The 272,968-nt window shown below is 41.2% G+C and overlaps 2 protein-coding genes and 1 long non-coding RNA gene across 12 annotated transcripts; 2 read left to right on the forward strand and 1 right to left on the reverse strand.

Annotated features, from left to right (window-relative positions):
* The first annotated feature begins 374 nt into the window (after positions 1-374).
* On the forward strand, positions 375-59,754 carry Oprm1 (opioid receptor mu 1). 2 transcript variants are annotated; one of them, XM_075950138.1, is made up of 4 exons: positions 375-922; positions 30,950-31,302; positions 32,104-32,624; positions 52,666-59,754. In XM_075950138.1, the coding sequence occupies exons 1-4, from the start codon at positions 639-641 to the stop codon at positions 52,702-52,704; spliced, it is 1,197 nt and encodes a 398-aa protein (XP_075806253.1). In that variant the 5' UTR covers positions 375-638; the 3' UTR covers positions 52,705-59,754. The 2 variants fall into 2 exon arrangements, with proteins under 2 accessions (XP_075806253.1, XP_075806248.1); XM_075950133.1 differs by lacking the exon at positions 52,666-59,754 and adding an exon at positions 35,579-35,676.
* Positions 59,755-87,324: 27,570 nt separating this feature from the next.
* Positions 87,325-235,157, reverse strand: Ipcef1 (interaction protein for cytohesin exchange factors 1). 8 transcript variants are annotated; one of them, XM_075950098.1, is made up of 13 exons: positions 235,042-235,157; positions 195,394-195,444; positions 194,581-194,671; positions 171,926-171,972; positions 157,457-157,493; positions 156,543-156,712; positions 135,270-135,343; positions 133,942-134,013; positions 130,201-130,259; positions 128,822-128,922; positions 116,498-116,864; positions 98,705-98,898; positions 87,325-92,125 (listed from the first exon to the last, which is right to left on the reverse strand). In XM_075950098.1, the coding sequence occupies exons 4-13, from the start codon at positions 171,941-171,943 to the stop codon at positions 91,922-91,924; spliced, it is 1,296 nt and encodes a 431-aa protein (XP_075806213.1). In that variant the 5' UTR covers positions 171,944-171,972; positions 194,581-194,671; positions 195,394-195,444; positions 235,042-235,157; the 3' UTR covers positions 87,325-91,921. The 8 variants fall into 8 exon arrangements, with proteins under 8 accessions (XP_075806213.1, XP_075806209.1, XP_075806218.1 ...); XM_075950094.1 differs by having other exon boundaries at positions 157,457-157,496; XM_075950103.1 differs by lacking the exon at positions 194,581-194,671.
* LOC142836131 (uncharacterized) lies at positions 156,370-207,489 on the forward strand. 2 transcript variants are annotated; one of them, XR_012907996.1, is made up of 3 exons: positions 156,370-156,507; positions 156,645-156,733; positions 207,294-207,489. It is a non-coding gene; the product is annotated as an uncharacterized LOC142836131 (long non-coding RNA). The 2 variants fall into 2 exon arrangements; XR_012907997.1 differs by lacking the exon at positions 207,294-207,489 and adding an exon at positions 184,310-184,439.
* Positions 235,158-272,968: the final 37,811 nt, after the last annotated feature.

The following is a 272,968-nucleotide window of genomic DNA, read 5'->3' on the forward strand; positions in this document are numbered from 1 at the left end:
CCCCAAATAATTGCATTGGGGAGTTGAGTGGGAAGAGTACTGGGGTCTAGGGGTCGTTGAGATTATAACAGATCAGTGACTTTTCTGGCTGATTAGAAAAGGAAAAAAAGAAAATGTTGGAAAAATAGGCATATGAATCCCCTACCTTATGCATCCTCGTTGCAAAGAAACTTAACTGTCTCTCTTCTTACCCTTCTCTGTGACGTCCCTGTTTCTGCCCCTTCCTACCCCACTTTACACTGGTTTTGCTCGGAAGCGCATGAAGACAGGGGAGACTGACTCTCAGAGTTGCTTTGCGCAAAATCCACCCCTTCTCTCTCCTCCCTCCTCTCCAGCCTCTGGATCCCTCACAGCGTGCTCCCTCCCTTCCACACAGTGAACAGTGCTTTGGGATGCTAAGGACAGGGCTCCCTGTACTTCTGAGGTGGGAGGGGGACGCAAGTAGAGGAGAATCTCAGACGCTCAGCCGTTCCCTTCTGGCTGACGCTCTTCTCTGGTTCCGCCAGGGCTGGTCTGTGTAAGAAACTGACGGAGCTGAGGCGGCTGCGAGAGGAAAAGGCTGGGGGATCGTGAAACCCAAAAAGTCTTGGTTCTCTCTGTTACTGCCCGCATCGAGTCCGCAGCAGGCCTTCAGCACCATGGACAGCCGCGTCGGCTCTGGGAACACCAGCGACTGTTCTGACCCCTTGGCTCCAGGGAGTTGCTCCCCAGCACCTGCCTCCTGGCTCAATTTGTCCCATGTAGATGGCAACCAGTCCGATCCATGTGGTCTGAACCGCACCGGGCTTGGCGGGAGCGACAGCCTGTGTTCTTCGCCTGGCAGTCCTTCCATGGTCACAGCTATAACCATCATGGCCCTCTACTCTATCGTGTGCGTAGTGGGCCTCTTCGGAAACTTCCTGGTCATGTATGTGATTGTCAGGTAAGGAATGCCCTGAGCCTGAGCTCCACCAGGGGGGAAGGAGACAAAGTCTGTGAGTGACAGAAGAGAAGCAAACAGGGTGCCAAGAAGGGGTGACTTGAATAGAGCACTTGCTGTTTGTGTGTGAAATTTTACTTTTCTGGGTTTTTCTCACTCCCTTGATAAAGCAGTGTTCAAAATTCCAAAACCAAAAAGTTCCTTTGGGCAAAGCTTTTAAGATATTGTCTGGGGGAGGGGGGTGCTTCATCTTAGATCCCCATCTTCTTCTAAGCTAAGAGGGTCTTTGAAGCATGTCTTAGAATCAATCATCCCTCTGCATGAGTTACAAGAACAGTGAATTGTGGAAAATAATCTAGTTAGCTTTCCCTAAGTGAAAGGCAGAGGTGTCTCAGTAGGTTAAAGAGATGAAGGAACTTGCTAACTTTCTTAGACCTGCTGGTTTAGGCTGGACCACAGCCCCACCCATTCTCTGGTGTTCAGAGAGTCCTTATCTTACTCTTCTTCCAGCCTGAGACTGCCCCAGCCCAGGTGGAGGGAGTTTTCCTTGCAGCTCTCCAGGGCAGGGTGGCTTGGATATAGCAAGCATGCTGTCGTGATCTTTAGCCCAGTTTGCACTTTCTCCCTACAGATCTGCTCAGGGAGTCCTGAGTGGCATTTGGAATTGTTGGGTAGCTCAGGGCATCTACAGGGCACAACCATTTTTTCAGGACTTGCAAACCTGGGAGTCAATTAGTGATAATAAAAGCAGCAACATTATGAACTACTGGCAATTGTTCAGGATGGTCTGGAGAGGAAACTCTCTCAATCTTACTTCCAAAGAGTTTGAGGTCTGCTTTCTGTTGTTCGGGGTGTTCTAGATGGATTTGGCAAAGACTGAGCAAGGTCTCGGCACTGAGAGTGATATTGGGTGTGTTGGCATTGAGTTACATGCACGAATCCTGCCTGTGAATGTGGAATACTCATCTATCCACTTTTGCTAAAGTAGATGGATATCCCAGTACTTTAAAATGGCTCCTGATTTGAGTCCTTCTTATGTGGCATCATGAGCATGGCATTTTCATGTTTAGTTACAGCATTTGCTTCACCTCTTCAACACACATGTCTCAGGCTTCAACAGAGCGCTCAAGTCATTGAAGTATCATTTCCCTCATTATGCTCTTGTTCCCGAGGTACTGCAAATTGCTTGTCTGATTTCTTTAATTAATGATTGTTTAAAGTAAAACTGATTTCTCTGATCTTTGGGTAAGAAACATGTCTCTGAGAAAAGAGCACCATCTATTGAGAGGAAGGCTAATAGCAGAAGGAAAAATACAGGAAGGAAATCAATACGAGAATTTATGCTTTAAAACATTTACATTCTGTAATTCAGAACAGAGATTTGAATGAGAGAGATTAAAACTCAGTCTCATCCCACAGTTAAGGCTGTAATTTAAAGATGACTTTCAGTAAGGAAAATATAGTGCTCATTGTTCCTAGAGGGGGAAAAAAAGAATCACAGAATCATAAAATGAAAGAGCTGAATGGGCTGGGGTCATCTATGCAAGACAAGTGAACCAATACAAAGAAAATCAATTGTTTACCCAAGAAAAGATATGAATTAGTTCAACACCCTTGGATGTCACTTAGCTTATGAAATTTTCTGTTTATCAGGATAGAAATTGATTATTTGAGTTAATTCTGATGCTAGATCAACAGACAAAGCTTGGTTTGCAGTAATAATACTGAAATAACAAAATTCCCCCCATTTATGGGTGGGCACTTGGGTTTTAAAAGTGTGAAACAATTGCTAAACCATTCAAGAGTCCTTTCTCCTTATTAGCCCACAGAGTCTTCGTCGTTTTTATTCCCTCTGGCTTCTATTTTCTATAAAGAGAGCTAATATCACAGGAACTACTTGAGGCTGACAGTTTGGTCTTTTCCCAGTGCTGAAGAGGTTGCTGGCTGGGTGGATTCCTTTCAAAGGCTTCACCTTGCCCTCGTTCACTTGGAGACACACGGTGACACTGTCTTTCACTGAGAACATGGCATTATGCTTTCTTCTCTGTACTGAAAGTTCTGACAAAAGCAGTTCCATTTGAAAGGTCAACCCAAACACCCACCTGTGGCAGAACAAGGGCTTAATTCCATTGGCAGATAACCCTCCGAGAATAAGTACGTGAAATAGAAAAATAGGCAGTTCAGTGACAGATGAGGTTCTAGAGAAGCATATGTGGGTTGAAGAGACTGTGCCTAGGTAGCTGAGCATATTCAATTGGATGTCTGGAGGTTGTAGTGCCCCATCTAATCTCAGGGACTCTGTCACTCTGTTACAAAAGGAAAGTACAGACCATGAAGGAACAAGAGCAGCTCACTAACATCTACCTGCTTGAAGCAACAAATGTGACTGAGTAGCCGAATAGCTAGAACTGCCCGAGAGATGAATGTAGCATCTTCGAGAATAGCTGAGGCTATTGGGTGAATCGTAAATAACTATAACAAAAACAGAAACGAAAATAATTGTAGCCCTGAAGACATGATTAATTTCTCTTTTCTCAGGACCGTCCTCCTTATCATTTCCACAACACCCTAGATGAGCAAACCTTAAGTAGCATTCTCAGAAAGTTCTGTTCTAAGGAATGTAAGAAATAAAAGAGGGCTCTGTTCTAGATCAAAGATGTGAAATACAAACATGACTTCATAGAAATATCATAGATAACCATCACCTAGGAAGACTTTGTGTTTTAAAATGGGGGAAACTGCTTTATTCATACAAACACACATACACGCATGCACACACACACACACACAATTTTCTCCAAAGCTGAATCAGTATTGTAGATAGATCCACAGCTCAAATACACACAGAGATGTGCATATATATGTATAAATACAAACAGCTCCATCAGCTTTGAATTGAGACCAGAATGTGACAGTCACCATGGGAATAAAAAAGTAAAAAGAAATGAGTACAGTGGCTCTCATCGTTCATCATGCTACGCTCTGCAAAGTCCCCATGACTACCATAGTGTTGCTGTAGGCCTCTGGTTGAAAAACGTTATCCAACAAATCAATACATAAACCTATTCCACATGTGTTTCCCTTAAAGGATGTCCTGTTTAATACATATTACAGATAGATTTCCACTGAACTCACAGCCCATTGTGCATGTGTGAAGTTATGTTTATACAGAATCTAACATATATACTTTCTATATACAGCACTTAACAGTTTTTCTGTGTTTGGGGTTCTAGAGAGCATTTTATCACTGTACACAAGGACATTTTTAAAGAGCAAAGTTTCTGTAGCCAGTGATGACTAGGAAGGTCTCAGAGACCAAAGTGGTGCCTCTGTCTAGTGCTTCCCACTTCCTGATCATAGAAGTAATTCACGGGGGGGGGGGGATTAATATAGGGAGGAAATCCCCTTACAGAGCAAAAGTAAGCCCCTAAGAGAAAGTGAAGACTTCTTAGGAGAATGTAGCAGCACCAGGCATTTTGGACCATTTGGCCTTATAGATAAACATTTATAGACAGGAGGGTTATTCATAAAATAAGGTGAGGAATTCCAGGGAAGAGGTGGGGTTTTCCTGGAATAGGGTTTAATACACTTTTCTCTCCTTAAACGGAGCTTGAGTTGTGCCATTGCATCAGATGCATGATGGGAACATCCAGTTCTGGAAGACTAGCAATAAGGTACCATACTGAAAAGAGATAGAACAGTTGGGGGGGGGGGACTTAGCCAATTGTGTTGGTCCCAGTCTGGAGAGTCTTGGTTTATGCAATTGCAACACACTCAGCTGTGGTTGCCGCTTCCAGTCACCATGTAGTTTGCCTCTCTTTTCCCTATTCCTAGCTAGCCTACTTCAGAATCATAACCAAAACCTACAAAGAAACAAATGAGGCAAAACCTTGCCTTCAGAAGGGACACTGGCTCACAGTAGGAGAGCCCGGAGGCAGAACAACACTTCCCTTGGAGTCACCTGGGAATTTACAAACAGGGCTCTTCAAGTAATCCACAGTTCTCTACAAACCCACAGGAGCTTTCAAATGGATACAAAAGCCCACAAGTACATTTTGTAAGGCCAAATAATGTCAGTTAGGCATCCACTATAGCTTCCTTCTGGAATAAGGATTGACAGCAGACATAGCAAATTTCGAGGAAATAGTGTCAACTCTTGGCATCCAGAGGGGTTTGGCCCTAGGACTCCTGTAAATACCAAGCCCAAGCCTTCATATTAAATGGTCCATTATTTGCCTTCAACTTTGAGTTTTTAAATCATATCTTGCTTGCTTATAAACTTAATATAATGGAAATGCTGTGCAAATTGAGGGCATACTGCCCTTTTCAGGGAATAACAACAAGAAAAGAAGCCTGTGCAGGCTGGGTACAGTACAAAATCTCCCAAATACTTTTGAAGGGCAGTTGCTTAAGTCTACAGATGCAGGATGCTCTGACTCAAATAAGAAAACCAAGAAGTTCAGCGGTGCACTGCACACAGCAGGAAGTTCACCACACACAGATGAGTCCCATGCTTTGCCCGTACATTGCCATCAAACAGAATAGTGTGAAACAAGGTGCATATCCACAGTTCCCTCATCGCTTCATCACTAGACATCAAAGCGCACCACACACACTCAAAAACAGACGTGGCATTTTTCATTTTGTATATCAGAGTAAAACTGTCAAAATTAAATGGGTTTCCATATATTTATAAAAAACAGTGGGTTCAGTAAGATTAGAATTATGTAATGGAAACATAGAGTGTCTGGATAGCATAATTTAGGATTCAGTTCCATTGTCTGAATTCTTACCCCTTATTTCCTAAGCAGTTCTAAAATAAAGAGGTCAATTACCTAATAAATAGTAGCTGGCCTATAGCTACACTATCACAATGATTTGATAACTACATTTAGTAAATTTTAGAAGTCATTTTAAGCAACAAAATATTTATTCTAGTTTTTAATGGTTCATTTATCAGGGCTCTACTTCAATTTAATGACTGTAGGTCTGAAAATCTGTCTGTTCTCTCCAACACTGAAAACAGTAGGAATGGATAGCCAGTTACAGATTCAATCTGGAAAGTTATTTTAATTCCCTAAATGTGTCATTATATAAAGTAAAATTTGAATTTAAACTACTCCAAGTATGGTTCCCCTCACTTTGGAACACGCAGATACACACACGAGGATGAAGAGTAGATAGCCACATTATCCAGCATTTCTTATAAAAAGCTAGAAAGTAAATGCTTTGTTTCTATGAGCAAATAATTTCTGTTCTAATGACTGAGCTTTGTGATAATAGCTTAGAAGAAACCATAGACATCATGCAAATAAATAGAAACAATTCTCTCTCAATAAAACTTACATGCACACTGAAGTTTGGACTTCCATATTGGAGGATATATCTGCATAAAAATATTTTTCTTTTGATTTTTTTTCAACCACTTAACACAAAATCATGCTTTGCTAGTAAATCATAAAAAGAAGTGGTTGGATAAATTTGGTCCATAAGACTTCATTAGTCAAAGGCTGGTAAAGAGGTATAAAATTTTATATTCATGCAGTTGCCATATTCATAATTGAGACAAAGAATTTTGTTGAAATAACATATTTTTCAAGCTCATAAAGTGACAATAGTAATAGGTAACTCAACACACAGCACAGTTGCCACAGATGGTTCAGAAAGGTAACATTGCCTTTCCTGAATTGATGCTGATGTTGGGTTCTCTTTCATCTCTCCATTGGTCCAAATGATTACCAACATCCCTGACCACCCTTGGTTAGTGATTAAGGGTGAATGCTAAGAGGGTTTCTAAAGGTTTCCCTTTCTCAAATATCCTTTGTGCTCTTTTGATTCCAGGAAATTTTCTAGGCTTTTGCACAGCGTTTTCACCTCCAATCACTTGGAGGTTTTTGAGAATAACTGAAATTGTCATGTGTGAATTCATATTAACTTCTTACGACATATGAAATCTATTCTCAATGACATGTATGTCTGCAATGCAGCCTTGCTAAACCCACCACACACATCCAGGTGATCATTCACAGCTTTTAGGTGTCACTCAGGTTTTTTTTAATTGATTTATTTCATGATAGATGAATATTTAAGCCCTGCTCCCCCACAATTTTATATATATATATATTGTTCATACATACAATGGACTTCAATATGACATTTTTCATAATGCATGTCAATCATATGCCCCTTTCCCTCCTCTGTTCCTTTCTTCCACCCACTGATCACCTTCTTCCTACCTAGCACCACTATCATGTTTGTTTTATAATGATGCATTGATTTCATTTATGTTGCTTACACGAGCATTAGCAGCATTTAAGTGGCTGCCAATGAAGGAAATGTCTCCCTCTCCCTCATAAACCAATAACTACTTTTAGATGCTCAGAGAAGAGTGAGGTCCATGAGTCTATCAACATGTTTAAGACGTCTGAAACACAAAAGCTGATTTATTGTCTTTCTGACTTATGTAACACAGTTGTGTTTTAAAACATTTGATAACTATAGTTCTCAAGAGTTGTTCAGAACACTGTCACTCCTTTATTTCAGCCTGTCCAGCTGGTGAAGAGAGATCATTAGAGGAGGCCTGAGTGTTTTGAGGCTGGGGGAGATACCTGACTTCTGTCCATGGTTTTGTGTGCATTGTTTGAAATCCTCTTTCTTCCCGAGTCCATGACTTGATGCAATTCCATCCACCCACATCTAAATGATTGATGTTTGGATCAGTTGCTCCCAGTGGACACCTCCTTATAGATACCACAGGTCTTTAGCTTTGACAGATGACCACCAGGCTAAAATCTGCACAGAGAGCTAAGGTTCAGTAGAGTTATAACTGGCAACATAGAGCCCATGAAAAACAAATTCTCAAATATTCTAACTAGATCTAAGTTCTGGCAAGGAATCAAGTCTACATAAAAAGAATTTTAAAAAAAATTTTTTTAACTAACCACGGAACATCATACTCATTGCACAAAGCCTTATGACATCTTTAAGCACATGGGAGAAACTTTTTGTTAATTTGTTACTAGGAGTGAGAACCATTGTTCTGGAAGAGCTATAAAGTTTCTCCCATGTGTTTACACAATGGAGTACTACACAGTAGAAAAAAATAATGGCATCTTGAGATTTGCAGGCAAATGGATGGATCTAGAAAACATCATATTGAGTAAAGTAACTCAGACCCAGAAAGACAAACATCAAATGTAGTCACTCATAAGTGGATTTTAAACATATAGCAAAGAAAACCAGCCTACAGTTCATAATCCCAGAGAACCTAGACAATAATGAGGACCCTTTAGGGACAATAAGAGAAACATACATGTGTCTACTCTACATGGGAAGTAAAAAAAGACAAGATCTCCTGAGTAAATTGGGAGCATGGGGACCATGGGAGAGACAGGGAGGGGAGCAGAGAAAAATGTAAAGCTCAATAAAAATCAATTAAAAATGTACAAAACAAGTTAACATTATCTAAGAAGCTCTTTTTTGAAATAACTTAGAAGAGGAGGAAAAGAAGAATGAGAAAAGTGGGGAGAAGGAGTAGGGAGGAGGATGAGGAGAGGAACTGCCATAGAGGGCTAATTAATTTACAATCTCTGAGAACTGGTATGGGAATTAGCATGTTAAAGCTCTTCCATGCTTCCAATGTGCATCCAAGCTCCTACTGCTCCAGTCTGGTCCACCTTGCTGGTCTTGTGAATAAGAAATTGAGTCCTATTTTAAGGACCTCTAGGAGGCTGTGTATAATGTAATTAGTAAATTAAATCCAGGAGAGTTAAAGCCCAAGAGGTTGTAATTTTTTCCTTAAATAAGACCCAGCAGTTCTCTTCAGAATAGACGTAGTAGATGGAATGCTAACCCTGTACCAAAAAGATGTGCCTGAACTTCTGCCCATTGTTGAATGGTTATACCAGCTACCTACCCAAGCTACTGGAATCCTATTAGTGTTTTGTGAAGAATACTAACCATATTCAATCCCATATGAATTTCAGATCAAAACTCATTCTATAGTAAAAATCTTTGCTTCCTCTGAAGCGCTCTGCAAGAGTGAAAAGACTTGTTGATTGCTTCTGAACTTCTTCACACTCCAACCCCACAGGACACAGGCCATCATGATTAGCACAGTGACATGCATCCAGAGCCCTTTTCTTGCATTAGAACACATTTTTTATTCATTAAAATGCTTTCATCTGTAGATTTCCATTTTGGCCTATAGAAACGAAGCAAAGTACTACATGAGTATCACTATGATCGTTCTTCTTGCCCTTCCTATTAACTCTTCCTCAAGGCAATGGGTCACCCCAAACCCACCTTGCTGAAGTGAAGAAATTCTGCAGGTAGATTATGCATTTGGTTCCCTGTTGATGAATCCTTTCATATTCCCTAATCAATTCAGAGGGGGTGGGGAAATAAAAACCAAATTTTTGGACAAAATTTGTCATGAATTTAATACCAGCTTGGGCTGCCTGATGAGTTCCAGGCCTGACTTAGAAACTGTCTCCAAAAATATCAAACCAAGATTAGATAATTTGATATTTAAATATTTTACTTTTCAGTTTGTATGGCACTGAAAAATAAGTCATGACAACATGCAGGAACCTGCTCCTACAAGGTCAATTAGGGTTCCCGGATAGGGGATCCTCAAGGCCAAAGAAAAGTCAGAAGAAACAGAAGACAGGGTAGAATCAGGAGGTATGTCTGGTCTATGCCGAAGCAGCCAAACAGCCCAGAGTTTATTTCAGAACTTGCTTATATACAAAATCAGAACAAAGCACAACACAGACTGTCAGTCAATATCCAACTACAAGATCATTCCTGTCCTTGAGTGAGTAGCCTCCTCTCCAACATGCGTTTGCTGCTCAAAAGCAGCCTTACTTTCTATCTTGATGTGTCTGAGGTTTGTGTCAGCAGTATACTACCTACTAGATAGAGTGTTCTTTTCTCACAGGCTAAATCAGAAGTCTCTAATAACCTTCAAGGTTATAAGAAAAAGAAGAGCAGGCAAGTTGAACTCAAATGACTTTTTTAAGTCAGAAATGACTCCAGATGGAAACTGAGTTACACATACAACAACATAAGAGGAAACCCTTATTTTCCCAAGACTTGTTCATCTGAGTCAAAAGAAATTACTTAGACCTATAACTCTGCACATGGAAATTTAGGCATTTCAAACTTCATCCCAATGAAGAGTCACCCTGACTTTTGTTGAGTCTGATTCTCTAATCAAAGGCAAATAGGTCAAAAGATGGAGTGTTTCTTTTGACTGGGGTTTCTGTTCTGCCTGGTCCCACAACTGATCAGTCCCAGAAACCTCACACAGAGGTCTACATTAATTACAAACTAACTGGCCTAATATCTCAGGCTTCTTATTAACTCTTATAACTTATATTAGCCCATAATTCTTGTCTGTGTTAGCCTCGTAGCTTGGTACCCTTTTTGGCAAGGCAGTCACATCTTGCTTGCTCTGTTTCTATCCCACTTTCTGGGAGACAACTGCAGACTGACTCTTTTTTGTTCCCAAAATTCTCCTATTCTCCTTGCCCTGCCTCTACTTCCTGCCTGGTTGCCCCCCCCCATACTTCCTGCTTGGCTACTGGCCAATCAGCATTTATTTACAATTCAAGTGGCAAGGTACAGACCATTGTCCCACAGCACTTCCCCTATTTTTCTTGGACAAACAAACAAAAAGAAGTAGAGGCAGGGCAATGAGAATTCTGGGAAAGGGGAAGTTTCAGTCTGCAGTTGTCACTTGGAAAGAGAGAAAGCCAGATACAGAGTAAGCAAGGTGTGATTGCCTCACAGAAAAAGGTACCAAGCCATGTGGCTAACACAGACAAGAATTATGGGCTAATATAAGTTATAAGAGTTAATAAGAAGCCGATATACTAGTCCAATAAGTTTATAATTAATGTAGACCTCTGTGTGATTTCTCTAGAACTCAGTGGCTGTGGGACCTGGCAGGACAGAAACATCTGTCTACTTGTTTCTCTGAGGTAGTGGAGGTTCTGTGACTCTGCCTGTGTGTTTATTCCAAACGCCTGGATAATGGATTATTCCAAGACTTGAAAATAGTGTCTATCAACTGCCAAAATCAAGGCAGCAGCCCCTATAAATAAAGAAAGCACTAAGTGTGGTAGGGAATAATGCCCTTAGGGCACACTGTGCCCTCTCAGAATGAAGACAGCGAGGAGCAGCAGAGCGATGGAAGGGATGGCTTTGTTTCTCAACATTCTTCCGCTGAAATGCTGGGTTCCATGCCAGTGTGAGGTTGAACTTTCTGTGGGGGAAGATTAAATGTTAATTGAAAAATGTTGCCAGCAGTAAAACCTGAACATCCGCACCTGGTTGTGCTTGCCAAGAAGAATAAAGAAGAATTATTACTGACGTCGTTTTTTTCTCATTCATCCCCCATCAGCTCTGAAAAGGAAAGCACATGGATTGAGTGAAATTAAATGAGAGTTTGCGTCCTATGATGAGCTACGGTTGCTAAAATAAGTGACTATTAAAAGCAGATGACACTAATGAAGAGCCTTCTAAGATATTTTTTTCTTCTAATGAAAAAAGAAGGTAAAATTAACCCCTTTGTAAAATAAAACATATATCTAAGGATTAAAGTTGGTACCTTAAAATTGTGAGGCCTTTAAAGTCTTCACTATATTGAATAATGGAGTTCTCACATAATGTAACTATAATTAGGGAAGAAAATGGTGTAGGGCTTAAGGGTTTGTAGCCAAGGCTGGCTTCAAATTCTCTTTGTAATTCAAGGATGACCTTGAACTCCTGATCCTCCTGCTACCCTTCCTCAGTACTGGCATTACTAGTGCATGAGGCCACACCAGGTAGAAATTGTTGACCAGATTATGGTGGTTTAAACAAGATTGCCTCCAAAGGCTCAGATGTTTGAATACTTTGTCCCTACTTGATGGCACTCTCCAGGTAAGTTTAGAAGATTCGGTCTTACTGAAGGAGCCATGTCACTGAGGGTTTCTTTGAACCATTCCATTCTCTGTCTGTCTCTCTGCTCTTTCTCTCCCTTGTACATGTTTGATGAGCTCTCAGCAGTGTGCTCCAGCTTCTATGCCTGCTATTTCCCCACAATTGTCCCTCTGGAACCATAAGTACCCCCAGTAAATTCTTCCTTCTATAAGTTGCCTTGGTTATGGAATTTTATTATAGCCACAGAAAAGCAACTAACGCATAGAGTGATGTTAAAGAGGATTAAACATAGTCATTATGTCTGTTGAGCACTAACTATGAACAAAGCACTCTCTTTGATGTACCAGATTTAACTCGGAGTGGCCGAATTAGATGGCATCCTTCCTTTCCTCCAAAATGCAGTCTTAGGAAAAAGATGAACCATTTCACCAGCACTGTTCTCTCAGCAAATCAAAGCACATGAAGCAAAGAATTAGCATACCCTTTGCATGCCTTTGCATTCAAACACCTTCAAAATGTGTTTGACATAAGAACATGTCTTCTAAGATATTAAAATTAAAAGCTCTGGCTGGATGGTGGTGGTACATGCCTTTAATCCCAGCACTTGAGAGGCAAAGGCAAGTGGATCTCTGTAAGTTTAGGCCATCCTGGTATACAAGAGCTAGCTCCAAAGCTACAGAGAAACCCTGTCAAAAATATATTAAATATATTTTTTATATTTATTTATATATATTATATATATATATATATATATATATATATATATATATATATATATATGTTCTGGCTCTGGAACAATGACAAATCCAATGTGCCCCAGTGCACCTGCTACATTTTTACCCCCACACAGATTTAGATGCTAGGTTGACACACAAAATACAATGTATTGATTAACATTCTAGCTAGAATAGGCAAAATCATAGAACCAAAGGCTTAAAACATTTTAGAAGGATAGTTGCTCAAAGTAACCCTTTGGAAAGAGTTGTGGTTTTAGAGAAATCATGGATCAGTATACATATTATCTTTAGTACACATGAGCAACATCTAGAAGCCATGTTAGGACAATAAAAAACAGTGCTTTAGTGGATATAAAGCAATCATAAATACAAGTCCAGAAAGATAAAAATGAAGAAGAGAAAGCATGTGCTCCCTAGAAATCTGTCCTCCAGAAAAGTATATACAATATTGAAACTAAATCCATTGGGTACCACCATCATCATCATCATCATCATCATCATCATCATCATCATCACTGCCTCCATTATTAGAATTTTCTGAACACTACTATACCCTAGATTTCTGCGAGCCATCCTAAATTACTCTATTGCTTTAAACAATCCCAGACTTATATCAAGAGTTTAAGGAAAATAGTAACATTTCCCAATCTTCAAGGGTGACAAATTTATTAGGTTCAAATCTGTCTGGCAAAAAAAAATTGATGGAACTAATATTTGAGCAAAATTATATATGACACTTAACTTTTCCATCTTTAAAAGTGCTACATTCTACTGTGTTGAGGACGGATGTGCAAGCCAGCTGTTGAGGGCTCACTTGGATGTCTGCCTGGTATATTCTCTTCATTTCTGTCTTCCCAGAATATTTCTTAAGTAACAACTTATTGGTGACTGTTCTGTTCCTGGTAGACCCTGCTTCACAGAAGTCAGGAATGGAGGATGTGGGCAATCTGACCCCGTACAAGTCTGCATCTGCAGGGCTTCTTTCCTTCTCCCTGTGACATTGTCCCTTAACCTTTTATCTTAGGCTAACTAGGTCTAATTATCTGAGTCTGAGTTTCCTTTCAGCTTGGGAAAATAGAATCCATTAATTGTTTGTGGGCTTTTAGATGCCAAAGCTCAACTTTGATCTGAAAACACTTCTATACATTCCTGCTGCCAGCATTTCATATATGTGAACAGCAAAGCTAATACTCATGTCAATAAACAATGAGGAAACAGTCACTGTGCTGGGCTCAGCTTTGTAGATCTATTATTCAGCAAGATCGGTTGTTAGAGGCTGCTTGTTCATTTCCCAGCTGCCCAGACCCCTGAAATAATCACTCAGAAACTCTATTATTTAAATCACCACTTGGCCAATAGCTTGAGCGTATTGCTAGTTAGTTCTTACATCTAGAATTAACCCATTTCCATTATTTTATATTTTACCATGTGGCTTGTGGCCTTCTGGCCAGGTTCCAGCTGGCAGCTCATGCCTTTTCCCTCTGGTGTCTACATGGCATCTCTCTGACTCTGCTTTCTTTCTCCCAGCATTCAGTTTAGTTTTCTCTGCCTAGCTCTATTCTGCTCTATCACAGACAAATGCAGTCTCTTTATTCACTAACCAATAAAAGCAACACATATACAAGACTTCCCACACCAAAGATCTACCTCTTTTTTCCATACTTACATTTAAGGCCTGTGTGTGTGCATGTCCACACACCTACACACCACAGAAATTTCCTACTTGGTGAGAACAAGTTTCTAAAGGACAGAGACTGCCTTTCTTACATTTCCAGTCTTGTATTTAAAACCCAGCGGATCAAGGGGTGTAATACAGCTGAACTATTTCAATGCACTGATTTATTTTAATGTTTTAGTTAATTTTATAAAGTTTATTATTTTAAAACAAAAATTTGTAAAAGTCTATATAATTAAGTAACTTCTATAGTTAGAATTGATACTTGAAATTGAAACTGTATAGCTTTATGTTAGATTTTACAGTTTACTATCAAATGTATTTTGTGCACTTATCCATCCCCTGACCAAAAAAAAAAAAACTGGAACTAGGGGACCAATTAGCTTAATCTCCACTTTCATAACTTCGATCCCTTACTTGCATTTAGTTCTTCCGTGTCTGCTTATATTTAATATTTAATCTTTCTGGTTCTTTTTTTATTCATGTTATAGTATATCTACATGTATATTCATTTATAAATTATATTATATATAAATATATATAAATGAATATACATGTAGGTATACTATATATACATTACTAACCAGATTTTATTGTGTTAATGCTGTAATAATTTTTTAATCCTTTGCTTTTCAGTGTCCTATTTCTGGTTCCTGAAAATAACAGTGCTGGGCTGAGGATACAATTCCGTGGTAGGATGTTGTAGTAGGAGCGGTGGGGCTGCTTCCTGGCACCCCGGCCGCCCACATGGCTAGCTTAGCTTATGCCCCGAAATAATTACACGGAAACTGTATTCTTTTAAATACCGCTTGGCCCATTATATCTAGCATTTTCTCGGCTAACTCTCGCACCTGGACTAGCCCATTTCTTATAATCTATGTAGCCCACGAGCTGGCTTACCAGGAATGATCTTAACCTGCATCTGCCTGGAGTGGGGAAATCATGGCGACTCACTGACTCAGCTTCTTTCTTTCAGCCTTCTGTTCTGTTTACTCCACCCACCTAAGGGTGGGCCTATCAAATGGGCCTAGCAGTTTCTTTATTGCTTAACCAATGAAATCAACAGATTGATCTATGACACTCCCACATCAGTAGGAAGTTTGGCAGTCAACTATGTGGCCTTGGGTTCAATTCCTAGCACTGTCAAGAAAAAAAAAAGAAGTGAAAAAACAGAGCAATGTTTAGAGGGCTTCTCCTAAGCAGCTAATGACTAAAATTCTGGAATTCTCCAAAGCAAAGTTCTTGGGGCTGGAGAGAGGATTCAGTGGTTAAGAGCATTTGCTGCTCTGAGGACCCTAGTTGGGTTCCCAGTACCCATGCTGGGTAGGTGAAAGTATCTCCAATTCCAGAATATCTGATGTATTTGGCTTTTGTGGGTCTTCCTACACTCACACGCACCTACCCACACACAGACACGCATGCATTCACATAATTAAAAGTAATTAAATAAATATTTTGAAAGTAAAATTCTTATAAAAGAAGTTGTCATGGCTTGGTTTGGAAAGATATTTTCAACAATCAAATTGAAATGGGGATTCTGATCTGTGGAAGATTGGCCTTTTTATCACCACACTTCACGATCCAAGAACACCCATGGAGAGAGTGTGTAGAAGCTGAGAGTGACTAACGGAAGTTGAATCTGGAAGAATCAAATCTGCAAGTATGTCTTTAAAAAATCTATTTGAAAGAATAGTAACAAGTTCACTCAAGAATTTTGCTAAAGTGTCTACCTGATTAAATAGAAAGGTAAACCTTTTTATCATGTTTTGTGTCTGTGCCTCCCTACTGAGATGGCAATGCTGAGACTCTGGGCAGGTTATCTGCCATCATTGCTAACTCCAGGTCACAGACAAGCCTGTGTGGGTCCAGGCAGCCTGAGCGTGGCAAGCAGACGATAAGACTAATAGATATCCCCACTTCACTCTTGCTTCTACCTACAGCTCTCTTCCTCTTCTCTTTCTTCTTCAATGGCTGATGGAGATATTCATGAACAGTATAAACACAGAACCTCTTCATATCTCATGCGGATTCCTTGCATATCCCATTCCATTTCATTCCACATACTGTTACTTAGAAGCAGATTGGGGGTGGGTGGGAAGGTATCCCAAGAAATCTTCAAGTGGAATTCTGCTTTGTTGGTGACAGACTACAAGCTAACACAGAGAGAAGAGTTCTTAGTTGTGAATTGTTGACCTGAAAACAATGCATATTTGCCTCACTGGGACAAAGAAGCTGAAGTGGCAAAGGTGAAGAGAAGAGAGCTTCTTCCACAGAAGTGGGAAGATACCACAAGGAAATGCCCGATTGTTGCATGTACACTGGGATGGGAAGATGCATTGCACACGAGTTTCTGGGAGGTGACGTCAGATGTCCCGACTTCTACTGCACACCCAGCACTTCACAAATACCTGATGTGAGTGAGACGCTTAGGGCATTAGAGAAAATGCTGCTTCACAGAGCAGAAAATGCAATGGCCACAAAATTACTAAAATTTCCCTATCTGTAAAACTGAGTGATGAAATTTGTGAATTCAAATGTTTTTTAACAAATGTTTATGTTTGATTTCAGAAAATATGATAACAGTCTGTTATAGAAATTAGACTGATATTTGTTTCTGGAAAACAACAATAAATAGTTCAATTTAGGGCTAACCCTAAACTTTGTTTTCCTGTCCATCAGAGACAAAATGCTTGGCAAGCTAAAGCCAGGAAGATAACCCCAGATGTATATGTATCATTATCTAGATATTTTCATCTAATCAAGCACATTTTTAAAAAACTGCCCTATCGTAACCACATAAATACTAAACCATGATCTTCATGATATTGGCACAGCCCCCACACACACTTTGCCATCATATCTACCCTTCAACTTGAAAACAGCTTGGTTCTTGAAAGTCACTGCAAGGCAGGTCAGAAGTGTCTCAGTGGGAAACCACGCTTATTAAAAATGAATGTGAGCATGCATTGTGTGATTGAATGCTACAGTGTCAACCACTAAAGAGAATTTTGATGGGGGAACAGAGTAATCATAAAAATGTGTATTTTTTGAAAATTTAAAATAGAGAAGTGGGTGTCAAGATACTGTAAAAAAAAAAGTCCCATAAAATTTGCACATAAAGCCTAATAAGATTTTTATTTTTAGTTAGGAGAAACTGTGAAATTTATCATTTTGATCATAAAATAAGGATATTAAATACACCCAACTGTTCTCAGAGTTGCCTATAAACATTGATAGTGATTTTTATTGTAGCATATATATTATATACACACACATATATAGACATATATATATATATATTCACACACACATACCTATTTCCAGACTTATCAGATTTTTTAAGTAAACCATACAGCAAGGAAAAAAAACAGTTACTAATATAAAACTAAAAGAAGTTTCAAAGATAGTAGATGATTCCAAAAGCAGCACAATACTTCCTTCATAGAGAGCTTTCATAGGAAAGAATAAATCATTGTTGTGCTTGGAGCTGTTCTATTAAAACCACACTTGTATTCCTTATTTCTTACTGAAACATTGTTACTGCCAACGGAGTCCATTCCAAGTTGGGCGCCAACCCTGCATAGGTTTAATAACCCCGTCACACTGTAAGACTGAACTTCCAGCCTTTAAAAACTAATGGTACTTCCTTGCTTTGCCAAATCACTGGTTTATTCATGAATCATATTTTCCCCTAACAAATGCTATTGAATTCTCCACAGGGGAAGGGAAATACCTTCCAAAAATCTCTGCCTGAACATACTTAGAAGAAGAAAAAAAAACTCAATAAGCTACTTTTAGTTTCTTAGAAAAAAGTCCAAGTAGGCACGATACTTAAGTTAAAGAAAATTATGTAATTATTGGATGAAAAACAGTAGTTATAAATATGTAATTTTATGTAAATTAGGATCCCAGGGAGCTAAATTGCATTGCCTTTATTTTTCTTTCAATTGGCCCTGAATGTTAGCATTGCAGGAACTAATGAAATGCTAAACTACTTAGGTAGCAGCAGGTACCTGGGCACACTGAAAGGGTGAGAAAGGAATGCTCAGTTGCAGTTTTGACAAATGGGATTTCAAGTTAAATTGCCAAAAGCATTAATCAAATTGCCTTTAAAAAATTTAACAACCTTCGGAACGGCTTTTTTTTCCTCCACATTTAATTCCTCTCAATCTGAAGCCTACTATATAGTGCTAACGTTTTATGCTACTATTTAACATTATATATTGCTATACTTCCAAAAAATTCAAATTCCATAATTATATACTCCAGATAACAAATGAAACTAACTAGCCACAGCTCCTATTGGCATAAGGAGGAGCATCAAGGTATTTCCTAACTACAGTGTTTGCTTCCTGCCTGAAATTTGTGAGGAATCTCAGTGGTGTTTACATACAGGGTCTCACCAGGGATTTTGTGAGCATCCATTTGCACAAACATGGGTTGAGATGTTTGTGAACCTTTATAACCTCGGAGAGACTGACTATCATGCAGGTAGTTCACGGCTTGGGTGTGTATATTGTATCCGTGAAGTGTAGAGCTCAGAGGGCCGTATGTCACAACAAACAGATTACAGATGTAAATTCTGCCCCCATTGCTCCTTTTACCCTGATTCACATTTTCCTTTAGAGTAATACTGACACAGTGTAGAAATGTATCATTTTAATTATTTTTTTTAAGTTTTGTGTGTATGCACGCACATGTGTGTGTATCTGGTGTGTCACAGTACTGAGCACAATTTTCTGGATTTAGCACTCTCCCTCCCTCCACCCTAGGTCCTGGGGATCAAACTCAGATCCTCAGGCTTGACCAGCCAGTGTCTTTACCTACTGAGCCATTTTGTCAACCCTATTTTAATTATTTTCATAGATTGGTTTTACTACTTGTTTTTGTGTGCATGTATGTGCACACAGATGCCAGAAGGGGGTGTCAGATCTCCTAGATTTATACGACTTATAATATGCTGCAAATCGTGATTGACAGTGTTCTGTTTAGGACTTTTTGCACCAGCTTTTCATAAGTTTATTTGTACCTTGATTGTAGATTTCTTTGCTGGTAGCAATTTTTGAACCTTGATGTCAAATCAGTGCAAATGCTTCCCCATCCTTCCTAGAAAAGACGGGAAAGTGTTTGCTGTCTTTTCTTCAATAATTTAAACATATTTGATGATTGGTAGTATGTATGTCTAGAAATCTGATATCCAAAGGTTTTATTTATTAGAAGAGTTTGATGGTTATTGACCTGATTTCTTATGGTTTATCAGTCTAGTCGTATTGCTGCTTCCTGGTGGTGTTTTTTTAAGGCATTAATATCTTATATAGAAAACAAAATGTGAACTTCCAAAACAAGGTTGAAGAAATACTAGCTTTTTTTCTTGACTTTTATTGTTTGTTTGTTTATTTATTTATTTATTTTGGGTTGTTTGGGGTAGGGTGGGGTTTTTTGTTTGTTTTGGTTGTTTTTTTGTTTCTTTGTTTGTTTTTATTTGTTTCTTAGAGACAGGGTTTCTCTGTTGCTTTGCAACAAGCTCTTAATAGATCAGGCTGGCCTCAAACTCACAGAGATCCACCTGCCTCTGCCTTCCTAGTGCTGCAATTAAAGGCATGTGTCACCATACCTAGTAAAATGCTAGCTTTTAGACTTACATTTTCACTGTCTCAGTATGTAACTCATGAAAAAGACAGAAGTGTGTACCTACAAACCACTAGTTTAATAATGCTATGATATGGAATTTCCCTCTGTATGATGTGAGAGTCCCCTCTGTGTGCTGTGAATTAATGAATAGAGAAACTGCTTTGGAACTATAGCAGGGCAGAACTTAGGTAGGCAGGGAAAGTTGGGCTGAATGCTGGGAGAAAGAAGGGTGGAGTCTAAGAGAGGCCATGTAGCCACTGCTGGAGATAGATGTGCTACAACTTTGCTGGTAGGCCATGACCTCATGGTGATACACAGATTAATAGAAATGGGTTAAATTAAGATGTAAGAGTTAGCATAAGAAGATAGAGTTAATGGGCTAAGCAGTGATTTAATTTATACAGTTTCTGCATGATTGTTTCAGGTCTAAGCTAGCCGGGTGGCCAGGAAAAACAAGCGCCCTCCTTATAACATCTGTATACTATGATTACCATTGGTTAATAAAGGAACTGCTTTGGGTCTATAGCAGAGCTAAAGGGAAACAGAGCTAGGTGGGGAAAACTAAATTGAATGCTGGGAAAAAGAAGGGCAGATTCAGGGAGAAGCCATGTAGCCCCACGGGAGCCAGATGGAACTTTATCCAGTAAGCCACAGCCACTTGACAATACACAGATTAATAGAAATGGGTTAAATTAAGATGTAAGAGTTAGCCAATAAGAAGCTAGAGCTAATGGACCAAGTAGTGTTTTAAATAATATAGTTTCTGTGTGATTATTTCAGGGCTGAGTAGCCGAGAACTAACTAGTGGCCTCCTTACAAGAATGTTAGTTTTTATAATTGCTTATTAGTTTTCTGTTAGTAAGATCTTATCTTCATATGGCTTCAATTTACTGTCAACTGTATTTCTATTTTAACCAGTAAGACCCCCTTTAGGGTGTCTTGAATTGCAAAATTTAGCAAATTTCATCAATTTTTGCTTATCTAGAAATGTCCTAATTTCCCCCTCACATCTGAAGAAATTCTTACATGATGATGTTTTCCTTTTGACACTTTAAGTCTGCTAACCCTCTGACCACCATCCAGCTTCCATTTCTGATGAGAAAGCTGCTAAGGCATAGTCTTACACGTGATAAAAGCTTGATGCTTTTAAGCTTCCCTTTGTCCTTTGGCGGGTTCACTGTGCACCTCAAAATAAGTGTCTGATTCCATCCTACCTAGGGTCACCACCTTTAATGCTTACATGTTCACATCATCCATCCAACTTAAGGAGTGCCTGGCATTGTTTCAAACACTCTCTCTTCTTTCTCTCTTTCTATTTTATGTCTTAGTTCATTTTGTATTTCCCTACTCATCCCGTAGGCTCTATTTTTCATTCTTTCTGTTCTTCAGCTTGAATACTTTCAACTTGGATGACCTTCAGCTCCTTGATTCTTCTGCTCATTAATTTCCATTTTAGTCACCATTATCTCCAGATCTAGGGTTTCCCTCTGGTTTACTTTAGCTTTTGCACATCTGCCCAGTATTTCTATCTTGCCCACTCATTCTTTTCCTGATTTTTCCACAATGGTCCATTACTTTGTGGACCATCATTAAGACTTGTTTTGAAGTTGTTGCTTTCTCTACTTGGTCTGACATCCTCTCTCTTTCAGCTTATGCTTTATTTTTCTCCCTACCTTTATTCTGCTCCTTCTAAATAGTCAGCATTTTCCTATGTCTGTGCCTTAAGGTATTTATGGCAAAAATCTACCTTGAATAGAATAGCCTGTAAAATCTGGCATCCAGATTCTCTCTCTGAAGTCTGTGGGTATTTGTTTTTGGTTTTGTTTTAAATCATGTAGATCATCACCTGTTTCAAGCATTGGCCAGAGATGAAAATATATCATCTTTCCTTTTCTGAGCCTGTTTTTTCCACTGGCCATAAATATTTACTTCCTCATTTTCCTTATATATACACTTTCTGTTGGCTGTCTTAATATTACATGTCTGTCTTCCAAAAGAAAGGAGGTTCTTAAAACAATGAAGGAAGTGAGAGTGAAGATCTCAGGACCTTTAGATGCCCCTAACATTGTTTCAGCTGTAGGAGGAGGGATTTGTGCCATTGAAGGGATTTTGCAATGCTCTATGCCTCTGTGTCTGCACTGATGCGACCCAAACACACACAATGGTATTTGTAGGACAGAATTCTTGCTGTCTAACTTGCTTAGAGTTTACACACTTTTACACAGTTTTACTATGTGAAAACTGACCGAGCTTAACTGCAGTTTACTGCCCAAATGTTCCTCTGGAAGTTGTAAATCTTCAATGTACTCCAAACTTCCAAAATATTTACATCAGACAGATTCTGCCAGTACAATCATAGCTCAGTGGGGAAGACAGACTCTTGTAGCTTCCTACTCAGCCATCTGCTCAGATCCCTTGACTCGCTTATTCCTAAGTGAGGTTGTCAGTGTTCATGAATCCTAGTGTATTCATCTACAAAAAATAATGGTATACATCTCATCAGTTTGTTATGAAAATTGAGGAAAATCCAAGGAACCTTCTTAGAATGATGCCAGGCACACAGTGACTGGCTGTCATGGCAATGCACAGAAGCAGTGTGTAGCTCCATTATCTTTTCCTTTGGTTCAGCAGTCATCTTTATTTGTAATGGGATCAGCTCTTTATGATGTGGGAATCAATGGGTTCAGTCACACAACTAAGGTCACAGATAAGGTGCTCACACCTATGGGTCCTAATTTTAAACATATTGTCCCTATCAGGCTATACCTAAATGTTATTTCTAACTTGATAAAGAATGCAAATTAAAGAAAATTAACATAATCAAAAAAGTTTCTCTTATTCACTGGTCTAAAGATTCATAGTCCTTGAATGGGTTTAGGATAGCTCTTAGGACCGCTATTCAGGTATCCAAGACATTGACAGCTAAGATTTTAACTCAGAGAACACTACATATTCATTGTAAAATATAAACTGTCCCTAGAAGATATGAAAACCCTACTATAAATATGAATCAATTGACTATAATAAATAGTTCTTCACTTCACTAGAATTAAAGTCTGGTTTGGGTTTTGTTGGTAGTGGTGGTTGTTTTGGCTAGGATTTGAAGACATGAGATTTGAAGATCTGTAGGTCGAGATAACCTAGAGTGTGGTACTACAGGCACAGTGCATGGCCAAAGGATCTGAAAAAGGGAGCCAGTGCTGACATTATGGTGAGATGGTACAAAATTCTTGCCTTCGTAATTACCTAGCTTCAGCTGGACTGGATGTTTCCTATTCTACAAACACTGCTGAGTGCACATGTTAAAACATTAGTGGTACAGCAGCTGTCATAGCTATAGTGCCCCCCAAATGGCCCGTTCTCTGTTCACATAGCTGGAGAATTTCTAAGGCCTCTCTCCATGGCTGATTTTCTTTGGCCTCCTGGTGAGGGTACACCCTACTAATTTACATTTCTATGTCCAAGTGCACTCCACAATCAATATACGTGAGTCCCAAAACAGCAGGGATATGTCTGTGACTTTTTTTTTTATATTCAATAAGGTTGCTATACCAATAAAGAGGAAACATCACAAAAATTTGTGGTTGGTTATCACAAGAGAATTTGAAGAAACAGGAGTTCATCTGAATGAACACACAAAGGTAACTCGATAAAAATGCATCAATAACGTTATACATAGAGAAGTATAGTTAAGAAATAAGGAAGGGGTCATCTGCCTGAAAAGCAGTGGTCATGTTAATCAGATGTTTTGCTTTTTTCTGGTTGTGGGCAGATTCTATTTTATCTCTCTCATAAACAAGATTATAAAGTCAACTTATTTTTGGTTATTTTTTTTTGTTGGTGATAGTTTGTTTGTTGTATCATGGAGAATCTTCATATAATTTTGATACCCAGAGGAACTCTGCTTCACACAGGAGAACACCCTGATTACAACTAAACTAACTCTGAACAGTGTCTGGGGCTTTTTATCTTTCTCACTATTACTCGACTTCACAACTATTGTATCTCATTATTATGTCTCCCACAGCAATGAGGGAACTCCACATGAGGACTGAGATGGAAATACTGAGGTGACATAGAAAGTATATCTTATTCCCATAGGAATGGAGTCTCTCAAGACTCCATACAATGACCAAAACTGTCTTCATTGATGAAAGGAGACAGAGACAGAGTCCCACATTGGAGCACCGGACTGAAATCCCAAGGTCCAAATCAGGAGCAGAAGGAGAGAAAGCACGAGCAAGGAACTCAGGAACGCGAGGGGTGCACCCACACACTGAGACAATGGGGATGTTCTATCGGGAACTCACCAAGGCCAGCTGGCCTGGGTCTGAAAAAGCCTGGGATAAAACCGGACTCTCTGAACATAGCGGACAATGAGGACTACTGAGAACTCAAGAACAATGGCAATGGCTTTTTGATCCTACTGCACGTACTGGCTTTTGGGGGAGCCTAGGCAGTTTGGATGCTCACCTTACTAGACCTGGATGGAGGTGGGTGGTCCTTGGACTTCCCACAGGTCAGGGAACCTGATTGCTCTTCGGGCTGATGAGGGAGGGGGACTTGATCTGGGGAGGGGCAGGAAAATGGGAGGCATTGGCAGGGAAAAGGCAGAAATCTTTAATAAATAAATAAATTAAAAATAAAAAAAGAAAATTGTATCCAATTCTAACTGCATTGTATCATACAATGCAGCAAAGTAACATTTCTCTAAACTATGTATTTATCACAGAATCAAAAATTTTTTAAAGGTAAACCATGTTTTTTCTTGTAAATTTAGGACGTGACAGTCATACTGATGGCCCTGGTTAATCTTAGTGTGTCACAAAACAAAATAAAGAAACATGAACATGAGAGACAGACAGACAGACAAACAGGCAGGGACAGATATGCAGGGAGATTTGTGGGGAAGAGGAGGTATACACAAAAGTAGTAAAGAGTTGGGGGCATTGGAAGTAGTCAATATACATGGTATACACGTGATTTACAGATTAAACATATTAAGTAAAGTAACAGAAAATTGCAAATAGCCAAATATAAAGTTAAATTAAATCAAATGAAGACTAGTGTTGGTAAGAAACTTAGAACAATAGAATTGCATCCCAATTAGACTTCAAGCAATGGAAGATTTGCAATTTACTCTGACCTTTATTAGCCCCAGATGTAAAGTAATATCAGTTATTCATTTTAAGTTTTTCTTTGAATAAAGCTCACCAATGCTCCAAGAAAGTAAAACTTTATGTAACTCTATCTGGGAGATTCTTTTCTCATGACATCCCTGAGGGAATTGGGGTTGAAAAAAGGAGAGTAGACAAAGAGAAAACAGGAACAGAAAACATGTGGGTAAAAAAAGGATGAGCTCAGTCAAGGGCTCCTGTAGTCCCTTATTCTAGGGACACATGAGAATTGCTAATTCACCACTGGAAGGCTATACTCCTTTGTTTAATTTTTTTGGAAACTTCTGTCTTCTCTTGGGTAAAATGATAAATAAATCACCTTTCACCTATAGAAGAAGATTTACTCTGAGGTCATTCAACTGTTCTCTACTAGAATTGGCTCATGGGGAATGGGGTCAATGGCCATGTAGCATACCTTTGAAAGAAACACAGGTGATCTGCTTTAAGCAATTTACAGAGAGATCCCTGTTTCCTCCTTAACGAAGGTAGTAAAAAATGTAATAGAAAACAGCAAACTAGCATATAGCCTCTTTCTGTATTCATGGACAATGATAGTTTTCCTTTGGGACTTGTTATTATAAAATTCCCCTCTCCCTATTCCTCATTTCCTGCCTCTCCTCGGCACCGTCCACCCATATATTCCAACCTGAATAATAATGGAGAAATTCAGACAGCTATTCAGTTGACAATGTCTCTACTTGCATAATTGCCTGCAATGTAGGACAAGTACCTTTATTTCATTTTATTTACCTCGTTCATCATGAGATTGAAAAGATAATGCTCAAAGGGGTGTTCCTCCTCCATTACAAATATGGATTTCTGTGTGCAGATGTAGACACAAAGGTCGTGGCAAAACAAGTATATGTTTCCAATTCAGTGCCAAATTTATAAAAAAAATTCACTGAGCCTTGTGGAATTACACCTCTTCCTTCCTCACTCAAATTGGTAAAATCCTGAAAGGTTAGAAAGGGCCCAAGGCTGGAGACTTTTCTTCTACAAATCCAATTGGCCTCATTGCAAATACCTATAGTATAATGGAGGAAAGGGTGAAGGATATGTGATAGATAGGATACAAAATATATAGGATATATTTGATAGAAAGCCATCAAACCAAACTGGAAAATATATTCTTTCTGTTTTCAGACTTCCTCTGTCAGTTTTGTTTCTGAACTAAAAGTCATCACCATTTAAAGAACTAACTCAGAAACAAAGCAGAGGAAAGACTGGCCAGGATGCTGGTAGATCTCCACACAGGTTGTTGGATTGCTGCAGTTTCATTTACCATTAGCGAACTAAACTCAGTGAGGTTTTAGAAAGTAGCCATAATTGGGAAAATGACAAGAAGAACAAGTGTAACAACAGACAGTAGTTGCTTTGTAACCACATGCAAAGGGTAGATGTTTAGAAGTGAAAGGTGTGCATGTGCCATGTGAGAGGGACCAATGAAAGAGGCTTTGCACAGCCTCACCCCAGCCTAGGACATGAGTTGGACACATACCCAGGTAGTCAAACACTGATGGTCCTAAGATGAACACATATTTGAAGTGATTTTGCATAGTTATGCCTTTGAGTTTACAAAACATGATCATTCATCTAGAATATATCTATTTTCAATATTTATTATGAAAGTATTAACAGGATAACTAGAAAGCAAGTATTTGGGTCATTTCTTATCAGAAAAAAAAGTGCAACCAACACCAGGAAGGGCATGGAAGTCCAGAAGAGAGTCTGCCAGGCCATACACCTTGTTCGTTCACTTTTTGTACCTGCTCATTTCCTTCATTTTACTTCCATTCTCCTTGCACGGTAAGAAGTAGAGAAATTAAAGGATGGAGAAAGGATTGCATTTAATATTCATGGGTTTTGTCAAAACTTTCTCAAGCAAAGAGAATGGCAAAGACAATCCTTCCTTTATCTTACATCTTTGTCTGCTTGCTAATTCTGGCTTGTTTACTCCTTATAGAATCTAGTGTGTCTCTGATAATTCATCTCAGTTTCTTAAGAGGATATCCAGACCACCACATCAGAGCAGAACATAATGAAAGGCTCCTTTACTGAGTAGCAGTACCTCTTCCCCAAGCAAACCATTTCTCCAGATGAAAGACTGTGGAAATACACTGAAGGCATCAGCAAACCTCCAGGCCCTATCATTCTCTTTCATATATTTAGAAAGCTACTAAAATGACTCAAAGCATGAGTAACTGGCATTGAAATTCCAGTTCACTTCAGGGGAAGGGTGTATAGACCTCATAAGAAAAATTTAATATCAGTGCTTCCATAAAATGCCAATTGAAAAATCTTTATAATATTTGCTTTGTTTTATTTAATTGACAAGTAATATTTCATGTATTAACCATGTGTTAATCTCATATGATACTGTGATAAACATGTATATTGTAGGATTGAAATTTTTGCATATCTTCCACTTACTTTTCCATTTATGATAAATACTAATCAAATTTTATTGCACAAGCACCTCATTACAGGGGAGGAAATAATTTTTTTAACTGAAATAAACTATGCATTCGAAGTGAGCAAATAAGTTTAAAGAAAATGCCAAGAGTGGAATGGGTCAGAAAGCTGCCTAAAGGTACTCTCTCCAGAGTGTGACTAATGTCATGGTATGCCTTTAAAAAATCATTTTCTGCTTTGGAGGAAATCTTTCCATTTATCACAAAATCAAAATTATTTCAATATCTTGAACATTTAAGTAAATTAGTTTAAAAGCTATTATAATTTGATTTCCATAGCATTTGCTTCTTTTGAAACTACCTGCTTTAAGTTTGTCAGGTATATGGTCTTTACTGAATCCCATTGACTTATCTCAAGTTAATTGGCTGTCTCTACCCCCCTATATTAAAGTCCTTGAAGGAAGTAATAGCTCTAAAACAACTCAGGGTGGCCTTCAGGATGGAAGTTTCTGTCCCATCTAGTCCCACAGTTGTTCAGATCCAAATACACACAAAAGGCCTTTATTAATTACAAACTGTTTGGCTTTCTGCTCATGCTTATTATAAACTAGCTCTTACAACTTAAATTAACCTACAATTCTAATCTATGTTTAGCCACATGACTTTGTACCTTTTCTCAGTAAGGTATTCTCATCTTGCTTCCTCTGCATCTGGCTTGGACTGCATCTTTCCTTTCCTCTTCCCAGAATTCTTCTTGTCTGGTTACCCTGCCTATACTTCCTGCCCGGATACTATTCAATCAGCATTTTTTTAAACCAATGTGAGTGACAAATCTTTACGGTGTTTAAGAGCATTATCCCACAGCACCTTGCATCTGAAATGCACCAATTGCTCTGCAAGTTCCTCAGAGTGCGCCAGGTGTCCAAAGTGGAACTCAGGAAACAGACTCAGCTGGTTGGTCCTAGTGATGCCCATGAAATAATATAAAGGTTCAGCTCCCTGCTGTTCACGGAGACCAAAACAGCCTTGGAACATTGAATTAAGGCCCTATACCAGAGGCTCTAGAATACCAAATCCCACAGAATTGAGCTGTTTGGTGCTGAATGCCTTAGATTTTTAACCATGCTTGGCTGAAAGCCTCTAAGCACAAACTGAATTTTTTTTATTGAGAAAAGGAAGAAAAAAAAACAAGTTTCCACCTCCTCCCAGCCTCCCACAGGGCAGGGAACCCTCACAAACTGAAATTTTAAAGGAGAGTGTACTAGCTTCTGTAAATAAAAAGTCCAGGGAAGCCCTTGCTTCAAGTATTACAGTCTCTTGTGTTCTTTAAAATCCTCAGGCAAGGGGCTTTGAAACCCCATTTTCAAGTGAGTTTTCCCAACAACTATAGGCGATAAAAATCATCAGGTTTGATGCCCTATTTAAAAATCCTCCCGTGAGTGAAAAACCTCTAGTTTTTTAATTAGCTCATTTCCAATGTTTATGGAAAAATAACTCAGACCAGATAATGTATAAAAAGGAAGAGATTTATATAAGTCACAACTTTAGAGGCTAAAATTCCAAACAACATGGTGCCAGCTCTGGTGAGAGAGCCCTTCTTTGAATCACACCATTCATATCATGGCTGATGTCATGACAGGCATTCATGCTAGCAAAAGGTACGAAATGTCTGGAGGAAGCTCAGAATGCTGCTGGGCATTGCTCATTCTTGCCCTTTGATAGTATTCTTCACTCAAGTAACAACCAGGGTTGGAATGACTAGGCCAATTCATTTTGAGGACAAAAATCCTGAATCAATAGCCTAAAGATCTCCTGCTACTCTTGTCTCTTAAAAGACCCCTCATTAATAATGAAGTGAATATTAATATATTCACACTGTGAATATGTGAACCATGTAAAAACAGTCAAACCATAGTGACTCCACTGAAGCCAGTAGTCATATCTATTTCCTATGATCTCCATCTCTTAACATCTTTGTGGCCTGAACCAATAGCAGAGCCTAGGGCACAGCTCACAGACAGAGAATGGGAAGGAAGTCATTCTCTAGCATAATTCTGGGGATACTATTAAAGAATTTGAGCGCATAAATACTAACTGGGGAAAGCAATAAGTGGTATCTATGTACAGGATGTATTCTATCATCAATCTAATTTATTATTACAAATGCTTCTGCGTATCATCCATACCTCATCATTCAACTTTCTGTTTGCATGCAAGACAAACAACACTCCTAGCTATTTAGCCAAGAGAGGAAGTGCATTCTATTTTTAACTGAGTGCTCACAGTAGATTAATATACCACAGCCAAAAACTATATGTCAGTCACTTCCTATTGACAAATTAATGAATTAGGGAGTTGGGGTATAGTCACACAATGATAAACTTCTTAGCAATATAAAGGAAAAGACTTTTGATGCATACAGCCAAAAACTGATTTTGAAGACAGTGATTTCACAGATATACATATGTCAAAACTTGCCCAATTGCATTCACTATGTATAATTTCTTACATATCAATGATAGTTCAATAAAGATCTTAAAAATAAAGCCAAAAATGTCTTAAATTTCAATCACCACTGGGTGAGGGCTTATTCATCATCACATACACTTTCCTTACATCCTGGCATCTGTATTATTTCCCCCTCATGCTCACTGCCATTTCCTGGTAGAATATTACTCTTCAGAATGCCAAATACATTCATTGAACCATTTCAACTCTATGCCTTGAGTAGAATTCTTGTTCTCCTTCTAGCATGGTCTACTTTTATCATCACATTCTTCTTTGAACTTAAAGACAAAATATGGGCTTCTGGAATTCTTTCCACCTTACTTGTCCCTCACCTGCTCTATTTACCAATGATCATTTCCATGCCCCATATCAGCCAGTACAGGGATGTATCTATGATATGTATCTATGCACATGCAGAGGTACACATGTCCTTGTACCACAATAGTGTTCAATAATTTTAAATCTCTTCATATAGCTGAAATATTCTCTTATATGCAGAGTATAATTATCCACTCTCTTGTAGTTCCCCATGCCAATTGCACCAATCACAGCAATTACTACATTAAAGACAAGGAAATGGGCTAAGTATAGCAGTGCACAGAACCTGAAAGTTAGAGGTAGGAGGTTCATGAGTTCATGATAATGAGCTCAACTAGCCATGCCGTATAGCAGAACAAGGCCAGTCTGGGGTACATGAGGCTGTCTCAAGTAAATAAACAACACTTAAAATTGTCATGTTTTCTATTGTAATAACTATTTTATAGAAAAGAAAAGTTGCAATTAGGGAAATAACTATTTATCTCATGGGAACTCATTGATAAAAAAAATCAACTGTTACTTTGACAGAGTCCTGGGTCTACTCTTAGGGTCTTCCATTAACAACTGATGTTTTCTTAAGGGAATGACACCAGTCTTTCAGGTGGTGTCTTTCATAATCCCTCCACTGTTCTCCTGTTTCCTAGATACACCAAGATGAAGACTGCCACCAACATCTACATCTTCAACCTTGCTCTAGCAGATGCCTTGGCAACCAGCACACTGCCCTTTCAGAGTGTCAACTACCTGATGGGAACGTGGCCCTTCGGAACCATCCTCTGCAAGATCGTCATCTCGATAGATTACTACAACATGTTCACCAGCATATTCACCCTCTGTACCATGAGCGTGGACCGCTACATTGCTGTCTGCCACCCGGTCAAGGCTCTGGATTTCCGTACCCCACGAAATGCTAAAATTGTCAATGTCTGCAACTGGCTCCTCTCTTCTGCCATTGGTCTGCCTGTCATGTTCATGGCAACCACAAAATACAGGCAGGGTAAGGGTGAATATGGGCATGAGCCAAGTCTAGTCTGATGTGTTGGTGATATCCTGAGCCAAGTAGAATTTACTGCATAGTATCTTTGCCGAACTGTACTTTCAATTAAGAAATTGGTTAATTAATTAACTATAATAATAAAATAATAAGAAAAACTAAAATAATAAAAATAATAAAATGCCTTTAAATATATTGAAACGGGAAGATTTCTTTATAATTACAGACCTTCTAGGTATTTTAATAAGAACAAAATCTACATATTGCTGATTTCTCTGAACTTACTTCAACAAAATGTTGAATACATGGGAACATAGCTTTTCCAAACATAATTTAAGCTTAAGTCCAGAGAACATTTCACTGAGGCTTACTCTAAATTCTCAAGCAGTTGACAAATTTACCTGTCCTGATTTAACAGCAACTGCCATTTGGAAGTGGAGGGGAGACATTCGTTAGCAGGAAACTCCCGGGAACCTGGGACGATGGTTATAGCTTTTATAAGCATAAATCTCACAAGTGTCTGATTCATCACAAAATGTGCATAACTCTCGCTTCATAAAATCTTAATGTGATACACGTGGACAGAAAAATGGGAAATGTAGGAAGGGGAGAAAAGGAAGTAAATTCTCTGTAATCAATAAATGAGTTTCCTTCTTCGTTTCATTCTTTCCTCACACGTCTGTGTAGGCAACAACCTTCACTTAGCTCAGGTCAAAGCTATTAGTAGACCAAGGAGCAGCTTCGGTACTTAATGCTATAACTAAATATCGCTGCTAATTTTCCTTGAAAATTCTTTTCTTCCAGGGTCCATAGATTGCACCCTCACGTTCTCGCATCCCACCTGGTACTGGGAGAACCTGCTCAAAATCTGCGTTTTCATCTTTGCCTTCATCATGCCGGTCCTCATTATCACCGTGTGTTACGGACTGATGATCTTACGGCTCAAGAGCGTGCGCATGCTGTCGGGCTCCAAGGAAAAGGACAGGAACCTGCGCAGGATCACCAGGATGGTGCTGGTGGTCGTGGCTGTGTTCATCGTCTGCTGGACCCCCATCCACATCTACGTCATCATCAAAGCCCTGATCACGATTCCAGAGACTACCTTCCAGACGGTTTCCTGGCACTTCTGCATTGCCCTGGGTTACACAAACAGCTGCCTGAACCCTGTTCTTTATGCGTTCCTGGATGAAAACTTCAAGCGCTGCTTTAGAGAATTCTGCATCCCAACCTCCTCAACGATCGAACAGCAGAACTCCACTCGAGTCCGTCAGAACACTAGAGACCACCCCTCCACGGCTAACACAGTGGATCGAACTAACCATCAGGTACATGCTTTCTAGAATTACGTATAGCTTATTAAAAAAAATGTATCACCTGGTAGAAATCCAATATTTAAAACCTTTAGGAGATCAGTTACTGGGAAATTGAGGCCAGGCCCAAGAAGAGAGGGAGGAGGACCAAGTTCTCATCATGATGTCAGAAAGATGTGTCACATAAATGTGCTCAATATATTTGAACATGTTTATTTAGGTATAAAAATATGATGACCGACCATCTATCAAGCTGCGAAAAGTTACTATCCTCCTAGCCTTGTCTTCTTTGCAAAATTAGTGGCTGTAGTACATCATAGATGTAATTCTACTTTGGAGTACTTGTTTCACACAGAAACTTTCTATATCCCAACAATATCACACGAATATCTCTGCCACTTAAAAGTCAACCATACTCCAATTCTGTTGTTAAAGAGCCTTGTCTGCTGTGGTTATAAATACAAGATATTTCCCAAAATCAATGTCGTGGAAAAGGAGAAAAGGGAAAAACAAACCAACGTATACCCATCTCTGTATTTGTTAAGGGTTTGGTTTGTAATAACTGGTGTCTGACTAGAGCAAATACCAGAATATTGCTAACTATTATGTTAAAATCTATTTAAAACACTGTCCATACTATTTGGAAATTATTTAAGAGTGACTAGATGTTTGGACATGTGTTCCTTCCTATGTCCAGGAGAGTCCCAGGAAGATCCAAGATTTATCCATGATATTATAACTATACAAGAAATGAAGAAGTCATCTCCAATACTCTTAAAACTTCCTAACTCACCACTTTGCAATAATTTGACATCTAACCTAAAATGTCACTATGACTTAATTATCAATAAATTTTAAATAAATAAGTGTTCCAAAATGCTTCCCGCACCTGAAAAAAAAATCACAGCATATAAAATTTTATAACACGGAACTGGAGTTCAAGACTCCTGTGAAATAAATGCTTGGGTCAAAATTTTGGGTCAAGTTTATTTTCTCAAGGGGCAGGGCTATGAGGACAGCACCTTTATACAAACGACTTCAGAGTCCAGCAGAGGAGCAGCCAGAGGAAAGCCTTGACCATCACAGTGGTAGTTGTTCCCACTTGCTGTCTCTTCTTCATACCCATCTCTCCATGTCCCTTTTCACCCCCAACTGCGACTACCCAGCCTAGCCAAGGCTCCATTTTCTAACAATGTCATAGTTATGTAATTCAGCCTAGATGAATTTGCCTCACGAGACATGGAATCCTCATACCTATACGAGACACATGGCTAACATAAAACATGTGAGCCAGTTCCCCTGGAGAGCATGTGGTAATGGTGGCGGATTCATTCCCGTTGCAAAAGCAAATATTAACAAATTTATCTCCCTGTTTCCAGCTCAAAAATCAAAGCCATAAAGAAATGGGTTTCTGCTCTGCTTCCCCACCTCCCCACATCTCCCTCTCATTGTTATCCACACTGACATATAACCTGTTTCTTTTTCTAAGCAGTCCTTCATGTTTCATGGCTTTCAAACTCTTGTGGGTCACTTTAAAAGGGTTAAGGATTTAAAATGATTTTTTTTTTCTACAACCCATGGGTAGCCTATTAGAGAACAGAATTTGAAACTACCTGTCCCAAGCTAGGATTCAAATCCTTTGCATTGAAACAGTTTACTTTCATTACAGAAAAGGATGGAAATAGGGAAGCTTGAGCTCTTCCTCCCTTCCCCAAGTGGGGTCTTTCCTCCCAATCTTAAAGGGACGTGGCTGATTGGTAGCTTCCTGTAGGACCCTGCCTGACCTACCTTGTCCTTCCTCTAATGGAAGCATAGCCCCCAATCTTTCCAGTTTAGCCCCTACCTGACTTAAACAAGACTGCCATTCAGCTTCTCCAAGACTGCCTTTGACTCCCTGCCAAACCCAGTGTTTGCACATCAGAGTGGTTCTTGCACAGGCAGAGAGTAGAAGGGAAGCTAATTGGAGGAGTTCTGTCCTAAGTAACTAAAAGGTTTGCTTAGAAATACATCCAATTAGCACTTATCGTTATCACTGCCTCTGTGGAGCGGCGTCAGCATCAGATAACAGGGAAGCACATTAGCCTGGAACGGGCTGCTTCCCAGAGGCCCAGCTGGGAGAGCTGGACCAAGAAGAGAAGCTGCAAGGAGCAGAAAAGATGCTCTGACATATTTGAAAATTAACAGAAATCAAAGCTGTTTTTCATCCATCTCTCCCAGTATGTCTTTCTTTAGGGTTGAGGCAGTCATGCGAAGATGTCTGGGAGGATAGCAAATCCTATGGTGGATATTTTCAGGCAGACATTCCAATCAGATCTGAAGGAGGTCTGACTATATGGCTCTGCCTATATGAATCATTAGATTAGCTCAAACAGAGTCCAAATCTGACGAACAGGTATTCATCAGATCTGTTGTGAGGAGGCTGCTTGCTAGCTTGTTTCCCAGCCACCCAGCAGCTCAGACCCAAAATAATCACACAGAAACTATTTAAAACACTGCTTGGCTCATTGGCTCTATCGTCTTATTGGCTAGCACTTATATCTTAACCCATTTCTAGTGACCTGTGTATCGCCACATGGCTGTGGCTTACCAGGTAAAATTCCCAGTGTCTGTCTCTGGCAAGGCTACATGGCTTCTCTCTCTCCACCTTTCTTTTCCAAGCATTCAGTTTAGTTTTCCCCACATAGCTAACTAAGTTCTTCCCTGCTATAGGTCCAAAGCAGTTCTTTATTAGCCAATGGTACTTCCAGCATACAGAGGGGAATCCCACATCAGTGTTACTGTGAGTTTTGGGTTTATTTGTTCATTTGTTTAAAATAGCTATCTTGTTGGGAAACAAGACTAACTGGATTGGTGTTATCTTTTTAGTTAGAAGTATGAATAGTTTGTCATGGTGATCAATGTTTATGTTCTGTCTGTTTGTGTTTTCTCCAAAAAACATATGTATTATATTCCACGTGCCACACGTCAAGCACATTAGTCAACTTCCCATTCTGCAGACCAGAGATCCAATGTCAAACCTCCCGAGAGTGTCTGTATTTTGACAGCTATCACTGAGGCCATGTCCACACAGCACAAAGTGAAGTGACGATGTGGCAGTTACCAAGGTAATTTGATAAGCCATACAAGAAATTTCTATGCCTGGCATAAATTTGGAGTTGCACGTTCTAGCTGAAGGTATCTAATTAAGTTTTTCTTGTACAGCAAAATGTTCCCAAACCTAGAGTCTAAAAGCAGTCATCTACACAGACTACAATTGTGTCATAAATGAGTACTTTGGGCCAGGCTTGTCAGTTTTAGCTGTTCTCACTCAAGCCAGTCCCTGTTGGGGCTATCAGTCCCGTCATCTAAGACAGCCACAAGAGGAGTGGCTGGATCCATAGACTCATCCTCTACAATGTTGTCTTAAGCTTGTATTCATCATGGCCACAGGTTCTGAGGAAGAGAAAAGCAAACAGACCTCTTCAGGTCTGAAATAGACAGTGTCCTGGGGAGATGACTCAGTGGCAAAAGTACTTGCTACACAGGCATGAGGACCAGAGTTTAGATACTCAGAATCCATATGAATACTGAGGGGCAGGGGGCAACAGCCTGCCTGTGGTTGCAACCCTCAGAAAGCATGAGATGGGTATCCCTAGAGAAAGCTGGCTAGAGAAACCAGCTGTGTTAGTGAGCTCTTGGCTCAATCAAGAGAGCCTACCTCAATTAATCATATAGAAAGTAACCAAGAGAGACCCCCAATATCAACCTCAGGTCTCTGCATGCATGCATACCCACCCATACTACATAACTCTTAAAGTAAATGACAAAGTTATATCCATGCTTTCTATCAACCTAGATTTGGATGGGTGGGAGGGACAGGGTCTAGCTCCTGAAGACAGGAACTCTGGTCATCTTGTGAGGAGATGGAGAGAGGGAAGAGGAAAGGTCACTGTGGTCACAGTTGTTCAGGCCATAATAAACAGCCACCCCATTGCTTCTGACAGCAGGAACACATCCATCTTGCTTCTTCTTGTACCTCTGGTATCTATGTAGCCCAGTCCCTGAAACATTAAAAAACACTCCACAGATATCTACAGAATGTCTGAATAAGGGGAGAGTTGTATTTTATACAGAGAAGTATTTGGAAGACCTCTTTCTTATATAACCAACTGTAACTCAAAATGATACCATAACACTGAGATTTGGGGTTCACCCTTCAGAAACAATGATCAGTAGGCATTCTCCACCTCAGCCCACGGTATTCTAAACATAAGTTAGACTTTTCAACTTGTCTTCTACATTAATTTTTTAACAAGATGCTTTAAAAGACCAAGACTTGGACTCACTGCCCTGAAGAAGTCTTGTTGTCACTGAGAATGGGGAGAGGGTAATGTTCTCCTCTGGACTTTGTTCATCCCAGGCTCAGCATCCTGGTCCCTCTGTAGCACCCATGGTGGCTTTATGTTCAGTGTGTCGCCTTTATGGCTTTTTTATCTTGATTAGGTGGAGCCCAATGAAAGCATTTATGTTCCATCTGTTCCTGTTACAGTTGAGTTTCCCCACCCACGTAGCATCCTGCTGTCCTGCTGAACTGGATAGAACACTTGCCACTATGGACTGCAAGTAACATGAGTCTCGTTCAGACCTGAAATGTCACTATTCACTCAGGGCTTTGCCTGCCTGATTTCTACCCAACCTTACCCTTCAAGGCACTTTATACTTAATACATGGGTGATTTTGAAAACATTTAACATCATGCAAGGCAAGGGGGTGACTCTGTTAGGTCAACATGGCTATTATTTAAATACAACAACTATAACCATAGAAGAATGCTATGATACTTTCCTATACCAACATACAAATTAAAAGATGATCGTGTGTGGTCCAGCACATCTCTTTGCCATAGCACCTCTGACAGAGAAAAAAGGAGAGGACAAATGCTCGTGGACATTAAATACAACACCCGATAATCAGTAACATATGCACTCTAGACAAGAACCACGGGTTTTAAGAATAATTGAGAACTGTTCTCTTCTGCCCCTCTCACCCCAATATTATGCCTCTTTCTGTGAGTGTGGTATTACGATAACCAGACATTCTCTGCCTTTATGCTGAACTCCAGACAACACAGGATCTGTAAGACATCCTTGAAGGAATCATGGCTCGTTGTGTGGGGCCAAGAACCTGAATTTTAAATAAAAATACTATAGCAAAATTTCTGATTTAAATAGTGGGCAAAATGATTGCTGTATAAACATGAAGACCTGAGTCTGTATCCTTAGCACCCACATAAAACTCCAAGTCATGTGGCACGGATCTGTAATCTCCAGGTTGTGTGACACATGTCTTCTGTAATCTCAGCACTAGAGGTAGAGAGGCAGGCAAATCCATAGAGTGGAGCTGAAACAGCAAGCTCCCGGTTAGTGAGAGGGAGAGGTCCTATCCAAAAAAAAATGAGCTGAAAAGAAATAGAGAAAGACCCCTGACTTCAACCACTGACTAAACACACACACACACGTGCACATGCACACACACACGTGTCCATATAGCATGGCCATGCATTCATAAAACATATACACACACATATATGCACATACAGAAAAAGTTATACCTTTTCCTTCAATTACTACCATATTTGATGAGCAATTGTTATGTTTTCTCCCAAAAGGAAAACATAAGATTTGTAAAATAAGACCTAGTAATATCACTTTTGGGTATATATCCAAAGGATGCTCAATCTTGCCACAAAGACATGTGCTCAACTATGCTCATAGCAGCATTGTTTGTCATAGTCAGAACATGGAAACAACCTAAATGCACATTGACCAAAGAATGGATAAGGAAAATGTGGTACATTTACACAATGGAGTACTACACAGCAGAAAAAAATATTGACATCTTAAATTCTGCAGGCAAATCAATGGAGTTAGAAAACATCATTTTGAGTGAGGTAACCCAGACCCAGAAAGACAATTATCACATGTACTGACTCATAAGTGGTTTTTAATCATAAAGCAAAGAAAACCAGCCACAAATCACAATCCCAGAGAACCTAGACAACAATGAGGACCCTAGGAGAGACATACATAGATCTATTCTACATGGGAAGTAGAAAAAGACAAGATCTCCTGAGTAAATTGGGAGCATGGGAACCTTGAGGGAGGGTTGAAGGGGAGGGAAAAGGCAGGGAAGGAAGCAGAGAAAAATAAAAATCAATAAAAAGATTTATAAAATAATATAGTTACCTTTGAAGACAAGCAGTCATCTTTAGCAATGAGCCTTAAGTCATGCAACAGCACTAAAGTTAGTATCATGTTAATTTCTTCTCATTGGTATGGTAAGGCCACCTAAACCCTCTGATTACCATTTTGAAGACATTTTCCTAGCATCCCAAGCATCTCACTCCAAGAAGCAGGCCAAATATCAGGAGAGACTTGCATTGGAATAAGCTACAAAACCATGGTCTTCTCACAGAAGAAAATGCAAAAGCCTACTCTTAAAAAGGAACTACATCACTATCAAATACTGGATTCATGGGTTTTTTTGTAGGACATCTGTGGAGAGCTGATTTGGGAAGAAAATGATTTCAATTCCATGACAAAAGCCCGAAATGAGAATAGCTCACAAAATTACAGTACTGGACCACATTAATGCATTCTTTGTGAATGAAACCAAAATGGCTTTTCTTTCAGCTCTTCGGTTCAAAGGAAAATGGTTCAATCATCATGTGTGTGTTATAAATGAGTATATGTGTGTATATATATATATATATATATATATATATATATATATATATGAAACTAGAGTTATCTAGGCTTACACGAAGGTATACTACAGATAACAGAAGCAATTAGTATGTTCCATCATTTAAGTATAATAATGGTAAAATATTGTTTAATTAGAAATATGTCTATTTGCACACTTGGCTTTAATAACATTTATAGGTTTGTTTGTAGCTAGGAAAATATATATTATTTATTCATATGCAGTATGGATTATGACCTCTATAACTGTAGAAAAGAGTGTTTATGGATGAATGTACCCAGTGTCATAGTTAAAATGCAGTGACTGAAATTTAAGTCAAACTACAATTAATTTTATGACCCAGGCTGTCAATCGATGTGGCTTGATATCAATCAATCAAAATTCCTGGCTCTCTCCATTTTCTTTTTGTTTTATGGTGATTTTGATGTGTATTTATTTTTGACAGGGAGAGTTTTAAAGATTAGATGAACAGTTTACTAATATCTAATTTTCTTGTGCTTCCTTTCCCATTATTATACATAACTCTTAAAATAGAGCAACTATTTCTCTTTTTAAACTACTTTTAAATTAGATGTTGTTTTACTTGGCTAAAGTTGAAACTAAGGTAAATACTTAATTTGAAACCATCTTTGATGAAAACAAATTTCTCATTTATGAAATTTACTATTTTGAAGTTTCTTTGAGGTGTGTGTGTGTGTGTGTGTGTGTGTGTGTGTGTGTGTGTGTGTACATTACCGTATGTGAGTACTATGCCCACCATGGCCAGAAGATGGCATCAGACATCCTGGAACTGAAATATCAGGACATTACCAGTGGATGTCTGATAAAACTATATGTAATTTTCAGATCTCTATGGAACAGAAGCTGAACATGATAACACAGTCTGAAATAATTGAGTCCAAGAATGGATTTTTAGAAAAAATAATTTGGACTATTTGTCTATAGGAGAAAAGGGAGTAAGGGAGGGAAGATAAGTGGACAAAAGGAAGAAAGAAGGATGGTTAACCTGTACATCCATGTTGTGTTTCAAAGCACTACTTCTTCTGACCATTCTGTTTTACACGCACATACCAGAAATATCATGATAATATGTATGGGATCCAGCCCTGACCACCTGGGTTATGGCTCCTTTCCCAACATCATCAAGTTTTCATAATAATCAAGAAGCTGGTTATAAATAAAGGAGAAATCATCTGCTTCTTTTGATTCAAAAAAACTGAAATATTCCTGGGTTTTAAGAACTTTGGAATATGTACGTTTCTTTAAAATGAAAGAAACAGGTGACTGGTCTTTGTGCTGAAATAGGTGCTCTCAAGAGAGATGACAGGCAAGCAGAGTTTATGAAAGAAAACTTTAAGAAATAATATCTTAAGAAAAAGTCTTTTTAAAAATTTTTTTACAATAAGCAAATCCAATTAATAAATTATAAAACTGATAAATACAGAATGGGATATGACTTTTCTGCATTTGACAAAGAATCATCTGTTTAACATGTTACAACTTACAGCTAAGAATACCTTTCTTGCTGCACTTTCTTCATTATGATTTCAGCTAAAATGCCAGCATATTCAAAATTCCCTCAATATTACTAAATAGAGTCTCATTTAGATCCCATAAACTTCATATTACTTTGAGTTTCTCTGTCAGAGAAAATGACCTACAGCCTTAACCATTATTCAGGAAGAATTAAGGGCCAAGAAGGTGTTTTGTTAAAACTGAGAACTTCTGAATGCGGCCAAACCTCCTGGTGATAGCAAAGCCTTGAAGGATTTGATGAAATACAACTCATGAAACATAAATCATAACCCAAGGAGAAGAGTCTCTGGTGTATCGGGGAAATAGAGTGCCAAGATTAATGGGAAAGAGCTGAGCACTCAGCAAATACCTAGCACGGTATGCTTGTCCCAGAACGTAGGGCACAGAGAAAAAAAGCAGGTGCCTGGAGAAGAAAGATTGCTATGGCAAAGTTACCGAGAATGAAATCAACCACCAGATGGCCCAGCTGGGTGAACTCAATGGCCAGTGTTTTAATACGATTTGAAAACCTCTACCAATATCTATACCCTCATACTGTGTTTAGTTCTGATCTGAACTTAATGATGTCATGACATAGCTTTATAAAATTTTATCTCATGTATTCTTAGGAGCCTCGGTCAGTAGAGAAATAGCATGAATAATCTAACTGATTAGACAAGGTTCCCACAATACTAGGATGTAAAACAAGAGATATAGAGGTTGCTAGAGAAAATGTGTAGTCCAAAAATTGAATTACGGAAACAAAATGAGTGTGAGAGTAGACATTTCAATACCTCAGAGAGGGTTTTTTTTATTGATTTTTATTGAGCTCTACATTTTTCTCTGCTCCCCTCCCTCCCTCTCCCCTCACCCCCTTCAACCCTCCCCCATGACAGGCAGCATGAACCAAGGCACCTAAACCATGTGACTAGATCAGAAAGACAATTCTAGTACCTGGGACTAAAGAAATGTTAGCCTCACACAGGCAGACCTCACACTTCAGTAATGGAATAAGCAAATTAGATAAGCAAGCAAAATGATGGAGGGTGTCAAAATACCTTCATGTAGTTACCTTAAACATCTTCATGTTACCTAGAATGCACCAACCAGGAAAAGACATGGCTTCAAAGGACCCGATAATTACCATATACTTAGCATATTGTGAGCAGTGAAATGGTTTTATCCAGTATCACCTCACTAATAACGCCAAGAAGAAAGTTACAGGGGAGGTATTTATTTCAACACAAGCAAAGAAAGAATTAAAAATACAAACTTTTATTGCAGTGTTATTGAGAGACAAAAAATTGCAACTGATTCGCATGTACAATTTGTTGAGTTTAGAAAAAAATGGCATTTCCAAGTTTCGCGACTCCTTGACATCCTTGTTCTGAGACGTTTCTGATGGTGGAAGGTTGAGCATTATGCCTGCATTCAAGAGACAGTGATAGACTCTGCATGTTAAGACTCCATATTTAGGGCAGCAAAGGGAATGAGGGTCTAATTAAGATGGTGTGTTTTTCTGATCTGTCAGCTTCTTGTGGAACACTATTAAGGTGAACTGTTAGTACCATGCATAAAAACAAATAGAAGGAAAATCAAAGCTCAACAGACAAATGTCAGAGCCTGTAACTTATTTTCAATGTAGAAGTAACACATTGTGCACATCCCATAGTCAGAGAGGCACCTTGCTCTATCAGACTTGACAATCCCACCAGAGACCATCAGCCCTGAAGCTGTGAATCAATCTGCCATTCAATGTCTCATGAAAATAAATAGCAATGTCTCAGAATTCCAGACAGTCACCAGAATTCTAAAATTGATTGTGAAAACTCTCATTCCCATGCATTTTAATAAGTGTTCTGAATACATCTGTATACAAGCAAAATCGTAAACTTTATTTCTCTGAAAGCCAAGCAGGTTGTTCTGTGTTTGGGTTTTTATTTTTGTTTTGCTTTGTTTTGAAGCTTACCACTCTCTGGCTGTAATTATGAGGGAAACAGTCTGTGTAGCTTTAGGATATGTTTTTGTCTAATTAAATTGCATGTTGCTAAGAGTAAGCCTTATAAGTGACACATTCTTTTTGTTTTGAATACAATATCTTTGTGGCAAATAGATTTGTTTTGAAAAGGCACATACACAGAGCTGGGAGAAGCATGCCAAAGATACTATATCTCCTTATGGCAAATGCAAGCATGGGAAGCGGGTACCAAACCCACTGACAACCCTTAGACCGAGTACATTCCATGCTGGTGGCTGTTGAAGGGACTGCTTCATGACCAGAAGTTAATTGACCTCATTTGCCCCGGAATTAGAACTTAGTTGATGACATCATTCAGATTCTGGAGCCAGTGTCTCTCAGTGAACCAAACACATAATCACTTAAGATTTCTTCTACTGCAGAAAAGGTGTAGTATAAAGACAATATTCATCCCACATTAAAAGCAGGAGGAAGCATCCGGAATATCACATGAAGATCCTTTGAACTACAGGGTTCTCCGCCACTGATTGACCACATTTGGTAAATGATGTTGCTGCATATATTGCCTGTCTGTATCACGGATGATTAGAATTTTTATAACAAGGACTGGGAAAACTACTCAGTTGGTAATGTGCTTACTTTGCTAGCATGAAGACCTGAGTTCAGACCCCAGAACCCACACAAAAAGGCTAGACATGGTGGTGTGCATTCTGAAATGTGGCCAGGTGAGTCCGTGGGAATGTCTAGCCATCCATTTTGACCTAAGAGGTTGACTTGAGGGTCACTGAGAGACTCTGCCTCAAATAACAGTGGGCAGCACCTGAGGCATGACACCCAAAGTTGCCCTTTGAGCTCCACAGGCAAGTGCAAATGTTCTTACACAAGGAGAGAGAGAGAGAGAGAGAGAGAGAGAGAGAGAGAGAGAGAGAGAGAGAGAGAGAGAGAGAGAGAAGGAGAAGGAGAAGGAGAAACAGACAGACAGATAGACAAACATGGGTGCTTAAACAACTTTCTTGCCCCAAGTTGCATTAGACCTAATGGGGAATGAGTGGTAGTGAAAGCGAATCTAGGGACCTTAGAGGAAAGATGCACCATGTATATAAACTTCTCTCCTGGGATAGAATGTCCTGTGCACAACCCATCTGCACCGGTGTGCTTTAGAAATACTATATAAAGCATCTTGTCCCCACATCAGAAAGAGGCCTATACTGTATAATCAGGAATCAGTTGAAATCCCACTATGCCTGACTCAGGCAATGAGCCTTGAAGAAAGGACGAGCGCCTGTTACTTAGGAACACTGAGATCTTTGCCTATGAGTCATCGACTCTAAATGGTTTTTGTTTGATTCTGGTTTTATGATTTCTCTAATGAATGGGGTTTTTGAAGTCTATTACGGGCAAACACTGATCAGCTTCCAAAGGAACCGATTCAGTTACTGGCTTCAGTTTCAACTTCTGATGGCTTTGCAAATAGGGAAGAAAAAGTGGAAGAGGGCTGCAAAATCAAATATTAAATAAATCAATGTTTTCATCCAATGCATGAATGCACATCCCTTTACTTTTCAAGGGTATATTTCCCTTGTGTAGATTGAAAAGTTGAAAAACATAATCTCTTACATTTTCTCCAGCCCTAAAACTACGGGAAATACTTCATTCTTTATATGGAGAAGAACTAAAATTCCTTAAATAAGTTTCACCTTGAAGCCTAAAAGCTTTTCAAACATTTTATTTTTTTAAAATAGAGTAAAACAGAGCTTAAGGGGATTTTCTAGTTGACTTCCTGGAAAAGTTACAGTTTAAAAGATGGTTGATATAAAATAAAAAATTAACAGAGAATTATATTTATGCTTCTAATGTTTCGATCTAAGGGTAATATATAATGTCAGCTGCCAACTCGATGGACATGTGTGACTGCAATGTCCTTCTTGTCAGAAAGAAGCCCACTATAGAGTTGTGATGCTGCTATTGCAGCAAGAGCTTGCCACAGATCCAAGGACAATAAGAATAGACTCAGGGGATCCAAGAAGACAGCAGAGGTGGAAGCATGGCAGTGAAGTTCCCTTGCCCTGTGCCTCACCATACTACACAGTGAGACCAGAACACTGGCACACATGGTTAGATACACCACAACTTGGGAGCCCAGAGCAAAAGGTGAAGAAGGATGCTTAAAAGAAATACCACACTAGCTCAGAATTGAGAAATAGTTATTTATTGAGCGGTAGACTCACAAATCAGAATCCTCTGCTTGAGCAGAGATCAGAAACTGAATCGTGCAGCCAGAAAAGAGGCTGGATATATGCTCTACATCAACATATATAGTATAAGAAGTCACATCCCAGTGAGCGGGTAACCACTGCCTGTAAGACTTCCTACAGCACTTCCCCCTTTTGTTTAAATAAGAGAACTCTAAGCCTAACACAAAATTATGTACAATAAGAACAAATATATTCAATAATTATCCTATCCTAACTAGTTTAAGTCTTGTATAATAAATAACTTGGCCAAGTCATGAGAGGAAAGTAACTACAACTATCTAGTCTTCAATCCCATTGAAGAGCTGAGAAGGGAAATAATATTACTTGAGTAAGCAGGAAGTGCAATAAAGCAACTTCCAAAATGTGCAACAAATGGCAGAGATAACTGGCTACCTTGGCAATCACCCAAAGTCTCATTTGCAACATTGAAGCCACCAACTTTGGCTTAAGGCCTAGAATAACTGACAGACCATTTTCAAAGGCAGGAAATTTTTCAAAACCACCTTACCCTGTGTTGGCAAGATTTGACAGTCCTGCTTATCCATTACTAGATACCATGTACCTTATCAGTGGTTGAGACATGGGCATTTCTTTGTCCAAAGACCAGTTTTGCCAAGAAGAAGACAAGCTCCAAGTGGAGTGTTTTCGGTGCTCAACATTCTCTTGGGAGTAGATCAGTGCTGCCAGGAGCAATCATGTCTCACTTCAACAGAACCCTAAGTTATTTAAATGCCATATTCTACAGCTCTTTGAAGTGATTGAAGACTCCCTATTTATGCAGAATATAATCTCTATGTATTTAAAGAACCTAATTAGTCTAACTATAAGTATTAAAAACATAGATGACTGTTGATCTATAATTCTTAATACTTATATAACTTAAATACTAAAACTTCACATTAGAATATTATACAATAAACAAAGGTGCATGTATTCATACAATAGCCAATATAATTTGTCTTTGTATCAATATACAAGAATCTATACCAATGTAATTAATTGTCTATAAATAATAACTCACAAGTATTCACTCTATTACTCACTATTATTATTAGTGTGAGTAAACTCATACTAATCTATTATCTCATCCAATTTTCCCTTTTTTTCTCAAAGAGGTCCCTGAGTCTATAAAATTTATCCCCAACCCACAACCCTATACCAATTATAATCAACCCCTAAATGATGTCCCTAACCCTGAGGACAAACTTTGTTGGGAGAAGGGACATCATTTCAAGAATTATTTCCAATCTGTAGGAGGAGGGCCTAATTGTTTGTCCCGGCAGCCCAGAACCAAAATAACCACACAAAAATTGTATTAATTAAATCACTGCTTGGCTCATTAGCTCCAACTTCTTATTGGCTAACTCTTACATCTTAATTTAACCCATTTCTATTAATTTGTGTATCGCCACATGGCAGTGGCTTACTGGCAAAGATTGGTTATTTGCAAATGCTCAGACCAGATCTGTCCCCATTTATTTTAATCAACACTTGATTAGAATTACTGTCAACCGAATGTCGTTGACAGGATGAGGTTGACATGTAGTATTGAGATTAACCATGTACTACACCACACCAGGCAGATTCAACTACATCCCAGAGAAAACTAATAGGTCTAATTTTAGATAACCTCTTAGCATCCTTACTCACAGTTAGCATGCATTGTGCCAGCATATTGTAGGTACTAATTCAAAATCAACAAAAGCATTTGGAAGCCATATCAGCTCCACTCTGTTCAGCCAGACAATGGGATAAGGCCGATCAGAGACCCAGATATCATCAGAAAATGCTGGCTCTGATGCAGCTGCTCATTTCTGAGGTTCTTTCCATCTCATTGGGTTTTGTCTGTAGAGTGAAAGACAGATGCCTGAGCTACCTCTAGAATCTGAACTCTGATATCAGGGACAGTCCTCACAATGCTGAATGGAAGAAGGAAATCATATATTCATGTATTCTTTACCTGGGGTCTCAATAAAGAAAATATCTACATGGTATGCCAATATTCCTGGTGGTGGGTCATTAAAAATGAGCTTGGGTCTAGGCAGATGATTCAGTGTATAAAGTGCTTGCTAGACAAAATGAGGACACGAGTTTGGATTCTGGCACTTGTCTAAAAGCCAAGCCTGGCAGGGAGCATCTGCAATCCTGGGGGTAGGGAGCAGACACCAGACGAGTTCACAGCTGGCCAGCTCAATCAAATCATTGAACTTAGGACTCAATGAGAGTCCATGTATTAAAAATAAGGTGGAGAACAATAGAGAACATTAACCCATGTTGATCTGCCTTCTACATGCATGGATATACACACAAAAATTAATGAGCCCAAGAGCAATCTTGCCCTTGGGAAAAAAAAAACCCTGTAGAATTCTCTGCCTTTCATATAAACATTCAACGAAATGGGGTGGGTAACCCCTGTCAGGAGTCACTGATAAACTTGATTTGGATTGTCATTGCATTGGTTTGGTTAAACCAGATGGCCACAGTTGCCCAGTGGCTGCAGTCCAGGCACTATATATTACATAACATTAGGTGTCAAGAGAAGCACAAGAACGGTCATGGTCATGAGCATAACTAACGTAACTCTCTGTGAGTTCACATGCAAGAGGGTTTCGCTGTCTAGAGTTGCCTCTAATAACATCAGGCACGGCGGGATCATTGAGAGCCAAGCCTGCCAACAGCAGTTCTGCTCTCACAGCAGGTGGACAGAGGCAGTAAATGCAGCAATAGCACAGTTGGCAGGCCACTGCTAATTTCTGGTGAGTCATGAGTTTGTTTGGCCAGACTGAAGCTGTGAGATAACAGGAATGTTATTATGTCCTCCCTGTATCTTCAGGGTCTAAGGCATTTCTTCCACTGACAAAGTGGCTAATGTCAGGTGTCAGGACATAATGGGTTTGCAATCCCAAGGGTTACATAATGCTGGTTAGGGGCTGACTCCATTCCCAGAGACCTGCAATTCAAAAAGGGCTTCTGACTGATCTATTGGGATAGTTTCCGATGTCACACCTACTGCTTAAGTTCACAGCCAAATTTGATGAAACTCCCATTTAATTCAACAGGATGGATGCACAGATAACATCTGAACAGTTCCATTCAGTACCAGACTTCCTTTTTGATCGTGGTAAGCCAAGGGTAGAAATGATTGCATTGATGTCTCTAGGATTGGACCATATTTTTCTCTAAGGGCTTTGACATAAATGGTTGATCATTGTGTCTTATCAGACCTAATGAGCTTCCCAAGATCATTTACTGTGAGCCTATGAACACAAAACCATCAACATAATGGTGCCAGTTCAGGTTTGAGAAAACAGGGTTGGCTTGTGTTTTGATTCTCCCATATAGTGACAAACCGCAGGCAAATTCAAACAGTACTTTAGGGGCTGAAGGGATGGTTGAATTGCTAAGACCAGGTACTTACTGCTCCTGCAGAGGATCTCAATTCAGTTCCCAGCACACACATGGAGTGACTCACGATTGTCCATAACTCTTCTTCTTTGGCTGCACAATAACATGATCTGGAGTACTGAGTCAGGGAAAGAGTCAATAGGATTGATAAAAATGAAGTATGGAAACTGTGGTGGTCTGAATAAGAAGAGCCCCCATAGGTTCATATATCTGAATGCTTGGTCCCTCATTTATAGAACTGTTTTGGGGGAAGAATTATAAGGTGTTGTCTTGGAGGAGGTGTCTCCCTGGCATGGTGTGGGCTTTGAGTTTACAAAAGCCCAGTCTCCCTCTCTCTCTGTGTCTTTTTTTTTTTTTGCCTCCTGCTTGTAGATCAGACATAAGCTCTCAACTGCTTCTCTGTTGCCATGACTGCTTGCTTGCCTGTTGCCATGCTTCCTGTCATGATGGTCACGGACTTACCCTCTGAAACTATAACAAAACCCCCAATAAACGCTTTTTTTATAGGTCTCTTCATGGCAATAGAAAAGTAACTAAGATATAAGTCCAACATGATGAAGCATGTGTTATCACTGTTAGTTGATTCATTTACAATCACAGTGCCCAGGACAGCAGGCTATAGACTGGAACAGCCAGTGCTGTCATGTTAACTGAATTCAGTTGGCAACTGTCCACTGTAAGCCTCCGGATCCCATTAGCTTTTGTCACTGGCCACACAGGGTGATTATATTGAGATATTGCATTTTTCATTAGTCTTGTTGGCTTAGTATCCTTTCATCAGGGCTGTGGTTTCCTAGTCTCTTCCTAGAAATTCAAAATTGCTTCCTTTTAAAACATAGGAGAGAACCAAAAGATGAACTATGACCTCCTTGCATGTCTCCCACAGTCATCTCTCTACAAATGGTTCTTACAGAAGGGGAAACTCTCCCTGCTTGAAAATCACAAGCATTCACAACACAAACATGTCAGTTATCAGTAGAAAAAGAGACAGTAGTGCCTAGCAAGGGGTCCAATTAGCCTCACTCATGTTCCCAATTACTCCATGCCCTATCGTACTATTTAAAGTCTGTCTGGTTAAATGTATGACCCTAGCCCTACAAGACAACTCAATATTTAGTAATAAGGCATATTTCAAAAAAAAAAGGATAGAAGTTAAAACTCCAACCTCTCTTGCCTATCTCCATTTCATGGGATGAGTTCTCTTGTCTACCAAGGTCAGGCAAGAAAAAAAGAAGCAATTGCTCTAAGATAGTCACACACGTAACGGTTCTTCTAGTAATCTCCAAAAGAGAAGTATGTCCCATATAAGCAAGGCTTTAACCTGTGGCAACCATATTCCTTTTTTCAGAGAATGGGGGTAATGGTGTATGTTTGGATTGAACTTCTCTAGTGATTGTCCAAACTGAATCTTCTTTGGGTATCCCAGTCCTCGTGGGCAGACCCATCTTGTCGTGGGTGTTTGGGGAATGGGTTGGATGCTCCCATTCTGGGTTCTGTTTTGGGATTTCGGGAGTATCCCATGACTTAGAATGCTGCCTTTCTCCTGGGCAGCTTATGACCCTAAGAAAGCACATTGTCAGCATAAGATCTAGCAAGAATGGGTTTGTGAAGGATTTGACTTTGCAGAGAGAAGGATAATTTTATAAACTCAGTAGTTATACTCCTAGGGAGGGAGGGTCTTTCCATTCAGCACAGAGAGAATTTCCAGTTTTCACATTTTGAATAGCTTCTCCATGGAATCAAGAAGAGAAATTTTTACATGCCAGTCATAGGTAATGATTAAAACAAATAGTGAATAGCCATCAATAGTCATCCTCATTATGAGATGTGAGTCTGTATTGATGATAGTTTCTCTCCTTAAATATAGGGTCTCTTATGAGCTAGCCATCTTCACAATGATGGGAAGCCAGCAGCTCAGAGCATATAAATTATTAATCAAAGAATTCCTTTTCTCCATTCCTTTCCCTATCAATACTGGTTTCTGCTGTGACACTGTCATGGGGGACATGCTGCCCTTTGGATGTTTCTACTTTCAACTTAAGTCTAGGAATCCCTGATAGGATTCGTAGTATGCACCCCCCACCGGCAGCAACTATAAACACTTGTTAACTTTTAGCCCTCTCTCATCAGCCTCCACACATTATCCCAACTCATTTTTATCTAGAGGTAGGACAGAGGTGGACAATTCATTGACCCCCCCCCACACACACACACACATTTTTACAAGCCACAGAAAATTCTCCAAATGTGCCTGAAAACAGACCACGAACGTTTGTCTTTTCCCTATTGTAAAAGTTCCTTGCCTACCTCGACATCCTGAATCTTATACCACTTTGGCACTGGATCTCGACTTCTTCGAAGATGGCAAATGGTAACAAGACTCCAAAGGAGATGACCAAGCAGGCAGTGGCTTCCCTGCAGCCACTCCACAGATTGTAGTGAGGAGATAATAAGACGCAGTTCACTACGGTGCAGCAAACAACAGACCATGCGTGTGTTGGTGCTACTTCCTCTATCTATGAATCCCACAGGGTAATGTAAAGAGACCAGATGGCAGCTACACACACAGTGGCTTCTGTCACAGTGGAGAGACCCAAAGACAAAGTCTCAGCCCCCGAGGGAGCAACAACCAAAGCTTCCTTAAGAACAAGCACTGGCAGAGGGCTCAGGGTTGTGCTAGTCTGTGCCATTGCAGCTGCCTACGTGACAAGTTACAGGACCGGTCAGCTCAGGGCACAAGCAGCAACACTGTTCAGTGCCTTCCAGTCCATGATCAATCTGATCCAATCTTTGTTCTTAGGAAATACGTATCAGCATGACATTAAATAGGTTAAAAATGTATGTGTGAATGTGTGTGCACACATAGACAAGCAAATGGATGAGAAGAGACAAAAGGGGAGAAAGTCTGTGGGATAATTGTTAGCAGACGGATCTGCGTAAGCAGTGAACAAACACCTTTTGTACCACTCAACTTTTGCACCTATCCTGACGTTCAAAACTTACTCAAATAAGTTAATTTTTGTAAAAAAAAAAATCCCTTGCAACTTTTTATACTTACCATGCAGACACCCTCATAGCTCACCAGTTATGACAGGAGAAATAACTTGTTTCATTGCAAGACATTCCATTCTCATAATCCTCTTCGCTTACTTAAAAATTCCACACAACATTCTCACACACCCAGGCAGAATTCATGCTACTGTTCAATGGACACGCTTTCACACTGGGAGTTGAATGACATGTCTTCCACACCCACAACTTGAGAGGAAAACAGAAAGAAATTTTAAGAATTGGTTGTAAAATAAAAAAATGGTTTTCATCTAGAAATAAGTTGTAAAACAAAGTCATTCAATTTCTTTTTGGGGGATTTTGTTCCAGTCACTAATGAGGTCAAGGAAAGGAAAATGTAAACAAAGAGAAGGTGTTGTAATAGGAGCAGCTGGGCTGCTTCTTGCCACCCGGCTAGCTTTACCCGAAATAATTACACGGAAATTGTATTCTTTTAAACACTGCCTGGCCCATTAGTTCCAGCCTCTTATTGGCTAGCTCTTACATATTGATCTAACCCATTTCTAATAATCTGTGTAGCCCACGAGGTGGCTTACCAAGGAAGATCTTAACCTGCGCCTGTCTGGAGTGGGAGAATCATGGTGACTCTCTGACTCAGCTTCTTTCTCCCAGCATTCTGTTTTATTTTCTCCGCCTACCTAAGGGTTGGCCTATCAAATGGGCCTAGGCATTTTCTTTATTAATAAGAAATCACTCCCACATCAAGAAGGAATTTTATTTAGAATGTATTTTCTAAGTCCTATTATAGTGGCACATTTCTGCAATCCTTGCACTCAAGAAACTGAGGCAGGAGGATCTCTAATCTAAGCTCAGCCTAGGCTACTTAGTATAATTCTAGCTAAAGAAACATAAATAAAAATTTTCAAGAAAACTATCAATTACTGTTTTATAAGAAAGTACATGTAAAACAATATTTGTAATGACCCGAGACATTTGTCGTAACTAAAATATTGATCGTTGTCTGAGCACTTAACAAAAATGGGTTGCAGATAAAGATGCACATGACAGCTCTTAAATCCAGAAGATAATCATGTGTGCCCTCTGACCAGGCCCCAAGCACTCACTGTCTTTGCTCTTTTTCTTCTTTCAGCTGGAAAACCTGGAAGCAGAAACTGCTCCATTGCCCTAACTAGGTTCCCATGCCATCCAGAGCCTTGCTGAGCTTAGAGGCCACCATCTACTTGGAATCTGGTTGCTGTTGGACTGAGTAGGAGGCTCTGGTTTCCTAGGAAACCACCTGGTCCTTCATCACTCAAAGTCTGCCCTCTCTGGCTACTTCATCCTGCACATGAGAGACATTCATACTGTACCAAGCACTGGGAAGGAAGATATTATATGATACTACTGAATCCAGCTCGTATACAGGACCACCAGAAACATACTTAGTGGACCACAATACTCTATGGTATGTGAGCTGGGGTCATCACAGAATATGACCCCTCTGTGCGTAGAATTTCTATTTTCAAGAAAATACATATGACCTTATCAAAGAGAAACTATCAATTGTTGAGTTCATTGTAGTAAACCCTAAGGTAAATGCTACCTCTGACCTCTAACCCAGTCACCTTCTATGGAAAGTTCCAGTCTTTCTGGTCTTTTGTAAGGAGATATATTATGTTTGACCTACAATGTTCACCTTGAAATCATTGTCTAGTTAAGACATCAGGGCCACCTCCATTTCTTGGTTTTGTATTGTTTGAAGGAACATATCTCTCTCCCTAGTTCCATAATGAAAATGAAGGGGATGCCAAACACGGTGTCAGCTGCAAAGTGGTTGATTCCCACACTGAAATGACTTTCTGGGAGTTACAATATGGGGATTGCCTCCCTAATTCCCTCGCTGTCTTCCAAGTGTTCCCAAGTTAAGTTTATGAAGTTACCCAGTGAACTCATGATGCCATCCAAGCCGGAAGCCACAAATTTTGCTATCTTTATTTCTCCATAACATTGCCATTCTGCATGCTTTCTTTTAGATTATTTTCTCTGATGCCTTCTGAAACAGCATGATAAAACAAGAGATGTCTTGTTAGGTGACAGGAAAGTTTAAGCATTTTTTTAAAATACGAACCCAATAAACATAATTACAAGACAGACTCAAACAACCATATAGAAAAAGATGTGATCTGTTTCTCAATCCTATGTAGTTACTTGAATATGAAATACTAACAATATCCAAACCTCTCTCCCTAAAGATTTGCATTTTTTGTAATGTCATAATCATTATCTTGGTCTTTTTTGTTCTTGACTAAATATCAATATTTCCTTGATAAGATGTCAATCTTTGATGTAACATTTCTAAGAAAAGTCCTGTTTGACTAGATTTTTTTTTTGGATGTGACATGCTGTTGGGATTTGGCAGTCGCCCAATTTTAGATTTTCACCACTTTAAACTTTTGTCATCTTCTATGGAGATGGAAGTAGAGAACAAGACCCTTGGTCCTGCTCCTGACAAGGGTTCCAGAGTCTGCATGCGGCCAGCAGATGCTACTGTAAAATGTGCATCCCTTTATCTGTCCAACAAGACACCAATATGCTTCACAGTTTCTGGAAGACAGCTGTCATGGATCAGAATAACTGGATTTACTGTCTCGGAGCTGATTGGCTATAATTACATGGACCCGGCCATGTATCCATTAGAGGAGGAAAAGAAAACAAGATAAGTGTTTTAATGTTTCCTTTCAATGATGCCTCTAATAACCTCCATTTCTCAGATGTTACATCCCAGGATAGATGGGCTTTGTATTGCAGTTTTTACATTTTCTGTTAGAAGTAACTAAAACCAAAATCTTAAAAAGATTCGGGGTTTTAAAATGGATAACGCAAATGAGACTCACTAGGGAGAGTGAAGTATCTGAATGTAAATGCGGAGGAAGAACGTTCTTGCTTTCAGGTTGCTGAATGGCACCCGTTTTCTCTGGGGGTAGCACAGTGTTGTTTCTGCACACAGCGCCCCTTTTCAGTTCTCACTGTTTCTGAACAATGACCTACTCTGGGTGGGAACTACCTGGCATATGACTGAGAGGAAAGCAGACTTGATTTAGGACTTGACCCATGGGTTTTTTTTTTCCTGCAAGCGTCATACATGTGTGCACAAGGCTCTTCCATATCATCTGTTACAAAAGAAAATACACGATGAAAAGGTTCATTTTAAAATTACATTCTAAAGCCAGAAAGGCATTACCAGTGTATTTTTGATAGAAAGATAGAAGTTTTAATGTCTGCATGCTAGACATTACCTTGCAGCTCAGTGACACAGAGAAATGAGAACCCTCAGTCTGGCAGAGTTAATTTTCCATTGCAATCTAAAGATAAGGAAAATGAACAAAAAGAAATGATCAGGATTAAATTATACAATGTTTTTAAAAAAATAATTTTGGCCTGTCATGTACTAATTGTTTCCTATTGTAAATGAAAACTATCAGTGCTGAAGCCAATAAAACAGCGACTATGGGAAGCTTAGGGACGTTGCTGTACATAGCCACCTGTGGGGTAACACTAACACATCTTTGTTCCCTGCTTGGAGACGACTCAGAGCAGGTGTACACACTGTATCTAAGGCCTCTGGCACTAAGGCCAAGGCAGGAGCCCACTAGAGACCTCTACACAGGAGATAATTGAATTTCACTGGAAATAGTTTCACCCTATAGTCTTTGTTCCCCGCTGTCGTAAAAATTGCCAGGAGCTATGGGATGGACCACTGTTCAGGGAGTGAGGAGACACAGATGCCAACAACTTCTTGTGTACTTGTGTGATGATGACCGTGGAGTGAGTCCATGGTCTCTCATAGTGTCAGCAGACGAGGGGTCCTGTTTAATGTAACTAGCATGGCTGTGTTTTAGACACTATACACTGCCAACAGCAGACGACCGGGGCTTAGAAGTAGAAATATAAAAAGTGGGTGGGGCCACTGGGCCATGGGTGGGAGACACAGCAGGAGAAAACAGGACCCCTCCTGCCTTCCTCTGTGCAGCCACAAGTACAGATTTGCTGAAGTCCTCAGTACAAGCTTATAAGAAGGGCAGAATGATTTGGAAAAGTCTGTTATTAAGCGTAAAATGAGAAGAATCCTAAAAAATGGCTCTTTCTCATAAACTGGACCCAGCATCTAGAAGCATCTTTCATATCTTCCTTTCATATCTGATAGGTGTGTTTCCTTCAGTGTTTCCCGGGTTATACCGTGTTCATTGGATATTATCCTACAGGATACAGCGTCAGCAAACACAACCCTGCCCTCTTTCTTTTCCTTTCTTATTTCTCACTTCTTCCCAAGACCTAGGTTATCCTCCAGTTCACAATATGAACCCAGCTGCCTTGATCTTATGATCCTCCTACTTTAACCTACGGGCTGCGTTTACAGGTGTTACCATCACACACACCTGGAAGAAGAAAACAAAATGCAAACCCAGTGCCACTCACTCATTCACCTAAATCACCCAGTATTAACCAGAGCGATCCTGTGTGTTTCAACATAAACACGGACGTATTTATAATGATCAAATGACACCTGTAGTTTTAAAAGAAAATTAGTATTAATTCCATCTCAAAAAAAAAAGTTGTTTCTCAATGAGCAGCTGCCACCCAGAGTTGGAACAAATAGAGTCTGCTTCTCACAGCACAAGAAATCTAAGAGTTGTTTAAAATTCCTCTAATAACAATTAGGCTTTCGGCGACATATGCAACGCCTACATAGAACGCGCATGCTCCCTTCGCGACTTTGGAGAGGTAGCGCAGAAGCCGTTTCAGTGAGAGGAGGCACATTTCCATCTCTACGTTGTGACATACACCATAATAGGAATATTTAGCCGCCAAAAATATCTTTCAGGAAAAGAGCGTTTAAAGGCTGTCTATGACATAGGTCCTTCTTCCCACCTTGCGATTCGATTTTTTTTAAAAGGAACAGAATCTCAAAAAATGCACAGATGCATTCTCCATAGAACAACACCCACCATCTCCCCCTCTGCCTTCTGTCCTAGATGGCTTTCCCTTTGTAATGCCCCCTGTCAGCACTTCCTACTGACAGACCTGAGCCCCCAGCCTGACTTCTTGGCTGGCCACTCCCCTTCACCATCCATGTCTATTAATGGCTTGCTGTGCTCTATCATTTTAAATACAGAGCCATTTAGCATTTAATGTCCAATGCCCATCCTACCAACCCAAGAAACACAATCAGCTGGTTCTTGTTCTCCTGAATCTCTGCAGGTGGCAAACCTGATTCCCATTGCCTGCTCCTGCCTCCGCAGGGGTCTGTACAGAAAACCAGAAAATAACAAGGCCCCTGGTTACTCTCTTTCGCTATGATACAATTTGTTCCCTTCTGCCCCCAGTCTCACCCCTACTCCTACTCAGTGGGGCACTGCTACTGATCGGGCTGAATTAACTCACAACACATTTGCTCTATGGAAATTCTGGGCCTTTATTTCTCAAGGGAATAGAGAAACTCAACAGCCTCCTACCCAGCTGGTTCTTTCCATGCCAGCTACCGAATCTATACAAATTAGATTCAAGTGACAGGTTATTTGAGGGATTTATAATCCCAGCCCTGCTGATAGTAACCTGCCAAGTGTTCTCAGAGTCCCCTTTGTCTGTGACTCAGTCACTCAACTTAGACATGAATGGAGCAAAATAAGAAGATTCTGAGCTAGCCTGAAGAACTGTCAGGGGCTTTAGGTTTCGTTCATTGGGTTTTGTTCATTGTTTCAGAGAGGTTTTGTTTGTTCTATTGTTGCTGCTGCTGCTGTTGCTGCTGTTGCTGCTGCTGCTGCTGGTGGTGCTGTTTTGTTCTGTATGTTTTTTGAGATAGGGTCTCACTTTGTATTCCAGGTTATTCTGACACTCTCTCTGTATCCATGGCTAACCTTGAACCCTTGTCAATCTTTCTTCCTCAGTCTCATGCCAGGGTCACGGTCAAGAGCTCCCCTACCAGGTTGTTTCCAACTGTTTTTATAAACTTTATCCATTTATTGAAGGAGCCAAAAGGAAATGGCATTAATCCCAATGATGCATGCCTACTCATCTTTATAATTAATCAAATATTTTAAATAATCTATAAACTAAATTATACACGATAATTTCCAGTCATAGATGCTCCATCCACTACAGTGTACAATACAACAAATTCCAGCAAAATCCAGGCACTGGGACCACCCATTGTGTGATCTGCAGGGAAAGATAGCATGGCTGTGCTTATAAACCCAGAGTATCTCTTTTCGAGCGCTGATTTCCTAACGGTGAGGCTGAAGCCTCACTAACCCATTGAGAGATCAATTCAGTTACTGTTTTCTTATTGATTTGGAAGACAGAGGAAGCATCCTGCTGGCTAGCCTGGCTTCTCGGAGACAGCTGGAAGCCATCAACCACGGACACCATGAAGAAAAGAGCTAACTACAGAATCAAAGGAAAGAAAAAGAGAAATCCAGTGAGTGGGAACTGCCAGAGAATGGCTGGGCTATTTTGGATATAAATTCTCAATCAGAAGTGATCATTCTGGCTCTCGTTTGCTCAGTATTTGTAGAGAGAATAAGGAAAATGATGGTAGATCGGCTCTATATGAAAAAGTCAGTTTGAAACTGTCGTGTTAAAAGAGCATAGGGGCTTAGACCTATTCCGTCTTTTATAATACTTTATAGCAAAGCAACTTCATGTCAGCATCAAGTAATGTTGGAGAGCCCCACACACTGAAATAAAGTTAGAATTTTAGTACACAGTTTGAGAAAATCAACCACAAAACTAGTCAGAACTGTTAAAAGCATTAGCACACATCCCTGTTACATGGCAATTATATAGAGATCATAATGTTATCAGTGTCTTTATATGTAACTCTATATGCCTTTAGAAACACATCTACCAATATGAAAGAAATATATGAACAGGTAGATAGTAATATTTTAATTTAATTAGAACCAGATAAACTGACAGTTTCCACTTAGCAAGACATTCCCTGAGCTTTTCACCTAATTAATAGTTATGGTTTGAAAAGAGCAGTGGTCTTGTTCTCATTGTGTTACATGAAATGTAAGCAAATGTGTTTGCAAATGGAGCTTTCTAACATCCATTGAACAACACTTAGCCAGTGTAAAAAGTAAACAAGTTTTCTTTTTTTAAGGAAAAGCATAAGTCTAAGCACCAGGCGTGTTGCTTGTCATTGAATATTTCATAACACCAACAATGCACGCTTGATGTCCAGAAAAGTTCTGCTAGAAAAATAGGAAAAAAAAGATGTACTCCAAAGTTTTAATTGCATCTGAAATTCTGTTAACCAATGACAGTGTTTAAGAACAACCCATAATCCTTCAGCAAAGAAAAAAAGTCAAACTATAGTAATGATTCTGGTTAGATTCTCACATAGTTAAGTTCAAGTGTTTTAAGTGGACCATTGCCTGGGAGCTGCGTTTCTCTCCAGCTGCAGAAGAGGAGGCAGAAGTGTCCTTCTTTGGATCATAGCACTGAGTCTACTCCAAGTATAGCTTTGAGCCTCCCACCCAATCATCTCTTCTTTGCATTCTGGGCTATGAGAGAAGACTGGAACTGACCTCTTTCCTCAAAATTCAGGAGTGAAGTCAATCCGGAATCATGCTTGTCAGCATATTAGGTAAGATTCTATGACAGTAGAACATTTTAATTGATGGAGAAATGCCAGTAAGTAGCATATAAAAAAATAAGAATAAAAAGAAGTGTGACATAGTTCATGCTTTGTAGATTTTTATACCCATGTAAATAAAACCACAAACATATCTTCCAAAACTGTGTGTAAAATCCATGGGCATAGCAATGAACACAGCATGCTGCCTAGCTAGGTTTTTCACAACTTCCCTAACACAAACACACATGCGTGTGCATATGCACACACCTTTCAAAAATATTTTTCTAGCTTGTGATGATTCACAGAGGAATGGTCCAAAGCACACAGCATTCTTTTTTGAGAGTCCTTCCTTTAATGTTTGGTTATTTGTTTACTTATTATGTTCACCCTACAATAATGTTATTATTACAGAAACAAACACCCTTGCTTGCAGAAAAGATTAAGCTATCATTCTATATTGTGCACACTTCCAGGTAGGAAAAGATGATCAACTGTAGCTTTTCCAACAATTACCTGTTGTATGATAATGCCTCTTACACAGATCAAAGTATTGACTAGTATACCAAGCATTAAGAACCTTGATGAATTCGTTTTGTAGCATTTCTATTTGACTCTTTCATGGAAATTGTATGTAAAAAAGCAACATGTAAACTCTTGCATTGTGTTACTGTTGTTGTGCCAGAATCCATAAACATTTTGGGCTGTATTGTGACTTTCTTGCATGTGATGTATGATTATCTATGACTAATAAAGAAAACCTACTAGTAAAGCAAATATAATTTGCTTTTCTATTGTCACGTATTACATCTGTTTGAAGTTATTAGTCTCACGAGGACCTGAGTTCTTTTTCCAGCGCCCATGTTAAAATAAATAAATAAATAGATACCAAATATGGTGGGATGTACTTGCAATCCCACAGTTAGGGAAGTAAAGACAGACCGATCCCCACAGATCACTAGCCAGTCATCCTGCCCTAATCCATAAGCCCTAGGTCCTAGTAAGAGACCATGTCTTAAAAAATAAGGTAGATAGCATCTGAGGAATTATAACCAAGTTGACTTCTGGTCTCCATGCGCATTCATATCTACATATACTCATGTACCTATATACAGGCAAACATGCACACACACGCACAACACACACACACACACACACAAATAATGTATTATATATTCTCCAGATAAATGCTGTAAGCTAAAGGGTTATAATAATCATATACCAATTAATAAACTACCTAAAAATAAAAATAATATTAACTCTAGTACTCAATAAGTAGTAATTCAATAGGAATGAAAGAAAGAGGCTTTTATCTTTCCAGTTTCTAATTTTAGGATCAAACTAACCCCAAACCTCAACAAGTTTAGTTTTATTGGCTTCACTGGTCAGTCAAGCCAAACAGCAAAACAGCAACAAAATTTCACTGTTACAAGCAACAGAGTTGAAAATATGAATCACTCCAGTTATTGCTAACAAACTTTCCAAAAATAAGCATACTATTGATTGACATTAAGCGATGAAATTCTTTCCAAGAAAAAAAAGGTTTCAACAGGTGAAATACAGAGCACATATACTGGTTAGGTATTATTTTGAGTGGGACAATATCTCACCATTTCATTCATACATTTAATGAGAAATAAAACCTACTTCAGTATCTGGATAGCTTTGTATTTTTTATATTACAGAGACTGTTAAATGCTCCTGTGTGAATTCTGTAGACTACCACCAAATGCAACTTCCTGACACAGGCATTCATTACTGTCCAATCCCTTAATGGTCTTCCATTTGCGAACAGTTAAGGACCAATCCTGTCTCCAATGGTCTTCATATTGATAGAAAATATATGACAATCGGCAGATAGGCTGTTCCTCATCTTATTACCATAAGCAGTTTCCATATGTACAGATCCGGTTCACATGATACAACCATTTCCCTGAGTAGTGTTATGTCCATAGTGTGGTAGAACAGTCAGAAGGGTTGTAGGCACTGAAAACAACATGCTAAGACCTGGTGTGAAACAAGGAAAGTTTACTAACAAGGAGAACCCATGAAGCACATGCATGGGCTGTAGTGGTATTTCACTTGTATTTTAATAAATAAAGATTGCCTCTCCAGAAAAGCAAAGCAGCCAGCCACTGGCTCTTACCTCGGCCTCAGTCCAAAAATGGTGATCCTGCCTCCAGGAAAGCTCAGAAGGAGACTGAGACTGAGAACTGTCTTCTCCCATATTACATTCCTCTCTAGTTTTGGGATTAAGGACATGTACCACTACCACCTGGTTTCTGTGGCAAGCTAGTGTGGCTACTGAGATTAAAGGTGTGTGCCATTGCTGCCTGGTCTGTAAGGCTGGTCGGTGTGGTTGTCTTACTTTTCTGATCTTCGGGCAAGCTTTATTTTCTAAAATATAAGTGAAAGACCACTACAACGGGATAACAGTACTGCTATTCACTAGGTCCATGAAGACTGTATGTGGCCAATGGAACACCTCAGAAACTTCACCAGTCGGGGCAAGCTAGACAAAAAGCGCCTCTCCTCCCCATAATGCTCAGTCCTGGACTGCTTACTATCGAGGAAGGGGTTTCATAAGCTAGAACGCCTAGGGAGCAGTGCATCATTAGCTCACTTTGTCCTTGTGCCACAGCTTCCAAGGAGCCGATGACCAAGCATAGGTGCAGGAAGGCGTATCGCCTTTGGAGACAAAGCTGATGCCCTGATTCCTGGTATGTGTAAGGAGTAGGTGGACTTTTATCTGCATATTCCAGTCTCAGTCTGTTCTCATAGTTCTTTACTTGACAAGAACCTTAGGGATGGGGAAGTGCATTTCAGAGACATAGCGTCGGATGCCCTACTTTCCCCAGAGATCATAGGTGTATATCTCGGTACAGAGCAATTTGGTATGTAATTCCCAATGGTTCTCTAAAGTGACTGCACTGGTTTCCCTTTCCTCCTGCAATCTGAAAGAGTCCTGGTGCTCTTTATTCAAGTCAGCATTTGAGAGAGCCAGCTTTTTAGCAGTTTTAGTCTTTGGTGATATGTAATGATAACATATACAGTAAAGAAGTTAGGATAAGTATCTTATCATTCCCTTAAAGAGATTTGGATACTTCCTTTTATAATATGCCTGTATAAATTATTCTTTATTCTATCTATTCTTTATTAGGTTATACATTACACTCAATTGAGTTATAGTTCTTTATGTTTTCTGAATACAAATCCTTCACTGGAGATATACACAAATACACACTTGTATATATACAACTGTGCACATGTGTAGATGCAGAATTGGGATATATCACTTAATTCTACTCAGATACCTATTGAAAATATAGAGTTCTGTTGTTACCCAGAGACTAGGAATGAGCTACCCTTTGCAGCATGAAGCTGAGTTGTTTCATCCAAAGTATTGGGGAACAGCCTCATAAAATAGAGTCAACACTGTCTACATGGTGTCCCTTTCTAAGGCACCAACATTCAACCCAAGACTTTGTGTGTGAGTGCTATCCAGATGGAAAGAGATCGGATCTCTAAGGTATGTATAATAATGGCAGCAGATGCAATGTCCCTGAATAACTTACCCTCAGCCACTGGAACCCTCCTGCTCCCTCAAGGAGTCACTGAGAAATGTAACACACCTAGCACCGCACCAGGAATGACAAATTACATTCAGGACAGCAACATTTTAGATGTTAGCCATGGCTCAGAAGCTCCCTCCCCAAACTGCTGACCCAGATAACAGGAGTAATCAGGTCACCCTGCAGAAACATCCTTCCAGAAACTGGCCAGCTGAGAGGCTTATTTAAAAATTTATATGCATTTTCAGGGTAGAGTCAAAGAGAAATGCTATTCAAGAAGTGAAAATGAGAAGAATAGCCAACCCAGTTATCAAAAATAGGTGACAGGAATGGCTTGTTGAAATGAGAGTTCATGTTGGGAAGAGAAAAACTTCAGTTTTTATTTATCAGACACTTTTAATTGGGTCATAGGACTCCCAGGGGCAGGCTGGTGGTCAACTAAACCTTGGACTTGATAAGACCTTTTGTTTACTGATTCCTTTATCATTGCATACAATTAACTGGAGATGTCTTTTACAAAGACAAAATAAGTTAGAATAGTAGAATGTATATGAGAGCCACAGGTTTCCTCCTATTAGTAAGGCTGGATACCCATGCTTGCAAATACTGATACACTTAATCTCTGTCTACATACATAGAAACATTAGCTGTTATTATTTTCATCTTCACCCAAGTTATAGAATCCATAACCAGAACTGAGCAGCCTCAGTGCTGGCCTCTCTGGTCTACTTAACACTGAGGTCCTGAAGTATAGCCATTTCCCAACCCTTGCAGAGACCTGGAGCCCCCAAAGAATGAAGTCAGCAGATGGGGACACCATTCAAAATTTCCCCATTGGAGCCTGGCATTTATAGCTGTTTCTTATTGAAAAGAGGTACAAGTTTTCTAAGAGAAAACTCAAAGCAAGTCATCTAACACTTCAAGACAGAGGAAGAAAATTAAAAGAACATGATATTAAATGTTCTCAAAAGCCATGAATATGAACATACTGTTCGGAGGTAGCATCTGAGGCAGCCTTCTATACTGCATCATAAAGTGTGGGTAGGGCTGTTGATTAGAAAGGATTCCCAACATGCTGCTTGTATGGAAGGATAGAAGAGGGAACCAAGCAAAAAGTAAGTAGACGCTCACTGCCTGCTGTAAGAAAACTCCCCTATTGCCATTTGAGAATACAAAGTACCTTCACAGCAAACTTAATGGCCCACTTAATAATAGTACTAATCCTGTAAGCGTGTGTCAATTGTGAGCCATCTGCAGCCTACCCCTAAATTCTTTATGGTTATTATTTCATCCAATCTTCACAACAACTTTGTCAGGTGACACTATTAGAATCCCATTTTACAGACAAAGAAGTCGAGGCTAAGATTGGTAGCACTTTTAATAAAATCATTTCCCAAGCATATGACGTGTTTCAGGAGAGATGTGGGAAGAAAAGTGTCTACTCATCCCAGAACCAACCGCAGACCAAAGTAAGGATAACACCAAGGTCCAACATAGTGGAAGAATGAGTTTTATTGGGGTTTCTTACAAGAACATGCATGAGGGTTTTGAGAGCTGAAATGACTCAAAGACAGTTGCATCAACAAAGCCCACCCCAGCGTGGGTGACATCTCACAAAAGTTGTAAACATGGAGCACACTGCACAGCCTGCAGGCAGTTCAACAGGTTGCAAGGGATATTTTCCAGGTGACTGAGTTTATGCATTGTCTGAGCCTCTTCCAGGCAGCTTGCCTGGTGCTGTAGGAATTCCTACCGCCAGTATCCTTTAAGTTACCCACCCACTTGGGCGTGGCCTCTTAGACTATTATGCTGACGTAAAGCACGTGCCCAACCTCTTTTCCAGCTGCAGGAGTCAGTTGTTGTTCCCTGTTCCAGCAGAGGATTGTGAGCTGTGAGTCTACCCCTAAATAAATAACCCTCTATTATACTCAATTCTGGGCTAAGGTGGGATTTCTTTTAAGCGTCCTCCTTCAGTCTGTCCCTGCCTCTTCCAAGCCACTAGGCTGATCAGAGAGTGGCTCTCAGCAGTCCTTACAACTTATATAAACTTGGGGAAGGAGAGCCCCCAGTGAATCCAGTCAGTTTGGTGTTTACTTCTTGAGTTCAATGGGCTTCCATGCAAAGATGGGATGTTTTACCTCCAGTAAGAACAACCTACATCTTGATGAGCTTCTATCCATGGTGGAAGGTTTTGTCTGTGAGAAAGCTGCTACACAACAAAGGGTGGTATGTCACTACAATATAAACAACAGTACATAATTGGAGATATAAATCTAGAGGCCAGCGGGTGGTATAGTACACAATCAAAAGGGTAAGTTTTATATCTTCCTCCATTTCTCTGACTTTGCTTGTTGTCTACTCATGCCTAAAACAAGGTCAACAAATGATTTTTCTTAATTATTAATTGTTATCTTTATTTTCTCCGGCTTCAGAAAAATAAATAATACATCAGAATTGTCCCTGAGTATAAAAAAATCACAAAATATAAATAACTTTCTGTTTTTCAAATTGGATTATGTAATAGTTATATACTAAATTCTTTTGATGCTAATTTCATTCCTAAACTATAAATATTTATAATTTGGACACAATAAATTAAACATCAGTTTAATAGTAAATATTATACTGGTAGCCATACTGGCAAAACAGAAATTTCAAAATCAAAGATTCTGATCATTTTCCAATTTTGCTCCAAGTTAATATTTCAGATTCACCTGAAAATGGTCTTAAATATAAGACAAAAAGATGATAGAGATCTATTCAAGTTCAATACACATGTATATAAAATACATATGTATGTGTGTATTTTATATATATATATGTGTGTGTGTGTGTGTATACATAATAATTATAATCCTTTATGAACATAAGATAGCAAAGAATGATAATGGTGAAAGTTAATATAGAAAAATTCACAAGTGAAATAAGTAAATAAAAGTGGAGCTGATTGGATAAGAATAAGAAGGACAAAGAGGGAGAAGCTCTTACCTGAGTTGGAAACAAGAGAAGTAGAAGATACAGGACTCAAACTGAAACCCAATTCGCTAATGGAGGAGGAGCTCCTTATATTCACAATCAATGTTCAGTATTTTTTCACTTCCATTAGACATATGACGACAAGCATGAAAAACAGTGTTTATAAAAACCATGATCTTCTTCTTTAAGGAGCTCAGAGCCCAGCATAAAATCACAAACATGAAGTGGTGATTAACAAGAGTTAAAATTTTGAGCCTTATACTCACACTGACCTGGTGTGGTGATTTGGATGACAATGGCCCCCATAGGTTCATTTGTTTAAATGCTTGGTCTCCAGTTGATAGAACTGTTTGGAAAGGATTAGGAAATGTGGCCTAACAGTGAAGGAAGTATGTCACTGAAGGTGAACTTTGAGTTTTAAAAATATTCATGCTATTTTGAGTTAGTCTTCTCTGCCTTCTATTTGTGGGCCAAGATATGATCTCTCAGCTGTTCTTGCTGCCATGCCTTTGCTCAGCCATCATGGACATTAACCCTCTGAAAATGTAAGTCCAATTAAATTTTTTCTTTAATAAATTGCTTTGGTCATGGTATTTTGTCACAACAATAGGAAAGTAACTAAGACAGAAGTTGGTAACAAGAGTAGGGTATTGTTGTGACAGGCCTGACCCAGTGGTTTTGTGGGAAAATGTAGAAGACCTTGGAACTGTGGGCTGGGAACACAGTTGAATACTGTAAGCAGAACTTAACAGATCATCTTAGTAGGATCTTGGAAGATAGTAGTGCTAAGAACTATACAGATTATGGAAGCCAAATCAAGATACTATAGAGGGAAATGATATTAGCAACTATACTAGAGACTATTCTTGCAATATTTTGGCAAAAATATGGCTGCCTTCTACCCTTGTCTTAAGAATTTGCCTGAAGCTAAATATTAAAGCAATAGAAGAATTTCTTTGGTGGAGGAGACTTCAAGACAGCCTAAGATTGACTCTATCACATGGTTGTGAGTAACCATTCATATGCAGGTCTCTAATAAAAGAGAACAAGTGTAGAAAAAAGAAACACAATGTACATTTTTTTATTTTATTGTTTTTAGTTGTTGAAAAAAATTTCCACCTCCTCCCCGTTTTCCATTTCCCTCCCCCTCCTCCCACACATTGCCCCCTCTCTCCACTCCCTTCCCCCTCCCCCCACTCCATTCTTCCTCCCTCTCCAGACTGAAGAGCAGTCCAGATTCCCTGCCCTGCAGGAAGTCCAAGATCCTTCCATTTCTATCCAGGTCCAGGAAGGTGAGCATCAAACAGGCTAGGCTCCCACAAAGCCAGTTCATGCATTAGGATCAAAACCTAATGCCATTGTCCTTAGCTTCTCATCAGCCTTCATTGTCCGCCATGTTCAGAGAGTCTGGTCTCACCCACACACTGTGACAGTGGAACTGATCTATTGGGAGCTCACCAAGGCCAGCTGGACTGGGACTGAATAAACAAATGTACATTTTTAAGAGACCAAAAGCACCAGGGAACATAATGTTGGAGCCAAAGTTTGTGCTGAAAAGATAAAGGGATCAAGGACCCTGATTTACACAAAGGGATAAAGGGAAGGGTGCCCTCAGTGAAAGATCATATTATATGGGATGTTCTTCTGTATGCTGTCAATATGTCTTATTATCATTGGTTAATAAAGAAGCTGATTTGGCCAATAGCTAGGCAGAATATAGCTAAGTGGGAAATTCAAGCAGAGATAGAGAACGAAGGTTGGGTTGAAGAGAAACACCACCAACTGCAGGGAAGAAATATGTGAGATAACAAGACATAAGCCCATGAGCCTGGTGGTAAAATATAAACTAATAGAAATGTGTTAATTTAAGATATAAGAGCTAGCTATGTATACACCTGAACCACTGGCTAAACAGTTTGTAATTAATGTAAGTTTCTGTGTGCTTACTTGGGACTGGGCAGCCAGGACACAAAAGTGCAGCCTCCAGTTACAACCCTACGTAAATAATCTTTCAACCTATACAAAGCAAAGACCTGATGAACTTTTTTTCTCACAAAAAGCAACAACAAATCAAAACTACTAAAAATGTGATTCAATGGTTCCAGAGTTCACTACAAGTGGGTAGTCAAACTTGGCCATGTCCTCCATGTATTCCAGGCTTTAGTCATGAAGGATATACATATAAAGGGGCTATAGAATCTTCCTCTATGCTTAAGGAGAGTCACTGTGACAAGGAGTGTGTAGACCCTGAAAGGCCATTGCATGAAGCTATAAAAATAAAAACAAAATTATGTTGGAGAACCCAAGATGTTAGATGTCCCAGAACCATGGGATATCTACCAAGGAGAGCTGCACACAGGAAGTGGAACTAACCCAAGAGATAGAAGTATATTGCAGTTTCCAAAGCTGGAAGGATGGGTCCATCTGAGCCCTCTGATACTAGACAGGGAACTACAAGATTTAGAGATTTCCCTGCCAAGTTTCTTGCATATTTCCTCACTATGCCCCAACTTCTCCATTTAAAAATGATAATGGATATTCTGTGTCAGTCTATGTTGGAATTGTGTAATTACTTTTTGATTCTACAGGTGATTACAAGAAAGATTGTTTTGAGTCTCAGAAGAGATTTTGGACTTTGAACCTTAACATGGTACTGAGACTGTGAAAGAATATAGGGAGTTTTAAAGTTGAACTAAGTGAATTTTGCATTATAGTATGATCACAAGTCTATAGGGACCTAGAAGTAGAATGTAGAGATTTAGATAAAAATGGGTCCCACAGGATCATATGTTTGAGCACTTGGTCCCAGTTGGTGGAACTGTTTGGGAAGGATTGGGACATGTGGTCTTGCAGAAAGATGTCTCTGTAGGTAGTCTTTAAGGCTTCAAAAGACTCATGACATTTGTGTTAGTCTTTTCTGCCTCCTATTTGTGGAACAAGGAATGAACTCTCAGATGTTCCTGCTGCCATATCTTTGCTCAGCCATAATAGACTTCAACCCTTTGAAACCACAGATGTGATGTATGGACCAAGACCCCCTAAAAGGATGCCATGAATACCCCCAAAAATACTTCATCCAACAAAAAGCAGGAAGCAGTTTGTAGAGAACTATGCCCATATTTCCAAATATTGTCTATGTTTGTTTACATTTAAAGTGAAATATGATATAGAGGTTTGCATTGGTATAGATCTTGGTCTATTGATACAAATTTCAGGTCAGTTTTCTTTTTTATATATTTCTGATCTTGATTAAAGTATTGGGTTTGTGCAGCTTATTTAAAAATGCAATGTATAATTAAAAAATATATGTTAAAAGATAATAATCAAGCTTGTAGTCATGTTAGTTAGATTTTCTAGATATACATAGATATTTCAGATGGATAGGCATTTTTCAAACCTTTCAAAGACTACAGAATATGGCATTTAAAATTTTTTAATAACTTAGGATTTTTTGTAACCATGAGACACATCTGTTCCTGGCAGTACCAATCTTCTTCAAGAGGACAGCAGGCAATGAAAACTCTCCTTATGGAGTTGGTGAGTTGGTTAGGCATTTGGGCAAGAAACTGCTCTTGCCTGGACTGCTTGATGGTATGCTGTGTGAACTGGACATGCAGGGCCCATGGGAAAATGACTGCTGAAGTTGCCTAAAGAAGGTAAGATGGTCTTTTAGGGTTCCTGCTACATGCAAGAGTCTGCAAGACATTCTGCAGGACACAGAAAAAAGTGACTGACAAACTGCCAATATAAGTGAAACTAACTGTCTTTGAAATTTTCTGCTTCATGGAAAAGTTTGCTGGATACTATGGCCCTGTAGGTTGAAGATGGATGCCCCAGCAGTACAGAAGAACTTTGGGTAACTGTCCAGGCAACAAGAAGTCTCTGTCAATTCTAGAGTTTTGTAAGTTGTTTACAATGTACTTCCTGTGTACTTAGGTAATATTATATCCTTCTGGAGTCTTTGAAGGAGTTGAAGAATAGATACCTATAGTAATAGTTGTCCTTAGTTATGATAAAGTATATATAAATATTGTAACTATAATTCTTGCTTGATAACTATTTTGCTAAATGTAATTTTTCTGTTAAAACCTTTTTTTATTTAAACAGAAAAGGGGAGGTGATGTGGGATTCCCCTCTGTATGCTGTGAATACCATTGATTAATAAAGAAACTGTCTTGGCCTGTGATATGGCAAAAGAATCGAGTTAGGTGGGGAAAACTAAACTGAATTCTGGGAGAAGGAAGAGAGAGTGAGGAAGGCCATGTAGCACAGCCAGAAACAGATGCCAGAACTTTACCTGGTAGGCAACAGCCACGTGGCAATACACAGTTTAATAGAAATGGGTTAAATTAAGATGGAAGAGTTAGCCAATAAGAAGCTAGAGCTAATGGGCCAAGTAGTAATTTAATTAATACAGTTTCTGTGTGGTTATTTTGGGAGTCTGGGCAGCTAGGAAACAAACAAGCAGCCTCCTACTACATGAGCCTAATTAATATTTTCTTTTTAAGTTGTATACTGATTGGTTTTGCGTGTCAACTTGAAACAAGTTAGAGTCATCAGAGGAAGGAGCCTCGGTTGAGGAACTATCTCCACGAGATCCAGCTCTAAGGCATTTTCTCATTTAGTGATCAATGGGAGAGGGCCCAGCCGTTGGTGAGTGTTGCCATCCCGGGGCTGCTGGTCCTATGTTCTATAAGAAGGTGGCTGAGCAAGCCTTGAAAGGGAAGCCAGTAAGGAGCTCCCCTTCATGGTCTCTGCATCAGTTCCTGTCTCCAGGATCCTGCCCCTGCTTGAATTCCTGCCCTGACTTCTTTCAGTAATGAACAGCAATATGTAAGTGTAAGCCAAATAAACCCCTTCCTCCCCAACTTCCCTTTTGGTCATGGTGTATTGTATAGCAATAGAAAAGTAACCAAGACACCTGGAACTCAGCCTTTTTTTCTTCCAGGATATTTTGAACTTTTCAGAGCAGATTTCTACCACTGCAAAACCACTAATAATCAACACGTGCTTTGAATCAAGCACTACTATTAAATCTTTCAGTCAAAAAGAGCTTACAGGGATTTTGCTAATGATAGAAGCCTTTGTATAGAAGGGATTTTCATCCCGGCTACTTATTAAAACCACCCAATTACTTGAAAATACAAAGTGTTATTGCCTAAGCCCTGCTCTAGATATCTATTATCATTTAAGCCTCTGGAGATAGGACTTTATCATCAAGGTTGTTGGATGACCCCCTCATATCCTCTGGTTTTAATGTGGAAGTATGTAGTAACTTTGGAGGGAGGAGGACAATCACACTAGGCCTCCCAGAATTAATCACTCCATACTCTTATCGCTGGCTTATGACCCCAACAGAAAATACCAAAAGGGTGTCAGACATTTAGCAGATATTGGAGAGGTCCCAAGGAGAGCTACATTCTTTCCCTTTTGATATTTGAAAATGGTTCCCCCCTGTGTTGCATATCAAACTCTGAATTCTCTCCTTAAAATCTCTTTCCTTTTAAACTTTATTATAACCTGGAACACACTGATATCCAGAAAATCCACAGCTATTTCACAGGGACTGAATAATCAATATCAGTGGCCTACTGAGTGGTACCTTGGTCACACTCCCAACCTCACTCAAGTGACCCTCTGATATGTGAATCCTGAGGGTTCCATATCATGTTCAAGTTATCTTTAAGGTAAAAATGAATTGTTGCTGCTACTATTTATGCAGCCATAAATCCATGATAGTTCATATATTTTCAGAGAACCAATCAGAGTGCAAGACACTTAAAGGACTCTGGCAAGTATGAGTAATAGTCACTTCAGTCAATCACTACCAAGCATACAAACAACTTGCAAGAAATGTCATCAAATGCTTTCACTTCCTTATTGCATTTATAAGGAAAGATACAGGTATAGAATTCCTCAAAGTTCCCAGTGAGGTGTCATTGAACAGAAATTCAAACTTGAATTGATCTAACCCCAAAACAGTTGAGGAGGCAGACTCCAGCAAGCTATGCCCTGATTTAGACATAAACCCAGCTCAAGATGCAAGGCACTTTGTGGCTGTGAGTCAGTTTTCTTCTCCAGGCAATTAGCAATTACCAGCATTTATTCAGTGACTGAGAGTCAGGCAAACAGATAGAAGCTGACAGTCTGTCATTATCACACAAAAGAACTACAGCTTTTATCCTCTCCGAGGAAGGAAGACTTTAAGAACTCCTCAACTTTCGGGCTCACACACTTCCCAGACCTATGATTTATTTCATCATCAACCTTAAAAATAATATAAAGTTCAGCCATTTCTATTTGAGGAGCTGCTTGCAGGTGCACCTCCCAAGATTCCCATGGAGCTCAGAGTGTTGGCAGAGACTAGGGAACATAGAGGCACTGAGTCAACAGCCCACAAGGGCGCCAGGCTACACCACTCCCATGGGCTCACTCCTATGAAGGGTACCTGTTATAGTTGCATTTCTGTTGTTCTGGTATATTAAATAAATAAATCTTTAAAAAAATACTCTGAGAAAAAGTAGCCTAGAAGAGGAAGGGTTGCAGTCCATCACTGGGGAAAAGTCAAAGCGGGAACTTTGAAGAGTTCATCACACTATATCCACAATCAAGAGAAAAGGATTTGATGCATGAAGGCATACTTGCTTGTCAACTGCCTTGCTTACTGTGTGCTGCTTGATTTCTCCTCCAATACATTCAGAACCCCTGACTGTGGATGGAGTCATCCATCACACATTATTTAGAGAATGCCCCTCAGATATGCTCACAGGCCAACCCGATGTCAACAATTCTTCACTGAGGTACTCTTCCCAAATGCTTCTAGTTTGTGTCCATAAAAGCTCGCCATCACAGCACCCTCTCAGCAAGCTTCCTTCCTTCGCTATGCAGACTGCATTTCCGTATGATCGAATCCAACGTGATGATTACTTGTCAGGTGCTAGTTATGAGCCAGTACCAGATACTCATGGAAGCCAGAATGAATGGATCATCTGCCCATGGACCTGGCTCTTTTTAGCCATAGGTTTTCAGTTTGTCCAGAAACTGAGGAAGGCAGCCCAAGGCAGGCCCCAGTCTCCTGATTAGGTCATGATCCAGCACAGTGTAACCATAGCCACATCTATCTTCAATGCTGATGGAAGTAAAATACTCAATCTGAGACTTAGTTCAGCTTTCTTATTTGACAAAGTCATAAAAAAATCTACCTCATGTGAAATAGAGATTGTGTCCAGAAAGCGTGGTCCCTTGCACATAATGATACACGGGCAACACATACAGGAGTTAGAAGTTAAGAGCTCAGTCTGCTCTTTGTCAGCTGGTAGTAAAATATCGTAACCATTAAGTCTTAGTGTTCTGTCCCCAGACCCTTAGTGCACAAAAGTCCAGTGCTTTCTATTCATTCCCACCCGAATTATTGCCTTTTGGTGGGTCTCGGTGAGAATGGCATTCCAGGCAGCCCTGCAATCTGCTGTCTGTCCAGAGCATCACATGGTTTTCCAAGCTCACTGATCCCTTGCTGCCTTCCCTCAGCCCTACTCCAGGACCTATTTTTCCTTGAAGGAAGCCATATAAACTGTGGCACCTGAAATACTAACCTTCTCTTCTTTGCAGCATGTCCAGGCATTGAAAACACAGGGGAAATGCTAGTGTTTCTCCCTACTTGCTGTTGTTTTGCCCCTGTGATCTGTCTCAATTTGTAGCCCACTCTAGAGACTTCCGGTCTTGTAGCCCGCACGCTGTTACTCTTCTAGCTCTGAACTCCCACCATGCACCAGGTCTTTCTTTCAGTTTTCCTAGGTTCTTTGACAGTCTGATATTGGCTTGAATTCCTTGAATATTCTCAACACAGAGTAGATGAACTGGAGCCAAATTAAAAGCATCTCATCATAAATCAGAATTAAATTCATGCATGAAAAAAACACACATATGCACACAATTGCATGGGTACAAAACATGGCCAGTCAAACTTGCTTGACATCATTTCAATCCATTTCCATGCAAAGTCAACCTGTTTATGTTTCTCTTGACGAATTTTTCTTTTTCTTAATCCAGTCTTCTGTGCCGCTATACTTTTAACATGCCCCCCCAAAGTTCATGTATTAGAAATCTCATCCCCCTTATTATGTACCATGTCAGTGATACTCTAAGATGGAGCCACATGGGGGGGGGGTCACATAGGATGAAATGAGGTCATAAGGAGAAGCCCCTCCTGTACTTTCCTGAGTTGACCCATCATTTCTCCTTCTTCCTACATCTCCATCAACATCTCAATGCCCAACTTAGATCTCCTCTCTTCTGTGAAGCCTTCCATAACTACCCCCTCCAACACACAGTTTTCTTCATCAGTATATATTTCAGATGTCGGTGATTTAGTTTGATAAATGAATTTGCCTTTTCCACAACATGAGAGGTGATCAGGAAAGAGTGATAAAAGTCTAGATAGCCGCATAAGAGCATGAATCATGCTCCCACATAAGTTATGTGGAAGAAGAATGGGAAGAGTGTGGGGTACTATGGTTTGACTGTCTTCCCTCTGATACTCAAGTTGAGGTCTAAGCTGTATTGTAACAGTGCTGGGAAATGGGGCTCCTAGAAGATGTCAGAGCCATGAGGACTCCTGCCTTGTAGGTAGGATCAACGGCCCTGTGATGGAGTAAGTCCAGGCCTTGTTTTATCTCTAGAACTTCTCCAGATCTAGCATCCTGATCCTGGACTTCTAATGCTCCAGAATAGTGAGGCAATAAATTTCCATTTATTATAAATTGCCCACTCTGTGCTTTTCTGTTGTAGCAGCCCTGTGGACTAATATAATAAGAATTTCTTTTTAAACAGATTGGTGATTGACAGTTGAGTCTAAGAGAATCTAGCCTAATGAGCTATTTGTGTAATTTGTGTATGAGTGTGCGTATGTGCACGTGTGTGTGTGTGTGTGTGTGTGTGTGTGTGTAAGTGGTTTCCCACTCCTACAAGAATATCAATAGATCCTGAGTGTCTTGGAAAGGTATTAAGTTTGTTAAGAATAAACATGTCCTTTTACAGGGATAGTGGGGGCCCTTAGTTTGTCCTGGCCACCCAGATAGCTTACACCCAAAATAATCACACAGACACTGTATTCATTTAAACACTGCCTGGCCCATTAGCTCTAACTTCTTATTGGCTAATTCTTGCATATTAACTTAACCCATTTTATTAAATCTGTGTATCACCACACGACTGTTCCTTACTGGCAAGATTCAAACGAGCGTCCAACTCAGGCAGGAGATCCATGGCTTCTGCCACTCTGTGCTTCTTCCAGCATTCAGTTCTGTCTACTTTTCCTACCTAAGTTCTGTCCTATCAACTAGGCCAATGCAGTTTCTTTATTCAACCAATGAAAGCAACGCATAAACAGAAGGACCACCTACACCAATGCCCTATCAGATGTTTGTATCAGCTAGTTCCACCATAATGCTGCGCGACAAATACGAACGCTCTCAGTTGCCTAGAGTTCTATTTGTGCATTCGCAGAGGTGCAGGTAGACTGGGAGTCTGTGCTCTGGTTGGTTCTGCTTCTTACTGCAGGTCTACCCATCACCTCTGCTACATGGCAAATCTACTTGCACCTGCTAACTAACTAGCCAGAGGAAGAAAGAACATGAGTCATGGTTTCTTTGCCATACATCGATGTAAGCCATATGGCCAACACCCATACCAAGGTGCTGAACATATTCCTCTTACAGTGAAGCAACTGCACTATGGTAGAGAAAAGAATTAGGGTCTCAGCTTCACTCTACCATGCAGCCACAGGGCACATAGTCTGGGTGTAAAATCAATATAATGGGATCATAATTAGACGTTGGGCATTCATGGTTTTATTCTACTTCGCCACGGGGTGGCTTTAAGGGAAACATTTCTGACACAATCTCTAAACAGTCTCTAGATTAAATAGATCTTACATCGGCTTTAAAATCTCCCAAATTGTCTTTAATCCTTCTCTTATTTATCTGATAAGGCAACCTAGGTCATTTATAAACGAGTCAAAATAGCACTCATAGCAATCACCTGCCTCCCCCTTCTCTCTGAAAGTAGATGCCAGCTTATTTTCCCCAACAACACAATGGTCATTTTGATGAAGAATCTTACACACTGCAAAGTTAAATGACTTTTTTAGATCACCTAGCATTAAAATGGAACAGTAGAATCTGACTCAGGAAGCTGACTCACAGCCTGTGGTCTAGATAATCACACACACACACCTCCTCCCCAGGGCATGTTTTCCCAAACCAAACTCTGCTAAAACTTCCTCCTCTGTTTGTTTTCATAATCGACAACTCCATATGCCCTGTTGTATAGAATACCCACAAAGCTCTTGACTTCTCCTCCTCCATGTATATAATACTCTCCAGATCCTAAGGTTTCTGTCTTAGTTAGGGCTTCTCTTGCTGTGATGAAACTCAAAGATCAAGAAGCAAGTTGTGGAAGTAAGTGTTTATTTGGCTTACACTTCAGCATTGCTGTTCATCATGGAAGGAAGTCGGGGCAGGAACTCAAACAGGACAGGATCCTGGAGGCAGGATCTGATGCAAAGGCCATGGAGGAGTGCTGCTTACTGGCTTGTTTTTCACGGTTTCCTTAACCTACCTTCTTATAGAACCTGGACCACCAGCCCAGGGATGGTATCACCCACCATGGGCTGGGCCCTCTGCCATTGATCACTAATTGAGGAAATGCAATATGGCTGGATCTCAAGGAGGCATTTCCTCAACTAAGGCTCCTTCCTCTCCGATGACTCTAGCTTGTGTCAAGTTGTCACACAAACTCACCCAGTACAGCTCCCATGACTTTGAGACACTTAAATCCTTCCAGCACTGTCCACCCCATCGTCTCCGCCACACGCCCATCACTATGTTTATGAGACCATTACCAAGACCTTTAAACTGCTTCCCTGCTTCAAAGCTTGTGATCATTAAATCTGCTGTTCTCCAGCTCAAAAGCTCGGTGGTTCCCACTTTGGCCTTTGAATTCAGACTCTTTCACATGACCTGTGGTGTTTTTCATTGTCTGGTCCCTGATTAATGCCACAAACCCATTCCTTATCATCTTACCTACAACACAAACTATTTGCTTCGGCCACAAAAATTACTTGTTATTTTTCTTACATGCCATGTGTTTCCTGCTCTCAAATGTCTTTTTCACATATGTAAGCATATGGTATTACCACCTCTAGACACCACTCCAAGATATTAGGTCCTGCCTCATGTTCCCCCAAAAGCATCCTATACTTTTTCCAAGCATGACACTTAGCATAATAAATTAGAAGTTTCCTTTCTAGGGAGTTTCTCCCCACAATTTAGGATCCTTGAGAGCAGGAAGAATTGTGCACAATAAAGTTATTTCAGCAAAATGAAGTCTCATAAAACTCTGTTCCTCGGAAGATGGCACAGATATACGGCTTTTCCCTACTTCTCCCACGAAATGCAACTGAAAGCTGAGAACAAACACAATATATAAAATCAATGAACATAAAAGGGTTGTAGTGTTAACAGTATTTTGCTGGTCTCTAACAAGACTGAAAGGAAGAGTAAAGACACACATTCCTGAAATCCGTGATTAAACAAGGTTTACCACTACAGATCCCACAGGCATAAAAACATCATAATTACATAAAAAACAAAATTAAATGTGGCAACTTCAGTGAACTGGGATAACCCCTTAAAGATCATTAAGTATCACATTCAAATGCATGTGCCTACGGGGCCATCCTCATTAACACAGCACACTACAGCTTAAGCTCATCCACAGACCCAATGGATTCCTGAGCCATCTTCTCTGAGAGACAAGCTTGTCAGACTTGAAATGTGAAGTACTGCTGCCATTTCAGCCCCTGCCCCATTGCTATCACTGAGAAAAATCTCTCTTTAGAAGGTGATAGATCCATTCCCTGTGGTTATGCTGTATAGATGGACACATGCTTGCAAGCTTCTATATGTTGATGGCAGGGTGCAATGACAATGCCTCTCAATTTCTTGATTTACATGTTACCAAAACTAATTGTCATGGTGACAAGGGTTATGGGCTGGATCTGGGAATGGTTCACCACAGCTGGGTATGTAAAAGTACCAATAGCTTTGAAATTGTCAAGAAAAAGAAATTCTTCCAAATTATTCCAAATGAAAAATCATTTTAATCTGTAAGTGAAAGTTATTCTTATTTTAATATGCAGTCATGTTTTCGATTATTGAATTGAATTCTGATATCTCAGAAGAAAATGAAGTGGTAGGATCTGAGTACTACATATTTATTCATGTTAATATTTGACAAAATGTCATGACGGTCTCATATTTTATTGTTTTGCACTTATTCAGCTTTCATTCATATTACTCATTGTATGTCATTGATCTTTGCTTTCTTGTTTTTGTATTAAAACTATCACTGACTATAAAAAATCATAAATATCACAAATTAGAAAACATGAAATAAATAATACAAATATCCTAAATAAGTAAGATTTCTTGTTTAAATCTTCTCCAGAACAGGTATTATCACACCAGATTTTTTGCTATGGAATTCTACCACATAGTTAAGGAATCAAATCAATTCGACACAGTCTTTACAAGAACCGAGAGGAGAGTCCTCAATTTGCTAAAGTAACTGTTATACCAACGACAAAACCAGACAAACATAGACAAAATAAAATCATCAACCAACACCTCTCGTGAATGTAGAAGTTAAAATTTTTACCAACATATCAGCCAATTAGATAAGCAATACATAGCACAATCATTACATCAAGACCAAAGTAATATGATATTCAAAACCAAATTCTAAAGAAATTCCATCATATCAGCAGCCAAAGAAAAATTATGACTATACCTTTTGATACTAAAATTTCATTTTACCAAATTCAATATCTGTTCATAACTAGAATGTTCAAAATAATAAGAAAAAGGAAGAGAAGAAAATGATTCAACTTGATAAGAAATATCCACCAAATGGCCATCCTTGCCTTTTCACTTACTGGTGAAAAGCTGAACATTTTATTTCTAAGACTGGGAGCAGCAGAAATCCACTCTAAACCCTCTGACTACACAAGGTATTGGAAATGATAGCCAATGCAGCAAGACAAAAATAAGTGGATAGGTCTAAAAGGCATTCAGCTTAGGTAAGAAAAAAAATTAACTCTCCTATTTGTAAATTAGACAGCTGTGTAGAAAATTTTTATAATTGAAAATAGTATCCTATCATGGATAAGAGACTTTTTTAAAAAATCAAAGACTGACTCTAGATAAAATATTCCCCAGATGATTGTATTTCTAGATATTTGCAATGGACATGTAGATACCAAAGTTAAATATACAATTCTATTTTTAGCAGCTCAAAAATATGTTTCAGCATTAATATACCAAAAATACATAGACCATATATGCTTAAAATATAAATCATTGATGACAAAAGTCAAAGAGCCCTGAATAACTTGAAAGACATATTTGTTTATAGACCCAATATACTGAAGATGTCAGATCTCCCTAAAATAGTTGTTATATTGTTCCTGTCAAACTCTCGGCAAGGTCTGCTTTATAAATAGATATAGAAGAGATTTTTCTAAACTTACATTTAAACACAAGGGAGTGAAATAGCTAAAGTCTTTTGAAAAGGAAGAAAAAAGTGAGAGGAAGCAATTAACTTATTTTGATAATTATTTATCTAAATAGCTTCAACCATCAAAGATTCTGGTAGTGACAAACAAATAAATAGCACTGTGGATCAAATGACTGGAATAGAAAACCAGAGACAGACTCACCAGCAAGCCGGCCTTGTTTTTGACAAAGGCTCAAAGGAGACTCCGTGAGAAAGATGAGCATTGTCAACAAACGGCGTTGGAGTGACTGGACATTCACGTGATAAGAACAAGAACCATGACTCGTAATAGCCAGGAGCGTCACACCTTATATGGAACATTGCACGTCCCTTGATAAATTCACCTATTCCAAGACACTGTTAGGACAGGTGTTCTAGCTTGTTTCTCTGTTACCATTACAAAACATTGACCAGAAGCAGCTTAGAGGAAAGGGAGGATGCTTTTCTTTTTTCATCTTACTGGTTCTAGTCAATCATGGACGGAGGCCAAGACAGGAACTGAAGCAGAGGGCATGGAGAAAGGCTCGCTTCCTCAGGCTTGCTCAATTGTTCTCCTCACATGAAATTCCCTCTTCTCGAGGGTCCTAGTTTGCTCTCTCTGTTGCTGTAATAAGCTCTGACCAAAACCAATTAGTGGAAGGAAAAGTTCATTTGAGTTGCGCATCCCAGTCCATCACTGCCGAACGTCAGAAGTCAGGACAGGAGCTCAGGGCAAGAACCAACCGGGAGGCAGGAGCCGAAGTAGAGACTGCTGAGAAACACTGCTTACAGCCTGGCTCCACGTGACTTGCCCAGCCTGCTCGGTCTGTTTTCTCACACCACATACCACCTAGGACCACCTTCCCAGGCGTGGCACCGCCCAGCGTGGCCTGGGACCTCCCACATAATCATTAATAAAGAAAATGACCACACAGACACACCCACAGGTCAAACAGATGGAAGCAATCCCTCAATTAAGGTTCCTTCTTCACAGATAACCCTTACTTGTGTCGAGTTAACTATGAAAAGCAGCATTCCTGCACGGCAGTGACTCTTTGGAGAGATGTTTGCTTAACTTGAGCGTCTTCAATTCCGACAAAAGTCTCTGAGTGCTTAATCAAGCATTTTGTACATGATATCTAAAATAAATGTTACAGTGTAGACCTAATTGTTGGGCAGAGACTCTGAAATTCACTCACAGGATCATTCACAGGATAAGCTGGGAAAAGGGAGATTCTGCATCATGATTTCATTTTCAGGGCTGAAAAACTATGGAACAAGAAGGAATGTGACATCACCTGCATTGTGCTGTGATTCCCAAGGCACGTTCATAAAACATGGGACAGGAAGGCTCCCCTGCATGGAAGAGCCATGCAAAGGCATTTAGCTGGCCTAGGTCAGGTGTCATTAAAATAGAGTCAGTCACAGACTTCTGTTGATGTGGGAGTTTGAGGAACGGGCGGAGGATAAACAGGATAACGCAGAGGAAGAGAGCAACGGGCAATGGGCAAGATGAGCTAGATAAAAGCCAGCTTCAAATGAGTCTCTAGGAAGCTCTGGAGTTCATGTAGGGCACTTAGTCTCTGAACTGGTCCAATCTTAAGGCAAAGAAAACACCCTACGGGAATCAATTTCCTGTCACCTATCGCTGGAGGTGGGATAGGCAAGGAGAGATGATGGGTGCCATTTCCAGAAAGGCACCTGTTCCTCAGCCACAGGTAAAGCTCTAGACTAAAGGAATGGGGGTGTGCTGTTTGTAGGCATCGTTTGCTGGGCATTTGGTCCATCTGCCTGAATAAAGAGACCCACATAGAACACTCACATCCAATGGAGCTGCCTTACATATTGTTAACGCCTTCTTACCTTCTCTTATCAAGGTGAGATATGGGCAAGCTGTTTGCCCATAATCACAACCTCTGAGCAACCACAAGGGGCAAGTGAGGGATGACAGGGCACTCTTGCTGTTTAACTGATCTTAAGGCATTGAAGACACATCGTCTCCCTCTACTTCCACACACGCTGGCTTCCCTTTGGGTCTCAGACCTTCACCCGGCACAACTAAGCCCCTGATTATCATTACTTACAAGCCTGGTGACCGTGCTTCTCTTTAACTGGATACGTAGTTATGACAGGGCCTGAGAGCACCAAGAGATCCCCCAGTAAATCTGGCCACCCTTCTGCAAGGAAGCAGCCATCCTCCCTTCTTGCTACCATTAGCATCAATGTCATTCATATGGTACCTTCTTTTGGTGTCTTTTGTTCTCCTAGTTTGAGGAACCCAACTGCCTAGATAGTAGACTTCACTTTAGATTAATAAAGATTCTTACCGTATCCTGTGGCAGAAGCAGGATCTATAAGTTCATAGGGCCTAAATTTTTGAGGAGAGAAGTCATAAATCCCTAAGTGGATTTTGTGGAGTACTGGCAAACTGAGCTAGTCCTATGTGCACCTTTGAGTTCCCTAAACTGTGCAAGTCAACCTTTGTGAACAGGATAGCCTATAGCGGCCACTTGTTAAAAGTCCTCTACTTGGGGCTGAAGAGGCAGCTCAATCGATAAACCACTTTCTGTGCAAGACCAAGGACCTGAGTTCAATCCCCAGTACCCAGGTGTGGCACATGCCTGTAATCCCATAGCTGGGGAGGAAACAGGTGGATCTTCGGAGCTTGCTGGCCAGGTAGCCTATCCAAATCACTGAGTACTGAGCCAATGAAAGACACTCTCAAAGAAACAAAGCAGACAGCGCCTGAAGACAGCTATCCACGGCTGACCTCTGAGCTCAACAAAATCATTTTTGCACATGCTCCCACAATCACATGCACGCCCAAACCACTTGAACAGACATTCCCATACACATAAGAAAAGAGAAGTAAAAAGCAAATAGCAATTTAAAATAAAATAAAATCTGTCTTGAAGGATGGAGCTCCATCAGTGTTAAAGATCGTCCAGTGAAAGTCCTTCAGCTGCACCTTAAGAGACCTTTGCCAGACTCTTCCAGACCAGCAATTCCAGAATAGTACAGAATGTACCTGGTTCTCACAGACAGACGTGTGCTCTAGGCCTCACTTTCTTGTCCGACTCTAGGCTGCTGGTCTAAACTGACATTGCATGAAATTCCGTGTGTGAACCAGAAGTCCTGTCAGCCTTTAAACAGCGGTATTGACCTAGACACTACTCAAAGGAAGGACTTACACAAAGTCGGGATTCTACTTGTCAAGTAAAATTCCCACCTTTTGTTTAGATAAGAGGTGCCTTTCTAATCAACTTGGGGCAAATGGCAGATTTTTTTCCCCAAATAAAATGCACTACTGGAACTCAGACATTTTGTAATTGTTGCATGCAGATGAGCTGCAGCAGTTACAGGACTTTTCAGCCCCCGCTGGCATGTGCATGCTTGGGGCATGCATGGGAGCCTCTATCTCTACTGCTGAGGACCCTCTGTTCATGAGCATGATGCACAGGCGTGAGGTGGTCATTTACTCAAGCTAAGAGACCTTCCTAGGCTGACTCCTTCTGAGCACTTCTGGAATGCACACTGTCTGCTGGGTATTAAAATCAAAGCACATGGATCGGTTCCTTACACATGGTACCATGGCCACAGTTCATGCTTAAGTCTCTCCCCTTAGAATGCCAATGTCCCTTGGCCCACTTCTTTCTTCATACAGAAAGGATGGTCAGATGTGGTACTCAAGGCTCTATTCCCCCTGGGAGGTTTTCTTCTACCACTGACTTTCAAGTCACTAGAGAAGTCTGTAAGGTAATACTCACCCATCATACTGCAAGCCAGCCATTAGAGAATCGAGCTTTAGCATTTTCTTCATCTGCCAAACACTGAGAAATGTCGCAGAATATTTGTTTACTCTGTGTGAAGATGTGTTGCTGTGATTGGTTTGAGAAAGAGCTGAACGGCCGATAGCTAGACAGAGAGAATAGGGAGGATTTCGAGAGAGAGGCAGAGAGCCCTGGGAAAGAATGGTGTAGTAATAGGAGTGGCGGGCTACTTCCCGCCACCTGGCTAGCTTTACCCAAAATAATTACACGGAAACTGTATTCTTTTAAACACTGCCTGGTTTATTAGTTCCAGCCTCTTATTGGCTAGCTCTTACATATTGATCTAACCCATTTCTAATAATCTGTGTAGCCCACAAGATGGCTTACCAGGGAAGATCTTAACCTGCGTCTGTGTTGGGTGGGAGAATCATGGCAACTGCCTGACTCGGCTTCTTTTTCCCAGCATTCTGTTCTGTCTACTCCGCCTACCTAATTTTCTGTCCTATCAGGCCAAGCAGTTTTCTTTATTAGTTAACCAATGAAAGCAACAGATAAGATACGAGACCCACCTCCATCACAATGGGGTGAGGATTGTTTACCAGCAGACACAGAGCAAGTCAGATGTTCCATAATGAGGAGAGGTAGCCAAGCCACGTGGCAGAATGTAAACTTATAAACATGGGTTGATTAAGTTATAAGAGCTAGTTGGCAATAAGGCTAAGCTAAATGCCAGGTTTTCATAACTAATAAAAAAGACTCCATGTCATTATTTGTATGCTGGCGGTCCTGACAAGAAAGTACTCCCGAGAAGTGCCCTATGAGGTCATACACATAAACTGAGTTAGAGGTGAGTGTGTAGGAGTTGTGAGTCACAGAGATGCCTGGGCCACATGTTCACTCAATTTCCTTGTGCCCTCTTAGATACCTAACCCAATACTGAATGGACCATTTTCACTTCGCAATGAATTGCTTCTGGGCTACCTCAAATTGCTGTTGAATAGCGCCTAGAGCTTGAGATTTCTGGCTGCAAAGTGACCGGCACCCATGATTGGACACTGTACCAGGACTAAGTAACAGGTCAGAAATATTTTTTAGCAGTTGCCCTTTCTTTCTTGATGATGTCGTCTCACTCAAGAACCTTTGCTATGTGTGTTGTGGCCCCTATACTGTGTACATCTTCCTACTGTAACATGAGGGCCTGCTTGTCGGGGTTTCTGTCTTGCCCAGTTCCCGCAGCCATTTAGCCCCAAAGAAAATCACACAGAGGTCTCCATAAGTTACAAACTGGTTGGCCCATTAGCTCAGGCTTCTTATTTACTCTTATAACGTATATTAGCCCATTATTCTTATCTATGTTAGCCACATGGCTCAGTACCTTTTTCAGCAGGGTAGGTCACATCTTGCTTCTTCTATGATCTGGGCAGGACTGGGGAAAGAGCTTCCTTCTTCCCAGAATACTCCTGTTCTCATTGTCCCACCTCTACTCCCTGTCTGGTTTTCCCACCTATACTTCTTGCCTGGCTATCGGCCAAACAGAGTTTATTTAAAATATAATTGACAGAATATAGAATTGTCCCGCACCACCCTACTAGATGATCTGAGACATCCATGGCTTGCTCCTGCCACACAGCTCATTCCTGTTCATAAATAGAATCTTTTCATACCGTCTAACAAAGTCAGAAAGCTCTCCAGCATGGAAAATGCTTCCGTGAAAGCTTTGACAGGTTTCACCAAGCATCATGCTTTATTCTTCCTAGCAGAAATGCAAGGTGCAGTAAAATTTGCCCCTTACTTGGAGTGATAGATCCTGACTTGCCCCATCCCACTGGACTCAAATGTCTCACATAATTAATGGACTCCTGAATTTTCACAGCACTTAATTCTCATTCTCTAAAGTGAGGTACCTAATCTTAGTCTCTAATTCTGAACCTAATGGCTAGAGTCCCTTGTGTCCCACAATCCCCTATTGTACTGGCAATTTCGCAAGACCACAATCGATGACAACCTTGACCCTGGCCACCATTTCCAACCTGGTTGTCATTACAGCAATTCTGACTTATTGCTTACACTGTTAAATGTGGCAGTCTGACCTCCCCTACTATTCTGGAGGTCTATCATCAACATTGCTACTAAACAGTGCATTTGCTTTGTGGCAACCTCCGGGGACAGTTCTGACCTCCAGCAGCTTTTCAAAGGGCCTAGCAATTCCCTTGCCACCTCCTTCCTGGAAAGGACAAACATTGCCCTATGTGGCACCTGCCTCATGTGAAAATATAATCGGAAAAGTCTTTGCTGTAAAGGGCTGGGGCTTTCTACCAACCACCAAGGGGGCAGGCACTTCCTGCAGAGCCCTATGCTTCTGAAAACCTTGGGCATCCTTACCTCAAGTTGTGCGATCTTGTTCTTTCTCTGGGAAGATGTTTGTCTCTTTTGACGTTCTGTCATGCTTCCAATAGTCCTGAGCCTGGCTTTCAACTCCTCCTGCCCTCTGTTTCCTTGAAGACTGCCAAACAACCTCACTCTCAGGCTTCACAGTAAACTGTGAATAAACTCAGGCCTGTTTTTCTCTGCAGTGCATCAGTGGTACCCAGGGGCACTCAGCCACTACTCCTCATTCACACCTGTCAAACGCCAGCCATGCTGACCTTCCTGTCCTTGCAGGCAGACACTGTGAACACCTGATATGGTTACTGAACAGGGTTTTGCCTTTGTACTGCGTACCTGTGATGGTAAAAGCCATGGGTATTCCCATCCAGGAACACATTCTGATGGAATCAAATTCAGGTCCTAGCATAGGACTTTCAAGCTTGTTAACAGCTTTGAAACCCCAGACTTTCTGGCAGATGTTGATGACGTATGGGTACTCCACAGAATATTTGAAATGAACGTTTGTGGTAAGCCTGATGATCTGGAACCTGTGAGCAGGCTATACAGGGGAACTGAAGACAAATGAGGATTAAAAATGTAGACAGGCTGTCCTGGGTTATTCCAAAAGATCCACTGGGACCACCAGGCAACTGAGAAATGTCAGGCTGAGGCAGATGTGGTTTAAAGGCACAAAGAAATAGGACAGTGCTGACTTTGAAGACAGGAGAAGCACACAGAGAGGCAACAGACATGGGTGAGTTCTGAAAGCTGTAGGGAATAACTCCTGCCAGCCTCCATAAAACGTGTCACCCTTCCAGAGCCTGACGTTAGCCGGGAATCCCCGTGGTAGCTTCTCAACCTCAGAACTGTAAGGGAACGAGCATGTGTGAGCCGTTAATGCTGACGCTCTGCTACAGCGGCACTCGGAAACTCAGAGGTTGTTCTAGAAACATCAGTGTAACTGCGCCATTGGCTAATCCTTTTCCTATGCCTTTTGCTAATACCTTGTTTTTTCTTTTCGTGGAGCCGGGGTCTCGTGTGATCCAGGTTCTATTCCAATGCAGAGGATAACAAATGAACTCCTGAGCCCCCCCCATCATCATGTTGTCCCCGCTCATGCCCACTTTATGCAGGGGAATCAGACCCAGGCCCTCACACCCGCTGGGCAAGCACTCTACTTGTGAGCTACATCCCCAGTGGAGATCCTTCTGAGCTAAAATAACTACTGTTTCTGGTTGTGTGGGGCTGGGGAAGGAATGCTTAGAAATACTTAGGATGAAGCTGAGTAAGAATGGAACTCAACTGGAAAAGGAAAGAACTGCAGGAGGGGAAGAGAAACGGGAAACGACACCATCTGTGGACACTGCAACCCCGGATGTGTGGATGTGTGAAACAGGCGGAAATGCAGGCCAGCTTCCTGGGGTCAGTGGGGAAAAGTGGAACACAGTCTGTCCTATTTTCAATATATTCTTTGTTCATATTTTAATAAGCTTGTAAGTCTTGTTAAATCTGTGTTTTAAAAAATTCTCTAAATAATATGGATGGTCAAAATGTTATCAAATAGACAAGCCAAATTTCATGGACAGTGACACCTTTTTAAACAGTTATACTGATAGGCCTGTAAAATGAAAGGCATTGACAAAGACCACAAAAGTTCATGTAGAAATAAGTCCCCAACATAAAATTATCTTTCGTTTTAAAATCCCATCAACTCCGGAATCTGTTATCTTTATCTTGGTCACCAGAGGGCGCAATTACCTTTGTTGAAGAGCAAAACCCATCTTCAGGGTAGCATTCTGGGTTGCTGTTAGTGAGTCTGCTGGGTTTGGGATTTTTACTTTCTTTTAGTTTCAAAGAGGAGGTGATAATGCACGGCAGAAAATCAACAACAGTCATACAGCTTGTCTTCATCCATACCATTTTACTAGACGGTTTGCTTTTATCGTTATCTTACAAGTTATCCCGGGAGCCGGGGACAGGAGAAATGAGGCATGCCTGTGTTTTCAGTTTAGTCGAAACAGATTGACGACAAGGACCAAAAGCACAATGACAGTTAAGATAGCAATCCCACATCAACATCTGGCCCTAGAACCATGCACTGTTGAACCCCATCCCCACCATGCAAACATCAGAACATATGTGGTAACCTCAACCATGGTTTTTATTAGAGGATGTTAAATGTCTCCACGGGGCATGCTTCCCTTTGGACTAAAGCTAATGAGACAACAGCACAGAGCAATTATGTATCTTCACAATGAGAGATATGGAAAACTTTTTTAAATGCAAAATCCATTTTCATGTGCTCTACCACATGACCTTGTGTGGCCTGGCTTTCTGTGAATTCCCTCCCCCACCCATTTCACAGAGACTAAAAAAAGAAATCTAGTACAAGGGGCTTTTACTGTTATGTGTCACAAACCCTTAGGCAGGTAGCCAGTCCATATATCTAGAACTGAATTTCTCTTGGGGGTGAATATACAGAAGTGTTTGAGGGGAAATAAATTGGAAATTTCCTTCATATATTCCATTCTGTTAGCCGGAAACAAAAATACATTCTAAAACTGCATTTGGACACAGCAGCTCTTCAATATAATGTGACATTTGGACAGCCACCCTCTGTGCCTAAATTATTTGTATTGCTATATCAAAATATTTTCTTTATTTTTTTACAAAGAAGTCTGTGTCCATAAAATTAACTATGGCTTTCACTGGTAGATTGCCTCTCCTCAAAAGACTTAAGAATATTTTTCTTTTAATTTGTTTCATCTCTATGACAATATGACCTGAAGACTCCCTGAGAAAACAAGCATCCCTATAATACAAGAGCTGAAAAGAAAGTGAGAACTGAAAACAGGGGACACACTCCTAAACACTAACTCTTTGATAGCTGACACAATTGGGCTCAAAAGGAAAAAGTAAATAAAAAATAAAAAAACAAGCCCTTTTTATCTCTTTAAAGATTCCTCTTCCCTCCGGCTCTAAAGTTCTCACAGTAGTAACCTAGTGTTGATGGGAAGAAAAGAAACACAACCATCAGGTCACTCCCAATCCTTGGAGAACACAGAGGCAAGGCGACAGGACCTTTTGAGAGGGAGTGCTCACAGCAGAGTCCCTAGGGATTCAGCAAAAGCCATTGCCATCACAGCCAGGTATGCCTAGCCTGTTGTGAAGGACACAGGAGCCTCATCAGACCTCTTGTTCCCCAGCAGGCTGTGCTCTGACAATGATTTCCTCAACAGTGAAGGCTGACAGAGCCAGAATTCAAACTCAGAGTCTGGCTGTACCACTTGAGGCTTTGAGCCAGATGAGCCTATGGGTTGGTAGGATGCGGGGAAGGGGATCTGGATCACACAATTTACAAACCACAAAATGCTATGTAAACATAAGGCTTGGGTTCAAACTGAATCTGACTCTGAACCTGACCTCTCTCTCAACCAGCTCATTGGAATCCTAGCAATTGTTTGCTCTGGAATCTTTCTGGGACTCTGATTCCAGTTTCAGATTAAAGCTACTGGCAAAACTAAGAACTATTCTAAACAACTGGCATCCTCCAAATGCTGGAAAAATATGGGATCCATGTATGTTAACAACCTCTTGCCTGGATCTTCAGAAAAGGACTGAGAAGAATCCTCCTCCTCTGGAGAAACTTAACCCCTAACTACCTAACTAGTGCCACAGGTTTGGAAAGACTTGTGCTCGGAGATCCGTCACTGGGGTCCTGAGCAGCCATGGTTCTGGTATATTCCACGGACACAGGCCAACAGCCTCCCCTGGGGCCCCATTAACTATCTATAATCCATTTCCCAGCAATGAACTAAAGGAGATCTGCTTTTCCCAAATCTCTTGAACCAGAGAAGAGATTTGAGACCAAGGGAGAGCTCATCATGGTTTCTTCTGCACTGGGGGTCTCTAGAAGCGTCATTCATGGCTCGTCTACTCCCCCCCCCCGTCCTCACCCTCCTCTAGTGATCACAGCTGAGACTGTGTACCCACAGGAGCACACATCCTCTAATTCCTGACTGAACCCAGCACAAAGTGGAAAGGTATTTATTTACAAAATTAGAAACAGGGAGTGGTTGATTCATGTCTGGGAGACCAGGACACAACTGAGAGTGACCAGGGAACAATCTCCAGGTCGGGGTTAACTATCAAAGCAGAAATTTCTCCTTTGGCCTTTTTGAAGTTACTTTGAAAAATAACCCTACAGATTGGTCAAGGGATTTTATGGACTAATTTTGCCTTTAGATCTAAGTGTTATTAAAGGAATTTGCATGCAAAGGTCAGTTAAATGAGAAGCCAAAGTAAAGCATTTAATATGGAAATCAGCCCTAATAAAAAGTGTTTGGAGCTTCAACTTGAGGGGAGGGTCAGGGGTGGATGGAAGTGTGTAGATTCATATTGTAAATAGAAGACGTGGATGAATACTTTCCCCAGGTTAACATTTGCATTCGCTTTTCTTCGATAATTCCTTACACTGTGAGTCCCAAAGCACTGCCCTCCTAACAGTTGCTAGCCACAGGAAGAATCAACAGTGATGTCCTGTTGAGGCATTAGCCTCTCGGTATATTATCCAGGTGGAAGACCCAGGGTGTCCTTTTCCATCTCATCCTGAGACTTTATCTGACAACTTAGTGAATCTTCTAGTTCTTCTTTGCTTCTTGATTAACTTTTCCTTCCTTGAGGCAAGGATTATTTTTTCATTCTGGTGTACAAAAAGTCTTGATAATATACAGGGAAATATGAAATGATTCTCTACATTTAATTTGTAGACATAGATTGGGTGACTACTTCTATTTGAATCTGTCAAGCCATATTTGATGCTATGATAGGAATATGTTAGTCAACAATTTGCAAAGGGCAGGAGAGACTTAGAAGGGTTCTTAGTGAACTGTGGTTATGTTATGTAATTTATTTATTTTATATCTGAACTCAAATAATGGTTATTTTTATGAGGAGAAGATGTCATTGTGACTAATATATTGTTTCTCCATGGGATTTCTTTAACAACAAACCTTAATTTTTATTAATATTTAGTTGGGAATTGTATTGCTTATATTTCATATGGGTCAAGATTTCATGAGATATGTTCCTTTGGGTCTACAATGTACGGCATAAATGTCATAAACCTTGAACTTTATGAGGAGACGAGCTAGTCTAAGGTGCAAGTTAAGAAAATGATGTGCAAGAAACATTGAAATTTAAGAGCTCTGGAGCTGGCTGGGGGACAATAATAGAAAGAAAGCATTCAGAAAATGATATTCATTATTCAGAAATGAATATCAATACATGCTCCCATAGTTTTCTCATGAGATTTCCTGAGCATTCCTCACGAATCATAGTGCAACACAACTTCAGTAAGTCACTAGTATGCCTATTTTTCTCAAGCAAAAATGATATGCCTCTAGAATATATATATATTGAACAACACATAATAGTAGTCTTTTAAAACACTATGACTTGCACTTCTATAAATATATTTAAATAAGAAACATAGATAGCTATTCACATCTCACACTATATGACACACAAACTTACAAAAATAAAGCAATCCTGCTTAACTGTCTTCTTGTTGTTTTGTGGGTCTAGGTTCTTTTCCAAGTTCAGGACAATTCAGAAATAACCTTGTGAATTTGGATCCCAGGAAAGCTGGATAGAAATTCATACCACAGCTTGGGATGAACACAGTATAACATTCCTGGCAGTGGGTATTACAATCTCCTACCACTGTTCTGAGAAGCTGGGGGTGGAGGACAAAGGTCTCCAAATGTCTTGTGATGGTCTGTCTCCTAGACTTAGGGAGGAAGGGGCACCTTAATCAGATCCCCCACACACACCCTAGGCAAAGCATGAACATTTGAAATTTGAAATTGTCCTCTGAGTAGAAGAGAAAGCTTGCCTCCTCCGTGGGCTCCCCACTCTCCACCCCACCAGGCCATACTCTTCAAATAAGCACTCAACAAATCCAAAAGGCACTGCTCTCTGTACCAAAGGTAAGAAGAGCTTTGTGTTCCACAAATGCCAACACATGTCCAGTTCCAGCAGCTACTGCAGAAGAGACCCCTCCACTCAAACTCTGCTGCCCACCAAAGGCGGTCCTCCATGCTTCTTTGTAAACAGAATGTCCCAATGAGTTATTATCCATAGTAAAATTGGGCCTCTTATCTATGGTAGGTTGCAATTCTCTTGAAAGCAAAAGAGGGGTTACCCCTTCCGCATCTCCCCTAGAGCCTAGCATTCCTAGTAGCTCCCAGAAGGAGCACAGAAGATAAACCTGCTCAGATGAACTCCATAACTCCAGTATCAATGGATGCAACACACAGAAGCCAGGTCTCCCACTGCATCAGAACTGGCTTCACCCTGGTCGCATCCTCAGAAGGGATGGAGGATGCCTCAGGAGCTGGGTTTGGGGTTTCCTTGTAAGCAAAATGTCTGCCCTGGCAGCGTCTTGGAGAATAGCACAGGAACAAGGAAGGAAGCAGTCCTGGCTTCTGCTCAAAGAGACTTTTCAACACAGTCAGAAGAGCTGGGGTTCTTGAGTTCCTGGGGGGTGTCTTCAGGGTCCTGAGGTACCTGCTGCTGCTGATAGATGTCCTGGATCAGCAGTGTGTTCATGACCTTCCACTCCCTGTACTTCCTGGCTGTCAGCTTCGGATCATCCAGCAGCTGGTTAATCATGGCCAGATCATGTTCTTTGCACTGGCCAAGAAGAAAACAGGAAGGAAAGGGGCATCAATGAGGACATGTGTATCTGAACTTCGGTGAGTCAACTTCCTCAGCCCTTTCACAGAGACATGGCCCTATCTGCCGCAGCACAACTGAAGTGGTTTTGCCCATTAATATTCTTAATCTCTCAACATGACTGAGGTCTGACACAATATCTCTTCGCACATGGGAGCCACCAAGAAGCTGTATATATTCACTCCCAAGTTAGAGCCAGACAGTCTGTCTCCTAGGCTGGTCCGCCCTGACCCATCTATTACTCCACACTTAAGGTGACTCCAGCTGAGTGTGTCACCGGGTGCTGGCATACCCTGAAGTTTAGTTAGTTGTACACACAGGTTCTTCACTGATCATCCTGATTTCACTAAGTAAAACTGGAACATGGCAGTTTACCTAAGGCATAAGCTCACAAAATATGTTTTTAAATTTTGTAGATTTTTAAAATTATTTTAGTAAGTTATATTCTATTAACATGCATATTTATATATGAAAATATGGTTTCCTTTTCTATTCAAAGATGAGACGCCTAACTTCCACCAAAACAGTATGTGTGCCAGGATAAAAGATCAGTGCTCTGTCCTCATTTCACTGGCAATCAGTCATTCACATTTTAAGTAAGAGAATAGAGTAAAATTATGATCAGGATCAATAAAGAGGTGGATCACTCAGCCCTGGCAATCGTTAGGTTTGCTCGGGGTCTGGGTGTTTTGGGATGACACTGGGACAGGTTACAAGGGACTAAGGAGTTTATTAGGAGACTTACAATACCATGGACAGACAGACAGACGGAGCAACTGCATGGTAGAGATTCTGGCACCACCAGAGAGATAGTTTGGAGAGTTCACTGAAAAGGAACCAGAGCCTATGTGGGAGAAGTGTAATTCTCTTTTTATAGCTCCTGGAGGACAGGGGAGTTCTCAGCAGGAGGCTGCAGGTCTAAATCCCAGACAGAAGGCAGGGAGGGGGTGACAAAGAGCATGTGTATAGCACCAATACCAATATTGTTAATGCCTGCTTCAATGTTAATTCATTTCTCAGGTAAGATATCCTGTCTGTTAGCCAGGGCCTCACAATGTCTGGGTAGAGTGTCTGTTGGTACGTCTGGGTAGAGTGTCTGTTGGTATGTCTGGGTAGAGTGTCTGTTGGTATGTCTGGGTAGAGTGTCTGTTGGTATCTGCAAGAGGAAGCCTGAGCAGAGGATTGGGCCTAACACTGCATTCTTAGAATAATTTGATCCCAAATGGCTTTTTTTCCATCTCTGGAACCATGGTGCTAACTGGGCATGTGCAGTCCAATAAGTCACACAGGCCCAGTGCCTGCCCCGAATTTGCTCACCCTCACGATGCTGGTTCACACCTCCTGAAGGCTCAGCTCTCCGGAGCACCTTCCTTAGCTTAGACTTAGTGCCAGCTAGCGTGATCAGTGGAAAACTGAGAGCCCCCAGCTTGAACCACGCAGTCTTATGTTCATAGTCTCCTGCCATCCAATGCAGAGCTCAGAATTCACTGTCCCCTAGACATCTGCCCCCAAAGCCTAAAAGAGACTGGAGAGATCGCTATTGGTAATGGCACCTTGCTGTGCAATCTTGAGTGTTTGTGCATTAGCTAGTTTTATGACAATTTGGTGCAAAGTAGAGTTATCAGAAAAGGAGGGAGCCTCAATTGATATCACAGTGTTTCATCACAGCAATAGTAGCCCTAACTAGGACACTCAGAGTTTGAACCACTAGAACCCACATAAAAGGCCAGGATAGTTGCGCGTGTAATTTCAGAACTTCAGTGGGGGCAGAGATAGGAGGATCCAGAGGGCTCCTGGAACAGTCAGCCTCACAGAAAGGTCCCTTCTGATTCAACGAATGGCCTCGACTCGGGGGAAAAAGTTGGAAACAGGTAGATGAGAACATCTCACCTCTTCCTCTGGCCTCCACATGTGTATGCAGGAACCATGCGCACACACAATTGGTTAATTCACTAATGAAGCCTAAAAAAAGATGACCAAAAATACATTTCCTCCCTTCTTATAGTCTTGGCTCATAACACCATGCCAAAGGGCATGTTGACAGTAAGTTCCATTCCACCACTGGACCCATCTCTGCCCGCGCCCATGGAAGCATATGCACAGCTCGAATGTCACTCACCGTCATGCTCACTGCTCTCATCTCAAGTTCAAGACCTCTAATCATCATTTTCATCCTAAAATGTCAGTGGGGTCACACTTCTGTCTTCCTCTTCTGAACTGAAAGCCCCATGAGCACCAACACGTTTGTCTGATAGGACCACTGACCTCCCATGCATGAAAGAATGACTGACACACAGTACACACTCTCTTAATACTTACTGAATGCCTGACTATGTCCAGCCATAATGAAGAATGGGATAGTATCATTTGAGGCATGGGACTAGAAGGCATTGGGTTAAATGAAAACAAACCAAATAAACACAACCATCCCATGATCTCCCTCAAATGGAAAAACCTTTAAGAAACCAACATGAAAGTAAACGAGCAATTGCTAAGGACTGGGAACAGAAGGGTCATCAGGAAACAAGAGCAGAAAGGTGACGTCCATGGTGAATGCATAGTGTATAGATGTGAAGAATATAACATAGTACAGAATCATGAGGTGTTAATTAATATGTGTTAATAATAATAAAGTGGTCCTCCATACCTCTACTGCTATTTCCAAGGAGAGAGGATTGAAAGGACAGTCGCCAAGAGTCAACCAGGAATCAAGCTCAACCTTCTTTCTCTTTCCACATTTCTAAAGGAATATTTAAAACTCCCTTGAGCTGGAAGATGGCTCAGCATGTAAGGAAACCTATGCTAGTCACAAAAGCATAAAGACCTGAGTTTGGACCCTGAGGCCCATATAGAGCCATACATGGGAGCATGTAACCATAACACTGGTATTCCGACAGTGAGTCCCCGGAAGCTAGCAGGCCAGCTAGCCAGAAGAGACAAAAATGAGCAGAGACCTGTCTCAAACAGGTTCTCTGGCCTCTACCTAGACATTGTTGAACACACACTCCCACACTCAAACACACAAACATGTTCTCACAGACAACAATTAGAAAAGAAGAAAGCTCTTCTCATTGTATTTCAAACCTCCTCCTCATCACTCATTGCTGATAACTTTGTTCTGTACTTTTGGAAGAAATGAAAGCAACTAGAAAAGCATTTCCAAACTTCTCGTACCCACTGCCCACACCAGCAAGAACACACACTGCCTTCCTTCCTGTTTGTGCAGATGAAAGATCTGTGCTCTGGGCACAGGCTGCCCTCTCCCCTCGGGGACCAGGACCTTTGCTCTCATACTCAGGACACTCTCCTATGACTCAGCAATCTCCCATCTTCACTGGGGCATCCTCGCTGATGCTCATGCACCATGTTATTTCTTCTACTTTGTAAGTCCTCTCTGACCCCACCTCTATCTAGCTCAGGTTCCACTCTCTTCCTTGTCCCCAGTGACCATCCCTTCATAGTCTCACTTGCTGGGATAGGTCAGCTTCTTGACTGTGAGCCGTCCCACATAGTCTACTTAACAAGAACCTGAGGTCAGCCTCCACTCATCAGAAAGGCAGCATCAAACGTGCTCAGAGCCATAGGCTATAAGAAACTGGAAGCTGCCAGTTCTAACATGGGGACGGAGAAGCAGATATCCACCAGTAGAGAAATTACCAGCCTTAATAACACACTTTCACAAGAGTTAATGATAGAATCCTGATGGAGGTCTATCTGTGGCTTTCATTGGTTAATTAATAAAGAAAACTGCTTGGCCTGTGATAGGACAGAAAATTAGGTAGGCGGAGTAGACAGAACAGAATGCTGGGAAGAAGGGAAGTGAGGCAGAGTCGCCATAGCTCTCCTCTCCAAGATGGATGCTGGTTAAGATCTTACCGGTAAGCCACCACCTCGTGGTGCTACACAGATTATTTGATATGGGTTAATCAAGATGTGAGAGTTAGCCAGTAAGAGGCTAGAGCTAATGGGCCAAGCAGTGTTTAAAAGAATACAGTTTCCGTGTAATTATTCCAGGTAAAGCTAGCCATGTGGGGAGCAGGGTGGCGGGAAGTGGCCCACCGCTCCTACTACAGAATCCCATACCCAAGCCATGCCCAGACCATAGATCCACAGAAATTCTAGTAGAATAGATGCTTTTTGCTTGAAGCTCTCAAGCTTCAGGGCCATTCGTTAACCATGAGACCTAATCCACTGGGAGAAAAGAAGTCACTGAGGTCATCCATCACATGGCCTAACTATGAAGAACAAGAATTCATAGGAAACCAGGGAGGTTGGTAAATGCCTTTGATCCTTCTGTTAGAGCACAGAATGTGTTGTCAAAGTCCAGAATCTTCAGTCTGTTGCTCTATGAAATCTGGAGTTGCAGTATTCTTCCATCATGTCCTGAGCTACCCATATCCCCACTGGCTTCTGCTTCCTGCTGGTCCCAACCTGAACCAAACAGATCATCCCTCAGTAGATGGTCACCTCCCTGAAGGTCTTTCCCTCATTTTACCCATATTCTAAACTTCTTACTGATTGACCAGCTGCCTGCTAAACATAATGAGCCTAGACGCTCAGTCAGTTCAGTCCTCTGGGCCATTAAGGCTTTCAAAGCTTGTACCCACGACACTACTTAGTGTGCTGTATTTTAGCCATCTGTTTTCCTGTCTCCATTGTCCTGAGCATCCCACTCCATGGTCACAGTGACCTAGGCTAGTATTTGGTACACAGTAACATGCAGGAAATATTAGTCTCCAATAATGAAGTCATTCATCCTACAAGATGGTAAAATCCCAACTTTTTCTCGCAGATTGCACTGAAGAACCCAACACATTCGTCAGCTCTGCACACACCATGAAATGAGTGCTAGTGAAGGCTTTTCATCATTAACTATTAGAGAACTGCTCTGAACGAGGAGAGGTGTCCCTTCGTAGAACTAAAACATTCTTCTCCTTGTCCTTTCCAACATCATGTTTTGCAGCCTTTTGTGGTGCCTGGTTTTTCTCTTGAATAACTGGAACATCTTACTACTAATAACCCATTCAGCTATCTCAGTATTATACTCGTGATTGATGACATTTCTTCCTGGAAAGGGAACTCAAAATTTTTAACATGAAAAGACATGCACACACTTCAGAATTAAATCACAGGCTCCAGTGAGGCTTTTCAGAGCCTATGAATCTTCTGATAATTTAAGATGACTACAGAGTGCCCTGCCCTCTGCCTGCCGGTATTTAGTCTAAATGTAAAAGTAAGATGCTCCTATTGTGAGCAAGCCTTTGTTAGGGGAAACTCTGGAAATAGCTTCAGTGCAATCCTGCAGCCTGTCCCCTATTCCCATGTGACAACATCTGTTGGTTTAGTACCACAGAATGTGTGCCTTCCACTGCCTGGTTCTCACCATGCTTCTTGGCTGTGGTGTCTACAGCCGGCAATAAGTAAATAGTCCCATGGCCAAGCAGCAGTGGCTCATGCCTTTAATCCCAGAACTGGGGGGAGGGGTGGCAGAGGCAGGCAAATCTCTGAGTTCAAGGCAGTCTGGTCTTATAGAATAAGTTCCAGGATAGCCAGGGCTACACAGAGAAAACCTGTCACAAAAGAGAAAGAGAAGAGAAGAGAAGAGAAGAGAAGAGAAGAGAAGAGAAGAGAAGAGAAGAGAAGAGAAGAGAGAGAGAGAGAGAGAGAGAGAGAGAGAGAGAGAGAGAGAGAGAGAGAGAAGATCAAGTAGCACACATGGAGTCAGGGGAAATCCTTATCTCTATTACTGTGTATTTTTGCCAAAGGATGTTCTATGTTGCTAAACAGCAAAAGATCATAAGAGCCAGTGATGGTGGATGTCTGCAGAGGGATAGTACTTTCTGGACATGAACACATAAGCTAACAGTGACTGAACGGTATGCATAAGACCCAAACAAGATCAAGCTCTGCCCAGATCCCATTATGGACCCAGAAGGGGGCTCATAAGTTCCATCCCTAGATGAAAAGACCGATTGCTGAAGGGGGAGGGAGAGTAAGATTACTTCAGGGATATGGGCCTGTGCTCCAGTTGATGGTCCTGCCCCATGCACATACCGGCAGCACTAAGTACACTTGCTGGGTTTTAAAACAAGAAATAGAAAGAGCACACAAAGTTGAGTGGGGAAAGCAGTGGTGAGAAAAGAAGAAGGGAAAAATTGGGGTAGATTTTGATCAAGATATATTACATACATATATGAAATTCTCAAACAATAAAAAGTTTTTAGAGCCAAGTATTGTGCTAGACACAAAATTACAGAACCAAATTGCACACAGTCCTTGCCATCTGTGATTTGGGAATCCGAACTCTGAACAGACTGTATGTAAAATTGAAGCCTGTTATGTACAGATGCTGCTGTGTGAGCGACCCAGAGCTTCTCAAGGCCAGAGTCATCCCACTATGAGGATGCTGCCCGCTCAGCTCTTTCCTCCTCCCACAGAAGCACTCTGAGCTGGCTATGAATCTCTCTGCAGCCAGCCATTCTCTGCCTGCCTTCCCTCCTGCCCCCCCCCAGGCTTCACAGTTCGAGACTGCCTTACCTTTAATGTGCTATTCAAGGTTCTGATCTTGTGGAGTTTCTCATTTACGGATGGGTTTTTGCACCGCTTGACAAAAGACTTTCTCAGTTCCTTCTTGGTTGAAGGCCTTCGGTCCCCGAGAGGAGATAGGCTTGCTTGCTCCAATGATTTATAGAGTTTCTCCATCTCATCATCTTCGGATACTTTTGTTTCTTCTGTTTAAAAAAGAACAGTGTCCACAAATCCAGTTAAAACCAAAGCATGGACGGACATCAGACAATGTGTTCCTCAAGCAGTCCTGTTCAGACCTTCCTCTCAGACTGCCGGTCTCCAGACATGCAAAGCAGTGATGCTCTGTTGTCGGGCCACTCGTACAACGCTATTTTGATACTCAGGAAACCACGAACCACCTATTGATGCATAACTGTAGCATGTCCTCGTAAGGTCACATCCTGACCTATTGCTTGGAGACTTTGAGAGTACAGTATAGTACTTCAATTTTACAAGATTTTGTGGGAGACATTTCAATCCACTTCTAGCCCCTTAAAATTTACATTTTTCTCTCACACAAATCCCACACATCTCATTTCAATACCTCCTAAAATCTTAAATCATTTCAATAGCAACTCCAAGATCCATCTCACATCCAAATCAGGCTAGGAGTTAGGCTAGAAGATAATTCATCTGGGTTCAAAATCCTTGTCCATTTCTGAACCTGTGATACTTCAAGGTATCTGACAGGCAAGCCCTGCAAGCTAATGTTTACCACAAAGTCTGAATACCTATTTCCTGGTGCCTCCCAGTGTTTTCTGAGGAAGAAGTCTTCCTATTCACTGGTGGTAGAAGACAGCATTTCCCACCCCACCCCATACTATATTACCTTCCCCCCTTTTACTACATCTATCTGGCCTCAGCCCACCAGAGTCTAGAGAGCAATGTGCCTCTGAAGACCACTAAGGGGTAGACACATGGCCCAGGTAGGCCAGTGGGCACCACAAAGTCTCAGTCCTGGAACATTTGTTTGGGGTGTCAGGGATGCTTTCTACTTAAAAAATAAAAAAGTAAATATATGAGCTAAAAGTTTCCAGGAGTCGTCCCAAGAATCAGAATGGATCCAGTGTCTAGGAGCCTCTAGACCTAAGGAGCCAGTGTATTCCCCTTTTGAGGCTACAGTGGGTATGACTTTCAATCATACGTAACCATGGGGACCTTAAATGACAGCAGCAGCACCTGAAAGAAATATTAACTCTGTGTGGCTTCTGTTTCTCATAGAGCATTTCAATTCCTTGTTCCTTTGTTTCCTGAAAAGTATCTTGATAAATAAACACAATGAGGTTTCTTTCTCTCACGAAGCTTTCAGTGTTTAGGTCTCCCCTCCTGTGCTGAGAAAGAAAATTCAGAGAGAGCCGTATGGACAGTATGATCACACAGGGGCACTGAACAAAACGGGGTCTGAGACATACGTAGGAGAGCAGAGGAGTACCAGAACCCAGGGACTCTGCTCACATCATAGTTACTCTTCTGTGACTAGAAATCCTTAAGCATGAGTTTCTGCTCATTCACCTCAGGCAGTCATTATGAGTTATCCTCAATACTTGCCTCAATACAAAACAAAATCTTTCTAACAACTGGCTTAAAGTGTTAGCCAGAACAGCATTTTTTCTTTTGTTTGAGACAATGTCTCACTGTGTAGCCTCAGCAATCTGGAACTGGAGATGTCGATGTCAACCAGACTGTCCCAGAACTCACAGAGATCCGATTATTTCTACCTCCTGAGTACTGAGATTAAAGGTGTGCACCACCACTCCTGACCCAGAGCAACTACTTTGTCTCCTAATCCAATGGTATCAAAAAAGGGAGGAAACTGTGTAAAAATATATCTGAAAATAGACCTTTGCCCTTGTACATTGTGCTACCACCAAAAGTCAACTTATGTCAATAAACTCAAGAAAAGAAATTCTCATTGTTAATCACTAGGGAAATGAAAACCCAAAGCCTAAGGGATGCTGGGCCATACTTGTCTGGATGGCTAATATAAAGAAGACAGACAGTCATTCAGAGTAGTCAAGGATGAGGAGAGATGGAGGCTCTCCTTTACCACCAGTAGAAATGAAAAGCGAGCCACCATTGTAGAAAGCAGATTGATGGTCCTCAAGATGTTACAATGACAATAGCACCCTGCAGTTCCAACTCTGCGTTTATATTAAAGAGAAAGAGAAACACATTCTCACATCAGTTGTACATAGCTACTCATAACAGCATAATTCAGAAGAAAAAAAAGGAGATGAACATAAAGTTTTATCAGTGCTTGAGTGGATGAAGGGAATGTGGTGTGCACACGCTAGAGCCCTCACCAGCAACTTAATAAAATGAAGTCTTAAATCACCCACCACATTATAACCTGGATTCAACTAGGGATCCTAATTATTTAAAAAAGAAGACATTCACAAAAGACCACAGGTTCTATCATATGAAATATCCAGAACAATTCAACTCATGGAGACAGAAAGCTCCCGGGAAACCGAGGGCACAGACAGGAGTGAGGAACGCCTGCCATGCATAGGGTCTTTTTTCTGTGGGGCTGAATGTTCTCGAATCATGCTGTGGTGATAGCTGCCCAGCTCTGCGAGCAAACTACAGCCCACCAGTGATAAATCTGAGGCTGTGTGAAGTATGTCACTACAGCAGAAAAAGCTAAAGTGGGCTCTTAGGAGGCATTATGATAGCAGGTGCCATGTTCACAGAGAAACCCCAAGTCCTAGAATAAAGTCTTTCAAAAGCAACATCAACAAATGGAGCCAGACCCTGTGATCCTAGCAGTTGGGAAGTAGAGAGAGGAAGCTATCCAATTCAAGGTCAGCCGGGGCTCTGTACAAGATCTTATTTCACAGAAACAGAGGCAAAGACAAACAGTTCATAAAGACCCATTAGCACTGAGAACTTGTCACAAGCATACGGACACATAACCCACTATGCCCTCTTTTTCACAGTCAACCATGTAACACTGTATCTAAAAAATCCTCACTGTATTTATTTCATAAGTAACATCCACAGAACAAGCTTTAAGAAATAAGCAAATGTATGAAAAAGCTAAATAAAGAACTGTTTCACTGAGATGCCTCATGCGCACCAGGCTGTAGTTACTAAAGACAGAGATAAAAGCGTAATTTGTTTTTCACTAATACATTACATGTATAATTATGCCAGGGTAAAACTATAGCAAGATAATTCATCTGGCTCAACAGATAATAAATCAGTCAAGATAAAAATAAACTTAGAGGTTTGGGATGAGAAGGCACAGAGAATGTTCTCCAAATTAAAAAAAATAAATAGGATTTCTTCTTTTGGATAATTTTTATTATGTTTAATATACGGATGTAAAATAAATAATGTTTATGTTAAAAATATCAGAAGCTATATCTGCACACTCCCTCACTGACACATACACAGAGTTTCCTCTTTACCTAGTTTAAACTTTGGGTTGTTAGTCATGAAGATATTAATTAGCTTGTGTGTGCATGCATGTCTGTGTTCATGTGTGTGCACACGTGTTTTGTGTGTGAGAGAGAATGGGCACATGTGTGTGTGTGCATGCATGTGCTTGGGTGAGCGTGTATTGAGTGTGCATGTGTGTATGCATGTCTGTGTACGTGTGTGTGCATGGGCATGCGTGTGTGTGAGTGTGCATGTGTGTGTGTGAGTGTGCATGTGTGTATGCAATGTCTGTGTACGTGTGTGTGAGTGTGCATGTGTGTGTATGCATGTCTCTCTGTGTGTACAAGCACAGAGATGTGTGCATGTACATGCATACATGTGTATGTATGTGTGTGCTTGTGTGTGTACGTAAAAAATAATACTCAGTTCTCTGTAAGCCATCTGCAATGCTTGAAAGATAAGGACTTTTGCTTCAGCCCATCCAGGAGCAGGATCCCATCCCAGTAAGGACTGGGTGTGTCCAGTTAAAGTCCAACTAACAAACAAAAACAAATCAGTCATCTGGTTCTTCTCCCTCAGCAGAAACCATAACCTGAAAGACTAATGTCAGACTCTAATAATACAATTCTCAAATGCTCTACGAACTCATAGAAAATGAACGAGCAGACAGTACTGTCAGGAGCAAAGAAAATGCTCCAGTGACTTTCTACTGAGTCCTGTTCTAGGAGAGGTGCGGCGTGTTACCAGACACCCAGGGGACCTATCTGTGACTCATCCACATCCACACCACTACAGGGGATATGTATTGTTTCTCCTGCTGTTAGTGGCTCGTGCTCAGGTCGTTGCAGGACCATAAAATGAACATGTAGTAATAACAAAAGCAGGTGATAATGGAAACATTGGATAAAGGGGTATCCCAAGCTACACAGGTATGACAATACAGCTTGCCCCTGACCATGAAATAGAAGAGAGAGGAGTCCTCTGCATGGTGTATCTGCTCTAGTGCTGCTGGGCCACCCTCTCCAAGCATGGCTGTACCGTGATGGGTTGCTATAGGAGCTCAGGCCCTGCCAGGTAAGCCTCTCTGAATTAGCCTTTCAATATCTTCCTAATATTTATTTTATTCTGTGGGTGTGAGTGTTTTTCCTGCATGTCTGTATATGCACCATGTGCATGTATGCCTGGTGCCAGCAGAGGTCAGAAGAGACATCAGATCCTCTGGATCTGGAGTTGCAGACAGTTGTGAGCCCCCATGCTGACGCTGAAAGCCTATCGAGGTCCTCTGCAAAAGCAACAAGGGGTACTCTGAACCACCGAGCATCTTTCCGCCTTTCTAGGTTAGCCTTGTAGTGAAATAAATTTAACATCCCTTTCTGTATACATGCAGTTCTTTTCTGAATTATAGTTTCATTCTGGAAAGCACGAATTTATCTTTCTCATCTTACCAGATTGAGAGGGTTGGCAGCAGCGATCCCTCATCTCTCCCCCATTGGAAACAGAAGCCATGTGAGTTATTCCCACCTCCCTTCTCTCCCGAGACAAAACAAGTGAATTTTGTCTGACAGTGAAGTGTCCCCTCTCATGGGTGTATCGCATCTTCCCTGTGGGACAGGACTTCAATTCCCACAGACACATGAGCACCTGATGGTCTATTGCCCTTCATCTCTCTGCTGTTTGTCAAGGTTGGAAGCCTTATCTTATAGACAAGGAAAGTAGAGAGTCTTGAAAAACAGTCAGTGGTTTTTTTTTTCTCTCCGCTGCCAATTAGTGGTGGGCACTAAAAATAAAAGCTCCATTATGTGGAGGCCCATGTGTTTCGAGACCATTCTTCACAAATTTGAACAAGGAAACAGTCTCCCAGGGAACTTAGAAAAATGCAGGTTCTGCTTCAGTCCATCTGGGATGGTGCTGATCTAAGTGTGTGTGTGTGTGTGTGTGTGTGTGTGTGTGTACGCATGTACACCTGCATGCACATAGTGTGTGCCTATGTATGTGTATGAATGAGTGGATGTGGATGTGCACGTGTGTGTAGATGAATGCATGTGTAGATGTGTATTGTGTGTGCGTGCACATGTACATGTTCCTGCATAAACTGGTGCACATGCACATTTGCATGCCTGCATATAGAGGCCAGGTGTCAATCTTGATTGTCATTCCTTAGGCCACATCCATTTTGGTTTTGGATTCCAAGTCTCTCATGGGGATCTGAGACCCATGGGGTAGCCTAGGGTGGCTGGTGAGTTCCAGGACACCTCTCTACCTCTTCAGCATCGGAACTACAAACAAACCAGTACAAATGGATGTTCACATGGACACTAGGGATCAAGTCCAGGTCTTTGTATTTGTACACTTATTTCCCCAGCCCTTCTAGACCTTCTAGATTTGTGGCGAGTTCATAGGTCCACTGACTATACTTTCAGTAGCAGGGTTGGACCCCCTATAGGTAAAATTAACCGGACTGGATTCTCAGGAGAACAAAAGGACTTGGATGACAACTAGAAAACTGAGACTAGTCACAAAGCCTCACTGGCTGTCTCTGGGGCATACCCTAATCAAAGAGCATAGAGAAGCAATCCAGCTTCGTTCAAATGAAGTACACCTCAAATCAGGGCTGGTAAGCACCACTACACCACAGGGTGAATAGAAAGGAACCTGAAATAACTGTTGTTACTAGATGTCAGCTAGACTAACTCAGAATGTGTCAAAGACTAGTAAACTTTCTCCAGATTTGAGCCAGTTAGGATCAAAAAGGGATGGAATGCATATCTCCAAGGTCTTTGGGGCTGGAGGTTTGCTCAGTGGTTAAGAGCACTTGTTGCTTTTAGAGGGGACCTAGATTCAATTCCCAGCACCCACAAGGTGACTCACAGCCATCTGTAACTCCAGTTACAGGCTCTCCTGCACCAGAAAACCTTCTGATCTCTGCAGCACCAGGCACATGTGGCACACACATAAATGTGCACGCAAAACACTCATACATATGAAATGAAACATATAGATCTAAAGAAAAGGTAACTACAACATAGGTCCCTTATAGCAAGATTGGAAACATACCAGCATTTTAACTAATGCTTAGAAGTTCTCTCCTTCCCAAGACTGTGCAGAATGGATGTGTGGCTTCCTCCTCCTCCGTGCTATCCTATTGTCTGCTCCTGGCAGGACAGGACAGCTCCCGGAGGCCCAGAATTTGCCTGTCGAGAACACTGTATGCAGATTATCTCTTGAAATGCTGTATTTTCAACGCTGCCTCCCCCACTGTCTTATTTTTGGTCTTTCTTGTGCTTTCTAGAATGTGGCTGTTTGTTTTCTATTTAAAACATAAAAGCTGGCTTCAGAAAACGGGAGATAAATTCATGCACCAGATTTTATACCCGGGTTTGAAAAAGAAACCTCTTAGAGAGTCAAAAAGTCCAAATAATATCCTAAAGGAGATCATTTTAATCTTCAAATTTAAAACATTTGGAAAGTACTAGGGGGGAAAAAGCACTTAAAGTTTCACATGCAATGTTCTAGTACTCAAGAAAAGAAAGGCCACGGAAGACACCTGTCACCAACAAGGCCAACAAGAAGATGGTGATATGTACACACTGAATATCCTAAAAATAATAAATGACACCTGATTATTTAATAAATAACACCTGATGCCTAAAGATCAAAAGGCTCTTATACTCATTCTTTATGTGGTAAGTAGGCAGTCCAATAACACAGCAAGGCTTGAATTATGCAGACTTCAATTCCTTAAATAAGAACAAATCTAGACAGCTAATTTGAGTCAAAAAGTGCTTCTGACCAAGCACATAAGGAGAGCATCATGCCAAGGGACAAGTCTCCAGACTCTGCCGCTGCAAGCGGAGCAGATGCCACGCGCTGTTTTCCTTCTCTGACGGGCACTGCACCTACCAACATCCCCTCGGTATCTTCCCACAGCCCTGGAAGGGAGCCTCGGCAGCACTGGCTTCAAGAAAAGAATGTCAACATAATAAAGATCACAGAGCTTGACAAAGGCATGAGGAGAAAAACAGGTTATAAACCAAAGGCTATGCTACGACATCCTATAAACACTGCATGGTACAAACATGGGTTTTATACCCAAGGTTATCATTCCTGTATTATGATACCCTGTGAATACAGTCTGGGCAGTGTAGTTCAATCTTCATAAAGCTCAATGGAGACCCTTGAACCCGACAGTCTACAGATACTGGAGCAGCAACAACTAGCTGACTATTCAGGTCCCTGCTTTTGCTACTCCTCCTGCAAAGGGTCTACTCAGAGCTTTGTGTGCCGAGGTGCCCACGTTTCCTGCTTAAAGGATGGGAAATTCAGAGAATGACCAGAGATCTAGGACCACTCAGTCTGAACTAGACAGATAACAGAAGTCCTTCCATTCAGCATCGGGAGAGTTGTGTACACAGCCTGTGTGTGTGAGCAGGAGATATGGATACAATAAAGGCGTGAGTGCTTAGAAATAGAAACGAGAGTGCTGAGCAAGTGATTTCTCACAAGTGAGAGGACCTGAGGTCGGTCCTGAGACCATGTGAAAAGGAGAGCCGTGGGGGTACATGCTCTCCTGGTAACAGAAGCTGGGGGCAGTGGCTCAGGCCTCCCCACAGGTGCAGTCCTGGGATGGATGGTAACACGGATGTTCAAGTTTCTAGTGTTTATTCCCACTGTGCTGATTCCCACGCAGGAAGGTGTAGGCCCCTTTCAAATGTCTAAGAATAATCCCAACGGTCACTTTGCATTTTCAGGCCCAAACCTGAAGGTCTGGATTGCAGCACATCCCCAGTGCCACTCAGCTCCAAGCACTGAATGCCTGGTCAGGGTAGAGTCATGTGGCTCAATAAATATGGACATAAAACTGTTACAGATTGGCTTGGTATTTTGATCCAAAATATTTCAGGTGCTTTTTACAGACACAGAGAATCAAGTTCCTTATTACACCTCTTCCTAACCCTTTGTCTGTCTAGCTAGACACACTAACGCCTTTCTTCATTCATCCTGTAGCTTCTGACATTTCATTTCTTCCAAAGGTCCTGGGGTCCTATGGAGTCTAAACACTGCTGGGGACACCCCAGAGCTCAGAACAAGATTGAAACAGAACTACATGCCCCCCGGGGGGGGGATTCCCACCTTAAATACTTACATTACTATTTGAAGCAATTTATCCTATCATCTGAAATTCTGCTTTCTTCATTCATAAAGAGAAAGTGAAAATAAAAATCCCTCTCTAAGTTTGTGGTGATGGAGAAACATTGTTTATGATACCAACCACGCTACAAAGTGCCCGTTATACCATTCATAGACATATGTGCTGCATAGCCTTCCAAAAACATGAAAAATTAGTAAGACATATACTGTCTGGAGATAAAAGAACAAAACTGTCATCATTCACAGAGGCATGAATATATATATATATTTATATTTTATTATATATATTATATATAGTCATATAATAAAATATACTAATATAATGATATATAATTAATATAAGATATAAATATGTGTGATATATTTATAAATATATCTATAAAGCCATAAATATATAATAGTTAAAGAAAAAAGTTAAAATTTTTACAAATATGCTTCATTTCAAATGCACTTACATAATCACAAATGAGTGTGGTTCAGTGACAGCCACCTGGTTAGAATATGAAAGGCTCTGCATTCAGTCACTAGCAGGACAACACATGAGCAAGGGAAACCAAAAGCTCGATTATATATATATATATATATATATATATATATATATATATATATATATATATGTATATATACATATATATATATATACCAGTGATGAAATGTTACAAATAAAATAAAAATGCATCTTAAAATAGCATTAAAATATAACTTGCAGAAATTAACAAAATAGATCTTCGATAAAGAAGACTAGAAATCATAAAATTTTATTACAAAATGTAATAAAAACAGATAAACTATAAAAGATTGGAAGAATAATTTTATAAATTGAAAAAATATTAAATCATAACTATTTATACTTTCCTCCAGTTGATTCTAAAGATACGATGCAATCCAAACCCAAGAGTGTGTGTGTGTGTGTGTGTGTGTGTGTGTGTGTGTGTGTGTGTGTGTGTTGGAGACCACAAACAAGTATAGAAAGTATCTGGATATTAAAATGATCAACAACATACCAAACACCCTTTTAAAAGAACAGGGTAAAACAAATACTTTCCTAGATAATAAGGTTTCAATAAAAGCTAAAAGAATAGTGTGAGGCAGGGCAGAAAAACAAGAGACTATTGACTAGATGGATGTCTACTGATGAGAGAAACAGACTGATAAGAAGCCCCTGAGGACTTAGGAGAACATCTAGGAGAAAGAGTGTGTTTAAAATAGAAGATATGGGGCGGGAGAAGGGGTTACACTTGTCGATAAAGCCAGGCATGATTGTATCTTGTCGATGGCGCATGGAGAAGTGACTTTAAACCATTCATACAACAGGAAACAATAGCCTCATAAGATCAGTGCAGGAGCTGTGGAGACGGTTCAGAGGGTAAAGTGCCAGGTGAGCAAGTCTGAGGACCCGAGTTTAGACTGGCAGAACCCACATGAAAAGCTAGGTCTGCAGTGCAAGACAAGCATCTGTAACCCCAGCAAGGGGTGGAGAGAGGGGGAATCAATGAAGATCATTGGTCAGGGGGGAGCCGAGGAAAGCAGAGATCCAGGTTCAAGAAAGGGCTCTGTTTCAAAAGTTCAAAAGAGAGACTGAACGTAAAACTCTGGCTTCCTCATGCATGTGCTCACATGAGTGCATGTGCACATGCACACAGAAACAATGAGAGAGAGAGAAAAGAGAGAGAGAATAATAAAACCACATACAAATATCACCAACACATAAAACCAGTGTGAGAAGGAGTTTCTTACTTAAGATGTAAAAGTGGTATTAATCAAAAGTCCCTTTAAGGTGCTATAGCCCCCAGTAAGCAATTTCCTCCCACCAGCTACCCTCATCTCCAAGGTTCCAAACCTCACAGTATTGTCACAGGCTGGAGACTAAGTTTTAGCACATAGTTTTCTGGAAAAAAATTATCCCATACCATGACGCCTGACAACAGCAAACAGTACTAAGCCTGAGGAACAATGGGAACTCAAATCCATTGATAGTGGGACTGTAAAACATCAGAGATGCTGTAAAATAGCTTAGCATTTCCTACAAAGACAAATGCATTCTTATACAACTCAGCAATGGCCCACCTTAGTGTTTACCAAGAAGAGTTGGCAACTTGCAGCTATACACAGCTGCATACAGGGGTCACCTGAAGGCTTAACTCTCATTCTAAAAGCATAGAAATAGCTCTGAGGTTCATTCATAGTTGAACAGACAAAAATGAGCTCAATCTACCCAATCTAATATTGTTCAGTAATTGTTTAAAAAATATGCATCTTGCTGGGTGGTGGTGACACACGCCTTTAATCCCAACACTCGGGAGGCAGAGGCAGGTAGATCTCTGTGAGTTTGAGGCCAACCTCGTCTATAAGAGCTAGTTCCAGGACAGGTTCCAAAGCTACAGGAAAACCCTGTCTCAAAAAACCAAAAAATAAAATAAAATAAATGCATCGAGCCATGGAAAGACACGGCAAAATCTTGTTTCTATACCAGATAGAAAAAATGTCCATCTGAAAAGGCTATATCTCTATAGCTTTAAACACATGACATCAGAAAAGATAACACCAAAGAGATAGTAAAAAGATTGGCCAGGAATTGTGGCACATGCCTGTAATTCCAGCATTCTTGGAAGCTGAGACAGCAGGATTTACGCAAGTTTGAGGCTGACTGGACCACCTAGTGAGTTTCACAAAAGCCTGGGCTATCAAGTGAGATACTGTTTCGGTAAAACTAAAAGCAACCCTCAAAAGATTAGTATTTGTCTGATACTTGGAGAGGAGTAGGAAGAGGAGAAGCATAGGGGACGCCTAATATGGCAGACTTCTGTGAGAATGTTGTGGGGAAACATGACATCACATAATCAGATGCACAAAGCTTCCCAGCAAAAAGTGAACGCTCAACTACAGGCTTCAGTTCATAAGAACATATATGTATTTCTGTGGGGTTCACAGTCCCCGTTGATACATCTACAATGCAACCCCCATGCCTGAGGCTCAAAGCACACTCCAGAAAAGGAAGACTAAGATTGCAAGCATGAGAGATCCAAGATGTCTATGGCGAGACAGTGTCCTTTACATAGGGGAGGGAACTGCATCTATGAGATCTTAACAACATGGTTGCCCAAACGAGATTTGCACAGATGACATCAACTGACAACACAACATGGATGTCTTCAGGCCCTACCCCTAGATGAAGACAGTCAATAGCTGCTAAGGTAGAAAGAATCTATTTTCTCCAGGGACTCAGTAGGTTGTATATAAACGTGTGTGTGTGTGTGTGTGTGTGTGTGTGTGTGTGTGTGTGTGTGTGTGTGTATTTACATGCTGTGTATATACATATGTGTGGATATATAAAGTGCAACAATAATAACTAAAAGGGAAGAGGCCATGAATTTGAGACGGAGTGTAGGGTCCTCAGAAGGAATACCTCCATATCTGTTTCGGGCTGTGAGAAGTGAACCACACGCAAGTAAAATGTTAGACAAGGAGGCAGGGAGGAGAGTGTGCTTGCTGCTCAGGCTCTCTACAAGTCCAGCCTTGTTTAAAAGCTAAGCCTGTGAATTTGAAGTGTTTGCTTCCATCAACATATCACGCAGTAGCCCAAAGCTGTGAGAACTGTGTTCACCAACAGATAAGGCTTCTCGTGGTGTTTTCAAACAATGGAGTGCCAGAAAGCAATGGAAAGGAACAAATTTCAGCAACAACGGAGAGGAAAGCTAGGATGGTGGCTACTGTGTGTGTGTGTGTGTGTGTGTGTGTGTGTGTGTGTGTGTGTGCGTGTGTCTGCGTGTGATGGTAGTCCATGCAAATGATGCTTTTCACCCTAACAAATTATCCTCCATAAAGAAACACTAAAGATCAAAACGTGCAGACAGGCATGGAAAGAACTAGAAAAACCAAACATGTATCTATAAACAGAAAGGAGTTGTAAGAAAGAAACAGAAATGACTGAAGAGCATTGTGGTGATTCTCAAATCCACTCACACCCACTAGACCTCACGATGAGCCAGTATGAACTTCTGCATAATTGATAGTCTCAGAACTCAGAAATGACTCTACCATCAGATAGCAAAATGCCCCCTAACTTTCCTTTCAACATGTTCTTCTAAACTCTATGCATATAAAAGAAAACAGGAAATGCTCAAGACTAGTTGATAAAGCTCAATCCTGGTAGCAGGGCCTTCAGAGGCGTTTCCAACACATGCACATCAGGGGCCTCTCTTCTCTCGAGAACAAACTGGGTATTCTAATCTGAGGAGTCACAGCCTTGCGGAGGGGTGTATCTGGTGTGGTTGGTCCCCAGAGCAGACTTCTCTTAACGCACTTTTTCAATTCATGAATGTGTTTACATAAAAACCTTCATCTGAAGATCCCCTTCTCAACACAGAGCATTCTCCTGTACTCGCCAAATACGTGCTTTCTGCTGTGCACGCCTGTCTTCCACCAAGAGCTACAACCTCTAACTCTGGTTTCTACTTCTTTCCAGCTGTCACCCATTCCTACTTCTGGAATCTAGATTCCACTTGTCACCAGCTCCAGAACTCCTGCTCCAGTGAGTTGGCACAGCCTCCCACTCCTACTTCCTCAGTCCCAGTAGAAAGTATAGAACTAAGAAGGGATTAAATAAAAAAAGGCGATCAAAATATAAGTACCGTGAATGACCTAGTTATAGGGTATGGCGGATTTGCAGACAACCTAGTCAGTTTATCTTATAATAATTGAGAGAGATATTTGGTACTTAATGGGGAGCAATGAAAGACACAGTGAGTCAGCCATCCATGCCTGATATCTAAGCCATGACAGCCCACTATCACATATACAAGATGTTCCTATTAGTAAATATTTATCACCACGTTAAAATCATTTCTCATTCTACTCCAAAATAAGATCACTGGGAAATACTCTCTGAACTAAATGAAATTCTGAGCACACAGTGACTGAGATGAGGCAGGACACAGGCTCTTCCATCTCTCCTTTGTTTCCAATCTCTACCTTTACCCTGAGTACCTCAGAGGCTTCCTAATCCCCTTAGTTCCGGTTTCCCTTTATTTTATGAAAGCCTGTGGTCTAAGACTAAAGAAGTGTTTGAAACTACAGGTCCCTGTGTATCATAACCTCAACTGAGGTTACAAATGTATTATCTGTTGAATAAAGATGCCTTGCCCATCATTCAATATTGACCCAATTTTCTTCCTACCTTTCTTTCCCATGTCCTACCTCCATGCCCAGGACTCCCTTAGGTGGGATGGTATTCTCTGTACCTACTTTGGTAAAGCCTTGTATATCTCCTCTGTGACACTTTTCTGCCTGGCTTTCTTTTGTTAATTATGTCTTATCCTCCGACTCACCCCCACTAGATGTGAAGGAGTTTTAGCACACTCATCTTTACACTTTCGAGTTGTGCTGGTACGTGAGTACATGTTAGAACCATCTTCATAATAATAACGGCAACACTAAATTCAGTTGAGTTCAGTAGCAGACTTAGTTTCTTTTTAATTGACTTGTAAATCTTACATTTCATAGCAATGGTCAGAAAGTCACCCCCCAAAGAAAGGAAGAGCCCATAGGAAAACAGAGATGAAATGAGCATGCCATTAACCCCACCACCTCTTCTCCAGCTACGCTTTGTTGAACGGCTTGGTGGAGAATCCCTAGAGTCACTGCAGTCTGAAAGCTGCAGTAGAGAAAGGCAAGCTCATGCCATTAACATCCCCTCCCCTGTCTCTAATGGCTTACACTACAGAGAGACGTGTCTAAAAGAATATCTGAATTCAGAATAAAATTCTAGCAACCACAGTTTTAATTGCATACCAACTGCAAAATATTTCTTCCATTGTCTAGATAAAAGAAAGGCTATAATACACGCTGTCTGCTCTTTTCAGAACTCGGTTATTAACCTTTAAGATTCTTTTCTAGGATAAAAGCCTCTTTCCCGGAAAATGTGTCTCGAGACTAGATCTTGGTCTTCTAACACTTTAACTCCTCTCATGGATGACACTGAAACTTCAAGCCTGATCAAAAACCATGTTACTCAGCATAGCATTTTAGACACTGGAATTTCAGAGACTTCTCCCCACATTGGAAAGTTAAAACAACAATTTTTCGAAGTCACACAAAAAAGCTACCTTCTTCTCCAAGGGGCAAACACATACATGCGCAACACCCAATTTGATTACTCAACATCAAGTCACAGCAATCACAAGGGAAAATTGGGCTGCCGTTTCCATGGAGACGACTTGATGTCGTTCAGCTCTTCTGGGAATGAAACCAAATCCCTAGCAGCATGAGAAAATCAGCAGCAAGAATTCTCTAACATATGGCAACTGCCATCAAACTAGTAAGGAAAAATACCTTCATTTTCTTATCCTCTCTACCAGGAGAAATACCTTTCTGTCAAGCTGTTCGAAAAATCACCTAGATTTTGTTGGTCATTCTGTGTGTAATTCAAAACTGATTACTACCAGGTCTCTTTATTCTTAGATTAAAAGAGCTGTTGGCTCCCAGCTGGATTTCTCAGCACATGAATTCCCAGGATGGCACTCAGGCAGGGAAGAGAAACACAAGCATCTTCTCTTGACTCTGTTTGTTAATCCTAAAGGGAAACTCAGTCTGTAGGGTTATCTCTTGGGAAAGAACATAAATGGAATTTTAGCATCTCTGATGTTTTCGAAGTCTTTATTGTCACAAAGAGGAGAGGGTTATTTCTACCTCTTTTTAAACTTATTTATTTACTATTATTGCATACGTAGGAGGTGTGGGTATGCACATATATGCCACAATATATGCGCGGATTGAAAGAACAACTTTTTAGAGTCAACTCTCTTCTTCTACCTTTATGTTTGGCCAGGGGCTCAAACTTGGGTTCTTAGGCTTATATAGCTTTACCTGCTGAGCCATCTTGCAGTCAACCCCCCCCCCTTTTTTAACTTCTTTTTCTAATCAAATAAGTAAGTAAGTTCTTAAAGGGGAAACAATAATTGGCTTGGTTTCCCCATTCTTGCCATCAGTATCTTCTTTTTTATAGTTATTTTCATTTGTTTATTTTTATGAGAGCTTTTGATCATGTTCATTTTTTCTTCCACAGCTCTATGAAGCTCCACATCCTCCTCCCTACCCTCCCAACTTCATGTCCTTTAAAAACAAACAAATAAACCTTTAATCTAATTTGTGCTGCCCATTTATTCTTGGCTGTGTGCAAGGCCATATCTGCACCTTGTAAGCACCAAACCGAAGGTCACTTAAGATAAACACTTGGAAATTCCTTGTGTTGTCACAAGAAGAAAAATACTATCACTACATAATACACACTCTACTCCCAATGAAAATGGCCATCTTCACATGATGAGGATACACAGGTACAAGTCACCTTAACTTTGAACAGCTCATAATTTCAAATAAATATGTTTTTAACTCATGTTTACACCTCCCATTTACTTATACTGCTGGCATCAGTTGTATAAGCTTGAGGAGAAACCATCAAGCCCAATACTTTGTTTGCACACCATCCCATCATGTATTTGTGGCCAGATGGAGCACATTCCTTCCATCCCTCAGAGAACAATCCTCATCTCTGCCTTCTTCTTCAATGGTAATGCTTCCTGTCTCTTACCCATCCTACCTACTCTTTCACCTCTAGAAATTGTTTGGCTTGCCAATCAGTTCATTCTTCAATGAAGGTTTTCTAATGAAAAGTAAGTAGTTGGCCGAGATTGGAGTTATCAATATAAAATATTATTTAATGTAAAGCACCCACAGAAAAAGATCTAGAGAGCAAAGACAACTGGGGTGACTTTGAGAATGAGCTACTAGCCTGGATGTTCAAATTCACATATATTCAAACCACACACACACACACACACACACACACACACACACACACACACATACACACACACTTATACCCTGGACTACAGCTATGATCCCTGGCCTAAATTATTGTCTTTGAAAAATTAAATTCATAGAGTATATCTGAAAAATGGATACTTCATTAAAGAATGGATTTTATTATCTATTCATCTCTGTGTGTGTGCATGCGTGCACATGCAGGAATGCCAGAGGAGGATATAAGACCCCTTGGGCTGGAAGTGCAGGTGATTGTGAGCCACCAAATATGGGTGCTAGGAACTGAACTCTTGTCCCAAAAGAACAACAAGTGCTCTAAACTACTGAGCCATTGCTCCAGCCCCCAAAGTTGAGAACTTAAGGACAACCCCCCTCCTTAGAGTAGGGGAGAAAGAGCGGTTGTTCATATCATTGGGCAACTCCTGCAAGTTCATGCTGGAATTTAGCAAGCTAACTTTCAGCAGTACACTGAAAGCTTAGGGTGCAAATCCATCATTCTCCACTAGTCAAGGACATACCAGATAAGCTTGTTTTACACCAGAATGAATGATGCATAATTAGAAAAGACTTGGCATGAATGTCGTGAATCAAATATGAGCATTATCACAGAATATTTAAAGAAACATTATTGATTTCTACACACAGCCATTTCCTTTGTTAAGAGAAAGTTTCTATCCAGGAATAAAACTGCTGCCTCCTCCTCTGTATTAAGGTGCTGCCCTCCAAAACACATGTGAAGATTTTGCCTTCTATTAGCCACACGGATACCCTTAGGAAACAACTCATTGGCCCTCTGCAATGACTGCTCTAAACCCATTTGACAATATCCAAGCAGTATAAATCCATCCCACAGATCCCTGGTTAATTACCACAAACCCACAGAGCACAGACTACGGATCCAACAAAAAAGGAGGAGGTCATTCTCAAATTGATGGAGAAGTGTTGCATTATGGTCACATACCTACCTGCCTCATAGTCTAAAGCAATGGTTCTCAACCCATGGGTCATGACCCCTTTGTGGGTCAGAGGACCCTTTCACAGGGGTCTCCTAAGACACTGGAAAACAAAGATGTTTCCATTATGATTCATAACAGTAGCAAAATTACAGTTGTGAAGTCACAACAGGAAAAACTTTATGGTTAAGATCTCCACAACATCCGAAACTGTATTATAGGATAGGAACATTAGAGAGGTTGAGAACCACTGGTCTAAAGCATTTGGTTACTGACCTCATAGCAGGTAATTATGACCTAGCAAGAGGAGCTGCCACAGGCAAACGCTACAGAAGGAGCTGGAGGCTAAGCTCCATGTGACTAATAATCAAATCGCCGTTCACGTGTTTAAACATTTTAGTTACAAATTTATAACATATTCACCATGTAAAGAAGGGCAAGCAGTTTCCTGGTTTACCTCTGTCCACCATTCTTGAGCCGGCAGCTCTGTCTGGAACTGTCAGATGGTTTTGATTGTTGCTCAAGGAAGAAGTGTCATCGCTAGATAAAGAGTTCAAAAAACCACTTTCTGCAGTGACGGAGCTGTTCTCTGGGGCCAGGCAATTGCTTGCCTCTGAAGGTGTGTGGACCTGTACAGTAAGTGTCAGGGGATGCCCCACATCATCATCAGCAGGCACGTTGCTGACTATGTCGAGCCAGGACTGTCTTTCTTTAGATCCCGAGGAAGAAACCCGGCTGGGTACCTTTCCTGTAGTCTCCAGAGAGGAGAAAGAGCATGAGGATCCTCTCAGTTTAGGTGAAGAAGACGACGCCCGCCGCGCAACCTGTATTCCACAAATAAAATCAGGAGGAAGAGGAAGAGGGGAAACATTGTGAATAAATCATCATTTTCTTCACTTTGTCTTTATTAAAATTCTCCCAGAATTATTTGGAAAAGTGAATAGGAATAAAAAAAAGTCAAAGGACAAATGTATGATACTTATTATTGTATGACAGCCACGAGGGACCATTCTCTAGAACGGATTTGAGTAATTTTGAATTTGCCAAATAAGATCTGAAAAATATCCATATCAAAAATTTTGACTCAAAAACTTAAACCTCTCCAACCTTTTAAAGACTCTCTTAGAGTAATTGTTTTAGAATGCTTATGGCACAATGATACCTTGTCATCTCTTATTGAATTTATTGAGTTTAAGATTTTGAATGCAGTTCACATCAAATGAAAGATCTAGCAATGTCTTCCATTTTTAACATGACTCATCAAAAAAATCCAAATATGTAGACTCATTGTTCTCTGGGTTAGCCTGTATCTCCCACAGCGTAAGACTAAAAAGGGAGATTATGGTTCAATTTCATGTCATCATCCTTTTGATTAATCCTTTGATTAGGAAAGTGGCATGACAGAGATTATTAAAAATAGAAAACTGAAGAAAACATTTGAATTCTCTTCAAAACCTCAGAAACATGGCAACCCAAGTCAGAATGCTTACCTACGTGCAAACTCAATACATCACTATGAATTTTAAAGGCCTGTGCTCTGAACTTTTAATGGGAAAACCTGAAATTAACTAACATGTGTCTCTTGGATGCTCAGTGAATATAGGCTATGAAATTATTAATAAATCTACTAAATCCCATTTTCATACGTATGTGTTGTGTATGCATGTAATGTGTGTTTCCACGTGTACTCCTCCTGGGAGCCCGAGGGTGATGTTGCGAATTACTTCAATCACTCCTCCACTTTATCTTTGAGACACGATCTCTCAGTCAGTCCCCATTACATGACCAGTCTCCACCTTCTAAAGCTGGAATTACAAGCAAGTCACCAGGGCCACCCAGCATTTACTCGAGATCTGGGATCTAAACTCTTGTCTTCATACTTTCATGGCAAACATATTAGCCATGGATCCATCTCTTCAGCCCAGAAACAAACCTACTTTGAATATTAGCATGACACTAACATGCCAAGTAAGATAGGAAATGACCCCAGGCATGAAAACACTTCATTCAGCAAACTGTCAAATAGCTTGACACTTTAAGTCGCCTAGATCAATTAACAACTAAGAGATCCAAGATCTGTAAGTTGTTCTCCTCCAGGAGAGGAATATACAGGCTCCACAGTATCCAAATAAATGCGGGGATATTTTATTCATTAGACGTATCTATGAAATAACTGTTAACAAAAACACGCATGCTGCTCCAATCCTAGCACAGCCTCCTATGGTGAATTATTCTGGTGAAACGTGCCTTTGTTACAGAGACGGAGCCTGAGTTCTGTCACTCCCGCCATGGGGCTTTAATTGGGTTAGAGAAAATGGGATATTTGAGAAAAAGACTGTATACTTAGTAGGAGCTATACTTCCTGTATATATTGATCCTCCAAACTCTTCTTAAAGGACTTGGGAGGGGCTTCTTAACTAAGCGTTGGTCATATCTGTGAAGTGTATTTTCTTGTTGGTTTTTATTTAGCAAAAATGTTTTAGTCCATTTTTAGTCCATGTTCTCAAGACACTATATAACATTTGTAGAATTGATTTTTTACGTATATTTTTCTCTTCAGTGTGTGTGTGTGTGTGTGTGTGTGTGTGTGTGTGTGTGTGTGTGTGTGTGTGTGTGTTGGTGGGCACTGGTTGATGACCTCTAGTATCTTTCCCCCAAACACAGAGCACCTTGTTTTTAGGGACAAGATCTGCCATTGTCCTGGAGCTATAGCTAGCTAATGAGGCTAGACTGGCTGCCCAGGAGTCCCTCGGATAATCCCATCTCTGCCTTCCCAGTGCCAGGATTATAAACACATTGCCACACCAGGATTTTTACTTTTTTGTTTTGTTTTATTTTGTTGGGCTTTTTGTTTGTTTATTTGTTTTTCAGAACATGGTTCTTCTTAGCTTTGGAGCCTGTCCTGGAACTCAATTTGTAGACTAGGCTGGCTTTGAATCCACAGACACCTGCCTGTCTGCGTCCCAAGTGTTGAGATTAAAGGCACGTGCCACTATGGCTACAGCAGGATTTTTAAATGGATTCTGAGGATCAGACTCAGGCCTTTATGTAAACAAACCAAGCACTTTACCAACAGAGCCATCTCCCCTGCCCTGGACTTTATTTTAAAAATAAAAATAAAGGGGAGAAGGATGGGAGGAGGGGGAGGGAAATGGGAGGCTGGGAGGAGGCGGAAACTTGGTTTTTTTTTTCCTTTTCTCAATAAAAATAAATAAATAAATAAAAATAAAATGGAAGTGGCTAATGAAGCAGAAAGGAAAAATATAAAAATAATTAGGGAAAGTGGAAAAAATGAGGAGGGAAAAAAAGCAAGGGTGTTAGATGCTGGAGATCAATGAACTAGAAAGTGAGTCATGTGGAACAAATTGAACTGGGGTTCATTTCAGAAGATTCCATCTGGGACTATTTTTTGTAAATGACATAGTACCAAATAATGAAATGTGGTTTATTATTTCTAAGATTCTGTAGCTGCCAGTAGCCAACACCAGGCATAGAATCCTAGCCTTCTGCGAACCGTCTTTATCATATACTCACAAAACAGCAAAGGAAATGAAGGTGGCAGGGTATAGGTCCCCTTCTCTCCTCCACAGCTCTGTCTGACTAAAGCCTCGCTCCTTTAAAGCCAGTTCACATGCTTGGTACTGTGTGAAGTCTTCCCAGTAGCATCAGGCTGTGAGGGTACAATACCTGATGCCTTCTTCTACCATACTAGATGAATAACATTTTATTTGACAACTTATATTGCTAGTGCTGATTGACTGCTAAGTCTTTTTTGGTGAGCTACTTGAGAACAGGCTGTTTTTAGTCATTTTTACACTTCCATTTTTTTCTTGCATCTGTGCCCAACAGAGAGTTGATAATAAATTACTGCCAGGGAAGGATGGAGCAGAGAACCAGCTCTCTGAAAGAAAATCTCAGCACAGTAGTTTGGTCTCTTATTGAGGAGCTTCCTCGGATCTCCAGCAACTTGCTGGCTAAAACTGCTAACTTCAGGATAGAAAAGAATTACTAGAGAAGGGATAGACCCATGGAGCATGGACAATCCCAAACAACATGGCTTCCTTTAGTGAGAGAATTATTGACCGCAGGTGATTTAAGTCATTTCTAGATGTTTGAGTTGGAAATATTTTCAATGAGAAAATTGAATTCATATTAATGATTGTAGCTTTTGCTTATTACACATACCTATTTGTGTCTCTGTGGGACTAAGTGGACACACACACACACACACACACACACACGAAGAGGTTAGAGAGCAGCACTCAGGGGAATATGACTCCATCTTCCTCCCATGTGAGTCTTTGGGATTAAGCTCAGGTTATCAAGCTTGGTGACAAGCACCTTTACCTACTGAGATATTTCACTGGTCACATGATTATAGTTTTAATTGACTGACATGACTGAATTCAAATACTAAATACTAATTTCAAATATTAAAATAGATTTTCTTACTTTCTTTGTAGGATATTTTTATTGCTGGAAACTTTAAAGAGAATACCACTATACCACTACAGTCCTTTGGTGGGGGTGGGGGGAAGAATGTGTTCAGAATCCAAGCCCAGCTACCCCAATCTCATCAACTTTCCTGGTCACATCACAGTTTTATCTTCTTCACAATATTTATCACTACTTGAATACAATTGTTTGAATTATTGATTTGCTGTCCCTCTTAACTTGATAACACTGGTGATCAAAGCAGCAGGACAGTGTCCTCAACAAGACCTAGCAGGTGGCAGGTACACAACGTTATGTCATCAGCCACCCAACTGGCAGGAGCATCAATGGGAGCAAACCATACACCATGACGGAATATCCTTCTGCTGATTCGTTTTTTCTGAGATATGATCTCTCTGTGTAGCCTAGGTTGGCCTCAATCTTGGAGTCCTCTTGCCTCTGTACCTGAGAGCTGGGATTACAGGTATGAGACACCGTGCTTAGACTGAAACAATATTCTTGGTAAAATATAAGCATCTGAACATTTCTACCTAAAATATAGACAGGTTTACTTCTTTGGAACCTGGTTTCCTCATCTGTGAAACTAAAATGGTTTTCTGAGAGTCAGATGAAAGTGTTCTTCTTAAGGGATGTGTAGAATGGTGCACGAGGGAGATCATTCCATGTGCTGGAGGAAACATCCTTCCCCATGCTGGAGAAATGACTCAGCAGGAAAGAGAAGGCATTGGTCTTGCAGAGGAATGGACTTTGGTTCCCAACACTCAGATCAGGTGGCTCACAACCTCTTATAACTCTAGTTCCAGGAGATCAGATGACCTCTTCCAGTCTACAAGACTTATGTGTACAAACCCACCTACACATAATTAAAAATACAACTAAATCTCTTTTTAAAATTTTTTCTTGGGAATGGGTCTCTTTATTATGTAGCTCTGGCTGTCCTGGAACTCACTCTGAAGACCAGGCTGGGCTTGAACTCATAGAGATCCACTTGCCTCTGCCTCCTAAGTACTGGGATTAAAGGTGTGCGCCACCATGCCTGGCCCATAACTTTCTAAAGGGGTGCCTAAGGAAATATTCTCAGAGAGTATCCATGAGGCCATAATAGCCACCTACTTTTCCATCTATCCATGCACTCAAGCTAAAACATGAGTTTGACACTTATAAACATCAGCAATAAACAAAAAACACATTGAATGTGGCCTTTGACTTAAATAATTTGGTAATTGGGGTCTAGAGAGATGGCTCAGAGGTTGAGAGTTTAAACTACTCTTACAGAGAGCCCAGGTTTGGTTGCCAGTACCCATATGACCTCTATAGGGTACTTCAGTATGTGTATGCATACACATACTCAGGCAACCACACATACACATAAAAATTTTAAATGTACTTTTAAATGAATGTTGTAATTATATAAATAACACAGACATACAAAGTTCCAAGTACGAGGTCAATTACAGTAACAGCATGAAAAGGCATTTTAAGAAGTGTTCCAGAAATGCAGAGAGAATTCAGAAGAAGAACAAAGTAGAATGATATACATGTATGAAAATCCCACAATGAGGCATAGGAGACAACTTTCTAAATCAACACTAGCAGCACAAACACTGAGAGCAACAATTAATAAATGAGACCTTCTGAAGCTGAATAGCTTCTGTAAAGCAAAGTACACAGTAAAAAAGGCAAAATAACAGCCTACAGAATGGGAAAAGGTCTTCAGTAACCCTACATCTGATATGGGGTTGATCTCCAAAATTTATAAAGAACTCAAGAAACTAGACATCGAAATACCAAATAATCCAATATGGGGGGTGGTTACAGATCTAAGCAGATAATTATCAACAGAAGAGCCTCAAATGGCTGAAATCTCAAATTTCTTAAATCTCAATTTTTAAGGAATTTCTCAACATTCTTAGTCATCAAGTATATGCAAATCAAAACAACCCTAAGATATCATCTTACACCTGTCAGAATGGCTAAGATCAAAAACATTGATGACAGCTCATTTTGGAGAGGATGTGGAGTAAAGGGAACACTCCTCCACTGCTGGTGGGAGTGCAAACTTATTCAGCCACTTTGGAAATCAGTATGGTAGTTTCTCAGAAAATTGGGAATCAATCTACCTCAACACCCAGCAATACCCATATACCCAAAGGATCCTCAACTATACCACAAGAACACTTACTAAGCTATGTTCATAGCAGCATTACTTATAATAGACAGAACCTGGAAAAAACCTAGATGTCCCTTATCTGAAGAATAGATAATGAAAATGCAATATTTTCTCACAATGCAATATTACTCAGATTGAAAAAAATCATGAAATTTGCAGGCAAATGGATGGAACTAGAAAAAAAATCATTCTGAGTGAGGTAACCCAGACCCAGAAAGACAAACACAGTATGTACTCACTCATAAGTGGATACTAGATGTAAAGCAAAGGATAACCAGACCAGAGTAAATTAACAAGGAGGACCCTAAGAGGGACACAGGATCACTCTGGGAAGGGGAAATAGATGAGATCTCCTGGGCAAACTGATGGTGGGGGTGGTAAATGGGAAAGGATGGGGATGAGGACATGAGGGAACAGGAACAAGTTGGGGGAGGAATGAGGTGGGACAGCAAAGAAAGAGATATCTTGATAAAGGGAGCCATTGTGGGGTTAGGGTGAAACCTGACATGAGGAAAGTTCCCAGAAACCCACAAGGATGATCTGAACTAAGACCCTAGCAACAGTGAAGAGGACGCCTGAACTGGCCTTCCCCTGTAATCAGATTGGTGACTGCCCTATGTGTCATCATAGAACCCACATCCAGTAACTGATGGGAGCAGATGCAGAGATCCAAATCCAAGACGAGGCCAAGCTGTGGGAATCCACTCAAAGAGAAGGAGGAAAAATTACATGTGCAAGGGGAGTCAAGATCATGACAGGGAAACTCAGAGACAAGTTGACCCAAACTTGGAAGAGTTTACGGATTCTAGACCAACAGCTGGGGATCCTGCATGGGACCAAACCAGGCCCTCAGCATGTGGGTGACAGTTTTATAGCCTACTCTGTTGATGGGCCCCCTGGCAGTGGGATCAGGATCTATATTCATAGTGCATGAGCTGGCTCTTTGAAATCCATTCCATATGGTGAAATGCATTGCTCAGCCTTGATGGTGGGAGGCGTGTGGGCTTGGTCCTGCCTCAACTGAATGTGCCAGACTTTGTTGACTCCCCATGGGAGGCCTTACCCTTTCTGAGGAATGGATGGAGCTGAGTTGAAGGAAGGGGAAAGAAAGAGGAAGAGGGGAAGGAAGGGAAACTGTGGTTCATATGTAAAATGAATTTAAAAAACAAAATATTAATAAAAGAAAGAAAATAGAACAGTGAAACCCATTACTATGAATACATGAATGCCAACTAAAGGGATTAATAGAAAAAACAAAAAACTAAAAGAACAAATTTGTCCTGGCTTAGAAGGCTGGGAATGGCTTCAGCAGAGGAATTTATGCTTGAAGCAGACTAAAAGACACCATGAAGGAGAACTGGGGTGGTGTCCGAACTAGAGCTTCCTACAGCTTAAGAAGCTCTCTCCTTGCAGATGCAGAAGGTGAGCTTGGAAGACTCAGGGCAAAGCAGGCATTTTTCAGGGCTGATGACAAAGGAGGGGTTAGTGAAAAGAAGGTAGCAACAAATGTGAAATCTCAATGGCCTTAAATAAAAGGCTAAAGTGTAGGGCCAGGTATGGTGGTGCCTGTCTTTAATCTTAGCACTTGGGAGGCAGAGGTAGGCAGAGCTCTGTGAGTTCAAGGCCAACCTGGTATGCTTGGTGAGTTCTAGGCAAGTGGGGCTTATTAAAAGCACATTTTGGGGGACTTTTGAAAGGAAAGATAGACTAGAAGCAGGGAAAGAAAGAGCCTGTTGTTCCAATGACTCAGGCAGGAACTAATGAGGGGGTGGGAGTTGGCCAGCGGAAGCAGAAGGCAGGAAGGGATGGTGGGACAGCCGCCATGCTACCTGGCTGTGGAAAGAAACTGTTAAAGCAAGAGACAAAAATACATAACACCAAGTTATAGCAAAGTTTGAAAATCAGTTCAATTTCCAAACACAAAGCTTATTATTTCTTATATCCTGAGTAGAAAGGCAGTTTTCCTTATCTCTATTTCTTGCATGTATATATTTTCTAGGTTCAGAATCATGTGCTAAGTTCACTGGGAAGTCTTCCTACAATTACCCACTTGCAAGCATCCATACCGCTTTGTAGAATGGATATTGAATGACCGAGTGGCATTTGGGAGACAGCTATTCAAAGACATAGCCTATTAAAATGAATCTATATTTCTAAAATTATCCTTGTTTCTTCAGTTTCTGACTTCCTCCTCTATCCCCGGCCAGTGGGCTTCTTTTCAGGGTTTATTTTTACTTCCTGCTGCTTTGGTTTGCTTTAGAAGGCTTTTTTCAACATTCTCAGAGACAAAAAGGCAGTGTTCTCCCGAAAAGCATCGAGATGTGAGGATACCTGAACCTTTCCATTACAATACTCTGAATGATGAGCTGAGCTGCACGAAGCTGGGGTTGTAAATATTCATCCCCCTTCTCCTACCTGATCCAGCTCTTGGTGGTCTCTGCTCAAGCACACTCAAGTCCCTGCCATCTCCCTTCCTGAAGGGCCTGAGAGCTGTCCAGAAAGACCCACCACTACATGACACCAGAGAACAATGCACACTTTGATGCCCTCTGTGAAAATGTGCTTCTCCCTGATGCATGGGACTGCTTCCATATACCAGCCTGGGTCTCCTTCTAAATTCAAAATTGACATCACAATCCTTCCGCTCATATCTTCTAAGTGCTCCCCAAATCACTCAGAATGGAGCATCGAAAGCCTTGGCTGGCCTACAAGCCCAGTAAAGGATGGCTACTGGTATCCTGGCTTTACATCCTGTCTCATTCAGGTTCATGAGCTCCCAGTGACATATTGGCATCACTTCTCATCAATGAGACCTTGACTCTGTTTTCTCTGGTGAAAAATTCCTTTGCAGTGGGTCTCCCAGCTGACTCATAGGGCCTCCGCAGACCTAAGCTCAGATCTAAGCTGTGCAGGACCATTCTGACCATCCATGCCTATTGTTGCCAGAGCCCACTCTCTATCCCTATCTCTTCTGGTCTCCTCATCCATCCTTCTCTACTTCTGCCATAGTAGACCTCCTGCCTAGGATGGTCATCTGCATTCATCTCTTCGAACAGGAAGAGTGTTCATAATTTAAGTGAATCAGTATAACAGACCAGGTTATCAGACAGTGCCTTTAAAATTAAACTTGGAAGAAGAAAATATGTGTCGAAAGCTATTAATAGTTCTTAAAAACACTTAGTAACTCAGGACATTCTGAGACTTGAGAAGTTGGTTCCTTTTATACTCTTTGAAGAAATCTGAACAATGAGATCTACAAATTATCTTTCAAAATGAAAAGGACAGAACCCTCATCTATTTTAAACTTTTATAATAAGCCTGGGAAAAACAAAACTCTCTATCGTTTCTTTAAGAATCAGGTCATGTTGGGGCTGCTGAGATGGTTTGATGAACAAAGTGCTTGCCATTCAAGCTCCAGGATCTGAATCCAAAATTTAGCACCCACATAAAATTCTGGGCACAGTGGCAAGCAAACGCATATATCACCAGCACTGGGAGACTGGTGAGCTCCCTGGTTAGCCAGTCTAGGGTATCAGAGGGTCCTAGATTCTCATGAGGGATCTTGAGGCTGGCTCCTCAAGAATGGCATTTGGGGTTGACCTTAGTATATACATGGACATGTGCTACCCATATGCACTCAAAGGGACTAGTGGCTGTCCCCCCACTGTTTCTCATATGAGGCCTTGCAGTTTGAAAGACCAGAACCAGGAACTTGGCTTCACTGGCTCAAGACCCTACAGGACACTACATTTTCTTGTGGAATTCAGCCCACTAGAAGCAGAAGTCCAAACTCTCGAGCAATGAAAACTGAGATTATCTCTACTCTCCAGCAGTAAAAAAAAAGGCTAGGCATTGAGTTAGTTATTCCAAACCTTGAAAGTTTTTGAGACAATTTTCTAGAACAATATTATGTTATTCTTTTGGGTTCAGCTTCATGAAATGAAGTCATCCCCCAACTACTAAAGAAAAAAAAAATTGGAAAAAATTTATTTTCACCCTAGGCTTGAATATATGATTCATGGCTAGGCTATCTCATATTGAGTGAAACAATAATTTGATTCATGCCCTGGATAAAAGTTACCCAGATTTTTTTTCTTTCATTTTATCTGTTTAAAATAGTAAGCCTAATGCTATTTTAACCAAGTGTCTTACATGTCTGGTTTTTTTTCTTTTTTTTTTCCAGAAACAAGAGAAAACAAAAACAAAATCTGCCTGGGAAATATGTGAGCAGAAGGAGCATACTCTATTGCTAAAAGGAAAAAAAATCTAACTATTCAACATTTGTCCTTGTTTGCTTTTGTTGCTGTAATGAACACCATGACCAAACACAACTGGTTGGGGGGATTGCTTGGTTTACAGGTCACAGCCCATCATCAGGGGAAACCAAGGCAGAAACTCAAGGCAAGAACCTAGTAGTGGAAACAGAAGCAGAGTCCACAAAGGAGCACTGTTTACTGGCTTGCTCTCCTTGTGGCTTGCTCAGCCTGCTTTCTTATACCAGCTAGACTACCTTCCTAGGGATGGCACCACCCACAGTGGGCTGGGCCCTCCCACATCAACCATTAATCAACAAAATGCCCCCCCCAATTGCCTTCAAACAATCTATGATGTATTTTCCTGATTTGAGGATCCTCTTCACATAGGAGTTTGTCTTAAATTGACAAAACACTGACAAGACATTTATCTGACAATTTTATCTTGTATCACTTTAGAAAATATCTGTTAAAAGTGAATTATAACTTTTTTGTTTGTTTGTTTTGTTTTTGTTTTACCGGATAGTGTTTCTCTATGTAGCCCTTGTTATTCTGGAACTAGCTTTGTAGACCAGGCTAGCCTTGAACTCAGAGATCCCCCTGCCTCAATCTCTAGAGTACTGGGATTAAAGGCGTGCGCCACCACCGCCACCTGATTTACAACTACTTAAGAAACATTTAAGGACTGGATCAGCTGCTCAGTTGTGTTCATGGCCTTGGGAGAGGAAGCAATTTCTTAAAACCAGAAAAATTAAAGCACACTAAGTTCAATAAAAGTGATGGATAAATCTGAGCCATTAAACTCGCAGACATTTATAAAAAGAAGCCATGAAAGTGTTTAAAAAAATCATAAGTGAGAATGGCTCACTTACAGCTGACAGCCTCGCACGACAAACACATGTTATTTCAAATACAGAGTGGAACAAGCTGAGACATCCCATCAGTCAACAAGAGTGAGAAAGAGGAACAGGAATGGGGGCAGAGGCTAAAAACATCCAACAGACACAAGAGAAAATACAAATGGCTCTAACCATAGAAAGGGGCTTGGCCTTGTGTGATCAGTAAAGGGCAAATAAAATACTACTGTTTTTCAGGGTTGTTGGAAGATTGATTGATTATGCATTTACAGCACCGGGAACATGATAAACATAAAAGAAGTAAATCTGGATAGCGGCGTGGGTCATGTGTTAGCATGTAGGAGGTCTTGAGTTTAAACCACATACCACAAAACAATAATAAAAATAATAATAATAATAACGATCTATTAATTTTTTTAAAAAAATTATGTCCTCACTGACCCCAGTGTGACCCTTCCTAGGGACCACATCCAAACGTGAAGTAATTCTCCAAAGTTTTGGCATCCATGAAGACCTGGACTTCCAAAGCTTAGCATGCAACTTGAACCCTTCTTTGGGAACACACCATGCTGGCCCATATACAATCTTAATGGGATGACCCCCAGCTGCTGTCTCTGTTTCTCTTTTCATGCTCCCTTTCTTATATCGTTTTTAAATTCATTTTGCGTTGCTGTATCACATGCACCAAAGCAAGGCACTTGACATTGCTTCAGAAAATAAGTAGGGCATAAGATGCCACACTGCAAAATGAGCCTCTGCAGACATTGGCCTGCCACTCAAAAGGCCTTTGCATCTCCATACAACCTCAGATCGTGATACAGTCCATCTGTGGGTTATGAACAAACACATCAAGAGTGTCATCCCTGTGGGTTGCTATGGAGAAGGCTCGAAGTCAGCATTCTGAGTCAGTACCCTGAGAATTTCACTTGCTCTTTGGGAAGCACCTTAACTCAGTCAATTCTAAAAGTGTATTAGCCATGATAGTCTATGTATAATCAGAAGGAATGACATACTCACAAAGGATTAGTGACCAACAGACTACTCACATCGACACGTACCACAGGAGAGGAAGTTGCGGAAGCATACGGAGGGGGTGGCGTCTCTGAGGCTATTTCAGGATCTTCCTGCTCACTCTCACTGTAACATTCTGTAACCGGAAGAAAAAGATGCCTCAGGCTTCCAGGCTCTCATCAGTTATTCCATAATGTGTGAGCAAAGGTTTTTCTCCATCTGCACATTGTGATTTCAATATCATTCAAAAAGGAAGCATCCAAGTGGGGGGAAATTAGACAACAAGAAACCTATGGCACTGCCTAATGAAAAGAGACCCAAGAATGGGAGAAACAAGCGTTCCCACATGGCAGTTTCTCCTGCCAGAGAGCATCCAAGATGCAAGATGAGGCTATTGTGACTCAGGGGATAAAAAAGAAAAGAAAAGAATTCCTTAAAATGTGTGATAGTTATGGCATCATCAGCAGTGGAGATGGAATCAGAATGAGCTGTGGGAGCTACATCTGACTGATAACTCAGCCATGGCTGGTACCCCAAAACAGCAAGAAGGGAACCAGGCTGAAAAAATGAGCCAAGCCACAAAACTGGAGGTCCCCAAGGGAGATCCTGGAAGACCAGCTTTAGAAGTTTAGGAGCAATATCACAAAAGGTCTTAAACACCAGGATAAGTCCATCTACAAATGTTTCTTTTCCCCAGTGTATAACCAATGGATGCTTATCATACAGAAAGGAGGACCAGCATGGTAGCTAGATGCTGACTTCATAGCATTGTAATGAATTCCCTTATTGGTTCACACTTGACACTTTTCCATTTCTAACCTTAAGATTTTATAACTTTCTCCTTACAGTGCCCAAGCATCCTATAATCTATGCATTGCAGCACCAGTCTGATTCAGTTCTCTGCTCCCCACTCTAAAGGCTAGTAATATTATAAAGATATGAATATGACTTTGTGAGGCCTGAACACGGTGTGTCTCCAACCCGATCTTTAGGTTCCAAGAACAATTTTAAGGTAATGAATGCCAACACACACCTGGCAGAGAGGTGAAACCGTAAGAGGAAATGATGGGATGTAAGTTATCTGTCTAGATCGCGACACATTCAGGCCCGTGAGTAAGAACTCTGTAAGGAGGGCACTAAAACATTTGCATTGGCAATTGTTTGAGTATCGGTGGGGCCCGCAGCTGCTCAAGAGTGGGAGAAGTGTGAAATCGCTTCAGTTGGCAGGGAGGCTCGGCTCCGTGGTGAAGCTGTGTGAAGATGGTTGTCTGTACCTTTTAGATCGCTTCAAATGTCAAACCACGTTTCCCCAGGATCAGCCTATACATAGAAGCTGAATTGTCTCTTTCTTCCTCCTGACTCATTTGGTTCTAATGCTCTTGCTAAAGTTTCAGAAATGGAAAGCAGAACATACCTTCATCCTTTGTAGTGGACTCCTGGTGGATTACTGCAAATCCAAGTTTGCTTAACCACCTAAGGTTCAAACAGAAAGTCAATGTCTCACCATACAGCTGGGCCCCCATCTACTCACTTTCCCCCTTAGACCTTGAGCCTGCTTCCTGTCTCAGGCTTCACAATAAAGTTCAGTCCTACCTCCTCACTTACCCGGAGTATTTCCTAAAGCATCATGAGTTTGAAACGTGGAGACCTAAGGTGTCTTGGCTGTTCAGGGGTCTACACTTTTAAGAGGAGCAGGGGGAGGCTTTATCCAGTGGCTAAGTAAGAAGCTAAATGAGATATTCTAACTAGATGAACAAATATGTCTTCTTTAGTAATTAAATATTTTGAAACTTCATCCACCATCAGATCATATCGAATTCAGTCACTTGACCATACAAGCTATCGTTCTTAAAATTTTTTAAATTTATTGTCCTTATACTCATGCATTATACATTTGGAGGCCAGGAGACAACATTGGGAAGTCAGTTCTCTCTTTGTGCCTGCCTGTAAATGGGATCCATCAGCCTTGCCTGAGAAGCTATTTCCCCACCGAGCCTCTCCAATTCTCTACCATTTTAATAAGGTCAATTGGTTCAGAAAAAAAAAAAAAACCCATACCACTCATTTTTAAGCCAGAAAAATTTTTGCACCACTCAGTAGAAAACCTGAATAAAACATAAAAGGTATTCCTAAAAAGTGGAAATTTTTAATTTCTAAAATCTTCATGAAAGGCAAAAATGAATGAGTTTCTCTCTCCCATTGATGTATCTGCTATAGGAAGCAGGAATGTTCGTCTAGTCCCTAAACCATGACAAATGGGTCAAAAGAATGGGGGCAGAACCCGCAAGAGCTAATGCACACGTGGGGAAATCCTCGAATTTTGAACATGCATACTGGCCATTTGGAAACTGTATCATCTAGACCCATGGATGGTAGCACTGAAAGTGCTACTGGTGTCTGTGGTGAGAAGAGAAAAATATACATTTGAATCAAGTGTTGAGCCAAACATTAAAGTTGATATAGTCAGTTTTGAACAAGCAATTTGCTTAAATTATTCAAAATTTAAATACCCACCTTCTTTGCTCAATAATTGCAATTGTTACTATCTATTTTGGGGGGGAAAAGTGTGTAGAAAAATGTTGTCAACAACACTTGCAACAGCAGAAAAAAAGACCCTGAGTTAGTCATTGTTCATTAACAAGAAATCAGATCGATAACAATCTATATTATATGAATACAATATTACAATAAAACTAATAAAAAATATTCACAAGCAGATTTGTAATGACTCAGGGGGAAAAATCCTATGGTTAGTAGAAAAGGACAGAGCCATAGGTTTTGTCTGTCCTAATGCATGTATAATGTATGTATAATAGTGTAACTGATACATTCATACCTGTGCATGAAGGAGTGCACACAGTATGAGGAAGGAGAGGCGCTATTCTGTCAGATGTGGATAATCCCCAGGGAGCTGAATGGAAGGTGGAGAGAGTTAGAAATCTCATGTGTTTTCTATATTTTGTGTCATTTAATTTTTACATGATGTTTAATATAGTACTTAACTAACATTTAAAGAATATAGTAGGAAGTTGGGGAGATGGTTCAGTGCATAAAGAGCTTGCCATACAACCCTGATGACCTGATTTTGGATTCTCAGTACCCACATAAAGAGGTAGACAGTGACACTCATTTGTAGCCTCAGCACTAGGGTGTAGGCAGAGATAAACAGATCCATGGGTCTTGCTGGCTAGAAAATTTGGCCAAAATGATAATTTCCATGTTCAGTGACAAATAATGTCTTAAAAAAATAAGGCATAGCAAACAGAGAAAGGTGCCCAAAAATTTAAGCACATTTTCTAAATCAGATAAAATAAAATTTATGTCATCATTCACTTTAAAAAAGTCTAATAGTTTTCAGTTTATACCTGATTTTATAAGTATATAATGCTGGCCCTTCCCTTCCTACAAACTAAAAGATCTAAAAATAAAATATCAAAGAAATAAAAAGATAATGGAGAGCTATGAGTTGAGAGTGACTGACCCCATTGTACTTCTGGCACTCTAATCCACACACCCAGTCCAATAATTTCATAAAAGTCTAACCTCCTCTTGACTGAAAATGTGATTTTCTGCATAGGAGACACTCACTAAGTTACATGGCACTCAAGAGAACTATTTCTTTCACTAAACCCTCATTGGGAAGATAAAAACTAATTTGAAAAGATCAGTCCCAACATGGGTGGGAAAGACGGTAACAGGGATAAAGCCAAAAACATGTGATGTCCGCGATGCTGCTGGAGAAGCTATCAGAGTTGGATGCTGGGCAGCCCTGCCTCCCTGCCACTACAGACCAGAGGCAGCCCTGTGGACCTCAGTGGTGGCTCAGCAGCAGACTGGCAGTCACCATCTCTAGGTTCTAACTTCCTCTAGGCAAGAACGCTACCTTCTTCTGAACACTTGCAGAACATGTGACTGCAAATGGGCTGGATTGTGTCACCAGTGCCACACAGAGACAAGTTTTGACCTTTGAAGGGCATATGCCCTGTCTTCTGAAGTGTCTGTACTTTATTTCCTCTTCAGGTGCTCGAAAAAGGCAAGGGAGGGGGCGAAAGCTACAATGAGAAAGTGTGTGACGCAGACACTCTCTTTGTCTATCAAAGACATGTTTGAAAGACACTGTTGTCAGTTTCTTCTCTGACAGCTAACCCATGGTTTCCCAACTCCCTGTGAGTGATTTGTCCTCATCTGGAGAGCGACGTGAGGGTAGGCTAAACATGTATAACAAATGAGAAGGCTCCTAGCTAGACCGTGCTTCAAAAGAGGTGACCTGAAGGGGGGTGGAAGTGTATGAGGGAAGATAGCATCTATTTTATTTAGTTTTCTGAAACAAGAAGGCAAAGATGGATTATGTATGGAAGATAAGCAATGAAATGCTTACCATGTACAATAGATAGCAGCATTTCAGGTTAAACTCTATGAATGGAAGAATTATGGGGTGGGGTGGGAGGGTTTGATTGTTACTACCCACCATATTTGTCAATGGGGCATACTATACATGATCCATAAACATTAAATTATTATATGATGGTCTTAAATCAACAGGAATGGTCTTTTTAAGTTGATAGGCTGTCTTCTAGTGCCTCGAGGCAGCACCTCACAGACAGACCGCTTCATTCAAATTATAGCCAGTGCTGTGCATCTTTGTCTAAACCAGGAGCCAAGTGGGAATTGAGTGCATTGACCTAACAGAGCAACCCGAAAACAGAACTAGCATATATTTTAAAGTCAGGTGAACCAGAAGTAAATGTTCAGGGTGATGCAAGGAGAAGCAGGCGATAAGTCCCTGAGCCTTTGTGATAATCACACAGCACACACTAGAGGCTGCAGAGCCTGAGTAGCGATGGGTCTTTCTCCTGTGGTGTGAATTCTCATCACGTCACATCTCCTTCTGTCTACTCTCTCCTCTCAGTGGCTCCTTCAGGAGAGTCTTACAACTACTCCCTAAAACAGTCATTAAGACGAGTTTATGTCCACAAATGACTACACATGCTAGAGAAGAAAGCAAGATGATTTTATAATGCCTAGAGGAATGAACAGAACAAACTTAACAAAAATAAATAGGACAATGAGAGACATGACCATTGGCGTAAAACTCTGATGCCTGACCGAAGTAAGTTCATTCTCTTAGGGACTGGATGCAGCCTTCTCTACTTACATGTTCATTTCCTGTAAATTCTCTGCTGCAAAGTAGAAGGTTTTGATCTCTGGGTGGTTGATCTTAAATGCACTAGAAAGGAGAAAAGCACATGTGTTAGAGTTTTTAAAGTAACTTGGTTAAACACCTGTTATCTGGTCCCTATTCCAGTTAGCAGGGGTCATTTTATCCTGTCAGAACTGCATCTTAGCCACTCCTTAGCTTCCAATTAAATATCTAAAGGTGTACCTTTTTCACCTGCTAACTATTTAAAGGTTTAGAAACAATACATTCAAGTTGAGAGTCCCTGGGTTGTCACTTTACAGGATTCAGATCAACTCATTCAAGAACGGTATTATTTAAATTCAGTCAACTATACAGTAGAGTTTTAGTTATATGAAAATAATCAGGTATGCCACTTCAACACCACATAACTCTTCAGAAGCCATAGATAAGGGGCTCTGTATTGGTAAAGCAAAAAAAAAAACAAATTAGATATTAGTTAAAGGAAGTTTATTGCCCATCAGTGATAGCAAGTAAAATGTTTCCACTGACCAATCACACCAGAACAGGACAGAGTTATTTTTTAATAACCAATCAAAAATCACAAGCATCAATACAGAACAAGACACAGCTATTATACCAGTATAGCAAAGAACAAAAGCTAACACTGGTTCCCAAGAAAGCAATTCATTGCTTATCAATGAAAAAAAAATGTTCCTTTCAAAAAATAAAGGAAAAGATGTTGAAGAAAGAATAAGAGAAAGAACAAAGATGACATAAAAGTAAGTCACAGTAGGGTGTTCTCTTGAAATGATCATGTGACCAAAGTGTATACTCAGCTCTCTAAGGAGCTCTTGACTGTTCCCAGACCCTCCAGGCTCTGTCCTTCTTAGCAGAACCTACTTCACCCCCATCACTGTTCATTCTTATTCTATAGCAGAATACAGTCCCAACCGAAATGCATCAGAGTATGAAATGGCAAGGCCAGTACTAATAATACCATGAACTAAGATGATTTGGTCTTGCTGTTAGGTCTACAACTCTGTGTGGTGACCCCTGCTTTGCTATTTGTTCTTTACAAGGTCAAAACCTTGACATTGATTCCCTTGCCTTAGTGTGTGTTTGGCACAGGTAATGGGGCAGTTAATACCCATCTACCCCATGGGTTGACATGCCAGAAAATAAGAAGTTTCTATGTCCATTCCCTATGAGTGTATATTTGTACAGTGACAACTCACAACACTCAAAATTCCCAGACATTTTAATCATACCTTCCTCCACTTCCAAATCACCCCATCACTAGGTGAACATTGAAAATGGATTTGGGGGATGAAAAAAGGACTCACTGTTTTTTCTTGCATTCAGAGGCTCTTTCCACTGTGAAATCTGGCAGGTTGACAAATCCATCAGCTTTTTCTGCCTGAAACAAACACGTAGTCATAAATGCTCCGCTGCCAGGCTTTGACACACTGACAACATGAACTAGAAAAGACATTCGTTAAATGAGGCGGAACCACAGGAATGTCCATGAAGCAGCATTAACTAGCCATGGACTTAGATACACTGTTTTTAAAAGATATTAGTATTCTTAAAAATAGACACAAAAACATTTCATAAGAAGTGACATGAGAACAGAGTGGCGGTGGTGGCTCATGCCTTTAACACCAGCTCTCGGGGCCAGAGGCAGGAGAACCTCTGTGAGTTCAAGGCCAGCCTGGTCTATATCGTGAGTTCCAGGACAGCCTGGGCTACACAGAGAAACCCCTTCTTAAAAAAGAAAGGAAGGAAGTAAGGAAGGAAGGAAGGAAGGAAGGAAGGAAGGAAGGAAGGAAGGAAGGAAGAAAGGAAGAAAGGAAGAAAGGAAGAAAGGAAGAAAGGAAGAAAGAAAGATGTCGGAGAAGGGCCACTTGTTGGTTCCTGGCTGCCCAGCTAGCTTAGACCCAAAATAATCACACAGAAACCATACCAGTTAAATCCCTGCTTGGCCCATTAGCTCTAGCTTCTTATTGGCTAATCTCTAATTTAACCCATTTCTACCAATCTATGTAATCACCATGTGGTAGTGACTTACCGGCAAAGTTTCGGCATGTCTGACTCTGGCAGGGGTTCCATGGTATCTCTCTAACTCCACCTTCCTCCTTTCATGCTATAGGCCAAGACAGTTTTCTTTATTCATTAACCAATAAACAAATAGTCAGAGGGACCTCCCACATCATTATTTTTATTTAAACAGAAAAGGGGAGGCGATATGGGATTTACCTCTGTATGCTGTGATTACTATTAATGAATAAAGAAACTGATTTGGACAGCAGGGCAGAGCTTAGCTAGGCAGGGAAAACTAAATGGCATGCTGGAAGAAAGGAGGCAGACTCAGAGAGATGCCATGTAGCCCCGCTGGAGACAGACACTGGGACTTTAACCAGTAAGCCACAGATTAATAGAAATGGGTTAAATTAATATGTAAGAGTCAGCCAATAAGAAGCTAGAGCTAATGGGTCAAACAGTAATTTAATTAATACAGTTTCTGTGTGATTATTTTGGGTCTAAACTAGCCAGGTAGCTGGGAACTAACAAGCAACCCTTCCCCCAACAGAAAGAGATGTGATATAATGCAGCTTAGGGATGATTAGTATACAGCAGGCTCTGGGCCTGCCCCTGCTCTCCTTCTGTCCTCATGAAACCCACAGACTTAACCCATCTATGTCCTGCTTCCTGCTGAACCCAGAGGCATGCTCACCATCATTCTCCCCCAACAACTGTGGCGAGCCACAAGCACAGGAGACAAAACCTCATTAGCAGCCTAGAGATGGTAGACAGAGCCCAGGCCTTGAAGTTGGCAAACCCACAGATACACATCTTGCTGTCTGTTAGGACTGGAGAGAGCCCAGATAAACATAGCCTTTAACAGACATTCAGCAAGAACCACTTCTTTCCTGAGGCTGTAGGAAGTGTTTGGAGTGTTTGCTCAGAGTCATATCTTGCAAAATCCTACTGCCATGGTTGACTCTTATAGAAGAAAGTCCCCAAGAAAGAATGATGCTGTGGATAGCATAGGATGAGTTTTGCTTTAAATCAATAAAAGCTTCACAAGAAATAGAATCAAGGAGCCCCCTCTCTATGAACCAGTTGATCTATAACGTATAAATAAAAGCTAAGATGATCTACAGAGAAGTTGGGTCATTTGTCATAAACAGAGCTCACATCTCCTTTCAGGCACACTAATGTCCCTCAGTAGAGAAATGCAATTTTTTAAAAATGTAAATGAATTGTCAGATATTAAAAGATTAACTAAAATTTGATTTTGAAAACACAATCTTAATTTTAAAATCAGCTAGCTGTTAAATTTGTGCCAGAATGATCTTAGTTGACTTCATTATTGTCTCTTTTTCATATCATTGAGAGAGCAACTCACCTTTTCTTCAGAAAAAAAAATTAGTCAACTCCATTCCCAGCCTCTATCTCCTAGATATCTCTGTTAATGCAAGTATGTGCCTGCATGCTCTCCCTTGGAAGAATTAAAACTCAATTCTAGTGAGAACTTCTAAAATACACACACACACACACACATGTATACACTGAGTGTACACATAGATACCTCATTTATTTATAGGCTTTTTAGTTACCACACAGTGACTTCATCAATCTCATCTTTAAACACACAAAACAAATAAAGTATACATTCAAGGAATGTATAATACATGAGTTTAATGTGGGATTCTCTTCTGCATGCTCTAAATACCGTTGGTTAATAAAGAATCTGTCTTGGGCCTGGTAGGGCAGAATAGAGGTAGGTGGGGAAAACTAGACTGAATGCTGGGGGAAAGAAGGCAGAGTCAAGGAGAAGCCATGGAGCCCAGCTATAGACAGACACTGGATGGAACCTTGCCAGTAAGCCACAGTCATGTGGTGATACACAGATAAATAGAAATGGGTTAAATTAAGATATAAGAGCTAGCCAATTAGAAGCTAGCACTAATAGGCAAAGCAGTGGTTTAATCAATACTGTTTCTGTGTAGTTATTTTGAGTCTGGGCAGCCAGGAATGAACAAGAAGCCTCCTACAACATGAGTTGATATTTTATATAACACACAATGTTTCCTGTGATTTTCAATTACAACTATATGCAGAAATATAATTTTGGAAAACCTAGGTCCATTGCTAAAAACCTACCCAAAGCAAATACAGATGTTCAGGTGTATATGTATGGTAACAGTACACATTGTTCACAACCAGAAACAGACCAACACACAAACTGATCATCAATAAACAAACTGTGATAAATCCATACAGATAAATATTATGTATAGTCACAAACTGCATGAAAGACTGCCATATGCTAAATAGATAAACCTTGCAAATATTATGCTAAATGAAAGATTTTAGTCACAAAATATCATGCATTATTTGGTTACATGTATATGAAATATTCAGAATAAGAAATACATAAAGAAAAAACACAGATATTTATATATATATATATATATATATATATATATATATATATATATATTCCAGGCCCTGGGGAAAAAAATTGGGCATAACTACTTGAAGGAAGTGAAGTTTTGTCTTGGAAATGTTTTGAAACTAGATACAGATGGGTGTACATCTTTGTGAATGTACGAGATTTTTACTCAAGTACTCACTTCAAAATGGTTGATCTTATGTAATATGGCCATATTGATCATGCTATATAACATATATGTAATATATATGTAACATCACTGTTATATTAAGACATTTTCATATAAATCCCCATAACTAGTTTTGAGGAAAACTCTCATTATATCAAGCATTTGTTGCCACTTCAATGCCAACTGTTCCAGATTCTAAGAAGCCTAAACACTTCCAATGCGAAGTCCCATCCATCTCTTCCATATGTCCTAAGTTGGACTCTAGTGAACATTAACCCAATCCGATCCACCCCTGTGCCTCCTAGCAACACTGCTGCTCACCTTCCTTCTAATTACCTCCTCTTTTAAAGTTTTCACAAGGTCTTCTGCTATCTCTTCGATATCAGGGTACCTCAGAGTTCAATCCATAAACCTTTACTCTCTCCATTCCAGTACTATGGCTGACTGACTTGGGACATCTCCATGAATTCACATATCATCACCATACACACACACACACACACACACACACACACACACACACATTCAAAATCCACAACTTGAATTGATATTCATCCCTGGAGAGCTCCTCGTCTAGATGTATAATGGCCCAGTATCTTTATTCACATGGATAAATGATGAGCTCCTGAAGAATGGCCCAAACCAAGACCATCTTAGTCCATGCCTTCTCCTCTTCTGTGTTCTCTGCTTCAGTGAATAAGATGACACCATCTATCAAGACTTCATAAGAGAAAGGGAGGGTAGAGAAGGAGAGAGAGAAGAAGAAAGAAAGAGAGAAAGATGGACAAAAGAGACATTTCTAGCTCTCCTGTTCCAGCTATCCCTGTGTGGATACTGTCTGTCACCATAAAAATACATGCTGAGTCTTAGTCCATGATGAGAATGACTGAAGTCTTTAAAACCTAAGTGAATTGCTCTGCTAAATGAACAGTGTCAAATCTACCTCTAAATTAATACCTCTGGGTGGCCTGGATGAAAATGGCCCAAACAGTCTCACAGTTTTGAATGCTTGATTTCCAACTGCTGGAACTATTTGGAGGGATTGGGATGTGTGGCTTTGTTAGAGTTGATCTGTCACTGGGGGTGAGCTTTGCAGTTTTAAAAGACTGGATTCCCTGTGCCAGGCTTCTCCCTCCCTCTGCCTTCTGCTTGTCACTCAAGATGTGAGTGCTCAGCTATTCTTGCCACTATACTCCACCATAATAGATTCTAAAATTGGAAGCCCAATAAAATGTCTACTTTTATAAGTTGTTTTTGGCCATGCTGTTACAGTAATAGACACCCTAACTAAGACAACCTCTATACCCATATGCTAATACAGCCCTCAAACCTCATCAGAGAAACTTCTACATGTAATAGAAATTTACAATGGACCAAGTTAGAGTAAGTGAATAAGCATCACAAATGAAACATCTATATCACACGCACACACGCGCGCGCACACACACACACACATGCACACATACACAGATGACTCAGAGAAAGACTGTAAGAGTCAGAGGTCATGGATTGTAGCAAAAGTGTCTTCCAAACATGACAGAGCAACTTTACTCATGAACCCAGAGCTGTGGTTGCCTACACAAGACCAGTACAAGATCAAGCCAGTCAGCACTATAGCATGGAGATGAAATGGCCTTGTGAGCCCCCACCCCTAACCGGGAAAGTTTTATTACTGATGGCTTCTCTGGGAAGGAAAGTCAGTCTTCTTTAAGGGCATGTCCCCTAGTCAGTTAACCACTCCCCCAGTAAATTGTCTCTCACCCCGGTATATGCACTGTAAAAATTGGGTTATTAAGAATAAGTAAAAAAAGAACAGGAAGTGTGTGGGGATGGCGAAATAGGGGATGCATCTTAGAGGAGATAGGGAAGGAGTATAGGTAAATATAATCAAAATAAATTTTACAGTATTCTCAAAGAAAATCAGATCTTTTTAAAAAAAATTAAGTAAATGCTAAGTATGTCATGGTTAGAGATGGTTTAACAGATAAGAACATTTGCTGTGCAAACATGACCACATAATTTCAAATCTCAAACACGCACATAAAATGCTAAGCATAGTGCCATGCATACCTATACACTAGTACTCTGGGCTATCTGGCAGTCAGCCCAGCCCTAGGTTCTGGAAGAGACCCTGACTCAGGAGAATACGGTGGAGAATGACTAAGTAGGGCAGCAGAGATGATGCTTTCAGGCTCCATGCACTCATATGGGACTCCACACACCACAAACACATGATGAACAATTGAATGAATATGTTAAATAGGTCAGTGGGAATCTAAGGTTTTTCTCATGAGAGTGAATTCTTATATTTTCTGGAGACTGATTTGCTTGCTGAGAGAACAGGTTGTTGCAAAAAGGCACCTCACATACTGGGATCCCTTTGCACACAATCACTCTGCCTCCTGCTTCTCCATCATATAAGCTATATGTGGTCCTTGCTAAAAGCTAAGCAGGTCCCAGAAGCAGCCTTCAGAATTTGAACTAAATAAGCATCCACCTTCTTTTTGAGCCATCCAGCCTTCAGTATTTTGTTGTAGAAAATGAACTAAGACAGCCCTTCCCAAAATTCATGAGGTAAACACCAAGTTGTGTTGTGGTTGCATCTTTAACAGATGGTTCATTCATCTATCCTACCATGTCATGTCCTGTCCATCACCATTAGCTTTTTGTTAAATTACTGAAAAATCCCCCAAAGCCAGTTCCCCTCTTTCTAATTCCCTCCTTTAACCCAATATAGCATCCAAATGACATCCCATAGCAGTTCTGTCCATCAGGAACATGTTTCATGTCACTCCTCTAATTGAAACCCTGCATGGTTCCCAGGTGCTCACTGGATGAAGCTTTAGTAGCTCAGCAGAACGCCCTTCATGGGTGAGCCCTAATGAATTCCACAATTTCACCTTCTCCAGTATCCCTGTCTTCTGTTCAACCAAAAACAAACTGATAAAATTGTAAAACAAAGAAAGCTATGTTCTTCTGGAGCTAAGTAAGACACCCAATTCATGTCATGACATACACCTCTATGCAATATCATAATCTCATTCATGTGGTAATAACATAAAAATTAATTTAAAATGAAACATATACAGACTGAGAAAATGGTTCAGTTGGTAAAAATCTTGCCACATAAGCATAGGGATTCAAGTTCAATCCCAAGAACCCATGAAAAGAGCTGACCAAAATGATCCACACCTATAACCCAAGCACTGGGAAAGCAGAGACAGGAGGATCCCTGGGCCTTGCAGACCAGCATATCTAACATGGTCAGGGAACTCCAGGTTTATTGGGAGACCCTGTCAGAAAAAGTAAGATGGGGAGCAATTGAGGAGGATGCCCAGCATTGACCTCTAGCTTCCATAGGCATGTACACACACACACACACACACACACACACACACATGCATGCTCGCGTACCACCACCACCACACAAAAACAGAACATACAAGTGTTGCTTTTACTAGTGTTTGCATGCATTTAGAAATATTGATTTGGTCAGTTGGTTCAGCGGGTAAAGGTGCTTGCCACCAAGGCTGACAATCTGAACTCTATCCCCCGGACCAAAAATGTGGTGCAAGGGAAGAATGGATGCTTAAAATTTGCCCTCTGACCTCCACAAGCACACTGTGACATGCCCCCAATAAACAATACAGATTATTAAACGAATGAAAGATAAATTATGTATATTTGGTTCACTGGGTTTATTTCACTGGTTTCCTTTCCACAAAACTGAAAAGGCTGAAGCTCTTTCAACTAGAGATCCAAAGAAACCTGAGCGGAGCCACTGCATAAAGTTTCCCTAGGAACCCTCCTTCTCATACACAGCAGCTCTTGTCATTATTCTAAAGACGTCTGAGCTGTATTCAAAGTCACATCAGCTGTGTCAAAAATGTCCCTTGCTTATTTAACCTGCAAAAAAAAAAGCCACAGAAGTGGCGATCACAATGGGCAGCTTCTCATGGAATGACAGTTTTCTTCTCCTCCTCCTACTCTTTCAGATCTGTCCCTGCCTGATCCATTAACTAAAATAACTGACTCGAATGGTATCCTTCCCTTTAAGGAGTCCTAACTTTCTAAACGTCACTTGACAGTTATGTATTGGGACCTGATAATTTCCCCAGATCTCTAACATGATCTTTAAAAGTGACCTCCAGCCACTGTACAAACTTATCAATTTTAAGTGCAGCACACAGCACTGGGCCCTCAGCCATAGGGTGTTCTGTAACTACAAACCAAACTTCCTTTCAAGTTAGCCCACCCACTTTCCCAGGCACCTCTGACTCCCTGCTCCCACCCCCAGCAGAACTTATCATTAGGTAGAACCAAAGTCTTACTTTTGTCAAAACTGGCAGAGTTCAAACATCAAGGACAGGAGTGAAGCTCCTCCAGTGTCAATCATCTGTGTTCATCTCTCCCTTAAACTCTCTTTTCTCTCTTATGAAAAGCTTCCATACATTCAGTCAAGTCCTCACTGTGTCCCAGGTGTGAGAATATCGTAGTGAGATGGAGACCTCATCTCTTGAGAGAAACGGGACAATGAGCTCAACATGACCCATGGACTTAGGCAGCATCTTGTGAACTTGTGGACATGTAATTCGAGGCTGAGTAAGAGAGCACCGTAACGGAGCTAGAGAATACAAGCAGGGCAGGATGCCTGCAGCTCTCTGGTGACACTAAACCCCTCTCCCTGGCCCTCTTATGTGAGTTTCCAAGAGTCATGACGGGTGCAATCTGTTTCTGCAAGTCTGGGACAGGCTCCCTCCTGTTTGTCTTCAGAGCAAGAAATGGGCTACCCTCACAGTCCTCTCATGGTGGTGTGTCCTGGTTATTGGTCTGACTCTCCTAAAGACCAGAGTATTTTGAAGGAAGCAACTGTTTCATTTAATATATTTTTGATTTATAAGGCAATTGTCCATTCCGTGTGGAAAAGCTATACATGTGTTATGAATGACTGAGTGATGGAACATTTTTTCCCTTTGACAATAAAGAAAATGTTAAAATAAGATGTGGAAACTATTTTGAAAAATATTTCAGCATTTTCTGAAAATCACAAGCATGTAATTTCTGCACAACCCAGCAATTCCGCTCCTGGGTACCTACCCACCCCCGCCATTGAAAACTCATACCCATGAAAAGAGTTGCAAGCAAATATTTATAGGTACATTAGTCATAGTATCTTAAGCAGGAAACAACCTAAATGTCCATTGGCGGGTAACTAAAGAGCATAATGTATTCATGCTTGCATGATAGAACACTATCATCACTAGAAAGGAACAAGCACCTCCTGCTAAGCGGTACATAAGCCTTGGCAGCATCGCACTTACTGACAACACAAGAGACAATACGTTACACTATGTCTCCATTTCTATCAAGTTCATGAAGGTAGAATGCAAAGCAAGGCTTGAGGTGGGAATGTAGAATTAAGGGTAAATGGACACAGGGTGTCACTCTGGTCCTAAACAACTGACCTAAAACCAGTTTGTTATAATGGTTGCATCAGTGAGTGGATATAGATGGAGTGGTATTATGATATAATAAACACATCTCAAATAAGCTGAACACATGAGTACACACACGTGGAGGCTGGGTTCCCCTAGAGTACACACACGTGGAGGCTGATTCTCCTAGAGCACACATGGAGACTGGGTTCCCCTAGAGTACACACAAATGGAGGCTGATTCTCCTAGACTATACCCGAAGGCCAGATTCTCCTAGAGCACACAGAGGCCAAATCCTAGAGCACACACAGAGATTGGATTCTCCTACAGCACTCATACATGGAGGTTAAATTCTCCTTGCACACATGGAGGCTGAATCTCAAAGAGCACACTAACTTGAGACCAGTACTATAATCTGAACCCCTTTTTCTAAAATATAAGCTAGAGGTATATGAAGATTGGAGGAGAGATGAGACAAGATGCCCTGGCACATTCAAACTGTGCAGAGGCCTTCTCATGCAAAAGTGGAAATCAAATTCAGACCAAAGAACAGAACTATAGAAGTGTGTCCTCTCACCAGAAACCTTAATTCTGGGGCCTGTCCTACATACATCTCTGAGGCTTCATATGATAACATGTGGCACAATTTATATTCACACATGACTTTAAAGAACACACATGGAGCAGGCACCTGGAAGCTACTTTTCCACAAAGCACTGACTCCTCACTTAAGCCTACAACCGAAACGCACTGAAAGCTTGCCTTCACTACCTTCATTTTGCTGCTGCCTCCTTTATTACAGACTACTTGCTTACCTCTTCAGGTTGGAATATTCATCGCTGAAGGAGTGTCCACCTAACCTAATCTCATCCCCTTTCAAGGCTGAAGGCACAGAGATAAAGTTGACCTAAGTTTCAGGAACTTCAGATACCAGAAACAGTAGATCTTTACAGGAAAGATCTGCCCCCTGACATACACACCTCTCCCATGAGGAGGACTCTCCATGATGGGTGACCATATCCTGAGACCTACATTAATCCTCTCCAGCTATGACAGTCATAAAGACTTCTTGGGGCCATAAGGAGAAGCAGACAAGGGGGACAATGATGAGCAGACCACGCTTCCTTCAGGATTGCTTCCTTTTGCTTATCTCTTGGCTCCTCCTCCACTCCATCACCCATTAAGCCTAAGCCAAAGGTTGGGACCCCAGACCTGTAACACAGAAGTTTATTTATTGATAGTGAAACCTAGTCTAAGAAGAGACATTGCTAGCATTTTTCACAATGATGTGGCTGTCACATTTCAGGTATTTACATAGTCCCGATGCCTGCAAGTGGCACAGAATCTATAGCCTCCCTATTCTTTCCCTGCAATGAAATTGATGACAGTGTTTGGTTCTGATGAGTAACTCATCCTCTCCTCTCTTTCAGAAAGGAACACAGAAATGGCCACACCAAGCACCTTCCATTCCGCAAGCTTCACCTGGGTCGGTGAACAGAGAGCTGCATCCACCAGTCATGGGGGACAGCAAGCACTTCAGGATGCAAGAAAAAGTGTGTTTGGCTTGGTCTTCCTTCTTTCTACCTCCTCCCCCTTTATCCTTTCTTCCCCCATCCTCCCTCCTTGTTCTTTTAATTATAAGAAGCAGTTCTCACAGGGGGTGTGGCTGGGATACCTCAGAATGTGCTTGAGAGAAACAGCTAAGGCTAACATTGACTGAGCACTGAGCATAAGAAGGGTACCATTCTCCACCTTTGGGGTAAAACTAATCCTATTCTCAGTATCAGAACTGATGAGGCAGGTGATTTTTAACCCACACACCACCCAACTGATGCTGTTGTCCCATGAAGAAATTGCACAGCATTCATAAATTTCCAGAACAAAGAAGAGGACCCAGAAGCGAGTCATTCTAACAGGAGACAGATGGTTTTCCTTTGCCTTACAAAGAGAGCTAAAAGAAAGAGGAGAAGACTCCAGTTAACACATGGCCCAGGAGAAAGAATCCCGACTTGAACAGGACACCTGCCTGCAAGCCACTTACTGGCTCATCTTAGGCAGAGGAGTACCCTGAAACCAGTGTTTCCCAGTGAAAAAGCAGACAGAACCAGTGTCTTCAAGTGAAATAAGATCAATGTGCATGTCTAATACTGTCTTACTGTATTAAGAGATTGTATTAAGAGTTAAGAGATTGTTATCATTCATCCATAAGAAAGGAGAAAGAATAACTTGGAAGGAGAAAACTGATGTCAAGCAAGCTTCTCGACTCCATCTCCTTTGCTGGTACCTGGAACAGCTGTGACTGGCCCAGTTTTCCCTTGTCATTTTTGCATCAGATTAATGGCTGTGAGGAGAAAATTAAATTACTGAGAGCATAATTATGGTTGCAAGCTTAATAATCTGTCTGTATATTATTTGGGGTGTGTTTTATTAAAAGTATTATTGCATTTCGGTTTATATGATATTTTCCTATAAATATAATTAGATTTTGATCCCTAGAGGGCTTCTTTTTACAGGTGTTTAGAAATATGTATTCTATACAGAAAACAATTGGTAGATGTCTTGGCTAATAAACAAAAGCCACAATTTCTTACAGAATCCAGAGATTCTCAATGCATTATAATTTTAAGTGTGGACTGAAGTGGTATCAGAAAGCCTCCATAGTCCTGGGATGCTGAGGCCCCAGCAAGAGAGAGGATCAAGGGCTCTGGGGTGGGCAGATAACGTGCAGTTGGTGCTGCTGGTGACTCAGAGAACCCTAGCCAGACTTCCTACTGCCAGCAGCTGCATCTCTTCACTGGGAAGGTCTTCTGGGCCCTGATTCTACACTTCTGCCTTGCAAGAGATTCGCAAATCAAGCCCCTAGAATGGGCTCCTGCACATACCTGGGAGGGTTTGGTACATAAATAATCCAGCCGTTGACCCTTGGCATACTCACTCTGGATTTTGTATTTTACAAGAGTACTGAGTTCCCCAGGTTGCCTAAGCTTGGGTTACCTGCAGCTATCCTTGGCTTCTCATTTGTCATTATCTTCCCAAGAGAGTTGCAGTTCTAGTTCTGAAGGGCTGCATGCACAGATTGAACAGAGCACCAATGATAAATGCACACAAAGGTGTCTCTACCAAGCAAACACAAAATGTTCATGTCATTGTTCTCAAGACAATGCAGTAGCAATAATATACTTAACGTTCATATTGTATTTGGTATTGTAAGTAAAGCAGAGGTGATTTAAGAAATAAAGGAAGGTGTGTATAGATTACATTCAAATGGAGAGTTCTGGACCTGATCACCTTCTCGAATAAACCACTCATAGACAAATCTTCTTCTGGGAGTCTCCTTCTGAGAAACCTAAGCCAATCTATCTTTACCCCGAGAGAAAAAAAAATTCCTGCTCATAGTAAGCAATTGTGACAACACACTTATCCTTATAATCCTTCCTCATTGTCACCTCCTGAGAAACACCCAGGGATATAGACACCTCACTGCCACAGTAGGTCTTTTTGGAGAGGAGACCATGAGGCATCTGGTGTACTATCCTATGTCTATAAATCAGCTTTCTTGGCTACTCTTAGACTCATGCTCTCTGTCCCCCAAGGAACAGTTTAATCATGAAAGTATGTTACAAAGAAAGTCATTTTAAAGCATTATTTCCAAAAACAGTTAAGATGGAGCCTTCATTATTTAAAAGATTGGTGACTGTTCTCTACAATGAAAACAACCTCAGCACATGTGTCCTGCAATGAGTTACTCCCTGGTCAGCCTCACACGCTCTCCTGGAAGCCTCTAAGCCCAGAGAGGCTTTTCCTTTTCATCAGTGCTTTACCAGGAGAGCCCAACAAAAGCAAAGAAATAAAGATGAAAGGGAAGTTTTAGAAAAATCTGATTGACTTTCATTATTATAGAATGGATAATAGGTCATGGTAGCTAATAAACTGGATGTGCCATCCATAGTTAAAGCAAGAAGAGAGACATAGTTGCCCACAGGAGAGCAATCCAGTCACTATGGCAGCTTGGGCAAGAGAGAAAGTCAGAAGACCTCACTTCTAGCTAAGGAGTTATTGACAGTTGGTGGCTTCTAGGGGAGGGAGAATCTGCTTTCTTTAAGGGTGTGGCCTCTGATGGGTGAGTCTGTGGCTAATATAAATTGGACTGGGTGAAATTGGTGTATATATTTAATAATATATGTATTTATAATTTATTTAATTCATTATAGATTTATAAATTATAAATATATGTACAATTAAATTATATATTTAAGACAAAGTTAGGAAAGGGAGCATGAGAGATGAAAGGATTTAGAAGGAGGATGAGGGCAAATGTGGTCAATATATATTATTTGCATATATGCAATTCTCAAATAATTAATTAAAATATTACCTAAAGATAAAATCTAAATGAATTCATATTCACATTAAAAAGAATAGCAGAAGAAGAAAAGGAACAACATATAAGATTTAAATGATGTATGTCAATACTAGAGATTTAGCAGAAATAAAAAAATAAGTAATAATAATAAATGATAATCCTAGAGATAGGACAGTTAGGAGATAGCACATAATCTGCCATAATCCAATGTATATTAAGTCTTCAAATAGCTTTCTAATCTCTCTAGACTGTTACAGGAACTCCATGAATGAACATCATTAAGATATCATTAAGATGCTATTGGAGGCCAAGCAGCAGGAACAATAGCTCTGCTTTAAATGAAAGTGGAATAAACATTTTTTTAAAGACAATACACAAATGGCCAATAAGTGCAAGGGAAGGGTGCTCATAGTCACTGGCATTAAGGAAATGGAACCTAACCACAATGAGATGCTTATCACCTCACACTCATTAAGAGGGTGAGTACCAAAAATAAACCAGAAAGCAAATCCTGAGAGAGTTCTAGAAAAAGCTGTAAGCCCTGTGCACCATCAAGAGGAAGGGAAGAGAGCAGTTGCTATAGGAAACCATTCCGGAAACAACTAAAACTATGGTTACCCTATAATTGCAATTCTGCACCTATACCCAGAATTCAAAGCAGACCATCAAAGACATCTTTGCAGGTCCTTTTACTAGGAACATTGCATGAGTGTTCATCAATGGACATAACTGGATAACCAAATGCAACATGTGGATACACCAGGATGTCCCCAAGAAGAATGGAAATTGAAACTTGAAGATGTCGTGCATTGTGAAACAAGCCAGCCACAGAAGAATAAATATAATATAACCATACTTACTAGGTAGACATGCAGTAGTCAAATTCACACACACAGAAAATCTTTGGTAGCTGCAAGGGACAATCAGAGAAGGGATTCACAGAGTGAGGTAGTAGGGGAGAGTTTTAATTTGGTAAAGATGAAAAGAGATCAGGAGGTGAAAAGTGGGGACGGCTGTACAATAATGGGAATATATTTAATGCCACAGAAATGCACCCTTTAAAATGCTCAAGAAACTTTTATGTCTGTGTTTGTACGTATATAGATATATGTATAGTCAATATTTTAAAACAATAACTTTAAAGATTTACACCAACTATTTTATGTAGGGGGAGGCTGTTCGTTCATTCCCAGCCACCCAGACCTGAAATAACCACACAGAAACTGTGTTAATTAAATCACTGCTTGGCCTATTAGCACTAGTTTTCTATTAGCTAGCTCTTATATCTTAAATTAACCCATTTCTATAAATGTGTGCATCACCATGAGGCTCATGATTTACCAGCAGGGTTCTGGTGCACCAGTCTCATGTGGTGGCTACATGGCTTCTCCCTGACTCTGCCTTCTTTCCTTCTCTATCTGCTTGGAATTCCTGCCTTGCTATAGTCTGCTAAGCCACTGGCTGAAAAAGCTTTATTAATTAACCAATAGAAACAACACATAGACAGACGGATTCCCCACACTATTTCCCCTCTCTGTCTAAATGAAAAGGAAGGTTTTAACTTTAACATAGTAAAATTACGTATAACAAAACAGGTTATAAGCAAGAATTACATCTACAATATTTATACCTGCTTAATCTTTTATTATAACTAAGGAAACCTATAACTATTTTTTAACTCCATTAAAGACTCCAGAATGATATAATATTAACCTAAGTAAACTGGAAGTGCATTGTAAGCAGCTTTGAAACCTCTAGAATTGACAGAGACACCTTGCTGCCTGGACAGTCACCCAAAGTTTTTTTGTAACATTGGGGCATCTTTAGCCTACAGGCCCATAGTATTCAGCCGACTTTTTCATGAGCAGGAAATTTTAAAGACAGTTTTGCCTATATTGGCAGTTTGTCAGTTACCGTTTTCTGTGTCCTGCAGAATGTCTGCCAGACTCATGAATTAGGAACCCCGAGAAGGACCATCTCACCTTTAGGCAAGTTTAGCAGTCATTTTTCTGTGAGTCCTACATGCAGTTCATACAGCATACCATTAAGCAGTCCAAGCAAGAGCAGTTTCTTGCCCAAATGGCTAACGAACTCCAGAGGAGCCTCTTCAATGCCCATCATCCCCAAGCAAGTGTATTTCTGCTAAGGAATGCACAAAAGTGTCATTCTTTGTATGTGCTCCTTTTGTGTCTGTGCAGTGCTTTTTATCTGCATGCAAAGGTCCCAATTAGCTCAAAGTACAAATAGTGTTATTAACAGAAAAATGGACGCACATAGTTACTTCAATGATCTTCCTGCTGATAAATCTGATGCATACATTAGTATACATTAATATTTATAAATATGTATACTGCATGTATATATAAGTGATTATATATATATATATATACATATATATACACACACACATATATATATTATTGTAAGGTCACCTGGTCACTACCATGTTCTGTGTCGCCTTCACGGACCATCAACATTACCTCTTCTCTACTCAAACACAAATTCTAGGCTGGCCTACAATCCACCAGGTTCATGTCACTAGCTTACTTTTCTTTAGAAACGCTTCCATACACTGGCGTTCTCTTTGAGATGAACTCAGAAATGGGATTTCAGCTAAGACAGTAAATACAGCATTCTGCTAGATGAGACACATATAATTCTCCTTGAAATGAAATATTGTCAGTGAAGATGTGAGAAAAATTTATGACTCATTGATAAGTGACATAAAATTAAAACTAAATGATTTCTCCCCACCAAAAAAATTATTGATATCTACTCTGTATCTTATATCAGAGTGTAACGAGACAGTTTAAATTACAGAAACGGACAAAGAAGATGGTTCACCCAGTAAAGGTTCTTGCCAAAAAATCCTGGCAATTTGAGTTCAAACTCTGGAGCCTAGAAAAAAGCAGAGAACCAATTCCACATAGTTGTCATCTAACTTTCACATGTCCCCTGTGTCATGCACCCAAACTACACACACACACATACACACACATATAAACACACACACATTCATATGCACACAATAACAAATAAAAATATTTTTTAAAAACCAATCCACATAAGTAAAGAGTGTGTCAATAAAAAAAAAATTCCCAAGCCATGGCAAATTCCCTAAGCTATTTTCTCCCAATTCAGGCTTAGAGCGATTGCTCTGAAAGGTGCAGGACTCAAGGCCAGGAAGTCGTCTTCTTTCCGGTGAGAAGCTAACCCCTCTTCGTTTTTCTTTAGCTGAAAGAAAGGCTCCCCATTTTTGCCAAAACACTCAAGACAGTTCTCTTATAAATAGAGAAATTCTGGCTTTCAAGTAAGATTTTCTGGAAGGGTCAATTCTGTTCTACCAAGTGATTAAAGCTTAAATAGAAAAGATGCTCATCAAACTGCTTCCAAGAAAAGCACCGTCCACGTTTAAGCTCCTCTGAGAGTCACATTTTGTTCACAAGTGACACAGTTACCACGAGGCATTGTCATGCAACTGTGTTGACAATGAAAGGAAACACAGTCACGTTTGCACAGATAAGGAGGAGCCTCAAAGGACCGAGAACTCTGCAAGGTGCGTGTTAAGTCAGACACTGCCCTGCAGAAGGCATGAGCTGACCTGAAATTTCCATGAAACAAGGTCAGACGGTTTACCCAGCAGCCCCGCAGCTCTCCTGAACTGTTGCTGCAGCAACACAAAAGACATCGATATCGGTTCATTTATACAGCAAACCCCCTCGAGTCTCTAGTAATTTTAGACAAATAATGGATAACACAGAAATAAACCAAATGCGTAGCTGACGAAGAATCGATGCAAAACTCTACATTTTACCCACAAATTCTTTCTCAGTTTTCATGGTATTTACCCAGGCACTAAGACTTGGAGGTCAGTCTCACTTTAGCGTCAACTACTGTGTGCCATATTCTCTCGGTGCTGCTCCTCTTCATCAGTGTGATGTGTTCTCACTGCCAGGGGCCACATCTGAACCCTTGCGTTCTCGGACCATCTCTCAACCAGGCTTCCGCAACACCCTCCTTCACAGGTGACCGCTGCTATGTTCATATCATCACATGTCCGTCTCCCTGCCAGCCTGAGACTCTTCTTTAGTCCCCTCCTGTCTAGTCCTACCCATTTGTGACCAGTGTGTCTGAGTTCCCTATTCACTGGGCCCAGGCCACCTATCTACAGTCACACCGTCTACAGAAAAGAGCCTGGTTCTGGGGTTGGACTATCTCAGGGTTAATCCCAGCTCTGCCATTTACTTCTTCAGAGGCTCTGAGCCTGTTCCTTCAGCTCTTGGTTTTCAGTAAACTCATTTGAAGAATGGGAGGAATAAAATCAACGTTGGGTGGTTCTATGAAAATTAGACATCATCTCCACAGTACCATGCTGGTCCCTCCCTCTCACTCATACTACCCAGCCTTCATTCACATTTGACCTCTGACCCAGATGCTGACCCAACCCCCATCTTCTACTCCCAAAAGCGTCAAAGAAGGTGTTAAGCAAGGTTGGAAACAGCTGTGTGGGATATATTACAGTACAGGGATCCTTTCTAGTAAACCCCAAATTTAATTGCATTTTTTTAGCATAGAATTGGAAATCCCATTCCTGGAAAATTATTTCCTGTCAAGAGAAATACTTGAATAAGATCTCAATTCTCAGAATCCCCTAAGCATAGCAAGTATCAATGATTCATCCTTCTCATTCACTTGAGAAGTCAACAAATATTAATCAAGCACTTATTAAACGCCAGACATTAAAATACTAAAAATAAAAACCTATGATCTTGCTATGTAGACATAATGATAAAATAATTAGGAAAGACAGGAGTCTGACATACATTCAAAAAGAAGGATGTGTGTGACAATCAAACTATTATAAAATAATATAAAAGGAAGAAGACTGAGTAAGTAAGTTTAGCTCAGGGGATATGGTAAGTCCACACAGAAAATGTGCTATCAAATTCAAATGTGACCTTACGAAGAGGGGGAGGCTTGCTGCAATGGGCAGGAGAAAAGGCTCCTGGGAACAGGGACAGCCTTTCTGAGCAGGGAATCTATCTAGACAAAGGTGCACAGAGAGGTGGAACACATCAATAGGAATCAAATCTCCATCGCCAAGCTTAGGTTGGGTTAAGATGGGGAGTAATGAGAAGAAAGAGAGGGTACCGGTGAAGATGATGCCCTGTGCCAGGGGGTGGGTTTGAGCATCATCCACAGGGCGCAGGAAAGTGAGAGGGTAGTATCCTAGTCCAGATTTTTCACTTGCTGAGATTTCGTGGCTTATGTATGGTCCTGTAAGAAGCGGCATGAAGTTGCTTGTGCTGGAACCTTCCAAACCAAGGAAATGCTAGGTGAGAAATTACTTTCTAAGGAGTCTCGGTAGTGGTGCTGGGAGAAGCAACGTGAGCAGAAATGAGGTGAGCCATTTACCGGGTATCAACAACAGAGAGGCAAAGAGGAGAGGATGGCAAAGTCCTCGGGCAATACTGACAGCAACAGGGATGATGAGCAAAGGGGTCTAAGATGCTAGCTTGTACATTCACAGAGGAATTGCCCCTTCTGGAGAGGTTCTCTCAGTCTCCTTCTGGAAGCAATGGAATGGAATGGTATCATTTATCTGATCCTCAGGAAGTTTCAGGATGGCATGTCAATCAGTATGGACTTAGGAATCAAAGCAGCCTGAGTGTGAAGCACTTTTCGTCCTTCATGTATGACTTGGGAGGCTTACTGTGAGTCTAAATCTTTCCAGCTTTTAAAGCATGCTTCAAAGGTCTGAGGCCCTCCGTCTCTGTCTATTGTCTCCGTCTGTCTCTGTCTCTAACTCCCTCCAGAGATTGAATCCTGAACCTCATACATGCTAGGCAAGCTATGCCCTCCAACTTTTTATGTTTCTTTTTCTTTTTGAGACAGTGATTCACTAAGTTGACAAGACTGGCTTTGAACTCACTCTATAGCCCAGGAAGGTTTTGAAACTGCAATCTTTCGGCCTCAGCCTCCTGAGTGGCTAAGACTATAAGCCTGTGCCAACATACCCAGCTAGTGGTCGTTTTGAGAATAGGTAAGAACCTGTGTGCAGAGTACCTAGAACATTCCTTAGCATACAACAAATGTTCTATGCTCTATGAGATAGGCCATCTTGCTATACACAAATCAGGAAGAACAAGGAATGGAGAAAGGAGAAGAAATCAGTCAACCCTTAGGCGCCTTAGCTCTTAAATATAAATTCTTGAAGTAGAGACAGTAAGTGCATATTTTTCTGTGAGGGCGTGTTTGACTGTTACTTTGCAGTTGGTATTAACACAGATAGCAGGAATATGACTGCTAAATAAATCTTCCTTGAGGTCTACCCACAACAAACATACAATTAGGATGTCAGGAATGAGGGTGGGAAAGAGAAAGCAAAGAAAAAGACATGAGAAGTCGTCTGTGGGAGACTCTTCCTTTTGTGGACAAAAGTTATCCTCTACTTCCCTGCACAACCAAGCTTATTCTCAGACTGATGCTACTAATTTACTCTTCTAAAATACACGACCAGCATCCTGAAGCTTACTGTCTGTCTCTGATGAAAGCACACAGGGATGGGGAGCCTACAGGCATCTAAGACTCCACCCTTTCCTCTCTCTAGGCCAAGCCAACATGGCCACTCATGCAGAGGAGGGAGATTCCTGATGCCTAAAACTAGGAAGATCTGATGCCTAAAAGTAACTGGATCCATTCTCCTAAGGGGAAGAGAAGCTGGAGAAGCCAAATGAGCCAAATGGCAATTGTGTGACTCCAGGAACTTCTTTCCCATTATACAAAGACAGGGACAGCACCTTCTGGCCAAATGAGGAGATGAATGACTGCTTAATTGTGAGCCCTGTTGCATCCCGTAGATGTATCATGTCCAACAATACCCAGTCTATCCTACAGGATCAAGAAATTCCTCAGGACTGTTTATAGGGTAACTCAGACCAGCTCAACTTAAGAAAGATACAGGTAACAATTACCAGTGATAACTGCCAAAATGCCATAGCCTAAAACAATAAAAAATGGAAGCTGGTGAGGTGGCTCAGCTGATGAGGTGCTTGTTGCCATGGCTGACCACTTGAATTAGAACACAGGAGCCCACACGATGAAATAAAAGAAGCAATTCCTCTTGTAAGTTGTACTCTGACTTCCACACATGAGTGGTAACACATATATACCCAAACACACGCACATACAATGGATAAATAAATGTAATTCAATAATTAAAAATAAAATAACAGAAAACACGAAGTACTTAAATCAGCATTAACTCCCCTTAAGGAAGCTGTGTTTGTTTGGGAAACCACCCAGCCCCAGGTTGGCTTAATTTAGTACTATTCCTTTAAATGATTAAACAAATCGTCTCTATTGGTCCTTTTTCCAGCACAAAGGGACCCCAGTTCTCCCCAAACCTGCAGTGGATTTCCATTTCCCCAGAGTTAGCAACAGACTTCTATCTGCAAAGCTCTGCAGATTATTTTCAACAACACCGACGTCCCTCTCAAAGTATCTCCAGCCACAAAAGACAATATGATAATTTAATTTCCAGCTCTTTTTTCCACAGTCAAACCATGGAGCTGACCACAGTAGAGTGTGCCCATCAAAGCACAACATCACCAACTACCTCAGTGAGTGTTGTCTTCACGGTGTCTATTTAATGTCATCATGGAACAATGTCACCAGTCCCACACGAGGCTGGTATACAGGGTTAGCAATCCCAAACCAACCCACATGGCAAAGTTCAGGAGGAGAGGAGGCAGTGGGAGAAGGGATAAATAGCATGTCTCTGAACTGATGGATTTGGGCCCTCGGTAGAGGGCAACTTTTAATAGGACCTTAGCTAGGCAAAATTCCCATAGCGATCGCTATCCAGACAGATCCTGAAACAACTAGGATCTCACAGAACAAATGACATCAGAAGAACCCAAACAGCTTCTTCCTTAAGCAGGGATATAATTGGGGTCCCTTTTCTTCCTCTCCAATCAGAATAGTAAAGCCAGATGGCTGCTTCTCCGAGCAGCTCAGCTCGCTAACCTACATAGCTCCTGGAGCAGAAATGAGCCCTCAATCAAATCTGCTGGTTTGCTCTGCTCCAACTCCCGGAGATCAGGATCAACTTACCCAGGAGGATCGCCTGCCCTGTGCACTAGAGGCCACTCTGGTAAAGAGGCTGGGGCAGGAGGAGGGATCACTCACCATTTGGTTGCTGTACCAGTACAGCGACGACCCCTTCAGTACCACCCAGAACTTTTTCCATTTGTTGCTTAGAAAAGTTCCCTTTTCCTTTTTCTTGTACAGCCAACCCTGGCAGTCAGCATGGCCCAGATCTTTACACGATATCCTCCTCCGACTCATGGTGAAAAAACCTGCAAAGGTGATACAAACAGGTAAGTGTGACCCGAACTCAGGGGACAAAACAAAAGGCAATGGTTAGTTGTTTGCACGGTAATGGTTGCGTGTTTACATTCATGCAAAGTAAGTGTAAAAGAAGAAAGGAAGGAAGGAAGGAAGGAAGGAAGGAAGGAAGGAAGGAAGGAAGGAAGAAAGAAAGAAAGAAAGAAAGAAAGAAAGAAAGAAAGAAAGAAAGAAAGAAAAACTCCCATGTATCTGTTCTATTTTTAAACATTCATTTGGTGCCTAGAATACCCAGGCAAAGAAGCAGTGAGACTTCTGTGCAAGCATGGGTCGGAAAACCTTAGTCAAAAAGAGTAAGTTGAAAACGGGAGACTCTCTGGGCTGGCCGGCACATTGTGGCAGACACACGGGTCCTTCCCATAGTAACAGCGGCAGTTATGCAACAGACACGGAAGGGTTAAAGCCCACTTAGGACACCAGGGACTTCCTGGCTCTGTCAGTTTCTCTAAGCTCTGAGGACAAAGCACGAGGGACCGGTCCAAATGAACAGCATGTCATTCTTTCTTAAAATCAATCCCAAAGCAGCCAAAAATTTTAGTTTGCCATCCATCTCCTGATATTAAATTCAGACAGACAAGACTCTGATCAACCCCCCCACCCCCCGAAAAAGGCATTCAGTAGAAAGGAAGAAAAAATAAAAAATTCACACTCACAGGCAGGAGAAAGGGATAAAGGAACAAAAGGGATCTAATTACCTTGAGTTTTCTTCCTCGGCTTCTGACGCAAGGGAACCTGCTGGAGATGCAGGAAGGAAAGAACAGAGGCAATTTCTGATTGTGTTGTAACATTTGTAAAGAGAGAAGGAGGGAGGGGGTGGCAGTGTTTATGAGCTGGGTGGATTCTAAAAAAAAAAAAAAGAAAGAAAAGAAAGAAAGAAACTCTCCAAGCAGAGCTCAAGGGGAGCTACGAGCTGAGGCACAGAATGTGCTAATTAGAATCGATGTGCATTGAGTGAACCTGGAAAAAGGTAACAGGGCATTTATCTGTCAAGCTTCCTGTTTCCTCCCACAAGCAATTCTCGCTACTACTTGGGTTAGTGAGGGCACGGCACCGTGCTTGATGAAGTTTTAGAAAATCATGAAATACTTTACCTATACATTTTTGTGAAAGAAGAAACAATATTTCTTTTCTCTCTTGATTTCTAAATAATTGTTTCTATCTCAAGCTGTTAAATGCTCACATCAGACTAATTTCATGGAGGGTTCTAGCTACACCATGAAAATTAAACAGACTGGGAAAAGAAATTCCTTATCTCTTCTTGTGTGACCTCAGGGATTCTAAGCCTCCTGATGAGGAATCTCTTATTTGCAACCAAATTTACATATCTCGTTCTATCTTTATCTCTGAATATTTCTCATGTTTTATAGACAATAAATATTCAAATATTCAAATCAGACATGATGATATATATAAAATACACACATTTTCCACAACATATTTTCACCGTCATGTAAAATCAGATTCCCAGACAAAACTAGAAACCTCAAAGAAAAAAATATGCTTACAAATGTCTCTCTGTTTTCTCTCCTCTCTCTCTCTCTCTCTCTCTCTCTCTCTCTCTCTCTCTCTCTCTCCTCTCTGTCTCTCTCTGCTGCAAATATTACAGAGAACTTTAGCTTTAAAATTTTTTATTTTTCTCTACAGCATCTAAGGTTTAGATCACTTTCATTTATTGTTAGCAAGCAGAGACTTTAACATTTGAACATGCAATGAAAGTAGCCCTAACAGCTGGTAGGTAATCTCGGGAATTCTATGGTACTCTAGATGCAGCCCGCTAGTAGTCCACATCTCTAACTACTGATGTATATGTAATTCTGCTGTATGTTTGGTCAGAGAATACGATCTACAGTAGGATAGAATTTTTAAAGCCACAGGTCCAGAATTAACAAGGAGCTATATACCCAAAAAAGTCACTCTAGACCTACTTCTTCATTTGCAAAATCAAGAGACTTACAGAAAATCCTCAGGAGGCTGAGACAGGAGGATTCTCGCTTGACTAGGGACAGAATGGACTATAGAGCAATATGTGTGTGTGCATGTGTGCACATATGTGGATATATACATACATATATATATATATATATATATGTATATATATATATATATATATATATATATGAATTCTAATTCCATAAGACTCAAGGAGAGCTGCCAAGATTTATTTGGGGGAAAAAATCATGTTTCTTTGAATAATCACATATCAGTGCATCATGGAAATATGCAAAGATAAGCAAACATTCAATGACTAAAACTCCCCATTGTAGAGTAAGCATGACCTGTGTTTCCCTCAGCGGGGAGGATAGAGTTAAGGTTAAATTGTGTTTCTTCAGGGATACAAAACCAGTGAAATCCTGACCTGGCTTTTTATTTTATGATCAACTTTTCTGTCCTTGGATCATTGATTGATCTCTTTCAGGATAATGTTTAAGCAAACTCAATTTGTGTCAATCATGACACGCTAGTTAAGTCTCAACATTATCATATTAAGGGGCTCATCTCCCTCCATTTCCCAAATATTTTCCACACTGCCAGCTCCTTGGTCTAAGATCCAGGCTGTTCTTTGGTCTCTGGGCTTTTTTTTTTTCTTTGTATGCCAAAATCCTGAGATCAGTAAACCCAATTAGCACCTACTGGCTATGTAATGCAGGTCAAATTGAGAGCTAGGGTTAGGATAAAGCGAGTAAAGGATATATGGTAAGGTTTGGGAAATCTAGGGTCCGAAAGAGCAATGCTGTAACTGAGGACGGGGAGGGAAGAAAGCAGAGGTGTCCAAGCTTATTCCTAGAAGGCTGGAGCCCCAGGTAAACAAGATGAAACTGCATCACTTCAAACAACAACAGCTCTTAAAAAAGAACAACAAAATGGGAACCAATGCCTAGGGGTCAGCTATGCAGTCCTAGAAGGGAAGAGCAGAAGCAACTTTCATTCCGTGGCTCCTCAACCATGGAGAACAGGGAACTGAGCCTCTCCACTGGGAAGTTGTTAGCCGTCCCCCCCACACACACACACACCCCACACACACACTGGTAGCTCTTCGTCTCTGCCATCAAGCCATCAAGCCTACAGTGGCTTCCAGGTAAATAAATCCCCAAGTCAAAATGTGTCTTTATTTCTCCAAAGACCAGCTGGATTCTTGTGCCTAGCATGGGTTGAGAGTTAGGAATCCATATCAGGTCAAAACAGCCTCCACCCAGCAAAGTGTTCCATCCCTCCCAGCAAGCTCCTTGTGATTCAAGCCTGCCCTGATAGTCCTCCCACAAAGCAAACTGGCTGTTCAAGTGTTTTCCCCTAGCCAGAAGCAGGCTGCACATTAGAGAAATAACAAATTACCAAGGGTTTCGGTTTCACTTGATAGATGTGCGTTTGAAACCCCAACTGCTCTACAAGAAGGAATAAAAACAACCTCTGAAAAGATTACTGAGTCTAAGACACATTTTCCTCCTCACAACAGGAAGTGGAACCCATGAACTAGTCAGTTTCAAGACCTTCATGTGGCTTTCTCACTGAGTAGGTGAAAACATGAACAGCCGCTTGAGTGTTTTATGGGACGATTCCGACCGTCACGGACATTTAGAGTTAACTTAGATATTCCTCCCAACTTATTTTTTTCCTGTTTGAATGTTATAAAGAAAACTGACCACTTACTTTAAAACTCTAAATTTTCCCTAAAATAGATCTAAAATTGGGGGGGGGGGGGTGGCAGAGAGATTCTCATTGGAGATGCATAGATAATCTTTATTAAAGAAAAGTGTACTTTGGCTTTGGGAAGATGGCTCAAATGTTTCATTTGAGGGCCAAGTAGAAGGCTCAGTCAATAAAGTGCTTGCCGTACAAGCATAAGGACCTCAGTTAGATGCCCAGAAACCAGATTAACCAGGTATGGTGGTGTATTTATAATGTCAACTATAGGGAGGCAGAAACAGGCAGATCTCTGGAACTTGCTAAGCAGTCAGGTTAAGCCTACTCAGCGAGTTTCAGGCCAATGCAAGACTCAAATAACAAGATATATTCTTCCGGAGGAATACTACCTGAGGTTGACCTCTGACCTCTACCTACACATCTATGCACATATACATGCATACACACACATGCACGTTCAGTGATCCTGGTCACTGAATTATATAAAATTTTATAGTGATACATTGATATTCTAGTTTCATGTCTGCTATTGTGGTAAAAACAACATGGTCAAAAGGAGCTTCAGGGAGAGGGGTGTGTTTGAACTTGTAATTCAAGTGTAAGCCATCACCGTGGAGGAGGTCGCAGTTGCAGGAGCATAAAGCAGTTGGTCGCATCGCATCTACAGCCAAGAGTAGAAAGAAATAAGTGCAGACATGCTCACTTGCTTCCTTGTGCTCAGCACACTCGTCTACAGATCAGGAACCCAGCCTAGAGAATGGTGCTGCCCATGGTGGGCTGGGTTTTTCCACATCAGTTTACTGAAGGCAATCCCCACATACATGCTCCAGGCCAGCCCTAAGTAGACAATCCCTGATTGAGATTCTCTTCCCAGATAATTACAGATTGTATTAAGTTCGCAGTTAAAGCTAAGCAACGAAGTGGACACGTGGTTCTTCATTTGCAGGCACACTGGCTTTCAGCATCTGCCAGTTTGGGTAGTATATTCCTTACATGCCTGACAATATAAACTACCATTACTTACTAACTAAGTGACCAAAACCTTGGCGTTTCGGGTTCTGCACAAATACTTGACATTTCCACAAGTATTTTTCTATATTGTTGGAAAACTAAACTCAACTTTTTAGAAAAAATTGTAAGGCACTTGATCAGCAAAAACTTACCTATGATAATACACTTAAAACTGTGCTTAGCTTTTTCAGAACACTAACCACTTAGACATCATGCAATAGCAAACATGGATGAAAATCTCTCTCTGGTAGGGAACAATGGAGACGGGTAGGGGGAGTTTTAGTTGGGGTATGATTTCTTGGAAAAGCTAAAGAATAGCAAAGGACTCAACGTTAGGTAAGAACTCAGAGAAGCTGGGCGGCAGTGGTGCATGCCTTTAATCCCAGTACTCGGGAGACAGAGGCAGGCGGATATGTTTGAGTTTGAGGCCAGCCTGGTCTATAAGAGCTAGTTCAGGACAGGCTCCAAAAGCTACAGGGAAACCCTGTCTCAAAAACCAAAAAAAAAAAAAAAAAAAAAAAAAAAAGAACCCAGAGAAAGACCAGTACATAAATGATAAAGCAATGAAAAGGTCCCCCTGAAGAAAACTGAATGGGAATACCCAGGGTCAAACTCAAGAAAAGAGTATCATGAAAAGGAGGGAGAAACTCCAGAGAAACGTTGGTCCAAGCCACCAAATTGTGTTGCTTTAAAGGGAAAGGTTTGTTGGAGCTTTTCTGTGTTATTATTTTTCTCACCACCGTGACACACTATCTGATAAGAGGAACTTAACCGGGAGGGGTTATTTGGGCTCACACAGTTTCAGGAAATACATCATGAGAGAGAACATAGAGTGCAACAGTTAGGTCTTAGGCAACAGGAGCTTAAGACTGTCACTGCAGGCCAGGAAACAAAGATCTGTGACAGGAAGCAGCCCATCACCCTCGGGGTTAACCCCTAGCAGCCTACTGAGAGTGGGGAGGTCTTGGGCCTCAAGAATTCTACACCCTCACCAAACTGTGACCAGATGGAGACCATGTGTTCAAGCACACAAGTCTGTGTGGGACTTTTCAGATTTAGACCAGCACGGAAATATTGGCTACATAGTCTTAATACTGTTCAGAGCTATGAGACACATTCCAGCAGGTTCCGGGATGAGTGTGAACCAAGGAAGGATACACAACATTGATGACTACTGAAAAGAGGAGATAGGACAGTACCAGGAGAGCTGAAGGCTGTGATGGATAAAGCTACCTGCTTTCTCTCAAGCCAAACTCATTGTGCTCGGGGAACGATGCACACTTGGCAGCAGATTGGCGGGACAGTGCAAGGTGCTTTGGCTACCCCATATCCTGAAGTATTGAATGTCACACTGCTCTTTATCCTTTTCTTATTTTGGACCATTTTGAAGAAAATAAAATAGAAATACTGCAGTCTCTCCAAGTCCCTCCCCTAATCCATTTCTCTCTCCGTCGTACCAGATTACTCTACAATGAGCATGTTTTCATGTTACATGTTAGTGACTGTGATAGTTACACACTAGCACTAGTGTGGGCATCTCCCCTTACTTCTCTTTAATGCCTTTTCCATGTTGACGTATGTAGCTCTAGCTCATTTACAGTGTGACAATTAAAAACGTTCTGTGATTTCTTTATCCAATTGTTTAATAATGCGTGTTTACGCTTTGACAGTTTGCGCTATCAGCTATAAATAGGCAGTTAACAACTCTGTGTAAATAAACATTGTTGGTATACATGCATGTTACTCTAGGCTTGGTATCAATCTGAACTGGAATTGCATGGTGACAGGACAGGTGTCTCTTCAAGTATTTAGCTATTTTCAAAGTGCTTTCGGTGCCCATTGATAATACCTCATGAAACATACAATTTTTTTAAACTTCTTATTATGTTGTGTGTGTGTGTGTGTGTGTGTGTGTGTGTGTGTGTGTGTGTGTGTGTACGAGGACAACTTGCAGGAGTCAGTTTTCTTCTTCACCATGTGGGTTCCAGGATTGTCGGGTTTGGTGGCATCTGATGCTTGGCTGAGGAGAGAACTCAGTCTATGAAAAGTCTACTTCCTAAGCATGGGACTCTCAGCTTGATTCCCACCACCCATGTAAAACTCTGGCATGGGTAGCATGTGCCCATAATCTCAGCCCTGTGGAGAGGGAGACAGAAAGGTACCTGAGGCTTGTTGATAATGAGGCAGGCCTACTTGTTAAGCTCCAGGTCAGTGGGAGATTCTGGATAATTTCTAAGGTCGAATGTTCAAGGGTGGCTTCCACACGCACACACACACAAAACACACACATACACACATACAGTTCAATATTGATTTTATCTCACATATAAAGCTTTCTATTTCAAGAATTCTATCTTCTTTTTTAATATTACTAAATAATTTCAAGATCCATTTACTTTTCCATTTGGATCAACATTTTGAAAGACTACAAAACTTTAAAAAATATTCTTAGTACCCCATCCTTGATTTGTTCATTAGAGTTTAAAATTCCTAACTCACTGGGTGGTGGTGGCACACACCTTTAACGCCAGCACTTGGGAGGCAGAGGCAGGAAGATCTCTGAGTTTGAGGCCAGCCTGGTCTACAGAGTAAATTCCAAGAAAGCCAAGGCTACACAGAGAAACCCTATCTCAGAAATCAAAAAGGAAAAAATGAAAAAAAAAAGGATTCTTAATTCAAAATTATATCTCCTATTTTTATTGCAGATCCTATCTTTCTTGGCACTATTTTAAATGTGTTTTGAAATTTTTCTTTACTCAGCATGGACTGTTATAACAGAAAACCACAGACTGGTTGACTTAAAAAAATAAAACAAAATGTTATCTTAGTTTTAGAACCTGGGATAGGTAAGGTCGAGTTGTTAACAATGGTGATGACCTCTCCCTGATCTTAATATATCCTCACATGTCCAATAAGAAATTCATCTTTCTCAGATAAGGGCTAATAAGGGCACAACTGTCCTTCATGAGGGCACCACTCTCAGGACCTATAATCTTTCAACACATCTCTTAACAGCATCCCAACTTGAACTAGATTGGGACTTTGGCATGAAAATGTGGCAGAGAGAGGATATACACATATTGTCCATTAAAAAAATGTACGTTTGTAAAATGCCCCTCCCCCTTCTCCTCCTTCCTGTCCGCATCTCTCTCCTTTCCCCCCAGGTGACTTCAGATTGCCTCTCCTTAATGAAAGCTAGCCCTACAGTCACTTGAAATCCTGGTTAGGAATCTTGCATACCCAGCTCCTCATCCAAACCTCTTTGGTTCCTGGTTTTGAGCATTTCCTTCCTTCCTAAGATGGCCAAATGTGGTCTCTCTTTTTTGTTTCTCCTCCATCCACAGCCCTGTTCATACAGAGGGAACCTCTGTTTGCCGCTCTCACCAGTCAGTGAACCCCGCTTGCCCCACACTTACTGGCTGTTTTTCACCCCTTCTGAACTTGCCATAGACACAAGCTTCTTTTAGATCACCACCCAGGTACCCATCAGGCCCTTGGCTTCAGTAATACCTACTACTTTTCGAGTTTGATTTTCAGACCTGATTAACCAGTCTTTGGTTCTAATGGTAACTCCTAGTCTTTCTGTTTCTCTTGTCTACCGTTGATATTTGTCTGAAGGAAACTAGAGTGTTGCTGAGTGAGAACTCGGAGCCACATGCTTGTATAGAAGTCACAGATTTCATTTATAGTAATCTATCTTTAAATTACAATTGAAATGCCAACCTACTGACTTTTCTAGTCATACCACCAAATACCTCCTTTCTGTCCTAAAACCCTAATTGTTTCTATATCCTGAAGAATCTCAAGCACTTTAACAACTCAGCTCTGTTAATGCCTTTCCTTCCACTGCCTCTCCTGGTTAAGCTAATCCTTTGAGACCCTGTCAAGCACCACTTCTACGTGAAGACTTCTCTGGCTTCAGAAGGCAGTTAATAAGCTCTTGTACATATCTTAACTTCGTTCAGTGTTCTTTCTTTGTCGTCGTTGGAATGGCTGCTATATCTGACCTCCCAAGGTCCTTGTTGGCATGTCCTGTTCTGCTCTCTGTTTCACAGATGAGGAACCTCACCTCTGTGGCTAACTTACAGATCACTTAGAACTAGTGGGTCAGGCAAGGTCTTTTGCTCATCTGTGTGCAACTTTGCTTCAGTCTCCAATCTTGTCGGCATGTGCTGCTGGGGCCTCTGAAATTGGTATCATGATGTAAAGGTTTATCACTCTGTGTGGCTCACAAGGATGTGTGTTATAGTAAGTCTGCCCACCCGAGATTCAACCCAGAACTGTGAGTCACTTCTGCGGCCTTTCTTCCAGCCCACACATGTGCCTACTCACTGCCCTGGCCAGGTTGCCTCCCAGGTTCTGGTGAGCCTCCCATCCATATACAATTCTACTACTGCTGCCTTTGTCAAAGCCTCATTTTGTTCTGTCTGAAACTAATAGTACATCACACTCAACCTCACCACCTACAGCGTAGACCTTGGACAGCCTGAGTAACCATGATGGCCCTACTAAAAATACTTCAGCTCATAATTGGCTCCTCGCAGTCAGGCTGAGCCTCTGCCCAAGACTTCAAGGCAGAACCACTGTTCTTGTAGACATATTACACTCAAAGTCTAGTACCTAGCCTAGCGTCTGGCACAAAGCAATCAAAACATTATGCCGCATATCAATTTTTGCTTCCTGTGATGGTTGTAGTAAGAAGGGTGAGCTGACAAACATCTGGAAGGGCTCCTGCTGCTGGATTTCTCTGAACTGCAAAATACTTCCACTGGAAAAGGAGATTGGTGATGCTCAGCAATCTAAAAGCTACCCCAGTGCAATTATTGCTCTGAAATGGGTACATTTTTAGGTAAAAACTCCTCTGAGATTAACTGGCACTGAACTTCAGCCCACCTAGAGAGTGGCCTCAGTTCTCTTTTGAATATAAAATGGGCTTGCTCTAGGCACACCTCCAGCTGTACCTAACATACTTTTTCCTCAAAAATCACAATGCCCTTTTCAGCACATCTCAACTGTCCCATCTAAGTACTGAGAATTTGGGACCCGAGATGGTCTCCTGTGACAGATGCCAAAGGAACAGATGTTTTCTAACGGTGAGTAGCAAGCATCTCCCACCCTGCCCATTAACCTATCTCTAGTGGCCCATGGAGTCTTCCTAACTGAGGCCCTGTGGGAGTAGATGTGTGACCCAGTCTCCAGGGCCTGGTCTGTGTATCAGACTCATAGAGAGCAGTGCTGGCTCCATCGCTTCAGCGTAGGTTTGTGCTGATGTCACCTACAACACGAAACTGCCAATTCGGTTTCGCATCCTTTCACATGATCTAACATGAGAACTAAGCTTCTCACTTCACCATAACTATGACCACATCCCTGGGCTCATTTCACAGCCCAGAGAAAGGAAAGGTAACATAGGCTTCTTAAAGACAGGGGTCTAAGACAGTGACTGTCATAATCATGTAAAAACTAGGCAATAAATGCTTTATGCATCGCGGGCCAATACAGAGCCTTCCATGAAGTCAACACAGGAAGTAGCAGAAGAGATGAACTCCCCACACACCAGACCACTCGGTCCAGACAGCATCAAGGAACACAACCGCTGAGTCAGACACAATGACCGCTGGAACAAAGGAACACCACAATGACAGTACCTGACATTTTGTCTTCTGGCAGTCTTCAGCGAAGGAAAGACAGTTAATAATCCTCTAGAAAACACAGTCATACAGCTTTGAACTGAGTTAATGGAGGTGAATTCACCAGAAGAATGCCATCAAGGAAGACAGCCTGTGAGCTCACATCAAATGCTTGGAAAAAGAAAGACCCAGGCCTAAGAGGATGTACAACAAACAACAGTATAGGTGTGGCTGATCCAGTGAGCATCAACACAGAGTGACAGACGACCACCTTGAGTGGCAAAGCCAATCACACAGGGCCTTGTAAATTGTGTTCTAAACTGTCAGGCTTACAGGAAGTCCAATGGGTAGCCACCAATCAAATGTACACTAGTACGTACCACCATGAGAACTACAGTTAAGATAATCCACTCTGTCTCTCATTCTCCATGATGAGTCTGAAGTCATCAATACCACTGCCAAAGAAGCTCCCTTGCCCCTCTACAGTCAGTAGCAGCATGGATCATGAAGTTCCACTCGGTTTCTGGTGACAGTATGGACCACGGACATCCACATGGCCTCCGGTATCAGCCATGGACCCCAGCATGGTCTTTGGTAGCAGTACAAACCAAAGATATCAATATGGCCCTTGGTTGCAGCAAGAACCGTGGACACCATCATGGCCCTTAGCAGCAATAGAGGTCATAGACTCTAGATCTCTAGAGGTCATAACAGTAGAGGTATGGACTCAGGTGACAACATAAACCACCACTACCACCCACATCTCCCCAAAAAGAAACAGTCTAGACAGGAAGCCATTGAAGAGGACTCTTAAAAATTGTGATGGAATTCTGAAGAGTAGCTTTATGTAGTTGATGGCTTTAGGGGTGGGGGGGTGAGGAAGAACTCACTTTTCTTTCAGGGGCTGGCCACTGAGAGTTTGATCATGCTCCAGTGAGTATATGGGCAACACAAATTGAACTTTGTATTTTCTTTTAATTTTTATTTTCTCCTGTTTTTCTTTGGTGGAGGTCACAAGGGAAGAGGGGTGAACCTGGAAAGACTGGGAAGGGAATGTGTTCAGGGAGCATTATGGGAAACTACCAAACAATCAATCAAAATATTATTGGGAAGATAAAGAAAAAAGAAAACCTACTCTGGTATTTAGGTGCCTGGTAGACTGAGAGGAAGAGGGGCCACCGGGAAAGCCCAATAGAAGAGGGAAAGGCAAGGGTCACTCTACAGAAGGAGCGTCACCAAGAGGGAAGTCTTAGAACTTGGTGAGTTGATTATTCCAGGTTCTAACCCCAGCTTTTGCTTTTAAAAAAATCCACTCTTTTGTTCCGAAGAGAAAACAGAATACTGTCAGGTTACAAACAACCCAGCTTAGCCAAAGTGAGTAACATTTACACATAACTAAATTTCAAACACTTAAATCTAGTTTTAAGTTGTGGACACCGTTTATTGTACAAGTCCCAGTGATGAACCGTCTGGCTAGGAGCACCTGTCTTCTTTTTCTCCAAGAGACGGTGAGCTGTTCATCTTTGCACTCCCGCCCCAGGCAGAGTGTTCAGCCCATGAAGGCTCAGCAAACATTAGTTTAGGGGAAATGAAGAGTAATCCGGGATCTGATTAGGTCAAATGTATCAACTAAACCTTGTGAAATGAGTGAGGCAAAAATAGGTCGCCTCTGCCACCTCTGACTTCGGGAACAAATGATAGCAGAAAATTGAACGAATTTTCTGAATGGATAAAGGAGGGTAAAAGCCAAGGCTGCTGGGAAAAATGCTTAAGAGCTGTGCTAATAGAGCTCCCCAGTGCCTGTGGCACTGAGAAAAACGAGAGGAAAATAGAGCCAGAGGGGAAGCTGGGCTGAGGTGGGCTGCAGTGCAGGGGGGCTCAGAGAATGAGAAATTCCATAAATAGCCAGTTTCCACTAAAGAACAGAATTCACTGGTGTCCAGGACCAAGGGAAGTGGGACACATGCCATAGTGATGATCGCTCTAGGTCAGGGGTCACACAGATGACCCAGGAGACCTCTGGTAATCCCACCAGCCATTTTCTTCTAGTCCTATTTTTTAAAGATGTGAACATCTTAATTGATCTGTCTTAGGTAGGGTTTCTGTTGCTGTGGAGAGGCACCATGACCATGGCAACTCCTATAAAGGAAAATATTTCATTGGAGCTGGCTGACAGCTCAGAGGTTCAGTCCATTATTGTCATGGCAGGAAGCATGGCAGCGTGCAGGCAGACATGGTGCTGGAGAAGGAGCCAAGAGTTCTAAGTCTGGGTTGGCAGGCAGCAGAAAGAGAGCGAGAGCCACCTGGCCTGGGTTTGAGATTCTGAAACCTCAAAGCCCACCCCCAGAGACACACTTCCTCCAACAAGGCCACTTCAGTACAGCAAGGCCACATGTCTTAATCCTTTCAACTAATGCTGCTGTCTATAAACCCATAGGGACCATTCTCATTCAAACGATCACATTATCTGAAGTCAGTTAAATTTCTAGTTCTTATCTAAGACAAACACCAACAGATAATAGATTCTGGATGCATATTAAATGAATATTTTTATTTTTTAATTAGTATACACGATTAAGTTTCATTGTGGCATTTTCAAACAAAACTTGTTTCTTGTCGCCATCCCTGTCTACGCTCTCTTCCCCATCCCCTCCCTGCTTTGAACTCTTCCTCTCACCTCCTACCTAACTTCCTTTTCTGTTTTCATGTCCCATGTGTCTTATCATCCTCCCCCACTTCAACACCTTTTCACTTTTCATTTTATTTCTGGTCTCAGAGCCTATATCCACTCCACACTTACACCCACAAATACATACAAACCTCACAGGCAAGCTCATGTATGAGAGAGAACATGTAATCTTTATTTTTTCTTCTTTCTAGACTTCCATGAATATTTCCGTGTTAGATGGGTTTATATTACCTTAGCTCTCTCTATTTCTCTCCACATGTAAAATTAATTTCTCCCAGTTGGAAAATTATATCCTTTCAGTGCAAAAGTTGAAGTAATACAAGGGTCATGTTATTATTCAAGGACCTAGCAAAACCGTTAGTGTTTCATTCTGTCTTCTGTTTCTCTGTCCATATAACACATACACATATGCCTGTAAGTACACACATTTTTTTCTTTGAACTTCGAGGGATGGAAGGATGGTTCGGCAACCACAGGCAGTTGCCAGCAAGCCTGACCACTAATCTCCAGGACCCACATAGTCAAATGAGAGAACGAACTTAAACAAGCTGTCCTCTGGCTCCCATACTCCCACCTTGGTAGTGTGCCAGTGTGCATGGGTGCACCCACACACACACAAATGAATAAATACATTCAAGACTAGAAGAGTATTTAAGTGCTGATGGATGGAACAGCCGGGAAATATACTTGCAACAAAGTCTGGTGATCTGAATTCTATCCCCAGAACACACAAAATGAGAGAGCAGAACTGATGTCCTCAAGTTGTCCTCTGACCCACCAGCGTGTGCGTAACTACACAAATGTGCACATAAACACACACACACACACACTGACCTCCTGACTCTTCCTCCACACACCTATGATACTCATTTCTTTTCGCCCTTTTTGGCTGCAGAAGGTTTTTGGTAATACCCTGTACGTCTCATGCTCTCTCGGCTTCCAGCAGAAACCCTCCCAACAGCACTCTACTTATTCTCCTTCTTTTCCTGTTACCTCCACTGTGACAGCTCACATCTCTGACATTAAAAACCTCCATCCTTACACCCAAGTGACTGCCTCTCTCTGGCCTTCATTTTAAACGGTGATTCTACAAACCTGATGGTACATACCTTGACTATACTCTGTGTTTTCATTTTTGCTTTTCTGCCCTGTCTGTTAAAGTTTGCACTATTTCTTATGACCGGGAAGCTTTTCCTATCATTTAGAATTAGATCAGTTTTAAAGTATGCTCACTGTTGCATGCCTGGGAAATGAAGGGCTCAGAAAGCCAAAGAGAGGACTTACCAGATGCCCTGCCTTTTAGGGAGATGCACCTTCTAAGAGCTGTCCCAGGAACTCCTATCTCCATCACTATTGGGCCAACTTGCCCTGACACCTGCTGTCTAATTTGCATCAGAAAAGCATACTCACTTGCTCAATTTGGTTACCAAGTCAATGTTCCCTTCTTCTGATAATTCTTTTTTTTTTTTTCAGGCAGAGTTACATATAGTCCAGGCTCACCTGGAATTCACTATTTACCCTAAGTTTCTTATCCTCCTGCCTCCACCTCATGAGTGCTGAGGTTATAGATGTACACAATACCCAGTTTGTGGGATATTTGGATTCAAACCTAGACAAGTGCCTTACCAAGTGGACTGTGGATCCAGTCCCTGTACATCACTTCTGCATCTATGAAGTGGTCATTCAATGCATCAAAGGATGCACAACCTCCTGTACACTCCACACCCTCTCCTATTACACGGCCATATCACGATGATAAACTTACTCATTTTTCTGTGTGTAAGTTTACCCACACCAATAATACACTTGCTCGATATACTCACCCATTTCAGGCTAACCCACAGCTAAAATGTTTTTAAACAATCCACAATCGCAAAGCAATTTTTAATAGAAATTGTCCCATAAGAGTTGATAAGAGGTTTCACGATATCATAGTTACTATCTTCTCAAGTCACAAGGAGGATTTTTGTTCAGGGCCTGTTGCTACTCCTTGATCTCTGAATAGCCAGAGGTTTTAAATACTTAGAGGCCATAAGACTTGAAACCTGACAATAGAGTCATTTGATGCCACTGAAGCTAATGAAATGGAGGACAAAGAGGGACTTAGAATCAACTTGTCTATTGTTTTACTTATTCATCAAACTGGAAATAGCTAAAGCCTGGGTGTTCTGAGGGGAACTCATACTGGTACTTACATTGCCTTCCGTAGCCATAACTGGATTCAGACTGCCAGAAAAAAAAGCTAGAAAAGAAAAATATGGCAAAGAAATATAGCTTCAGTTAAGTGAAAAAAATATCCCTCTTTATGTAAAGAGAGAAGATACTGACATTATGATGGGAAAAATTCATAATAAGTACAATTTATTAATTCATTTTATCTCAAATTCAGTATATCGATGCCTTAAAATTGAATTCATAAAATAAACCCATTTTATTTAAACATCAGTATTTACAAGGTAACAAACATGATATGCATGACTTACACACTTGGCTGCATGTGGGGGGTTGGGTTTTTTTGAGATAGCAAAATATTTTGCTGTTAGTGAATATCAATATGTACATGTGGATGATATGGAATTATTTGACTATTGCTGTTATAATATCTCATAAATGCAACCAAACCCCTCGGAAAGTCCCAGCTACAATACCAAGAGAAGACTTTTTTGAATGTTGCCTACTTTGTAGTGGATTACCTAAAAAACAATACACGCCATGGCTTCAAGAAAAGCAAATAAAAGCAAAAAAAGGGACCTGGGAACCTGACCTGTGAAGTCCCAGAAGCGACCTGAAGGCCTGGAAGCAGACCACTTCCTACCCTGCCCAATGACACCAGTACACACCCATTCCTATAGGCTTCACCTCTTACTACTTGGGTCCCCCAAATCTGAAGACACCACTTTTTTTGCAACCTGTACCTATAATTCTTTAATTTATTGATAACAAGATAATAGATTTCATTTGGGTATGTTTATGCAAATATGTCATTATATATGCAAATATGCCATTATAGCTTGCTTTTTAAATGCTTTCCCTGGGCCCAGGGATCCCCCCAGTCTCTACCTCTCCAGCACAGGGATTACAAGCACATGCCACCACCCCTGGGACATTCATACAGATTCTGAGGATGGAACTGGGGTCATCACATTTTTGTGGCAAGTATTTTCTCTCCCCAGGCCTAGCTGCACTTATTATTTTCTACAAATACCATAGTTTCATTTTTCCTTATGATTGAATAAAATTCCATTGTGTATATTGATCGAGCTTTCCTTATCCATTTATCTGCTGATAGATATCTAAACTGGTTCATTTTTTAGTTACTGTGAATAAAGCCACAATTAGGCACAGATATGCATGTCTTAGATATGCACATACTACATACCTGATGGAGTATGACATTACTTTTTAATATACAAACTGTCACATCTACATAGATGCATATAAAACATTTATTTATAAAAATACAAAGGAAACACAATTGAAAGACTGACATTTTAAGCACTTAATTTATTATTTATTCACATCAAAAGCCACAAACTAGAGAAATTTGCAATGCATTTACCAAGCTCTAGTAGGAAAATAACAAACAAGAGTGAAGGAAAAGTCAAATGACTAAAATAAGTATAAAACAAAACAATATGATTCCATTAAGATTAAGCAGTGAAAGCCGGCTTTGGAAGAAGAAGAGGGCTAGAAGATTGCCATTGCAGCTGTGCTGGAGAGCAATTTGAGAGACCAGCAGTAATAATTGTAATTGTGTAACAACTGAACCTTTGACACATGACATGAAGTATCCTCAGCACTACAACACCTAGTAGGAAAAGAATTTTGCAAATATATTGCTAATTAAAAGATGGGTTGAAACAAATTTGGGTTTCTGTTTGGTCGGGTTTTGGTTTTTCCAGACAGGGCTTTTTCATGTACCCTTGACTGTCCTGACACTCGCCTTATAGACCAGCTGGCCTCCAACTCACAGAGATCCACCTGCCTCAGCCTCAACCTCCTGAGTGCTGCGATTAAAGCCGTGTGCCCCACCACTCACTGGGTCGAACTACATACAGAATTATCTATCACTAGTAATACTTGAACACCTGCAGACCCAGCACTCTGGGAGCTGAGATGAAAAGGTTACAATTTAAAGGATAGTCTGGGCTACATAGTCAGATTGTGTCTTTACAATATGTGTGTATGATAATTATTAAGAAAAATATAACCTTAGAGCTTAAAGAGATGGATCAGTGATTAGGATGCTTGCAGCTCTTTCAGAGAACCCAAGTTCATTTCCCAGCACCCATGTAGGGCGGATTCACAACCACCTGTACCTCCAGCTCCAGGGAGTCTGAAGCCCTTCCTGACCTCTGCAATCAACTACACACATTGGCCACCCAACACCCCACACACAAATAAATAAAAATAAATGTGTACGATTTTATGCAGAGCCACCCAAACATCAATGTAGTTGTCTGAATGTATTCCCAGAAAAAAAAATGTGGCTGTAGTGATTATCCATGAGAACTGGAATAGCCAATCATTTATTTTTATCACCTTCATTTATTTTCTATAATAAGCTTTTATGTGTAAAATAATAATGCTAAAAGAGACTCCTATGAATATTTTATTGATTAAGGCAATGCGTTTTTAGCATCCATTGATTGAGAAAATGCATCATACGCTAAAGATAGTTTGAAGTCAGCAGCACTTTTAGGTAAAGAGTCAAAAATAATGAAGAATAAGAGGATATTTTGAACTAGGCTAAAAGAGAAGTAAATATAGATTGGCAACTTGCTGACTGTATGAAATCTTGGGTAAGTAACTGATTTGAGGCTTCAGAACACCCATCTGTGTGATGGAGTTACATAATTCGTATTTCTTTCTTGGGGCTGGATGAAAATTAAACTATGACAGGTTTTCATAAGGCTGAAGACATGACCTAATGCATAATAAAATCTCATAAACCCTTGTATTGTAAAATATATTCATTACTCAAGCAAGAATGAATTGATGGCCAACTGTGTAAATTGTTTAATAATATATGATACAGCCCTTTCAAAGCTGTCCTTACTTATCCTGAAAGCTAATTGGCCTCTTCTTTATCGTAATACAACAGCCTACTTTTTTCTGTTTCTTAAATATGTGCTAAGTGTCAAACTCACTGGAATTTTTCTGTATCATTCTACATAATTATCAGAGTTTCTTATTTTAAAAGTACTATTATTACTCCCTTCTTAGATGAGGAAATTCAGGCAGCTGATGAGAAAAGTTGTGTCTGAACTTGAATCTAGACTTCCTGTTCATTCAGTCAGTCTCAGTCTCCTCTTCTTCTTCTTCTTCTTCTTCTTCTTCTTCTTCTTCTTCTTCTTCTTCTTCTTCTTCTTCTTCTTCTTCTTTCTTCCCCTCCCCCCAACACATAGAACTTCACTACGTTACTAGGTTTTTCTAAAACTCACTCTATATTCCATGCTAGCCTTGATCCTTCTACCTTAGCCTCCTAAGTAGTTGAGGCTTGCATCACTAAGCCCTGCACTTATCCCAGGCACTCCATGTTCCCCACAGAGCATTGCTCATAATGGTCACAGTATTATAACATCATTCTGTGGGTATACCTGTACCCTGAGTTGATCAAGAGACTATTAAATTCAATGGCCAAGGCCTGGTCTTCTCTGTGCCCCGCTGCCCACCCTAGTGAAGGACACAGTCTAAGCAAACTATTTAATGAAAGAGTTAAAAGAAGAAACACTATTTATTTGGTATGCCTTGATAAATAAATCCTGCATTATCAAATATTTTAAAAATGATTAAGACCCTAATTAAAATGTCACAAGACACTTTTGTGGGTTTAGCAGTAGTAGTAATAGTATTTTAAAGGTAGAGAGATGTCTCTCCTGGTTTAAAAGCACATACTAGTCTTTCAGAGAAGTTCAGTTCCCAGCACCCACATCAATCAGTTCACGACCATAGGTAACTACAGTTTCAAGGGATCTGACACTCTTATCTGGCCTATGCAAATCCCTGAACTCCTGTACACAAACACATAATTCACCCCCACAAAAAAGCATAACTTAAAAAGAATAAATCTTTTAAAATATTCTCAATTATTTTCGTTCAACAAAAATAAATAAAGACTCTACTTGTGCAGTCTGCTGACCATCAAAAGTAAGCATGACCAGTCATCATATGATAGCTGGCACATGCTGGCAATGTTTCAAAAGTAATTAATAGAACCTATTATGAGAAAGCTCCGAGAATGTAAGCACTCAAGGAAGGCGGAGAGTGCTGCAGAGAGTTGCCTTCTAGATACAACAGGGTTGAGCTCCATAGCTGGGATCCCCAGCACAAAAGAGGCACAAGATTGGGCTCATCAATCTTCCAGCATGAAGAGGGAAGGTGCTCACAGGATAAGCTTCTCTTTGAGGTCTTGCAGCCATTTACCAATTGCTAGAGAGAGCCTTCACCTCTCCATGAGGAGCTATGGGCAACTAATGGTTGCTGGGAGAGTTTCTTGAGCAGTGTAGGCACTGGCAAGTTGCCTAACCTTCTATAATCACTCTCACCCATGTTCCTGCAAATATCCCTAGTTAAACTCAGTGGTTTACCAATTCCAAACCAGAAAAACACATAAGTAGAAGTGGAACTGGCATAGGAGGTCCTTCTGTTTATGTGTTGCTTTTATTGGTTGATAGGGCAGAAATTAGGTAGGCAGAATAGACAGACCTGAATGCTGGAAAGAAGGCAGAGTGGCAGACACCATGGTTCTCCTGCCTGAGACGGACGCTGGTTAGAATCTTGCTGGTTAAGCCACAGTCACATGGCGATACACATTAACGGAGATAAGTTAAACTAATATGTAAGAGTTAGCCAATAAGAAGTTAGAGCTAATGGGCCAGGCAGTGTTTAAGTGAATACAATTTCTGTGTGATTACTTCGGGTGTAAGCTAGTTGGGCAGCTGGGACAAACAAAGGGACCCCTCCTCGTGCAACATGAAACCAGAAGGTTAAGTGAAAGTGACAGAGGGAAGGGGACAGAGAAGGTAATGGGTGAATGTGATCAATCACACACATATGAAAATGTCATCATGAAATTGAGTATATATATATATATATATATTATATGCTAATACAACATTTTTAAAGTACCCAATGCATTTTATTTATGTGAAAAAAAATTTAATTTTCACATAGATAAAGACCAACATAAGTTATAATCAGTTTTGAATTCTTTCAACATTCATTCAAGGTTGTGTTCTGCAGTCAGAGAGGAAAAGTTGCATCTATGTCTTTCAGTAGCTTACACTCAACAAAGATATTTATCATTGAACTTATGCCTACTGAGCAGGTATGTAATATGTTCAAGTTGCTTGTTAAATTATGTATGAATTATTAATAAAATTTTAATATTATGTGATATGTTATAATATAATAATTGGAACAATAGATCACTCAAAATTAGTTTGTATAAATAATTATTCCACTAAAAATGTTGATTAATTTTGATTTATTTAAACTTTTAGGCTGTAGCACAGATGTGAGAACTACCAACAGATAATCAACAGTTAAACATACTATGTACTAGGATAAAAGTCCAGAAGTTAAAAGAATAACTACTCAAGTTTCAGGAGAAAAGAAAAAAATGAAATTTTACAAGTCCTGAAGATTTTTTTAATGATGGAACTCATGAAATCTTTGTGGTATTTATTATTTATAAACAATTGTAGAGATTACAGTGGTCTAAAAACAACATTTTTACATGTATGATCCAGGGAAGATCTTAACCTGCGTCTGTGTCGGGTGGGAGAATCATGGCAACTCCCTGACTCGGCTTCTTTCTCCCAGCATTCTGTTCTGTCTACTCTGCTTACCTAAATTCTGCCCTATCAGGCTGAGCAGTTTTCTTTATTAACCAATGAAAGCAACAGATAGACAAATGACACTCCCACATCATATGATATAAACTTTGTGTAACAATTATAAGATGTCAGAGTATCCGCAAGTCTTTCAGGCTATTTTATAGGTGCAAAAGCAAAACTGTATCTAAATCTTAACATAGTCCACTAAAGCATGTGGATTAGGGGCAAACAGATTTGTGTTTGAATCTCAACTCCATCCCGTTCTACAGACACAAACTTGTCACTTAAGTCATCTGATCAGAGGACATCTCACCAGTTAGACAGAAATAACAACAACCAGCTCGTAGGGTTTGTGAAAACCAAATGAAACAGCTCATGTAAGCACTCAGGTGCACTGACTACTCAGTGGGTGGCAGCAGTTATCTAGAAATAGGTTTGTTATACAAAACCACTCTTCCAATTGGAATGAGCACACACCTAGGAGGTTTAGGCAGGTGTGATAATGGGTTTCATCCAATAGAACCGCTCTCACACTCCGAGGCTGATTAAAACCCCCAGCAGGATCTCCCCACAACACTATTGGAACCTGATTTCTGATCTCCAGAGTACGCTTTTCTCAGTTCTGCACGTGACAGTCATCTCAATAGTGAACACCTTAAGACCCAACAACACGTGGCATAGCCAAACGGATGATGTCATCTACATTTTTTTTTTTTTAAGTTTGAGATGTGAAACGCATTGCTTCCTGACAGGTCTGCACCTGGAGAGTAGAAAACTCAGGTCACTGTCAAATGAATCTTTGAGTCACGAAGAGTCTTTACTGACATGGACGGATGAAGACTCCTCCCATTCTGTGTTAAACACAGGCATCCTCCTTATACCAAGCACACTCTAGCTGCTTTAGAATCTGTTGGGCAAGTTAAGTTGAAAATGCCTATTCTGGTCCCGTGTCATTTTGAAACCAGGAACCAGACCAAGAATATGAGTGTGTAGCAAACAATTAAAAAAGAAGGCTGGTATGTTCAATATGTCTTCAGAACTAATGATGAAAGCTTCACTACATGCTGATGAAGGAGGGTCATCTTTCTATCTGTTGTTTCATTGGTTAATTAATAAAAAAAAAACTGCGTAGGCCCATTATATTGGCCAACCCTTAGGTGTGTAGAGTAAACAGAACAAAATACTTGAAAAAAGAAGCTGAGTCAGGAGTAGCATGATTCTCCCACTCCAGAGAGACGCAGGTTAAGATCTTTCCTGGTAAGCCAGCTCATGGTGCTACACAAAATATTAAAAATGGGTTAGGTCAATATGTAAGAGCTAGCCAATAAGAGGCTAAAACTAATGGGCCAGGCAGTGTTTAAAAGAATACAGTTTCTGTGTAATTATTTTGGGTATAAAGCTAGCCGGGTGGTGGGGACGCAGCCACGCTGCTCCTATTACAACAACATGCATTTGTAGGCTCATGAGACCTAGCAGCAGCTGTTTGATTAGGACCCACTGGACACAATACTCTTTATGATGATCAAGTTTAACATTAAAGGCCTAGAATTTTAAAGTGTCTTAAGGAGGAGACTAAGGTTGGTGACATGGCTCAACAGGTAAAAATCATTTGCTGCATGAACCTGGTAACACAGTTCAACCATTATATCCCACAGTGGGAACAGAGAACAGACACCTAACAGCTGTTCTTTGATCTCCACATGATCGCTGCTGCACTTGAGTGCCCCTACTCACACACCGTGCACACACACATACGATATGCATACACACATGCACACACGTGCCCACATATGCACACGCACATACACACAATACTAACAATAAATAAATTGTAGAAAGAACATAACTGTGACTTAGAAATTATTTTCTAATTTAAATACAGTATAGGCTAGGTTCATTCTCCTTTTCCTGGGCCTTAAGCAAAAACACTAAAATGCTAAACTAAACTTTTGAAAGCAGAAAGTAACCTGTAACCCATTTACTCTCTGATATCAATGGCTAGCATTGATGAGGGATCAGAAGAGCAACCAGGAGACTTATAGAAAGCCCAGGAACATGGGCAAACTGGGCATCCTTGCTAACCTGGGAACCAAAGGAAACAGGGCAGTGATGCACCCTTCTCATGGCCTAAGACCCAGTCATAAGAACCAAGCAGTACATAGAACAGAGAACACACCCCCCCTTGACTGACACTGGGAACATTTGTTCAGCAGGCATGTGGTGCTGATGGGCCCATCACAGTGGCACCATAGAAAGCAAAGAGGACACTCATCTTGACTCTTGTGTAAAAGCATGAGACAGGAAATAATCCATTCGTTTTAGCAATTATTGTGAAGTTTCTCCTGTCACACAGCAGAGCAGGTGTGCAGAAAGCAAATGTGGAGTGGCCTGCACTAGGGTATGAATGGTGACAGGAGGTGTGGGTTATAGGGTGGGTTATTTCTCTGGGAAACTGATGGAAAGGAAAGGGGTTTTAAACAAATTATTTCCCCTGTTTTTGTTTTTAATTTCAGTTCTATCATGCTGACTTCAACTCCCTATTTTTTTTTTTTTTACTTCAGGAAATTCTCCTTCGGGGGCTTTCTTTTCTCCACTCATGTTGCAGAATATCTTTCTGCTCTCTCCACTGTGGTGCGGAATTGACAGATGGCTATAAGAATCACAAGTTTTTTTTATAAAAACAGGAAAACTGTGATGCTTAAAATTACTTTATTTTCAACACCATTAAAATCCTGGAAACATCGTCTGGGGAGACGGCCAGGCTCCTTACAGCCTTCTCCATGTGCTCTCACAGGCATCATGAGCCCTGACAATCAAGGCTCAAGCACACAGATCTCATATACTCTGATCTGACTAAGAGAAAACTCTCCTTGCATTCAGTGTCAAACTTTGCTCTCTGCAAACCACATCACCAGAGTAACAACAAGGTAGCTGCAAGGGATTCCATAAAAACCTCCTCCATTGTACCCTGAAAGGGACCACCAAGCAGCAATGACTGTTGGCCATGCTCTGAGAGGTATGAGGCTTCTCTGAGTTCCTCGTCTTCTTGAGTTCCTTGTTCTTCTGCAGGCTTTCAGAACTCTAAACTCAAAAGGTTAAAGTCTATCCCCACAGCACACCATTAGGCTGGAGCAACAGGGTACCTACCACAGGTTGCACCTTAGAAGAAGCTTCTCCTAGTCACCAGAGCTGGAACCTGACCACTCCCTTCATGGTACATGGGGCAGACCAGTACCCTTTTTTATTTATTTATTTATTTATTTATTTATTTATTTATTTATTTATTTATTTATTTGTTAAAGATTTCTGTCTCCTCCCCGCCACCGCCTCCCATTTCCCTTTCCATCCCCCAATCAACTCCTCCTCCCTCCTCAGCCTGAAGAGCAGTCAGGGTTCCCTGCCCTGTGGGGAGTCCAAGGACCTCTCACCTCTTTCCAGGTCTAGTAGGGTGAGCATTTAAACAGCCTAGGCTCCCACAAAGCCAGTACATGCAGTAGGATCAAAACCCAGTGCCATTGTTCTTGACTTCTCAGTAGTCCTTATTGTCTGCTATGTTCAGCGAGTCCGGTTGTGTCCCATGTTTTTTAGACCCAGTCCAGCTGGCGTCGGTGAGTTCCTGATAGAACATCCCCATTGTCTCAGTGTGTGGGTGCACCCCTCGCAGTCCTGAGTTCCTTGCTCGTGCTCTCTCTCTCCTTCTGCTCCTAATTTGGACCTTGGGATTTCAGTCCAGTGCTCCAATATGGGACTCTGTCTCTTTCTCCTTTCATCGCCTGATGAAGGTTAATATCCAGGAGGATGACTATATGTTTTTCTTTGGGTTAACCTTCTTATTTAGCTTCTCTAGGATCACGAATTATAGGCTCAATGTCCTTTGTTTATGGCTAGAGACCAATTATGAGTGAGTACATCCCATGTTCCTCTTTTTGGGTCTGGCTTACCTCACTCAGGATAGTGTTTTCTATTTCTGTCCATTTGCATGCAAAATTCAAGAAGTCATTGCAGACCAGTATTTTGATGAGCATAAAGACTCCATTCTACACTTGCTCCATGGATAGAATCCCTCCAAAGTATATGCATATTCTACTCCTAGAGCACACACACATACACACTCCAGTGCACACAAATATACCCTTGTTCACCAATGCATACACCCTGTAGGTAACTTCGTTCTCTCTCTTACTCTGGTTCCAAATTCAAGGGACTCAGAACTTGTCACTCTAAGATCCAAACTTGCTGTGTGCCTAAGTCCAATATGAAGGGCTGGAAACCCAAGGAGTATCTTCACAGGTTAGTACTGTGCCTATACTCAGAATCACATAAGAAATAGAGTTAGGAGCCCACAGAAGGCATTGCTAGTCCACAGACAAGTGACCAATTCTTATGCCCACGACAGATTCCCATTCACTGAGGCCTTGGGGACAAGAATAGATGACAGACCATAAGGTGAGCCAAGCATGGCACTTAATGACCCTTCTCTTTGTACCTCTTGACAGACCCTCCCCACCTTCCCCACAGGAGTAATCGTCCTATTTTCTCTCCATACAGGAGTTCATTTTTCTTTGTGATGAAATCTGGACTGTGTATGAGGTAGCCAATGCTCTGAGGTAGCCAATCACTTTAGCTCAGTCTTGCTTACTATCATTTGACTCTACAGTCTTTCACCACATGAACAGGTATTTCCTGCGTAGCTGGGGCATCAGCAACGAAAGGAAAAACAACATAAAATCTACTAGTATCTTGCACACATTGCTCTGGAGTTGGAACCAAAATTCCTCCTTTGTCTGGCTCTTTTCTCACCTTAATGAGCTCTGTGGATTTGCAAAGCCAGCACCCAAAGCCTGTTAGTGGAAAGGAGGAGCCCATGAAGAGCTACACCTGTGCACACTCAGAGAAACAGCTGCCTTTGTCAAGAATGGGGCCACTTGTCTGGGATGTCCTTAGGATGGCAGACAACCATGCTCTCACAGTCTTTTCCCAGAGTTCACAGCAAGTCTGTATGGCGTTATTCCCTATGCCGTAGAAGTGAGGACATGGTACACTAACCAGTTCTCAGAGTTAACAGGTTAGAAAGCCAGAATTCACACTCAGGTCTCCCAACTCCAGCCCAGAGCCCATCAGTTGTCAGCTGTGATGCCTCTACACTTTCTCCTTTACAGTTCGCTTGAGTTCTCTGAGAACAGTAAATCTTAGACTCTTCAAGATAGGCAACTTCACCACAGGGCCAGCCCAGACACAGCAGGAGGAGAATAACTATGTGTTGATTTACATGGGCCTTACCTCAGATTTGGAATATGTAAAAGCAGACAGGCAAGGGATTGATTAGGTGCCCAACATGACCCACAGTTATCATGTAGACATCCAGAGGGCTGTAAGTGGGATCACAGGGTACAATAGGGGATTTGGTCAAGAGAACATGGATTATTCTGATATCACATATCCTTTCAGGGGCTTCATTTAAGAGCAGTGGGCCTTAAGTCCTAGCTGAATTCCTAAGCTGGGCTACAAAGTCTAATGTTTCCCTTCCCCTACTCTGTCGCCATCACGAGTGCAGGGACCTGGCTTTTGTATTTGCTGTCAAGTGTGTGCTAGTGCTTCCTACGTGCTTAAAATACGAGTTTAGAGACCATTTTTGTTCTTCCAGATGAACTAATCCAATAAACTAAAGACATTATTCACATCATTCAAAATTCATACTTAAAAAAACTACAGTGCACATAAGCTAAGCCTTCAGGAACAGCTCTCTCTGCGGTCGTGTGGTGTATGAAAAGAGACACCTAGTGGAAACATTCATAAGTACTAAATTTATTACTGAACTAAGAGAAGTTCCCCGTGAGTTCTGTGAGTCCACATGCGTTTGGGTTCAGCACCTTCCAAACTACTAGAACCATAGACCCAAAAAATATGTCTTTCAAAAGTGCATTCTGTGTCTATTTCTGAAGAAAGTGTGTGTTCCTTTACCTTCTGAGTTTGACTACCTTGTTGAGTCTCAGAGTCATGGAGACATTGCAAAGCCAACAGTACAGAGCAGAAAATAACTGGACACCTGCCTTCCCCTCCCTTTCCTGTATGCGTGTGTGCTGATTTTTGTTTTTACCTCTTCACAGACTTGGTGTGTGAGATTTTCCATTTGTCTATGGGTTGTTGTATTCTGGTTTAAAATTAGATAAAGCCAAGACTGGTCTTATTTTCCACCTGGCTTCCTGTGGTCCCTGCAGCTTCCTGTGGTCCACCCACTGGCTCTGCTCTATCACTCACTGGCCCCCACCCTCACTTTCTTGCTGTGCCCACCCCCATCCTTTAACATAACAGCTCACTTTTTTCCGTGCCCTCCTTAATTTCATTTAATTTCGAAATTAAAAGTCTATCATCATAAAGTATATTTTTAAAAAGTTTATTTTTTCCTCTATGACCATAGCGTTAAAGTATGATTTTGTTGAAAGTTTACATTACTAATTGATTAAAATGAAATAGCTGTTTAATTGCAATTTGTGTGATCTTATAGGCTCAAACTCGTGGGATTTTTATTTTACTGACTTTATGTATTTGAGAGTCTCTTTGTGTTGTTTAGACTGGTCTTGAACTCAAAGCCTCAAGGAATTCTCCTAAGTCAGCTTTAGGTAAAGGCCACTGCTAAGCTCCTTTAGGCTCATAAGACTTAATTTCTTGCTTTTTATTTTTCTTTCCTTCTTACTTCCTTGTTCCCTTTTTCCCTTTGCTTGTGTGTACGAATCTCAGGTTCAAGCCTACCACTAAGCTCCCTTCCACGTGACGCTCATCAGATTTCACATCTGAAAGAGACTATGTCCTCTAATGAAAGCTGAGCTTCACTTCAAAGTCCACATATTCTAGGAGTACTCTGCAGACAGACCCAAGCTTCCATATGGATCTGGGAAGTGGAAACGCCCTGCAGGGAAGAAGCTCAGGGTTCCCTGCCCTGTGGGAAGTCCAAGGACCACCCACCTCCATCCAGGTGTAGTAAGGTGAGCATCCAAACTGCCTAGGCTCCCACAAAGCCAGTACGTGCAGTAGGATCAAAACCCATTGCCATTGTTCTTGAGTTCTCAGTAGTCCTCATTGTCACCCAGCCAAACTTAACCACAGAGAGAGATAGGAAGTTAACTGTCAAGCAGGCCTTCCCAGGATTCTTAACACGGGCCATTTTCAGGAAGGGGATTCCTATTTCCCCTTTGTCACAGATGATGGAGCCACATCAGGACCTTTTCCTCTGATATTAGGAATAAGCCAAAGGTGTTTATTACTACCATCCAACGGCATAGTTTCAGAGACACTGGTAAAAGAGTTAGTAAAGATATAGTGCTTAAAAAAAAATTTAGACTTCAAATATTTTCAGAATATAGAATTTAACATATAGAATATATACATGAAGTATTAAAATTAACATGCAAACATAGAAAGTTACCAAATACATGACCATTATATTAAATTGAGTAACAGTTCCTCATGTAAGGAATATTAAAATAAAATACCTAAGAAAACACATATCTGAGAAAATATATTAGATTTCTACCATCATTGGGAACAACTAAAGAATACATAACTAAATGAAAGGACCACCTATTAACTGAGACTATTAATAATAACTACTGCAAACATCCTATTACCCTGATGTCAACAGGATGTCTATCTTGTCTTCTAGAACCCTTTTTGTTTACCCTTCCATATTATATCTATGATCAAAAAGCACTTGATTTATAAACTTAGTTTCAAATAAGAGTCAAACTTCATGTTTGAAGTTAGTAATAATTATCCCAATATCATTTATAGATTGATATGTTGCAACCTACCCAACTTGAGCCAGGGCTACACAGTGGGATCCTGCCCTCCACCTCCCCCCCCCCCCCACACACACACAAAGTCTGTTAAGCAGTCATGACTCAGAACTGGAGACAGATATAAAGAACTGTAGTGGCCTTTTATTTGTATTTTAATAAATAAAGCTTTTCTGAAGATCAGAGATTAAAACAGCCCCATTGGTCAGCCTTATAGACCAAACAGTGGTAACACACACCTTTAATCCAGTAGCCAGACTAGTTGCCATAGAAACTGGGTGGTGCATGCCTTTATTCCCAGGCCAAGAGAGGATTATAAAATGGGAGGAGACATCTCTTAGACTCAGTCTCATTTTGAGATTCATGGAGGCAGGATAGTTGAGCTATCTGAATATTTTAATAATAATTTCATATTAAATGGATATTTACTTTTATTACTTATGCCTACAGATGTGAGCACACATGAGTCTCTGTGCACCACACGCGTGTGGGAGCCCGGGGAGGGTGGAAGAGGGCAGCAGATTATTTGCATGTCGAGTTGCAAGCAGTTGTGAACCCATGCTCTCTCCAAGAGCAACTAGTTTCAGCCCCTTTTCGCATTTTAAACTTACCAGATTTAATAGGAACAGATTGAAAATAAAGATTATGGAGAAGGAAATATTTTGTTTACTTCCACAAAATGTAAAAGTAAGAGGCTTTGCCTGTTGTGCGAGGCATCCTTAAGCCCCAAACATTGTGCTTGGCACATGGTTCATCATATGATGACGAATGAACGAATGAGGGATGAGTTCCAACCTAAGCCCCACGCTCACTCTTGTGTCAGATTGACATAGGGTTGACAGCATCATGGAGATGGAAAGAGACACTTCTTGAAGTAAATGGAGCAGATCTGAAAGGAAACTGGGTATCCAAAACCAAGGTACTTCTAATGAGCATTAAGAGAGATAGGTTTGGGGTTGGAAGTGGAGAAAGGCTGCAGGCTCTGAAACCTGATTGATTTTCCTATTTGCTTGATGCTGAGTTTTAAACATACAGTTGCCTTTATGTGCTATCATACTTTTAAGTGCTACACAATTATCCCTAGGAAGGTTACAGGGTCAAACATTTCTCCTGATTTTTGAATATTTTTTTAATTTTAATCAGAAGTTTGTCTTTTACTGACCAATAGATAGAAAAATAAGATTTGAAATACACACACACACACACACACACGTTTCAGAATAGATTCTCAGATGGTAAATTTGTCAGTGTGTCTATAGTAGGTTAAACAGTACATACATTATTTGGTTTATCTTAGCTGTTATTTTCAAGACAAGGTTTCTCGATGGCTTTAGAGCCTGTCCTGGAACTAAGCTCTTGTAGACCAGGCTGGCCTCGAACTCACAGAGATCCACTTGCCTCTGCCTTCCGAGTGCTGGGATTAAAGGAACGCTCCACTACCACCTGGTGGTTTATCTTTACATCTAACCCACATCCAAATACACCTTTTGCAGTTATGATTCTAGGTTGGCTAATTGTATGAGTTGTAACTGGAAAGTTTTTGTTTATATTTGATTTTTCCCTTTTAGTTTTGCTTGAGTTTTATTTCATTACCTTTCCTTAGAACAACAGCTTTTGTTGTCATTAATTTTTCTCCATAGCTTTTTTTATTGTTTTCTCCCTTTATTATAGACATTTTTTGGACTTGGGTTTGATGTTTTGCTATTATTTTAATCTAATATTCTGAATCATATTTGCCTTATTCTTTCTAGAGTTTTCATTAGATACTTATGAAGCATAAATTGTCTACTAAAATATATTAATCATGTCTCAAATTTTTACATTTATTTCAGTGAAGATAAGTTCTAAATATTTCCCATTTCAGTTACTTTTCAGTCCAAATGACTAAAGATAAGTGAGACTGTTTCCAGGGACACAGGCACTCATACTATGGGGCCCAAGGAGATGGTTCCGTTTGGGAGGTGCCTGCCATGCAAACATGAGGACCCAAGTTCTATCCCCATATCTCATGTACAAGTCAGACATGGTGACATCCTGTAAACCCAGCACTAGGGATGGAGATGATGCCGAGACAGGACAGCCATGGGGCTCTTCAGCCAATCTAGTCAGAAGCAGAGCTCCAGGTCCAATGAGACATCCTATCTCAGAAAAGGAGGCGAGGACAAACACATGCACAGGTGTATGTCCTGGCATACATATATGAGAACTGATATTGTGAAGGATTTGGGAAAGAAAGACACTGTATATAGATGCAAAAATTTCATAGTAAATGTCGCCAAAGAATAGGTGACTCCTGAAGCCTCTACCTAGTTCTTTCCTCCCTGAATGCACTGTGTGATGGGAGAGACAGGGTGAGTAACTACAGCCAACAGTCTGGGCAGAGGTGATGGGTGTCACTTACAGTTTAAAGACAGCATACTCCATACTGTCTTCCTCCCTGGTGGCAACCCGTGGAGGTCACTTACTAACAAGATGGGGCCACAAGATGGCAGAGTTTGCATTAGCCCACATCTCTAATGGACTCCATAGATGGGATCCCTCTCCTCCTCAGCAACTGGCACACTGCACCGACTTCTTATTCATTCAGTGTGGATACGAAATAAAGGTCTGCTGTGTTGAGCTTCTGCGATCTAGGGGTTAATTTCGATAGCACCTCAAGAGCTCCTTGTGGCTTATCAATTATTAACAAAGGCCCTGAGATTTCTTTGAGATCTGTTTGCATGTTTCCTATGTAAGCTGACACCCAGGAGAGTGAGTTCCCTTTTTGCGATTTTATCAGGAATGGTTATGTCTCCACAGAGGGCGACAGGCTTAACAACAATGGAAATGTTAGAGAAGAAGAAACCTTTGGGCTTGCAGACCTTTACCTCCTTCACTGATTTCTCTCTGGCTACAAAGTAGTGCAGAATTTTTTCACATTAAAAAAATTAAAAATTGTTCTATTCATTTGCAGAACTAACTTCAAAAGATCTGAGATTTCCAACTAACACCTCATCATTCTTGGAACTGGATCCCGCCCCTTACAAAGCTATTTACATATTTTTGAACTGAAATATAGGAAGGAAAAAATTTTGTTCACTATAAAAAAAACTTCTCAAATGTTAATCTGCCCTCTAGATAAGCAAAACAGCTTGCAGATTCTGTTTTTTAGTGATAGTCTATGTTTGCAGCTTGCCAAGTCTTGACTTATAACCCAGGTGTCCTCATTCTTGTTCATAATGACATATTTTGTGCAAAAAAATAGGCATCTTAAAGAAAAACAAACATATGTGGTCATCTATCCTTTTACCACCAGCACACAAGATTTTTACCAAAAAAAAAATATTTTAAAGTAGATCAAAAACTTTGAATGAGACTTGGCCCCACACATTCTGTGCTGGAAAAAAAATCTACTGGCGCCCTGAATCACTTGGTAACATAAATCAAATTAAGTAGGTCTTAGAACATAGCACTGATAGACACAACAAGAAAGACAGAGTAAGAAAAACATAACCCTGTGTTCATAATTGCATTCTCACAAAACTCACAATATTCACCGCCCAGCAGGAATATGTCAAAATAATTAGACAGGCATTTTATGCTTAAGAAGCCTGGGAAGGGCTGAAAATGTCCATGGGCTGAGAAACTTAGACGCATGGGAGTGAGAACTGAGTATGAGTTGCTGGTTCCTATTGCACAAGCATAGACTAGGAACCAAGCTGTGACAGAAAGTTTCCTTCACCACTGCCCAATGACCACCCGAAGGATGAAAATTGCTAAAATACTTTTGCAATGGCTGAAGGACATTTCATAAGCTTACTGGCTGCCTCAAGTCCTCCTCTTAGAAACAACTGGTTTAAAAAAAATCACTTAAACCTCTTCTTCATAAGCTGAGTCCCAGAGGTATTTCCATGTATGCAGTGTTCTGAGGAGGCCTTGAGAGGAAGAAGAGAGGTGGAAGCTACAATGACAAGAACTCGAGCCAAGATAGGCTCCCGCAGGCTTAGGCAAGAAGCAGAGGATACACTGCTAGTCACCTTCCTGTTGGCTTCAGGTGGAACCAGGACAGCCCACAATGATGCCCGAGGATAGAACTTTTAGGAATGTGAAAATCATTACAAGGTTCACTCTACTCTGAAAAGTCCTAAACCTGCGGGATCAGCATCAAATGCACAACAGCCTGGAAGAGACACTCATCCCCCTGGTGATGCAGAAGCCATCACTATTAGCATTCTAAGCTCTCTGCTAAGTACCAGGCATTTTTCTAAACACTGTGTTCACGCTAATTCATTGATACCTGCTCCATCCTTAAGAGTCACTAGTCCCGCCCTCCATTAAAAAGAAAAGAAGTGTCTGACCTCCATGAACTTGGTTGGGCATGTTCCCCTTCCCTACAACAATAATAATAACTAAAAAGAAGAAAATCAGTCATGCAAAGGTTAAGGGTCAAGGCGAAGATTGCATAACTAACAATGCGTCTGAGCCAAGCTTCAGTCCTAGCCATCAGTGTCTGGAGCTGCTCTCTTCACCCTTCTAACACTTCTGATTGTTCTTCAAGATACACATTTTGACAATACTTTTAAAAATTAAATCATCCAGTCTGGTCATTGACGGGAGAGCCGGTCATTAGTTTACATCAACACAAGGTTTTACCAAGAGATTTTAGACCCCCTCTAATACAGCTTTCTGGATGCCCTTCTCTAATGCCTTTCTCTGATGAGTCAGGCTCTAAATAGATGCTTTTCATGCTGAAGAAGTCTCTCGCCTAAAGGTTTTACTAGAAAAAGTATGCTGCAGGAGCTCCTTCCACTCCCTCAGCTAATAGCCTTGAAGATACCAGCCCACTTGGGCGTGGTCTCTGCTGCATTGGACTCCATTTCTGGCTACTAGACTCCTTTCCTGGTCGTGCAGAGGGCTGTTCTCTGGGACGGTGATCTGTAAGTTTTTCCTTTAAATAAATAACCCTTGTATTAATCATAATTCCAAACTGGTGTGGGATTGTTTTGTGACTTACGCCTTCAAAAGTACTTTACTTTTGAAAATGATTGAACTCTCGTTTTCATCAATACCTCAGAAAACTAATTTTTTAAACCATCAGGGAAAGTATAAATATGAAAGGTATCCTCTAAATTATTCAATACAGCATTCAACTTTATAATAAAGCATTCTTTACCAAAGAAGTCAAAATCTAAATCATATTAACTACGTCATCAAAAATAATACCTGATGGGCTGAAGGGGTAGCTTCAATACTTAAGAATACTTAATGCTCTTGCAGAGGACCTAGGTTTGGTTCTTAGTATCCACATTAGGCAACATACAACTACTTCAGTCCCTAGAGATCTGGTACCCTCTTCTGGCTTCACAATCACCAGCATGTATATGATGCCCATACAAACTTTCATATACTCATATACATATAAAATAAATGGTTTTAAAATGCCTCCTATGCACTTGTCAGAATGATAAGAATATATATTTGAAGACATATGAACACCTGAGCTACACACCAAAATTGACTTTCACATCATTGAGTTGGACACCTAGCACCATGGGGTTTGGTTACCACAGAATAAAAAGGGAATGACTCTTTCCACTAAAAAGAAAATACATCAAGGCTTCAAAGATAGTAGTCAAATAATTGGAACTGGTAGAAACTGCATACTAGAGAGACTCATGAATATTATCATTTCCTGGCCTAGAGAAAAGAGAATTCCATTAATACAGTAATACTTTCTGAATAATTATCCACAAAGAGTCCCAAAATGAGCTGCCTTTCATAGATAATTCTAAAAGTAATATACCCCCTGTATTCTCCTGAAAATTTAGAATATGTCCATCTTTTTAAAAGAATAACTAAACCAATAAGTGCTGTAGGAATTCCTACAGCCAGTAGCCTTTAAGTTACCCACCCACTTGGGCATGGCCTCGTACTATATACGCCAATGTAAAGCACACATTTGGTCTCTCTTCCAGCTGTGGGGTTCAGTTGCTGTTCCCTGTTCAAACTAAGGACTGTAATCTGTGGGTCTACCCCTAAATAAATAACCCTCTAATATACTCAGTTCTGAGCCAGTATGGGATTTCTTTTATGCATCTGTCTTCATCTGGCACCCAATGGATCTGGACTCCATACCTACAGGGTGGACTGGCTTAAAAGGCCTAATCAGTCCACAGCCCAGAAAGTCTCCCACCCCCGTCCACTTGCCTTGCTTTTACCTAAGTGGTTTAGAAGTTTAGAACAACAGGGAAAAGCAAAAGGACTTGAGACTTCCCAAGATCAAATTTTGGTGAGGGCACTTAATGCTGACTGACCCATAGGCTCAAGCTCTTTATGATGAACACACCTTGTCCCTATGCCACAAAGCAGCCTTAAATGCTTGGGACAGGATTCAAGAACTAGGAAAATACATTGAATTATTTACCAGAGTTAAAAAGGTCCAGAGAGAACACTTTAGTGACTTTTACAAAGATTAACTAAGGCTGTACAAATAGAAGTAACAGACCTAGATGCTAGATGAGTACATATTGAATCTCTGGCTTTTGAAAATGCCAACTCAGAATGCAAAAAGATACTTGGGCCTTTAAAGGTTAGATCGGCACCAATGGATGAATGGATCCTTCATACAATGAACATTGAGACGTTTGACTACAATACTGAATCTTGAGTAGGAGAAGCAATTTCCAAAGGAATGAAGAGACATCAAAATGTCATAAGGGTTGGGGCAGGGTTCTGTTCTTGTCTTTGCAGGAAAATACTTATCTTCAAAAAGTCAAGAGACTCTGGACATCTAGATGCCTAAAGAGGAAAAAAATAATTATCCAGAAAGGATCACCAAGCAAAGAGAATTATCACTTATAAGGACCTGTCATCTGAGAGTAAGAATCTCTGAATACTAAATAAAATAATAATCATGACTCACTTAAAAATCAAAGCTGGCTTTGGAGTTGCCTGTATCCTTCTCTAAATCCAAGCATGTTGTTAAAATAAATATTCAGAGTTTCTGTCTCATGCCACGAGCCATGGTATGGGATAGAAAGAAGAATTTAGAAAATATTTTTTTCTTTATAATTTTTGTCTCTATTGTACCTCTCATTGAATATATGTCTATATAAACAATGTTTAAGTTTTCCACAATGAACAATGAGTTTTCCTGCAGTAATCTTTGAAGTTTCCAGGAAGAAGATGGGGCCCCACAACAACAACTCTACCTGGTTTATATGATATTATGACGCTGATAGTGCTACTGTATGACCCATTTTGGGTACCAACTGCTCAAGATGGTTCCAACTTGGTTAGCTGAAATGATGCGGTTTTTTTTTTTTACAACGTTCTGGCCAGAACTCTAAATAGGAACCTCAGAAAAACCCTACCAAATACTCAGAGACTATTTGCAATTATACCAGACAGTAATCTTGGAACTTAACCAACATTTTACTTTCACAGGCTCCAATAGAAAGAACATTGCCCCCATGACAGCTAGAAGTAATTCTAGAAGACGGCATCCCCTCTCCCAACAAAGTTTATCTTCATAATTTAGGGATTGATTATAATTGTTATAGTGTTGGGGGAAAATTATGTAAGCTCAGGGATCTCTTTGAAAAAAAGGGAAAAATTGGATGGGATAATAGATTAGTGTGAGCTTACTCAAACTAATAATACAAGTGAGTAATAGAGTGAATACTTGTGAGCTATTATTTACATTGGTATAGATTCTTGTATATTGATACAAACTTAAATTATATTGAATATGTTCCAATTTTAGTCTACAATATTTTTATACCTAGGCAAAGTTATTTTGTCATATTGTATGCATGCATGCTTCTGATGTGGTATTCCCCTCTTTATGCTGTGAATATCATTGGTTTTATAAATAAACTGCTTTTGGCCTATAGCAGAGCTATAGAGGAACAGAGCTAGTTGGGGAAAACTAAACTGAATGCTGGGAGAAAGGAGGTGGAGTTAGGGAGAAGCCATGTAGCCCTGCCAGAGAAAGACACCTGGAACTTTACTCGGTAAGCCACAGCCATGTGGTAATACACAGATTAATAGAAAGGGGTTAAATTAAGATGTAAGAGTTAGCCAATAAGAATCTAGAGCTAATAGGCCAAGCATGTCTTAAATAATTTAGTTTCTATGTGATTATTTTAGTTCTGGGCAGCCGGGACAAACAAGCAGTCTATACCCAACATGCTTCTACCTCTGCTTAAGACATTTTGTATATTGATACAATTTTAGGATATTTTTAGCATATTGCAGTATACATTCCTACCTCTGATCAAGATACTTATACAATGTTTACATTTTGAGGTCACTGTCTTCATTTGTTGCACAGTTGTTTAAAGATTGTTTAATATTTTAATATAAATCTTAGTCTTTAAGTTATATAGCTATTAAGAATTATAGATCAATAGTCATCCATGTTTTATCATACTTATAGTTAGACTAATCAGTTTCTTTAGATACATAGAGATTGTATTCTGCATAGATAGGGAATCTTCAACCACTCCAAAGAGCTACAGAATATGGCCTTTAAATAATTTGATGTAAGACACAATTGCTCCTGGCAGCACCAGTCTATTCTCAAGAGAATGTTGAGTACCAAAGACATTCCACTTGGAGCTTGTTTTCTTCTTGGCAAAACTGGCCTTTGAACAAGGAACTGCCCATGCATCAAGCACTGACAAAATTCATGATTTCCAGACAGGACAAGCAGGATACAAGAAAAAAACTGTCAAATCTTGCCAAGACTTGTAATACAGTTTTGAAAATTTTCCTGCCTCTGAAAATAGTCTGTCAGTTACTCTAGGCCTTAGCCAAAGTTGTTTGCTCCAATGTTGCAAATGAGACTTTGGGTGATTGCTCAGGTAGCCAGTTGTCTCTCATTTTTTGCACATTTTGGAAGTTGCTTGATTGCACTTCCTGCTTACTCAAGTAATATTATTTCCCTTCTCGGGTCTTCATTTGGGTTGAAGACTAGATAGTTGTAGTTACTTTCATCTCATGACTTGGTCAAGTTATTTATTATACAAGACTTAAACTCATTAAGATAGAATAATTATTGAAACATTTATCACTTTTCTTGCTTGATATTGTTTATGCTGGCTGTAATTCTAATTTTTATACCTGATATTTGTTCTTATTGTATATAATTTTGTATTCAGCTTAGAACTTTCTTATTTAAACAAAAGGGGGAGATGCTGTAGGAATTCCTACAGCCTGTAGCCTTTAAGTTACCTGCCCACTTGAGCGTGGCCTCTTATACTGTCTGCCAATGTGAAGGGAATGTCTGGTCTCTCTTCTGGCTGTGAGATTCGGTTGCTGTTACCTGTTTGAGCAGAGGACTGTAATCTGTGAGTCTGCCCCTAAATAAATAACCCTCTATTATATTAAATTTTGAGCTAGTATGGGATTTCTCTTAAGCATTCATCTTCAAATAAGGAATTATATGACACAGTTGCAAGCAAAATATATAATCTTTCTTAAGTCATTTTATAAATCACATATCAAAGGAATAGCAAAAACATTTATATCTAAAATCACAGAATCTTGGATAGGTCATTAGAGTTGAATTTTAAATATAGGAATATATTAAGGCTGTTATGTCTTTATATTATAATTCATTATAAGCTTATAGTAATCAATACCCATTTGTAGGACATCTAACTTATATCTGGACATCTAAACCCACAGTTGTTTACAAAAGCAGAATCTTGTCATAATATGATTCTGCGGTGCTTAGTCTGCTACAGTAAGCTTTGTTCAGACTGAAATGAAAATAAAAAGAAATTAACCCATAAATATATAAACAATTCTTTCCTTGTAAAATAATCACCACCCAGAATCCATTTTCAAGAGAAATTAAAGGTAAACAGAGTTGGTAATTTACCAATACTAATATCTTTCCTTTTCATAATATTAGCTTGGGGACAAGCATACTTGGCTTATTCTGACTTGGCTCATAAATCAGAATAACAGAGTGGAGAGTGTGATTTTCAGGTCACAAACATCTCTCAAAGAACTAGATTTGGAGAGCTGTCAATTACATACCAAAAATGTGTGAAGTGATTGTCTCAATCCAGGTCTGCTGCTGCTGATGATCTATACAAGAAAGAACAAAAAAGGATGTCATTAGAGTTTCAGCTACCTATGAGCTGAAATCCTGCATATCAACCTGAGAACACACCTCTCCCAGAGAATTAGCTGCACAGTTTCATCTCCCTGGAAGGAAGACATGAGTGCCAAGCTGTGAGAAATCACTGGTCCCTGGAACTGAATGCCCGGGGCTGTGCTGAAAAGCTTGCTCTAACCCTTTGTGTGCATACCCAGCAGGTTTTTAATTGCTTTGAAAATGTGCACATGGGGCTGGAGAGGTGACTCAACAGTTAAGAGCGCTTGTCACTCTTGCAGAGGACCTAGGTTCAGTTCCCAGCACACAGGTGGTAGCTACAACTGTCTGTAACTCTAATTCCAGAGAATCCATGCCCTTTCCTGGTCTCACTTCAAGGGTATCAGACACACACATGGTACTTACATCCTTGATGACAAAACACTCATACACATTTTTTTTAAGCAACAGAGCTTTATTGTCTTAGAGTTTTGAAGGCTGTAAATTCTAAATCAAGATTGGTTCCCATGAAGCTAACAGAAGGGGTCAGCTGTTGGCTTTCCTTATCTATCTATCTATCTATCTATCTATCTATCTATCTATCTATCTAACTATCCATCCACCTATTTTTAAATCACAGCTTCTGTCTATGTTTGACTACCTTTCTGTTCATTCCCACTTGCTATCAGGGCAGACCCTGTGGTGGTTTGAATGAGAATGGCCACCATAAGTGCATATGTTTGCTGACTTGGTCCCTGATTGGTGGAGTTGTTTGAAAAGGATTAGGAAGCGTGGCCTTGTTAAAGGAGGTGTGTTACTGATACCAGGCCCAGTCTTACTAGCTTTCTCTGCTTCTGTTTATGGATCAGATGGAAGCATTCAGCTATTGCTCCAAGCACCATGCCTACCTGACACCATATGGTCTCCTTGTCACCATGGTCATGGACTCACGCTCTGAAACTGTAAGCCAGTCCTCAATTAAATGCTTTCTTCTCTAAGTTGCTCTGGTCATGGTGTCTCTTTATAGAAATGGAAAAGCAACTAAGACAGATCCTGAGATAATTACTAGGCTATGATAAACCTTAAAGATCTTATTAACTTAACCTTAATTTTCCATTCATATTGATCTGACTTTCAGGTAAGGTCATATACTGGGGGACTAGATGTTGAGACAACAACACATGAATCTTAGCGGACACAATTCAAACTGTAACACTAATGTTGAGTTATATTTCTGCATTGGCACAAAAGGTGCTCAATGTCCTATTAACCTAAAAGAGGACTGTACTCGGACAGATGCTAATCTCCAACAAAGAAGTAACCCAGTCTGAGGAACAGAGTTCTACATGAAAGAGGAAAAAAAAAATCCCTGTTCAAATAGAATCCAGTCTCAGTGCAGCTGCTGGAGTGGAGGTGGAATCAAGTCTGAGCTGGGGCTCTGAGTCTGGGTGCCTGAATAAATATTGATGAGCCGTAGTTTTTGATGGAACAATTTTTTTTTGGCTTGGTGAGCAAAGAAATAATTTGTAGACTTCAACACCTGGCTCTGTGGCGCAATGGATAGCGCATTGGACTTCATACACATTTTAAAAAGAAGAAAAGAAAAATGTGTTCATGAATTTAGAACTTCCAACCATTTTCCTGGAGTTTTACCAGTGGGAAATGGTTTCAAATTAATAATAATAATACACTCATTGTCTAAATCATATATTTGTTCAAAAATATATATTCTTCTTTTAAGAAACCTATACAATTCAAATTTCCCTGAGTTAACAATGTCCTTTCTGGTCCAGAGAAGTCATTGCATTTCATTTTCAATCCAGGTTTCAATCAAGGATCACTACTTTATGTGTGGTATATCTTTAATATCTGTGGGGAGGCTATGTCAAGGATGCTCTCGTGCCTTACATAGAATAAAACTTTTAACACTCTCCAGTGTGCTTTAGACCGCAGTACTATAGATAATGCAATATGAATGCTTCATAATGCTACTACATAATAATAATACTACACTGTGTTGCTTAAGAAATAAGAACAAGAAAGTTCCTCATCCTATGCAGGTGCAATTCTTTTCTAATAAACAATCTGAAATAGGTCGAATCTTTGGGTGTAGAAAGCATGGCTACTATAGAATCTACTGTATCCACACTGTCTCTAGTCTTGGTTGTTGCATCCCTTCTGTTTGGGTTCATCTAATTGTTTCCTCACAATTAGACTTAGGTTGAACACTTTTGACTCATGGGTTAGGATGTTTTATATTTTGAATATACATTTTAGAATTCCACAATAGATTATACAAATATTTATTACAGTCATAGTTAGACTTAGTTTGAACATTTTTGACTCATGGGTTAGGATGTTTTATATTTTGAATATACATTTTAGAATTCCACAATAGATTATACAAATATTTTATTTTGGTCGCAGTTACATTAAATAATTGCCTCCTATAAAATAAACTTAGCGTCAGTTTTTAATTAATAAATTTCTTTTGACAAGGATGAATGTGCTTAATTTGTGTTGCCATTCCACTGAGGTGGGTATTTTTAAATTATCTTTTCCTTTTGAATGGAAATTTATGCACATTCATATAAGCAGTAAGACTGCTTCTGGGGCCAAAATTTAAATATAGACATGACATACTTATCACCCTAAAGCAAAAAACCTTCTATTTGCATGCAAAATAAATTGAAACTATTTTTCCTCCTCTTTCCATGGTGCAAATTCTGGGCTTCTCAGCTCTGGTTTCATCGTGCTAAATTACAGAGCAGCATGACACCAGCTTTAGCTCAACATTTTTGAACTGCTTTTTGAAATTATCACGGTTTCACTAAAAACAACGTCTAAGATGCATATTAACTGTATCAAGTGATCAGAAATCAGCTTTTTCATCACATTCTTGTCTTTGCACTTGATGCATGCAAGAGCTCACATCTCCACATGTTCCCAGGAAGAATGGATGTAATTTCTTCCTTCTTCCTCAAACACTATCTCAGGATAAATACCAGCATTTCTTACAAAAACTTCTTTGCATGTTAAACCAGATCATTTTTCTTCTCCTTTTCCTTTGGACCTCAGGATCCCTCTGTTTAGTTTGGGATCAAGGCAGGAAAGATTTGGAAATCTGTACATGTGACTTAAATGACGGTCAATAATATGAGTTTCTAGGCAAACCGTCCAGCCAGGCGAACACCACAGGCTCCCATCCTAGAAGTCTAGGGTCCTGGCCACCTCAGAGTTAAGCATAGCTTTCAAGGATACTAAAATGTCAGGTAATCCCACCGGGCCTGGGAAGGAGAGACTGTGCTTGTTATCTGGGTGGGACTAGACACAGACCTACTTCCTACCTCATTCTGAGTTTGGAAAGATTTGAAGAAAATAAGTTGCTTTTCTTTCCTCCACCGATGAGAACTACAGCATCTCCAGAAGGCTCGGCTGGCATGGCAGTCCATTTAGTCTCTCATCCATGAGCAATTTCCTTAACAGTCAGCAGTTTCAATAGCTCATTTCAAAGGGAGAGAGTAATTTCAAAGGACGGAGTAATGAGTGTGACATTACCGTCTTTGTCCAGTGTCCGGTTTCATAGAGAAGTCAGGACAGGGCCCTGTGATACACCCACGGGAGAAACTGAACTGTCTTCAGTATTCAGCGTTCTCTGCATATGACGGTATTTTCTTTAGAATTGGCATATTATGCACTCCATTAAAGGAAAAATTTCTTTGTTCCAATTCTAAGAAAAACATTCTAGTCCTTCATTTGAATTGGGTTTTAAGCCAAAGACAGTAAGGGAAGCTGAAGTGGGGGATTTTGCCTTGAATATATGAATTACTTCAAGAGAGATAGACAGGGGATGCTTCAAGTTTGAAGCCCTTGTTAGAATATACAACATTCCTCTTTCCTCTCCAACCCCCAACACATCCATATTATCTTCAAAGCACAAGAGTGGCTGCCTGCAGTTAATTTAATCACTGTGATTTCCTGAGAAATTAAGACTGATAACTCTTGAAAATTAGTCCAATTTTATCTTTGAACTTGAGTTTAAAATTGTTAAAATTATTACTTTAAATAATACATTAACCTCCTCGGGGGTATTGCTTATTCTCATAACCTTCCTAAATCAAAAAATAATATTGGTTTCTAAGGTTTTTGTTCAATAAAAATTCAACTTTAAGATACAATTACCTTTAAAACTTTGCTCAAGTTTACAACCCTTCAGCTTTCATTTAACCTTTTCTAAATGGATCTTGAAGATCAGTTTTTTTTTTCTAAACACAAAATGAGAACAAATCTATTTTATTGTCTCATATAAAATCAAATTGAAATTAAGTAGAGAATAAATGGACTGGAACCACAAACCATGAGCCCATGTCAACCTTTCCTTCCTCCCTTTTGTCAGACACTTTTGTCACAGTTGCAAGGAAAGCAAGTATCAGACCCGCGGGTGGGAAGAACAACTATCGTTCACTGCATCACATCAAAAACATAGCAAAGGCCAAAGCAGAACAACTAAGTAAACATAAAGTATTACTAGTTAAGATGTCTCACTAAGCCTCGGGAACTATTCTTCAACTAATTCTAATATAAACCTTAAGGCTGAACTGCAGCTCAATAGAAGAGCACTTTGCAGATGTAAGATGCAATTCTTGATTTTCAGAAACACACACACAAAGTGAGTTACTGAGAAACACACTCTCCTTTACTAAGAAAACAAAATAGACCCCCTTAGAAATATAAACACAGTCAAGAATGGTGGTTTGTGCCTGTAATGCCAGGATTGCTGTGTTGGAGAGAAGCCCAGATTTCGGCTGAGTTCCAGGCCAGGCTAGGCTACACAGCGAGACATTGTCTCAAATTCAAAAACAAATAATACATATGCATAAACACACACATACATACACAAGCATATATACATGTGCATACTACACTCGGTGTGTATGTATATACGTATATGTGTATGAGAGAGATACATAAGTTTTAAATTTCCCATGGACTTTGAAGAGACAGACCTTTCGCAGTTTTTAATAACTTATTCTTTTCTTAGATGACCAATGAACATTCCTTTTTGGCAAGAACATACTATAGATAAAAGGCTGCAGATGGCTATTTGGACAACATTGTCTTTATTGTTCTGAGCAAATAATTGCTTTAATGAAGTGACCTTGATGCCTAACCATGAAGGGAAAGCACAAACCAACCACCCCAAGTCCAAAGTCGTCATCTATATTAGACTCTGCTCCACGAATAACTGGCTCATAATCAACAAATCCATAAAGCAAGCTAACTCAACCACTTTTTGAAGTATATATTTGGCAGTTAATTATCTTTGGGCAGGCACAAAATGTTCTATCAGTCACAGCTAAAATAGTCCACTGTGTTGAAGGGTTTAGAATTGAAATTAGCATTATTTCAGCTCTGCCAATCTTCCAGGCTAACACATCATTGTACCAAGTATGGATCATCTAGGCTCCTCATCTGTTTGCTGCTGCTATAACAGAATATCACAAAGCAATAGAAATCTGTTTGACTCATGGTTCTGGAAGCTGGAAGGGATCAGAAGTGGCATGAGATTCTTGTCAGAGCATGAGATTTTTGTCATAACATGACAGAATTTCATGTACACACACTCAGGACAGAAATAATGAGACCAGAGTCATTTGTTTTTATATTAAGCCCATATCTGAGACATCAGACTCATCCCATAGACCAGCATTAATATATTTGTGAAGCTTCATGACTCACCCATCTCCTAATGCTGACACTATGACAGACTTAGAAATGATATTTACATCATAGCAGTACATGTCTGTGAATTTATGCAGTTCACCTATGAGCAGCCACAGGTACCAAAGTGTTCTGAGTAGTGCTTTTGCATGTACTATGCTCTTCAGATACTAGTTCTGTTAGGGCCCTATGATAATACCACATCCCTGCAAATGAGATTGAGATCTTTTTAGAAGAGTAAATATCCCTGTTGTCTACAAACTTGGAAACCTCTGGTCTCTGCAGTATGGTAAGGAACATGCTGGTGTTCCCTCTGTCTGGGCCTATGAGCTGATGGGAATGCAGGAAGTCACAGATGCAGCAGTGGTGTCTGGATCATCTCCTGGGGCCAGAGAAGAGCAGCAACCAGAAATCTGAGCTGTACTCCACAGAGTGTGAGAGTCTCCAGCGCCAGAGACTACATGATCCAGGCACTCCTCCAACCCTGAAATATGAATGTGGTGTTTTGTTAAGTGACCCTGTGAGTTTCCTGTTCTCCAGACTGTTGGAGTATTTAATCTGCAGCGTAGAATTAGCCACATTCCAGTCCTTGCCCGGAACATTAAATCCAACTGACTGCTTCTCAACCCAATTGCTCAGTTATGACCAACATTACTTATGAAATATGTTTAAAGGCAAACCTATTGCTCTATATCCTAGCCCGTGGCCCTGTGGAATACTGTAGTCTTTGAAATCATGTGCTGAATCCAATGTAGCAGACATTCGGGACTCTCATTGTGGGCTCACATTAATCTATAACAAAGTAAGAATCACTAATACTTATTTCAAGAGTTAAGCGCTTCAGGGTAGGTAACAGGTAGGTAAATAAATACCTTAAAGTCCCCAAAGACATCATAAAGCCCATTCCTTTATTAGCAAGGCCCACAGAAACATGTGGCCACAGAAAAATGTGTGCTTGGTACTAAGAAGTTACAAGATGGAGCCCCAGGACAGTGTGCTCAATAAAGCAGAGTAGCGTGACGAACCAACTGAGTCCCTCAAATGCATGTGGGTGGCATCATAGCAGAAGGTATCTATGAGCCTGGAAGAGAGCCCTCACCAGAACCCAACCACGCTCGCTAGTGCCACTTCCTCAGCCTCACAGTGAGAGGTAGACACACCATCCAAGGCGCCCTCTATGGTGTTTTGATATTTCAGCCCACTAAGACACACGGATTAATTTCCCTGTAGTTTTCAACAGTGAAACAGACATTTTCTTATTTGATTGATATGATCATGAGTCTATAGCTAATTATTATTTCTTACCTTTGACAGTAAAGTCTTGGGAAAATGGAGGAGGTTTGTGCTGAGCTAGGGTCTCACGTGGTTCAGAGGTTCAGAGGAGAGACTCTAACTCTCTATGCAACCAAGGGTAACCTTGAACTGATCCTTCTGCTTTGAGTTCCCAAGTGCTGAGACTAAAGGTGTGCACCACCAAGCCCAGCTAGAATCAGAATTCCATCCTGTTTTAGTACAAGCACACTTCACATATTAATTTCATTCCAGAATGCCTCTCAGTTTTTATATTCCTCTGTATTTCTTTTTAATTGAGCCATGCATTTTTCTCCATCTCCCTCTCCTCTTCTGCCCTCTCCTGTGACCCCCACACTGCCAATTTAGTCAGGAGATCTTGTTTTTTTCTCCTTCCTATATAGATCCATGTATGTCTCTCTCTTAGAGTCCTCTTTTGTTGTCCAGGTTCCCTGGGGTTGTAGCTTATAGGCTGATTTTTCTTGGCTTTATGTTGAAAAGCCACTTATGAGTCAATCTCAAATGACTGAAAGACAGTTAAGGAAATGTTCAACATCCTTAGTCATCAGAGAAAATGCAAATCAAAACAACTCTGAGATTCCATCTTACACCTGTAAGAATGGCCAAGATCAAAAACACTGATGACAACTTATGCTGGAGAGGATGTGGGGTAAGAGGAATACTCCTCCATTGTTTGTGGGAGTGCAAACTTATCCAGTTTGGAAATCAGTATGGCGATTTCTCAGAAAATTAGGAAACGATCTACCTCAAGACCCAGAAATACCACTTTTGTGTATATACCCAAAGGATGCTCAATCATACCACAAGAACATATGTTCAACTATGTTTATAGCAGCATTATTCATAATAACCAGAGCCTGGAAACAACCTAGATGCCCTCAACCAAAGAATGGAGAAAGAAAATGCGGTACATTTCCACAATGGAGTACTAATCAGGGGCAAAAAATAATGACATATTGAAATATGCATGCAAATGGATGGAGCTAGAAAACATCATATTGAGTGAGGTAACCCAGACCCAGAAAAACAACTATAATAGGTCCTCTGTATTTCTTTTTCTCTACTTGCTTGTAATTTTATTATATTGACTTTATGCATTTATGGAAGTTGCCTCAAAGTCCTTTCATAAGCAAACCAGGCTATATGCAAGAATATAAATAAGGGCAGTTGAGATGGCTCAGCTGGTAAAGATGATTTTTATGAAGACTAATGAAATTAGTTCAATCCCCAAAACCCATATGAATGCGGAAGGAGAGAACTGACTGCAGAAAGAGCACCCTGACCTCCACCCAGGCACCACGTGTGCTCACTGGTACCTACCCATCCACACACACACACACAGTAATGATTATAAAGGCTTTAAAGACTATAAATAAGTGAATGAATGGAAGTTCCAGTAGAAAATTAAACAAATATGCATAATTATGCATAGGGTTATATATAAACATGCCCTTAAAATTCACATCATAATCATACATAAACATATTCCAGATGTCCTAAATATTGGGTTTATGGGTATTTCCAAAGTACCTATGAACAGAATTCAGGACATCTGTACATTTGAATGAAGAATATGCCTTCATTGTCACTAATCTCTAACAGAAATTAAATATCTTCAACTGTACATATCGGCCACAAGCCATGCACTGTAATATGTATTTACATATGTAATACATATTTCCCAATGCAATTCCTGGGACCTCCATCCTCACTTTGTTATCCGTAGCTATCTTAAGATACTAAGATTGCTCCTAGATATGTTACCAGACGTGTTAATAAAGAAGCACATGGTTCTGATTCCATTTCTGATGCTCTGATATCAAATTCCCTGAACTCAGGGAAGAAAGGCTTTCTTTACGCTCACAATTCCAGGTTATAGGCAATCACCCCAGAGAACCCATGGTAGCAGGAACTTAAAACCACTGTCATGGCGTATCCACGAACAACATTGGAGAGAAACAAGTGCACACGTGCTTAGTGCTCAACGAGCTTTCTCTGTCTACTCAAGCACAGTCCACGACAAAGGAATGGCACCACCCACTTTCAGGCTGCGCTTACCACATCCATTAAGGCAATCATGTCAGTTCCCTGCAGACACACCAGTGGGCCAACTTTATCTATACAAACCCTGGGCTCTCCCTGGGCGAGTCTAGGTTGTGTCGAGTCAACAGGTAGAACTGACCATCACATAAACTACTGTTCCACGAGTTCTTTTACGTTTTAACCATTACATTTTAGACATCTGTTTTCCTTGAAGTAATTGTGTGTTTTGCCTTATGTGTTGAAGGACATTATTCTAAAGAGCCCGTAAGCTCCCTCCACTTGTAACATGCACAAAAGAAGCTGGGTTCTGAACACGAAATCCTGAAAGTGGCATCGTGATAGATGGTGGGCCACTCTGGTTGAAATCTGCACGTGACTGACTAGGGAATGGGAATGACAGCTTTCCCTGTTCATAAATCACTGAGGGCCCATTAAATAAATGGGAATATATTAGCCGCAGGTGTGTTCTAGCCCCTATGATGATAGAAGGGTGTGCCCGGCACACAAGCAATTCAACTTCTGTAGAGAAAGTTTACATTTGCAGCTTCTGAAAAGACAGGGAAGGTCTCTGCAAAACTTTGTTCAACATTTCTGTTCTCAAAACAAAAGCAATCCTATTTGGTTAACACTTAAAATGTCTCTGCGAAGACGTCATTCGAAATCCCTTTCTGCGTGTTGTAAGTTGTCTTTGTACTTTTTCTCCTTTGTGTGTCAGGCTTCTTCTGCATTTTCATCAGATGTTCTGACACTTTCGTACAGTTGAAGTGGGGCAGAAACACAGGGAGCCGAAACAAAGGGCTGTTAGCGTGTGGCCAGCACACACTGGAATAGTGATTTCAGGAGCTGTTACGATGGTTTCTGCTTGGATGGGAGCTGGAGACCTGGACTGGAGCAAGGCATTGTATGCAGGGTGAGACCACCCCATGTAGGGGTGGCCCAGGCCCACCTTCTCCAAGAATATATCCTCTGAGGTTATGAAAAGGAGTAAGAACTCATTTTCAGTGGTAAAAGTTAAATGCAGGCAAAGACTCCAAATAAATCAACTCACCAGGAAGTTCTCATTTAAATCTCTTGGTTCTAGGTTATATCTATATTATAATTATATTATACTATATCATTTCATATCATATCATATAAAGCTAAGCTCTGGAGCAAATAATTTCTCCCAAAGTCTCTCCCCTGGCCAGAGGCAATGGCAGATGCCTGGTGAAGCTGGCTTTTCTCTCTTCTTCCTACCAAACTTCCTACCTGCCCTGCCCTAGTTGAGCTGCGGTTGGGAAATGGGTTCATAGCTAAATACTAATGCTACAGGTTGTTAGAGATTCTCTGAGTACACATCACTGACTCTGCTAGACAGCTGGGCTCCTATCGCTGTAAGCAATGACATTTCCATGTTAGTGTTGAACAACTGAACGTGCTGTAAATGTGCCGTTTACCTTCTGCCCAGTAGGATAATTCGCCTGGAATCCATTTCTATGCACAACTGTGGTTCAACAATAAAAACTCCACTCACTTGCTTGGACATATTATAAGAGTAATACATGAGGCACCAGGGATTTTTGACCCTGCTCTTCTGGACTAATGATGAGATTGCTGGAATCTTTTTTTTTCTTTTCCCTTCCTTTTTTTCCTAATCCTTTCACTTTTCACAGATTTCAGTAATCCCACTGAAGACTTCCTTTTACTTACCCATCAGTTTGTAAATGAGAGAAGCACAGTAGGTTCCAAGCAAGGGCCTGAGGTTACGTTGAACTGAATAAGCATGGTGTGTTTGGCTCACTGTTGTTTCCACATCTATTTGCTGCATGCTAGATGTGTGCATGTGTAACAAAGATAACCTCCCAGTAAATGAGACTCCATGACACAAGCTGCTTTGTGCAGACCATCGAGGCAAGCCTCTTGATCCTGTGTCTAGCCACTGACTGCAGCTTATCCCAGGTTTCGGCTGAAGACAAGTCTCCATTGAGGGAAGATCCCCTGAATCCAGGAACTAAACGGTTCACAGACCTGCAGTCTGTAACCATTAGACATGGCCATCAGAAATCTGAGTCACACTGTCATTTTCAAGAGGAGACAAAACCGCACTCCCCGCTTCCTCTTTCTTCTGCATTTGATCTCTCTCATTTGGTTGTAACCACGAAATATGGACTGTGCACTACAGATACTGTGAATCTTGCTGCCTCCAGCTACCTGAGGGAGTTAGGGACAACCGCTATTCACTCAAATCTCAGCTTCTCCATTTATAAAGTCAAATCAATCAATAAATCCAATAATATGCACAATATGAAACAGCATTTATAAAGACTAGGAGGCATAATTTCCTGAGTTGAACCTATATTGAACATCCTGCCTGCTGACTGGTCAATTAGAACTTGGTTCTATGATCCTATACAGCTGAAATATTGCATACCAAAGCTAAAGTGATCTTGAGTCAAAAAGTGTTAGTAGCTATTGATTATCCACCTCTGTATTCAGTGTAACATTTACAAGCTTATCCAGAAGCGAATAGATAAGGTTCCCCCTCCACTGATAGAAATTTTATGGACACCAAAGGATAATGTATGTTTCATTCCCACAACAGATGTCTGAAAGAATATGCTGCTTCTTCAACAAAGCATGCTTTGGTGTTTGTTTGTTTGTTTGTTTGTTTGTTTTAGAGTTGATTAAGACAGGGTTTTAATATAGATTTAGGCCCAGGTATTATTTGTTGCTTCATCCAAAAAGTTAGATGAATAAAAAAAACTCTCTGTGCCTTTGTATCTTTGAGGTGAATTCATCTGAACACAGGGATGAGCTGGTCAGCAGTTGCAAGGTGGATGCTACAGAGGAATCATAAACACAACATTCCCTGCTACAGACAGCGAGAGAGAAGATCCTTGCCGATACTATGGCCTTCTGTGGACATCACTTTCATCTTTAAAATGTGTGTGCATTTGCATAAAAATAAAGAAATAAGCATCCGAGCGCTGGTGGCACATGTCTTTAATCCGAGCACTCAGGAGGCAGAAGCAGGGGATCTTTGTGAGTTCAAAGCCAGACTGGGCTAGCTACACAGTTCCAGGACAGCTAGGACTACATAGAAAAAAAACAAAGGGGCGTTGGGGAGGAAGTCTCTTATAAAACACCTAGTCATCTCACATGAAGAGTTTTACTACGTCGCTAAAGAGGAAGAAGAAAGTCAACATTTGTTACAACACTATGTAGCGGATTTTAATTGTATTTTAATAAATAAAGACTGCCTGAAGATCTGAAAGTAAAACAGTCCCACTCTAGTCTAGTATAGACCAGATTGTAGGAACATACACTTCTAATCCCAGTAGCCACACTGACAGGCACCTTTAGTCCCAGTAGCCACACTGACACGCACCTTTAATCCCAGCAGCCACAATGACACACACCTTTAATCCCAGTAGCCACACTAGTTGCCATAGAAACTGGGTGATGCACGCCTTTGATCACAGCCCTACAGAGGATTATAAAATGGGAGGAAACAACTCTCAGACACACAGTCTCCTCCTGAGAGTCCAGGAAGCAGGGTCACCATTTCAGACTGAGGTCGAGGTAAGAGCCAGTGGCTGGCTGTTTTGCTTTTCAGATCTTCAGGTTGAACCCCAATTTCTGACCCTGAGGTTTTTATTAATCATGCTTCAACCCTGTATCTTCTAAATGATGTAATTAGTAAAAAAATAAAGAAAAAAACATTTATTATGTTACCTAGTGCCTCTCCATCACTTGAGAGCAGCTTCACCTGAGCATGGTGATAAAGTCTAGCTACATTTCATGTCCTTGCAGCCATCTAGAACCTCTCAATAATAGACTTTGTCAATGTCATGAATTGGATTTGAATGCACAGTAAGGATTATGTCTGTCCTCCTGCTTTTTGGTGACAGCGCTCACAGTGCATTCTCTAATCCCATGTCTGAAAGGCAATGGGAGCTTGGCCGATGGAGAAATAAGCTCTTACTCCAGCCGTCCAGTCAGTTCATCCCTTCCCCTGGTTTGCCTTGAGACATCTCATGTTTTTACCTCAGGGAGTCAGCGGCTGTCCTTATTTGTCTGCCCCTCTTCCCTTCATGGAAAACCAACCCCTCCAATGCATCTGGGAGCTACCCCTACCCTAGTTATGTGGAATACTGTCCGTCCTTTGTCTTGTATCTTTTTGTAAGTGTAATTAAATAAGGTCAGTTTAACCCAAGTTAAATAAAACCTCTTTGATTCATGTACGTTTTCTTTTTATTTTAACCTCAATCTTTAAATCACTACTTATAAATAAACTATTATTGCTCCTTTTGTCTTCTGTGAACTCAGCAAAGATTCTTCAGCTCACAGCTCTGACCTATGGCATGGTCTCTTGAGCTCTGTTATGGCCTTTACAATTCTAGCACATCTTGATTTACAGAGTAGCCTACCCAAAGGCACACAGGTTAACTACTGGGTCAGGCCCCATGTGGTCTGAGGGTCACTTATCTCTTCTTTTAGAAATAGCTGAGTCTCTTGGAATGCCTTTCTTGGTCACTGTCATTTGGGAAGATTGTCCCAAGTAGGATACTTCCATCCTGGCAAGACATAACTTCATATAATCCCTCTGTAGTTAATTTCCTCTTTATTCCTTATCATTCCTAAATCCTACATACCTTTAAAAAGTCCTCCCCACTGAAGCCCTTTTAGTTACCCCTTTGCTTTAACTTTCCCATTGATCAAGCTTCATGAGGGAACTTCCCTGGCTCTTGCTATTCATTCAACTCTCTCTAAGACCTACAAATTTATTTTCCAGGGCCAAGAAAGCAGAGGCACATGAGGAATCACAATAACATGTGGGAAGGCGATTACCATAGAGTCCCCAAACAAAGATCACCCACTTGGAGAAGTCAAAGACACTGTCTTCCAATTAAATATCTCAGCTGTCACTCAGGCCTTCTTTCTTACACGTTTCTCATGGGAGTGTGAAATGCTACAACTGTTGTTTTGAATGTTTGAGGGACTCTCATAACCATCAATGAGACCTTCAGTCCTGCCCTTTAGTGTTTACTCAGGGAAAAAGAGAATATGTATCCACACGTGCATGTATGTATCCACACATGCTTATATGTATCCACACATTTATATATGTATCCATATGTGTATGTATGTATCCACACGTTTATATATGTATCCACATATACATATATGTATCCACATATACATATATGTATCCACATGTGTGTATATGCACAGTCATGTGTTATTTTAAATACCCTGACACGAGGAGCACCAAAATGTCCATCAAGAGAAATGGATAATGAGACAGGTTCCTATCAAGGGACACAGTGGAAACAGAAAGGAATTGCTACTGATAAAGCATGTGATGATGACTAAGTTACCCTTTACACAGTGAGTCAAGAAGCCAGATACCTAAGAGCATGCTATGAGATGACAGCAACATGCTGCTCTGGACCATGCAGGACTCCTGCATGGAAGAAAAACCACAACAGTGGTCTCCTGTGGGAAGAGGAAAGGATGACACAGGTGACTATGATGAGCACAGAGAGAAGCATGCTTTCTTGGTGACATGTAGATAAATGTACACGTAACAAATGTACATGTGACAAAACTAACATGCATGGCCCATCCATGGCATTGTATGCAATGGAAAGCAGAGAGTCACAGACCATTATTTTGATGAACCTGAAATTAAACTTGAAAAGGAAGAAACTCAACAGAGCATGTGACTCTCCCCCTCCTGAAGACAAGACTCCGAGTAGGGAGGCACAGTCTGCTCTCATTTCCACCTTCAATTACAGAGTGCCTCTACTTAAGAGCACGTATTTTGCACATGGTAAGTACTTGGTGTCACTAATGCTTTTCCCTCTACTCAACCTATAAACACAAGTCTACCTCATCATCTGAAACCTAAGAACGTGTCCAACACCGAGTATGAGCAGTGTGTGTGCGTGTGAGGGAGTACTTGTGTGTATGTGCATATGCATGTGTGTTTGTGCATGTGTCTGTATATATGTTCTTGAGTATGCACATGTGTGTGTGTTGGTGTGTCAGACAAGTCACGTCAGCTCCTAAGGGATCAACAGACCTAACACTGTCGCGTGAACAAACTTTAGACTCTGAGGATAAACAGGGATCCCCACCACTTTTCCCTGCATGAGGTCATCACGAATACAGCTGAAATGTAAATGCATGACTAAATTCCTATCACATCACTCTTGGTGCTCTGGCTATAATTAAATGTACTGATTGGTACTGGAACGAAGCCCAGTAATTCCCCTCCTAAGCCTTCCCCTTTTCTCCTCTACCAAAAACCCAAGAGCTATTTATAAAATTTCCAGTCTCCTCATTTGGTTCTACTTAGCTGAACTCATAAACCGTGCATGGCAAATTTCAGACCTATAATTTGTGGCTTCCTGTTTCCCAGGTTGCTCCCAAGAAGCCCGTGTGTGACTGTTTTCCTAGTTAAATATTTACACACATACTCAGGGTCCAGAGCAGTTCATATTTGACAGGACTCAACAGCACCTCCATCTGCTTCTCATCAGAGTGACTAAAAAATGTGCCAACTAAACATTTTTTGAATTTATTTGTACAAAAACATTGTCTCCATGCTCATTCTGAAGCATTTTCTATGTAAAGAAACTAGAAAGAGCTCCTCCTGGCCCTCCCTGTTGCCAGTTCTCATCCTCTAGCTTCAGGGTTCTGTCTGGCCAGCGGAGTGATGACTTTCCAAGCTCTGTCACAGAAGGTTTCCAGTCTTAATGTTTATCAGTGTGTGAAAAGCATAACGCTCAGTTGTGACACAAAGGGGAAGAGTGTTGTATTTATATCTTAAAGGGCCTCAAAAGGCAACAGCTGGCTTTGGGAACAACACTTAAGGTTCAGCAAGGTCGAATTCTGGCAGCCTCCCTGCTGCTATCAACTGCCTCGGGTCTATTGTACACTCCAAAGGCATAGCTCAAGCATGGGTCTTTGAGAAGAAAATTTGGGGGTTTTATGAGGTCCTATTCTCATTCCTTAGTCTCCAAAAGTTCAAATCAAAATGTAAATATTTGTCTTAACTCTCTTGAGAGGCCAACAGTGTTTTTGACTCGGGCATTTTCTAGCACGAACAGAACACATCGTTTAGACATGACAAGGTGCATATCATGACACTAAAGCAATACAGTGGTTTGAGCTGACTTTCGGTTCTGTTGTTCTGAGTTTCACTACACAAATCTGATTCCTCATATTTATTCACATGTGGTTGTCCAACCAATAATAAGGTGAAGGAAGAAAGAATGAACACCAGACGCTGACCAAAATTTGAATGCATCAAAGAAGTGGAAATCCAAGAAATGACTGTTCTCAACGATTTTGAAATACCATTTTCCGATCTGTGTCTAAGTCAAAGCACAGGTTTTTCTTTCATGTGTGCCTTTTACCTTCCTTTCAGTCACTTCACAGCTCATTAGACTTGGGAGAAAAGTGGTCTGGAGAAAATAAAAGGAGGTACTGATGGGGAACCTTTTTCCAACCAATGGCCTTTGAGAGGCTGGACCAGGCTGCATGTGGTTTGGGGCACCAAAAGGTGTGGCACCAGCTGCTCTGCTCTTACCCTCACCTCTCCCCCATCCCTGCTTTCACACCTGGATGCTGGACTCCATTCCTGTTCCCTGTTGTGATCTGTGAGACCCCTTAAATAAGTACCCCTTATTATACCCTATCCCGAGCTAGTGTGGAATTACTTTATTCATCTGGATGCCCAACATGGGAACGAGTCCATGCTTACCAGAACTGACCTAAAAGTATCCCCCACCCCCACCCCCATACCCACCAGGCTCCTGGCTGGTCAGCCCAGGCAAACTTCTTGCTCACAGCCTACCTGCCACTGCCTAGGGCCCAACTTTCCCCTTGCAGCTCACCATTTTTTTCACACCACAATCCCGGTAGCATTATATCCACTGGCTACACACATCACAGCTCATGACTGATGGAAAGCTTTGTGTTTCTTTCTGATTCTGACCACCAAAAAAACTCTGTCCATGTACAGAATCACTTTAATTGCTCTTGATAATTGCTCTTAAATTTGTCAAAAAAAATTGCCTTCACAGTGCCTAATTATAATAATCCTCAGCCTATTAGGAGATATCAGTGGACCATCCTTCTACACGGAATGCTCAGTAGCCCCACCCTGTGCCAATACTTTGTAAGCCAGCCATTGGAAATAATACGTAAACAATTTTCTAAATCTATAATTTACCATTACATGGATGACAGTTTACTATCTGATTCAAATGCAGATATTTGTACTCATGAATATATATTACAAAGTATAGAAATATCCCAATTACTTAAGTGAATGTCCAAATTTCTTTCTCAGTCTTTGGAGAAATAAAATATGATGAACATCAAGGCAAGGAAGATGGTTCAATCTATCCAAAGTAGACTGTCTTGTCATGTATGCATAAGGAGCTGAGATTCATCTCCCAAACTCCTGAAAGGCCTGGTCATGGTGGCAGGTGCTCACAATCCCAACCAGTCCTAGGGGACACTGTCCATCCAATTTAGCTTAATTGGAAAGATGCCCTGTCTCAAAAAAGGAGGTGGACAATGCCTGAGTAACAATATCTGAAGAGTGACTTCTGGCCTTCACACACACACACACATACACACACACACACACACACACACACACACACACACACACACTTATACATGCACACATGCACGCACACACACAAGAATGTGTGCATGCAGATACAAGAAAATCATAATGAACCTCAAATATACCCAAGAAAACTTATTTTAAAAAATCTGTATCAGGGGGTAGAAAAATAATCTTCAATTTTCAAAAATGTAGACAACAATACTTTAATACTGATGGAGGAAGGTCATTGGTTAAAAAAATAAAGAAACTGCTTGGCTGGCCCTCATAGGTTAGAACACAGGTGGGTAAAGAGAACAGAACAGAATGCTGGGAGGAAGAGGAAGTGAGCTCAGACTCGACAGCTCTCCTCTCGGGAGCAGACGCCTCAGAAGAGACGCCATGCCCTGCTCTGGGGCAGACACATGCGATGACACTCTGACCCAGATGGACATAGATAGGCTAGAATCTTCCCGGTAAGACCAGTGCTCACAGATTATTAGAGATGGGTTGATCCGGATATCAGAATTAGCCAGTAAGGGCTAGAGCTAAAGGGCCAAGCAGTGTTTAAAAGAATACAGTTTCCGTGTAATTATTTCCGGTAAAGCTAGCCGTGCGGGCGGCGGGGTGCTGGGGACGCAGCCCCCTACAAGTGGCGCCCGACGTGATGGACTAAATCCACTTAAAAACCTGAGAAGGCTTAAAAATAAGGGAGAGAGAGTTTAACACAGATTTTTGCTGTTTGTTGGTGGCGTGCTGTAGAGAGATTTCCTGATTCGGCATCAGCAGAAGAAAAAACGCTGTGTCATTTTAAAGCACGGCTTTCTGGGGCTGTGCTGCCAGTGTGAACTCTGGCTTTAAAGCATTTCAATGGCTTTTATGGGACTGGATGCTTGTGTTCCCACTTGGGATGGGAAGGAGAGTGCTCTGAGATGGCTCAGCGCTCCCCGCCTGCACCGAATCAGGCTTAGGCAGGCTGGAGAGCATGGCGGATTTCTGACAGAGATGTGTTTTCAGACTGCGCAGTGCTCTGTGTGTCAGATTTGAATGTAACTTGGATGAAAAGAATTTCTGTGCTGCACACTCAGTCTCAGAATTAAAGTGCTGAGTGCCGCTCCTACCTGGCGGCCCCAGAGCTAGCACAAAATGGTACGTCCTCCATTTTGAAATTTTCCTGACCCAGCAGCAGGAAAAAACCTGTGTTGTTTAAAAATGCCGCTTTCCGGGCTGTCCTGCCAGGACAAACTCTGACTCTTTCACGCAGGCGGTTTGTGCGGTTTGCAAGCACAGGCTGCTGAAGCTCGCTTGCTGGCAGGGACCTTGAAATGCCGTAGAGTTGTGGCAGTAAACATCGCTACAGCCATGAGGCTGGAAAGCTAAGGAATGGGTTACATATAGCCGGCAAAGCCACGGCTTTAGTCCTACTGAGATTGCTTCATAAATTAAAGACTCATCTTGTCAGAAAAACAGAGAGAGATACAGTAAAGAGAGCGTCAAAGACAAAGAAAATGTTTAAATGATTTACAGCGTCTTAAAAATATATGCAGACTAAAAGTTGAAGTTCTTAAAGTAAAAAACCAAAAAAAAGGAAGAGAGTTGTTGTGTGTGGTAGTACACACCTTTAATCCCAACACTTGGAAGGCAGAGGGAGATTGACCTCTGTGACTTCAAGGTGTGGTAGCGCACACCTTTAATCCCAGTGCCTAGAAGGCAGGGACAAACAGATCTCTGTGAGTTCAAGGTGTAGTAGCGTACACCTTTAATCCCAATGCCTGGGGAGCAGAGACAGGCGGCTCTCTGAGAGTTCAAGGACAGCCTGGTCTACAGAGTTATTCCAGGTCAAAGATACAGAGAACCTGTCTCAAAAAGCAAAAAATAAAAGTAAAAATAAACAAAATAGAGGTTAAAATAACGCACACAAAGATGGAAAATACACAGAGAATTTTGATACTATATGCTATTATGCTCTCTTTGAATTGTTCGAATGCTGAGGAAGGAGCAACAGATGCCAAAAGGTATTTGTTTATAAATGCTGCTGAACTAATCCAACATAGATATTTTGAAAATGCCTTGACTTTGAAATTTGGATCTAAGGACATGATGCTTTGGAAAGGAGTTTCTTATTTTGTTTTCACAGAGGATGAGACCCTGTTCATTTCTTCTATTCCGATTTGGTATGATGGACCAAGCCCTCCTGAAGGGTTGGTGTGAACACCTTCAGAAAATTGCTTCGCTCAACTGCCAACTGAGATGAAACTAGCACACAGGTTATACCATGAAAGACCTAATTAACGACGCCCCCTTTCAGCAGGAAGCAGTTTGGAGAGAAAAAACTGCGCCCATGTTCCCAAATATGGTTTATAAACATTCTTTAACATTTAAAGGGGGATATGATATAGATATGAATAATTTGTATTAGTATAGATTTTGCTTTATTGATAGAGATTTTAAGGTCAATTTTGTTATATGTATATGTATTTCTGATCTTGAATAAGGTGTTGTGATTGTGTAGTTCATTTTTAAAATGTAATATATAATTAGGAAATATAGGTTGTTGATGGATAATCATAAATAATAGTCAAGTTTGGAGTCATGTTACTTAGATTTTCTAGATATATAGAGATATATTTCAGATAGGCATTCTTCATTTCTCTCAAAGGCTGCAGAATATGGCATTTAAAATATTTTAATAACTTAGGGTTTTTCATGGCAATGAGACACTCCGCTCCTGGCAGCACCAATCTACTTCAAGAAGAAGATGGGCATCGAAGAGGATCCTTATGGAGTTTGATAGCCATTTGGGCAAGAAACTGTTCTTGCCTGGACTATTGCATAAACTGGAAACAGAGAACCCGCAGAGAGAGGACTACTGAACTTGCCTAAAGGTGAAATGATCTTTTGGGGTTCCTGATTCATGAAAGAGTCTGCAAGACATTCTGCAGGATACAACAGATAGTGACTGAACTGACTTTGAAATGTTCTGCTTCATGGAAATGTCTCTGGATACCATAGGCCTGTAGGCTGAAGATGGATGCCCCAACGGTATAGAGGAACTTTGTGTGACTGTACAGGCAGCGAGATGTCTCTGTCATTTCTAGAGTTTGAAAGTTGCTTTTTTCTTGTTTGCTTAGGTAATATTGTATCTTTCTGGAGTCTTTGATGGAGTTAAGAATAGTTAGTTATAGTTATAGTTTTCCTTAGTTATGATAAAGATTATTGTAATTTTTACTTGATAACTGTTTTGTTATATGTAATTATGCTATGTTAAAGTTAAAGCCTTCCTTTGTTTTTGTTTAAACAGAAAAAGGGGAAATGATGGAGGAAGGTCATTGGTTAAAAAAATAAAGAAACTGCTTGGCTGGCCCTCATAGGTTAGAACACAGGTGGGTGGAGAAAACAGAACAGAATTCTGGGAGGAAGAGGAAGTGAGCTCAGACTCGACAGTTCTCCTCTCGGGAGCAGACGCCTCAGAAGAGACGCCATGCCCCGCTCCGGGGCAGACACATGCGATGACACTCTGACCCAGATGGACATAGATAGGCTAGAATCTTCCCGGTAAGACCAGTGCTCACAGATTATTAGAGATGGGTTGATCCGGATATCAGAATTAGCCAGTAAGGGCTAGAGCTAAAGGGCCAAGCAGTGTTTAAATGAATACAGTTTGTGTGTTGTTATTTCGGGGCATAAGCTAGCCAGGTGGCCGGGGTGCTGGGGTCGCAGCTCCGCCACTCTTATCACTACATGATACCAAACTAGACTAAGCACTATAAGAAAGAACTCATAAATACAGGTTTATGAGTTCAAAAATTCTTAAAATATTGACAAACTAAATTCTATAATATATAGAAAGATATTATAGCATGACTATGTGGAATTTATCCCATGTTTAACATTTTTTTAATAAAACATTGTATTAGCAGGAAAAAAATGAAAGGAAACCATGATTGAATCAACAGCTAGAGACAGCCCAGCTCAGGAAATTTGCAATACATTTATGATTAATAACCAGCAAACAAAACACATCCAGGTATATAAGTAACAGTAAGGAATGGCATTTTGTAAAAGGCTCATACACCAAAAAGGTTACAACTAACATCATATTATGGTCATGCGGTAAATACATACCCATGGTTGGGAACAAAGCTAAGGTGCCTGAACTGATGAATCTTACTACAAGGTGACTAGTTGTATGAGCCAATGCAATAAGGTAAACAAAAGAAAAAAGAATTAAAGAAAAGAAAAAAAACTGTTCCTCAGAAGGAAATTGAATATTGTTTAAAACATGCAGAAAATTATAACACATCTACATGAAGCTCTTAGTAGTCAACTTTGGATTTGGAAATTCACAGGATAAAAAACAATATAAAATTTTAGTTATATTTCTATGTAGAAGCAAAAATTTATTGGACTAGTAAACTTTGGGGGAGTTTTCTTTTTTTTTTTTACTTTTATAAAAGCTAGCAAAACCTATACACTAAACCCCCCTAAACACTACTGAAAGGAGAGCTAAATAAAGAGAGGGACAGAATTGTCTGTGGATCAAAAGACTTCTTTATCATAAGTAACTCCTCTTCCCATTCAAAATTCTGTTATGTCTGCTGGCATGTCACCTGGGTACCCTGTCCCTTTAAGAGACAAGCCCTGCCCACTCCCCCCTTCTGCCAAGGAAAGCAGATCTTTTGCCCTCTCCAGCCTGTGTTCTTTCTCTCTCTTCCCTTCCCTCTTTTGAAGAGATAACTTCTCTCTCTCTTCTTCCCCCTCTTTCTCCCCCCTTTTTCTCCCTCTCTTTCTCTCCTTCTCTGTCCCCCTTCCCCTTCCTTCCATAACCCACTAACTAAACTCTATACCCAAAGTCTCTCTGCATGCCATATCTGTCTGCCCTGTGAGAGCACAATGAGATGGTGGGGGGAATCTATAAACCAAGACGTAGATCCTCCCCAGATCCAGGTCCTTTTATCTTAGACTCCCAACCTCCAGTACTATGAAAAAAAATGTTTAAGCCAGCCAATTCGGAGTACTTTTGCCATCATATCATACCCAGATTAAGACAAGTGTGCACTCCGTAGAAATTGATATGTGTTAAGGGACATGGGAACCAATAAAAAAGAGTCAACCACCAGACCAACCAAACAAAGAAGATTTGATAAAATAAAACCATGAGTTTGTACTTGTACAAATAAAAGATTGGATAGTCTTCAGGGAGAAAGAGATGAAATCTCAAAGAACTACGTGATAGATAATTCCCCTGCAGGAAACAAGCACCAATCTGCTCTCCCTGTCACCTGCCCTGCCCCCGCCCCCACAAAAAAAAAAAAGAGTATAGAGGAGAATAAAACAGTAATTCCAAGTTGTATGAATAAAATCAAACTCAGATATAAGTCACAACTATATAACAACTTCAAATAACAAATTTTAAATATTTAAGAAATTCTAAACAGCCAGGCATATTGGCATACACCTTTAATCCCAGCACTCAGGAGGCAGAGGCAGGTGGATTTCTATGAGTTTGAGGCCAACCTGGTCTACAGAGAGAGTTCCAGAAGAGCCAGGGCTGTTTCACAGAGAAACCCTGTCTTAAAAACAAAGAAAAAATCCTTATCCAACCCCCAGGTCTTGCATACAAGTATGTGTGGGCACCATGGTGCATGCAGTGTAGGGTGGTCAGTCTCCACCAGCACATGCCACTGAGTGTTGTAGTCCATACCTGTTATCTTAGAACTGGAGCAGTGGAGGCAGGAAATCCTTGAGCATTTAGAAGTGCGTACGTGAATTAAAAATGGTGTTATTGCCAATATGTTTTAGGATAATTAAAATCAAAATGATTGAGCATACAAAATACTGGCAAAGATCTGTTTAAATTCCCATGCACTAACTGTGGAAATTCAAAATGATTTGATCACTTAGAGGAGATTGATATCCTGTTAAAAGCTGAAGTATCTATGACAAACTTAGCAGTTCTCCTGGATGTTTGTCCAGAAAACAGAAGGATGTGTATCTAGTCATGAACTTGCTAACAAACACGGGGACTTTACTTTTGGTAGCCAAAAGTTGAAAACTAACTTAAGTATCCAAAACTAAAAGAAATTATAGTTTCGTTGACCCAATCCTGCCCATGTGTAAGTAAAACATTAAGAGTAAGAAGACATTGCTATGTCTAGCCACACAGACAAATCTCAAAGCCGTTATGATTAATGAAATAAGTCCAACATAGAAGAGCACGCTAAGTCCTGGAAAATTCACACTCAGCCACAGGAATAGAAAACAGGTCAGTGAATTACTGAGGAGGCAAAGGCAGAGCCACAGAGAAGGCGGCTCATTCTTCCAGAGAGCGCGGATGATTGCATGGTGTACATACAGGGCTGAAATTATTAAATTGTGTGTTTTAAAATGGACCATTAATTTATTGTGTCTCAGAAAACTGTTTGGATCTTATTTTAAACATCCTGTTGTGTGGAATTCGGCTCCATAAATCTGAGAACCAGGAAAAAGACTGGAAGGGGCTGAGTGTGGAGGAAACGTGAAAGGCAAAGCCGCAGGGTCAGCGGGACCTGCCACGTCCGTCTCAGGGCCTGGCCAGGTGCCCAGAACTCATTGAAATCGAGGGTCATGACGCCATCTTGTTTATCTGAACGGGTCCTTGAGCAGAGTGAAGGAGCCCAGTCGGTCTCTGACTGCATACTCTCTCTCCTATTATTTTAATAATGCTAACTAAAACTGGAGTGTATATGGATCATGGTGGTAATTTACTCCAGAAAAAAAAAATGACTTCTCTGCTTCCACAACCAAATCTGCAAAGAATACATTGATTTGTTGAAACGGTGCATTATGAAAGCTACCTGTCGTCCTTAGTGAGCTGTCTCCCCAGGTTTCCGGCCTTTATTTATCAGATTGCTCATGTTTTAATTTTTCAGGTTTAAGAACTTATTACATATTTTAGAGAACAGTTCATCACCAGACATGTCTTTGGCAAGGATAGTTCCCAGGCTGTGGTCTGTCTTCTCAGTCTCTGACAGGACATATTTTAGTAAAACATGTTTTGAGACTTACTGTGTCTCCAGTTCGCCAAATCGAAATATTTACTGAAAACACAAACTAACTCAGTACATGCGCTATCCTTCAGAGGATCACTGCTATTCACAAGCATACAGAGAAAATGTGGGAATGCATTTACATATTAAGTTGAGCTGGGGAAATGTCTCAGGTGGTAATGTGCTTGCCTTGCAAGCCTGGAGTCATGAGTTCAACCCCCCAGAACCCACACCTGAAGCCCTAGTGCTAAGAAAGCACAATTGAGTAGATCCTTGGGGCTTATGGGCCAGTCAATTTTGCCAAATCTTCAATTTCTAGGTAAAAGTGAGAGACCCCTTTTTGAAAATTAAGTTATGTGATACTTTTTTTGGATTTTCAAGACAGGGTTTCTCCATAGCTTTTGGTTCCTGTCCTGGAACTAGCTCTTGTAGACCAGGCTGGCCTCGAACTCACAGAGATCCGCCTGCCTCTGCCTTCCGAGTGCTGGGATTAAAGGCGTGTGCCACCACTGCCCCGCTAAGTTATGTGACACTTAAAGAATAACACCTGAAATTGACATTGACCTCTATACACAAGTGCGCGCGCACACACACACACATGCACATGCTAACATACTGATTAGTTTTCTTAGTGTTGCTCTTTGGGAAGTTGGGATTTTTTTCCATATGGCTACGACATCGCCAAGATCACAAAGCAAAGAGTAACAGAAACATGTCCACGGCAGGAATGAAACGATGGCCTCTAGTAACACCTTCGTTCCCAATAATCCACTTCTTCAGCACGTCAGCGTCTCAGAGCTACGGCATTCTCCTCTGTGGAGCTTGCTAGCTTTCCATTTTGTTGGAAACAATGTAAATCATAGAGAACATCTTCTACTTCTAAATTATACAACTGAAGGTTTCAGACTGAAAGCAAATGGAAACGCCCAGGCGCAGACAAGAACAAAACTGTCAATCATCTTGCCTCTCGAGCCATTTTCTCTACTACTCGCTAATTCTGTGATCCTATGCATTAGAGAAGCTAAGACCGGAGACCTGAGGATAAAATGTTGTTTTGTTTGTTTGTTTCGTTTTGGGTTTTTTTTCTATCCAATAGAAGCTACTTTGGTGAATTAAGGGTCTCATACTGGTAAGGAAAATCCTACCCAGCCATAATCTCACAAGTCTTCCATGGCTAGGCTCACCCCGTACTGTTCAGGTGTCCTCGGGCCTTGGTGGGTACCCTTCATTCCTGGCAGACTGCACTGCACCTGCCCAAGGTCTTGCCCACCATCCCTATGCATTCAGCTTTCTCAATATGTATGAACTCCTAAAGGAACAAACATGGTCTTCTTCTGCTGAAGACTTAAGATGTGACTTTTAATTCTTTTATGTCCCTGACAGACGCTAGATTTGTTTATAATGAACATGTCCAACAGGTTCTTCTAGAAGAATATATTTTTTTTCTCAAAATAGTAAAATTAAAATGAAAAGAAGCTTAGAATAAAATATTTTATAGAGCATTTATTCCTGTGAGTCCATTTTGCTCCAACATCAATCTGGGCAGTGCGCTCTGGGACTGATGGTTTACCCTGTCTGCCTGTGTCTCTAACGAGAAAACAGACACATACTTTTAAGACACGCAACCTACGGCGATTAAGTAAGAGACTCATGCCAGTTGCTTAATTTGTATCTGACACATTTGCTTTTATTTCATAAATGTTAGAAACTATATTTTCTAAGTTTCTTTTTATAGTTAAGAAGGCTTTTCTGTACAACACATAAGACTTAAGTTCCAAAAGGGTTACTGACTGTAGGGGAATGATCAACTGGGCGAAATATTTCAACACATGACAGTGAGCTCACTTCCTTAATAATAAGGACTTCTCAGAGACTGGTTATGAAAGACTATAAACCAATGGAAACGCTGACAAAGAGCTCAAAGAGGCTGTTCACAGAGAAAAACAACAAAAGGCTTGTAAATATGTGAAAAGACACTCACTCCCCCGAGCATATAAAACAAAGAATAAAATATCAATGAAGGCATTTTTGCACTTACTGGAAGACGATCCTCAAAATACAGTCACAAGATAGTTACGATGTGAAAGAGCCAGGACAGTGTGAAGGAAAAAAACAACATGTGCGCACACACGTGTGCACACACGCATACACACATGCACACACGCGTACATATATACACACAAGCACACACAGGCCAGTGTGTATATTTCTAGACACAGAAATTCCTTGGTATCCATGGGGATTGATTCCAGGACCTCCATCAGATACTAATATGCACAGCTTCTAAAGTCTGCTGTATAAAATGATAGCGTTTGCATAGCATCTACATGCATCCTTTAATTTAAGGTTTAAATTCTCTCTAGATGGCATATACTACCTAATTTAGTAGAAATGCATTGCAAATGGTTCTTATACTGTATTATTCAGAAGACAATAACCTAGAAGAACCCAAGACATATGCATCGCAGGCATATTTTTCTAAAAAAAAAAAAAAATCTCTCCAATGTTGGTTTAATTCCTGGAAGCAGAACTACAGATAGGATGCTGGCAAGATGGCTCAGCAGGTAAAAGTTCTTGCCACACAAGCCCGATAACCTAATTTGATCCCTGGAAACCATGGTGTAAGAGAAACACTGACTCCTCAAGGCTGTTCTCTAACCTCCACAAATGCACACTCCTGTGTGCACACACACGTGAGCAAACAGCTACCAAGCACACACGTGCACACACACACACACACACACAACCACTCAATAACAAATAAAAGTTTAAATGTTTTTTTAAAAAAAAAAAACTACAGCTCTTCTTTGCCACATCTAACCTCTCCACATCCTTCTTCAGGATCTAGTCTTGTCTAAATTCTCTGCATGCCCTCTCTTCTGTTCAACCTGCTCTGTCCACATTAGACTTGGGACTAACAAAAGAAATCCATGCACCCATATCTCATTGCAAAAATACCAACAATATGGAAGCTCAAGCCAACATCTTCTCTCCAAAGTCCACCAGTCCTAAGAGATGTTTGCCAATAAGAATTACCCAGGTGAACCACAGGCCACAGAAGTTAAAAAGAACAGTGGGTGCCAGGTGTAGTGCTGAAAGCCTTCACTTCCAGTCTCAGCATTTGGGAGGCAAGGCAGATAGATTCTGTGAGTTCAAGGCCGAGAGAGAGAGAGAGAGAGAGAGAGAGAGACAGAGACAGAGACAGAGAGGACAAAGAACACCTATAAACTTCATCAAAGAATTCAAGGCGCTTATAGAATGTACAAAAAATGGTTCAATGAAAATAAGAAGAAAGAGCTACATGAGAATAAGTGTCTAAAAAAAAACACAAACTTAGGGCTGGTGAAAATGACAAAGTCAATCCAGGACTTAAGATTGGAATTCCATAAAAAGATAGAAGCCTTGACAAGAACTCGAGCTGAAATGAAGATGAAATTGAAAAGCCCCAGTAACTCAACTAGAAAACTCAAATGAAAGCCTTCCATAGACTGGCTAGTCATGCAGAAGATAGAATATGAGGACTTGAAGATAAAGCAGAGGATCTAGACCTAATAAGCATGGAATATGAAAAAAGTTTTAAAACGCAGGAAAGGAACACAGAGTTTCAAATGTGGGAAACCCTGAAAAACACTGTCAGCATAGTAGGGAGAAGAATCCCAAGGCAATGGGACAGGCCAGATAGATCGTCAATGAGATCATAGAAGATTTCCCCAAACTAAGGAAGACACACCTATACAGACAGAAGAAGCACACGGACGCCAAATAGACAAGATCAGAACAGAAACTCCCCATGACATTGACCCTCAGTGCTTGCTGGGTAATTGACCAATGGGCTATTCAAATGCATCATGAGGGAGGAGAAAAAGTTAAGACTTTTACAGGCAACAAAGTATACGTCCCAAAAGAGGAGAGTGTGAACCTTTCCCTGACCCTGGGCTACACAAAAAGTGTCAGCTCGGATTGCAATCTGAGGGGTGAAATGAACTAAAAGCTGTCTTTCAAATATTGACTAAAGGTGGTGTTTAGGCGCCTCTCTACCTGAGTAACTCTTCACAAAGTATCTTCTACTGCCTAGATCAGTCACCAGTCAGTAGCACCTTGTGCCAAGAAAAGGCAAGTGCTTCCAGAGTCATGAGAAGAACAGATTTTCCCAACATCAGAGGACGACATGATCTAAATTCAAATTAACAATCTCAGTTGTAAATATTTGCTTCCCTTTAGCAAACTCCCAAATCCTTCCTGGCCCAACCTGGGGTCTCTGTGCCATGAAAAGCTATCATCAGCTCCCAGCTAACCTGCAGCTTCCATCTGTAAAAATATCAGACCATACCTCAGTCCCAGGAAGCACTCGTGAGATCCCTGGCAAGAAGCAAGAGAAAAAGAAATCAAGCCCGCCCGAGCATGGTTGGAAGAGGTTGAGAGTCAGTCATTCCCACCAGATTACTTCCTCCTGAGGATTAATCCTCCTTGCTGCTGGAGCTACAATGACCAGAGCAAAACGCAGAGAAAGTAAACAAAAACGAATCACACAAAAGAGAGCCGATCTCTGCCACCTCTCCACCCCTCAGCGATGCATGGGAAACATGCTTCGAACAGACCGGCAGGACTGGTGAAATTATAGCTTCTCTGTCCGCTAACACTCGGCCTAAAGTTGTGGGGTTTGTCACAGGAAACCCGATCTGAGATCTTTCTCCTACAGGTGGCTCTGTAAGCAGGCTCAGCTGTGGGACAGGGTGGGGGGAGGGCTCCACGGCTTCCGCTGCTCTCAGCTTTATCTGTGGCCGATTTCTAGTCTTTCCTGGGGGAAAGTGGAAGGGCTTGTTTGTTCCTGAAGGCTGATGAAGCATTTCTGCGCCCTAAAATGGCCAAAGGTGACCATGACAAAGAAATCCTTTGCCTCGCATTGAGAAGCTGTAGTTCTTACAAGGAACCCGGCCATGGCTTTCCTTAAAAACGTGTGGGGCAAACGCAAATCAAAGATCAGGAATTGTGGCATTTTCCTATGTCTCCCTTTGAGCTTCATCAGACCTGCTGGCGGTGTTTTGGTTGTTTGGGAAACTTGCCTTCTTCTGAAAGCCTCTGAAGAACAGTTACCTTGCTGTTGAAGCTCAATGAGTCAAGAATGTTGGCCATTTGATGTGACTGTGTTTCAAAGCCCCCCTGATTAAATAATCTCGGAGAATGGTGAAGAGTTTCTCTCCTTTGTCACACTGAACTGAGGACAGGAAGGTTCTGTGAAGGTTCTGTTCCCACTACCATATCTCCTATGGTAATTAAAATGTTCTCCCCACCACACCTCACACAGACCCCTAAGTCGCTGCTAGGACCATAACGTGGGAAGTCAACATGAACGTCCCCTGGGCCTGAGAGAAGTTGTCACTCTGTGACAGAGCCTTAGAGAGCCATGGAGATGAGGCAAGGGGAACATAGAGGGCCTAGAACTGAGAGTATAGCTGTGGTGTGCCTTTTTGCCATGCATAAGGCCTTATCCTAAGATAAGCGCATGCGCAAACACGTATGCGTGTTCATGCTTGTGCATGACTATATGTATACATTCATATGTGCATATGCATGCTTGTGCGTGCATTTTTGTGTTCTCCCCAAATACCCTATAATGTCTCAACCATCTGATCTTGAGGCAGTTCCAGAAGACACCCTGGAGAGAATTAGTGATAACAGGAAGAAATTCCACCTAACAGAAACTCCAAAGTTTGCCACTCCATTCTTCTGGAATTACAGCGAGCCTGGGCTCACAACGCTGGGCCACTATCATTGTCTAATTCTTGTCGGGTGTACTGAAGTCAAGTCACAGGTCAGATGCTCATCAAGCAAACCAACACAAAGACATTACAGAGCTCTGAGGTCAAAGAGACCTAGGTTCAAATTCTAACTCCAGAGTCAAAATATTGGTGCTGGAATCCTCATGGGACTCTTTCCCCCAGATCTTTACCCAGATTCTTAGTTTCAGGACCTATTTTCTTGTTAGAGAAAATCAAACTGTTAACAACAGTGATTCCTAGAGCTTTCTGATAATGGATGTAAAGCTTTTATACCTTCCTCAAAGAAACTAAGTAGGTATCTGCCCTTAGAAATAACCACAGGATTAAATGTACCCATCTCTGGGAATATGGCAATCTACATAGTCTGCTGAGGAACTCTAGCTAGAAACAGGGAGGCCCCATACAATCTACTGTCTACCTTCGCTCTAGGGTTCGCCTCAGTAGTTCTCACTGCCCAAAAAGTTCCAGAAATTCTCTTGGACAGTTCACTGCCTAAGGGCATCCATCCACCAGCATGGATAACTACATCTGGGAATATTGCAACAGTTTTATGAACTGATGTGGAGTCTGCAGTTGAATCAGTTTCTTAGACATGACAGGAGATTCTGTTAAAGTAAAAAAATTAGTGATTGCGAGAGGAACATTGGATTCATTCACTCCAGTGCAGGTCTTCTCATCCGTGCATGCAGGTGTGTGGACATGCATAGACACACAAATGGTACAAACACAGAAAGAAGAAGGGAGGAGAGAGGGAGGGAGGGAAGGAGGGAGGACAAATGAACGTGATGATACCCAATTTTATAAGTCAGTCCAGGAATGGAGGTTCTCCTGTGTGCAGCCTACAGAATGATTGAAAGTAAAGTAGAAAATGAACAAACCCCACATCTAGGTATTAGGGGATCCTAATAATACCAGGAATAAAATAATAACAATAATAGTAATATTTAACCTAATAACACCAGGTTCGGCAATGGAAAAGCAAAGTCACTCACCAGGGATCCACGTCGCTGAGTCCCACCTGCTCAGGCTCGTACTCAGCTGTGGTGATCTCTGCGGTGACTCTCTGTGTGCCAGCTTCTCAGCTCAGAAAAGCCAGGGGGTCTGCCTCTGCTCTCTACACAACTGATCTGCACATAACTTTGGAATGCTTGCCAGTGTTCACAAAATAGAACAAAGTAGCACTCCAGTGCCCAGTTCAAACCTTGCTCGACAAGTCCCCGGGACCTGGGCGAAGCTGCCCTACTTGATTAATCAAGTTGAAAATTCAAGTGCAAAATAATCTCAGAGGCTGTGCTCCAAAGTCAAGCCAGTTCTAGCTGGATAATACTGACCTTATTTACAAAGTAGTTCAAGTTCAGGTCCTTCTTTTGGACACAATGGCTGTCAGAGGACCTAGCCCAAATGAGGCAATGTTAATTTACGCGACTGCAAAGAGATGGCCAAGGTGAGTTCACCTTTCCATTGCAAGGAGACATCTAACCCATTCCCTGGGAAGCATTAGATACGCCGTAAGAGCTCAGTAAATGTTAAATGCTCATCAGTGAACCTTCGCCATTTACAGGAAGATATTAGCTTTCACATTCACAAGGAAATCCTTTCTTTAGCTCTTTGGTCAAGATGTGTAAAGAGGTCAAGGATTTATGATCTCACATGGGACTAAAACATGAAGTCTTCATTTCGCATGCTTCAGGCTCTTTGCCAATGGGAAGAACAGAGTTGTTGCAAATGACCTGCACACCAAGTGAATGAATCCAATGTTTCTGTCACAATCAATAATCTTCTACTTTAGCAGACTCTTTCATCATGTCTAAGAAATTGATACAACTGCATATAACTCCCCTCAGTCCATAAAAACATTGCAACATTTTCAGTCTGAGCTACCCAAACAGAATAGTCATAAGGAATCTAAAGTGTATGATTTTATGTTTTCAAGTGTTTTAGGATGTTTTTTATTTCAAAAAAATTAAAGTTTTCTCCTTAAAACACAACTTTATATGTCACCCAAGCGCCTTTGGGATGAATTGTGATACTTTGCATGGAATTACTGCAGAGTAAAGAATGTTGAGATTCCCAAAGAGTATCTTGAGTTGATTCCCTTCTGAGAGGTCTGTATTGGTGTGGGACAATGGTCTTTTGTCCTGTCACTTGTATTATTTTAATAAAACACTGATTGGCCAGTAGCCAGGCAGGAAGTAGAGGTGGGGTCAACAAGGGAGGAGGTAGAGGTGGGGCAAGAAGAACAGGAGAATTCTGGGAAGAAGACTCAGTCTGCAGTCATCATCCAGACACAGAGCAAACAAGATGAGAATGCCTCACTGATAAAGGTAGCAAGCCATGTGGCTAACACAGACAAAAATTATGGGCTAACATAAGTCGTAAGAGTTAATAAGAAGCCTGAGCTAATAGGCCAATCAGTTTATAATTAATGTAGACCTCTATGTGTTTCTTTAGGACTGAAGGGCTGCAGGACCAGGCAGGACAGAAACCTCAGCCAACACTTTATTTCTCTACTTATACCAAGACTCAATACTATCTGTCATCTATTTACCTATATAACATACTGCTATAAGATATTTGTACATCACTGGCTTTACACTCTGTTTCTTCCTGACATTAGGTATCAGGACAAAAATCTCCTAAGAAAGCAGTTTCCTTCCTCGCTGAAAAATAATGATTTTCTCCTGTTCAAACATGAAAGAATCTACCCAGTCACAAATTCCCACTAAATATTTCAAAGAAGATTATATAATATTAATAACAAGTTGAAAGAAATTGAAGATCAGCCTGATGGCATAGGCTTGCAATCCCAGCTACTGGGGTTGTGGGGTGCTGGAACAGAAGTGAGGCCTGTCTGAACTACACAGTGAGCTCAGGACCAGTACAGGCACCTTAGTAACTGACACCCTGTCTCAAAACAAATAAAAGGAGAAAGAAAGAAAGAAAGAAAGAAAGAAAGAAAGAAAGAAAGAAAGAAAGAAAGAAAGAAAGAAAGACTGGTTTTTCCTCTCAACCTCCAAAAAAGAAAGAAGGGAGAAGGACAGGAAGGAGGGAAATGGAAGGAAGAGGAGAGAGAAGCAGAAAAAGAGGAAGAGACAGAGACAAAACAGAGAAGGGGGAGGGAAGGGGAATTCAAGAGGCAGAGTAAACAACTGTTCTAGTTTTGCACAGATTAGACAAACTCGCTTTCTGCCAGGACGTCTTCCTGGTACAAGTATATTGTCCTGCTAGTGATAAATGTGGTAAGAGGAAGTAGGGTAATTTAAATGCTGCTGAAATGTCTTGAGAGGTTCTTATGTTGCAGAGGAACCCAAGAATATGCTGGAAATATTAGCTGTGGAGGCTGTCACTAAAAACTCTATTAAAGTACTAAGCTAAGCTAATTCCCGAAGGGATCAACAACTATAGACAAAAGTACTGTAAGGATCCAGCACGCATCAGTTAGGAAATCTCTGCCAGCCCCATGCTTAGATTGGAGCCTCAAGTTTTTTTATTTGGAAGACAACAAGACGGCTCAGGGAATAAAGGGGCTCGCTGACAAGGTTGAGGACCTGAGTTCAGTCACTGAGATTCCCATGATCGGAAGAGAAAATTGACACATAACAGTTATTCCCTGACTCCTGCTCCCTGACCACACAAGCACATACCATAGTGGCATTTCCAGGCACACACACACACACATACACACATAAATAAATAAGTGTCAAAATGAATATTTTAATTTTCTTTTGTTTGGAAACAAGTGCCATTATACTACCTCATTTTCAATTCATATTTGAAAGTATAGTGTACAGCTTAAGAGAATAAATGTCCTCCCTAGTAGAGACTGGTGCTCATTGTCTAGCCAATGACCATAGTGCCGTAATAATCCAAGACTTCGAGTCAGCTCCATTTATGAAAGGGCGCTCTTTACAATTGTCACAATAGCCCGATTTTCATTCTGTAAATGTGTTTTGTTGTTTTGCCTTTCTTCATTCCCATTCAGTGGTGAACTGAGTCTACCCAAGGCCCAGTGCCACAGGTACAGTCAGAGAAATTAGTAATTTTTTAATCTAGTCCCCGGAAGTTCTTGCCAGCCAAACAGATGGATTTATGACTAGCACTTGAAATTACTGGTATTCTTTGCTCCACCCTCTGTGGATTTCCCTAGGCCGTGTGAACAAAATGATACAAACTAAACAGCTAATACAGCCAAAACTTACTCTCTTGCAATTTTAGAGGCCAGGAGCCTGGCGCAAAGGTGCCAGCCGGGCTGTGGGTCCTCTGAGACCTGCAAAAGGACACTTCCTCACCTCTCACCAGCTCTGAGGGTGGCTGGCATCCTCCACTCCCTGGCCTCAGCCTCAGGGGGCAGCCTGTGTGTCTGCTGTCACATGGTCATCATCTTATAAGGACACCAGTCTTGTTGGATTGGGACTCACACCACTGCAGAGTGACCTCATTTTCATTTAGCTAGTTACATCCACAACTGTAACACGTCCAATTAGGAGCACATTCTAAGAGACTTGGGGTAAGACACTAGCATATGGTTTTGAAAGAAGGGTACCATTCAGTCCACCACATGTATACACACACACATGCACACACATGTATCTACATTTTTGTCAAACATAACTCTAGCATCCCAGTTGAGTCTCTATATGACTTTTAAAACAGAATTAAGATGGTTTTTAGTATATTTTTCTTTTTTTCAGCACATATTTCTTCAATGTGAATTGCTCATTTGATCCACATGATAAAACAAATTGTTTAGGGATGTTTATCTCAGGTTTTACGAGTGAGAAAACTGAAGTCCAGTGCCCCATTTGTAGCTCAGAGCTACGTCTTACGGGAGAAAAGGTTTGTGTCAGCTAACAATGCCAGGTTCCAGTCTGTCGTTCCAGGAAAACCACAAAGGCATGAGTTTGAGAGAACCACTTGAATCACACCCACAGTCCAGGGCAGAAGGAAATGGATTGCGCATGCTCATTTGCTTCCCTGTTCTCTACTAGCGCTCTTCACTTGTCACCCTTCAGGGCCCCTGTGTGGGGAATGCTTCCACCCACAGTGGGCTGAGTCACCCAAGAGCCTCTAACTTGAGATAATGTCCCACAGACATGCTCACCGGTCAACCCAGTATAGACCCCTCACTGAGGTCTAAGCTAACAATTATAGCTAACCATTATGCTAACCTTGGTTAAATTTTCAGTAAAGATCTATTTGGTTTTTGTCTAGTTTTTTTTTTTAACCTCATCTGTGTTCTAGTTTAGCATGAGGTTTTTATTTGGGGATGTTTTTTTTTTTCTTTTAATGGCTTCTATTTCTATGCCTGTGTCAAGATAGGAAGTGAATGTTCAATAAAGTTTGTTTAGCCTTTCACCTCTTCCTCTGTCAACTGTCTCATTCACTGGTCTCTAAGACAAATACAGGAGATTCCTTAATACCTACAAGTCAAAACACTTCATTTGGCTAAGTCTCTAATAACAGACTCCATAGTAGCACAAGGGCACAATGAGGTAACAGGAGCAAATTTATTTTTACCTGTGTGTGTGCATGGATGTATGTGTGTGCATATCTGTGCATGCCCGTGAGTGGACAGTGCATTCGCCTGTGCAAGCAGGTACATGTGGAGGCCAGAAGTCGAAGTCAGGGGTCTTCCTCTATCACTCTCCACTTTGTCTTTTGGGGCAGGGTCTCCCACTGAACCTGAGGCTCACCATTTCGGCTAGACCCCCAGCATCTGCCTGACTCCTCCACCTGCCACAGGAGCGACAGGCTCACACTCCCTTGCTTGGCTTTTACACAGGCTCTGAACTCATGCTTTCAAAGCAGGGATTTAACCCACTGAGCCATCTCCCCGTCTGACCAGATCTTTCTAACAAAAACATATTGACTCTTCAAAACTGTGTGTTTACCCTCTCCCCAGCTATGCCAAGATGACAAGACATCAATATTCCCTATGAAAATGAGCCGCTCTTCATGTTTGAACATCTAAACTTAACCACGAGCTATAAACTATCGTACTAACTATTGGACTTTCTAGAAAGCCTTTCTCTGCAGTCATTCAGAGAACATGACCTATTTTCACATGAGTCTAGGAGTTAATCAACCTAGACAGCCTCAGGTAGTTCTTGGGTGTTCTCATTTGAGAACAGACACATGATTCTGCACCAGCCCGAATCTCGAAGGGGATTCCCCCACAAAGCTAAATACCATGACTCCGAGTCTTTTCTGAGATCGCAGTGACCCATGACCACAGCATCCCTGAAAGCTGACTGTAGTTTACCTTTAATAATGGACTCAAAGGGCTAAGATGTTGGCCATTTATTTTCATGCGATGCCTATTTTGTTTTCAGATTATTATGGCAAGTATGTTTCGCTAATAAAAAGCATTGAAAAATAGAAACCACAAAACAAAAATAACCATCAGCTAGAAACGTACTATTCATATAGTTTAGCATATTTGACCTCAGTCTTTATTTTCTGTAGTATTTTTAGCTAATTAAAAAAGTTCTGCTCCTGTTTTTTAAAGCATTACTGATAATATTCCCAAAATATCATTTTACTGGTGGTATTCCTTCATTTGGACACATTAGCAGGCTTTTAGCTATAGTGTTTGTGTTTAATAAATGACTGTCTTGGTCTGCTCCGCCTGCCAGAGAAATGCATAAACTAAGTGACTTATAACCACAGAATTTCACCTCTCAGGGTCCTAGAGGCTGAGAAGTTCAAGATCAAGACACCAGCCCGCAGGTTTCACCAGGTGCCTAATGAAGGCTGAGTGTCTACAGATAGGGCCATGTGTCCTCATATGGGGGAAAGGAAGAAGAACTTGTCCCTCAACCCTGGCTCCCAACTCATCACCTCCCAAGGGGTCCCAAATGGGGAATGAGCAGCCATACAGGATTCGCAGGCATATATTCAGACCACAGCAATGATTCTTTTAAAGCACAAGTCCATCTTAGGAAACAGGAGAAAGCCCAAAGGAGAGAAGGTGGTTAAATTCTAGATATGGATGTGGTGACCTGAACACTGAAGAAAATCACTGATGAAACCCTGTGCCACAAGTGAGCACTCTATTATCCCATTTCTAATTCTTAGAACTCAGAAAAGATCAGTGGTTTGTGGTTCATAGAGACAGTCGGTGGCAGATAAAGATTTTTGAGCAGATGTGTCTGACTCCAAACCATATCCTGGATATATCATGATGTCATCACCTTCCTCACCGTCATCTCCAACAAAGCGCCCATGATCTCCACCAGTGCCACTGCTACAGCCTCTGTCATCTGTCACCACCATTGTCATCGGTCACGGCCTCCATCATCACCGTTAGCGCCTCACCGTCTCTATACCACCTTCTTCATCTCCACCGTCACCTCTACCACCTGACCTCCACATCCCACTTCACCTACTCTATTTCCTCTGTTGTCATCTCTGCCATCTCTGTTATCACCTCTTCCATTTCCTCCACTGACCCCCACCATCTCAACTATCACCTCTGTTGCCGAGAAGAGTCGTCTGGGTAATAATTAGCTAGATGTCATTTACCGTGTCGTTCATGACTACCGCATCGCCTCCGCCATCTCTACTCTCATCGTCATGTCTACTGTCCTGCCACACCCACATCACCTCCTCCAGCACCTCTGCCACCACCTCCACTGTCTGTGCTAACGCCTCTTTCATCTCCATTTCCACCACCATTTCGTCACTCCTGCTGGATTTTCTACACATCCTTTCTACTCTTGCACTTTCAGACCCTGGCCTGCTTCAACTTAATCTCCTCTAACTTTTACTTTCTCAGTTGTCTGGGTAACGGAAGGAATGGCTACCTTGCCAAGACCTTTATGAACCATCTTAATCATTCATTCAGCCAACAAATATCACTAAGCATATGTTGTGAAAGTCATTCTTCTTAGCCTTAAAGGTATAGCAAATCCCCGTTTGCAGTATTTTCTTCAGTACACACACACAAAAGAGTTATTTTTTAGAACTTTCTTCACACGTACACACCCATTATTTAAATATCACACCTACTAGCAAATTCTCAGCCTGCACTTCAGCTCACACGGCCTGGCCTCCAGGCTGGGTGGAAAGGAGAAGTGATCTGCTCAAGAAGGATACACAAGTCAAAAGGAAAGTCTCAGGCAATAGCCATGAAGTAATTTCTTATCTCTTGTTGCCACAGTAAGCTACCACAGGAAAGAACTTCCTATTTCCAAGTTCTAATGATGTGCACTTGCCAAATGCAGTGTTCCGGAAATGGTCACACATGGACCTGCCACAGAAAAGACACCTGACGTAGAAGCACAGTAGAGAAAGGGGATAAAAGGTAGATTAAACAAAAAGCATACCACCAGAGCTTTATACCCACACTTGCATGGTAACAGAAGAGAAAAAAAACGAAAAGAAAAGGCCTCTCTGTTTTTACTTTCCATATAATAACAAGTTGTCACAGGATCTATCACCGTGCTCTACCTAGGTTTGGACAAAGAACTCATGGGCCCCTCAGGTCTAATAAAGTCACTATTACGGGCAAAGATGCCTCAATGGGTTATAAATCTGCCTCTATACTGAAATTCTATTTTTTTCATATACCCAAAGAAGGAAAGCTGAGCACTTCCTTAGCCTCCTGTAAAAGTCTGTGAAACAGCAACACCTAGCCCTAGCTTTCAAACCAGGGATGTCCTTCTAGCCTCTGACCCTCACCTAAAAGCAAAATCCCCTTCAGTTGCCTGTGTGCAAAGGGGAATTCTCCACAAAGAACACACCTTCTCTAAAGTGGGGGGTCACAGAGCATTCCCCCAAATGAACCTTTCAGGACTCAAACAAATGCTGAAGTAAGTGTTTCTAAATCAAGCCACCGGCTGCAGTCCATGCAACTCTCAGGGCAAGCCTCACACACCAAGAAGGGAACACACAAGAGGCACAACTCTCCTCTCCACAGCTCAGGCAGCATCAGAGGCTCACAACACGGTGCTACAGAGCCACGTCCTTAGGAAAAGTCAAACCAGCTTCACATCTCAAGAGCCCTCTTTCAGACCCGGCTGCTGTAAAGGCAGTTAAAGAGGACCCTCATACTACTCGGCAATAGCTTCTTATCAGCCAAAGAGTGATTTTCCTTACCTGCAATATAAAGAGAGTTGATCCAAGAGCTGCCCACCGACCCTTGAACTCAAGAAGCTCATACTAGTCTAAGGGCAAGACTGAAGATTTCACTCCAAGCATCCGCAGCCCTGGAGGCTCAGCACACACTACCATTAGAAGAAGCTAGCCAGAAAACAAGGCAATTTCGAAAGAAGGGGAAGCGTCATCTCTACTTCCTCAATTCTATGTGTCTTCCTTCTCGTTCTTGTTGAAGCCTCCTGGATACAGCACGTCGAAGCAGACTCGTCTCATCTGCCTGACTTCATTTATCAAGGAAGACCACCCAGTGTGCTCCTTTCCAGGATGAAGGGATGAGACTCTCCCTGGTTGTACCTCCCTCTTGGTAGGCGATTCGTGAGCATGAGGATGGCAGTACGGGCAGAGATTCTCTTGCCATGCTGGGTTAAGGGCTGGAGAGATGACTCAGCAGCGAAGAGCAAATACTGCTCTTCCAGCGGACTGCAGTTCAATTTCCAGAACCCACATCAGGTGACTCACAACCACCTGTAACTCCATCATAGTTGGATCTGACAGCATGCCGGGTTCAGACATCACATTTTATCATCTTTAGATTCAATCATTTCTGTACTTCCATCACTTCTCTACCAACCACGTGGGATCCACTGAAGAAAAAAGTTCAGATGAGCTTGCTAAAAAGCTGTTCTTAAACAGCTTGGTAAGTCTTGGGCTGGAAAGATGGCCCAGTCAGTGAAGTACCAGCCATGCAAACATGAGGACCAGAGTTTGGTTCTGCAGCATGCATATAAAAACAAAGCCACAGAAGCATGCCTGTCACCCAAGCACTCTGTGGAGAGACACGGGGACAAATAGATCCTCTGACTGCACAGCATAACCAATCTAACTATTGGTAAGTTCCTGGTTCAGAAAGAGAACCTGTCTCAAAAATAATAACAAAGTGAAGAGTGGTAGAGGAAGACAACCATTATCACCCTCTGGTTTCCATACTCCCCACCCCCCACACACACACATGTGCATACAAACTTTCTGCAGGCCTCACTTCATAAGGACCCACCACTTCTCAGAACTGTTACACCGGGACCAAGCCTCTAGCATGTAAACCTTTTTTTTTAATTTATTTATTTATTAAAGACTTCTGTCTCTTCCCCGCCACCTCCTCCCATTTCCCTCCCCCTCCCCCAATCAAGTCCCCCTACCTCATCAGCCCAAACAGCAATCAAGGTTCCCTGCCCTGTGGGAAGTCCAAGGACCACCCACCTCCTTCCAGGTCTAGTAAGGTGAGCATCCAAACTGCCTAGGCTCCCACAAAGCCAATACTTGAAAGATCCACAAACCATGTCCAACCCAGCATTTATCCTTCACTGCTTAATGACTTCAATTAACAAACATCAAATATCTTGTGGTTTCTATGGACTCGGAGTTTCTGAGGACTCACAGCCCAGTTCCACCAGCTTCTTTGGCTAAAGATGTTTATGCTAAGTGATACCAGGAAGAACAGCCATCCCAAGTCTTGATGGCGAAAGTAACTTTCTTCCAAGATCACTCATGTGGTTGTTGGTAGAATTCAATTACTCATGAGCTATGGGGCTAGAGACCTCAATTTGATGACTATTGTCTTCAAGTCAACTTCAGTTCCCTCTCACGTGGCCCTCTCCTTAGGACAGGCTGCAACATGGCAGCTGGCTACAACAGAATGATTGAGCGAGCACGGGAGAACAGAGTGAGGTGAAAGAGAGGTCACTGCTGCCATGTCATCCCAACCGCTACATTATCTATAGTGTACGGATTACAAATGAGTCACCTAGAGGGCCGGGGTTTACAACGTGTATATTCCAGGAGGGAACAATTCAAAGGATCTATCCTAGAAGGCTTCCTGCCATGATGTGTAAAACTTTAACCAAACTCAAGCTGCACCTGCCAAGCCAAATATCGGTCCATAGGAAGAATCAGCCAGTCGGGAAACCATGAACACACCCACACTGGGAAGAGAATCATTGCTTTCATAGACATCACCGAGCACACACAGCAAGCCTTCACTGCCAGATTATGAACCTAAAAACGTGGCAGTCCTCACCAATCCATCTCTAAGAAGGAGGTTGGCATACAGCCTGGAAGGAGGCTGCAAGGTCTTGCAATTTCAGTGAAAAGCATAACTTCTTAGCTAACCACAACATATGTGAGAAGCAAGCAGGGTATTAAGTTACATACCACCCATCCTGCTTCCTCCATGTGTCCTCGAGTCTCTCTTCTTCCCAGAGTCCTCTCTGTCCCCAGAAATCCTGCCTACCTCTTTCTCTCTTGCTATTGGCCATTCAGCTCTTTATTAAACCAATCACAGCAATATATCTTCACACAGTATATAAACATCTCACAACAGTAGTCTATAAGCCAATATACTCCATACATAATGATCAAAACGTCAATAAATATTTGTTAAAAATGATGTTTTGGAGAAACAGGATAAAACATTTTTATAAAGTTATTGGGGAAAAAAAAACCTTGGAGAATCAATGATAACTTGAAAAACTACCTCAGTAGATTGGCTCCATAAGAACTCCACATGGGTTGAATATGTCACTCAAATCCATACATGGAAACCTAACCTCACTGTGATGATATTCGGAGGTGGACCTGTGAGAAGAGATTAAATCATGAGGCAGAGCCCATGTGAAGGAGATTAGTGTTCTTATAGAGGAGGCCCAGAGAGATGCCTTCCCCTTGACCATGAGAGGGCCCAGCAAGAAGATAACCATACATGAACTAGGCAACAGGCCTTCAATAGACTCCAGGACAGCCAGTTGATCTTGAACTTTCCGGTCTCCAAAACTGTGAGAAACAAATATTTGTTATTTATAATCCACTTGCCTGGAATTTTTTTTATGGTAAAAAAAATAAGACAGAGCTAAAATGCAAATCAAATCTGTATAGTAAAGAAAAAAAGATGATACTAAATATGGTGGTTTAACTGAGAATGGCCCCATTGGGTCGTATGTTTGGATGCTTGGTCCCCAGTTAGTAGAACTGATTGGGAAGGATTAAGAGGTGTGGCATTGTTGGAGGAGGGGTGTCACTGGGGAGTGAGTTTTGAGGTCTCTGAAGTTCACACCAGGCCCAGTCTCTGTCTTTGTCTCTCTCTGTGTCTCTGTCTCTCTGCCTGCTGCTAGAAGATCAAGATATAAAGCTCTTAGCTACTGCTCCAGGGCCGTCTCCATCTGCTCCCCACCATGATGCTCATGGGCTAAACCTCCAAAACTGTAAGCAAGGCTTAAGTGAATGTTTTAAGAGTCACCTTGGTCATGGCATCTCTTCACAGCAATAGAACAACAAAGTCACTGAACATTTGGACCAGAAACAAAACCGAGATTATGCATTCTACTTGAATGTACATTTCTATTTCTAGGAGGTACTATCTCAGCTCCTCCCTGTGTGAGGTTATCCTCCAGCTCCCTGCTTTACATAGTATAAAAATAGCAGGAGCTAACTTCACAGCATGTCTTAGACAGCATCTCAAAGCCATCCTCAAAGGCTTCATTGTCTTGTGGTATTTTCATTGAATTCTGACAAATAAAGCTTGTTTGGAGTCAGAGGGTGCAGCTAGCCACGAGTTAACCATAGAGGTTTGGAGGACTGAAGACAGAGAGACAGAAAATGATAAGGCAAGTTGGAGAAAGAATCTTGGCAACAGACAGAGTCAGGAAGCAAATGGCAGTTCTCTTATCTTTCATGTTTTCATCTCGATATCTGACTTCTGGTTTTTAATTGATTAAAATTAATTATATTAATACATTACTTCATTATTTATAGTTATGTAACCAGTGCTATAAATTCTTGGAACATACCACCTGACTTGTAAAATAGAATTACCTCACAGAAGCTGGATTTCAGTGTGTAACTACAGGCTCATTTTGTTCCCTCGCTTCTGCAACAGCTTCATATAAAAGAGAGGAAACATATTAAAAGCTATAAGTTCTCCAATAACAAACACAGTTCTTCCGAGAAAGGGCATCCAAGCCTGAGACATATCAACAGGTCTGAGATGTGAAGGCTAGTGGGGGAAAGAGAAGTAAGACTACAGGCAGGATAGCGTGACATTCCAAGAGCAGGGGGACAGTGCGGCGAGGAACGGCATGCCCGTGGTGCTCTCAAATAGAGACAAGCAATCTCAGCACAAAAGCAAGGGGCTGAAGGTGTGGGGTCCTCCTGAGCCTCTTCTAAGACAAGTGGATAAAACCTTCAAAGTTCCAAAGGATTATAGATCTCACCTTAGAATTTTGTATCCCTTCATTGAGCAAATCCTTTTGAGTACCATCTGGACCTGAAAATACAGCAGAGAACTTCTCTTCTTATGCTGGGATTTGGGCTGCATTTCTAGGACCAGGAACACAATGAAATGTGTGTGGTGGCAATCACTGTCAAGCAGAAAAAAAGTTAAAATAATACAAAATAGGAAATACATGGAGCCCAGAGAGATGGAGAGCCTAGAGGATACCAAGATGACAACTGAACAGTGGCCTAAAAGAAGTGATGGCGACCATATGCCCTGTGAACAGCTGAGGGGAGAGTAGGGGGCAGTCAGAGAGAGACAGAAATGCCAACATCCTATTGCCTCCAGAACCTTTCGGGGCCAGGAGAACAAGGGGAATGTGGAATAGCAAGACAGAAGACAGGAGCAGAGAGGCAGGAGAGAAGTAGGGGAGACAAGAGGTGGGAAAGACATGGATATCCACAGTGATGGCTCAGCTCTGTGGGGTCGCACTGAGAACTGGGTTATTTGTCCTTCACTCTGACCAACTAAATCAAGAACTAACTGACTTTTTCCATGATAAATCAAATAGTAGTACTGTATGAGTCAGACAGTGTCTTCCAATTGTTCAGCTCTGCTATTGAGTATAAAAGTAACCCTAGGCAACAAATTACAAGTGAAGAAGGCAGTATTCTGGTCAAACTTTGTTTTATAGGCACTGGGTTTTGAATGGCATATAATCCTCAGATGTCACAAAAAAAAAATGCTCTTCTTCATCTTTGTATATTTCAAAGTGCAGAAAATAAGTGAGTGTGGAACACTCGGCCCCAGATGGGACAACTATGTCACACACACACAGAACCAAGTCTCAGAGACCATCACAGAAGGTGGGGCGGAAAGGCTGTAAGAACCAGAGATTGGATGGGGGATTACTGAGAAGCAATGATCGCCAAGCATCGCAAGGCTAACACAGCAGCATGATCTCACAACAGTTTTAACTATCAGCACAAGATCTGAACATGATCTTGCCAGTCAAAATCCTAGCCTGGATGTGGGAGGGGCTCAGAAAGCCCCACCCCTTGCTGAAAAGCTTTTGGAAGTTGAGTCCGTTTTAATCAGGGATATGGACCCTGTAGGTTTCCTATGCTCCACTAGATGGCCCCGTATCCATGCACAGGCTGGCAGCCCTAATTGCTCTGCCCGTTATGTTTAAGACAAGCGAAGTTGGAGCAAAGTGAAATTGGAAGAGAGATTGGGGGATACTTAGGAGAAGCTGTGGGAGAGTGTAGGATAGCAATGATTGGGTACACTGCATTCGGACATGACGTTCTCAAAGGAAAAGCAAAATTCTATTTACTTGTAAAATGTTAAAAATCTGTCATCACTTACAAACAGCAAACCACTCTTGGACCCTAGGCATAGCTACCAACGCCTGAACTGAACCATAAACCAGGCAGGAAAGGGGACCAGGACTATTCTGAGACAGGTGAGAGAGGTGACTCAGAAAGATGACCTCCTAAGTGATCTACTTAGGAAGTCACTTCACGACTTTAAAAAAAAAATCTACCAAAACAAAGGAGTAACCAAAAAAAATGGAAGTGAGGGGTTGGGGAAGCACTCACTCTTCCAAGGAGAGTTATGAGGGGAAGTGCTCTGATGGGGGTGAGCCGCGGACCTGAACACCAAACCGAGAGACTGGACAACAAGAGAAAGTCCTAAAAGTGAGGTGAGTCACGGGGTCTGGTGCCGCCTTTGAAATTATTTAGCAAAGTAAAAGGGGTAATAAAGTCAAGGCAGGAATAATATAAAACAAAACCAGATGACAATCAAAAATAAAATCTGAGGATTAAGATATGGAGAGGATGGGAGATCAGAAAAGACTGTAAATAAACGTCAGCAAAACTGAAGACTGCTGGGCTACAGCTAATAGAACTAGCATATCCCGGTGACAGATACCTGGCAGCTCAAGGGCTTGTTTTAACTAGTGACTTCACAGGTGTAAACCTGACGGGGGCACTCAGTTCCGTCACTGTGGGCTTGCGGGGAGGCAGAGCAACATGGTGGCGAGGGCACCGTGAAGCAGAGCTGTCTCTCATGATGATAAGGAAGGAAGCAGAGAAAGGAACAAGAAAAAGGAGCCAGGACAAGCTGTATCCTCCAGGAACACACTCATTCACGACCTTCTTCTTCCAACCAGGCTCTGACTTGCGTGGTTCCACCACCTCCCAGTGGTCTGCTCGCTTTTGAATCCATCCATGAGGCAATCTGTTTGAAGACAGAACCCCCACGATCTTAGGAGCTTGCTGGACACTTGCCTCTGACCTCCGCTTGCGTTAGGAACCAAGCTTTGAGTAGATACGACATTTAGAGGGACAATTAATATCTAAACCATAGCGTCTATTTACTGAAAATTCCAGCTTAATCAATTTGTGGTGCAAACATAGCTCAGCGGGTAAAACCGTTTAGTTTCTTGCAGAAAACCAGAGTTCAACTTCCAGCACAAACCTGATGGCTCACAATCAACTGTAACTCCCTTGGGAGAGGATCTGACACCCTCTTCTGATCTCCAGGGTCTCCAAGGACACACATGGTGCTCTTACAGATGTTCAGGCAAAACACTATATATGTAAAATAAAATAAATATTTAAAAATGATAAATAAATGAAAGTAAAGTTTCTGTTTCTAAGAATTATTAGAATGAGCACTTGTATCCAGAACCTGTCATATGGATGGTCCATTTCCTTCAACACAGAAGGTTCTGATGGGGAACAATGGGGAATTTGGAAGGGGCCAAATAAAACTTGAGGTGCCAACTTCCAATGTGGGGAGTCCAGAACACTTCACAAGCAAGAAGCAAAAGTATGCACACGTTGTTAAAATAATGCTACCCCACAACTTACAGAAACAGTCACAGAGAAGGAATCACAGTGGGGTTTAGTTATAAGGGAGCTGAGGGCCTTCTCAAGCACATCTCTCCACCCTTGTCTTCTCTAACCTGATGTTGACAGACAATGTTTGAGATTGATAGGTTACATCCCAGAGCATGACCTGGGATGAAGTGATCTGAAGAGTTTTGAACCAGGGATGAAGTGATCTGAAGAGTTTTGAACCAGGCTTAATGAAGAGGTTGCAGGTGAGAATTCTCACAGCATCCCCTGTACTAGTTACTTTTCATGTCACTTAGGCACAAAATATGAGAGAGAGAGAGAGAGAGAGAGAGAGAGAGAGAGAGAGAGAGAGAGAGAGAGAGGGAGGGAGGGAGGGAGGGAGGGAGGGAGGGAGGGAGGGGGAGAGGGAGAGGGAGAGGGAGGGAGGGAGGGAGGGAGGGAGGGAGGGGGAGAGGGAGAGGGAGAGGGAGGGAGGGAGGGAGGGAGGGAGGGAGGGAGGGAGGGAGAGAGAGAGAGAGAGAGAGAGAGAGAGAGAGAGAGAGAGAGAGAGAGATATTAAAGGAGAGAGGATTTATTTTAGCAGAGCAGACCAGCAGGCAGGGAGAGGCTAGAAGCAGCAGCTAGGCACACCCAGCAGAGACCCACTTCTATCGACCTAGTTCTGTCTGCCAGGGCCTACTTCCTAGGGATTCTACAGGCTCCCCCAAATTCCGCACTGCCAGCTGGGAACAAATAGATCCCATGGGAAACAGTTCAGATTCAACCCAATAAACTCCCCATGTAGAGCACCCCGGAACCCCAATTGTCTGAGGAACAGGACTTGATTTTCAAGCCAAGCTCCATTCTTCAGCCTCAGCGGCTCCATCTATCTTATTTTACAGTGTCCCCTACATGTCTTTTGGCAAATATTTGTGCTGTTAAAATGTTTAAGCAGTGTACTCTCTTGCTTGCTCTGCTGACACCACACTGAAATTCTTAATCGTTTTGGGAACAAGTCTTCCTCGTGGGCATCCAGGTCCATCCAGCAAATTATGTAGCTGGCCTGTTTTAAGTTTGGCTTCCTAAATGGACTGGCAACTCTCTGAAAGCCAGGACGGATCATTGATTTCATCGATACCTTTGTGTGCTTGCCGAGGGCCCTAAGAAAATGACTGTTTCCCTAGCTGGTACATACACACATTTTACCCATGAGGGTTATAATCTAGTACTGTAGGGTCCTAGAACTAAAAGCTATGATTTGTAGGGCTGCTTGAGGCCGTTCTAGCAGCATCTATAAAACATCCCAACTCTCTCTGATGCCAGAAATTCCATAATTACAGTTTTATTTCCCCCCCCCCTTTTTTTCTCTATCTCCTTCTCTTGTACTGCCAAACCTTCTGGGAAAGATAGACTTCTAAGGGTCCCTATTAAACTTTAATGAATGTGAATTTGTTAAATCTTTTTGGGACATACAGAAACAACCCTTCCCCAAAACAAGCAAAATCATTCTAAGATGACTTGGAACATACAACACACAGTAATTCATTATTTGAGGAAAAATATTGGCAATACATATATTACCAATAAATCCAGCTGCTTTCTAAGCCCTGGATTATTTAAGTCCAAACAGCAGTCTACATGAAAATATGTCAGTTCTTAATTGGATGGAAAAATACACATTTTCTCCAGGGTGTTCAGCACCATTCAGATATATGCCTGAAGCATTGTTTGACCTTTTTACTAATCAGATATAAACTCCCTTATCTGGTTCATCTATGCTTTTCTGTATTTGTGGACTGTCTAGAACCTAGGGGCTGATACTAGAAAAAAAAGGGGGAGGTACAGAAGTTTATTAAACCTACCTGGGGACTACCAGGCAGTAATCCCAGGTCTCAGGAATGGGAAAACAAGATCAAAGTTATCCTCTGGCTAAATAGCAAGTTCAAGACCAACATGAGATAAAGGAGATACCATCTTAAAAAAAGAAAAAAGAAAACAAAGGAATGCTTCCTCTGTGGAGGGTAATTTTAAGAGGTGTGTGTGTGTGTGTGTGTGTGTGTGTGTGTGTGTGTGTGTGTGTGTGTGATTTACTAGCTCATAGTAACTCTCCTGCCTCCCCACTTTAGAGATGAGGAAAGTAAAGGCAGAGAAACCACGAAATGTGCCAAGGTTCCTATAGTTTGCAAATGCCAGAGAATGTGGACATGAGGTGGCCAGGAGGATGCCAGACCCTTCTAGAAAAATCATTCTGATTGGAATGCGCTTCCCCAGCATTCCACTGTTTTAATGAAAAAATTTTGTCTAATAAGTGAGATGCTCAAAAAACAAAGACTTTCTATTTCTTCCTTCTTCCCATTCCCCCCACCTCCGATAATTTTCAAAGCTCTAAACCACAAGCTGCATGTAATGTAGGGCACATGTGGTCATGTACTGTTATATACATTAAGTACATTTTCCAAAGTTAAACCACAGAACCCTAAGTGCAGTTTTCCTCCCATCTGCCTGCCCTGTTCTCTTCCTCAGGCAAACACTTGATTAGGAAACTCAACAGCTCCATTCCGGTAGCTTCAGGGACATCTGACTTGCCTATTAGTCTCACCAAAGGGTTATTTTAGCAGCTTAATATGCTTCTGCTTGTAAGAATTCCATGCCTTAAAATAGCCATTCTCTGATCTCATAAATGAGATAGCAATTGGGGCAGTTTGAGCCAGGATCATCTCCTTAAAAAAATAAATAAAACCAAGACTTGCTTTTATTCCAGTGTATGTATTTGCCACATGTGTGCAGGTGCAATTGTGAGCTGCTGAACATGGGTGCTGGGAACTGAACTGGGGTCCTCTGGAAGAACAGCAAGTGTTCATAGCCACTGAACCATCTAACCTCCAGAATTACCTCTGAATGGCCCCTAATTGTGTAAGAAATCACAGAGAGAATGTAAGACTGTTGGTTAAGGACCTTTGACCCTATCTCAGTGCCAAACTTTACTATGCCCACTCCAGAAGCAGTATCTTTGTCATGTTTACCTCTCTTGGTTTTGAGAACAAAACTGAGTCAAGACTTCATAGATGTAGCCAGAGCTCAGCCAAGAAACATGAGCTCCACTAAAGAAAGATCTTGTAAGTGATTCAGGCTTTTGCAAAATAGGTGTCTGGTCTCTTATGCATAAAGGCTTCCACTCAAGTCCCATTTCCACACTCTCTTCGGTTTCCCATTGCTATGGTAAAACACCGTGAGCAAAGGTGACTTGGGTGCAAAGGGTTTATTTCATCAAGTCAGGGCAGGAACCTAGAGGCAGGAACTGAAACAGAGACCATGTAGGAATGCTGCCTACCTGATGGAGGAAGGTCATTGGTTAAATAAAAAGAAACTGCTTGGCCCTCATTGGTTAGAAGATAGATGGGAGGAGTAAACAGAACAGAACACTGGAAGGAAGAGAAAGTGAGCTCAGACTCGACAGCTCTCCTCTCGGGAGCAGACGCCTCAGAGAGACGCCATGCTCCCAGCTCCCAGGCAGACGCAAGCGATGAAGCTCTGACCCAGGATGGACATAGGCTAGAATCTTCCTGGTAAGCGCACCTAGCGGCGCTACACAGATGATTAGAAATGGGCTAAATTAATATGTGAGAATTAGCCTAGAAGAGGCTAGATAGAAACGGGCCAAGCAGTGATTAAATGAATGCAGTTTGTGTGTTGTTATTTCGGGCATAAGCTAGTGCAGGCAGCCGGGGTGCTGGGGACGCAGCCCCGCCGTTCATATTACTACACCTACCATCTTGCTCCTATGGCTTGCCCAGCCTATTATCTTATATAACTCAGGACCACCTACCTGTCCAGGGGTTGAACAACTTCCATGGGCCCAGGCCTCCCACATCAATCATTAATCAAAAAATGCACTTGTCTACAGGCAGAGGTATTTTCTCAATTGAGGTTCCTCTTCCCAAATGACTCTAGCTTGGGTCAAAAGCCAAAATCGAAACAGGACACAAATGCACAAGGACGTTGTGGTCCTCTGGTCTTGTGATTGCCAGTCACAACTGTAACCCTAGTGGATTAGCTGCCTAGGCCACCATCAGGTGAGTTTGCTCACTGACCTAGCCTAGAAGGAGTTCTAGACTCCTGCAGCTCCCACACTATCAAGCACTAGAGGCATTCCAGAATGTATAGACAGATCACAATGCAGGCAAGGTATGAAGACGCAAGCAGGAACTGCTAAGCCATCAAATAACTGCGGGGAAAGAAAGTACTGGAGTGGGTACCAGAAATGTCTTAAAACATAGATTCACAGTGATATTTCCAATGTAAATGAACTGCTGAATTCTCAAGATGCTACTAGCAACTGCAGTCAGTGTACCAGTTGACTGCGTGGTTTGGAGCTGCTTCAGCCTCCACAGGTCTAGCAATTAATTCACTGCGCTGAAGCCTGAAGAGCTTTCCTGACGCTAGCTCTGCCTCACTCTGAAGTACAAGAAGCCAGGGTTAGTGTCTGGTTCACAGGAGAGCTTACAGCTGCAGTCTACAAAGAAAGGGAAACACGAAGGAAAGATGGTGGAAGTGATGTGTGACTAACGTAAGTGGGTGCCTAGAGTTCCCTGTTGACACAACCTTGGTAATTCAAGACATGGGACCCACTATCTTACAGTGCTAAGAGCCAAAGTGCCTGATGAGTTGGCAGGCACACGCACACTGTGGAGACACTAGGGACATCCGTGATCTTACTTGTGCAGTTTCTGTGCATTGTTCTGTATCTCTCTGACCTCGTTTCCTCTCGCTGTACCACCTTCTTTCCCTCTCCTCTGTCACATGACCTCTCCCTCTGACTCCCATCTTATGAAGGTCCTCGTCCTCTTCGCGGTCACGTGACCTCTCCCTCTGACTCCTGTCTTATGGTCTTATGAAGGTCCTCATGATCACCCTGAATGCACTTGAATAATTCCAGACCATTTCATCATCCTTCATTACATCACGGCTGTGACCTCTCTGCTTCTGTATAAAGTCACACAGCCACAGGTTAGGATGCTATTTGTTTTCAGCCCACCTACTGTCTGTTGTAGACTCCTCTCCACCCCAATTCTCATAGTTTGTAACACACATGTGTTTCTGCATAGCATAGTGTGAGTCCCTGGATCCCACCAAGCCTCAGAATGTGAGACAACGGCATTTCCTCCAGGAGTCCATTCCATTAATAGTATTAACAGAACTGAAACACAGCCTGCCCTATATTCCCTCCCCGCCCCGCCATCCCCACTGCCTCACAGGTAAGTCACAATGCTTTATCATCTTGGCCCTGCAGCATTTCCCAGACTCCACCCCTTCTGTCACGCCATCACCTCTGAACCCTGATATTGGCAGAACTGCACCCAGTCCCTAAACACTCTCCTACATCCCCTTGAATTCTCCAGTCGACCCTTATAATTCTCTGTGATCTCTTTAACTACAGATTTATTTGTCCCCAAAAGATGATTATGGGGCCCCAAGTAATATTTTCTGAAACATTTGGTGATATGAGATATTGATTTGAAAAAACAAAAACCTATCAGCAGAGATCGCCAGCCACGGTGCTTAACAAGAGGGGGTAGGGGTTTCGAGTGATTATCACCTGTGTTACTTGCACCAGTTTTTAAGGGAATTCTACTAGTCTGCTAAAGTAAATTGTACAAAATATTACACAAATTATATTTGCAATCACAGAGTCCTGAGCTGCAGAAGGTAAATCAGGAAAGTGACTCGTGTCTCCTCAGCCTGGTCTGAATTCATCACTGCCACCAAGTGGCAAATACTGACATTGGCTCCAGAGAACAGAGGATGCGGTACCCAAGGAAGGTTAAGAAGTACATCCCAGACCTGCATGCCCCAGCGATGGGATTCTGAGCATAATTAGCACGACTGTCGTACCAAAGCAAGAGCTGAGGGGGGAAAAGATATCAAACTACTTGGGAGTGACACCTTAGAAATAATTTCCCTCCTTTTCCAACTTAAAATTTTAACACAATGCCTTGTTTACTGGACCTCAAAGAAGATATGCTAACATATAAAGCTACTGTCAAAGTAACTTAAAATTGTGTCTTTAATAACTAAAACTTACTTTTCCATTTTAACCATACATCGTGGTCATTTATAACACCTCTATGCCATGGAGGTTTGAATAAGTGTGTTCCGTGCCCTGATCCAGTTAGCAACCGCTTCTGCTGGCTCAGGATACAGTTCCCTGCAGTCCAAGGTCAAGCCCACACTGGTGGGTACAGACATTCCATTTTGCCTCAGTGCTGGGTTTCCTAGCTGCAGGGATGTGAACTTCTCAGCAAGACTCTTGAGAAGCCAGAAAACAAATGTCTTTCTTTGAGATAAGAAATACAACACATCATAAATGTTCTGTGTCTGTTTCGGAGGAGGCTGAAGTCAGGGGCAGAAGAGAGAAGATGGGAGACATGGATATCTCTGACAGAAACCCAAAGAGCGAGGTACCCCCATCCACTCCGATGGTGTTTCTGTTAATGTTCCAGCTCTCACAGTGTGGCCATATGCCTCCTTCACCTGAAGAAATTCACACCCATCTCACATCCTTGCAAACCAAAGGATAAGATAAAAATGTTGTTTTTAAAAAAATTAAGATGCTGTTTTATTTGGTTAATTTTTATTTAATGTCTTATTAATTTTAGAGTATTTGGATGTCTTTATTACTATTATTCACATACCTGGCATTCGTTCCCAGCTTCCTTAAAACATACTTGGACAATGCAGCCTATATAATTTATGTTTGGCAAAAGAGATTGGCATGTTATTTTTCAAGTATTTACATGTTTATGTGTATGTGTGTGTACCTGCATGTACAGCATACGTATCACGTGCATGCAGGAGCTCATGGAGGTCAGAAGAAAGTATCAGGTCCCTTTACAGACAGATGTGAGCTACCACATGTTGCTGGAAAGAGAACTCAGGTCCTCTGGAAGAGTAGCGAGTATTCTTGACCACTGAGCCCTCTCTCCAGCCCTCTCTACACATTCCTATTGCCAAACACCCTATTCATTATTTTTAAATATTTCACCAATATTTTTAGAAGGTTATATTTCTATGTTATAAACGATGTATATGTATAATTTTATCTTTAAAATGTTACCATTCCTCTTAACAAGATCCTTATTTTTAAAGATCTATTTATATGTTATTTTTGTCTGTACATGTGTGTGCCTGTGTGAATTTGTGTGCACCACAAGCATGCCAGAGTCCACAAAGGCCAGAATAAGTCTTCAGATCTCCTGGAGCTGGAATTGCAGGCAGTTCTTAGCTACCGTGTGGGTGCTGGAAACAGAGTCCAGGTCCTCTACAAGAGCAGCAAGTGCTCTTAACCATTGAGCCATCTCACCAGCTCCTGGATATTTATATTTGTCTACTTAATCTTTTGAATGTTGAGGAAAGTATGTTGAATTCTGTGGCCTTTGAGTACTAACAGTTTCCCTTCATATACCCAATGTAGGATGTTTTGAATGTTTTCCACACATAGGTTGAGTTCACAGTTTCTCTACACTATTATATCTCCAGTGTAGCTCACACCCCTGTCTTAATACTATTGCTTTAAAACTTACATCGCTTGAAATAAGGATAGCCACTTCCTTTCTTCTTCCTGATTGTATAACCAATTGTCTCCCATATTTTTTATTTACCACTTCTAATTATTTCTAGGTGTTTTTATTGCTTATAGTACAGAGTTTGATGCTCTATAGAAGCGCACTTTGGGACACCGAGTTTCGTCTGTTCTTGTTTACCACAGACATGGTGGTTTTTTTTCTGTGCTGTATTTCATCCTTTCGGCTCTTTCTTGCTCAAAACTGAACCAGTGAAGTCTGTGTAATCTGAGCTAGAGCCAGAAGGGTGAATGCCAGCATTTACACTGGAACTTTTTATAGAAAGAGTGTCTTCCCTGCTGGACTTGACAAGATATGAAATTAGTGCATCTGTGGCCACCTCCCTGCTCCAGCAGTAGAGCCAAACATAAGGAAAAAAATTGTTGTGAGGTAAAGAGGAACCAAAGTCCCATAGGTCTTGTGAACATCTACACAATTCAGCTGAAATCCGAGATACATCTACCTCTAGACTAACGTTGGTCAACAGAGCTTCTTCCAATGATAGGTAGGCTTCATCACCTGTCCTGTCCAATACAGTGACTGCGACTCCCATCACTTAGCAAGTACAAAAAAGGAGTTGGCCATGAGAGTACATTATGAAGGGATAGTAAATGCAAACCAAGATCAATATCTTGGCTAACTGCATAGAATTAGTGGCAATGGCAGAACTATCAATCAGGTCACATGGGAATCTATTCCTGTGTTCTGAATGTAGGAGCTGAGATGCCCAGTAATTTGCCAGCAAGGCAATAAACAGAAATTGAAAAATAAGTGTGTGGTGTATGCATCTCTAATCACTTTTTTCTGTTCTTCCATGTTTATATCCAATGGGGTCAAATATAAATTGCAGACTCTAGAGTTAAATTATCTCTAATTATGTCATCTCTAAACAGATTGCTTTTTTTGTGTTTGCTCTTGACACTAATGATCTAATTCTTGTCCAAGCAAATCCTTGACACATAGGAAACTGTTTAGAAGACCAACTGAATCTGATTGCTGCATCTTCATTCCTAATTTATATCAGACAATGATTCTCACATACAAAAAGGTAAGGCAGAACTGCCATTCTTCGTGAAGTAATTACAGATTAATTAGTCGCTCAAGAGTTGGGATTGACTATAATTAGATGATTAGACAATAATTCCCACAAATATGTCCAAATAGTAGGTTCATAACAAGCCAGAAAATCCAACTAATAACAGGCCAGGCATTAGAATGTGTTGTTAGAGGTCACTTGTTTGTTTCCCAGCCGCCCGGCAGCTCAGACCCAAAATAATCACAAAGAAACTATATTATTTAAAACACTGCTTGGCCCATTAGCTCTAACTTCTTATTGGCTAACACTTATATCTTAATTTAACCCATTTCTAGTAATATGTATTTTACCACGTGGCTGTGGCTTACCGGGTAAAGTTCTGTCCAGCATCTGTCTCTGGCAGGGCTACATGGCTTCTCCCTGACTCTGCTTCCTTTCTCCCAGCATTCAGTTTAGTTTTTCCTGCCTACCTAAGTTCTACCCTTAAAGCAGTTTCTTTATTCACCAATGATATTCACAGCATACAGAGGGGAATCCCACATCAAGAATGTACCTGAGACATACACATTGTCTCTCTCTCTCTCTCTCTCTCTCTCTCTCTCTCTCTCTCTGTGTGTGTGTGTGTGTGTGTGTGTGTGTGTGTGTGTGTGTGTCAGTGTATCTGTGTGTCTGTGTGATATCCTGTTTTTGAGACAGTTTCTCAGTGGGATCCAAGACTTATAGATCAGGTTAGGGTATCTGGCCTGTAAGCCTCAGGGCGCAGGGATCAACTTGCCTCCTCCTTCCCAGCACTGGGATGACAAGGACAACCCATGTCCTAGTTGGGGTTTCTATTGCTGGAAGAGTTTGGTTTTGCATTTCCACATTGTAGTCTATCATTGAAGGAAGTCAGGACAGGGACCTGGAGGCAGGAGCTGACGCAGAGGCCATGGAGAGGTACTGCTTACTGGTTTGCTCAGTAGGCTTTCTTTTAGAACCCTGGACCACCACCTCAGAGATAGCTCCACCAACAATGGGCTGGGTCCTCCATAAATCACTGATTAAGAAAATGCTTTACAGCAAGGTGTTATGGAGGCATTTTCTCAGCTTAAGTTCCCTCCTTTCAGATGACTCTAGTTTCTGTCAAGATATCAGAAAGTTATCCAGCACATCCCTGATACCTAGTTTTAAGAATCACAATAAGTCAGGCAGTGGTGGTGCAGGCCTTTAATCCCAGCATGCGAGAAGCAGAGGCAGGTGGATCTCTGAGTTTGAGGCCAGCCTGGTCTACAAAGTGAGTTCCGGGACACAGAGAGAAGCCCCGTCTCAACAACAACGAAAGCACAACTTTAGCCTTAGTTGGAAATCAAATAAACATATTGACTATAGCCCCAGAGCTTGGGAAACAGGGAGGACCCAGACATCCAGAAAGATGGAAATGGATGCTCAGACTCAAAGTCATTCCACTCCAGTTAATTGCTAGCAAATTCCAGAAATCTTAGAGAAAGTTTCTCTCTCCCAGTTATCAACATCCCAGCTAAGGGCCAACCGATGTCTGATTTTCTACAGACTTGGCAGCTGCTCTAAGGTCTGAATTTTAAGAAGAAATAAAAAAAAGGATAGCCAGCCCTTCCGGAAGGCTCCCTGCTTTCATCCATGGAAGCTACTCTACTCTGGCATCCTGACAGCAAACGGGAAAGAGAGAAAGAAGCCAACCGCCATATGGCTAAACTCACAAAATACAGCCAAAGCACCACCACCAAGGGAGAGGCCAAACTTCTGTCTCCACCCAAGGGTGGAGGAGCCCAGCTAATGCACCCAGTCAACAGCAGATGGCCCTGGGGGAGGGTGGTCTAAGCAGCTTGTCTGGGATCCACAAGGCATCCATCTCCTCCAGAGGAATTTACAAAGAGGCCCACTGCCTCCACGGGAAAGAAAATAAAGGGTATAATGAAAGTATGAGCCCAAACAAGATGATACAAATAGGGTCACAGTCTGGACAACACATCAGGCACAAACTACCGTAAAGCTGAAATGGAGAGTTCAATATATTACATTTGTTAAGTCTCAGTTCCATCTATTTGTCTTTAAATAACGAGAGGGAGGAAAATCCTCTTGGAGAAAGTTTGATTCAGTGACGGAATCTGAGAAAGAGCAAAGGTGAAGGGTGGGGAGAAGAAAGAAACACTAATCTGAGAAAGAGCAAAGGTGAGGGGTGGGGAGAAGAAAGAAACACTAATCAAGTGCTGAGGGAGTCAGGGCTGGGGAGTTTGATGCACAATCAGAACAGTTAGTGGAATCAAAGGTGCGTTCCCCATTAGCCTGTCACTCACTCAAGGTCCCTTCGCCTCCAACTCCAGTTTTCCTCTCCAGCAGATCTCACGACTAAACTCCTCTGCCCCAGGAGTTTTGAAGATCATCAAACAGTTAAGAGGCCTAATCTCACTCATCCCTCCTCCTCCCTCAACCTTCAAACTCCGGTTTTCCCTGAGATGAAATAATGTTGCCAACAAAGTAAGTCGCTTTAAGGGTTAACGTAGCTCAAGTCCCAATTCCACCTGGTTGCACTTGCCTGAACACGAACTTTTTCTCTGAGGTATTGGAGGAGAACTGGTAAAGGGGACGGAATATTTTATTTCATTGATTTATTTCCCCATCGTTGATAAACATAGGTAAAAATGTTACATACATATGTAAAATGTTTTAGTAATGATAAATACAGGCACAGTCCTCCCCTGAACGTAAGACTTCAACTCTCAGGACTTCTTGTTTTATACTCTCCTTTCTCCCACAACCAAACAGGGCATATGCTTCAATTGGTTGAGCTAGGTGACAAGTGAGACCGTTTGTCTTCACATGTGATCCCATGGTCCCTAATCAATGCTCAGTCTCTGAAGTACAGAGTCCCGTAAGAACCTGCGCCCTGTGAAACAGCTTTCCTCTCCAGCCAGGAAACATTACAACTCACGGCCCTTGGTCCTTGAACCTAGAAGCACATTAGCATATACCTTCATGACGGCTCATCGCAGATTCTGCTGGACTGTAGCAGGGGCTTCTACAGCACCTAGGAACTCCTATGGATATAAATGGAAGTCTGTGCTTTTCTAATTCTGCCTCTGGTCTTATGCTAATGTCTCTCTTCTTGATGTCTTCTAAGGAAGGCTCACCACCACTCCATTTTATGTGCTCCTAACCTGTCAGAGCTATGATCTCGGAAAGCTTCAAATACCAGTTGGCAGCTACCTGCTATTATGCCTTAGAGAAAGCAAGATGGCCTCTTGGTTCTTTGAAGAGATGTGTGCTCTGACCCACTGGCTATTTCTACCACTTGTGAGCAAATGGGAGTGGCTGTGTCTCACCCTACAGCTTGAAGCCTACCTAGCCTCTGGCTTTTTCAACTGAACATATGTAGTAATAAGGGCAGCGGGGCTGCGTCCCCAACACCCCAGCCGCCTGCTCGGCTAGCTTATGCCCCGAAATAATTACACGGACACTGTATTCTTTTATTCACTGCTTGGCCCTTTAGCTCTAGCCCTTACTGGCTAATTCTGATATCCCGATCAACCCATCTCTAATAATCTGTGAGCACTGGTCTTACCGGGAAGATTCTAGCATAAGTCCATCCTGGGTCAGAGCTGGGGCATGGCGTCTCTCTGAGGCGTCTGCTCCGGAGAGGAGAGATGTGGAGTCTGAGCTCACTTCCTCTTCCTCCCAGCGTTCTGTTCTGTTTACTCCTCCCACCTATCTTCTAACCAATGAGGACCAAGCAGTTTCTTTTTATTTAACCAATGACCTTCCTCCATCAAACATAGGTGGTCCCTAGCATAGTCTTAAAGAAATGCCCATGGCTACCCAGATCTACCTTTTGAGTCCTAGTTATTAAGAAGGATGCCTACAGAAATCTAAAAAGTATACCCTAACCTATCGTGTCTCATTTTCTGCTTACAAATCTAGTTCCAAAAGTCATTCTTCATTCATTTGGTTGGTTTGTGAGATGGGATCTTGTAAATGGAGACTGTGCTTTGGTTTCCTGGCTGCCCAGCCCCAAATAATCACACAAAACTATATTAATTACAACCCTGTTTGGCCAATGGCTTAGACGTATTCCTAGATAGCTCTTAAATCTTAAATTAACCTATTTCTATTAATCTATGTATCACTACGAGGCTGTGGCCTACCAGTAAAATTTTAGCATCTTTCTCTTTAGGCAGCTACATGGCATCTCTTTGGCTCCACCTACTCTCTCTCTCTCTCTCTCTCTCTCTCTCTCTCTCTCTCTCTCTCTCTCTCTCTGTTTGGATTTCCTGCCTGGCTTTATTCTGCCCTGTCATAGGCCAAAGCATTTTCTTTATTAACCAATGGTAATAAAGCATATTCACAGCATACAGAGAAGAATCCCACATCAGTATCTCCTATCTGTACAAGGTATTTTGTATTTGGTACAGGATCTATAGACAGAGCTTATATAACACCTCCTAAATATCCAGGGATTACCTTGAACTCCTGATTCTTCTGTTTCTACTTCCAGAGTACTGGTATTATAGGTATGTAGTAGGACACCATGCCTGGGTTTCTAAGTGCTGGGAACTGAATCCAGGACTTTGCTTCCTGGGCAAATATTTTATCAACTGTACAACATTTCCAGCCCCCAAAATTATGCAATGAAGGAATACTTTATTAACCGAACCTGTGCCCAACATTAGCTCCTAATATCATTGTTTGTAATGACTAATTTTAAATTCTAACTAATAATCACTGCCTTGTATATTAGCTAGCAATTGCTGAGCAACAGATTTTCCAAAATTTTAACCATTGGAAAACCAGAAATATTTACTTTCTCACTGAGTTTCTGGCAGTAAGAAATTTAGGATTGGGGCTAACAAGGTGGCTCAGCAGTTAAAAGCACATACTGCATGCAGAGTATCCACCATCCACATCACGTAGCCCATGATAGCCCATACTCCAGCTCCAGAGGATCTGATGCCCGTTCTGGCCTCTGGAGGCACTGCTATTATACACACACCCACACAGAAAACACACACTTACTCATAATTGTTGTTAAAGGAAGAAACTCCAGGTGGGATAAGTAGAGTAACCAGGGATCTTGTCCATGGAGACTGCCAGTCATGACAGTGGAAGGACGAAAAATCTCTTCCCACATGATGCAATCACGTGGCAGACCAGCCAGGGCTGAAAGTGATTACTCACTACGGTTTTTTGACACATGGTCCCCTACGTATGATTGCTAAATGTCCTCACAATATGTTAATGTGCCTAACCCCCAATAATCCGAGGTCCACCTTGACAGCCACAGACCATTCTTTCTTTGTCAGTATATCCCTATTAGGATCACAGGTCATGTCTATCCAAACTGAGAGCTTGAGAAGCAGATGATGGAGATCATTGTTATTGGGGCACAGGTGGTGTTCTCTGGAGACCAGTGGCCGACTGGATGAGTATTTCTCATTTAAAAGGGTACAAAGTCAGATAACTGAAATTCCCATCTCTACATCATGGACAACCACAAACACACCCTTAAATAATAGTAGAATACAAACTTGTGCTGAAAGTGGATTCTACAGTGTGATGGTTATCCTTGGTTATCAAAATCTGAAATTAACTAAAATCAAAAAATGGAGGGCACACCTGTGGGGGATTTTTTTCTTAATTTGAAGGAGGAATATCTACTCCTACTCTGGATCTTTGAAGTAGGAAAGCACACATTTAATCCAGACTTTTGAAGCTGGGAAAAGACACACATTTAATCCTGGTCTTGGAAAGGAAAGACACATGCCTTTAAACCTGGTCTCTAGGCAGGAAGACACACCTTTAATCTGGGCCACATCTTCTTCTGACCACCTATAAAAGAACGTGGAAGAAGAAAGCTTTTGCTCTTTGCCTGCCCGCCCTCACCTTGCTAGCCCATCCATTCCTCCGCTGGCATTAGAGTCTAGTTCTTGAGTATACGAACACATACTGAAGACCACCTGGGACATCCAGCCTCATGGGTTGAACAAGAACTGGATTCTTGAACTTTCCGTTGACAACCAGCCATTGTTGGCATCGCTGGACTGCAGCCTGTAAGTCATTCTAATAAATCCCCTGTCTGTACATATAGAGAGATTCATCTATGAGTTCTGTTATTCTAGAGAACCCTGACTAAGACACACAGTTTTGCAAAACATCTCACAGTCTTGAGGCTCATCCTGTCTTTTGTTGGAGGTTCCCAAACTACATTTGCATTCTGTGACAAAAATATGGCTACATGGAGACACAGAGGCAGGGAGAGGCAGAAACCCCTGTGGAGGCTTCTTCGGGGCTCCTGGCTGGTATTTGCACAGGATAACAAAATCATCTTGCCCTTCTACTTTCGACAGCAACTGTCACTGTGGCTTAATGCCAGGCTGCATTTTATTTTGTTTGCTTTGCTTTTTGGAATGCCTGAAACGAGAGCACCCACAGAATTTCTGGAATTTCCTTCAGGCCTTCTATGGAGGCAAAAGCCCTAAGTCTAAGGATAAAGTTAGCAAAGCAGAACCCTGGCTAAGTTCAACAAAGCAGTGATCCAAAAATATCCATAATAAACCGTGGTTTAGTTGCCAAGCCCTGAAGAACCAGTGTTTTTTCAGCACGGTACAAAGAATCACCAAGTAGTATTTTCTAATTCAAGAGAAATACGTGAGAGAATCTCCTGTTAGAATATGCCAGACATTCTTGCAGGCTGCCAGGAGGTATGAAGAAAGCTGGAGCCACCTCAGGAGCTAACAGGTCTCTCAACGCTGAAAAGCCTTTCAGACAACTGCCTGTTTGCTTCGTGCCTCCCCTTATAAGCTGTAATGACATAAAAATCACAAGGAGAGCCCCTTCCTGACTCCCCGGCCCTACCCCACTGGTTCCAGGATCTACCTGCCTCCTAATCTGCCTTGCTCAGAGCTCCAGTCCGTGTGTTTTCCTGCACATAAGCGGCAAACCTTCTCGGACATGGCTCCCCATGTGAAACCTTCATCCTTAGCGTGGTCCAGTTTTTAGATATAAGACATTCAAAAACAGGTCTCAGTTCCTGGCCATTTGTGCAGAAGAAGTACGTTAGGAAGAAGGCCTGGGGGGGGGGGGCTGTCAGGGTTGTGTACAGTCTGGGGATCTGTCCTGGGGACAAGAGACAAACTCCTCTCTGGAAAGATCGACAGTACTCATAGTTCCCATCCATATAGGCTCTTCATCCGTCTAAGGACTTTCCTCTGATTCACTTGGAGAAGAAAACACAATCCTCCCCCCATTCAGCCACAATTCACCAGATCCTAGTACAGCACCTGGGTGTGTCAGCTCCCCTCCGACGCCAGTCTTTCAACTCACTCAGAGTTCTCTGGAAAACAAGGTGCAAGACATGCCTCAAATTCCAAATTAGAGTCTCGAGTCTGTCTCTTGAGAAAGAAACATCTAAATCTCCTAAAGGGATCTCTCCACTAACAATCCCAAAAGCTCCCTGCTGAGCGGCTGCAACCCTCTTCCTGATTACATCAGAACACAGAGCCACACCACAGATTGTCAGTATTTTGCCCTCCTTGGTCCCAGGTCTCAAACAAGGCACATGGTTTCCTCCACCTTACCCTGACCACATCACATTCTGAGAACCAAGTGGAAACGAACATCCCTGGAAGACCCAAGGCAAGACTGTCCCTTGGAAATGTCCCTTTTGAGGTAGCACTGAGGTATCAAGGCCTAAGTCTGCCAAGGACAAAAAAATTCCTCCAAATAAATGTGATAATTATCAAACCACTGAAGGTAAATTCAGCCTGCTCGGAAAAGAGTGCTTAGATGTGCGTTTGTCATGGGAGCAGCTGCCCCATGTATACTCTGGATCTTTCCATTTGTCTCTTCACATCCACTCTGCACACCCTGCTCCCCTCACACCCAGGTGCTTCAGACACCAGCTTAGGCCCTTCCTGGGTTCTGTCATCAACAGCGCTCCCCCTGTTCTCTGAACCTGGGTCCTGATAATGTGTGGCAGTCCCCCCCCTCACTGACGGTGATGTCCACTTAAGACCACACCTCCCAGCAGGGTGCCCGTGATTCTATTACTGTATGTTCTTTGGGTTCCAGAGACCTCCTCCTCCCACCCCACCTCTTCAGTTCTAGGAGGCAGCCTTTGCCGGGGCTTCCACACCCTATGGAACCTCTGTGTCCACCTACATGGTTGTAAATAACTCACCCGCAAGGTCAATTGCTGACTCTTTAACAGTACTGTCTCACACAAAAGTTGTGACTTGTGACGTGTGACCCCCCTCCCTTTTTTAAGCCTTCACTTCAGTGGAGCAACACTTCTTTTTAATAAGTGAGAAATAAACCACAAGAGAGTAAGTTAACCCTGAGGTCTACAACCTCATAAAACTAATAAAATAACAGGCATTTTGCTACAAATGAGAACTGAAGAAAGGTGTTTAGTTATCTAGATTATTACATTATTTAAATGAGGCAATGGGAAAGGAATGTTAAGAAAAACAGGAACAAAAGTCAAGTTCATGGTCCATGATAACCTCAGATTGCTACATGTCCTGGCAAGGGAACAACCCACAACTCATAGGAATGTGTGCACGGAACAAGTTTGCTTTTAATAAGACTTAAGACAAAGTCTTGTAAAGTAGAAACACACACTTATACATACCTACACACACGTCACACATACACATCACAAAAGCCACATATACACATCACACACATACACATCACACACATCACACATATACATCACATACATGCACATACACACACACATCACACACATACACACACATCACACATACGGTTGTTTTTAATAATTAGACCTTACTTAATTATATATTAATTCTATAATCAGACATTTTCTGCATTAAGATCCGAGATAAGTAGTCATTAATAAAACTGCTCAAGAGTATACAACTTAATTGTTACAGGATAGCCCCATCTTTGCTGTCCTTTCAAGAATTCCTAAATTAGCTTTCCTGGCAGCAAAGGAGACTGAGAGGCTCCCGGAGAGGTAAAGCAAGTGTTCTTTCCTGCAGTTCTGTTAGCTTATGCCGTTGTGATATGTGACACTACCATTGGCTGTGTGTGGTACAATACCACAGGCCTCCAGAACTTGCCTAATCTACCTAGTGTGACTCCCATATGTCCCTTCCCTCTGTCTTTGGCAGCCTCCCTCTCTTCCATGATCCTTTGACTATGACAAATGTAGGCACCTCAAATACTGTTGCTGAACTACTTTGCTTTCTATGACTGTGTTAAACACTACAACCAAAAGGAGAAAAGAGCTCATTTGGCTTACATGTCCAACCACACTCCATCGCCAAGAGAGTCAGGAACAGAGGTGGGAACTGTGGAGGGGAGCTGCTTACTGGCTTGCGTCCCATGGCTTGTTCAGCCTGCTTTCTTACAGTACCCAGGACCACCAGTCCAGGGATGGTACCTCCCCCATCAGTCATCAGTCAGGAATAAATATCCCATATACATGCTAACAGGACAATTCTTCTACCCTGGGTGACCCTAGTTTGTGTGTAGTTCACAGAAATCCTAAACGGCTGTGACTCACCTCACTTAGCACAATGAGCCCAAGGTTCGTTCACACTCTTGTATATCGCCGTTTCTTGGGTTGTTTTTTCTTTTTCATTTTGTTGTTGTTTTGTTGGTCGGTTGGTTGTTGTTTTTTGTTTTTGTTTTGTTTTTTGTTTTTGTAGTATTTTCAACTGGAATATCTCTTTTGTTATACATACATTTCCTTTATCCATTGGCTGTTGACAGACTTCCATGTTTTGTCTGTAGCTGGGCTACTGTGAATTGTGTGGCAGTGAACAAGAGAATGCTAACATCTCTTCAGGATTAAATCTTCTCAATAAAATCCCGTAGTGGTATTTCCTGGGTCCAACAGAAGCTCCTCCGCTTGTAAAATTTGAAGGCCTTCTACACTGTTTTCCGTAGAGCCTGCCTAATTTGCTTTCTCATCAGTAGCATGCAGGCATTCCGATTTCTCCACATCCTCATCTCCAGCTGTGGTTATCTGTCTCTGAAAAAAAAAGCCATCCTGACAAGTGTGAGTCAGTCTCTCTCTCTCTCTCTCTCTCTCTCTCTCTCTCTCTCTCTCTCTGCGTTTTGACCTTTCCATGGAACTACTGGTAGTGGAGAAATGTCTATTCATGTCCTTAGCCCATTTTTAAGCCAGGTTGTTTGTTATTGAGTTACTACAGTTTCCTATATATTCAGGAATATTGCTTCTCCTGTTCTATAAGTTACCTGTTATTTACATTAATGTTCACAGGCATCTTAGTTGGTGGAATTCCACTTACTTTTGGTGTCTTGCCCTTGCTGTCATATCCATGAAATCACTGCCAAGAACAATGTCAAGAAGTCTTTCCTCTGATTTTCTCCTGGAAGTTCTGGAGTTTAATGTCTCACATTTAAGTCTTCAGTACATTTTCAATTGGCTTTTTTTTTGTTGGTATAGACAAGGGTTCAGTACTTATTTTTCTATGTGGTTATCTTGTTTTCCTGACATGATTTATTTTTTAAAAAAGATAACTCTTAGATCTTAAACTAACCCATAATTTTTGTCTGTGTTAGCCATGTGGCTTGGTACCTTTTATCAGTGATGCATTCTCATCTTGCTTTCTCTGTGTCTGGGTGATGACAGCAGAATGAGCCTTTCCTCTTCCCAGAATTTTCCTATTCTGGTCACTGCACCTATACTTCCTGCCTGGCTACTGGCCAATCATTAAACCAATGCAATTGACAAATCTTTACAGGGTACAAGACCATTGTCCCACAGTAGATGAACAAACACACACACACACACACACACACACACACACACACACACACACACACTGATTTTTAACCTAGATCTAGAACATAACAGATCAGTCACACTTCTCCTGTGCTTTCTCCCATTCCTTTGGCTTCACCCATGTCTCATTTCTTCAGTCATCTGCCATGTTACAGCCCCTCCCCACACACACATCTGACCATCACACTGAACAGGCTATCCAGGTGCCCTGTCCAGGAGTCATTAGGATGGGCCATTCTCTTGACTGTCAACTATAAAGCCAAGTCAGTCAGCTGTGATCTCGAGTTTCTAGCTTCTTCTATTGTTTGGATAAAAGGCTACCTTACTGGGCATAGCCATGGGCATTGAAAAGCCATTACAGCAGCTAAGACGCATGTATAAGTACACGGATGTTAAGTTCCCTTGAGAAAACTCGCCAGTGGGAGGCCAAACATGGGAAACCTCCAGAGAACACAACACTTCCTCTTCTGATATCATTCACATGGACCACTCTGTAACTTCCCACAGAAGTCCCACTCAGTAGGACACAGTTCAGTCTCTATGAGGTCTGTTTTGAAGTAGTAGCCAACAGAGCTGTGTATTACCTTATATATTAATGTGTTAGGGCTACCATGATGTAGTGCCACAGACTGGGTACCTTAACTGAAGAAATTGATTTGCTGACAATTTTAAGGCTAGAAGTGAATCCAGGTATCTGTGGGGTTCCAGTGTTCTGGGGTTTCTCATCTCCACTTGTATTTGGTTAGTTTCCCCTATTTGTCTTTATGTGGTCTTTACTCTGTGGAGGCTTACAGCTGTGCTTAAATGAATTCTTACTAGAGCAATAGTTTTTTTGGATTGAGCTGACAATAATGACTTGATTTCGACTTAAGCACCTCTTTAAAGACCCAGCTTCCAACCACAGATTCACCCAGAGTGACTGGGTAAGACATCAGCCTTCAATTCAGCCCACAACATGCTGTCTCACTGCGTCTGTTCTTTGGCTTCTCTTCATTTCTCATCTGAGGTGCCCTGGGGTTGAATCTTCAAACTAAAGAAAACATCAATGGTTCTGTCCCTGATGCTGGTTTGTCTTTCAGAAGATGGTGTGTGTGTGATGCAATTGCTTGTTCCATACCTGTGGACCTCATCCTTTGCTGCACTCTCAGCAAACATAACCTTCCTACTAAGGGTAGCCTTTCATTAATATGCCATATATAAATAATCTATTTGTCAGTTTTGAAGGTTTAGAGGACATTGTAGTTTATCACCTTCTGGTGCTAGTGCTTACTTTTCCATTCCTTGCACTGTTGACACAATCCATCTCTTTGGTGTATGACAGCATTCCTTTCCCTCTCCTGTAGACCATTTCATTAAGGCTACGCCATAAGGTAAACGGTCCTTTGTTGATGGACACTGGTTTGTGCTGTACAAGCTAAGTTAAATGGCCAAAGAGCTCAGAGCTCCTGGGGACTGTATGTTATAGATACCGCATGCTAAGAAGGCAGACCTCAGAAAAAAAATGAACCTCTCTGACAGTCTGAGTAGAAGAAGCAGCAGAAAGAGTGAAGGTCCCTGTTGTTAGCCTCATTGATGGTACTAAATGGAGAGCAGATGGAAGCCTGACCCCAACCCCCAAGGGTCATTTAAACCCCAAAGAGACCTTCAGCAGGGTAACTTAGGAGCACCTGCCTCTCTCCCAGGGTGATTAGAGGGTGCAGTCTCAGCTGGGGATGGAGCAGACTGATATATCAGCATCCATGGTGAGGAAGCCTCATTCTTTCTCAGCCCTGGCAGCAGCAAAATGGGGTCTAAGCTTTATGCTTGTTTGGACTGAATTGTCCTAGGAAACAGGGTTCTACTGGTAGCCAAAACACATTGCAAGAGCTCCATTTTATTTTTAGGAGGCCAGTTTGCAGATCATTTGGGGCTGGAGAGGTGTGAATGGTGAAGAGTACTGGCTGCTCTTAGAGAGGACCTAGGTTCAGTTCTCAGCATCTATGACAGCTCAAAACCATCTGTCATTCCAGTTCCGGGGATTTGATGCCCTCTTCTGGCTTCCGCAGGTACTGCACACATACGGTGAACAGACTTAAAGGCTTAAAGGTGAACTACTTAACTCATTCTGTAGCCCAAGCTGGCCTTGAACTCTCAGAGATCCACCTGCCTCTGCCAACTGAGTGTTGGCATTAAAGTGGCATTAAAGGTGTGTGATACCACTGCCTGGCTTCATCTATTTTCCTAAAATAGGTTTTGATGCAAAGAAGTAGTTGCATCCTCACTTTAGGGTAATTGAATGAAGAATATTTTCTGTTACAGTGATCCATTTTATTATAGTAATATATAGCTATATGTATGAATGTAAAAATCCTTCCCTATATGAGGGTAATAAAGAATATATCAACTTTGAAATGGGGATGTGAATCTAAGAATAAATAATAATAGGAATTTAAGATTAGTTAGATTGGGCTAAACAGTGGTGGTGCACACCTTTAATGTCAGCAGTTGGGAGACAGAGGCAGGCAGATCTCTGAGTTTGAGGCCAGCCTGCTCTACAGAGTGAGTTCCAGAACAGTCAGGGCTGTTACACAGAGAAACCCTGTCACAATCCCTCCACCAAAAAAGATTAGCTAGACTCGAATGACAATGAAAATATTGCCTTGGGAAATAGGGCAAAAGTTAACAGTTCAAGGATAGTCTTGACCATTATTTTTAAAAACACATAATATGAAGTAAGTACTCAAGTAGAGAAGCACGGAAGACATCATTGATCTTACCAACATCCCTTTCTCATACTTCTGTGCAGATACAGACACTCATTGCTGAGGCAGGGGGATTGCATGACTTTTCCCACACCCCCTCCCACATGCTCCAAATCAGACAAACTATAAGACAGGAGCAACCCAAACCCTGTCTTCATGTTAGAAAAAGGCCACTGTGGAGTGTCACCCATCTTGAAACATCCATGGTGACTCTGAATGCGGAATATAAAAATTTTCAAAGAGGGGGGGCTGACATTTTGAAACCATTTGTTATAGCATGAACCAGATATGAGGGAAAAAGAAGGAAGAGGAACGAGGGTGACTATTGTCACCAAAGGAAGTAGAAAAGAGGAGAAAATAAAAAAGTAGAAATTAGTGAAACACAAAACAATAGAAAGGCCCAGAAAAAGGGGCTCTTCACTGACCTTTAGGAAAGCCTTTTAAGGCATTGCCTATCTTGTCCCAAGTCCTCTTGGCAAGCACATTTACCTCTCCCCATGTGGTTCAAACCTATCAAGAGCCTGCAGATAGCAAGCTTTATGGGATGCATTGCTTGTTTATTCCTACATTTGCCCAGGAAATCTTCCACCACCCTAGAAACACCTCCCAGGGGATGGCATGGGTACCACCAGGGTAAGCTGGAAGTCTCAAATTGGAGAAATCCTACGATTTCCTTAGCTGTCTCACAAATCCACCAAGCTTAAAGAACAGAGAAGGAGGCCAGAAGCCAAGAACCACAGGTGCAAAGTTCAGGGGAAGGAAGACTCCCAGGGTGAGAGCAAAGCTTCCAGCAAAGCCCTGGGAGAACCTTCTCCACGCAGGGAAAAGAGCAGCACAGAGTTCCAAGTAGCACGCACGTTTCTCCACTGCCAAGAATAGAATTCAATCTCAGTCCGCGTGAAATGAGCGAGGAGCCATCTCCATTCTCAGCTAATTCTACAAGAGCAGCTTCTGATAACAACACTCCAGAGCATTAACTGGGGAAAAACAACTAGGAGGAGACCTGGAGACAATCAACATCGTTAAACATGACTTGCAAGCGCGTCTATCTAATTGTGTTCCTTCTCATTTTCTTTTCCTTCATTGGATTGCCTCACAGCTTAACCTCTTCTGCTGTTTGCCGCCTTTACTAGAGTGTAGAGCTCACGGGTATAGAGTTTCAATGGCTTATAACCAGAAGTACGCTAGCACTATTCAGAGTTCAGTGCAGCAACGAGCAGAGTCTTAGACAACTTCAACGCTGTAGTTTGGTGCTCCCAGGAATGCTTCATATAGAGTCAACAAGCCTTGAGGGTGTCTGTAAATTGTGTGTGTGTTACACATGTGCACACAAGCGCTTGGGGGTGGGACAGAGGGGACATATGGAGGTCAGGGGGTAACTTTTTGGAGTTGGTGCTCTCCTTCCACCTTTATTGGGTTCTGGGGCTCAGATCCGGGTTGTCGGGTTTGTGTAGCACACGCCTTCCACCAGCTCTAAGGCCTTATGTGGGGGGGGGGGGGGTATACTTGTATTTGTTTGGTCGAAATGACCCTACTTCAAGGTTCAGATCAAGGGTGAATCTGCACGTTAGACTAAGGATTTCAGGAAAACACATCAGCTAAATTTAACTAGTCAAATCAGAACTAATGCACACAGCAAATCTCACACCCTGGCATTTGCATTCATGTTGTCATTTCAAACCGCTGAACGCTCCCTCCAGGGCTGCATCCTCAGCATTCCGTCAGTAAGGGAAATCTGAACGTGGCGGAGTCATGCTTTGAAGTGAAATGCGGTACTAGGAAGGCCATTAGCCTTAATCTTCTCCCCTCACTTCAGTGCCTGAGGAGCAAAAGGGAACATTAAGCCTTGGCTTTAATTCCTTCTTGAAAGTCCTAATGTCTGATCTAAATGTCAGCTGATTCTTGCTGATCTTTGATATGTCCATAAGCAGGAGCGCAAAAAAGCAAGCTGTGTCACAATGTCACCCTTGCCTTCCCTGGTTAGTAGAGACAGACCGACAGCGGCAGATCCGGACTGGAAACCAGTAAGATCAGACCTGGGGCAGGGGAGTCCTCACCAGGGTCAAGTAAAGGTGAAGGTCCGTGGAAAGGATCAGTACAACGTGCACCTGGAATACAGAGCCAAGAACAGGCTTGAGTTCTGCTGGGGAGGAAAAAAATAAATAAAATAGAAAATATTATTTGTGGCTTGGGGCATTTGTTATAAGGAGGCCGCTTGTTGGTTCCCGGCTGCTCATCTCCAAAATAATTACACAGAAACTGTATTAATTAAATCACTACTTGGCCCATTAGCTCTAGCTTCTTATTGGTTAACTCTTACATATAAATTTAACCAATCTCCACTAATCTGTGTATCACCACGTGGCAGTGGTTTACCAGGTAAAGTTCGTCCGGCTCCAGCGGGCTACATGGCTTCTCTCTCACTCTTCCTCCTTTCTCCCAGCATTCTGTTTAGTTTTCCCTGCCTACCTCTATTTCCTGCACAGGCCCAAGACAGTTTCTTTATTAACCAATGGTATCCACAGCATACACAGGGGAATCCTATATCAGGCATTTGTAATTAATTAGGCTGCATTGTATAAAGTGTGGACAGTATCCCTGAAATATGATCAAATACCCAGCAGGTCATCTGGTTCTGTCTAACATAACGGGGCACAAATGAAGCCCTCTAGCAAGGAAGGGACAGAAAAAGTTACCATAAAAACAAAGACAGCCATATCCCTGCCCCAGTCCAGTGGTACAGGTAATTAAACTGAGGTATAGGCAGTCGCCATTTGCACAAACCCTTCCAGAGCCAACAGAAGGGCCTCGGCATATGCATTAAGTTTCTGACTGTTCTATCGGTGTAATTGCAACTGCACATGCCCAGATTCTTGCACATCCCAGTGCTCAGCAAACCAAACCAAAGAACACAGACTGATCAGTCATCCTTCACTTCCTGTATTGTTCTTGTGGTTTCTTCCCCCCTTTGCCTTTCTACATCATTCCTTTAAAAAAAATGAAAAACAAACCACAAAGACAAGTTGGGGTACCACTGTAAAACAGAGATGGGTAGCAAAGTGATAACCGTCTCCAGAGCTGAGAAGCAGGCTTGGATTTGCTTTGGTTCATCTATAACTGATGCAGGAATTTGGTGGGTGGAGGAGAGAGACTGAGGATAAGCCAAGTCCACAGAGCGAACAGAACTCCAGTGTTCAGAGTGTGTCCAGTCATAGACTGTCATCCTTCCGTGGGTTCTGATTCAGCCAAGCATCCGAGTGACAAAGATATGCACCAGTGACAACCACCAGCCAAGCCACAGACTCCACGGCAGCCTCTGACAGTGGACAAGGCTATTATTTTGTGGGTTATAGACAAAACGGTGAGTAATTCCCTGTTGGCTGGCCCTGAATGCTCCATTTACTAGAGGCTGAGATGAAAAAGCACTGTTGTTACCGCAAGGCAAGAGTCAGCATCGAGATGCTCCTGAAAGGGCCTTACAGGCAGTCACATGACCAGAGGAAGCTCAGGCAGTAGACTCTAGTCTCACTTCCACGTTGGAGGTAACTGTGAGATGGAAGATAAACAACTTGCTTCAAGCCCAAGGTCTGTAAGTGGCATGAGATAGTCTCACAAAAGCCAATTCCTCAACTATTTCTGGTTTCTCAATGCCAGTTTCCAAAGGTCAGAGCTTCCGACATCCATGCTAATTCCCTAAGCCCCTCCTCTTTCATCCAGGCACAGCTTCACTTGGGGAAATGGAATTGCAGCTCTTAAAAAGAGCCTGACATTCACAAAATTAAAAGAATAATTTTTTTACTTCACAGATGATATTGCTTCATATTAAACTTAATTTTAAAGCTTTGATGCTATTTAAATCATCAAAATGTTCCAACCAAGATATTTCAAAATGGCAAAGAAATAGCAAAGTTAAAATTATAAACCCATTTAACATGTGTACTCAGTAGAATGGCATTCATCTCCTTTTAAGTATTTTAAGTATTTTTTTCTCCTTTATATCAATCTTTCACAAACACATCTATACTTACAATGTTCCAGACTGGGGGTGGGGGGGGAAGCAGTCAAGGGATGAGATTCTCACTACCTCAATGTGTCAGGGCTTACTGTCTTTTCTAGCTTTGTAAAATCCCTTGAAGTCTCTCAGTCTTCTCCCATGACTTCAGTTGCGCAATCACTCAAAGAAACATGACACTCGGGAAGAGAGGGCTCCCTCAAAACAAGTCTGAAGAGCTGGCTTGGATGCTGTCTTCCTCAAAACAAGTAGGGCCAACACATTCAACAAGAATGCATGATTGCCACCCACTTCCCATAATGCATCACCTCTCATGTTCTCACCCATGAGGTCAGTCATCAGTGATCAGCATATGCACACAGGATCCATTCAAACGATGAGCTTCCGAAACAGAGCCGTGACCTTTTAGAATATGCTCAGGCAGATCAGGATACAGCCTGAACCCAGACCTTAGGAGACCTACACCGTATGCATGCATTCCTAAGGGGAGCCCCAAGGGTTTTCAAGGACTACATCATATGCAGCCTCTTGCGTATATGGCATTATTTTGCTATTTCCCAAACAGAATTTAATCTCTGTCCTCCAAATAGGTGGGCCTTGGGTCACTATTTGAGAAAGAATGTAGCAGAAAACGTTTCCTCTACAGGGATGGAGAAATGCAGAGCGATAGAAATCAGGATAAATTACACTGCCGAGAATTGGAGAAAAACAAGGCTCTTTGGCAAACCTCAGCGTGACTTCATCCTTCCCTTTACTCCCTTTAATTTCACACTAAGCATTCTTTTGTGACGTCAGCCCACTTCTAAAAATACTTCAAATCCCAAATAAACAGAAGCCCTTTGAAATAGAAACCAAGATCTTTCCAGATATTATGATGGTAATTTCTAAGAAAAAAGATGGGCAAATTCTATAGTCTATAATACAAGTTACAGAATCCATTTTGTAAGCCCTTATAGTTCACCAATCTTGTGCTGGGTTCTTCTAGGCCTGGTTCATCACACTGGCCTTACATGTCCTTGAAGACACATTGGAAAGGTCAGGTTTAAGGTATTATTCAAGTTAATCTTTAATCAAAAGATTTTAAAATGTTCCTCTTCTAGCTGCTAAGTATGCAACACACAGGTAGAATGTCCCCACATTCCCTCTCAAACTACACTGAAGCCTTAAGCTCCATTAGGAACATGCTAGAAGATGAGGCTTTGAGGTCAGCCCTTAAAACTGCCCTTGTAAGAAGCTTAGTGTACGCTCTTTCCTCTTCTCTCCTTCTCCCTCCCTCCTCTTGCTCTCTCTCTCTCCTCACTCCTTTTCTGTCTCCTTTCCCCTCCCCTTCTTTCTTCTTCTCCCCACTTCTTGCTTTCTCTTTCCTCTCATTCCTTTTTACCCACCCATCCCCAAAAAGGCTGTGTGCAAAGCAGAACCGAACCAGTCAGCACCTTGGCCTTGACATCTGATTCTATACTTGGTTATGCAAAGATCAACCTAAGACATAGGGTAACTCCCAAAGTGAATATCAAAACCATTGGCCAAGCTAGAGGGTGGCTGTACCAAAAGCATATGAATTCCTTTGAAGGTGGTCACTCCCATGTAATCTCCAAGGAAATGGCTTGGTTCACCTCACCCGAAAGGAATGGGGCAGTTTATTAACGGCTACAAGAGAATATGAACCAGTTATCTGTGCTAATGAAATGTATACACAACAGGAGAAAACATCTAAGCTAGGCCCACATCTCTACCAAGTGTACCCTGGGCTGGAAAAAGGAAGCAAGAAGTTTCTCCATTACTGGCAATATTCGAACTTTAAACAAAGGTATTTACTCCCTCAGACTCTTGGGGTGAAAGAGTGTGTCTATATAAACAGATCAGAGGGACTGTGGAAGATAATGGAAATAAAAATTGGGGGTGTTAAAACACATTATTTTAGGGAGTGAAATAAAAACAAACCAAAAGCACACAAAATAAATGATAGTTTGGATTGAAAAAGTGAACACAAAACAGCAGAAAGAAAATGGACAAATACATCAACTGAAACACTAAATACCAACACAGGACTTCCTTTGAAGCATTTGCTCTGAAATGGGTGGTGCTGCCCCCTAGGGGCAGTCTTCCTAAGCAGACATGTTAATGCGAGTCTATTTGTGTTTACCAGGTGGGATCCTGAATGCTGCAGGCAAGCACTCAGCAGACTGGGTCCTCCACAATAAAGACTTAGCCCCACAACATAACTTTTAGTTGCCTTCTACTCATTTCATTGCAAATCCAGTTCACGATCAACTGAGTCCGTAACTTCAATTGTCTTTGCCAACACATAGAGGACTTTTAGCTCAGGCTTAATGTGTTTGGGGTTTTTCAGGAAATCATTCTATAAATTGAAGTACGTTTGGAGAAGAGATTTTGCTTTTGTTTCCACAGGAACTGAGAGGCTGTGGATGCATTCTCGGTTAAGAAAAATAAGATTTGATGGAGGAAGATACCCTGAAAAGTCTCCAATGGGAATGGATGGTCCAGATGATCCAACATTTCAGAGCACCTCTGTTGATGGAGGAAGGTCATTGGTTAAATTAAAAGAAACTGCTTTGGCCCATCTCATTGGTTAGGAGATAGGTGGGAGGAGTAAACAGAACAGAACGCTGGGAGGAAGAGGAAGTGAGGGCAGACTCGACAGCTCTCCTCTCGGGAGCAGACGTCCACCATGCTCCCGGCTCCTGGGCAGACACACGCGATAAAGCTCTGAAGCTCCGACCCAGGATGGACTTAGGCTAGAATCTTCCCGGTAAGACCAGTGCTATACAGATGATAAGAAATGGGCTAGTCCAGGTGCGAGAGTTAGCCTAGAAGAGGCTAGATAGGAATGGGCTAAAGCAGTGTTTAAATGAATACAGTGTCTGTGTAATTATTTCGGGTAAAGCTAGCCGGGCAGGCGGCTGGGGTGTTGGGAACGCAGCCCTGCCGCCCATATTGCTACACTCTGTTGCAGATTCTTCTGAGTTCTGCATCCAGAACAGCTTCAAGGCTGCTGGCTGAGATGATCTAGCTTCACAGAATACTCTAGTCAAGACTGGAGAATAATCCTAATTTTTTGGTCCCCATAAGATTACCAGCGCCCCCAATCAGCAGGAAGTAGCCTAGAAAACTACACCCACATTCCCAAAAAACTGGATTATGGATGTTTGTCTTTGTTTAGCATGTTGGATACAAGTTGTTATAGATAATGGTCAGGGGGGAAAAAAAGCTAAACAAAGGAGATTAGATTCAGGGCTCTTGTTTTGAAAAGACAAAAGGGGAAAGGCTATGGGATAATGCTTTTTTAAAATTTTTGTTAAAATTCGCCACTCATATTGGTTTAATAAACTGGGAATGGGACCCAGGTCCTCTAAGGGAGCAGCAAGTACTCTTAAATGTTGAGCCATCTCTCCAGGTCCCATGATCATGCCTTTATACTATGTATGTATGTATGTATGATGTATTTATGTATGTATGTATGATGTATGTATGTATACCATGTGCTATTTGATTATAACAATATAGTCATGGTAGAGCCTTTACATATTGAAATTTCATTTGCATCTTATTTACATAAATATCCAGCTCTGACATCTTATCAAGTGTACCTGCCAAATGCTTTTACGTGTGTATCTTTTTATCATCCATGATTTTCATTTGGCAGTTGCAATGATGCCATTATACAAGCAGGACACTGAGAAAACCACCTCTGAATCAACACAGCAAAGCTCACAGGAACCGAGACTGAGGCAGCAGGCACAGCGCCAGCACACGTGTGCACCCGGACTTCTGCAAATGTAAAATGGCTTCAGTTTAGTGTTTTTATGGGACTCCTGAGTGTGCAAAGGAGCGAGGCTCCGATCCTTGGACCTTCTTTTGAGATCTTTTCCGGCAGAAGCCAGGCCTGACTTCACACCTCCAACCTGCAGCTCAGAACCCCGCTGGAGCTGGACTCTGGCACTTCTCTTTCTGTTGGTTTGTCTTGTCCAACTTTGATGTGATAGTTTTATTACAAATGAATGAATGAATGAATGGTTAAGTGAATGAATGAAAAATATAGCCACTGACACTCCCCTGCTGGGAGAGGGGAAATCGGGTTTTCTCCAACAGTGATACTAGGTATAGCCTCCACTCCAGGACAGGCCTTATGTTCAGAAGCAGGAGACCAACATACAGAGAACTCATAGGTTGTGTGCGTGTGTGGTGTGTGTCTGTGGTGTCTATGTGTGCTCTGCTTGTGTATATATGTCTGCTTTTGGACGTCTGTCTTTGTGCTTTTACTTGATTACAGTCTGGTGAGGGTTTTGTTTTGTCTTTTTGAATGTGGTTTTAGTTTGCTTTCTTGTTTTGGGAGCTTTTGTTTTTGTATTGGGTTTTTGTTTTTTGAGAAAACTTAAAATTGGGTGGGTAGGGAGAAGGGGAGGACCTGGAAGAACTTGGAGGAGGAGGAGGAGAATATGAACCAATATATTTAAATTTAAAAATTATTTTAAAAACATAGTTTAAAACAAAAACCATTTCTTAATAAAGGGGTTGGTGTTGGGTTGGGTGTGACAGAACTGAAATGTCACCAGCTTAAACTGCGATGTCATCCTTCATCTTCTATGTTAAACCAGT

This window comes from Microtus pennsylvanicus, chromosome 1, assembly GCF_037038515.1.
Source record: "Microtus pennsylvanicus isolate mMicPen1 chromosome 1, mMicPen1.hap1, whole genome shotgun sequence".
Classification (NCBI taxonomy): domain Eukaryota; kingdom Metazoa; phylum Chordata; class Mammalia; order Rodentia; family Cricetidae; genus Microtus; species Microtus pennsylvanicus.

What these genes read in the sequence shown, in the direction of transcription:
- Oprm1 (XM_075950133.1), top strand. Translation starts at nt 639, where the DNA reads ATGGACAGCCGCGTCGGCTCTGGGAACACCAGCGACTGTTCTGACCCC. An exon ending in GTCATGTATGTGATTGTCAG is followed by an intron (nt 923 to 30,949) that starts GTAAGGAATGCC and finishes CCTGTTTCCTAG; the next exon opens with ATACACCAAGATGAAGACTG. An exon ending in AACCACAAAATACAGGCAGG is followed by an intron (nt 31,303 to 32,103) that starts GTAAGGGTGAAT and finishes CTTTTCTTCCAG; the next exon opens with GGTCCATAGATTGCACCCTC.
- Ipcef1 (XM_075950091.1), bottom strand. An exon ending in ACTGGTACAGCAACCAAATG is followed by an intron (nt 135,344 to 156,542) that starts GTGAGTGATCCC and finishes TGTTTGTTTCAG; the next exon opens with GCAGAAAAAGCTGATGGATT. An exon ending in GTCCACTACAAAGGATGAAG is followed by an intron (nt 128,923 to 130,200) that starts GTATGTTCTGCT and finishes TTCCGGTTACAG; the next exon opens with AATGTTACAGTGAGAGTGAG.